Source organism: Callospermophilus lateralis, chromosome 5 (genome assembly GCF_048772815.1).
Source record: "Callospermophilus lateralis isolate mCalLat2 chromosome 5, mCalLat2.hap1, whole genome shotgun sequence".
NCBI lineage: Eukaryota > Metazoa > Chordata > Mammalia > Rodentia > Sciuridae > Callospermophilus > Callospermophilus lateralis.
The window spans coordinates 802,866-1,091,223 of NC_135309.1; positions in this window are offsets into that span (position 1 = coordinate 802,866).

Here is a 288,358-nt window from a genome sequence, read left to right on the forward strand (position 1 = left end):
ATGTACATCAGGTAACATGAGTATTTCTTCCACTATTTCTGGGAGCGATATTTCAAGACTTATAAATTAGTATTCAGGTACAAAGAAGTGTACCCTGTGTCTATGTATATAGAGATAATGCATGAATAGACCAAACTGTGAATAAATAATATAACTGGTTCCACTTTAAATAATGGATTGAATTGATATCAGAAAATATATGAGAAATCATATATTTTCAAAAAATCATTCATTCCAACCAGTTATATATCTAATGTTAATATTAGGGTTATGGTTTATCATGAAGTGTGTGAAAGTTTTGCTTTAAAATTAATTATGGAAATAGAAAATAATGTGTTGGAAAGGAGTCTCATGAAAAGACCAGTCAAGAAACATGGAGGAATACATGTGTTCTGAAGCAGGAAGTAATTGAAAGTGAAACAAATGCCTATAAATTTGCTAACTTGTGGATGAAATATATATCCTGTGATGTGCATAAACTGAAGAAATAGTAATATACCAGTGTTGAATAAAAATGAACGTCAAAATACACATCATGTCCCATAAGAATCTACTTGCATTAATGTTAAACAGGGTCAGTTACTGTAGAAATATTAGGATTTGTATTCACCATTCACTGAAATTAGTTGTGAGTACTAGGAAAGAAATATGTATTTCAGGTTGATGAATATTTCTTAGAATAATCTTGGGAAAAGTTGTTTATAAAGCCACATACAAGAATATGGATGACTTTAGGGAGTGTACATTAAGACCCATATGTTTCATATTTTGAAAAATCTGGAGAGTATATATATATATATATATATATATATATATATATACACACACACACACACACACACACACACACACAGACATTAAAATGTAGCTATATATATGAAAATCGTAATTCTGCATGAAATATATATCGTCCACAGATACAAAAATATTCAGTTTACTGAACATGGAAAATCCCAAAGAGTGGCCAAAAGTCACAAGAAGCCAGACCCATTGAGGTCTACAATGTGAGGTCCATGTGTGGTTTGACTCTCATCTATGGGTGCCAATTCTTTTAGAATAAAATCATGTGATATCCTGGCTGAGATTCCCAGTGCTCTGTAGAAAGACAACCTGGGCCAAGATCTCATTTTCCAAGGGCGACTCTCAAGCATGGCCTCCTAAAATTCCAACACAATCCCTAAAAATTACTTCTCTGATGTCAGTTCCAGAACTCAGTCTCTAAGGGGAATCAAACCAGAGTTGAAGCCCTGGTGGACCCAGTCATCTCTTCCAACCACCACACAAATGACCACAATTAAAACCAAAACACTCCCACATGGCCCTCATCTTCTTCCATAAAGACACTCATCATAACTTCTGGCTGGAGGATTCCATGAGAGGCGCAGCACAAGACAGTGTCCAAAATAATCTCCCTTTCCCCTCATTTCCCTAAAGTCACGGTGGCCTGTACACCCTTCCCGTGAATCAGGAGTGATCAAATAGGCCTGCCGTTAATACTGCTCCAATTATTAAAATTTGAGGCCTACTGACTGTGGGGTTTATATTCTTTATTTGAATTGGATTCATAAGAAAACCCAAGAACCTATGGGCTAGCATCTGCAGGGCTTTGAAGAACTTATTTGACCCAATGGATCACTCTTATCATTGTTGGAAGTCTCTAACCTTACAGAGGAATGCGAGAGACTTCATCCACAATGACTGCTCTTTTGGCCATTTTGATTTTGGATGCACACATGGGATCTTTCTTTAGATCCATCAGGTGCTGAGAATCTAAGCCACAGGCTCACACAGGGTCAAGAGGCTGATTCAGACACATCCCTTTCCAAAGCAATTAACCAAAGAGCCACAGGTGATGCCCTTTTTATTTCCGTTTGAAAACTGATTTCTTCAGGCTTCCCAAGGTGTGGGGCAGAGGCAAAGACACTCCTGACGTTCAGGGCAACAGAAAAATAGGTAAGCAAAAGGCCAAAAGCAGGGTTTCTCCACTGAGACATTCCTGGTCACACTGATATCTGAGTTTTCTGAGATGCTCACAATTCCCTTCAGCTATCCAGTATATGGCCTTGTCACAGAGCTTGGAAGTGGTATATATCTTTTACACAAAACCATGAGCCTATTCAGGAGAGTGGACAGAATTCAGGAAGAAAACAGCAACTTAGGAAGATAGCAGATGTTGCCCATCAATCAGGCAAGCCACCATCCATTAATAAAATGTGCAGGATGAATGCTGGGAAGCTTTCTACTAGACAGGATATATCCATTGATTCATTCTCTTTTCTAATGTCTACAACCACGGACAAAGTGAGATACACAGACAGAGAAACACTCGCCTTTTGAAAAGAATTACTAGAAACTGTCCACTCCTAACTAAACAAACTGACTTTCCTACCTATTTTCAGAACATGAGACAAAACCACAAACATCCACACCCACAAAGGCACCTCCTTCCCCAATTAGGTCTGGGACTATCCGAAGTGTCCTCTGACTGGTGGGCCATACTATGTTCCCCCAAAATGGCCTGTCCTGTCTCAGATCTGGTCTCCTTGTCCAACACTGTGAATTTTTCAGGACCCAGCGGTGAACCACTCCCTGCTTTTTCAGGAAAGCCCCCTCTTCAGAGTTTTCCAGGCATTTTTGGCATCCTCACATCAGTAGTTAGCAAGAAAGAATGACTCTCTCATTGTTAAATCCAAACAAGTAAAACTACTGGGACTGGGACTGGGACTGGCTCTGGGTGCCTGTCTTCCTGGATTCAAAGTTCAGAGGGTTCCATCACTAAGGAAGTGAGGTGAGGTCACTTCCTTCAGGAACTGAATGAGGTCACTGCCTTGGCAACCACTTTGTCCTAACAGCTGCTTTCAAGGGTCTCATGAGATGGAGGCTGCCCCTACTTACTCTGACACTTTCACAAGATAGAAAGGTATATAAACCATAATCACCCGGGAACAGCTCTCCACACATGCCTGGTTTTGTCCATTTTCTCTACATTAAGCAGAGAGAGGCTGATTCAGACACAACCTTTCATCCTTACCAGGTTGTTTGCAATGGAGGATTGCTTTTGCTTTCTCACGACCTTCATAGCTGCCTACATCTTCTCCAGAGATAATTTCTGCATGGATCTTTGAGGTTCTCTGCAGGTGGAAGATCCCCTACCTTCCTGTATTTTAAGACCAACTCTGTCCCTGCTCTTCTGTAAAGTTAGATTGAGGGAACAGTGTATGGTTAGGGTTAATAACATGTTCAATTTGGATTAGGAATCATTCTGCTGGATCAATTATGGTATTGGGAACCTGCGATATTTATAAGAATATAGAGGTGAAATATATGTATGAAAACAGAAACCTAAGTAAGATTTGAAGCCCAGAAGGGCATTGGCCCTTTGATTGGAATACTTATCTTTGAATTATATTCTGCACCAATGTCTCAGATAAATCAATATACAATGGCATAGGACCTTGTACCTTGGATGATTGAATGTAGAAGATAACATCAAATCAAACAGGGAGACTCGGTAGAAATACGAAGATAGTCTATAGGTTTAGAAAGAAGAGTGAGTATAGGATTTGGAACAAAAGTTCTTTAGCAATAGGGCTTTGGTTAGGTAGTGAATGTAACTGTCAGCTCATGTGAAGTGTCAGTCATAATGATGAAAGGGGAAAATATGTAGGAAAGCAGACATCAATAGAGACATTACGAAATCAGGCAAAGTATAAATTGAGATATTGGATTAGATATTTTCCACAGGGTTGAGTTTGAATATATTATCTTAGGAAGAAACCAATATGTTGTCAAAAATAGGAATGAATTTTTAGAGCATTCATCAACATGGACATGGATGTTTTTAGTAATCCACGTTCACTTTCCATTTAGGGTTTGGTACAATCAGAAGTGTGACCTTTGCACTTTGTGTCCAGAATATTACTGTGATAAAATGTATATGTTGATCAGGTGACATAAGTATTTCGTCCAACATTTCTGGGAGCAATATTTTGAAAACGTATAAATTATATTGGGTTTACAAAGAGGTGTACCCTGTGTTTATGAATATAGACATAATGTATGAATAGAACATACTCTGAATAAATAATATTACTGGTTCCACTTTAAATGATGGGTTGAATTGATATCTGAAAATATATAAGAAATCTTAAATTGATATACAATCATTCATTCCAACCAGTCATACATCTAATGGTAATATTAGGGTTATGGTTTATCATGAACAGTGTGTGAGTTTTGCTTCATGTGATTATGGAAATAGAAAATAATGTGTTGGAAAGGAGTCTCATGAAAAGACCAGTCAAGAAACATGGAGGAATACATGTGTTCTGAAGCAGGAAGTGATTGAAAGTGAAACAAATGCCTATAATTTTGCGAACTTGTGGATGAAATATATATCCAATGTTGTGCATAAACTGAAGAAATAGTAACGTACCAGTATTGTGAAAAAATGAACGTCAAAATACATATCATGACCCATAGGAATCTACTTGCATTGATGTTAAACTGGGTCGATTACTGTAGAAAGATTAGGATTTGAATGCACCATTCACTGAAGTTAGTTTTCAATACTAGGAAACAAATATGTATTTCAGGTGGATGATTATTTAAGAGAATAAACTTGTGAAAAGTTGATTATAAAACCACATACATGTATATCAATGAATTTAAGGAGTGTATAATAAGACACATACATTTTATTTTAAAAAATCTGGACACATACACACACACACACACACACAGACATTAAAAAGTAGCAATATATATGAAAATCAAAATTCATCGTGAATTATATTTCATCCACAGATGCAAAAATATTTATTTTACTGAACATGGTTTTATGTAGAATGTTGTTCTACTAGGAAGCTCATCCATAGTTTGAATTTTCAGTTCCAATAGCGTTTAATCAGCCAAATCACAAAACTATACGTGTGATAACATGTAGGATTCTATATGTGCATATAGAAATACATGTGCTGAATTGGCTACAGAGAAAGGGAGACAGGAATTCACATATTTGTTAAGTATAAAAACACATGGAGAACTATTTCAATAAAAATTGATTAGATTTATTACACCATTCCTTTATCATGCAAAAGGCAAATCCAACTAAACACCATGCCTCCTCTGAACTGCTTGTATTTCTATTCTGTTTTGGTTATTTTTCTCCATCATATTAGGATTAGTATTCAGAGTCTAGTAGGGTATGGGTTAGTGTCAGGGATTCAGTATTTTGAATGGAAAATTAGATAATGAATCCAATGTGTATGCAAATATGTGGGACACAAAAATCTTCCCACTCTTATCCAGAACAATGCCCTGACATTACCTTCACTCTAAGTAAGACACAATTAGAGGAGAAGAGTTAGAAAATCAGTGAATTCTTATCTGGAATGGAAAATTCTCAGGAGTTCACCACCTTGTAGGTGGTAATGGGGTTTCCAAAAGTGAGGGACAGGGTTGATAGGTCCAACCTTATCTTTTATTAAATTTGGGAGCCATCTTGCCACAAAGACATGAAAAGATAATTTTGGCTTCACTATAAATTACTGTAAAATTTGAACCTGCTTGGAATGCCTGCCTGTGCCTTGAACTCACCCATGCCTGGCTCTGTGACCAGATAGCAGCCTTCTCTGAAACTTTAGTGACACCTCATAAATATTGCACTTCTCTGGCCAGACAATGACCCTCTCTGAGGCTCTAATGGTCCTCATAATTTCTGATGTTGGGGCCAGAAAAAAAATGTAAACTACCATTAGTGTGATGCTTGTCAAAGTTCTGGTATCTGTAATACCCCTTGTGTGTAACTGCCTGGAATATAAAGCTGGGCTCTAAGAAAGGTGGGGTTGCTGTCTTGTTCCCGCCATTTTGGAAGAGAGACAGCCTGGCCAGTTGAAATAATTAGTTTGCATTAATTTGATTTTAATTGGAGTGTGTGGTCTTGTGTCCTGGTCTAATATTTTGTCGTTTCCCAGCGAGATGACCCTGCCCAAGCATATCACAAGACCAGACTGCTGGAAATTCTGAAGCTGGCCTTCCCTCCAGGGCTCCAGGCTGGAGAGCCAAGTTCCAAGACCTTGGAGTGAGCATTTGTCCCGGGGAGCACTACAGTGAACCACTGAACTAAAACTCTTAGGAAGCCCCTGGTGGAGGACATCTCCATATGTAAGTGGTGCCTTTATAACATGTAATATTCGGTTAAGGGAGATCTATTCTGATGACAGAGAGGTGGCCTCGGGAGCTCACATATACTCCTGTCTGGGACAGTAAGGAGAATCGTTCTTTGTTCTGTTCTGTAGGGAATTGCTCTGGAAGGATAGAGAGGTGCCGACGGGCACACACGCACTTGTACCCCTGAGCTTTACCAATACATGGCATTGCTCCTCAGATTTTCTGTTTCAGTGCAGGGTTTCTGTTTTTTATTTATTTATTTTTTTTTTTGTGTGTGTGTGTTGTTCTGTGTTCTATATGGTTTTTTTTGTTTGTTTGTTCGTTTTTGTGCATTTTGTTGTGTGATTTCTGTGGTAAAAACTTAAGGATATTGGATGTGGAAATGGGTAATAAAGCAAGTAAGCCTGACACCCATTTGGACTGTGCTTAAAGGAACTGCGATGAACATTACCACCCTTGGTTAAGCAGGATGAGAGAAGCCATTAGCTGGCTGACTGGAGCACACCCACTGCAGAGGGCAATGCCTGCTGGGGATCTAAGAACTGAGTATCTCCAAGGTTAACAAGTGAAACTACTTTAAAACCCTTTGTCCCTGCAGATCAGGAGAGTCACAAACTTTGGGAAGAGTCCCCTGTGATTCTCCTTTGTTAGCAAAGCAATAAAACCCCATTTTTCTTTTTCTCCAAACACTGTCCTCATTATTAAATTGGCATTAATTGGCTTCAAGGCCAGGAACCGAACTTTAAGTTACAAATTTTGATATACCACCTCCCCCTCCGCCCTGGACCTTTTTGAGACCTGACTACTGAAATGTTAGGAGATGGATCCTGCTTGGGGTGGAACCGAACCAGAGAAGCTAATCCTGTAAGTAAAAGGAGGGACTGAGGGACTCGCATCAGCTGCCAAAGCCCTGTTGCTTCAGGGAATTCCCTCCTTCCTTACCTGAACTGAAAGGATTATGCCACCTCTGTCTTCTGAAAAAAAGAGAAAAAGAAAAAGGGGACACTATATGCAGTAAAGTCACCATATAGACCCTTGATTTTACATTTCAGGTTGCCCCTCTGTGAAAACATCTGGTTCCCTTGTGGGGACATCTATATTGCCACTGGTGTAGGAGATTTTTCTCTTATCTGCTCTGTTTTAAAGGCTTCTGTCTGTCAGCCATAGTCTGGAGCTCCTTTCTGTCTGTCTTGTGTCTTTGTTTCTGGCACTTTAAGATATGTGCAATAATGTGTTGATATTATAAATTGTTTCTTGGGAATGATCTTAGCTGAATGTGTGTCTAAATTATGATGTTCTATTGTAACAATCTGGTATCTGAATGGGTTTTTGAAGCATTGCACAATCTTGCAGTTAAAAGTCGGGATTAGGTAATTGTTTAGTATATGATTTCAGATAATTCATTCCAGAGAACTTTAATACTTAGGATGGAAAACTAAAGAACTCTACTTCCAAGTTGGCAAGTAACTTCCCAATCATTCAGGCTTTTTTTTTTCACCAATTTTGAATTGGGTAGCCTGAGAAAATATCACTGTGTGTATCAGTGCATTAATTTGGACAAGGATAGTAAATCATAATATGGTTTCTGTTGATAAGAAAAGATGTAGAGATATAAAATTTTGTGAGTTGTATCTTAAACATGTATCATAATTTTCAACATCCTAACCTGAAAATTATGGTTAAAATGACTTAGGCCTGAGGAGTCTGCTCAGAATAGCAGTTTTTTCCTGCTCCTTCCAGACCTCAGACAGGACTTAGATTCAAATGCAAATGAAAGAAGCCTGCAAGCTCAGTATCAGACTGATCTGGGGCCTAAGGAAGAAAAAATTTAATGATATGGTATTTACAAATTACTGGCCAGTCATTTTTTCTAGGACTCTTACTTTTTTTCCTTAGTTTCTGGGTTTTTTTTTTTTTTTTTGAGCTCATGATTTTGATCCTGCAGACCTAGGTTAATGTTTTTCTGATCAGATCTATCTTTGACCAACTGTGGAGTTTTTGAAACATTGCAATGGAGATTTCACCTGCGAAAAGCTTCAAGGCCTTTACTATTATTATGTGTGCACACTTTTGTTATGTGTTGTATGTCTATATATACATATGTCCGTATATCATACATGTGATACACAAATTAACATATAAAAGGAGTGCTCATAAAAACAAATTTTAAAAAGTGGATCCAAAGATCTTCAATTCATGTCATTTAAATGGTTAAATTGAAATTTGAAAAACAGATAAAAATAAATGTCTTTAAATTTAAGCTTAAGAGTTTTTCTAGGTGTTCAAAAATCTAATAAAATAATAATGTCTATAAAATGTCTAATATGACTTGGTTCTAGGACGTTTCCTTCAACAAAAAAATGGTTTACACTGTTCAATACATTTGTCTAATATTTTGATAAATTAGTAAAGTAAATATGATATGGGATTACTCATTCATGAGTACTTTTGTTAGATATCTGATTGATTAACTAAGGTCTGTATAAGTTTGTACTAAAGTATGTATACGATTGTAAAAATCAGTCATGTGTTAAAGAGACAAAAATTTCTTAAAACATAAGTTTAATAAATAACATTGTGTTTATTAAGTTTTATTTTTTCTAGAGCAAGCAACCATAAAAATTAAACAAATGATTAAATAAGAACTGTTGTTTTAGAGCACTGTACTGCCATTTCTTTAAAAGCTTAACTGGGATAATGTAGAAACATCCATGTAATTGTGATGCTATTAATGTGCTTATATCTTCCAGGTATACAAGTCTGTAAGGTAGAAACTTAAAAGAGCATTATATCAAGCTGCTGTTCTGAAGTTGTTTGGTAAAAATATATATTGGGCATTCATTTACCTGTTATCAATAAGACATGTAAAGTTTTATGTTACTTTATACATTGGGAACAATTTAAATATATTTTTTAATTTAATGAGAGCCTAATCTATGTAAAGGTTAAGAACATTCAGCCTTTCTTTAATTCATGTTTTAAATGTGATATCATATCATGTTAGCTAATGTTCATGTGACCTCAAACAATTTATGTAAACTTTGTAAAATGATATTTAAAAAAACAAATTTCCGCTTTAGAACTAAAACACTTGAGATTTATAAAGAGCCCTGCCTTACCTGAGATAAGGCTCTGTGTCCCAACTTACTACATGTTAGAATAACTACAAAAGCAGTAGGTCAGATTTTATTTCATTTAAAGTTATGTTCAAAAGCTGTTTTTTTTTTCTGTCAAGATTACTAGGATCTCAAACAGGGGATATAATGTATAACTCAGCCAAAAAATTCAGGGTAGGTATTACACGAACTAAGTATTTTTACTTTTGTTAATTTTATTTTGAAATTTTCTTATAAGTGATCTAAAGATTCCCTGTTATTGTTTTACAAATGTGTTGCTTTAAGAACACAACATGGGTTTATTCAAGATAATAAGTCATCACCTACAATACAGACAGAATAATACATATCCCAATTTATTAAAAAATATATAATTATAAAGTTATAGACATTAAAGCCCAGTACTCTTAATGTAAGGCTGTTAAAATTTATTTGTTGGATGTTTAAGATTAGGATTTAAAATTAAATTTAAATGAAAGGGCCAAGAAAACCAATATTTGGCTCTTGCCCTCTGAGTCAGTCTAAATTCAGGGAACAGGGTACTTCTCTAAAGAGCTTTGCAACCCTGAGCCACATAACCTCCTGATCAGGGAGATAAAAGAGACCACTGGAGAACAGAAAGCCAATCAGTGCATTTGTTACGAAGAGGAGAGTCATCAGAGAATGGAGACATTCCTCATGCTTCCGAGGGAAGCCACATGGTCCAGCAAGACCTGGACCCACCTAGTGCAAATGACACTAGCAGAACTGAGAAGCTGCTCTCAAGATTCCCCAGAAATGACTCCCATAAAAGCTCAGCTGACTGTTAACAATGGATAGAAACAAAAGTCAGTTTGACTGCTTCATCTTAAACACTTAGCAAAGACAGTAAATACCAAAATACAGCCATTCCTGTGCATTTTAAATAATAATAATATTTTAAAGTATACACTTTATGTTAGCCTCCCAAAATAAGTAAGACTGGAGGTTACAAAGAAGGATTCTCAGACAAGAATGCCTGATAACCATAAAAAGAGACTATCAAGAGGAGCTTCCAGAGGCAGAAGTTTTTTGTTTAAGGCCTATAGATATTCCTAACCTACACAGGTAGGCTTGGTGTTTGCTAGTACGATTATCCAGCCCTGAGTAACAGAATTAAAAGTTTCTCTATTAGACACAGAGATAATACTAGTAAAAGGATTTTGCAAGATCAGTGACAATAAATTATTAAACTGTAACTTATGGGGAAGGACAAGTGTAACAGTAAAAGTTAAATATTAAGTTGACAGTCCTGATAACTGGGGATATTAAAGACTGGTGAGGGAACTTCTATACAGTGACATGTTCCAGCTGCTGCAACATTTATTCAGTACTCATGGTTTTTGTTTCTGTCATAGAAGAATCCATCCTCAGATGCCTTTACAACCTGTTCTTTCCCAACCAGACTTCAAAACAAACTGACTTCTAAAAGGCAACTCATGTCCTTTAACTGAATTCCAAAAGGCAACTCATGTCCCTCATGCCATGCCCCCTCACATCACCCTCTCTCAGCTCAGAAGAAGCCAAAATGTGTGATGCCTCTCTTCTTACAACAATGAAGCCAAAAATAAATAGACTATCAATATAAGTAAATAATTAAGTGAGGTACAATCAGGAATTCAGTTTTGGGTGAGTTCTAAAAATTTGGAGACTGTTACCTGAATGATTAAAATTTCCTCAGTGCTCTTCCCCTACCCTATCAAAGATTTGAAAGGGACACATTAGAAAAGGGGGGAATGATAGACCCAACCTGATCTTTTATTAAAATTGGTAGCCATCTTGCCACAAAGCCATGAAAAGATAGTTTTGCCTTAACTATAAATTACTGAAATTCTGAACCTGCTTGGAATGCCAGCCAGTGCCTTGAACTCACCCATTCCTTGCTCTCTGACCAGATATCAGCCCTCTCTGAAACGTTAGTGACACCTCATAAATATTGGCCTTCCCTGGCCAGAAAACGACCCTCTCTGAGGCTCTAATGGTCCTCATAAATTCTAATGTTGGGGACAGCAAAAAAAATCTAAACTACCATTAGTGTGATGCTTGTCAGAGATCTGTTATCTGTAACCCCCGTTTTGTGTAACTTTCTGGGCTATAAAGGTGGGCTGTAGGAAAAGTGGGGTTGCTGTATTGTTACCACCATTTTGGGAGGGAGACACAGCCTGAACAGTGGAAATAATAAGCTTGCTTTAATTTGATTTTAGTTGGAGTCAGTGGTCTTTTCTAGCGTCCTGGTCTAACAGGTAAACACTCCACAAACATGGAGCTCTGCCGGCCTAAATACTCCTTAAGAAACTGCCTCTGAGGTTAGGCACTTGAAATATATGTTGTTATCAGGAGGTTTAGCTTCCTTTCTATTGAGAGCATCAAAGCTGTGTCTGCATCTATGTGACCTGAAGGACATGGTTTCTTATTTTCCAAAGGACATGAGGCAGCAGTGCTGAATTCACTCTTTGTAGGTAAACTGTGGCCACTTAAGGATAAGTGTCTCCCTGTGTGAACTTTGAAGCCATTTGGTCATCCCCCACTTTTCGTGTTGTTTCTTGCACTGGCAGTTTGGTATTTGCTTCACGAAATACAATGAGTTCAACTGGGACCCAGTGCTGGGGGGAGTTCTGTCACGTGTGGTGGGTCAGGGTCTGCAGGAGAATGTAACAACCAGGATTCAATCCCACATAGATTTCCCCCTTGACCATAACAAACTGATTCTGAACATTGCCTTGAAAATCTCCATATAAAAAGATGCCTTTATATGGAGAGGTTTCAGACATATAAGATTCTGCTGGATGCACCATGTCAGTCACAAGCCATTTGCAAGTCAATGTCAGATCCACATGGCCACAACACAGATGTTTTATCACACACCTGCACACCACCTCTCTAGTTCCACTATTCAGTAAGCTCCAACTTACTGGTATTTCTGTTCTACACCATTTTCATGAAACCATGTCAATCAAGGCACTGTCTGGTACACTCATGATCAGACACAGGACATCAAAAAGTTCTCTAGTGCCACCTAGTAATGGGAATGTTAATAATTTCATGGTATTTATCTAGCCAAATTTCAAGGATCAAGTTGGAGGCATTGTGGGTTTCAATTCATTTAGGAACCATTAAATAGTGAGGAAGCTCATTTTAATGAAAGTTCTGGAGAACTCTCACAGCCAATTCTTTGCAAAGAGTGGCCAAAATTTCACACGAAGCCAGGCCCATTGAGGTCTACAATGTAAGGTTCATGTGTGTTTTGACTCTCAACAATGACTGCCAAGTCTTTCAGAATAAAACATGTGATATCCTGGCTGAGATTCCCAGTGATCTGTGGAAAGCAACCCTGGGCCTAGATATCAGTTTCCAAGGGCGACTGTCAGGAGTGGCCTCGTAAAATCCCAACACAATTCATGGCAATTCTTCTCTGAGGTCATCTCCAGAACTCAGTCTCTAAGGGGATCACACCAGAGTTCAAACCCAGGTGGACCCAGTCATCTCTTTTCCAACCACCACACAAATGACCACAATTGAAACCAAAAGGATCCCACATGATCCTCATCTTCTGCCATATAGACACTCATAATAACCTCTGGCTGGAGGTTTCCATGAGGGGCGCAGCCCAAGACAGTGTCCAAAATTAGCTTCCTTATGCCTCATTTGCCTAAATTCAGGGTGGCCTGGACATCCTTCCTGAGACCAAGAGTGAACAAATAGGCCTGCCCATAATACTGCTCTGCTTCTCCATTTTGAGGCTTACTGACTGTCGGGTATAGATTCTTTGTGTGAATTGGAGTCATGAGAAAATCCAAGCACCTATACCCTAGCCTCTGCAGGGCTTGGAAGAACTTATTTGACCCAAAGGATACCTATTCTAACTTGATAGAGGACAGGACCTTACAGAGGAAGGCAAGAGACTTCATCCACATTGACTCTGCTTTTGGCCATTTTGGTTTTGGAATTTCACATGGGATCCATCAGGTGCTGAGAATCTAAGCAACAGACTTACACAGGGCCAATGGGCTGATTCAGACACATTTCTTTCCAAGCAATTAAGCAAAGAGCCACAGGTGATGCCCATTCATTTCCATTTGAAAACTGTTTTCTTCAGGCTTCACAAAGGGGTGGCCTGAGTCAAAGACTTTCCTGACATTTAGGGCAACAGAACAATAGGTAAGCAAAAGGCCCAAATCAGGGTTTCTCCACTGAGACTTTCCAGGTCACACTGATATCTGAGTTTTCTGAGATGCTCCGATTCTCTTCAGCTATCGAGTACATGGGCATGTCACAGAGATTGGAGGTGGTACATATCTTGGACACAAAACCATGAGCCTATTCTGGAGAGTGGCCAGAATTCAGGAAGAAAACAGGAGCTTAGGAATATAGTAGGTGTTGCCCATTTATAAGGCAAGCCACAGTCCATTTGTCAATTGGGCAGGATGAATGCTGGGAAGCTTTCTTCTAGACAGGATACATTGATCGATGCATTTTATTTTTTAATTCCTACAACCATGGACACAGTGGGATACTAGACATAGAAACACTCGCCTTGTCAAACGACTTATAAGAAACAGTCCATTTTAAACCAAACAAACCACCTTTCCTACCTATTCTCAGAACATGAGACAAAACCAAAAACTAACACCCACATTCACAAAGGCACCTCCTTCTCCAAAGCAGGTCTGTGAGTACCCGGAGTGTCTTCTGACAGGTGAAACTTATTATGTTCCCGCAAAATAGCCTGTCTTGTTTCAGATCTGGTCTCCTTGTCCACCCTGTGAAGTTTTTAGGAGCCAGTGATGAACCACTACCTGCTTTCGAAGGAAAGGCCCCTCTTCAGAGCTCTCCTGGCATTTGGCAATACTCACCGCAGTAGGTACCAAGAAAGACTGACTCTGTCCTTGGTAGAACCAAACAAGTGTGAACACTGGGACTGGGACTGGGACTGGCACTGGGTGCCTGGCTTCCTTGATCCCAAGTTCAGAGAGTACCATTACCAAGGAAGTGAGGTAGTTCACTTTCTTCAGGAACTGAATGAGGTCACTGCCTTGGCAACCACTTTGTCCAAACACTTGCTTCCAAGTGTCCCATGAGATGGAGGCTGCCCCTAATTCCTGTGACACTTTCACAAGATAGAATTTTATATCAACCATAGGCACCTGAACAGAGCTCTCCAAACTGGCCTGGTTTGGTCCATCTTCTCTACATTAAGAAGATAGAAGCTGGTTCAGACACATCCCTTCATCCTGTACAGGATGCTTGCCATGGAAGATGACTTTTGCTCTCTCAGGTCCTTCATAGCTGCCTACATCTTCTCCAGGGATCATTCTGCATGGACCTTTGAGGTTCTCAGCAGGTGGAAGATTCCCTACATTCCTGTATTGGAAGACCAACTCTGTCACAGCTATTCTGTAAAGTTAGATTGAAGGAACAGTGTATGGTTAGGGATAATAACATGTTCAATTTGGGGTAGGAAACATTTTGCGGAATAAAAAATGGTATTGGGAACCTGCAATATTTACAAGAATATACAGGTGAAATATAAGTATGAAAACAGAAATCTAGGTAAGATTTGAAGCCCAGAAGGGCATTGGGCCCTTGATTGGGATACTTAGCTTTGAAATACATTCTGCACAGATGTCTCATATAAATATATATTGAATGGCATAGGACATTGTACCTTGGATGATTGAATGTCGAAGAGAACATTCATTCAATAAGGGATTGTCTGTAGGATAAAGAAGATATTCGGTAGGTATAGAAAGAAGAGTAAGTATATGATTTGGACCAAAAGTTTTTTAGCAATAGGGTTTCGCATAGAGAGTGAATGTAAATGTCAGCTCATGTGAAGAGTCAGTCACAATTATGAACTGGGGAAAATATGTAGAAAGCAGATATCAGTAGAGAGTATAGGAAATCAAACCATGTATAAAGTGAGTGATAGGATTAGACATTTTCAACAGGCTTGAGGTCGAATATATAATCTTAGGAAGAAAGAATTTTGTAGTCACCAATAGGATTGACATTTGAGCACATTAGGCAACCTGTACATGGATGTTTTAAGTAATCCATGCTCACTTTCCTTTAAGGCATTGGTATAATCTTAAGAGTGAACTTTGCTTTTTGTGTCCAGAATATTACTGTGATAAAATGTATATGTAGATCAGGGGACATGAGTATTTCTTCCACCATTGCTGGGATCAATATTTTGAAACCATGTAAAGTAGTTTGGGGGTACAAATAGGTGTACCCTTTGTCTATGTATATAGAGATAATGTCTGAATAGACCATACTGTGAATAAATAATATAACTGTTTTGAACTTTAAATAATGGATTGAATTGATATCTGAAAATATACACAAAATGTTATATTGATTTACGATCATTCATTCCAACCAGTTATATATCTAATAGTAATATTAGGGTTATGGTTTATCATAAGAGTGTATGAGTTTTGCTTCAAACGTGATTATGGAAATCGAAAATAATGCGTTTCGAAAGAAGTCTCATGAAAAGCCAAGTCAAAAAACCTGGAAAAATACATGTGTTCTGAAGCAGGAAATGATTGAAAGTGAACTAATGCCTATTAAATTATGAACTTGTGAATGAAATATATATCCTATGAAGTGCATAAACTGAAGAAATATTTATGTACCAGTTTTGAATGAAAATGAAAGTCAAAACACATATCATGTCTCATAGGTGTCTACTTGCATTGATGTTAAATTAGGTCAGTTACTATAGAAGTATAAGGATTTCCTTGCACCATTCACTGAAGATAGTTTTCAGTACGAGGAAACAAATAGGTATTTCAGGTGGATGACTATTTCTGAGACTAATCTTGTGAAAAGTAGATTATGTATTCGCATATATGAACATGAATGAATTTAGGGAGTGTAAATAAGACACATATATTTCTTATTTTGAAAAAAAATACACACACACACACACACACACATACAGACACACTCACAGACATTAAATCATAGCAATATATATGCCAATCGAAATACTTCATGAAATATATATCATCCAGAGATCCAAAAATATTCATTTTACTTAATATAGATTAATGAATAATGTTTTTCTACTAGGAAGATCACCCATTGGTTGAATTTTCAGTTGCAACATGGTTTAGGAGAAGTGATCTCTTCTCACAATTTGTATCTGCCAAGTCAACCACCTCACAAGAATGTACATGTGATACCAGGTAGGATTCTATATATGCATATAAAAATACATGTGCTGAATAGGCTACAGAGAAAGGGAGACAGGAATTCACTTATTTGTTAACTTTAAAAGCACTTGGAGAATTAATTCAACAAAAAATTGACTTGATTTATAACTCCTACCCTACATAATGCAAAATGCAACTCCAAGTATAAACCATGCCTCCTCTGAACTGCTTGTATTTCTATTCTGTTTGGGTCAGTTTTCTCCATCATATTAGAATTAGTAGTCAGAGTCTAGTAGGGTATGGGTTAGTGTCATGGATTCAGTATTCTGAATGGAAAATTGGAAAATTAATCCTATGTGTATGCAAATATGTGCTACACAAAAATCTTCCCACTCTCATCCAGAACAATGCCATGACATTACCTTCGCCCCAAGTAAGACACAATTTGAGGAGAAGAGTTAGAAATTCTGTGAATACAAATCTGAAATGGAATATGCTCAACAAACTTGGAGTTGGTAGAGGAGTTTCCAAAAGTAAGGGACAAGGTAAACCCCCCACAAACATGGAGATCTTCTGGCCACTGAGGGCTAAATGTCTCCCCATGTGCACTGTGTAGCCATTTGGTCATCCTCCACTTTTCGTGGTGTTTTTTGCTGCTGCACTGGGAGTTTGGTGTTTGCTTCATGAAATACAAGGAGTTCAACTGGGACACAGAGCTAGAGGGAGTTCTGTCACGTGTGGTGTATAAGGGTCGGCAAGATAATGCACCAACCAGGCTTCTATCCGACATAGCTTGCCCCCTTCACCATAGCAACCTGATTCTGAATATTTCCCTGAAACCTCTCCATATAAAAAGATACATTTACATATAAGGGTATGCCAGATTCGCCATGTCAGTCACAAGCATTTTGGAAGCCAATGGCAGATCCATATGGCCCCACCACAGATTTTATACCACACACCTTCCTACCACTGCTCTAGGCCCACTTTTCAGCAGGCTCCAACTTACGGGCATCTCTGTTCTACACCATTTTCATGAAACCGAGACAATCAAGGCAATGTCTGATATACTCATGATTAGCAACAGGATATCTAAAGGTTCTCCAGTGCCACCTGGTCATGCGAATTTCAAAAATTTCATGGTAATTATCTAGCCACTTTTCAGGATAAAGTTGGAGGCACTGTGGGTTTCAATTCATTCAGGAACCATTAAATTCTGAGGAAGCTAATTTCAATGAAAGTTCTGGAGAATTCTCACAGGCAAGGCTTCCAAAACAGTGGCCAAAAGATCACATGAAATCAGGCCCATTGAGTCTACAATGTTAGGTCCATGTGTGTTTTGATTCTCAACTATGGCTGCCAAGTGTTTCAGCATAAAATTATGTGTTATCCAGGCTGAGATTCCCAGTGATCTGTGGAAAGCCACCCTGGGCATAGATCTTATTTTACAAGCGCGACTCTCATGCGTGGCCTCCTAAAATCCCAACACAATTCATTGCAATGCATCTCTGAGGTCAGTTCCAGAGCTCAGTCTCTAAGAGGAATCACACCAGAGTTCAAGCTCAGGTTGACCCAGTCATCTCTTAAAATCACCACACTCATGACCACAATTATAACCAAAAAACTCCCACATGGCGGTCATCTTTTTCCATAGAGACACTCATCATAACCTCTGGCGGGAGGTTTCCATGAGCGGCGCAGCCCAAGACAGTGTCCAAAATAAGCTCCCTTGCCCCTCATGTGCCTAACGTCAGGGTGGCCTGGACACCCTTCCTGTGAACCAGGAGTGATCAAATATGCCTGCACATAATACTGCTCTGCTTCTCCAATTTGAGGCTTACTGACTATCGGAAATAGATTCTTTGTGTGCATTGGAGTCATGAGAAAACCCAAGCATCTATGGGCTAGCCTCTGCAGGGCTTTGAAAAACACATTTTACCCAAAGGATCTCTATTCTCACTTGATGGATGTCAGGAACCTTATAGAAGAATGTGAGAGACTTCATCCACAATGACTGCTATTTTGGCCATTTTGGTTTTGGATGCACACATGGGATCTTTCTTTATATGCATCAGGTGCTGAGAATCTAAGCCACTGGCTCACACAGGGCCAAGAGGCTGATTCAGACACATCCCTTTCCAAAGCAATTAAGCAAAGAGCCACAGGTGATGTCCATTTATTTCCATTTGAAAAACTGTTTTCTTCAGGCTTCACAAAAAGGTCGCCTGAGTCAATGACCTTCCTGACTTTCAGGGCAACAGAACATTAGGTAATCAAAAGGCCCAAAGCAGGGTTACTCCACTGAGACTTTCCTGGTCACACTGATATCTGAGTTTTCTGAGATGCTAGCCATTGCCGTCAGCTATCCAGTACATGGCGATGTCACAGAGCTTGGAGGTGGTACATATCTTGGACACAAAACCATGAGCCTATTCTGGAGAGTGGCCAAAATTCAGGAAGAAAACAGAAACTTAGGAAGTTAGTAGGTGTTGCCCATCCATTAGGCAAGCCGCAGTCCATTCATAAATTGGGCAGGATGAATGCTGAGAAGTTTTCTACTAGACAGGACACATCCATTGATGCATTCTCTTTTTTAATGTCTACAACCACGGACACAGTGGGATACACACACATAGAAATATTGCATTGTGAAATGACTTACTAGAAACAGTCCTCTCCAAATCAAACAAACCACACTTCCTACTTATTCTCAGAACATGAGACAAAACCACAAACTCACACCCACAACCACAAAGCACCTCTGTCCCCCAAGTAGGTCTTTGATTATCCGGAGTTTTCTCTGACTGGTCAGCCATACTATGTTCTCCCGAAATGGCCTATCCTGTCTCAGATCTGGTGTCTTTGCCAACTCTTTGAACTAGTCTGGAGCAAGTGGTTAACACTATCTGCTTTCTCAGGAAACAACCCTCTTCAGAGCTTTCCTGGCATTTGGCCATCCTCACTTCAGTAGGTACCAAGAAAGACTGACTCTGTCCTTGGTAAATCCAAACAAGTGTGACCACTGGGACTGGGACTGGGACTGGCTCTGGGTGCCTGGATTCCGGGATCCAACGTTCAGAGAGTTCCATCACCAAGAAAGTGAGGTGAGGTCACTTTTTCCAGGAACTTAATCAGGTCACTGCCTTGGGAACCACTTTGTTCTAACAGTTGCTTCCAAGTGTCCCATGAGATGGAGGCTGCCCCAATTCCTGTGACATTTTCACAAGTTAGAATGGTATATCAACCGTAGGCACCCAGGAACAGTTCTCCACACAGGCCTGGATTGCTCCATCATCTCTACAGTAAGAAGAGAGAGGCTGATTCAGACACAACCCATCATCCTGACCACGTTGTTTGCCATGGAAGATGACTTTTGATCTCTCAGGTCGTTCATACTTGTCTACATGTTTTCCAGGGATAATTTCTGCATGGACCTTTGAGGTTATCAGTAGGTGGAGGAACCCCTACATTCCTGTATTGTAAGACCAACTCTGTTCCAGCTCTTCTGTTAAGTTAGATTGAGGGAACTGTGTATGGTTAGGGTTAATAACATGTTTGATTTGGGTTAGGAATCATTCTGTGGGATGAATGATGGTATTGGGCACCTATGATATTTATATGAATATATAGGTGAAATATAAGTATGAAAACAGAAATCTAGGTAATATTTGAAGCCCAGAAAGTCATTGGGCCCTTGATTGGGATACTTAGCTTTGAATTTTGTTCTGCACAGATTTCTCAGATAAATCGATATACAATGGCATAGGTCCGTGTACATTGGATGATTGAATGTCTAAGAGAACATCCAGTCAAAAAGGGATAGTCATTTGGATTAGGAGGACAGTCTTTAGGTTTCAGAAGAAGAATGAGTACAGAATTTGCACCAAAAGTTCTTTAGTAATAGGGTCTCGGTTAGAGAGTGAATGTCAATGTCAGCACTTGTGAAGGGGCAGTCACAATGATAAACTGTGGAAAATATGTAGGAAAGCAGATATCCATAGAGATATTGGGAAATCAGGCAAACTATAAAGTGAATGGTAGGATTAGACATTTTCAACAGGGTTGAGGTTGAATATATAATCTTAAGAAGAAACAAATATATAGTCACAAATAGGATTGACTTTTGAGAGCATTAGGCAACCTGGACATGGATATTTTTAGTAATCCATGTTTACTTTCCATTTAGGCTTCAGTAGAATCATAAATGTGACCATTGCATTTTGTGTCCAGAATATTACTGTGATAAAATGTATATGTAGATCAGGTGACATGAGTATTTCTTTCATCATTTCTGGGAGAAATATTTTGAATACGTATGAATTTTTATTGGGGGTACAAGAGCTGTACCTTGTGTCAATGAATATAGAGATAATGCATGAATTGACCATACTGGGAATAAATTATATAACTGGTTCCACTTTAAATAATCAATTAAATTGTTATTTGAAAATATATAAGAAATCATGTTTTGATATACTGTCATTCATTTCAACCAGTTATACATCTAATGTTATTATTATGTTTATCATTAATCTTGAAGGGTGTGTGAGTTTTCCTTCAACAGTGATTATGGAAATCGAAAATAATGTGTTTGGAAAGAAGTTTCATGAAAAGACCAGTCAAGAAACCTGGAGGAATACATGTGCTCTGAAGCAGGATTTGATTGAAAGTGAAACAAATGCCTATAAATTTGTGAACTGGTGGATGATGTATATATCCTATGACGTGGATAAACTGAAGAAATAGTAATGTACCAGTGTCGAATAAAAATGAGCCTCAAAATACACATCATGTCTGATAGGAATCTAATTGCATTGATGTTAAACTGGGTCAGTTACTGTAGAAATATTAGGATTTGAATGCACCATCCACTGATGTTATTTTTCAGTACTAGGAAACAAATAAGTATTTCAGATGGATGAATATTTCTGAGAATAATCTTGTGAAAATTTGATTATAAATCCACATACATGAACATAAATGAAGTTTGGGACTGTATATAAGACACATATTTTTCATATTTTGAAAAATCTGGAGACTATGCGCACAAACACACACACACACACACACACACACACACACACACACAGAACACCCATACAGACATTAAAATGTAGCAATATATATGCCAATGGAAATTCATGATAAAATATATATCATCCACAGATCCAAAAATATATTTTTTACACAACATGGATTTATGTATAATTTTGCTCTACTAGGAAGCTCACCCATAGATTGAATATTCAGTTCCAACAGAGTTTAGGATGAGTGATCTCTTCTCTCAATTTCTATTTGCCGCGTAAACCACCTCACAAAAATGTACGTGTGATACCAGGTAGCATTCTATATGTCCATATAAAAATACATGTGTTGAATAAGCTTCAGAGAAAGGGAGACAGAAATACACATGTTTTTTTAATTTTGAAAACACGTGGAGAACTATTTAATTAAAAATTGACCAAATGTATAACACCTAAAGTTTATCATGCAAAAGGGAAGTCCAAATATACACCATGCCTCCTTTGAACCGCTTGTATTTCTATTCTGTTTGAATTAAGACACAATTAGAGTAAAAGAGTTAGAAAATTTGTGAATACATATCTGGAATGGAAAATGCTCAGGAGTTCACAAACTTGGAAATGGTTGAGGAGTTTCCAAAAGCAAATGACAGGGTAAACACTCCACAAACACGGATCTCTTCTGGACTAAAAACTTTTTGAGAAATTGCCTCTGAGGTTGGGCACTTGAAATATATGTTGTTGTCAGAAGTTTGAGCTTTCTTTGTAGTGAGACCATCAAAGCTGGATCTGCATCTATGTGACGTGGAGGACATGGTTTCATATTTTCCAATGAACATGAGGCAGCAGTGCTGAATTATCTCTTTGTAGGTAAACTGTGGCCACTGTGGGCTAAGTGTCTTCCCGTGTGGACTGTGAAGCCATTTGGTCATCCTCCACTTTTCGTGGTGTTTCTTGCTGCTGCACTTGGAGTTTGGTATTTGTTTCATGACATACAAGGAGTTCAACTGGGACACAGTGCTGGAGGGAGTTCTGTCAATTGTGGTGGGTCAGGTTCTGCAGGAAAATGCACCATCCAGGCTTCTATCCCTCATAGCTTGCCCCATTGCCCCCTTTTCCATAGCAACCTGATTCTGAACATTCCCCTGAAACCTCTCTATATAACAAGATTCCTCTACATAGAAGGGTCTGCTGGCTGCACCATGTCAATCACAAGCTATTTGGAAGCCAATGGCAGATCCACATGGCCCCACCACAGATGTTTTGTCACACACCTGCCCACAACAGCTCTAGACGCACTACTCAGCAGGCTCGAAATTACTGGCATCTCTGTTCCACACCAAGAACCTCACCCCCGCCACTGGTGCATAGGCCTATCCACAAGTATGGCTGTATGCTGGATCGGTAGTCAGTGAAGGTCATGTTCCAATCGCAGTGGTATCAACCTAAGACAGGAGGCTGACGCCTAGAAGTCAGTTTTTCCCATGATGGGTAAGAACCATATGTTGAATTGGACAACCTACCAGGCAAGGTCCTTAAGCCACATTGCTTGTTGTTTAATTAATCAGAAGGGGGGAGATGCTGAGGGCCATTGCTAAGTAAGAATGACGCATGGCATGACCCAGGTCATTTGCAGTGTCATTGCGTGTAAGGTGACCTTGCTCAAGGAACAGGGCGGATTCAGGTTTAGGGTGTATCCTGCTGGGATTAGGGAGAATCCCGCTCCTTGGGTTTAGGGCGGTTCCAGGTTTAAGGTGTACCCTGCTGGGAATAGGGCTTATCCTGCTGCCTCAGGGATGCCCACTCCTTGAGTTCCTCTTGAGTTCTCATGGGATTCACAGAGGTTTTGGGATTCAGAACATGATTTGGGCCCAGAACGTGAATTCCCCCAGAACGTGTTTTTAGGTTGCCAGTGTGAGTTTGGGAATAAAGAATTGCTGTTTGAATCTACAAGGCTGTGAGTTTCTCGTGATTTTGTGCCCAGCTAGTCTGCAGCAGCCCATAGATAATGCAAGCCGCTGTGCATTCATAAATTGGGCAGGATGAATGCTTGGAAACTTTCTACTAGACTGGACACATCCTTTGATGCATTCTTTTTTCTAATGTCTACAACCACGGACACAGTGGGATACACAGATATAGAAACACTCGCCTTGTCAAATCACTTATTAGAAACAGTTCACTCCAAAACAAACAAACCGACTTTCCTACCTATTCTTAGAACATGAGACAAATCCACAAACACACACCCACACCCACAAAGGCACCTCCATCCCCAAAGTAAGTCTCTGACTATCGGGTGTGTGCTCTGACTGGTGGGCCATACAATGTTCCCCTGAAATGGCCAGTCCTGTCTCAGATCTGGTTTCCTTGGCCAACTCTGTGAAGTTTTTAGGAGCCAGGAGTGAGCCACTACCTGCTTTCTCAGGAAAGGCCACTCTTCTAAGCTTTTCTGGCATTTGGCCATCCTCACATCAGTAGGTACCAAAAAAGACTGATTCTGTCCTTGGTAAATCCAAAGAAGTGAGACCACTGGGACTGGGACTGGGACTGGATTATAGTGCCTGGCTTCCTGGATCCCAAGTTCAAAGAGTTCCATCACCAAGGATGTGAGGTGAGGTCACTTCGTTCAGGAACTGAATGAGATCACTGCCTTGGCAACCACGTTGTCCTAACTGTTGCTTCCAAGGGTCCCATGAAATGGCGGCTGCCCCTTCTTCCTGTGACACTTTCACAAGTTAGAATAGTATATAAACCATTGGTAACCAGGAACAGCTCTCCACACAGGCCTGGTTTGGTCCTTCTTCTCTACATAATAAGAGAGAGGCTGATTCAGACACACCCCTTCATGCTGACCAGGTTGTTTGCAATGGAAGATGACTTTTGCTCTCTCAGGTCCTTCATAGCTGCCTACAGCTTCTCGAGGAATCATTTTTGCATGGACCTTTGAGTTTCTCAGCTGTTGGAAGATCCCTTACATTCCTGTATTGTAAGACCAACTCTATCCCTGCTCTTCTGGAAAGTTAGATTGAGGGAACAGTGTATGGTTAGGGTTAATAACAGGTTTGATTTGGATTAGGAATCACTCTGCTGGATGAATAATGGTATTGGAAAACTGTGATATTTACAAGAATATATAGGTGAAATATAAGTATGAAAACACAAATATAGGTAAGATTTGAAGCCCAGAAGGGAATTGGGTCCTTGATTGCGATACTTAGCTTTGATTTATTTTCTTCACAGATGTCTCAGATAAATTGATACACAATTGCATAGGACCTTGTACCTTGGATGATTGATTTTGAAAGAGAACTTCCAGTCAAAAAGGGATAGTCAGTAGGATTAGGAAGATAGTTGGTGGTTTATTAAGGAGACTGAGTATACGATTTGGACCAAAATTTCTTTAGCTATAGGGTTTCGGGTATAGAGTGAATGTAAATGTCAGCACATGTGAAGAGTCAGTCACAATGATGAACTGGGAAAAATATGTAGGAAAGCAGATATCAATAGAGACATTAGGAAATCTGGCAAAGTATAGTTGGTAGTGAAATATTAATAAAAGAGGTACTTGTCACATCCTGTTATTCTGTATGCTTAGTAAAACACTTTTGAAATCTTGAGAACTGTTTGCTAATCTTGTTTCCAGAATGTGCTGTCCCCAACTGCCAAACTGCAGAATGTACTCCCTCACTCATTTGCACGCAAACCGCTCACTCTCCCGGACCCATCAATAAACTTCCCTCCCTGCCCTTTTCAAGGAAAGTATATAAGCTCTGCTTAAGCTGTTCTCAGGGTTCTCTGCACTATTCAAATGAACTCTGAGCCCCAGCATGCTGGATCCCCAATAAACCCTTTGCTTTTGCATGAGACAGTGTCTTGGTGGTCTCTTCCACCAACGCTCACACTCCCTTTACATATTTAGGTTCCACAGAGAAATGGCAGTGGCGGATGAGAGACCCCAACGGGCTCCTCTAGGGGTAAGTAGGGCGCCTCTTTCTGGTTTCAGGTTTCAAGTTAGGGCTTTGTAAAATGGCTGTCGATGAAGAGCATGAGTTCTCTCCGATGGTGGCTGACAGACGTGTCACCAGAGCCACAGGCCACGTCCCTGGAGGACGCCACAGAGGACTCGGAAAATCGAAAAACAATAGTCTCCTCGACTCAGTGATATTTTGTTTCAGATTCAGTATTGCCAGCCCATCGGATTTTGCCGGCTACTCAGTCCTGGTCTCAGTGTTGGACGTCCATTGCATGTCTTTATTGTCTTTTCTTGTCTGTGTCGTGTGTCGTTGCTTTTACTGTTTGTGTATCTTTCATTATGGGACAGATCACTTCAATTCCTCTCTCCCTGACCCTTGATCACTGGACCAAAGTCCTCTTAAGGGCTCAGAATCTTTCTTTTTCTGTAAAACGCTGGACCTGGCAGACTCTCTGTGCCTCAGAATGGCCCAGCTTTGGATTCGGATGTCCCCTAGAAGGATCTTTCTACTTCCCACTAATTTAAAAAGTCAGAGATATTGTCTTTCAGAGAGGGCCACATAGCCATCCGGATCAACAGCCATATCACTTAACTTGGCAGGACCTCTGCAAATCTCCTCTTTCATGGGTATAGCCTTTCCTTGCCCCAGCTCCCGCTCCTACTCCTTCCCCCACGATCTCTCAAACCCTCTGCTTCTCCTTCCCCTCCACCCTCTGTTCTTCCTGAGTCACAAGATTTGACTCTACTGGACTCTTGTCCCCCTCCTTATCCTCTGCCCTCTTCCCCCAACCCCCAACACACTCGAAGTGATTCCCCTGCTGCTGACTCAGCCTCTCCCCATTGGAGGAAGCTAAGCCAGCCCAGCGCCCTCCAGATAACTCCCCTGTGGCACTCACAGACCCTCCTCCTCTGGAGGAAACTGGCCCGGCTAAAGGAACTCACTGCTGGCCAATGATTGAAAACCCTGGAACTCCCGTGTTGCTCCCCCTCCATCCCTATGGGCCAATGATTGACGACAGCCATGGGGAAAAATACAAGCCTACCAGTATTAGCCTTTCTCCTCTTGAGACCTGTATAAGTGGAAAAATAACAATCCACCTTTTACCAACGACCCAACCTGGCTCCCAGGTCTGGTTGAGTCATTGATGTTTTCACACCAGCCTACTTGGGATGACTGCGAACAACACCTAGGGACTCCCTTCATGAGATAGGAACAAAAGAGAATCCTCCTGGATGCTAGAAAAAATATCCTCGGACCAGATTTGTGACTGACACAACTTCCCAACATATTCAAAGCCAGCTTTCCCTTGAAACGACCCAACGTGGACCCCAACACCTTTGAAGGTAGAGAACATCTGTCCACTTATCGCCAGGCTCTAATAGTGGGTATCTTAGTGGCTGCTAGGCGACCAACAAATTTGGCTAAGGTAAGAGAGAATATTCAAGGGCCTGATGAAACTCTCTCTATGTTTCTAGAGAGAATAAGGGAGGCATATAGGAGATATACTACTTTCGATCCTCAGTCAGAGGATCAAAAGGCATCTGTCATGATGGCCTTTATTGGGCAAGCTTCCCTGGATATTGAAAGAAAGTTACAATGCTTAGATGGATTACAAGATATGACTTTGAGAGATTTAGTCAGAGAAGCCAAGAAGGTATACTATAAGGGAGAAACTGAGGAAGAGAAGGTAGCAAAGGTAATATAAAAGAAAAAAAGACAGACTAAGGCATTGACTAAGGTCCTGGTCATAACAACAAATAGGCCAGAAATTAAGAAACATGGAGACAGGAAGGGACAACTGGGCCCACACTAGAGGCCACCCCTCGCCTCAGATAAATGGGTCTACTATAACAAAAAAGGACACTGGGCCAAAGAGTGCCCTAGAAAGAGACAGTCATGCCAGCCAGATATTTTGAATCTGGAGGATGACTAAGAAAGTCGGGGCTCAGATCCTCTCCCCGACCTCAGGGTAACTTTTGAAGTGAAGGAGACCCCAGTGAACTTTGAAGTACATACAGGGGCAATATACTCAGCCCTTAAGGCCCCATTGGGCCCTCAATCAAATAAAAGGTCTCTATTTCAAGGGGCTAATGGCAGTAAATATCGGAATTTGACAACTAAGAGGACCATGGACCAGGGGAAAGGAAAAATCCTTCACTCCTTCCTATTAATCCCAGAATGCCTGGCCCCATTGATGGGCAGAGATCTGCTCACCAAACTCTGGGACAAAATAACTTTTAACCCTGAAGGCCCCCAAGTGGAATTTCTAAATCTTTCAGTAAAATCTCCTATAATCATGGCTCTAACTATGTCAGTAGAAAATGTACATCAACTCACTCACCTTGGTTCAAAGAAACTGCATTCATTCCTGAAGGATCAAGAACAGAGTTTTCCACTAAGCAACTCACAATGAAACAAAATAACTGAATGGGTAACAAAAGCCTGTCGGGTCAATCAATTGGTTAATGTTTACCCTTCCAAGCTTCCTGCAGGAAAGCACCTACGAGGAACCAGACCAGGACAATTCTGGGAAGTGGACTTTACTGAAATTAAGCCAGCAAGTTATGGATTTAATTATCTCCTAGTCTTTGTGGATACATTTTCAGGATGCATTGAAGACTTCCCCACGAAAAAAATGAAAGAAAAAAGAAAAAAAAAGAAACAGTGCAAATGGTTGTCAAGAAGATCCTGGAACATATTTTTCCATGAAAAGGCCTGCCTAAAGTAGTAGGGTCTGATAACGGACCGGTGTTCGTGGCCCAGGTAAGTCAGGGGTGAGCCAGGATCCTGGGGATTAATTGGAAGTTACATTGTGATTATAGACCCCCGAGTTCAGGACAGGTAGAAAGAATGATTAGAACCATTAAAGAGACCATAACGAAATTAAGCTTAGAGACCGGCATAAAAGTTTGGACTATGCTCCTGCCTTATGCACTGTTTCATGCAAGAAATACTCCCTCTGTTTCATTGTGTAACCTCACCCCCTATGAAATTCTCTATGTTGCCCCTCCTCCAGTAAGGGTCCTACCCCAACTCTAAGACTTAACGATCCCTTCCACACCCCCTTGCTTGACAGACTTAAAGCTCTTGAAAGAACTCAGGGATACCTGTGAAAACAGATGGCCACTGCCTACCAACCTGGGGACGAGGGGACTCCACATCAATATCAAGTAAGAGACTTCATCTACATAAGACGACAACAGGTGTCATCTCTGGAACCACACTGGAAAGGAGCATACTAGGTGCTACTTATAACACCTACAGCAGTTAAGGTAGACGGAATCACATCCTGAATCGATGCCTCTCATCTCAAGCCTGCGCCATGTCCACACTGTGGCTGAAAACTGGAAAAAAAACTGGTAACACTTTCAAATTGTGCATTCACCATGTGGATAAGTCTATAGACTCTCCCCTTGACCACAAGTAGTCCTAACCCTCATCAGCCCGTTAAGCAGCGATGGCTGATCACAAATCCTACTGAACGAGAAGTATGGTCAATCTCACATACAGCCCCCTTACGGACGTGGTGGCCACCTCTCCACGCAGACATTTGTCAGCTGGCTATAGGTTTTTCCTATTGGGATATCCCTGATATAGAGAATCCCACTAAAATTCCATTAAATCCTTTCCGTACAATACATAATGGAAACAAACATTATGGATGTAGGGACACGTGAGCCAGATGCAGGTTGGCTAGCCTAGACTACTATGTTTGCGAGGCAGACTATCAAAGCCACAAACAGTCACGGCTGTTTGTGGGGAGAGCCAACTTCTTCTGTAAGTCATGGGGATGTGAGCATACGGGGACTGCCAGATGGAACCCAAACTCCTCATCAAATTCTGTACACAGCATTGGCCATATTACCAATTAGATAACCAAAACCGATGGCCCACAGAGGGGTCACTAGATTCTCAAATTCTGCATGACATTTTTAACTTCTGCAAGTTCTCAAAAGAGTGAAAAAAGTTTTCCCTATGTGGAGGCCTTTTTCCTCTTTTGCTCACATCCTGAACTATGCTTCTCAAATACATGCTCACCCTCAGCCTTCTGCTCCAGACTCTCTGCTGTCACACCCACCTCAGGAATTTGATTTCTCCCCTCCAATTACTAGATCAAAAACCCAAACCTCTGCCAGTTCTCAGACCATTGCCCCCTTGCTGAGGTAAGAGGTACTGAGGTACCACACCACTCACTCACTCCTCTCTTCTCCTGTCAGTGCCCACAACGGGTCCCACCAGGTCCTCTTACCAGCTAACCCAAAGCTCAAACCAGCTGAGGAGAGCTCTCAGTCCCCTATCCTATATGTAATAAAAATGGACTTAAAAGTTGCTTTGTCATCAATGTAAACAGGTTACTAAGAATTTAAAGTTTCTCACAGGCTTTTTGGGATACTCATTCCTGTCTTCCCCTCTGCTCTACTTGTTCTACTGCTCAAGTTTTGTTGCTAGAAAATGTCAAACCCCTTTCCCAAAATTCTTTAACATGTTCCCATCCTCATTCTCAGATCCATGGAGCTGCTCTCAGCCCTGACTTCCCAGACATCCCCCTCTGTACCAGGCCCACAGAAAAGTCTTAACTAACCTTCTCCAGAAGTCTTCATGATGGCTGATATTAGGACTTTCAGCAAAAGAGTGCCTATAAAAGAGTTCACTGTAGATAAACTTCCTCTTTTCCTGTTGCCCTGGTCTACTTGGCAACTGGCTAATAAATTCAGCACTCCTGATCGAGACACACCCTTAGTAGTTTTTCACAAAGTATGTGAAAAAAGGCCTCTGGCCTTGAGCTGGAGCTTCACGGAGATGGCTACATTTCTAAGATAAAGAAGTTACAAACTGGGCTGCATAGAAACAGCTGGCCGGGAAAAAAAAAGAAAGGGAAGCAAAAGCTCTCACCCACCCAGGTGTCCTTTAAAAGTTGACATGCCCCGAACTGAGAAAACAACAGAAACAAAAACTGCTTTTTGTTACCTTCTGCAGACTGTGAACTTCTGAGCCCCTTCCCTTACATGTTGGGTACAAAATTCTGAAACTACCTAAACTTGGGTTTCAGGAAATTAATTGATTACAACAGAAGCAATGCCCTCTGAATCTGGTTGCAACCAAATAAGACTGTTTCTGTGTCTTTGGTGCTATATTAGGTGTCTTGCCTTGTCCGTCCCTACAACAGTATAATTCTATATACTTAAACATTGTTTATGTTTTCATGAAATGGTCAACAAATGTGATTAATTTTGTAATGGTGCAGTGGTTTCCCAGAGTGCTCTATCATGATGCAGGTTCATTTGAAGATCAAAGAGGGGGTCATAAAACCCGGTTTCACTGGGATCATATATTCCTCACCTTAGCCATTCTATTACAAATAGGAATTGCTGCAGGGTTGGGTACAGGAACCACTGCCCTGGTCCATGGGACACAACAAATGACACAATTAGAAGCAGCAATAGATCAAAACTTAAAGATTTTAGAAACCTCCATCACAGCTTTGCAGGAATATTTAACCTCTCTCTCTGAAGTTGTTTTACAGAACAGTCGAGGGTTGGACCTCCTCTTCATGAGAGAAGAGGGCCTTTGTGCTGCATTGAGGGAAGAATGTTGTTTTTATGTCAACAATACTGGAGTTGTAAAAAAAAATCTATGAGTAAATTAAAAAGATGCCTTGAAGAGCGTCAACGAGAGAGAGAGACCCCAAAAGGGTGGTTTGAGTCTTGGATTACACAGTCCCCCTCTTTAACTACGTTTTTATCAACCCTGGCCGGTCCAATAAAAATCCCCATATTATTGCTAACAATAAAACCCTGTTTCTTCAACCGTGTAATTTCTTTTCTCCAAGCTCAAATTGGACAAGTTAAACTTATGGTAATACCCCACTAGCAGACATAGAATGTGACACCCCCCAACGGTCACTTTTATGATTAAAAGTAGCCAGAAGAAGAAGTGGGGAATGAAAGGTTGATAAAATATGTACTTGTCACTTCCTGTTTTTCTGTATGCTTAAAAAAAAACACTGTTGAAGTCTTGCAAATTGTTCGCTAAACTTGTTCTCAGAATGTGCTGTCCCCAAATGCCAAACTGCAGAATGTACTCCCTCACCTGTTTGAATGCAAACCGCCTACTTGCTCTGACCCATCAATAAATTTCCCTCCCTGCCCTCTCCAAGAAAAGTATATAAGCTCTGCTAAAGCTGTTCTCAGGGCTCTCTGCTCTACTCAAGTGAGCTCTGAGCCCCAGCATGCTTGACCCCCAATAAAACCTTTGCTGTTGCATGAGATAGTCTCTTGGTTGTCTCCTCCTTCAACACTTGCCCGACCTTTACTTGGATGACTGAATGTAGAAGAGAACATCCATTCAAAAAGTGATAGGCAGAAGGATTAGAAAGATAGTCAGTAGGTTTAGGAAGAAGAGAGAGTATAGGATTTGGAACAAAAGTTCTTTAGCAATAGGGTTTCGATTAGAGAGTCAATGTAAATGTCAACACAAGTGAAGAGTCAGTCATGTAGGAAAGCAGATATCCTTAGAGACATTATGAAATCAGGCTAAGTGTAAAGTCAGTGATAGGATTAGACATTTTCAACAGGGTTGAGTTTGAGTATATAATCTTAGGAAGAAACAAATATGTAGTCACCAATAGGATTGACATTTGAGAGCATTAGCACAGCCCAAGACAGTGTCAAAAATTAGCTCTGTTGCCCCTCATTTCCCTACATTCATGGTGGCCTGTACACCCTTTCTGTGTACCAGGAGTGATCAAATAGACCTGCCCTTAATACTGCTCCACTTCTCCAATTTGAGGCCTACTGAGTGTCGGGTACAGATTCTTTATGTGAATTGGAGAGATGAGTAAAACCAAGCACCTATGGGATAGCCTCTTAATGGCTTTTAAGAACTAATTTGACCCAAATGATCTCTATCTCACTTGATGGAAATCAGGAACCTTAAAGAGGAAGGCAAGAGTCTTCATCCACAATGACAACTTTTTTTTGCCATTTTGGATTTGGTTGCACACATGGGATCTTTCTTTAGATCCATCAGGTGCTGAGAATCTAAGCCAAAGAATCATACTTGGCAAAGAGGATGATTCAGATACATCTCTTTCCTAATTAATTAAGAAAAGAGCCACAGATGAAGCCTATTTCTTTCCATTTGAAAACTCTTTTCTTCAGGCTTCACAAAGGAGTGGCCTGAGACTAAGACGTTCCTGACTCTCAGAGCAACAAAACAATATGTAAGCAAATGGCCCAAAGCAGGGTTTCTCCACTGAGACTTTACTGGTCACACTGATATCTGAGTTTTCTGACATGCTTGCCATTCCCTTCAGCTATCTAGTACATGGCCATGTCACAGAGCTTGGAGGTGGTACATAACTTGGAAACAAAATCATGAGCCTATTCTGGAGAGTGGCCAGAATTCATGAAGAAAACATCAAGTTAGGAAGGTAGCAGGTATTGCCCATCAATATGGCAAGCCACAGTCCATTCATAAATTGGGCTGGATGAATGCTGGGAAGCTTTCTACTAGACAGGACACATCCACTGATGCATTCTCTTTTCTAATGTCTACAACCACAGACACAGTGTGATACACAGAAAAAGAAACACTTCCCTTGTCAAACGACTTACTAGAATTAGTTCGCTCCAAACCAAACAAACCACCTTTCCTACCTAATCTCAGAACATGAGACAAAACCACAAACCCACACCCACACCCACAATGGCACCTCCTCCCCCCAAATAGGTCTGTGACTATCCGGAGTATCCTCTGAATGATGGGCCATACTATGATCCCCGAAATGTACTGTCCTGTCTCACATCTGGTCTCTTTGGCCAATTTTGTGAAGGTGTCAAGAGCCAGGAGTGAGCCACTACCTGATTTCTCAGAAAAAGCCCCTCTTCCGAGCTTTCCTGACAATTGGCCTCCTCACATTAGTAGGTACCAAGAAAGACTGACTCTGTCCTTGGTAAATCCAAAAAAGTGAGACCACTGGGACTGGGACTGGGACTGGCTCTGGGTGCCTGGCTTCCTGGATCGCAAGTTCAGAGAGTTCCATCACCAAAGAAGTGAGGTGAGGTTACTTTCTTCAGGAATGAATGAGATCACTGCCTTTGCAACCACTTTGTCCTATCAGTTGCTTCCATCGGTCCCTTGAGATGGAGGCTGCCTCTACTTCCTGTGACACTTTCACAAGTTAGAATGGTATAACAACCATAGGCACCCAGGAACAGCTACCAACACAGGCCTGGTTTGGTCCATCTTCTCTACATTAAGAAGAGATAAGTTGACTCTGACACAACCCTTCATCCTGACCAGGTTGTTTCCCATGGAAGATGACTTTTGCTCTTTCAGGTCTTTCATAGCTGTCTACATCTTTTCCAGGGATCATTTATGCATGGAGCTTTGAGGTTCTCAGCAGATGGAAGATCTACTACATTTCTGTATTGGAAGACCAACACTGTCCCTGCTCTTCTGTAAATTTAGATTGAAGGAACAGTGTACGGTTAGGGTTCAGAATCATTCTGCTGGATCATTAATGTAATTGGGAACTTGCAAAATTTATAAAAATATAGAGGTAAAATATATGTATGAAAAAAGAAATCTAAGTAATATTTGAAGCCCAGAATGCCATTGGGCCCTTGATTGGTATAGTTAACGCTGAATTACGTTCTGCACAGGTTTCTCAGATAAATCGATACACAATGGCAAAAGACATTGTACCTTGGATGATTGAATGTAGAAGGGAACATTCAGTCAAAAAGGGATAGTCAGTAGGATTAGGAAGATAGTCAGTAGGTTTAGGAAGAAGAGTGAGTATTTGATTTGGAGCAACAGTTCTTCAGCAATAAGTTATCAATTAGAGTGTGAATGTAAATATCAGCACATGTGAAGAGTCAGTCACAATGATGAACTGTGAAAATATGTAGGAAAGCTGATAGCAATGGAGACATTATGAAATCAGGCAATGTATAAAGTGAGGGATAGAATTAGACATTTTCAATAGGGTTGAGTTTGAATATATAATCTTAAGAAGAAACAAATATGTAGTCACCAATAGGATTGACATTTGAGAAGATTAGGCAACCTGGACATGGATGTTTTTAGTAATCCATGTTTACTTTCCATTTAGGCTTTGGTACAATCGTAAGTGTGACCTTTGCATTTTTTGTCCAGAATATTTCTGTGATTAAATGTAAATGCAGTTCAGGTGACATGAGTATTCCTTCCACTGTTTCTGGGAGCAATATTTTGAATATGTATAAATTAGTATTGGGGGTACAAAGAGGTGTACACTGTGTATATGAATATAGAAATAAAGAATGAATAATACAGTGAATAAAAATATAACGGGTTTTACTTTAAATAATGGAATGAATTGATATCTCAAAGTATATAAGAAATCTTATATTGGTATACAATCATTCATTCCAACCAGTTATACATCTAATGGTAATATCAGAGTTATAATTTATCATGAAGGGGATGTGAGTTTTGCTTCAAAAGTGATTATGGAAATCGAAAATTATGTGTTTGGAAAGAAGTCTCATGAAAAGACCAGTCAGGAGACAAGGAAGAATACATGTGTCCTGAAGCAGGAAGTGATTAAAAGTGAAACAAATTCCTATAAATTTGCGAATTTGTGGATGAAATATATATCCTAATGTGTGCATAAACTGAAGAAATAGTAATGTACCAGTGTTGAATAAAAATGAAAATCGAAATACAAATAATGTCCCATAGGAATCTACATGCATTGATGTTAAACTGGGTCAGTAACTGTATAAATATTAAGATATGTATGCACCATTCACTGATGTTACTTTCAGTACTAGGGTTATTATTATTTTTAAATTTTAATTTTCATTTTTTTATCATTATTATTTTTTTAAAGAAAATATTTCTTTCTTTATTTTCTATTTTTTTCTTTTGTCTTTTCAATTTTCTTTTCTCCCTTCCTTGAATTCTACCTGCCTACTCTCATTCTCTTTAGTGACTTCTTTTTTTCCTTCTAATATCTTTCTTTCCAAGAATGAAATAAATTTATAAAAGTAAACAGTAACTCCGCAGTGAAACAAAACAATAAGTAACAAGAGAAGCATAAACAAGCAAGAAAGACAAGGAGTACAAACAATGAAGGACAGCCTAAATATTCAGAAGGACCTAGAGTCTTCAGAAAAATGGTCATATAAAGAACTCTAGGAATACCTTAGACAGATGGAATGGAACCTTAAACAGATAAAAAAAGAAGATAAGCATCTTTATCAGGAGATAGAGATTATAAAAAAAATCAAACAATCATTCTAGAAATGAAGGAAACGATAAACCAAATTAAAAACTCAACTGAGAGTATCATTAAAAGTGTGGACCAAGTAGAAGCCAGAACGTCAGATAATGAAGACATAATATATCATCTTGAAAAGAGTCTAGCCAACTCAGAAAGGCTGAAAAAAATCACGAGAAAAACATCCAAGAGATATGGGATAACATAAAAAAAAAAAAACCCTTACAAGTCATCGGGATAGAGGAAGGTACAGAGATTCAAACCAAGGGAATGAGTAACCTGCTGAATGAAATAATTACAGATAACTTTCCAGAAATAAAAAAGGAAACGGATATACAAATTGTGGATGCATAGAGGACTCTGAGCACACAAAATCACAGTAGACCAACGCCAAGACACATTGTTATGAAGATATCCAATATACAGAACAAAGAGAAAATATTAAAAGCTACAAGAAAAAGAAGGCAAATTACATTCAGGGGTAAACCAATAAGGTTAACAAGAGATATTTCATCACAGACGATGAAAGCGAGAAGATCCTGGAACAACGTATTTCTAACACTGAAAGACAATGGATGCCAACAAAGAATTCTGTATCCAGCAAAATTAAGCTTCAGGTACACAACAAAATAAAAATCTTTCATGATAAATAAAAGCTAAAAGAATTTGCAGCCAGAAAACCAGCATTGCAAAGCCTCTTGAGCAAAACACTACACAAGGAAGAAATAAAAAACAACAACCAAAATCATCAGTGGGATGTGCCTCGGTAATGACAGAGTGGGGGGGGGGAATCTAATTATGGAGAAACAATCTAAATTTTAAAAAAGATAAATAATCAAACATGGATGGCAGTACAAACCATACATCAGTAGAAACTCTAAACATTAATGGCTTAAACTCTTCAATAAAGAAATATAGGCTACTAACTTGGATTAAAAAAACAAATCCAATAATATGCTGCCTCCAGGAGACACATCTGACGGGAAAAGACATACACAGGCTGAAGGTGAAAGGTTGGGAAAAAATATACCACACACAGTCCTCACAAACAAGCAGGGGTGGCCATCCTCATATCAAATAAAATCGACTTCAAGACTAAGTTAATAAAAAGGCATAAGGAAGGACATTATATACTGTTAAAAGGAACCATTCACCAACAACATATAACAATTATCAATATTTATGCACCAAATAATGGTGCTGCAATGTTCAAAAAACAAATTCTCCTCAAGTTCAAGAATCAAATAGACCACAACACAGTAATCATGGGTGACTTCAACACACCTCTCTCACCATTGGAAAGATCCTCCAAACAAATGTTGAGTAAAGAAATTATAGATCTCAATATCACAATCAATAACCTCGACTTAACTTACATATATAGAATATATCAACCATTATCAAGTGGATATACTTTTTTCTTAGCAGCACATGGATCCTTCTCAAAAATAGACCATATATTTTGCCATAGGGCAACCCTCAGTAAAGATAAAGGGGTGGAGAGAATACCATGCATTTTATCTGATCATAATGGAATGAAACTGGAAATCAATGATAAAAGAAGGAAGGAAAAATCCTATATCACATGGAAAATGAACAATATGTTACTGAATGATTAAGGGGTAACAGAAAAAAAGTTTTTCTGACATCAAGGAGGAAATCAAAAAATTCTTAGAGATAAATGAAAATACAGACACAATTTATCGGAATCTATGGGCACAATGAAAGCAGTTTTAAGAGGGAAATTCATCGCCTGTAGGTCATTCCTCAAAAAAAAAAAAAAAAAAGAAAAACCAACAAATTAATGAGCTCACACTTTATCTCAAAGCCCTAGAAAAGGAAGAACAAAACAACAGCAAATGCAGCAGAAGGCAAGAAATAATTAAAATCAGAGCGGAAATCAACAAAATTGAAACAAAAGAAACTATTTAAAAAATTAACAAAACTAAAAGTTGGTCCTTCGAAATAATAAACAAGATTGACAGACCCTTAGCCATGCTAACAAAGAGAAGAAGAGCGAGAACTCAGATTACTCACATACGGGATGAAAAAGGCAATATCACAACAGATGCTACAGAAATACAGAAGACAATTAGAAATTATTTTTAAAACCTATATTTCAATGAATTAGAAGATAGTGAAGACATCGATAACTTTATTAATACATATGATTTGCCAGATTGAGTGAGGTGGAGACACACAATTCGAACAGACCAATATCAGTGGATGAAATAGAAGAAGCAATCAAAAGACTACCAACCAACAAAAGCCCAGGACCGGATGGGTATACAGCTGACTTTTACAAAACCTTTAAAAAAGAATTAATACCAATACTTTTCATGTTATTTCAGGAAATAGAAAAAGAGGGAGCTCTTTCAAATTCATTCTATGAGGAAAACATCACGTTGATTCCGAAACCAGACAAGACACCTCAAAGAAAGAAAACTACAGACCAATATCCCTGATGACACTAGATGAAAAAGTCCTCAATTAAATTCTAGGGAATTGGATACAAAGGCACATCAAAAAAAATTGTGCACCATGATCAAGTAGGATTCATCCCTGGGATGCAAGGATGGTTCAATATATGGACATCAATAAATGTTATTCACCACATCAATAGACTTAAAGATAAGAACCATATGATCATCTCAATAGACACAGAAAAAGCATTCAACAAAGTACAGCATTCCTTTATGTTCAAAACATTAGAAAAACTAGGAACAACAGGAAATTACCTTGACATTGTAAAAGCTATCTATGCTAAGCCTCAGGCTAGCATCATTCTGAATGGAGAAAAATTGAAGGCATTCCCTCTAAAATCTGGAACAAGACAGGGATGTCCTCTCTCACCACTTCTATTAAATATAGTTCTTGAAACACTGGCCAGAGCAATAAGAGAGATGAAAGAAATAAAAGGCATAACAATTGGAAAAGAAGAACTTAAATTATCACTATTTGCGGATGACATGATTTTATACCTAGTAGACCCAAAAGGGTCTACAAAAAAACTACTAGAACTAATAAATTAATTCAGCAAAGTGGCAGGATATAAAATCAACAAGCATAAATCAAAGGCATTCCTGTATATCAGCGACAAAACTTCTAAAATGGAAATGAGGAAAAACACTCCATTCACAATATCGTCAAAAAAATAAAATACTTGGGAATCAACCTAACAAAAGAGGTGAAATATTTACACAATGAAAACTACAGAACCCCAAAGGGAGAAATAGAAGAAGATCTTAGAAGATGGAAAAATATACCCTGTTCATGGATAGGCAGAACTAACATCATCAAAATGGCAATATTACCAAAAGTTCTATATAGGTTTAATGCAATGCCAATTAAAATCCCAAAGGCATTGCTTGTAGAAATAGATAAGGCAATCATGAAATTCATATGGAAAAATAAAAGACCCAGAATAGCAAAAGCAATTCAAAGCAGGAAATGTGAATCAGGTGGTATAGCAATACCGGATTTCAAACTATATTACAGAGCAATAGTAACAAAGACAGGATGGTACTGGTACCAAACCAGGCAGGTGGACCAATGGTACAGAATAGAAGACACAGAGACCAATCCACAAAGTTACAACTATCATATATTTGATAAAGTGGCTAAAAGCATGCAATGGAGGGAGGATAGCATCTTCAACAAACGGTTTTGGGAAAACGGGAAATCCGTATGCAAAAAAATGAAACTGAACCCCCTCCTCTCACCATGCACAAAAGTTTACTCAAAATGGATTAAGGACCTTAATATAAAATCAGAGACTCTGCGTCTGATAGAAAAAAAGTTGGCTACGATCTACATATAGTGGGGTCTGGCTCCAAATTCCTAAATAAGACACCCATAGCACAAGAGTTAATAACAAGAATCAACAAATGGGACTTACTTAAACTAAAAAGTTTTTTCACAGCAAGAGAAACAATAAGAGAGGTAAATACGGAGCCTACATCATGGCAACTAATCTTTACTCCTCACACTTCAGATAGAGCCCTAATATCCAGAATATACAAAGAAAACAAAAAATTAGACAATAAGATAACCAATAACCCAATCAACAAATGGGCCAAGGACCTGAACAGAAACTTCTCAGAGGAGGACATACAATCAATCAACAAGTACATAAAAAAATGCTCATCATCTCTAGCAGTCAGAGAAATGCAAATCAAAACCACCCTAAGATACCATCTCACTCCAGTAAGATTGGCAGCCATTATGAAGTCAAACAACAACAAGTGCTGGCGAGGATGTGGAGAAAAGGGTTCTCTTGTACATTGCTGGTGGGACTGCAAATTGGTGCGGCCAATTTGGAAAGCAGTATGGAGAATCCTGGGAAAGCTGGGAATGGAACCACCATTTGATCCAGCTATTGCTCTTCTCGGACTATTCCCTGAAGACATTAAAAAAGCATATTACAGGGATACTGCCACATCAATGTTCATATCAGCGCAATTCACAATAGCTAGACTGTGGAACCAACCCAGATGTCCTTCAATGGATGAATGGATTACAAAAATGTGGCATCAATACACCATGGAGTATTACGCAGCACTAAAAAATGACAAAATCATGGAATTTCCAGGGAAATGGACGGCACTTGAGCAGATTATGCTTAGTGAAGCTAGCCAATCCCTAAAAAACAAATACCAAAGTCTTCTTTGATATAATGAGAGCAACCAAGAATTGAGCAGAGAGGAAGAGCAGGAAGAAAAGATTAACATTAAACAGAGACATGAGGTGGGAGGAAAAGGGAGAGAAAAAGGGAATTGCATGGAAACGGAGGGAGACCCTTATTGTTATACTAATTTACATATAAGAGGTTGTGAGTGGAATGGAAAAATAAACAAGCTGAGAAATGAATTACAGTAGATGGGGTAGAGAGAGAAGATGGGAGGGGATGGGAGGGGGGATAGTAGAGGATAGGAAAGGGAGCATAATACAACAGTAACTAATAGGGCATTATGTAAAAATGTGGATGTGTAACCCATGTGATTATGCAATCTGTACTTGGGGTTAAAAAGGGAGTTCATAACTCACTTGAAGCTAATGTATGCTAATGTATAAAATATGATATGTCAAGCAAGAGCTTTGTAAGGTTTTGAACAACCAATAAAAAAAAAGAAAAAAAAAAGAAAAAATTAACAAAACTAAAAGTTGGTTCTTCGAAAAAATAAATAAGATCGACAGACCATTGGCCATGCTAACGAAGAGAAAAAGAGACGGAACACAGATTACTAACATACAGGATGAAAAAGCCAATATCACAACAGATGCTACCGAAATACAGAAGACAATTAGAAATTATTTTTAAAACCTATATTCCAATAAAATAGAAAATAGTGAAGACATCGATAAATTTCTTAAGACATATGATTTGCCCAGACTGAGTCAGGAGGATACACACATTTTAAACAGACCAATATTGATGGATGAAATAGAAGAAGCAATCAAAAGACTACCAACCAAGAAAAGCCCAGGACCGGATGAGTATACAGCGGAGTTTTACAAAACCTTTAAAGAAGAATTAATACCAATACTTTTCAAGTTATTTCAGGAAATAGAAAAAAAGGGAGCTGTTCCAAATTCATTCTATAAGGCCAACATCACCCTTATTCCAAAACCAGACAAAGACACCTCAACAAAGAAAACTTCAGACCAATACCTCTGATGAACCTAGATGCAAAAATCCGCAATAAAATTCTGGCGAATCGAATACAAAGGCACATCAAAAAAATTGTGCACTATGATCAAGTAGGCTTCATCCCTCGGATGCAAGGATGTTTCAATATATGGAAATCAATAAATGTTATTCACCACATCAATAGACTTAAAGATAAGACCCATATGATCATCTCAATAGACACAGAAAAAGCGTTCGACAAAGTAAAGCATCCCTTTATGTTCAAAACATTAGAAAAATTAGGGATAACAGAAACTTACCTCAACATTGTAAAAGCTATCTATGTTAAGCCTCAGGCTAATTTTCCGAATCGAGAAAAATTCAATGCATCCTCTCTAAAATCTGGAACAAGTCAGGGATGCACTCTATCACCACTTCTATTCAATATAGTTCTCGAAACACTGCGAGAGCAATTTAGACAGACAAAAGAAATCCAAAGCATAAAAATAGGAAAAGAAGAACTTAAATTATAACTATTTGCTGTTGACATGATTCTATACATAGAAAACACAAAAGGGTCTACAAAAAATTACTAGAACTAATAAATGAATTCAGCAAAGTAGCAGGATATAAAATCAACACGCATAAATAAAAGGCATTTCTGTATATCAGCGACAAATCTTCTCAAATGGAAATAACCCTTCTGAAAAACAGTCCATTCAAAACATCTCACAAAACTCAGATATCCGTGTGACCAGTAAAGAATTATATATCAGCGACAAATCCTCAGAAAGGGAAATGAGGACAACCACTCCATTCACAATATCTTAAAAAAAAAATACTTGGGAATCAACCTAACAAAAGAGGTGAAAGACTTATACAATGAAAAGTACAGAACCCTAAAGAGAGAAATAGAAGAAGATCTTAGAAGATGGAAATATATACTCTGTTCATGGATAGGCAGAACTATCATCATCAAAATGGCGATATTACCATAAGTTCTCTATAGTTTTAATGCAATGCCAATCAAAATTCCAATGGCATTTCTTGTAGAAATAGATAAACAAATCATTAAATTCATATGGAAAAATAAAAGACCCCAAAATACAAAAGCAATTCTAAGCAGGACGTGTAAATCAGGCGGTATAGTGATACCAGATTTCAAACTATATTACAGAGCAAAAGTAACAAAAACAGCATGGTACTGGTACCAAAAGAGGCGGGTAGACCAATGGTACAGAATACAGGACACAAGAGACTAATCCACAAAGCTACAACTATGTTATATTTAATACAGGAGCTAAAAGCATGCAATGGAGGATGGATAGCATCTTCAACAAATGGTGTTGGGTAAACTGGAAATCCATCTGCAACAAAATGAAACTGAATCCCCTCCTCTCGCCATGCACAAGAGTTTACTCAAAGTGGATCAAGGAGCTAGATATCAAATCAGAGACTCTGCATCTGTTAGAAGAAAAACTGGCTCCGATTTACATATTGTTGGGTCGGGCTCCAAATTCCTTAATAGGACACCCATAGCACAAGAGTTAATAACAAGAATCAACAAATGGGACTTACTTAAACTGAATTTTTTTTTCTTAGCAAGAGAAACAATAAGAGAGGTAAATAGGGAGCCTACATCATGGGAACAAATTTTTACTCCTCGCACTTCAGATAGAGACCTAATATCCAGAGTATACAAAGAACTCAAAAAATTAGACAATAAGATAACAAATAACCCAATCAACAAATGGCCCAGGACCTAAACTGACACTTCTCAGAGGAGGACATACAATCAACCAATAAGTACATGAAAAAATTCTCACCATCTCTAGCAGTCAGAGAAATGCAAATCAAAACCACCCTAAGATAGCATCTCACTCCGGTAAGATTGGCAGCCATTATGAAGCCAAACAACAACAAGTTCTGGTGAGGATGTGGGGAAAAGGTTACTCTTGTGCATTGCTGGTGGGACTGCAAACTGGTGCACCCAATTTGGAAAGCAGTATGGAGAATCCTGGGAGAGCCGGGAATGGAACCACCATTTTATCCAGCTATTGCCCTTCTCTGACTATTCCCTGAAGACCTTAAAAGAGCGTATTACAGGGATACTGCGACATCCATGTTCATTGCAGCAGAATTCACAATTGCTGGACTGAGGAACCAACCCAGATGCTGTACAATAGATGAATGGATATAAAAAAATGTGACATTTTTACACCATGGAGTATTACTCAGCACTAAAAAATGACAAAATCATGGAATTTGCAGGGAAATGGATTTCACTAGAGCAGATTATTCTTAGTGAAGCTAGCCAATCACTGAAAAACAAATACCAAATGCCTTATTTGATATAATGAGAGCAACTGAGAACAGAGCAGGGAGGAAGAGCATGAAGAAAAGATTAACATTAAACAGAGACTTGAGTTGGGGGGGAAGGGAGAGAAAAGGGAAAATGCATGGTAATCGAGGGAGATCCTCATTGTTACACAAAATTACATATAAGAGATTGTGAGGGGAATGGGAAAATAAACAAGGAGAGAAATAAATTACAGTAGATGGGGGAGAGAGAGAATATGGGAGGGGATGGGACGGGGGATAGTAGATGATAGAAAAGGTAGCAGAATACAAAAGTTACTAATAGGGCATTATGCAAAATGTGGATGTGTAACCGATGTGATTCTACAATCCGTATTTGGGGTAAAAATGGGAGTTCATAACCCACTTGAATGTAATGTATGAAATATGATATGTCAAGAGCTTTGTAAGGTTTGAAAAACCAACTAAAAAAATAAAATAAAATAAACTGAAATAAAATAATTGAAAAAAAAAACACATGGAGAACTATTTCAACACAAAGTTGACTAGATTAATAACTGCTACCTTATATAATGCAAAATGCAAGTGCAACTATACACCATGCCTCCTCTGAAATGCTTGTAATTGTATTCTGTTTGGGTTGTTTTTCTCGATCATATGAGGATTAGTAGTCAGAGTCTAGTAGGGTATTGGTTAGTGTCAGGGATTTAGTATTTCAAATGGAAAATTGGAAAATGAACCCAATGTGTGTGCAAATATGTGCTACACAAATTTTTCCCACTCTCATCCAGAACAATGCCTTGAAATTACCCTCGCCCCAAGTAATATATCTTTAGAGGGGAAGAGTTAGAAAATCTAGGAATAAATATCTAGAATATAATATGCTCAAAAGTTTAAAACCTTGGAGGTGGTAGAGTACTTTCCAAAAGTAAGGGACAGGGTAAACACTCCACAAACATGGAGCTTTGCTGGCATAAATACTTCTTGAGAAACTGCCTCTGAGTTTGGGCACTTGAAATATATGTTGTTGTCAGGAGCTTTAGCTTCCTTTGTAATGAGACCATCAAAGCTGGGTCAGCATCTATGTGACCTGGAAGACATGGTTTAATATTTTCCAATGAACATGAGGTAGCAGTGTTGAGTTCAATCTTTGTAAGTAAACTGGGGCCACTGGCGGCTATGTGTATCCCCGTGGGAATTCTGAAGCCATTTTGTCATCCTCCACATTTTATGGGGTTTCTTCCTGCTGCACAGGTAGTTTGGTATTTGCTTCTCGAAATACAAGGAAGTCAACTGAAACACAGTGCTGGAGGGAGTTCTGTCACGTGTGGTGGGTCAGGGTCTGCAGGAGAATGCACCAACCAAGGTTCTATCCCTCATAGCTTGCCCTTTGACCATAGCAACCTGATTCTGAACATTGCCCTGAAACCTCTCCAAATAACAAGATGCCATTACATATAAGTGTCTGCTGGCTGCACCTTGTCAGCCAAAAGCCATTTGGAAGACAATGGCTGATATACATGGCCCCACCACAGATGTTCCATCATACACCTGCCAACCACGGCAATAGGCCCACTACTCACCAGGCTCCAACATACTGGCTTCTCGATTCTACACCATTTTCTTGAAACCCTGTCAATCAAGGCAGTGACTGGTATACTCATAATCAGCAACAGGATATTCAAAGGTTCTCCAGTGCCACCTCTTCATGAAAATTTTAAAAAAAATTATGGTATTTATCAAGCCATTTTTCAAGGATGAAGTTGGAGGCAATGTGGGTTTCAGTGTATTCAGGAACAATTAAATGTTGAGGATGCTTATTTCACTGAAAGCTCTGGAGATCTCTCAGAGGGAAGTTTTCCCAAAGAGTAGCCAAAAGGTCACATGAAGCAAGGTGCATTGAGGTCTACGATGTGAGGTACATGTGTGTTTTTACTCTCAACTATGGCTGCCAAGTCCTTCAGAATAAAATCATGTGATATCCTGGCTGAGATTCCCAGTGCTCTGTGAAAAGCCACCCTGGGCCTAGATCTCAGTTTCCAAGTGCGAATCTCATGCTTGGCCTCCTAAAATCCGAACAAAATTCATGGCAATACTTTCCTGAGGTCAGTTCCAGAACTCAGTCTCTACAGGGAATCACACTAGAGTTCAAGCCCAGGTGGACCCAGTCATCTCTTCCAACCGGCACACAAATGACCACTATTAAAATCAAAACACTCCCACATGACCCTCATCTTCTTCCATTTGGACACTCATCATAACTTCTGGCTGGAGGTTTCCATGAGGGGCTCAGTCAAAGACAGTGTCCAAAATAATCTCCCTTGCCCCTCAATTGCCTAAATTCAGGGTGGCCTGGGCATCCTTTCTGTGAACCAGGAGTGATCAAATAGGCCTGCCATTAATACTGCTCCACTTCTCCAATTTGAGACCTATTGACTATGGGTTTTAGATTCTTTATGTGACTTGGAGTCATGAGAAAACCCAAGCACCGATGGACTAGCATCTGCAGGACATTGAGGAACTCATTTGACACAAAGGATCCCTATTCTCACTTGATGGAGGTCAGGAAACTTAAAGAGGAATGCGAGAGACTTCATCCACAAAAACTGCTCTTATGGCCAATTTCGTTTTGGATGTACACATGGAATCTTTCTTTAGATCCATCAGGTGCTGAGACTCTAAGCCAAAGCCTCACGCAGGGCCAAGATTCTGAATAAGACACATCCTTTTCAAAGCAATTAAGCAAAGAGCCAAAGGTGATGCCCATTCAATTCCATTTGAAAACTCTTTTCTTCAGGCTTAACAAAGGGGTGGCTTGAGGCAAAGACCTTCCTGACATTCAGGGGAACAGAAAAATAGGTAAGCAGAAGGCACAAATCAGGGTTTCTCCAATGAGACTTTCCTGGTCCAAGTGATTTCTGAGGTTTCTGAGATGCTTGCCATTTCCTTCAGCTATCCAGTACATGGCCATTTCACAGAGCTTGGAGGTGGTACATAACTTGGACACAAAACCATGAGCCTATTCTGGAGAGTGGCCAGAATTCAGGAAGAAAACAGGAACTTAGGAAAATAGCAGGTGTAGCCCATTGATAAGGGAAGTTGCAGTCCATTCTTAATTTGGGCAGGATGAATGCTGGGAAGCTTTCTACTAGACAGGACACATCCATTTATGAATTCTCTTTTCTAATGTCTACAACCACGGACACAGTGGGATATACAGACATAGAAACACTTGCCTTGTCAAAGGACTTACAAGAAAAGGTTCACTAAAACCAAACAAACCGCCTTTCCTACCTATTCTCAGAAAAAGGGAAAATCACAAAACTACACCCAGACCCACAAAGGCACCTCCTTACCCCTAGTAATTCTGAGAATATCTGGAGTGTCCTCTGACTTGTGGGCCATAGTATGTTCCATCAAAATGGCATGCCCTGTCTCAGATCTGTTCTCCTTAGCCAACTCTGTGAAGTTGTCAGGAGCCAGCAGTGAGCAACTACCTTGTTTCCAAGGAAAGGCCCCTCTTAAGAACTCTCTTGGCATTTTGCCATCCTCACATCAGTAGGTACCAAGAAAGAGTGATTCTGTCTTTGGTAAATACAAACAAGTGAGAACACTGGGACTGAGACTGGGACTGGCTCTGGGTGCCTGCCTTCCTGGATCTCAAGTTCAAGAATTCCATCAACAAGGAAGTGAGGTGAGGTCACTTCCTTCAGGAAATGAATGAGGTCACTGCCTTGGAAACCACTTTGTCCTAACAGTTGCTTCCAAGGGTCCCATGAGATGCAGGCTGCCCCTACTACCTGTTACAGTTTCACAAGTTAGAATGGTATATCAACCATAGGCACCCGGGAACAACTCTCCACACAGGCCTGGTTTGTTCCATCTTCTCTACATTAAGAAGAGAGAGGCTGATTCAGACACATCCCTTCATCCTGACCAGGTTGTTTGCCATGGAAGATGACTTTTGCTCTCTCAGGTCCTTCATAGCTGCCTACATATTCTCCAGGGATCATATCTGCATGGACCTTTGAGGTTCTCAGCAGGTGAATGATCCCCTACATTCCTGTATTGTAAGACCAAGTCTGTGCCTGCTGTTCTGTAAAGTTAGATTGAGGGAAGATGATATGGTTAGGATTAATAACTTGTTCGATTTTTGTTAGGAATCATTCTGCTGGATGAATAATGGTATTGGTAACCTGCAATATTTATAAGAATATAGCGGTGAAATATTGTAATGATCAGGTCAGCATAGGAGGAAGAGACCACCAAGAGACTGTCTCAAACAACAACAAAGGTTTTATTGTGGGTCCAGAATGCTGGGGCGCAGAGCTCACTTCAATAGAGCAGAGAGCCCTGAGAACAGCTTAAGCAGAGCTTATGTACTTTCCTTGGAGAAGGCAGCGATGGAAGTTTATTGATGTGTCAGTGCGAGTGGGCGCTTTGCTTTTCAACCGGGTGACTGAGTACATTCTGCAGTTTGGCAGTTGGGGACAGTTCTCAAGATTTCAACAGTGTTTTGTTAAGCATACAGAAAAACAGGAAGTGACAAGTACCTATTTTATTAACCTTTCATTCCCCACTTATTCTTCTGCTAGTGGGGTATATTGTTGAGTGATTACCATAAGTTTAACTTGTCCAATTTGAGCTTGGAGAAAGGAAACTACATGGTTGAGCCAACAGGGTCCCACAGTTCGCAATAATATGAGGAGTATTAATGGACTGGCCAGGGCTGATGAAAGCATAGTTAACAAGAGGGACTGTGATAACCAAGACTCAAACCACACTTTTTTGGCCTCTGTCTCTCGTTGACGCTCTTCAAGGCGTTTTCTTAAGTTACTTATAGATTCTTTTACAACTCCAGTATGGTCAGCATAAAAACAACATTCTTCCCTCAATGCAGCACATAGTCCCCCTTCTCTCATGAAGAGGATGTTTTAACCCTCGCCTGTTCTTTAAACAACTTCAGATAGAGAGGTTAAAGATTCCTATAAAGCTGTGATGGAGGTTTTATTGTCTCTAAGTTTTGGTCTATTGCTGCTTCTAATTGGAGCATTTGTTGCATCCCATGGACTAGGGCAGTGGTTCTTTTGCCCACTCCTGCAGCAACTCCTCTTCCTAATAGGATGGATAAAGTGAGAGATACAGGTTCCCGGAGGAACTGGATTTTATGCCCTCCTATTTGATCCTTAAATGGACCTGCATCATCATTGAACACTCTGGGAAACATCTGCACCATTACATAATTAATCACATCTGTTGACCATTTCATGAAAACATAAACAATGTTTAAGTATATAGAATGAAACTGTTGTAATGACGGACAAGGCAAGGCACCTAAGATAGCACCAAAGACAAAGAAACAGTCCTATTTGGTTGTAAACGGATTTAGAGCACATTGCTTCTGTTGTAATCAATTAATCCCCTGAACCTCAAGTTAAGGTAGTTTCAGAATTTCTACCCAACATGTAAGGGAAGGGGCTCAGAAGTTCACAGTCTGCAGAAGTTCACAAAAAATCAGTTTTTGTTTCTGTTATTTTTTCCTCTGTTCTGGGCAAGTTAAATTTTCAAGGACACCTGAAATGGGGAGAGCTTTTTTTTCTCCCTGACAGTTGTTACCATGGAGCCTAGTTGGTAACTTCTTTATCTTAGAATTGTAGCCATCTCTGTGAAGTCCAACTCAAGGTCAGAGGCCTTGTTCACATATTTTGTGAAAAACTAGTAAGGGTGTGTCTAGCTTAGTAGTGCTGATTTTTTAGCCAGTTGCCAAGTAGACCAGGGCAACACGAAAAGAGGAAGTTTATCTACAGTGAACTCTTTTATAGGGACTCTTTTTCTGAAAGTCCTAAAGTCAGCCATGGTGAAGACTTCTGGAGAAGGTCATTTAAGACTTTTCTGTGGGCCTGGTACAGAGAGGAAGACGTGGAAGGCAAGGCTGAGAGCAGCTCCGTGGATCTGAGAATGAGGAAGGAGAGATGTAAAAGAATATTGGGAAAGGGGTTTGAGATTTTCCTAGCAACAAAAACTTAAGCACAAGAACAGGTAGAGCAGAGGGGACAAAGGGAATGAGTATCCCAAAAAGCCTGTGAGGGACTTTAAATTCTTAGTCACCTGTTTTCAGTGATGACAAAGCAACTTTAAAGGCCATTTTCATTACATCTTGGATAGGGGTCTGAGGGTTCTCCTCAGCTGGTTTGAGCTTTGGGTTAGCTGCTAAGAGGACCTGGTAGAACCCGTTGCGGACACTGACAGGAGAAGAGAGGAGTGTCTGGGTGGAGGGGTACCTCTGTACCTGCTACCTCAGCAAGGGGGTTTCCGTTGTCTAATTGGTAATATGGCCAATGCTGTGTACAGAATTTGATGAGGAGTTTGGATTCCACCAGGCAGTCCCTGTATGCTAACATCCCCATGACTTACAGAAGAAGTCAGCTTTCCCCCACACAGCCGAGGCTGTTTGTGGCTTTGATAGTATGCTGGGCTGACATAGTAATCTAGGCTAGCCAACATGCATTTGACTCGCGTGTCCCTACATCCATAGTTTGTTTCCATTATATATGATACGGAAGGGATTTAATGGAATTTTAGTGGGATCCGCTTTATCAGGGATATCCCAATAGGAAAAACCTATAGCCAGCTGACAAATGTCTGGGTGTTGAGATGGCCACCAGGTCCCTAAGGGCGCTGTATGCACGATAGACCATTCTTCTTGTCAATGAGGATTTGGTATCAGCCATCACTGCTGAATGGGCTGATGAGGGTTAGGACTACTGGTGGCCAAGGGGAGAGTCTATAGCCTTATCCACACGCCGAATACGCAATTTGAAAGGGTTACCAGTCATTTCCAGTATCCAGCAAGAGTTTGGACAGGGCGCAGGTTTGAGATGAGAGGCATGGATTCAGCAAGTGATTCTGTCTACCTTTACCACTGTAGGTGTTATAAGTAGCACCTGGTATGATCCTTTCCAGTGGGGTTCCAGGGATGACACCTGATGTCGTCTTATGTAGATGAAGTCTCTTACTTGATATCAATGTGGAGTCCCCTCGTCCCCAGGTTGGTAGGCCATGGCCAGCTGTTTTAACAGGTATCACTGAGTTCTTTCAAGAGCTTTAAGTCTGTCAAGCAAGGGGATGTGTAAGGGATCGTTATGTCTTAGAGTTGGGGTTAGGTTCCTTACTGGAGGAGGGGCACCACAGAGAATTTTACAGGGGGAGCGGTTACACAAAGAAACAGAGGGAGTATTTCTTGCATGAAACAGTGCATAAGGCAGGAGCATAGTCCAATCTTTTATGCAGGTCTCTAAGCTTAATTTAATTATGGTCTCTTTAATGGTTCTATTTATTTTTTCTACCTGTACTGAGCTCTGAGGTCTATAAGCATAATGTAACTACCAATTAATCACCAGGGTAATGGTTAACCCATGACCTATCTTGCCCATGAACGCCGGTCCATTATCAGACCCTATTACTGTAGGCAGGCCATATCTTGGAAAAATATCTTTCAGAATCATCTTGACCACCATTTGCGCCATGTTTTTTCTTTTCTTTTTTTTTTCTTGGGAAGGCTTCAATCCATCCTGAAAATGTATCTACAAAGACTAGGAGATATTTAAGTCCATAACTTGCTGCCTAATTTCAGTAAAGTCCACTTCCGAGAATAGTCCTTGTCTGGTGCCTCAAAGGTGCTTTCCTACAGAAAGCTTGAAAGGGTAAGCTTTAACCCATTGATGGACCTGACAGGCTTTTGTTACCCATTCAGATATTTCCTTTTGCTGTGAGTCGGTTAGTCGAAAACTCTGTTCTTGATTCTTCAGGAATGCCTGCAGTTTCTTTGAACCAAGGTGAGTGAGTTGTTGTACATTTTCTACTGACATATTTAGAGCCGTGACTATAGGAGTATTTACTGAAGGATTTAGAAATTCCACTTGGGGGCCTTCAGGGTTAAAAGTTATTTTGGCCCAGAGCTTGGTGAGCAGATCTCTACCCATCAATGGGGCTGGGCATTCTGGGATTACTAGGAAAGAGTGATTGATTTTTCCTTTCCTCGGGTGCATAATCCTCTTAGTTGTCACAGCCCAATACTTACTGCCCTTAGCCCATTGAACTAGAGACCTTTTATTTGATAGAGGGCCCAATGTGGCCTTAAGGGCTGAATATATTGCCCCTGTATCCACTTCAAAGTTTACTGCGGTCTCCTCCACTTCAAAAGTTATTTACTTTCACTGTGAGTTGGTTAGTTGAGTTGGTTAGACGTCATCCACAATGAGTTCTCTTTTGGCCATTTTTGTTTTGGATTAACTCAAGGGATCTGTCTTTAGATCCATAGGGTGCTGAGAATCTAAGCCACAGCCTCACACAGGGCAAAAATGCTGATTCAGACACATCCCTTTCCAAAGCAATTAAGCAGGGAGCCACAGGTGATGTCCACTCATTTCCATTTGAAAACTGTTTTTTTCAGGCTTCACAAAGGTGTGGCCTGAGGCAAAGACCTTCCTCACATTCAGGGCAACAGAACAATAGGTAAGAAAAAGGCCCAAAGCAGGGTTTTTCCACTGAGACTTTACTGGTCACACTGATATCTGAGTTTTCTGAGATGCTCCCATTCCCTTCAGCTATCCAGTACATGGCCATGTCACAGAGCTTGGAGGTGGTACATATCTTTGACAAAAAACCATGAGCCTTTTGTGGAGAGTGGCCAGAAGTCAGGAAGAAAACAGGAACTTAGGAAGATAGCAGGTGTTGCCCATTGATAAGGCAAATAGCAGTCCATTCATAAATTGGGAAGGATGACTGCTGGGAAGCTTTCTACCAGACAGGACGTATCCATTGATGCATTCATTTTTCTAATATCTATAATCACGGACAGAGTGGGATACACAGATATAGAAACACTCGCCTTGTCAAACGACTTACTAGAAACAGTCAACGCCAATCCAAAGAAACTGACTTTCCTACCTATTCTCACAACTTGAGACAAAACCACAAAACCACACCCACACCCACAAAAGCACCACCTTCCCCCAAGTAGGTCTGTGACTCTCAAGAGTGTGCTCTGACTGGTGGGCCATAGTATGTTCACCAGAAATGGCCTGTCCTATCTCAGATCTGGTCTCTTTGGCCAACTCTGTGAAGTTGTCAGAAGCGAGCGGTGAGACACTACCTGCTTTCTCAGGAAAGGCCCCTCTTAAGAGCTTTCCTAGCATTTGGCCATCTTCACATCAGTAGGTAGCAAGAAAGACTGACTCTGTCCTTGGTAAATCCAAACATGTGAGACTACTGGGACTAGGACTGAGACTGGCTCTGGGTGCCTGCTTCCCAGATGCCAAGTTCAGAGAGTTCCATCACCAAGGATGTGAGGTGAGGTCACTTCCTTCCTGAACTAAATGAGGTCACTGCCTTGGCAACCACTTTTTCCTAACAGTTGCTTCCAAGGGTTCCATGAGATGGAGGCTGCCCCTACTTCCTGTGACACTTTCTCAAGTTAGAATGGTATATCAAACTTGGGCACCCGGGAACAGCTCTTTACACAGGCCTGGTTTGGTCCATCTTCTCTACATTACGAAGAGAGAGGCTGATTCAGACACAACCCTTCATCCTGACCAAGTTGCTTTCCATGGAAGATGACATTTGCTCTCTCAGGTCCTTCATAGTTGCCTACATCTTCTCCAGGGATCATTTCTGCATGGACCTTCAAAGTTCTTTGCATGAGTAAGATCCCCTACATTTCTGTGTTTAACACCAACTCTGTCCCTGCTCTTCTGTAATGTAAGATTGAGGGATCAGTGTATGGTTAGAGTTAATATTAGATTCGATTTCGGTTAGGAATAATTCTGCAGGGTGAATAAAGGAATTGGGAACCTGCAATATTTACAACAATATATATACGTAAAATATAATTAAGAAAAGAGAAATCTATGTAAGATTTGAAGCCCAGAATGTCATTGGGCCCTTGATTAGGATATGTAGCATTGAATTAGGTTCTGCACAGATGTCTCAGATAAATCGATATGCAATGGCATACGACCTTGTACATTGGATGATTGAATGTAGAAGAGAACATCCAGTCAAAAAGTGATAGAAGTTAGGATTAGGAAGATAGTCAGTAGGTTTAGGAAGAAGAGTGGATATAGGATTTGGAACAAATTTCTTTAGCAATAGGGTTTTAGTTAGAGAGTAAATGTATGTGTCACCACATGTGAAGATTCAGTAACAATGATGAACTGTGCAAAATATGAAGGAAAGAAGATATCAATAGAGACATTACAAAATCAGGCAAAGTATAAAGTGAATGACAGGATTAGACTTTTTCAACAGGGTTGAGTTTGAATATATAATCTTTGGAAGAAACAAATATGGAGACACCAATAGGATTTTCAAATGAGAGCATTAGGCAAACTGGACATGGATGTTTTTAGTAATCCATGTTCAATTTCCATTTAAGTTTGGTACAATCATAAGTGTGTCATTTGCTTCTCGTGTCCTGAATATTATTGTGATGAATTGTATATGTAGATCAGGTGACATGGGTATTTCTTCCACCATTTCTGGGAGCAATATTTTGAAGACGTATAAATTAATATTGGGGGTACAATGAGGTGTACCCTGTGTCTATGAATATAGAGATAATGCATGAATAGACGATACTGTCAATAAATAATATAACTGATTCCACTTTAAATAATGGATTGAATTGATATGTGAAAATATATAAGAAATCTTATATTGATATACATTCATTCATTCCAACCAGTTGTACATCTAATGTTAACATTAGTGTTATGGATTATCATGAAGGGTTTGTGAGTATTGCTTCAAAAGTGATTATGGGAATCGAAAATTATGTGTTTGGAAAGAAGTCTCATGAAAAGACCCGTCAAGAAACCTGGAGGAATACATGTGTTCTGAAACAGGAAGTGATTGAAAGTGAAATCAATGCCTGTAATTTTGCGAAATTGTGGATGAAATGTATATCCTATGATGTGCATAATCTGAAGAAATAGTAAAGTACCAGTGTTGAATAAAAATGAATGTCAAAACACACATTATATCCCATAGGAATCTACTTGCATTGATGTTAAACTGGGTGAGGTATTGTAGAAATATTTGGATTTGAATGCACCATTCACTGAAGTTCGTTGTCAGTACTAGGAAACAATACGTATTTTGGGTGGATGAATATATCTGAGAAAAATCTTGTGAAATGTTGATTATAAATCCACACACATAAACATGAATAAATTTATAGAATGTATAATAAGACACATATATTTCATATTTTGAAAAATCTGGAGAGTGTGTGTGTGTGTTTGTGTATACATATATATATCACAGACATTAAAAATTAGCAATATATATGCCAATCGAAATTCATCTTGAAATATATATCATCCACAGATCAAAATATATTTATTTTACTGAACTTGGATTTATGTATAATGTTGTTCAACTAGGAAATTCACCCATAATTTGAATTTTCAGTTCCAACAGCGTTTAGTAGGAGTGATCTCTGCTCACAATTTGTATCTGCCAAATCAGTCATCTCAAAAGAATGTACATGTGATACCACGTAGGAATCCATATGTGCATATAAAATTACATATGCTGAATAGGCTACAGAGAAAGGGAGACAGGAATTCATATATTTGTTAACTTAAAAACACATGGAGACCTATTTCAACAAAAAATTGACTAGACTTATAACAGCTACACTTTATCATGCAAAAGGCAAGTCCAACTGGACACCATGCCTACTCTGAACTGCTTGAATTTCCAATCTGCTTGGGTTATTTCTCTCCATCATATTAAGATTAGTAGTCGGAGTCTATTAGGGTATGGGGTAGTGTCAGGGATTCAGTATTTCCAAAAAAAATGGAAAATGAATCCAATTAGAAGGCAAATATGTGCTACAAAATAATCCTCCCACACTCATCCAGAACAATGCATTGACATAACCATTACCCAAAGTGAGACACAATTAGAGGAGAAGAGTTTGAAAATCTCTGAATATATATCTGGAATGGAACATGCTCAGGAGTTCACAACCTTGTGGTGGTAGAAGAGTTTCCAAAAGTAAGTGACAGTGTAAACAGGCCACAAACATGGAGCTCTGCTGGATTAAAGACTTCTTGAGAAACAGCCTCTGAGTTTGGGCACATGAAATATATGTTGTTGTCAGGAGCTTTAGCTTCCTTTGTAGTGAGACCACCAAAGCTGGGTCTGCATCTATGTGACCTGGAAGATATGGTTTCTTATTTTCCAATGAACATAAAGCAGCAGTGCTGTATTCTCTCTTTGAAGGCAAACTGTGGCCATTGGGAATTAAGTGTCTCCCCCGCGTGGACTGTGAAGCCATTTGGTCATCCTCGAATTTTCTTTTTGTTTATTGCTGCTTCACTGGGAGTTTGGTATTTGCTTCACGAAACACCAGGAGTTCAACTGGGACACAGTGCTGGAGGGAGTTCTGTCACGTGTGGTGGGTCAGGGTCAGCAAGAGAATGCGCCAACCAGGCATGTATCCCATATAGCTTGGCCCCTTGACTATAGCAACCTGATTCTGAACATTGCCCTGAAACCTCTGTATATAACAAGATGCCTTTACTTATAAGGGTCTGCTGGTTGCACCATGTCAGTCACAAGCCATTTGGAAGCCAATGGCAGATCCACATGGCCCAACCACAGATGTTTTATCACACTCCTCCCCACCACTGCTCTAAGCCCACTACTCAGCAGGCTCCAACTTACTGGCATCTCTGTTCTACACCATTTTCATGAAACCCAGTCAATCAAGGCACTGTTTGGTACACTCATGATCAGCAACAGGAGACACAAAGGTTCTCCAGTGCCACCTGTTCATGGGAATTTCAATAATTTCATGGTATTTATGTAGCCATTTTTCAAGGATGAAGTGGTAGGCACTGTGGGTTTCAATTTATTGAGGAACCATTAAATGTGAGGAAGCTCATTTCAAAGAAAGCTCTGGAAAACTCTCACAGGCAAGGCTTCCAAAAGAGTGGCCAAAAGGTCACATGAAGCCAGGTCAATTGAGGTCTACAATGTGAGGTCCATGTGTGTTTAGCCTCTCAACTCTTGCTGCCAAGTTTTTCAGCATAAAATCATGTGATATCCTGGCTGAGATTCCCAGTGCTCTGTGGAAAGCAACCCTGGCCCTAGATCAGTTTCCAAGGGCAACTCTCATGATTGGCCTCCTAAAATCCCAACACAATTCATGGCAATATTTCTCTGAGGTCAGTTTCAGAACTTAGTCTATAAGGGGAATCACGCCAGAGTTCAAGCCCAGGTGGACCAAGTCATCTCTTGCAATCGCCACACAAATGACCACAATTAAAACCAAAACCCTCCCACATGGCCCTCATCTTCTTCCATGTACGCACTCATCATTAACTCCGGCTGGTGATTTTTATGAGGGGCGCAGCTCAAGACAGTGTCAAAGATAATCTCCCTTGCCACTCATTTGCCTAAAGTCAGAGTGGCCTGGACACCCTTCCTGTGAACCAGGAGTGATCAAATAGGCCTGCCATTAATACTGCTCTGCTTCTCCAATTTGAGGCCTACTGACAGTCAGGTATAGATTCTTTATTTGATTTGGAGTCAGGAGATACCCCAAGCACCTCTGCAGGGGTTTGTAGAACTTATTTGACCCAAAGGATCCCTATTCTCACTTGATGGAGGTCAGGAACCTAACAGAAGAAGGCAAAAGACTTCATACACAATGACTGATCTTTTTGCCATTTCGGTTTTGGATGCACATATATGATCTTTATTTAGATCCATCAGGTGCTAAGAATCTAAGCCACAGCCTCACACAGGGTGAAGAGCCTTATTCAGACACATGCTTTTCCAAAGCATTTTAAGCAAAGAGACACAGGTGATGCCCATTCATTACCATTTGAAAACTGTTTTCTTCAGGCTTCACAAAAGTGTGGCATGAGGCAAAGACATTCCTGACATTCAGGGCAACAGAACATTAGGTAAGCAAATGGCGCCAAGCAGGGTTTCTTCAATGAGACTTTCCTGCTCACACTGATATCTGAGTTTTCTGAAATGCTCCCATTCCCTTCAGCTATCCAGTACATGTCCATGTGACAGAGCTTGGAGGTGGTACATATCTTGAACACAAATCCATGAGCCTATTCTGTAGAGTGGACAGAATTCAGAAAGAAAACAGGAACTTGGGAAGATAGCAAGTATTGCACATCAATAAGGCTAGTCACACTCTATTCATAAATTGGGAAGGATGAATGCTAGAAAGCTCTCTATTACACAGAAAACATTCATTGATGCATTCTCTTTTCTAATGTCTACATCCACAGATACAGTGGGATACACAGATATAGAAACACTTGCCTTGTCAAATGACATTTTAGAAACAGTCCAAGCAAAAGAAAACAAACCGCCTTTCCTACCTATTCTCAGAATATGAGACATAACCACAAACTCACACCCACACCCACAAAGACACCTCCTTCCACCAAGTAGGTCTGTGACTATCTGGAGTGTTCTCTAACTGGAGGGCCATACTATCTTTCCCAGACATGGCCTGTCCTGTCTCACATCTGGTCCCTTGGCCAACTCTCTGAGGTTTTCAGTAGCCAGGGGTGAGCCACTACCTGCTTTTTCAGGACAGAAGCCTCTTCAGAGCTTTCCTGGCATTTGCCCATCCTCACATCAGTAGGAACCAAGAATGACTGACCCTCTCCTTGGTAATTCCATTCAAGTGAGCACACTGAAATTGGGACTGGGTCTGGCTCTGGATGCCTGGCTTCCTGGATCCCAATTTCAGAGAATTCCATCAACAAGGAAGTGAGGTGAGGTCACTTCCATCAGGAACTGAATGAGGTCACTGCTTTGGTAACCATATGTCCTAACAGTTGCTTCCAAGAGTCCCATGAGATGGAGGTTGCCCCTACTTCCTGTGACACTTTCACAAGTTGGAATGGTATATCAACCATAGCTACCCAGGAAGAGCTCTCTACTCAGGCCTGGATTGGTCCACCTTCTCTACATTGAGAAGAGAGTGGCTCATTCAGACCATCCAGATCAAGTTGTTTGCCAGGGATGATGACTCTTGCTCTCTCAGGTCCTTCATAGCTGCATACATCTTCTCCAGGGAACATTTCTGCATGGACCTTTGAGGTTCTCAGCAGGTGAAAGATCCCCTACATTTCTATAGTAAGAATAACTCTGTCCCTTCTCTTCTGTAAAGTTAGATTGAGGAAACTGTGTATGGCTAGGATTAATAACATGTTCGATTTGGGTTAGGAATCATTCTGCTGGATGAATAATGGTATAGGGAACCTGTGATATTTATAAGAAGAGGTGAAGGTGAAATATAAGTATGAAAACAGAAATCTAGGTAAGATTTGAAGCCCACAAGGGCATTGGGCCCTTGATGGTGATACTTAGCTTTGAATTACATTCTGCACAGATGTCTCAGATAAATCGACATACAATGGCATAGGACCATTTACTTTGGATGTATGAATGTAGCAGAGAACATCCAGTCAAAGAAGGATAGTCGGCAGGATTGGGAAGGTAGTCGGTAGATTTTGGAAGAAGAGTGAGTATAGGATTTGGACCAAAAGTTCTTTAGCAATAGGGTTTCTGGTAGAGAATGAGTGTAAATGTCAGCACATGTGAAGTCAGTCACAATGATGAACTGTTGAAAATATGTAGGAAAGCTGATATCAATAGAGACATTAGAAAATCAGGCAAAGTATAAAGTGAGTGATAGGATTAGACAATTTCAACAGGCTTGATTGAATATATAATCTTAGAAAGAAACAAATATGTAGTCACCAATATGATTGACATTTGAGAGCATTAGGCAACCCGAAGGTGCATGTTTTAAGTAATCCATGCTCACTTTCCATTTACGTTTTGGTAGAAGAAAAAGTGAGACCTTTGGTTTTTGTGTCCAGAATATTACTGTGATAAAATATATATGTAGATAAGGTGACATGAGTATTTCTTCCACCATTTCTAGGAGCAATATTTGAAGATGCATAAATTAGTATTGGGGGTAAAAATAGGTTTACCCTGTGTCTATGAAAATAGAGATAATGAATGAATAGACCATAATGTGAATAAATAATATAACTGGTTTCAACTTTAAATAATGGATTTAATTGATATCTAAAAATATACAGGAAATCTTATATTGGTATACATACATTCATTCCAATGAATTATACATCTAATGGTAATATTAGGGCTACAGTTTATCAGAAAGAGTGTGTGATTTTTGCTATTATGAGTGAAGGAACACGCGAGCCAGAAGCAAGTTGGCTAGCCTAGATTACTATGTTTACCCGGCAGTTATCAAAGCCACAAAAGCCATGGCTGTGTGAGGGAAAAGCCGACTTCTTCTGTAAGTCATGGGGATGCGAGCATATAGGGGCTGCCTAGTGGAACCCAAATTCATCATCAAATTCAGTACACAGCATTGGCCATATTACCAATTAGACAACCAAAACTGATGGCCCCCAGAGGGGTCTCTAGATCCTCAAATTCTGCCTGACATTTTTAACTACGGCAAGTGCTCAAAAAGGTGGAAGGAAATTCCCCTATGTGGAGGCCTTTTTCCTCCTTCGCTCAAATCCTGAACTATGCTTCCCCAATAGATCCTCACCCTCTGCCTTCTGCTCCAGACGCTCTGCTGTCAAACCCACCTCAGCAACCTGATTTCTCCCCTCCATTACTAGATCAAATACCCAAACCTCCGCCGGTTTTCAGACCATTGCCCCCCTGCTGAGGTAGCAGGTACTGAGGTACTCCTCTACTCACTCACTCCTCTCTTCTCTTGTCAGTGTTCACACCGGGTCCCAACAGGTCCTCTTAGCAGCTAACCAAAAGCCCAAACAGGCTGAGGGAACCCTCAGACCCCTATCCAAGATGTAATAAAAATGGCCTTTGAGGTTGCTTTGTCAACACTGAAAACAGATTACTAAGAATTTAAAGTCCCTCACAGGCTTTTTGATATACTCACTCCCATCTTCCCCTCTGCTCTACCTGTTCTACTGCCCAAGTTTTTCTTGCTAGCAAAATTCCAAACCCATTTCCCATTATTCTTTTACATCTGTCCTTCCTCATTCTGAACTCCACAGAGCTGCTCTCACCCACAGCCTTTCACGTCTTCCCCCTCTGTACCAGGAGCACAGAAAAGTCTTAACTGACCTTCTCCAGAAGTCTTCACCATGGCTGACTTTAGAACTTTCAGCAAAAGAGTCCCTATGAAAGAGTTCAATGTAGATAAACTTCCTCATTTCTTGTTGCCCTGTTCTACTTGCCACTGGCTGGAAAAATCAGCACTCCGAAGCTAGACACCCCCTTACTAGTTTTTCACAAAATATGTGAACAAGGTCTCTGGCCTTGAGTTGGGCCTTCACAGAGATGGCTACATTTCTAAGATAAAGAAGTTACCAACTGGGCTCCATTTTCACAGCTGGCAGAAAGAAAAAAAAAGAGAAGACAAAAGCTCTCCCCCTCTCAGGTGTTCTTAAAAAGTTAACTTGCCCAGAACAGAGGAAATAAAACAGAAACAAAAACTGACTTTTGTGAACTTCTGCAGACCATGAAATTCTGAGTCCCTTTATTTACATGTTGGGTAAAAAATTCTGAAACTACCTAAACTTGGGGTCCAGGGGATTAATTGATTACAACAGAAGCAATGCCTTCTAAATCCATTTGCAACCAAATAGGACTATTTTCCTAGCTTCGGTGCTATCTTAGGTGCCTTGCCGTTTCTGTCCCTACAACAGTATAATTCAATATACTTAAACATTGTTTATGTGTTCATAAAATTGTCAACAGATGTGCTTAATTATTTAATGGTGCAGATGTTTCCCAGAGTGCTCTATCATGACGCAGGTTCATTTAAATTTCAAATAGGGGGCCATAAAACACGGTTCCGCCGGAAACCTGTATCCCTCACTTTAGCCATCCTATTAGGAATAGGAGTTGCTGCAGAGTTGGGCACAGGAACCACTGCCTTAGTCAATGGGACACAACAAATGACTCAATGAGAAGCAGCAATAGACCAAAACTAAAAGATATTTAAAACCTCCATCACAGCTTTACAGAAATCTTTAACCTTTTACAGAACAGGCGACGGTTGGACCTCCTCTTCATGAGAGAAGGGGCCTTTGTGCTGCATTGAGGGAAGAATGTTGTTTTTATTCCGACAATACTGGAGTTGTAAAACAATCTAAGAGTAAATTAAGAAAACGACTTGAAGAGCATCAACCAGAGACAGAGGCCCAAAAAGGGTGGTTTGAGTCTTGGTTCACACAGTCCCCGGGGTTAACTACGCTTTTATCAGCCTTGGCCGGTGCATTAATAATCCTCATATTATTGCTAACTGTAGGGCGCTGTTTGCTCAACCGTGTAGTTTCCTTTCTCCAAGCTCAAATTGGACATGTTAAACTTATGGTAATCAGACAACAATATACCCCACTAGCAGACATAAAATGTGACACCCCCCAGTGATCACTTTTATGATTAAAAGTAACCCGAAGAAGAAGTGGGGAATGAAAAGTTAATAAAATAGGTACTTGCCACTTCCTGTTTTTCTGTATACTTAGCAAAACACTGTTGAAATCTTGAGAACTCTTTGCTAATCATCTTCCCAGAGTGTGATGTCCCCAACTGGCAAACTGCAGAATGTACTCCTTCATACATTTGCACGCACACCGCACACTTGCCCTGACCCATCAATAAACTTCACTCCCTGCCATCTCCAAGGAAAGTATATAAGTTCTGCTTAAGCTGTTCTCAGGGCTCTCTGCTAAATTCAAGTGAACTCTGAGCCGCAGCATGCTGGACCCCCAATAAACAGTTTGCTGTTGCATGAGACTGTCTCTTGGTGGTCTCTTCCTCCAATGCTCGCCCGACCTTTCCATTGGTACAATTATAACTGTGACATTTGCTTTTTTGTGTCCAGAATATTGCTGTGATAAAATGTATATGTAGGTCAGGTGACATGAGTATTTTTTCCCCCATTTCTGGGAGGAATATTTTGAAGGCGAATAAATTAGTATTGGGGGTTTAAACAGGTGTACCGTGTGTCTATGAATATAGAGATAATACATGAATAGACAATACTGTGTATAAATAATATAACTGGTTAAACTGTAAATAATGGATTGAATTGATATCTGAAAATATATAAGAAATAATATATTGATATACAATCATTCATTACAACCAGTTATACATCTAATGGTAATATTATTGTTATGGTTCATCATTTAGAGTGTGTGAGATTTTCTTAAAAAGTAATTATGGAAATCAAAAATAATGTGTTTGGAAAGAAGTCTCATGAAACGATCAGTCAAAAACATGGAGGAATATAGGTGTTCTGAAGTAGAAAGTGATTGAAAGTGAAACAAATGACTATAAATTTGTGAACTTGTGGATGAAATATATATCCAATGATGTGCATAAACTAAAGAAATAGTAATGTAAAAGTGTTGAAAAAAATGAACTTCAAAATACACATCATGTCCCATAGGAGTCTACTTGCATTGATGTTAAACTGGGTCAGTTACTGTAGAAATATTAGGAATTGTATACACCATTCACTGAAGTTAGTTTTCAGTAGAAGGAAACAAATAGGTATTCCAGGTGGCTGAATATTTCTGAGAATAATCTTGTGAAAAGATGATTATAAATCCACGTACTTGAATATGAATGAATTTAGGAAATGTATAAAGATACACATATATTTCAAATTTTGAAAAATCTGGAGAGTGTATATATATATATATATATATATATATATATATATATATATATACAATATATACACACACACACACACACACACACACACAAACACACACAAATATTAAGAGTAGCACTATATGCCAATTGAAATTCACCATGAAAAATATATCATTCACAGATCGAAGATATTCATTGTACTGAACGTGGATTTATGTATAATGTTGTTCAGCTAGGACGCTCACCCATAGGTTGAATTTTCAGTTCCAACAGCATTTATGAGGAGTGATCTCCTCTCACAATTTGTATCTGCCAATTCAGCCACCACACAATAGTGTACGTGTGGTACCAGGTAGGATTCTACATGTGCTTATAAAAATACATGTGATGAATAGGCTACAGTGAAAGGTAGACAGGAATTCACATATTTGTTAACTTTAAAAACACATGGAGAACTATTTAAAAAAAATTGACTAGATTTACAACTCCTACCCTATATAATTCAAAAGGCAAGTCCAACTATACACCATGCCTTTTCTGAACTGCTTCTATTTCAATTCTGTTTGGGTTATTTTTCTCCATCATATTAGGATTAGGTGACAGAGTCTAGTAGGGTATAGGTAAGTGTTAGGGATTCAGTGTTTCAAATGGAAAAGTGGAAAATGAATCCAATGTGTATGCAAATATATGCTACACAAAAATCCTTCCACTCTCATCCAGAACAATTACTTGACATTACCTTCGCCCCAATTAAGACACAATTAGAGGAGAAGAGTAATAAAATCTGTGAATACATATCTCGAATGGATATTTCTCAGGAGTTCATAACTTTGGAGGTGGTAGAGGAGTTTCCAAAAGTAATGGACAGGGTAAAACTCCACAATCATGGAGCACTGTTGGCCTACAGACTTCTTGAGAAACTGCCTCTGAGTTTGGGCACTTGAAATATATGTTGTCAGGAGCTTTTGCTTCCTTTGTAGTGAGACCATCAAAGCTGGGTCTGCATCTATGTGACCTGGAGAACATGGTCTCTTAAATTCCAATGAACATTAAGCAGCAGTGCTGAATTCTCTCTTTGTAGATAACTGTGGTCACTGGGGCTAAGTGATTCCCCATGTGGACTGTGAAGCTATTTGGTCATCCTCCAATTTTTGTTGTGTTTCTTCCTGCTGCACTGGGAGTTTTGTATATGCTTCATGAAATACAAAAAGTTCAACTGGGAAACAGTGATGGAGGGAGTTCTGTCACGTGTCGTGTGTCAGGGTCTGCGGGAGAATGCAACAAACAGTCTTCTATCCCACATTGGTTGCCCCCTTGACCATAACAACCTGATTCTGAACATTGCCCTGAAGTTTTTCCATATAACAAGATGCTTTCTCCATTTAACAAGATGTTCTGCTGGCTGCACCATGTCAGTCACAACCCATTTGGAAGTCAATGGCAGAACCACATGGCCGCAACACAGAAGTTTTATCACACACCTGCAAAACACTGCTCTATGAACAGTAATCAGCAGGCTCCAACTTACTGACATCTCTTTTCTACACCATTATCATGAAACCCAGTCAATCAAGGCACTGTCTGGTACACTCAAATCAGCAACAGGACATCCAAAGATTCTCAAATGGCTCCTGGTCATGGGAATTTCAAAAATGTCATTGTATTTATGTAGCCATTTTTTAAGGATGAAGTTGGAGGAACTGTGGATTTCAATTCATTCAGGAACCATAAAATGATGAGGAAGATCATTTCAATGAAAGCTCTGGAGAACTCTCACAGGCAAGGCTTCCCAACTATTTCTGCCAAGTCTTTCAAAATAAAATCATATGATATCATGGCTGAGATTCCCTGGGCTCTGTGGAAAGCCACCCTTGGTATAGATCTCAGTTTCCAAGGGCGAGTCTCAAGCGTGGCCTCCAAAAATCCCAACACATTTCTTGCCCTCTGTGCTTCACTGATAGAAAAATGTTGTTTTTATGCTGACCATACTGGAGTTGCAAAATAATCCATGGGTCAATTGAGAAAAAGACTTGAAGAGCGCCAGAGAGAAAGGGAGATTCAACATGGGTCTTTTGAGTCATGGTTTACTCAGTCTCCCTGGTTAACTACACTTCTATTAGGCTTACCGGGACCCCTGATCATCCTTATGGTGTTGCTAACTGTGGGAACTTGTTTGCTTAACCGCATAGTTTCCTTTCTCCAGGCTCAAATTGGACAGGTAAAACTCATGGTAATCAGACAGAAATACGCTCCACTGGGAGAAATAGAATGTGAGACCCCGCAATAATTATGACTCATTATTTTTAAGATTAAAAGTAGTCAGAAAAAGGAGTGGGAAATGAAAGAATAAAAGAAATTGAAATTGAAACGTAAAGAACCAGGTTTTATAAAGCTTCCAAGTTGCACTAAGAACCTGAAATTCCTGTGGCATTTAAGACAATTCCCAGAACTGCCCTTTAGATGTGTGCTGAAATCTTCCCTGACCACCTAGTTAAATAACAACCCCTTCCCAGAAACCATGCAGATCTGCACGTATATATCTCAGGGCTTCAACAAATTAGTTTAAATGTATAGCCCTTCTCAGGGCTGACCAATCATCCCCTGCCCGGCATGCTCCCGCCAATAAATTTGCTTATCATGTTTTAGAGTTGTTATTTGATTTTCCCTTGGTATATGATGATTTGCTAAAGAAGATATGATGTATGTAAAGTCGCTGCCCTCTCTAAAGAATGTATATAAACTTTGCTCAAGTTATTCTCGTGGCTCTTTGTTCTTTGCTCCTCAGAAGTGAGCTCTGAGCCCCAGCATGCTGGACCACCAATAAACCCTTTGCTGTTGCATGAGACATTCTCTTGTTGGTCTTTTCTTCTGAGGTTCGCCCGACCTTTACCGTTCCTGATTTCCATCAAGTGAGAATAGGGATTCTTTGGGACAAATGAGTTCTTCCAGGCACTGCAGAGGCTAGCCCATATGTGCTTGGGTTTTCTCATGACTCCAAATCCCATAAAAAATTTATACCTGACAGTCAGTAGGCCTCAAATTGGAGAAGCAGAGCAGTATTAATGGCAGGGCTACTTGATCATTCCTGGTTCAAAGGAAGGGTGTCCAAGCCACCCTGACTTTAGGCAAATGAGGGGCAAGGGAGCTTTTTTTGGACACTGTCTTGGGCTGTGCCCCTCATGGCAAATTCCAGCCAGAGGTTATGATGAGTGTCTATATGGAAGAAGATGAGGCCCATGTGGGAGTGTTTTGGTTTTAATTGTGGTCATTTGTGTGGTGGTTGGAAGAGATGACTGGGTCCACCTGGGCCTGAACTCTGGTGTGATTCCCCTTAGAGATTAAGTTGTGGAATTTATCTCAGAGAAGTATTGCCATGAATTGTGTTGAGATTTTAGTAGGCCACGCATGAGTGTTGCCCTTGGAAACTGAGATGAGGGTCACTTTCCACAGAGCACTGGGAATCTCAGCCAGGATATCACATGATTTTATTCTGAAAGACTTGGCAACCATAGTTGAGAGTCAAAACACACATGGACCTCATATGTAAACCTCAATGGTCCTGGCTTCGTGTGACCTTTTGGCCACTCTTTGGGAAGCTTTGCCTGTGAGAGTTCTCCAGAGATTTCATTGAAATGAGCTTCCTCAACATTTACTGGCTCCACAATAAATTGAAACTCACAGTGCCTCCAACTTCATACTTGAAAAATGGCTAGATAAATACCATGAAATTTTTGAAATTTCCATGACCAGGTGGCACTGGAGAACCTTTGAATGTCCTGTTGCAGTTCAAGAGTATACCACACAGTGACTTGATTGACTGGGTTTCATTAAAATGGTGTAGAACAGAGATGCCTGTAGTTGGAGACTGCTGAGTAGTGGGACTAGAGCAGTGGTGGGCAGGTGTGTGAAAAAAAATAAAAATAAAAAAAAACATCTGTTGTGGGGCCATGTGGATCGGCCATTGGCTTCCAAATGGCATGTTACTGACATAGTGCAGATAGCAGACCATTATATGTAAAGACATGTTGTTATATGGAGAGGTTTCAGGGCAATGTTCAGAATATGGTTGATATGGACAAGGGGGCAATGGGGCAAGCTATGAGGGATAGAACACTGCTTGGTGCATTGTCCTGCAGACCCTGACACACCACACGTTACAGAACTTTCTCCAGCATGTGTCCCAGTTGAACTCCTTTTATTTCATTAAGCAACTACGAAACTCCCAGTGCAGCAGCAAGAAACACCACGAAAAGTGGAAGATGACCACATGGCTTCACAGTCCACACGGGGAGACACTTAGCCCCCAGTGTCCACAGATTACATACAAAGAGAGAATTCAGCACTGCTGCCTCATGTTCATTGGAAAATAAGAAGCCATGTCTTCCAGGTCACATAGTTGCAGACCCATCATTGATGGTGTCACTACAAAAGAAACTAAAGCTCCTGACAACAACATATATTTCAAGTGCCCAACCTCAGAGGAAGTTTCTGAAGAAGTCTTAATACCGGCAGAGCTCCATGTTTGTGGAGTGTTTACACTGTCCCTTACTTTTGGAAACTCCTCTACCACCTCCAAGGTTGTGAACTCCTGAGAATTTTCCATTTCAGATATGTATTCACAGATTTTCTAACTCTTCTTCTTAATTGTGTCTTACTTTGTACGAAGGTAATGTCAAGGCATTGTTCTGAATGAGAGTGGGAAGATTTTTGTGCAGCACATATTTGTAAACACATCAGATAATTTTTCCAATTTTCCATTCGAAATACTGAATCCCTGTCATTATCTCATAAACTACTAGGCTCTGACTACTAATCTTAATATGATGGAGAAAAATAACCCAAACAGAATAGAAATACAAGCAGTTCAGAGGAGGCATGGTGTATAGTTGGACTTGCCTTTTGCATGTTATAAAATATGGGAATTCCTGTCTCCCTTTCGCTGTAGCCTATTGAGCACATGTATTTTTATATGCACACATAGAATTCTACCTGGTACCACACGTACATTCTTGTGAGGTGGTTGACTTGGCAGATACAAATTGTGAGAAGAGATCACTCCTGTTAAACACTTTTGGAACTGAAAATTCAACCTATGAGGGAGTATCCTAGATGAACAACATAATACATAAATCCATGTTCAGTAAAATGAATATTTTTTGATCTGTGGATGATATATATTTCATGGTGAATATGGTTTTGTTCATATATTGCTACTTTTTAATTTCTGTGTGTGTATTTTAATGTCTGTATATATATATATATATATATATATATATATATATATATTCCAGATTTTTCAAATACGAAATATATGTGTCTTATTATACACTCCCTAAATAAATTCATATTTATGTGTGTATCTATAATCAACTTTTCACAAGTTTATTCTCATAAATATTCATCCTCCAGAAATACATATTTGTTTCCTAGTACTGAAAATGAACTTCAGTGAAAGATACATCTAAATCGTAATATTTCTATAGTATCTGACCCAGGTTAACATCAATGCAAGTAGATTCCTATGGGACATGATGTGTATTTTAGGTTTATTTTTATTCACCAGTGGTACATTACTATTTCTTTAGTTTATACACATCATAGGATATATATTTAATCCACATGTTCACAAATTTATAAGCATTTGTTACACTTTCAATCACTTTCTGCTCAGAACACATGTATTCTTCCAGTATTCTTGACTGGTCTTTTCATGAGACTTCATTCCAAATACATTATTTTCGATTTCCAAAATCACTTTTGATGCAAAACTCACACACTCTTTATGATAAACCATAACCCTAATATTACCGTTAGATGTATAACTGGTTGGAATGAATGTATGAATATCAATATAAGATATCCTGTATATTTTCAGATATCAATTCAATCCATTATTCAATGTTGGAACCCGTAATATTATTCATTCACAGTATGGTCTATTCATGCATTATCTCTATATTCGTAGACAGAGAACACCTAATTGTACCTCCAATACTAATTTATATGTCTTCAAAATATTGTTCCAATAAATGGTGGAAGAAATACTCATGTCACCTGATCTACATATATATTTTACCACACTAAAATTCTGGACATAAAATGCAAAGTTCACACTTATGATCTTACCAAAACCTAAATGGAAATTGAGCATGGATTACGAAAAACATCCATGTCCAGTTTGCCTAATGCTCTCAAATGTCAAGCCTATTGGTGACTACATATTTGTATCTTCCTGTAATAATATATTCAAACCCAACCCTGTTGAAAATGTCTAATCCTATCACTCACATTATACTTTGGCTGATTTCCTAATATCTCTATAGTTATCCGCTTACCTACATATTTTCCCCAGTTCATCATTGTTACTGATTCTTCACATGTGCTGATATTTACATTCACTCTCTAACTGAAAACCTATTGCTAAAGAACTTTTGGTCCAAATCCTATACTCACTCTTCTTCCTAAACATACCGACTATCTTCCTAATCCTACCGACTATACATGTTTGAGTGAATGTTCTCTTCTACAATTGATCATCCATGGTACAAGGTCCTATGCCCATGATTACTAATTTATCTGAGACATCAGTGTGGAACGTAATTCAAAGCTAAGTACCCCAATCAAGGCCCCAATGCCCTTCTGAGCTTCAAATTTTACCTAGATTTATGTTTTAATACTTATATTTCACCTCTATATTCTTATAAATATTGGAGGTTGCCAATACCACGAATCATCCTGCAGAATGATTCCTAACCCAAATGGAACATGTTATTAACCCCAACCATACACTGTTCCCTCAATCTAACTTTACAGTAGAGCAAGGACAGAGTTGGTATTAAAAAATAGGAATGTAGGGGAACTTCCACCTGCTGAGAACCACAAAGGTCAATGCAGAAATGATTCCTGGAGAAGATGTAGGCAGCTATGAAGGACCTGAGAGAGCAAAAGTCAGCCTCCATGCAAACAACCTGGTAAGGATGAAGGGTTGTGTCTGAATCAGCCTCTTTCTACTTAATGTAGAGAAGATGGATCAAACAAGGCCTGTGTGGAGAGCTGTTTCCGGGCGCCTATGGTTGGTATACCCTTCTAACTTGTGAAAGTGTCTCAGGAATTAGGGGCAGCCTCCATCTCATGGGACCCTTGGAAGCAACTGTTAGCACCAAGTGGTTGCCAAGGCAGTGACCTCATTCAGTTCCTGAAGGAAGTATCCTCACCTCACTTTCTGGGTGATCAAAGTCTCTTAACTTGGGATCCAGGAAGCCAGGCACCAAGTGCCAGTGGTCTAACTTGTTTGGATTTACCAAGGACAGAGTCAGTCTTGGTACCTACTGATGTGAGGATGGACAAATGTCACAAAAGCTATGAAGAGGGGCCTATCCTAAGAAAGCAGGTAGTGGCTCACTGCTGGCTCCTGACAACTTCACAGAATTGGACAATGAGACCAAATCTGACACATGACAGGCTATTTCAGGGAAACATAGTATGGCCCAACAGTCAGAGGACATTCTGGATATACACAGACCTACATGGGAGAAGAAGGTGCCTTTGTGGGTGTGGGTGTGGGTTTGTGGTTTTTTCTCATGTTCTGAGAATAGGTAGGAAAGGCAGTTTGTTTGGTTTGGAGTGGACTGATTCTAGTAAGTCGTTTGAGAAGGCGAGTGTTTCTAAGTCTGTGTATCCCACTGTGTCCGTGGTTGTAGACATTAGAAAAGATAATGCATCAATGAATATGTCCTGTCTAGGAGAAAGCTTCCCAGAATTCATCTTGCCCAATTTATGAATGGACTAACGCTTGACTTATGGATGGACAACACCTACTATCTTCCTAAGTTACTGTTTTCTTCCTGAATTCTGGCCACTCTCCAGAATAGGCTCATGGAATTTTGTCCAAGATATGTACCACCTCAAAGCTCTGTGACATGTCCATGTACTGGATAGCTGAAGGGAATGGGAGCATTTCAGAAAACTCAGATATTAATGTGACCAAGAAAGTCTCAGTGGAGAAACCCAGCTTTGGGCCTTTTGTTACCTATTGTTCTGTTGCCCTGAATGTCATTAAGGTCTTTGCTTCTGCCCCCCCCCCACTTTTTGAAGCCTGAAGAAAACAGTTTTCACACTGAAATAAAAGGGCATCCCTTGTGGCTCTTTGCTTAATTGCTTTTGAAAGGGATGTTTCTGAATCAGCCTCTTGGCCCTCTGTGAGGCAGTGGCTTAGAGTCTCACCACCTGATGGATCTAAAGGAAGATCCCATGGGTGCATCCCAAACCAAAATGGCCAAAAGAGCAATCATTGTGGATGAAGTTTCTCGCCTTCCTCTGTTAGGTCCTTACCTCCATCAAGTGAGAATAGGGATCCTTTGGGTCAAATGAGTTTTTCAAAGCCCTACAGAGGCTAGCCCATACGTGGTTGGTTTTTCTCATGACTCCAATTAACTTAAAGAATCTAAACCCCACAGTAAATAGGCCTCAAATTTGAGAAGCAGAGCAGTATTAATGGCAGGTCTATTTGATCACTCCTGGTTCAAAGGAATGATGTCCAGGCCACCATGACTTTAGGCAAAAGAGGGGCAAGTGAGGTTATTTTGGACACTGTCTTGGGCTGCACCTCTCATGGAAACTTCCAGCCAGAGGTTATGAGGAGTGTCTATATGGAAGAAGGTGAGTGCCATGTGGGAGTGTTTTGGTTTTAATTGTGTTCATTTGTTTGGTGGTTGGAAGAGATAACTGGGTCCACCTTGGCTTGAACTCTGGTGTGATTCCCCTTAAAGACTGTGTTTTGGAACTGACCTCAGAGAAGGTACAAAGTCCTATGCCATTGTATATCGATATTTCTGGGACATTTCTGCAGAACGTTATTCAATGCTAAGTATACCAATCAAGGGCCCAATGAACTTCTGGGCTTCAAATCTTACCTAGATTTCTGTTTTCATACTTATTTTGAAAGGTTAATAAAATAGGTAATTGACACTTCCTGTTTTTCTGTATGCTTAATAAAATACTGTTGAAATCTTGAGAACTCTTTGCTATTCATGTTCCCAGAATGTGCTGTCCCCAACTGCCAAACTGCAGAATGTACTCCATCACACAGTTGCACAAAACCACCCACTTGCCCTTGCCCATCAATAAACTTTCCTCCCTGCCCTCTCCAAGGAAAATATATAAGCACTTCTTAAGCTGTTCTCAGGGCTCTCTGCTCTATTCAAGTGAGCTCTAAGCCCTTACATGCCGGACCCGCAATAAACCCTTTGCTGTTGCATGAAACAGTCTCTTGGTATTCTCTTTCACTGACCCTCGCCCGACCTTTACATTTGGTGGCCCCAGCGAGGTCCGGTCACCGCAGATGAAAGACACCCAATGGGCTCCTCTGGGGTTAAATAAGGCCCCTCTTTCTGGTTTCAGGTTTCAGGTTAGGATTTGGCAAAATGGCTATCAGTGAAGAGAGTGTGCTCTCTATGAGTGTGCCTGACAGACATGTCACAGAGCCACAGGCCATGTCCCTGGGGAATGGAGTCAGGAAATCGAGGAACAATAGTCTCCTCAACTCAGAGCTATTTTGTTTTGGATTCGGTATTGCCAGCCCATCGGGTTTTGCCGGCTACTCAGTTTTGGTCTCAGTATTGGACGTCCATTGCCTGTCTTTATTGTCTTGTCTTTTCTGTGTCATGTGTCGTTGCTTTCAATGTCTGTGTATCTTTCATTATGGGACAGAGCACTTCAATGCCTCTGTCCCTGACCCTTGATCACTGGACCAAAGTCTTCTTAAGGGCTCAGAATCTTTCTTTTTCAGTAAAACGCTAAACCTGGCAGATTCTGTGCCTCAGAATGACCCGCCTTTGGAGTCAGAGGGCCCCCAGAAGGATCTTTCTACTTCGCACTAATTCAAAAAGTCAGAGATATTGTCTTTCAGCCGGGGTCACAAAGCCATCCAGATCAACAGTCGTATATGTTAACTTGACAAGACCTCTGCAAATCTCCTCCTCCATGGGTGAAGCCTTTCCTTGTCCCTGCCCCCACTCCTACTCCTTCCCCCATGATTCTATCTCTCAAACTCTCTGCTCCTTTTCCTCCACCCTCTTTTCTCCCTGTGTCTCAAGACTCTACTGGACTCTCCTCCCCCTCCTTATCTTCGGCCCTTGTCCCCCAACACCCAAAACCCTCTAAGTGATTCCCCTTCTGCTGACTCAGCCTCTCCATCATTCGAGGAAGCTAGGCTGGACAATGCCATCCCGATGACTCTCCCATGGAACACACAGCCCCTCCTTCCCAGGAGAAAGCTGTCCCGGCTAAAAGAACTCAAAAAACTCGCCGGCGTTTTCACACCTGCCTACTTGGAATGACTGCCAACAACTCCTAGAGACTCTCTTCATGACAAAGGAATGAGAGAAAAACCTCCTGGAAGCTAGAAGAAAATATCCTCGTACCAGATGGGTGATCGACACAACTTTCCAACATACTCAAAGCCGGCTTCCCCTTGAACCAACCGAACTGGGACGACAACACCTGTGAAGGTAGGGAGCATCTTTCCACTTATTGCCAGGCTCTAATAGCAGGTCTCCAAGCGGCCGCTAGGTGAGCAACTAATTTGGTCAAGGTAAGAGTGATTATTCAAAGGCCTGATAAATCTCCCTCTATGTTTCTAGAGAGAATTATGGAGGCATATATGAGATATACTCCTTTCGATCCTCAGGCAGAGGATCAAAAGGCATCTGTCATGATGGCCTTAATTTGGCAAGCTGTCATGGTTATTAAAAAAAAGTTAAAAGAGAGATTTAGTCAGAGAAGCCAAGAAAGTATACTATAAGAGAGCAACAGGGAGAAAGAAAGAGAGCAAATGGAGGATGAGAGAAGCAAAAGACAGACTAAGGCATTGACTAAGGTCCTGGTTACAACAGCAAATAGGCCAGAAATTAAGAAACAGGGTGACAGGAAGGGATACCTGGGCCCACGCCAGAGGCCACCCCTTGCCTCAGATCAATGTGCCTACTGTAAAGAAAAAGGACACTGGGCCAAAGAGTGCCCTAGAAAGAGACAGCCATGCCAGGCAGCCATTCTGAGTCTGGAGGATGACTAAGAAGGTCAGGGCTCAGATCCCTTCCCCTAGCTCAGGGTGACTTTTGAAGTGGAGGGGACCCAAGTAAACTTTGAAGTGAATACAGGAGCAGTATACTCAGGCCTCAAGGCCCCATTGGGCCCTCTATCAAATAAAAGGTCTGTAGTTCAAAGGGCTAATGGAAGAAAATATCGGGCTTAGACAAATAAGAGGAACATGGACCTGGGGAAAGGAGAAATCCATCACTCCTTCCTAGTAATCCCAGGATGCCCGGACCCATTGATGGGCAGAAATCTGCTCAGCAAGCTCCGGGCCAAAATAACTTTTAACCCTGAAGGGCCCCAAATGAAATTTCTAAATCCTTCAGTAAAAACTCCTATAGTCACGGCTCTAACTATATTAGCAGAAGATGAACATCCACTCTTCACACCCCCTAAGACTGATCAAACAGGTAAACTACCCCAGAAATGGATAACAGATTACCCAGATGCATGGGCAAAGACTGCTGGGTTAGGCCTGGCCTTTAAACAACCTCCAATAACAGTGGAGTTAAAAACCTCAGCTTCCCCAATCAATGTCAAAAAATATCCTCTAAGCAAAAAAAGCTAAAGATGGGATAAGGCCCCATATTCAGAAATATCTGGCCATAAGGGTCCTAAGGCCCTGTTAATTGGCCTGGAACAATCCTGTGCTACCAGTAAAAGAAGCCAGGAACTGGGGACTATCACCCGTTCAAGACCTAAGAGAGATTAACCACAGAGTGCAGGACATTCACCCCATGGTACCTAATCCGTACAATCTACTTAGCACTCTGAAACTTGAGCGGAAATGGTATACTGTTATGGACTTAAAAGATGCTTTCTTTTGCTTGCCTCTGCAAAAAGATAGTCAGTTGCTGTTTGCTTTCAAGTGGGTAATCCCAGAAACCGGAACGTCTGGTCAACTAATTTGGACTAGACTCCCACAGGGGTTCAAAACTCCCCTACTCACTTTGATGAAGCCCTCCACAGAGATCTCAACAACTTCAGAACTACACACCCCGAAGTCAACCTGATTTAATAGGTGGATGACTGGCAGCCAACACCAAGGAAAACTGTGAGTCTGGGACCCAAGCACTATTATGCGACCTTGCTTAACTCAGGTATAGAGCTTCTGCCAAAAAGGCCCAAATTTGCTAGCATAAAGTAATCTTCCTGGGCTATTCCCTTAGGGGCAGTAAACGATGACTCACTGAGCCCAGAAAACAAACCGTTGTGCAGATACCACCGGCATCAAACAGGAGAAAACTCAGAGAGATTCTTGGGACTGCTGGCTTTTGCAGGTAATGAATACCTGGGTTTGCGTCCTTAGCTGCTCCTTTATACCCAGTGTTAAAGGGAGATGCCCAATTCCAATGGACCCCTGAGCACCAGCAAGCTTTTGATAACATTTAAGGATACTGACACTGAACGCCTCAACTTCATCAAGCTCAGCCTGCAATTACAGAAGGCCCTACACTACGTTAAAAATATACATCAACTCACTCACCTTGGTTCAAAGACATTGCCGGCATTTCTGAAGGATCAAGAACAGAGTTTTCCACTAACTGACTCACAGCGAAAGGAAATAACTGAACGGGTAACAAAAGCCTGTTGGGTCCATCAATTGGTTAATGCTTACCTTTCCAAGTTTCCTAGATGAAAGCACCTACGAGGAATCAGACCGGGACAATTCTGGGAAGTAGACTTTACTGAAATTAAGCCAACAAGTTATGGACTTAAATACCTCCTAGTCTTTGTAGATGCATTTTCAGGATGGATTAAAGCCTTCCACACACACACAAAAAAAAAAACATAAAAAAAACAAAAAAATAACAACAACAACAACAACAACAAAAACGGCCCAAATGGTTTTCAAGAAGATTCTGAAAGATATTTTTCCAAGATATGGTCTGTCTAAGGTAATAGGGTCTGATAATGGACCCAGGTAACTCAGGTGTTAATGAGGATCCTGTGGATTAGTTGGAAGTTACATTATGCTTATATATCCCAGAGCTCAGGACAGGTTGAAAAAATAAATAGAACCATTAAAGAGACTTTACTAAAATAAAGCTTAGAGACCGGCATAAAAGATTGGACTATGCTCCTGCCTTATGCACTGTTTCATGTGAGAAATACTCCCTCTGTTTCTTTGTTTAACCTCACCCCCTATGAAATTCTCTATGGTGCCCCTCCTCCAGTAAGGGACCTAACCTTAACTCTAAGACCTAAATATCCCTTACACACCTCCTTGCTTGATAGACTTAAAGCCATTGAAAGAACTCAGCGATACCGGTGGAAACAGCTTGCCACTGCCTACCAACCTGGGGACGAGGTGACTCCACATCAATATCAATTAAGAGACTTCATCTACATAAGATGACATCAAGTGTCATCCCTGGAACCTTGATGGAAAGGAACATATCAGGTGCTACTTAAAACACCTACAGCGGTAAAAGTAGAGGGAATCACTTCCTGGATCCATGCCTCTCATCTCAAACCTTGGCCGTGTCCAGACTCTGGCTGGAAACTGGAGAAGACTGGTAACCATTTCAAATTGCGTATTCGCCATGTGGATAAGGCTATAGACTCTCCCCTTGGCCACCAGTAGTTCTAACCCTCATCATCCCATTCAGCAGCGATGGCTGATCACAAATCCTACTACACAAGAAGTATGGTCTATCTCGCATACAGCCCCCTTAGGGACCTGGTGGCCATCTCTCCACCCAGATATTTGTCAGCTGGCTATAGGTCTTTCCTATTGGGATATCCCCGATGAAGTGGATCCCACTAAAATTTCACCAAATCTCTTCTGTACCATAATAAATGGAAACAAACATTATGGATGCAGGGACACATGAGCCAGATTCAGCTTGGCTAGCCTAGATTACTATATTTGCCCGGGGGACTATCAAAGCCACAAACAGTCATGGCTGTGTGGGGGAAAAGCCGACTTCTTCTTTAAGTCATGGGGATGTGAGCATACACGGGCTGCCTGGTGGAACCCAAAATCCTCATCAAATTCAGTAGACAGCATTGGCCATATTACCAATTAGACAACCAGAAACTATGTCCCCCAGCGGGGTCTCTAATTCTCAAAATCTGTGTGACATTTTTAACTTCGGCAAGTGCTCAAAAAGGGAAAATTCCTCTATGTGGAGTCCTTTTCCCTCCTTCGCTCACATCCTGTACTATGCTTCTCCCATAGTTCCTCACTCTCAGCCTTCTGCTCTGGACTCTCTGCTGTCACTCCCACATCAGCAACCTGATTTCTCCCCTCCAATTACTAGATCAAAAACCCAAACCTCCACCAGTTCTCAGACCATTGCCCCCTTGCTGAGGTAGCAGATACTGAGGTACCCTTCCACCCACTCACTCCTCTCTTCTACTGTCAGTGCCTGCACTGGATCCCACCAGGTCCTCTAACAAGCTAACCCAAAGCTCAAACAAGCTGAGAAGGGCCCTCAGACCCCTATCCTAGATGTAATGAAAATGGCCTTTAAAGTTGCTTGGCCATCACTGAAAAGAGGTTACTAAGAATTTAAAGTCCCTCACAGGCTTTGTGGGGTACTCACTCCCATCTTCCCCTCTGCTCTACCTGTTCTACTGCTCAAGTTTTTGTTGCTAGGAAAATCCTAAAACCCTTTCCCATTATTCTTTTACATCTCTCCTTCCTCATTCTCAGATCCACGGAACTTCTCTCAGCCTTGCCTTCCCCGTCTTCCCCCTCTGTACCACGTCCACAGAAATGTCTTAAATGACCTTCTCCACAAGTCTTCACCAAGGCTTACTTTAGGTCTTTCAGAAAAAGAGTCCCTCTGAAAGAGTTCAATGGAGATAAACTTCCACTTTTCATCTAGCCATGTTCTACTTGACCACTGGTTGGAAAAATCACCACTCCTAAGCTAGACACCGACTTACTAGTTTTTCACAAAATATGTGAACGATGCCTCAGCCCTTGAGCTGGTTCTTCACAGAGATGGCTACATTTCTAAGATAAAAACTTACCAACTGGGGTCCATGGTGACAGCTGGCAGGGAGAAAATAAAGAGGCAAAAAAGCTGTCCCGTTCCAAGGTGTCCTTGAAAAGTTAACTTACCCAGAACAGAGGAAAAAAAAAAACTAAAACAAAAACTGCTTTTTGTAAACTTCTGCAGACTGTGGACTTCTGAGCCCCTTCCCTTACATGTTGGGTACAAATTCTGAAACTACCGAAACTTCGGGTTCAGGGGCTTAATTGATTAAAACAGAAGCAATGCCCTCTGAATCCAGATGCAACCAAATAAGACTGTTTTCCTCTCTTTGGTGCTATCTTAGTTGCCTCAACTTGTCCATCCCTACAACAGTATAATTCTATACACTTAAAAATTATTTATGTTTTCATAAAATGGTCAATAGATGTGATTAATTATGTAATGATGCAGATGTTTTCCAGAGTGCTCTATCATGAAGCAGGTTCATTTAAAGATCAAATAGGGGGGCATACAACCCGGTTCTACAGGGAACCTGTATCCCTCACTTTAGCCATTCTATTAGGAATAATAGTTGCTGAATGGGTGGGCACAAGAACAACTGCCCTAGTTCATGGGACACAACAAAGACACCATTAGAAGCAGAAATAGACCAAAGCTTAAAGACATTAAAAAACTCCATCACAGTTTTAGAGGAATCTTTAACCTCTCTCTCTCTCTGAAGTTGTTTTACAGAACAGGTGAGTGTTGAACCTCCTCTTCATGAGCGAAGGGAACCTTTGTGCTTGCATTGAGAAAAGAATGTTGTGTTTATGCTGGCAATACTGGAGTTGTAAAAGAATCTATGTGTAAATTAAGAAAACGACTTGAAGAGCATCAAAGAGGGACAGAGGCCCAAAAAGGGTGGTTTGAGTCTTGGTTCACACAGTCCACCTGGTTAATTATGCTTTTATCTGCCCTGGCCAGTCCATTAATAATCCTCATATTATTGCTAACTGTAGGACCCTGTTTGCTCAACCATTTAGTTTTCTTTCCAACCCAAATCGAACCTGTTATTAACCCTAACCATACAATGTTCTCTCAATCTAATTTTACAGAAGAGCAGAGACAGAGTTGGTCTTACAATACAGGAATGCAGGGGATCTTCCAACTGCTGAGAAACTAAAAGGTCCATGCAAAAATGATCCCTGGAGAAATGGTAAGCAGCTATGAAGGAACTGAGAGAGCAAAAGTCATCTCCCATTGCAAACTACCTGGTCAGCATGAAGGGATGTGTCTGAATCAGCCTCTCTCTTCTTAATGTAGACCTGAAGGACAAAACCAGGCCTGTGTGGAGAGCTGTTCCCGGTTACCAATGATTTGTATACCATTCTAACTTGTGAAACTGTCACAGGAATTAGGGGCAGCCTCCATCTCATGGGACCCTTGGAAGCAATTGTTAGGACAACGTGGTTGCCAAGGCAGTGACCTCATTCAGTTCCTGAAGGAAGTGACCTCACGTCACTTTCTTGGTGATGAAATTCTCTCAACTTGAAATCCAGGAAGCAAGGCACCCACAGCCAGTCCCAGTCCCAGTCCCAGTGGTTGAACTTATTTTGATTTACCAAGGACAGCCTCAGTCTTTCTTAGGACCTACTGATGTGAGGATGGCCAAATGCAAGGAAAGCTATGAAGAGGGGCCTTTCTTGAGAAAGCAGGTAGTGGCTCACCACTGGCTCCTGACAATTTCACAGAGTTGGCCAAGGAGACCAGATCTGAGAAAGAACAGGCCATTTCTGGGGAACATAGTATGGCCTACCAGTCAGAGGACACTCTGGATAGTCACAGACCTACATGGGAGAAGGAGGTGTCTTTGTGGTGTGGGTGTGGGTTTGTGGTTTTGTCTCATGTTCTGAGAATAGGTATGAATGGAGGTTTGTTTGGTTTGGAGTGAACTATTTTTAGTAAGTCGTTTGACAAGGCGAGTGTTTCTGTGTCTGTGTATCCAACTGTGTCCATGGTTGGAGACATTAGAAAAGAGAATGCATCAATGGAAGTGTCCTGTCTAGCAGAAACTTTCCCAGCATTCATTCTGCACAATTTATAAATGGACTGCAGATTTCCTTATTGATGGGCAGCACCTGCTATCTTACTAAGTTCCTGTTTTCTTCCTGAATTCTGGCCACTCTCCAAAATAGGCTCATGGTTTTGTGTTTAAGATATATACAACCTCAAAGCTCTGTGACATGAGCATGTACTGGGTAGCTGAAGGGATTGGTAAGCACCTCAGAGAACTCAGATATCAGTGTGACCAGGAAAGTCTCAGTGGAGAAACCCTGCTCGAGGCTTTTTGTTTACCTATTCTTCTGTTGCACTGAATGTCAGGAAGGTCTTTTCTTCAGGCCACCTCTTTGTGAAGCTTGAAGAAAACAGTTGTCAAATGGAAATGAATGGGCATTACCTGTGGCTCTTTGCTTAATTTCTTTGAAAAGGATGTGTCTGAATCAGCCTCTTGGCCCTTTGTGATGCTGTGGCTTAGATTCTCATCTCCTGATGGATCCAAATAACGATCCCATGTGTACATCCAAAACCAAAATGGCCAAAAGAGCAGTCTTTGTGGATGAAGTCTCTCGCCTTCCTTTGTAACTTTCCTGACCTCCATCAAGTGAGAATAGGGATCCTTTGGGTCAAATGAGTTCTTCAAAGCCTTGCAGAGGCTATCCCATAGGTGCTTGGGTTTTCTCATTACTCCAATTCACATAAAGAATCTGAACCCCACAGTCAGTTGGCCTCAAATTGAAGAAGTGGAGCAGTACTAATGGGAAGCCTATTTGATCTCTCCTGGTTCACAAGAAGGCCACCCCGACTTTAGGCAAATTAGGTGCAAGAGAGCTTATTTTGGACACGATCATGGGCTGTGCCCCTCATGGAAAACTACAGCCAGAGGTTATTATGAGTGTCTATATTGAAGAAAATGAAAGCTGTGTTGGAGTGTTTTGGTTTAAATTGTGGTCTTTTGTTTGGCTGTTGGAAGAGATGAATTGGTCCACCTGTTCTTGAACTCTGGTGTGATTCCCTTAGAGACTGAGTTCTGGAACTGACCTCAGAGAAGTACTGCCATGAATAGTGTTGGGATTTTTGGAAATCTGGCATGAGTGCTGCCCTTGGAAACTGAGATCTAGGCCCAGGGTGGCTTTCCACGGAGCACTGGGCCTCTCAGCCTGGATATCACATGATTTGACTCTGAAAGACTTGGCACCTATAGTTGAGAGTCAAAAATCATATGGACCTCACATTCTAGACCTAAATGGGCCTTACTTTATGTAACTTTTTGGTCACTCTTTGGGAAGCCTTATCTGTTAGTGTTCTCCAGAGCTTTCATTGAAATGAACTTCCTCACTAGTTAATCGTTCCTGAATGAATTGAAACCCTAAGTGCCTCCAACTTCATTTTTGAAAAATGGCTAGATAAATACCATGATTTTTTTAAAAATCCCATGGCCAGGTTGCCCTGGAGATTTTTGGATGTCCTGTTGCCGATCATGAGTGTACCAGACAGTGCCTTGATTGACTGGTTTTATGAAATTGGGTGTAGAACAGAGATTCCAGAGAGTTGGAGCTTGCTGAGTAGTGGGCCTAGAGCAGTGGTTTGCAGGTTTGTGATAAAACATCTGTGTTGTGGACATGTGGATGTGCTATTGGCTTCCAAATGTCTTGTGACTGATATGGTATTGCAAGCAGTCACTTATATGTAAAGGCATCCTATTATATGGAGCGGTTTCAGGGATATGTGGGATAGAAGCCTTCTTGGTGAATTCTCCTGCAGACCTTGACCCAGCACACGTGACAGAACTCCATTCAGCACTGTGTCCCATTTGAACTCCATGTATTTTGTGATGCAAATACCAAACACCCAGTGCAGCAGCAAGAAACACCACGAAAAGTGGAGGATAAATAAATGGCTTCACAGTCCACAAGGGGAGACACTTAGCCCCCAGTGGCCACAGTTTAATTAAAATGAGAGAAATCTGTTGTGCTACCTCATGTTCATTGGAAAATAAGAAACCATGTCCTCCAGGTCTTTAACCAAAACAAGTCAGAGGACACTCTGGATAGTCACAGACCTACTTGTGGGAAGTAGGTGACTTTGTTGGTGTGGGTGAGGGTTTATGGTTTTGTCTCATGTTCTGAGAATAGGTAGGAATGGACGTTTGTTTGGTTTGGAGTGAAGAGTTTCTGTAAGTCCTTTGACAAGGCGAGTGTTTCTATGTCTGTGTATCCCACTCTGTCAGTGGTTGTAGACATTAGAAAAGAGAATGCATCAATGGATGTGTTCTGTCTAGTAGAAAGCTTCCCAGCATTCATCCTGCCCAATTTATGAATGGACTGCAGCTTGCCTTATCGATTGACAACACCTGCTAACTTCCTAAGTTCCTGTTTTCTTCCTGAATTCTGGCCACTCTCGAGAATAGGCTCATGGTTTTGTGTCCAAGATGTGTACCATCTCCAAGCTCTGTGCCATAGACATGTACTGGATACCTAAAAGGAATGGCGAGCATCTCAGAAAACTCAGATATCAGTGTGACCAGTAAACTCTCAGTGGAAAAACCGTGCTTTAGGCCTTTTGCTTACCTATTGTACTGTTGCCCTGAATGTCAGGAACGTCTTTGCCTCAGGCCAACCCTTGTGAAGCCTGAAGAAAACAGTTTTCAAGTGGAAATGAATGGGCATCACCTGTGGCTCTTTGCTTAATTGCTTTGGAATGGAATGTGTCTCAATTAGCATCTTGGCCCTGTGTGACGCTGTGGCTTAGATTCTCAGCACCTGATGTACCTAAAGAAAGATCCCATGTGTGCATCCAAAACCAAAATGGCCAAAAGAGCAGTCATTGTAGATGGAGTCTCTCGCATTGCTCTGAAAGGTTCCTGATCTCCATCAAGTGAGAATCTGGATCCTTTGTGTCAAATGAGTTCTTCAAAGCCCTGCAGAGACTAGAACATAGATGCTTGGGTTTTCTCATGACTCCAATTCACATAAAGAATCTAAACCCCACAATCAGTGGCCTCAAATTTGAGAAGCAGAGCAGTTTTAATGGTAGGCCTATTTGATCACTTCTGGTTCACAGGAAATGTGTCCAGGACACCCTGACGTTCGGCAAATGAGGGGCAAGGGTGCTTATTTTGGACACTCTCTTGGGCTGGGCCCCTCATGGAAAGCTCCAGCCAGAGGTTATGATGAGTGTCTATGTGGAAAAAGATGAGGGCCACGTGGGAGTGTTTTGGTTTTAATTGTGGTCATTTGTGTGGTGGTTGTAAGGGATGCCTGGGTCCACCTGGGCTTGAACTCTGGTGTGATTCCCCTTACCGACTGAGTTCTGAAACTGATCTCAGAGAAGTATTGCCATGAATTGTGTTGGGATTTTAGGAGGACACGCATGAGAGTCGCCCTTGGAAACTGAGATCTAGGCCCAGAGTGTCTTTCCGCAGAGCACTGGGAATCTCAGGATATCACATGATTTTATTCTTAAAGACAGGGCAGCCATATTTGAGAGTCAAAACAATCATGTTACTCACATTGTAGACCACAATGGGCCTGGCTTCATGTAACCTTTTGGCCACTCTTTGGGAAGCCTTGACTGTAAGAGTTCTCCAGAGCTTTCATTGAAATGAGCTTCCTCACCATTTATTGGTTCCAGAATGATTTGAAACCCCCAGTGCCTCCAACTTCATGCTTGAAAAATGCCTAGATGAATACCATGAAATTTTTGAATTTCCCATGACCATGTCGTACTGATGAACCTTTGAATGTTCTATGTCTGATCATGAGTGTACCAGACAGTGCCTTGATTGACTGGGATTCATGAAAATGGTGTAGAAGAGAGAAACCAGTAAGTTGGAGCCTGCTGAGTGGTGGGCCTAGATCAGAGGTGGGCAGGTGTATGATAAAACATCTGTGGGGGGCCATGTGGATCTGCCATTGGCTTTCAAATGCCTTGTGACTGACATGGTGCAGCCAGCAGACAGTTCTATGTAAAGGCATATTGTTATATGGAGAGGTTTCAGGGCAATGTTCAGAACCAGGTTGCTATGGACAAGGGGGCAAGCTATGTGGGATAGCTGACTGGTTGGTTCATTCTCCTGAAAACCCTGACCCACGACATGTAACAGAACTCCCACCAGCACTGTGTCCCACTTGAATTCCTTGTATTTCATGAAGCAAATACCATGAAAGAAAGCAGCAAGAAAAACCATGAAAATAGGAGGATGACCAAATGGCTCCACAGTCCACATGGGAAGACACTTAGCCCCCAGTTGCCACAATTTACGTAGAAAGGGATAATTCAGCACTGCTGCCTCATGTTCATTGGAAAATAATAAACCATGTCCTCCAGGTCACATAGATGCAGACCCAGCTTTGATGTTCTCACTAGAAAGGAAGCAAAAACTCCTGACAACAACATATATTTCAAGTGCCCAACCTAATAGGCAGTTTCTCAAGAAGTCTTTAGGGCAGCAGAGCTCCCTGTTTGTGAAATGTGAACTCTGGCCCTTAGTTTGGGAAACTCCTCTACCACCTCCAAGTTTGTGAACTCCTGAGCATATTCCATTCCAGATATGTATTCACAGAGTTTCTAACACTTCCCCTCTAATTGTGTATTACTTGGCGCGTAGGTAATGTCAATGCATTGTTCTGGATGAGAGTGGGAAGAATTTTGTGTAGCACATATTTGCATACACATTGTATTCATTTTACAATTTTCCATTTGAAATATTGAATCCCTGACACTAACCCATACCCTACTATACTCTGACTACTAATCCTAATATGATGGAGAAATATAACCCAAACAGAATAGAAATACAAATAGTTCAGAGGAGGCATGGTTTATAGCTGGGCTTGCCTTTTGCAATATATATAGGGTAGGAGTTATATATCTAGACAATTTTCAATTGAGGTAGTTTTTCATGTGTTTTTAAAGTTAACAAATATGTGAATTTCTGTGTCCCTTTCTCTGTAGCCTATTCAGCACATGTATTTGAATATGCACATATAGAATCCTACCTGGTATCACACGTACATACTTGTGAGGTGGCTGACTTGGCAGATACAAATTGTGAGAAGAAATCACTCCTCCTAAACGGTGTTGTAACTGAAAATTCAACCTATGAGGAGCTTCCTAGTTGAACAACATTGTATATAAATCCGTGTTCAGTAAAATAAATATTTTTTGATATGTGGACGATATATATTTCACGATAAATTTTGATTGGCATATATATTGCTACTTTTTAATATCTCTGTGTGAGTTTTGTAAATACATACATATATATATATATATATATGTATATATATATATATATATATATATATATATATATATATATATATTCTCCAGATTATTCAAAAAATGAAATATATGTGTCTTATATACACTTCCTAAATTCATTCACATTCATGTACATTGTCTTATAATCTACTTTTCACAAGTTTATTTTCAGAAATATTCATTCCCCTGAAATACATATATGTTTCCTAGTACTGAAAACTAACTTCACTGAATGGTGCACACAAATCCTAATATTTCTACAGTAACTGACCCAGTTTAAAATCAATGCAAGTAGATTCCTATGGGACATGATGTATATTTTGATGTTAATTTTTATTCAACACTGGTACGTTACTATTTCTTCAATTTAATCACATCATAGTGTATATATTTCATCCACAATTTAGCAAATTTATAGGCATTTGTTTCACTTTCAATCACTTCCTGAATCAGAACACATATATTCCTCCATATTTCTTGACTAGTCTTTTCATTAGACTTCTTTCCAAACACATTATTTTCAATTTCCATAATCACTTTTGAAGCAAAACTCACATTCTTCATGATAAACCATAACCCTAATATTACCATTAGATGTATAACTCATTGAAATGAATGTATGTATATCAATATAAGATTTTCTGTATTTTTTCAGATATCAATTCAATCCATTATTTAAAGTTGGAACTAGTTATATTATTTATTCACAGTATGGTCTATTCATGCATTATCTCTATATTCATAGACACGGGTTACACCTATTTGTACTCCAAATACTAATTTATATATCTTCAAATATTGCTCCCAGAAATTGTGGAAGAAATACTGATGTCACCTGATCTACATATACATTTTATCACAGTAATTTTCTGGACACAAAAAGCAAAGGTCACACTTATGATTGTACCAATGTAAAGGTCGTTCGAGCATCAGAGGAAGAGACCACCAAGAGACTGTCTCATGCAACAGCAAAGGGTTTATTGAGGGTCCAGCATGCTGGGGTCAGAGCTCACTTGAATAGAGCAGAGAGTCCTGAGAACAGCTTAAGCAGAGCTTTTATACTTTCCTTGGAGAGGGAAGGGAGTGAAGTTTATTGATGGGTCAGGGCGAGTGGGCGGTATGCATGCAACCGGGTGAGGGATTACAATCTGCAGTTTGGCAGTTGGGGACAGCATATTCTGGGAACAAGATTAGCAAACAATTCTCAAGATTTCAACAGTGTTTTGTTAAGCATACAGAAAAACAGGAAGTGACAAATACCTATTTTATTAACCATTCATTCCCCACTTCTTCTGGTTACTTTTAATCATAAAAGTGTTCTTTGGGTGGTGTCACATTTTATGTCTCCTAGTGGGGTATATTGTTGTCTGATTACCAAAAGTTTAACTTGTCCCATTTGAGAAATGAAACTACACGATGGAGCAAACAGGTTCCTACATTTAGCAAAAAATGAGGATTATTAATGGACCGGCCAGGGCTGATAAAAACGTAGTTAACCAGGGGGACTGTGTGAACGAAGACTCAAACCACCCTTTTTTGGACCTCTCTCTCTCGTTGACGCTCTTCAAGTTGTCTTCCTAATTTACTCATTGATTCTTTTACAACCAGTATGGTTGGCATAAAAACAACATTCTTCCCTCAATGCAGCACGAAGATCCACTTTTCTCATGAAGAAGTCCAACCCTCGCCTATTCTGTAAAACAACTTCAGAGAGAGAGGTAAAAGATTCGAGTAAAGCTGTGATGGAGGTTTTTAATAGCTTTGGTCTACTGCTGCGTCTAATTGGGTCATTTGTTGTGTCCCATGGACTACGCCAGTGGTTCCTGTACCCACCCCTGCAGAAACTCCTATTCCTTATTTCATGGCTAAAGTGAGGGATACATGTTCCCAGCAGAACCGTGTCGTATGCCGCCCTATTTGATATGTAAATGATCCTGCATCATGATAGAGCATTCTGGGAAACATCTGCACCATTACATAATTAATCACATCTGTTGACCTTTTTATGAAAACATAAACAAGGTTTAAGTATATAGAATTATACTGTTGTAGGTATGGACAAGGCAAGGCACCTAAGATAGAAGGGAAAACAGGGAAACAGTCCTATTTAGATGCAACCTGATTTAGAAGGCATAGCTTCTGTTGTAATCAATTAATCCCCTGAACCCCAAGTTTAGGTAGTTTCAGAATTTTGTACCCAACATGTAACGGAAGGGGATCAGAAGTTCACAGTCTGCAGAAGTTCACAAAAAAGCAGTTTTTGTTTGTGTTTTTTTTCCTCTGTTCTGGACAAGTTACATTTTTAATGACACCTGGGATGGGGAGAGCTTTTTTCTTCTCTTTTTTTTTCTCCCTGCCAGCTGTTACCATGGAGCCCAGTTGGTACCTTCTTTATCTTAGAAATGTAGCCATCTCTGTGAAGCCCCAGCTCAAGGTCAGTGGCCTTGTTCACATATTTTGTGAAAAACTAGTAAGGGGGTGTCTAGCTTAGGAGTGCTGATTTTTCCAGCTAGTGGACAAGTAGAACAGGCAACATGAAAAGAGGAAGTTTATCTACATTGAACTCTTTTATAGGGACTCTGTTGCGGAAAGTCCTTAAGTCAGCCATGGTGAGGACTTCTAGAGAAGGTCAGTAAAGACTTTTCTTTGGGCCTGATATAGAGGGGGAAGACAGGGAAGGCGGGGGGTGAAAGCAGCTTTGTGGATATGAGTATGAGGAAGGAGAAATGTAAAAGAATAACGGGAAAGGGGTTTGGGATTTTCCTATCAACAAAAAAGTGAGCAGTAGAACAGATAGAGCTGAGGGGAAGATGGGAGTGTGTTCCCAAAAAACCTGTGAGGGAGTTTAAATAATAAGTAACCTGTTTTCAGTGATGACAAACAACTTTAAAGACCATTTTTATTAGATCCTGAATTGGGGACTGAGGGTTCTCCTCACCTGGTTTGACCTTTGGGTTAGCTGGAAAGAGACTTGCTGCGACCCCGTGCGGGCACTGACAGGAGAAGAGAGGAGTGAGTCGTGGAGGGGTGCCTCAGTACTTGCTACCTCAGCAAGGAGGCAATGGTCTGAGAACTGGCGGAGGTTTATGTTTTTGATCTAGTAATTGGAGGGGACAAATCAGGTTGCTGAGGTGGGATTGACAGCAGAGAGTCTGGAGCAGAAAGCTGAGGGTGAGGATCTATTGGAGAAGCATAGTTCAGGATGTGAGCGAAGGAGGGAAAAGGCCTCCACATACGGGAATCTCCATTCACCCTTTTGAGCACTTGCACAATTTAAAAAGGTCACACAGAATTTGAGGATCTAGAGACCCGTCTGGGGCCCATTAGTTTTGGTTTTCTCATTGGTAATATGGCCAATGCTGTGTACTGAATTTAATGAGGAGTTTGGGTTCCACCAGGCACCCCCTGTATGCTCACATCCCCATGACTTACAGAAGAAGTCGGCTTTTCCCCCACATCACCATGGCTGTTTGTGGCTTTGATATTCTCCCGGGCAAACATAGTAATCTAGGCTAGCCAACCTGCATCTGGCTCGCGTGTCCCTACATCTATAATGTTTGTTTCCATTATCTATCGTACAAAAGGTATTTAATCGAATATTAGTGGGATCCTCTTCATCTGGGATATCCCAATAGGAAAGACCTATAGCCAGCTGACAAATATCTGGGTGGAGAGATGGCCACCAGGTCCCTAAGGGGGCTGTATGCGAGAAAGACCATACTTCTTGTGTAGTAGGATTTGTGATCAGCCATCACTGCTGAACGGGCTGATGAGGGTTATTACTCCTGGTGGCCAAGGGGAGAGTCTATAGCCTTATCCACAGGGCGAATACGCAATTTGAAAGGGTTACCACTCTTTTCCAGTTTCCAGCCAGAGTCTGGACAGGGCTCAGGCTTGAGATGAGAAGCATGGATCGAGGAAGTGATTCCGTCTACTTTTAGTGCTGTAGGTGTTATAATTAGCACCTGGTATGGTTCTTTCCAGCGGGGTTCCAGGGATGACTCCAGATGTCTTCTTATGTAGATATCCATATGGAGTCCCCTCCTCCCAAGTTGGTAGGGAGTGGCCAGCTGTTTACACATGAATAGCTGAGTTTTTTCAAGAGTTTTAAGTCTGACAAGCAAGGGGGTGTTGAATGGATCTTTAGATCTTAGGGTTGGCGATAGGTCCCTTACTGGAGGAGGGGCCCCACTGAGAATTTCAGAGGGGGTGAGTTTGCACAAAGAAACAGAGGGAGTATTTCTTGCATGAAACAGTGCCTAAGGCAGGAACATAGTCTAATCCTTTATGCCAGTCTCTAAGCTTAATTTTTTAAGGTCTCTTTAATGGTTCTAATTATTTTTTTTTACCTGTCCTGAGTTCTGGGTTCTATAAGCACAATGTAACTTCCAATTAATTCCCAGGGTCCTGGCTAACCCTTGACTTACCTGGGACATGAATGCCGTTCCATTATTAGACCCTATTACCTTAGGCAGGCCGTATCTTCGAAAAATATCTTTCAGAATATTCTTGACCACCACTTGGGCCATTGTTTTTTATTTTGTGGAAAAGGCTTCAATCCATCCTGAAAATGTATCTACAAAGACTAGGAGATATTTAAGTCCATACCGAGCTGGCTTAATTTCAGTAAAGTCCACTTCCCAGAATTGTCCTGGTCTGGTTCCTCGTAGGTGCTTTCCTACAGGAAGCTTGAAACTGTAAGCATTAACCAATTGACAGACCTGACAGGCTTTTGTTACCTATTCAGATATTTCCTTTCACTGTGAGTCAGTTAGTTGAAAACTCTGTTCTTGATCCTTCAGGAATGCCTGCAGTTTCTTTAAACCAAGGTGAATTAGTTGATGTACATTTTTAACGTAGTGTAGGGCTTTCTGTAATTGGAGGCTGGGCTCAGTGAAGTTTAGGTGTTCAGTGTCAGTGTCCTTAGATATTATCAAAAGCTTGCTGGTGCTCAGGGGTCCATTGGAATTGGGTATCCTCATTCAACAGCGGGTGTAAAGGAGCAGCTAAGAACACAAACCCAGGTATCCATAACCTGCAAAAGCCAGCAAAAGTCCCAAGAAACTCTCTTAGTTGTCTCCTGTTAGATGGGGGTCATTTCTGCACAACGGTTGGTTTTCTGGGCTCAGTGAGTCATCATTTACCACCCCTAAGGGAATAGCCCAGGAAGATTACTTCTTGCTGGCAAATTTGAGCCTTTTTGGCAGAAGCTCTATACCACCATTGAGCAAGCTCCCATAATCGTGCTTGGGTCGCAGACTCACAGTGTTCCTTGGTGTTGGCTGCCAGTAGCAGGGCATCTACATATTGAAGCAGGGTGACTTCGGGGTGCATAGTTCTGAAGCTGTTGATATCTCTGTGGAGGACTTCATCAAAGAGAGTGGGGGAGTTTTTGAACCCCTGTGGGAGTCTAATCCAAGTTAGTTGACCGGAAGTTTCGGTTTCTGGGTCTACCCACTGGAAAGCAAACAGCAACTGACTATCTTTATGCAGAGGCAAGCAAAAGAAAGCATCTTTTAGGTACAGAACAGTATACCATTTTCACTCAGCAATAGCAAAGGGTTTATTGGGGGTCCAGCATGCTGGGGCTCAGAGCTCACTTGAATAGAGAGGAGAGCCCTGAGAACAGCTTAAGCTGCCCTTATATACTTTCCTTGGAGAGGGCAGGGAGGGAAATTTATTGACGGGTCAGACCTAGTGGGCAGGTTGCGTACAAGCGGGTGACGGAGTACATTCTGCCGTTTGGCAGTTGGGGACAGCACATTCTGAGAACAAAATTAGCAAACAGTTCTCAAGATTTCAACATGTTTTGTTAAACATACAGAAAAAAAGGAAGTGACAAGTACCTATTTTATTAACCTTTCATCAAAGCGAAATGGAAAGTGAGCATGGATTACTAAAAACAACCATGTCAGGGCCTTGATTGACTGGATTTCATAAAAATGGTGTAGAACAGAGATGCCAGTAAGTTGGAGCCTACTGTGAAGTGGTCCTAGTGCAGTGGTGTGCAGGTGTGTGATAAAACATCTGTGGTGAGGCCCATGTGGATCTGCCATTGGCTTCCAAATGGCTTGTGATTGACATGGTACAGCGAGCCGAACCTTAGATGTAAAGGCATCTTGTTGTATGGAGACGTTTTGGGGCAATGTTCGAAATCAGGTTGATATCTTCAAGGGGGCAAGCTATGTGGGATAGAATCCTGGTTGGTGCATTCTCCTGAAGACCCTGACACACCACACGTGACAGAAATCCCTCCAGCACTGTGTCCAAGTTGAACTCCTTCCATTTTGTGAAGCAAATACCAAACTCCCAGGGTAGCAGCAAGAAACACCATGAAAAGTGGAGGATGACTAAATGGCTTCACACTCCACACGGGGAGACACTTAGCAACCCATGTCCACAGTTTACATACAAAGAGAGAATTCAGCACTACTGCCTCATGTTCATTGGAAAATAAGAAACCATTGTCTTCCAGGTCACATAGATGCAGAACCAGCATTGATGGTCTCACTACAAAGGAAGCTAAAGCTCCTGACAACAACATATATTTCAAGTGCCCAACCTCAGAGGCAGTTTCTGAAGAAGTCTTAATACCAGCAGAGTATGTTTGTGGAGAGTTTACCCTCTTTACCCTGTCACTTACTTTTGAATACTCCTCTACCACCTCCAAGGTTTTGAACTCCTGAGCATTTTCCATTCCAAATTTGCATTCACAGATTTTCAAACTCTTCTCCTCTAATTGTGTCTTACTTTGTATGAAGGTGATGTCAAGGCATTGTTCTGGATGAGAGTGGGAAGATTTTTGTGCAGCACATATTTGTATACACATCAGAAACATTTTCCAAATATCTATTCCAAATACTGAATCCTTGACACTAACTCATAAACTACTAGACTCTGACTACTATTCCTAATATGATGCAGAAAAATAACCAAACGGAATTGAAATACAAGCAGTTCAGAGGAGCCATGGTGTATAATTGGACTTGCCTTTTGCATTACATAGGGTAGGAGTAATAAATCTAGTCAACTGTTTGTTGAAATATTTCTCCTTGTGTTTTTAAAGTTAACAAATATGTGAATTTCTGTCTCCCTTTGTCTGTAGCCTATTCAGCTCATGTATTTTTATATGCACATATAGAATCCTACCTGGTATCACACGTACATTCTTGTGAGGTGGCTGACTTGGCAGACACAAAGTGTCAGAGGAGTTCACTCCTCCTAAACACTGTTGGAACTGAAAACTCAAACTATGTGTGAGCTTCCTATTTTAACAACATTATACATAAATCCATGTTCAGTAAAATGAAAATTTTTAATCTGTGGATGATATACTTTTCATGGTGAATTTCGATTGGGATATATTTTGGTACTATTTAATATCTGTATGTGTGTGTGTATATATATATATATATATATATATATATATATATATATATATACTCTCAAGATTTTTCAAAATATGAAATATATGTGTCTTATATACACTCCCTAAACTTATTCATATTCATGTATGTGGATTTATAATCAACTTTTCACAAGATTACTCTCAGAAATATTCATCCACCTGAAATACATATTTGTTTCCTAGTAATGAAAACTAACTTCAGTGAATTGTGCATACAAATCTTAATATTTCTGCAGTAACTGACTGAGTTTAACATCAATGCAAGTAGATTTCTATGGGACATGATGTGTATTTTGACATTCATTTTTATTCAAATTGGTACATTAATATTTCTTCACGTTATGCACATCATAGGATTTATATTTCATCCACAAGTTCGCAAATATATAGGCATTTGTTTCACTTTCAATCACTTCCTCTTCAGAACACATGTATTCTTTTATGTTGCCTGACCAGTCTTTTCATGAGACTTCTTTCCAAACACATTGTTTTTGATTTCCATAATCACTTTTGAAGCAAAACTCACAAACTCTTCATGATAAACCATAAACCTAATATTACCATTAGATGTATAACTCGTTGGAATAAATGTATGCATAACAAAATAATGTTTCCTGTATATTTTCAGATATCAATTCAATCCATTATTTAATGTTGGAAGCAGTTATATTATTTATTCACAGTATGGTATATTCATTCCTTTATCTCTCTATTCATAGACACAGGATATGCCTCTTTGTACCCCCATACTAATTTATACATCTTCAAAATATTGCTACCAGAAATGGTGGAAGAAATACTCATGTCAACTGATCTAAATCTACATTTTATCACATTAATAATCTGGACAGAAAAAGCAAATGATACACTTCTGATTGTACCAAAGCCTAAATGGAAATTGAGCATAGATTACTAAAAACATCCATGTCGAGGTTACCTAATGCTCTCAAATGTCAATCCTATTGGTGACTATATATTTGTTTCTTCCTAAGATTGTATATTCAACCTCAGGCCTTTGGAAAATGTCTAATCCTATCACTCACTTTATACTTTGCCTGATTTTCTAATGTCTCTATTGACATCTGCTTTCCTACATATTTTACCCAGTTAATTATTGTGAATGACTCTTCACATGTGCTGACATTCACTTTCACTCACTACCCCAAACCCTAATGCTAAAGAACTTTTGTTCCAAATCCTATACTCACTATTCTTTCTAGTCCTACCGACTATCTTCCTAATCCTACCAACTATTCCTTTCTGACTCGATGTTCTCTTCAACATTCAATCATACAAGGTACAAGGTCCTATGCCATTGTATATCGATTTATTTGAGACATCTTTACAGAACACAATTCAAAGATAAGTATCCCCAAAAAGGGCCCAATGCTCTTCAGGGATTCAAATCTTACCGAGATTTCTGGTTTCATACTTATATTTCACCTATATATTCTTGTGAATATTGCAGGTTCCCAATACCATTATTCATCCCGCAGAATAATTCCTAACCTAAATAGAATATGTTTTTAACCCTAACCATTTACTGCTCCCTCAATCTAACTTTACAGAAGAGCAAGGACAGAGTTGGTCTTACAATACAGGAATGTAGGTGATCTTCCACCTGCTGAGAACCTCAAAGGTCGATATAGAAATGATCCCTGGAGAAGAGGTAGGCAGCTATGTAGGACCTGAGACAGCCAAAGTCATCTCCCATAGCAAACAACCTGGTCAGGATGAAGGGATGTGTCTGAGTCAGCCACTCTCTTCTTAATATAAAGAAGATGGACCAAACCAGCCCTGTGTTGAGAGCTCTTCCTGGGCGCCTATGGTTTATATAACTTTCTATCCTGTGAAAGTGTCACAGGAAGTAGGTGCAGCCTCCATGTCATGGAACCCTTGGAAGCAACTGTTAAGACAAAGTGGTTGCCAAGGCCGTGACCTCATTAAGATCCTGAAGGAATTAACCTACCTCAATTCTTTGGTGATGTAACTCCCTGAACTTGGGATCCAGGAAGCCAGGCACACAGAGGCAGTTCCAGTCCCAGTCCCAGTGGGCTCACTTGTTTGGATTTACCAAGGACAGAGTCTGTCTTTCTTGGTAGCTACTGCTGTGAGGATGTCCAAATGCGAGGAAGGCTCTGAATACAGGCCTTCCCTGAGAAAGCAGGTATTGGTCAGCACAGGCTCCTGAAAACTTCACAGAGTTGGACAAGGAAACCAGATCTGAGACAGGACAGGCCATTTCGGGGGAACATAGTATGGCCCACCAGTCAGAGGACACTCTGGATAGTCAGACTTACTAGGGGGAAGAAGGTGCCTTTGTGAATGTGGGTGTGAGTTTGTGGTTTTGTCTCATGTTCTGAGAATAGGTAGGAAAGTCGGTTTGTTTGGTTTGGAGTGGACAGTTTTTAGAAAGTCATTTGAGAAGGCAAGTGTTTCTATGTCTGTGTATCCCACTGTGTCTGTGGTTGTAGACATTAGAAAAGAGAATGCATCAGTGGATGTGTCCTGTCTAGTAGAAAGCTTCCCAGAATTCATCCTGCCCATTTTAGGAATGGACTGCAGGTTGCCTTATCGATGGGCAACACCTACTACCTTCCTAAGTTCCTGTTTTCTTCCTGAATTCTGGCCACTCTCCAGATTAGGCTAATGGTTTTGTGTCCAAGATATTTACCACCTCCAAGCTCTGTGACATGGTCATGTACTGGATAGCTGAAGGGAATGGCGAGCATCACAGAGAACTCAGATATCAGTGTGACCAGGAAAGTCTCAGTGGAGAAACCCTGCTTTGGGCCTTTTGCTAACCTATCGTTCTGTTGCCCTGACTCCAAATCACATAGGAATCTATTCTTGACAGTCATTAGGCCTCAAATTGGTTAAGCAGAGCAGTATTAATGGCAGACCTATGTGATCAATCCTGGTTCACAGGAAGGGTGTCCAGGCCACCCTGGGGTTAGGCAAATGAGGGGCAGGGAGCTCAATTTGGACACTCTCTTGGGCTGCGCCATTCATGGAAACCTCCAGCCAGAGGTTATTATGAGTGTATATATGGAAGAAGATTAGGGCCATGTGGGAGTGTTTTGGGTTTAATTTTGGTCATTTGTGTGGTGTTTGGAAGAGATGACTGGGTCCACCTGGGTTTGAACACTGGTGTGATTGCCTCAGAGACTGAGTTCTGTAACAGACCTTAGAGTAGTAATTGCTTTGGAACGGGATGTGTCTTAATCAGCCTCTTGGCCCTCTGTGAGGCTGTGGCTTAGATTATCAGCACCTTATGGATCTAAAGAAAGATCCCATGTGTGCATCCAAAACCAAAATTGCAAAAAGAGCAGTCAATGTGGATGAAGATTCTTGCCTTCCTTTGTTAGGTTCCTGACCTCCATCAAGTGAAAATAGGGATCCTTTGGGTCAAATGAATTCTCCAATGCTCTGCAGATGTTCTTGAGTTTTCTCATGACTTCATATAACATAAAAAAATCTATACCTGACATTCAGTAGGCCTCAAATTAGAGAAACAGAGTGGCATTAACAGCAGGCCTTTTTGATCATTCCTGGTTCACAGGAAGGGTGTCCAGTCCACCCTGACTTTTGGCAAATGAGAGGCAAGGGAGCTTATTTTGCCATGAATTGTGTTGGTATTTTAGGAGGCCATACATGAGAGTCGCCCTTTGAAACTGAGATCTAGGCCCAAGGTGGCTTTCTACAGAGCAATGGGAATCTCAGCCAGGATATCACATAATTTTATTCTGAAAGACTTGGCAGCCATAGTTGGCCCTAGGAAGCAAGCAGGAGTGACCATACTCATTTCGAATAAAATCAACTTCAAACCTAAATTAATCAAAAGTGATAAAGAAGGACAGTGTATACTGTTAAAAGAAACAATTCACCAACAAGACATAACAATTATCAATTTGTATGCACCAAACAATGGTGCTGCAAAGTTCATAAAACAAACTCTCCTCAAGTTCAAGATTCAAATAGGCTTTAACACAATAATTATGTGTGACTTCAACACACAGCTCTTGCCATTACACAGATCCTCTAGACAAAAGCTGAGTGAAGAAACTGTAGAACTCAATACCACAATCAATAACCTAGACTTTACCAACATATATAGAATATATCAACCATCATCAAGTGGATACACGTTCTTCTCAGCAGCACATTGATCCTACTCAAATATAGGCCATATATTATGCCATAGGGTAACTCTTAGTAAATATGAAGTTATGGAGATAATACCATGCACCATATCTGATCATAATGGAATGAAACTTGAAATCAATGATAACAGAAGGAAGAAAATATTATACATCACATGGAAAATGAACAATATGTTACTGAATGATCAATGGATTACAGAAGACATAAAGGAGGAAATAAAAAAATTCTTAGAGACAAATGACAATACAGACACAACATAGCGGATTCTATGAGAAACAATGAAAGCAGTTTTAAGAGGGAAATTCATTTCTTGGAATTCTTACTTCAAAAAAAGAAAAAAAATCAAATCAATGAACTCAAACTACATCTCAAAATCCTAGAAAAGGAAGAGAAAAACAACAGCAAATGTAGTAGAAGACAAGAAATATTTAAATTAGAGGAGAAATCAACGAAATTGAAACAAAAAAAAACATTGAAAAAATGGAAAAAAAAATAAAAGTTGGTTCTTTGAAAAATAAATAAGATCGACAGGCCCTTAGCCATGCTAACAAAGAGAAGTAGAGAGAAAACTCAAATTACTAACATATGGGATAAAAAGGCAATATCACAACAGACACTACAGAAATACAGAAGATAATTAGAAAGTGTTTGGAAACCCTATATTCCGATTAAATAGAAGATAATGAAGATATTGATAAATTTCTTAAGTCATATGATCTGCCCAGATTGAGTCAGGAACACACACACAATTTAAATAGACCAATAACAAAGGAAGAAATAGAAGAATCCATTAAAAGACCACCAACCAAAACAATACCTGGACGGGATGGGTATACAGTGGAGTTCTACAAAACCTTCAAAGAAGAATTAATATCAATAATTTTCAAGCTATTTCAATAAATAGAAAAAGAAGGAGTTCTTCCAAGTTCATTCAATGAGGTCCACATCACTCTGATCCCCAAACCAGACAAAGAACCTTCAAAGAAAGAAAACTACAGATCAATATCTCTAATAAACTTGGAAGCAAAAATTCTCAATAAAATCCTAGTGAATCGAATACAAAAGCATATCAAAAAAGTTGTGCTTCATGATCAAGTAGGATTCATCCCTGGGATGCAAGGCTGGTTCAATATACAGAAATCAATAAATGTAATCGACCACATCAATAGACTTAAAGACAAGAACCACGTGAAAATCTCGATAGATGCAGAAAAAGCATTCGACAAAGTACAGCATTCCTTTATGTTTAAAACACTATAAAAACTAGGAATAACAGAACTTACCTCAACATGGTAAAAGCTATATATGCTAAACATCAGGTTAGCATCATCCTAAATGGAGAAAAACTGAAGGCATTCCCTTTAAAATCTGGAGCAAGACAGGGATGGCCTCTATCACCACTTCTATTCAATTTAGTTCTTGAAATACTAACCAGAGCAATTAGAAAGACAAAAGAAATTAAAGGCATAAAAATGGGAAAAGAAGAACTTAAATTATCGCTATTTGTGGATGACATGATAATATATTTTTCAGACCCAAAAGTGTCTACAAAGAAACTGCTAGAGTTAATTATTGAATTCAGCAATGTGGCAGGATATAAAATAATCACGCATAAATCAAAGGCATTCCTGTATATCAGCAACAAAACTTCTGAAACGGAAATGAGGAAAACTACTCCATTCACAATATCCTCAAAGAAAATAAGATACTTGGGAATCGGCCAAACAAAAGAGTTGAAATATTTATACAATGAAAACCACAGAATCCTAAAGAGAGAGATTGAATAAGACGTTAGAGGATTTAAAAATGTACCCTGTTCATGGATAGGCAGAACTAACATCATCAAAATGGCGATATTACGCAAAGTTCTCTACAGGTTAAACGCGATGCCAGTCAAAATCCCAATGGCATTTCTTTTAGAAATAGATAAAGCAATCATGAATTTCATATAGAAAAACAAAAGAACCAGAATAGTGAAAGCAATTCTAAGCAGGAAGTGTGAATCTGGAGGTATAGCGATACCAAAGTTCAAACTGTACTACAAAGCAATAGTAACAAAAACAGCGTGGTACTGGTACCAAAACAGGCAGGTGGATCAATGGTACAGAATAGAGAACACAGAAACCAATCCACAAAATTACAACTTTCTTATATTTGAAAAAGGGGCTAAAAACATGAAATGGAGGAAGGATAGCATCTTCAACAAATGGTGCTGGGAAAATTGGAAATCCATATGCAACAAAATGAAACTGAATTCCTTTCTCTCGCCATGCACAAAAGTTAACTCAAAATGGATCAAAGAGCTAGGTATAAAATCAGAGAAACTGCGTCTGATAAGAGAAAAAGTTGGCTACGATGTACATACTGTGGGGTCGGGCTCCAAATTCCTTAATAGGACACCCATAGCCCAAGAGTTAAAAACATGAATAAACAAATGGGACTTACTCAAACTGAAAAGTTTTTTTTTTTTTTTCTCAGCAAGAGAAACAATAAGAGAGGTAAATAGAGAGCCTACATCCTGGGAACATTTTTTTAAACCTCACACTTCAGATAGAGCCCTAATATCCAGAATATACAAAGAACCCCAAAAAAATAATAAGATAACAACCCAATCAACAAATGGGCCAAGGACCTGAACAGACACTTCACAGAGGAGGACATACAATCAATCAAGAAGTACATGAAAAAATGCTCACCATCTCTAGCAGTCAGAGTAATGCAAGTCAAAACCACCCTAAGATACCATCCCACTTAAGTAGGATTGGCAGCCATTGTGAAGTCAAACAACAATAAGTGTTGGCTAGAATGTGGGGAAAAGGGTACACTTGTACACTGCTGGTGGGATTGCAAATTGGTGAGGCCAATTTGGAAAGTAGCATGGAGATTCCTGGGAAAGCTGGCAATGGATCCACCATTTGACCAAGCTATTGCCCTTCTCAGACTATTCCCTGAGGATCTTAAAAGAGCGCACTATAGGAATACTGCCACATCAATGATCATAGCGGCACAATTCACAATAGCTAGACTGTGGAACGAACCTAGATGCCCTTCAATAGACGAATGGATAAAAAAAAATGTGGCATCTATACATAATAGAGTATTACGCAGCACTAAAAAATGCAAAACCATAGAATTTGCAGGGAAATTGATGGCATTAGAAAAGATTATGCTAAGCGAAGCTAGCCAATCCTTAAAAAAACAAATGCCAAATGTTTCGTTTTATATTAAGAGAGCAAATAAGAACAGAACAGGGAGGAAGAGCATGAGAAAAATATTAACACTAAACAGAGATGAGTGGGGGGATAGAAAGGGAGAGAGAAGAGAAAGCATATGGAAATGGTAGGAGACACTCAATGTTACACAAAAAAACATATAAGAGGTTGTGAGGGGAAAGGGGGGGGGAAAGGGAGAGAATTGAACAACAGCAGATGAGGTAGAGAAGAAAGATTGGAGGGGAGGGCGGGGGGATTGTAGGGGATAAGAAAGGTAGCAGAATACAACAATCACTATTATGCTATTATGTAAAAAGTGAGTGTGTAACTGATGTGATTCTGCGATTTGTATTTGGGGTAAAAATGGAAGTTCATAACCCAATTGAGTCAAATGTATGAAAGATAATATATCATGAGATTTATAATATTTTGAACAACCAAAAAAAAAAGAAAAAAATGGAATTGAATTTCGTATATTTGAGTCATTTTACAACTTTATTTTTTAATAAAATTGTCTTTTATTTGTTATCTTACTTGCTGTTATCTGCCTTTCAGTTTTAAAAAACTATGTGCTGTACCATTCATCCATGTAGTTTGTAACAGAAAATTTTGAGTGTCTCCATATAACCAGAATGGCAAGGCATCAAGGTTTCCTTCACAAACAAGATGAAGTCTTTTCCATAAGAAATTTAATATTCTGCAATACATTTTTTTAACTTTCCAATTAAATTTCCAAAAATTAAAAAAAAAAAAATGAAGAATCTAAATCCCACAGTAAGAAGGCCTCAAAGTGGAGAAGTGTAGCAGTATTAATGGCAGGCCTATTTGATCACTCCTGGTTCACAGGAAGGGTGTCCAGGCCACCCTGACTTTAGGCAAATGAGGAGCAAGGGAGCTTATTTTGGGCACTGTCTTGGCCTGCGACCCTCATGGAAACCTCCAGCAAGAGGTTATGATGAGTGTCTATTTGGAAGTGGATGAGATCCATGTGGGAGTGTTTTGGTTTTAATTGTCGTCATTTGTGTGGCGGATGGAAGAGATGACTGAGTCAACCTGGGCTTGAACTCTGGTGTGATTCCCCTTAGAGACTGAGTTCTGGAACTGACCTCAGAGAAGTATTGCCATGAATTGTGTTGGGATTTCAGGAGGCCAGACATGAGAGTCGCCCTTGGAAACACATCTAGGCCCAGGGAAGCTTTTCACAGAGCACTGGGAATCTCATCCAGGATATCACATGATTTTATTCTGAAAGAGTTGGCAGCCATAGTTGAGAGTCAAAACACACATGTACCTCACATTGTAGACCTCATTGGACCTGGCATCATGTGACCATTTGGCCACTCTTTGGGAAGCTTGCCTGTGAGAAATCTCCAGAAATTTCATTGAAATGAGCTTCCTCAACATTTAATAGTTCCTGAATAAATTGAAACCCACAGTGCCAACAACTTCATCAGTGAAAAATGGCTAGATAAATACCATGAATTTTTAGAAATTCCCATGACCAGGTGGCACTGCAGATCCTTTGGAGGTCATGTTAGTGATCATGAGTATACCAGACAGTGCCTTGATTGGGTTTCATGAAAATGGTGTAGAACAGAGATGCCATAAGTTGGAGAATGCTGAGTAATGGGCCTAGAGCAGTGGTGGACAGGTGTGTCATAAAATATCTATGGTGGGGCCATGTGGATCTGCCATTGACTTTCAAATGATTTGAGACAGACATGGTGCAGCCAGCAGACCCTTCTATATAAATGCATCTTGTTATATGGAGAGGTTTCAGGGCAATGTTTCGAATAAGGTTGCTATGGTCAAGGGGGCAAGCTATGTGGGATAGAAGCCTGGTTAGTGCATTTTCCAGCAGACCCTGACCCACCACACGTGACAGAACTTCCTCCAGCACTGTGTCCCAGTTGAACTTTTTGTATTTCCTGAAGCAAATACCAAACTCCCAGTGCAGCAGCAAGAAACACCAGGAAAAATGGAGGATGACTAAATGGCTTCACAGTCCACACGGGGAGATACTTAGCCCCCACTGGCCACAGTTAATCTACAAAGAGAGAATTCAGAACTGCTGCCTCTGGTTCATTGGAAAATAAGGTACCAGGTCACATAGATGCAGACCCAGCTTTGACGGTCTCACTACAAAGGAAGCTAAAGCTCCTGACAACAACATATATTTCAAGGGCCCAACCTCAGAGGCAGTTTCTCTGGAAGTCTTTAGGCCAGCAGAACTCTATGTTTGTGGAGTGTATACCCTGTCCCTTACTTTTGGAAACTCCTCTACCACCTTCAAGGTTGTGAACTCATGAGCATTTTCCATTCCATATATGTATTCACAGATTTTCTAACTCTTCTCCTCTAATTGTGACTTACTTGGGGCTAAGGTAATGTCAAGTCATTGTTCTGGATGAGAGGGGGAAGATATTTTTGTAGCACATATTTGCATACACATTGGATTCATTTTCAAATTTTCCGTTTGAAATATTGAATCCCTGACACTAACCCATACCCTACTAGACCCTGACTACTAATACTAATATGATGAGAAAAATAACCCAAACATAATAGAAATATAAGCAGTTCAGAAGAGGCATGGTGTATAGTTGGACTTGCCTTTTGCATGACATGAGGTAGGAGTTATAAATCTAGTCAATAATTTGCTGAAATAACTCTCCATGTGTTTTTAAAGTTAACAAATAAGTGAATTCCTCCTCCCTTTCTGTGTAGCCTGTTAAGCACATGTATTTTTATATGCACAAATAGAATCCTACCTGGTTTCACACGTACATTTTTGTGAGGTGGCTGACTTGGCAGATATGAATTGTGAGAAGAAACCACTCCTCCTAAATGCTGTTGGAACTGAAAATTAAACCCATGGGTGAGCTTCCTTGATGAACAACATTATACATACATCCATGTTCAGTACAATGAATATTTTTGGATATGCGGATGAGTTAGTTTTCATGATGAATTTCAATTGGCATATATATTGCTACATTATAATGCGTGTGTGTTTGTGTGTCTATATGTGTGTATGTGTATATATATATATATATATATATATATATATATATATATATATATCCAGATTTTCCAAAATATAAAACATATGTGTCTTATTATACACTGCCTAAATCATTCATGTTCCTCTATGTGGATTTATAATCAATTTTTCACAAGATTATTCTCAGAAATATACACCCACTGAAATACATATTTGATTCCTAGTACTGAAAACTAACTTTAAGGAATGGTGCTTATAAATCCCAATATTTTTACAGTAACTGACCCAGTTTAACATCAATGCAAGTAGATTCCTATGGGATATGTTGTGTTTGTTAAAGTTCATTTTCATTCAAACCTGGTACATTATTATTTCTTCAGTTTGTGAACATCATAAGATATATTCTTTCATTCACAAGTTCACAAATTTGTAAACAATTGGTTCACTTTCAATCACTTCCTCCTTCGGAACACATATATTCCTCCATGTTTCTTTACTGGTCTTTTCACTAGACTTCTTTCTAAACACATTATTTTCGATTCCATAATTATTTTTGAAGCAAAATTCACACACTATTCATGATAAACGGTAACCCTAATATTACCATTAGATATATAACTGGTTGGAATGAATGTATGTATATCAATATAAGATTTCCCATATATTTTCAGAAATCAACACAATCCATTATTTAAATTTGGAACCAGTTATATAATTTATTCAAAGTGTGGTCTATTAATGCATCATCTCTATATTCATCAACACAGGGTAAACCTATTAGTATCCCCAGTACTAATTTATAAGTTTTCAAAATATTGCTCCCAGAAATGGTGGAAGAAATACTCAGGTCACCTGATCTACATATACATTTTATCACAGTAATATTCTGGACCCAAATTGCAAAAGTCACACTTATGGTTTAACCAAAGCCTAACTGGAACGTGAGCATGGAATACTAACAATATAACGTCCAGATTGCCTAATGTTCTCAAATATGAATCCTAATGGTGACTACATATTTGTTTCTTCCTAAGATTATATATTCAACTTCAACCCTGTTGAAAATGTCTAATCCTATCACTCACTATATACTTTGCCTGATTTCGTAATGTCTCTATTGATAACTGCTTTCCTACATATTTTCCCCAGTTCATCATTTTGACTGACTCTTCACATGTGCTGACATTTACATTCATTCTCTAACGGAAACCCTACAGCTAAAGAACTTTTGGTCCAACTACTAGACTTACTGTTCTTCCTAAACCTACTGATTATCTTCATAATCCTACGGACTATCCATTTTTGACTGGATGTTCTCTTCTACATTCAATCATTCGAGGTATAGGGTCCTATGCCATTGTATATCAATTTATCTGAGACCTTGTTGCAGGACATAATTCAAGCTAAGTACCCCAATTTAGGGCCCAATGCCCTTCTGGGATTCAAATCTTTCCTAGATTTCTGTTTCATACTTATATTTCATGTCTATATTCTTATAAATATCGCAGGTTCCCAGTCCCATTATTCATCCAGCAGAATGATTTCTAACCCAAATCGAACATGCTATTAACCCTAACCATACACTGTTCCCTCAATCTCACTTTACAGAACAGCAGGGACAGAGTTGGTCTTACAATACAGGAAGGTAGGGGATCTTCCACCTACTGAGAACCTCAAAAGTCCATGCAGAAATTATCTCTGGAGAAGATGAAGGCAGCTATGAAGGACCTGAGAGAGAAAAAGTCATATTCCATTAAAAACAACATGATCAGGATGAAAGGATGTGTCTGAGTCAGCCTCTCTCTTCCTGATGTAGGGAAGATGGACCAAACCAGGCCTGTGTGGAGAGCTGTTCCCAGGTGACTCTCGTTTCTATACTATTCTAACATGTGAAAGTATCACATGAAGTAGGGGCAGCCTCCATATCAGGAGATGCTAGGAAGTAACTGTTAGGAAAAAGTGGTTGCCAAGGCAGTGACCTCATTCAGTTCCTGAAGGAAGTGACCTGACCTATTTCCTTTGTAATGGAACTCTCTTAATTAGGGATCCAGGAAGCCAGGCATCCAGAGCCAGTCCCAGTCCCAGTCCCAGTGGGCTCACTTCTGTGGATTTACCAAGGACAGAGTCAGTCTTTCTTGGTACCTGCTGATGTAAGGGTGTCCAAATACCAAGAAAGCTCTGAAGAGGGGTCTTTCCTGAGAGGACAAAAATTGGCTAATCACTGACTCCTGACAACTTCACAGATTTGACCAAGGAGACCAGATCTGATACAGGAAAGGCCATTTCTGGGGAAATTTTATGGCCTACCAGTCAGAGGACACTCCAGATAGTCACAGACCTACTTGGGGGATGGAGGTGCATTTGTGGGTATGGGTGTTTGTGGTTTTTCCTCATGTTCTGAGAATAGGTAAAAAAGGTGGTTTGTTTGGTTTGGTGTGAATTGTTTCTTGTAAGTTGTTTGACAAGGCGAGTGTTTTTATGTCTCTGTATTCCACTGTGTCCGTGGTTGTAGACATTAGAAAAGAAAATTAATCAATAGATGTGTCCTGTCTAGTTGAAAGCTTCCCAGCATTCACCCTGCCCAGTTTATGAATGGACTGAGGCTTGTCTTTTCCATGGGCAATACCTAGTAACTTCCTAAGTTCCTGTATTCTTCCTGAATTCTGGCCCCTCTCCAGAATAGGCTCATGGTTTTGTGTCCAAGATATGTACCACCTCCAAGCTCTGTGACATGGCCATGTACTAGATAGCTGAAGGGAATGGTGAGCATCTCAGAAAACTCAGATTTCAGTGTGACCAGTAAAGTCTCAGTGGAGAAACCCTGCTTTGAATCATTTGATTATCTATTTTTATGTTACCATGAATGTCAGGAAAGTCTTTGCCTCAGGGCTTTGTGAAGCCTGATGAAAACAATTTTCAAAGGGAAACGAATGGGCATCACCTGTGGCTCTTTGCTTAATTGCTTTGGAACGGGATGTGTCTGAACCATCCTCTTGGCCCTGTTTGAGGCTTTGGCTTATATTATCAGAAGCAGATGTATCTAAAAAAAATATCCCATGTGTGCATCCAAAACCAAAATGGAAATAAGATCATTCATTGTGGATGCAGTCTCTCGCCTTCCTCTGTAAGATTCCTGACCTCCATCAAGTGAGAATAGGGATCCTTTGTGTCAAATGAGTTCTTCAAAGCCCTGCAGAGGCTAGACAATAGGTGCTTGGGTATTCTCATGACTCCAATTCACACAAAAAATCTGTACCCTACAGTCAGTAGGCCTCAAAATTGAGAAGTGGAGAAGTATTAATGGCAGGCCTATTTGATCACTTCTGGTTCACAGGAAGGTTGTCCAGGCCACCCTGACTTTAGGCAAATGAGGGGCAAGGGAGATTATTTTTGACACTGTCTTGGGCTGCGCCCCTCATGGAAACCTCCAGCTAGAGCTTTTGATTAGTGTCTATATAAATGAGGATGAGGGCCGTGTGGGAGTGTTTTGGTTTCAGTTGTTGTCATTTGTGTGGCAGTTGGACGAGAAGCCTGGGTTTACCTGGGCTTGATCTCTTTTTTGATTCCCCTTAGAGACTGAGTTCTGGAACTGATTTCAGAGAAGTATTGCCATGAATTGTGTTGGGATTTAAGGAGGCCATGCATGAGATTCGCGAATGGAAACTGAGATCTAGGATCAGGGTGGCTTTCCATAGAGCACTGGGAATCTCAGCCAGGATATATATGATTTTATTCTGAAAGATTGGCAGCCATAGTTGAGAGTCAAAACACACATGGAAGTCACATTGTAGACCTCAATGGGCCTGGCTTCATGTGACCTTTTGGCCACCCTTTGGGAAGCCTTGCCTGTAATACTTCTCCAGCGCTTTCATTGAAATCATCTTCCTCACAATTTAATGGTTCCTGTATAAATTTAATCGCACAGTGCTTCCAACATCATCATTAAAAAATATCTAGATAAATACCATGAATTTTTTGAATTCCTATGACCAGGTGACAAGGGAGAACCTTTGGATTTCCTGTTGCTGATCATGATTGTACCAGACAGTGCTTTGATTGACTGGGTTTCATGAAAATTGTGTAGAACAGAGATGCCAGAAAGTTGGAGCCTGCAGACTAGTGGGCCTACGCAGTGGAGTGTAGGTGTGTGAAAAAACATCTGTGGTGGGGCCACGTGGATTTGCCATTGGCATCCAAATCACTTGTGATTGACATGGTACAGCCAGCAGACCCTTCTATGTAAAGGCATATTGTTATATGGAGAGGATTCCTGCCAATGTTCAGAATCAGGTTGCTATTGTCAAGTTGAAAAGCTATGTGGGATTTAAGCCTCATTTGTGCATTTTCCTGCAGACCCCCATCCACCACACGTGAGAGTACTCCCTCCAGCACTGTGTTCCAGTTGAACTCCTTGTATTTCGTGAAGCCAATACCAAACTCACAGTGCAGCAGTAAGAAACACCACGAAAGTGGAGGATGACCAAATGGCTTTACAGACCACACGGTTAGATACTTAGACCCCAGTGTCCAATGTTTACCTACAAAGAGAGAATTCAGCACTGCTGCCTTATGTTCACTAGAAAATAAGAAATCATGTCATCCAGGTCACATAGATGGAGACCCAGCGTTGATGGTCTCACTACAAAGAAAGCTAAAGCTCCTGAAGAGAACATATGTTTCAAGTGCCCAAACTCAGAGGCAGTTTCTCAAAAAGTCATTAGTCCAGCAGAGCTCCATGTTTGTGGAGTGTTTACCCTCTCACTTACTTTTGGAAACTCTTCTACCTCTTACAAGGTTGTGAACTCCTGAGCATTTTCCTTTCCACATATGTATTCACAAACTTTCTAACTCTTCTCCACTAATTGTGTTTTACTTGGGGCGAATGTAATGTCAAAGCATTGTTCTGGATGAGAGTGGGAAGATTTTTGTGTAGCACATATTTGCATACACATTAGATTCTTTTTTTCTATTTTCCATTTGAAATACTGAATCCCTGTCACTAACCCATACCCTACTAGACTCTGACTACTAACCCTAATATGATGGAGAAAAAGAAACCTAACAGAATAGAAATACAGGCCTCTCATAGGAGACATGGTGTATACTTGGACTTGCCTTCTGCTTTATCAAGGTTATGTGTTATAAATCTTGTCATCTTTTCATTGTAATACTTCTCCATGAGTTTTTAAAGATAACACATATGTAAATTTCTTTCTCCCTTTCTCTGTAGCCTATTCATCACATGTATTTTTTCATGCATATTTAGAATTCTACCTGGTGTCACACGTACATTCTTGTGAGCTCGCTTATTTTGGAAGATACAAATTGTGAGAAGAGATCACTCCCTCTAAATACTGATGGAACTGGAAATTCAACCTATGGGTGAATTTCCTAGATGAACAATATTATGCATAAATGAATGTTCAGTAAAATGAATATTTTTGGAAATGCGGATGATATGTATTTCATGATGAATTTCGAATGGCGTATTTATGGCTATATTTTAATGTCTGTGTATGTATGTATCTATCTAATTATCTATCCATCGATATAGATATACATATCTACTCTCAAGATTTTCAAAAATATACAATATATGTGTCTTATTATACACTCCCTAAATCCACTCGTATTCATGTATGTGGATTTATAATCAACTTTTCACAAGAATATTCTCAGAAATATTCATCCACCTGTAATACCTATTTATTTCCTAGTACTAAAAACGAAATTCAGTGAATGGTGCTTACAAATCCTAATATTTCTACAGTAACTGACCCAGTTTAACATCAATGCAAGTAGAAACCTATGGGACATGATGTGTATTTTGAAGTTCATTTTTATTCAACACTGGTACATTACTATTTCTTCAGTTTATGGACATTATAGAATATATCCTTTCATCCACAATTTCACAAATTTACAGGCATTTGGTTCACTTTCAATCACTTCCTACTTCATAACACATGTATTACTCCGTGTTTATTGACTGTTCTTTTCATGAGTTTCTTTCCAAACACATTATTTTTGATTTCCATAATCACTTTTGAAGCAAAACTCACACACTCTTCATGATATACCGTAATGCTAATATTACCATTAGATGTATAACTGTTTGGAATGAATGTATGTATATCAACATAAGATTTCCTATATATTTTCAGATATAAATTCAATCTATTATTTAAAGTTTGTACCAGTTATATTATTTATTCACAGTATGGTCTATTAAGGCATCATCTCTATATTTATAGACCCAGAGTATACCTATTTGTATCCCCAATACTAATTTAAAAGTCTTTAATATATTGCTTTCAGAATTGGTGGAAGAAATACTCTAGTCACCTGATATACATATACATTTCATCACAGTAACATTCCTGACACAAAATGCAAGGGTCACACTTATGATTGTACCAAAGTCTATATTGAAAGTGAACATGTATTACTAACAACATCCATGTCCTGATTCACTAATGATCTCAAATATCATTCCTTTTGGTGACTACATATTTGTTTCTTCCTAAGATTATATATTCATACTCAACCCTGTTAAAAATGTCTTATCATATCAATCACTTTGTACTTTGCCTGATTTCCTAATGTCTCTATTGATATATGCTTTCCTACACATTTTCCCCAGTTCATCACTGTGACTGACTCTTCACATATGCTGACATTTACATTCACTCTCTAACCAAGACCCTATATCTAAATAACTTTTGGTCCTATCTGTTTTTGATTGGATGTTCTCTTCCTCATTAAGTCATCCAAGGTAGAAGGTCCTATGCCATTGTATATCAATTTATCTGAGACATCTTTGCAGAAATAATTCAAAGCTAAGTATCCCAATCAAGGGCCCAGTGCCCATCTTTGCTTCAAATCTTACCTAGATTTCCGTTTTCATACTTATATTACACATATAGATTCTTGTAAATATCGTAGGTTCCCAATACCATTATTCATCGCACAGAATGATTACTAACCCAAATCGAACATGTTATTAACCCTAACCATGCAATGTTTCCTCAATCTAACTTTAGAGAAGAGCAGGGACAGAGTTGGCCTTACAAAACAGGAAGGTAGGGGATCCTCAAGTTCCATTCAGAAATAAACCCTGGAGAAGATCTAGGAAGCTATGAACGACCTGAGAGAGAAAAAGTCATCTTCCTTGGCAAAATACCTGGTCAGGATGCAGGGATGTGTCTGAATCAGCCTCTCTCTTCTCAATGTAGGGAAGATGGACCAAACCAGGCCTGTGTGGAGAGCTGTTAACATGTGCCTATGGTTGATATACCATTTAACTTGTGAATGTGACACAGGAAGTAGGTGCAGCCTCCATCTAATGGGACCCTTGGAAGCAACTGTTAGGACAAAGTGGTTGCCAAGGCAGTGACCTCATTCAGTTCCTGAAGGAAGTGACCTACCTCACTTTCTTGGTGATGGAACTTTCTGAACTTGGGATTCAGGAAGCCAGGCACCCAGAGCCAGTCACAATCCCAGTCCCAGTGGATTCACTTGTTTGCATTTACCAAGGACAGAGTAAGTCTTTCTTGGTACATACTGTTGTGTGGATGGCTAAATTCCAGGAAAGCTCTAAAGAGGGGCCTTTTCTGGGAAAGAAGGTAGTGACTCACCGATGGCTCCTGACACCTTTACAGAGTTGGTAAAGGAGACCAGATCTGAGACAGTACAGGCCATTTTGGGGGAACATAGTATGGCCCATGAGTCTGAGGACACTCTGGATAGTCACAGACCTACTTGGGTAATGGATTTGCCTTTGTGCGTGTGGGTGTGTGTTTGTGGGTTTTTTTAAAATTTTTTTTTTAATTTCTTCTTCTTTTTTTATTTTTTTATTGTTGGTTGTTCAAAACATTACATAGTTCTTGATATATCATATTTCACACTTTGATTCAAGTGGGTTATGAACTCCCATTTTTACCCCGTATACAGATTGCAGAATCACATCAGTTACACTTGCATTGATATATATATATATATAGCCATATTGGTGTCTGTTATATTCTGCTGCCTTTCCAATCTATACTATTCCCCCTCCCCTCCCCTCCCCTCTTCTATCTCTACACCCTCTACTGCAGTTCATATCTCCCACTTGTATTATTTTTTCCTTTCCCCTCACTTCTCTTGTATGTAATTTTGTATAACCCTAAGGGTTTCCTTCCATTTCCATGCAATATCCCTTCTCCCTCCCTTTCCCTCCCAAATCTCATCCCTGTTTAATGTTAAACTTTTTCTCATGCTCTTCGTCCCTACTCTGTTCTTAGTTACTCTCCTTATATAAAAGAAGACATTTGGCATTTGTTTTTCAGGGATTGTCTGGCTTCACTTAGCATAATATGCTCTAATGCCATCCTTTTCCCTCCAAATTCTATGATTTTGTCATTTTTTAATGCAGAGTAATTCTCCATTGTGTATAAATGACACATTTTTTATTTTTATTTTTTTCATCTTTCATACACTTGATTCAAGTGAGTTATGCGTTTCCATTTTTACCCCAAATACATATTGCAGAGTCATATCAGTTACACATTCACAATGTTTACATAATACCATATTAGTGACTTTTGTATTCTGCTGTATAAATGCCACATTTTTTTATCCATTCGTCTATTGAAGGGCATCTAGGTTGGTTCCACAGTCTTGCTATTGTGAATTGTGCTGCTATGAACATCGATGTAGCAGTGTCCTTGTAGCATGCTCTTTTTAGGTCTTTAGGGAATAGACCGAGAAGGGGAATAGCTGGGTCAAATGGTGGTTCCATTCCCAGCTTTCCAAGAAATCTCCATACTGCTTTCCAGATTCCCTGCACCAATTTTCAGTCCCATCAACAATGAAGAAGTGTACCCTTTTCCCCACATCCTTGCCAGCACTTGTTGTTGTTTGACTTCATAATGGCTGCCAATCTTACTGGAGTGAGATGGTATCTTAGGGTGGTTTTGATGTGCATTTCTCTGTCTGCTAGAGATAGTGAGCATTTTTTCATGTACTTGTTGATTGATTGTATGTCCTCCTCTGAGAAGTGTCTGTTCAGTTCTTTGGCCCATTTGTTGATTGGGTTATTTGTTATCTTGTTGTCTAATTTTTTGAGTTTTTGTATACTCTGGATATTAGGGCTCTATCTGAACTGTGAGGAGTAAAGACCTGTTCCCAGGATGTAGGCTCCCTATTTACCTCTCTTATTGTTTCTTTTGCTGAGAAAAAACTTTTTAGTTTGAGTAAGTCCCATTTGTTGATTTTAGTTATTAACTATTGTGCTAGGGGTGTCCTATTGAGGAATTTGGAACCCGACCCCACAGTATGTAGATCGTAGACAACTTCTTCTTCTATCAGACGCCATGTCTCTGATTTGATATCAGGCTCCTTGATCCATTTTGAGTTAACTTTTGTGCATGGCGAGGGAACGGGATTCAGTTTCATTTTGTTGCATATGTATCTCCAGTTTTCCCAGCACCATTTGTTGAAGATGCTTTTCTTCCTCCATTGCATGCTTTTAGCGTCAATATCAAATATAAGATAGTTGTAGTTTGTGGATTGGTTTCTGTGTCCTCTAGTCTGTACCATTGGTCCACTCGCCTGTTTGGTTACCAGTACCATGCTGTTGTTGTTACAATTGCTCTGTAGTATAGTCTAAAGTCTGGTATTGCTATACCACCTGATTCACGCTTCCTGTTTAGCATTGTTTCTGCTATTCTGGGTCTTTTATTTTTCCATATGAATTTCATTATTGCTTTCTCTATTTCTATAAGAAATGCCATTGGGATTTTGATTGGCATTGCATTAAACCTATAGAGAACTTTTGGTAATATCGCCATTTTGATGATGTTAGTTCTGCCTATCCATTAACAGGATATATTTTTCCATTTTCTAAGATCTTCTTCTATTTCTCTCTTTAAGGTTCTGTAGTTTTCATTGTATAAGTCTTTCACCTCTTTTGTTAGGTTGATTCCGAAGTATTTTATTTTATTTTATTTTATTTTTGAGGATATTGTGAATGGAGTGGTTGTCCTCATTTTTATTTCAGAGGATTTGTCGCTGATATGCAGGAATGCCTTTGATTTATGAGTGTTGATTTTATATCCTGCCACATTGCTGAATTCATTTATTAGCTCTAACAGTTTTTTGTATACACTTTTGGTTCTGCTAGGTATAGAATCATGTCATCTGCAAATAGTGATAATTTGAGTTCTTCTTTTCCTAATTTTATGCCTTTAATTTCTTTCATCTGTCTAATTGCTCTGGCCAGTGATTCGAGAACTATGTTGAACAGAAGTGGTGAGAGAGGGCATCCCTGTCTTGTTCCAGATTTTACAGGGAATGCCTTCAGTTTTTCTCCATTCAGAATGATGCTAGCCTGAGGCTTAGCATTGATAGCTTTTACAATATTGAGGTATGTTCCTGTTATCCCAAGTTTTTCTAGAGTTTTGAACATAAAGGGATGTTGTACTTTGTCGAATGCTTTTTCCGCATCTATTGAGATGATCATATGGTTCTTATTTTTAAGCCTATTGATGTGGTGAATAACATTTGTTGATTTCCGTATATTGAACCAACCTTGCATCCCAGGGATAAATCCTACATGATCATGGTGCACAATTTTTTGGATATGTTTTTGAATTCGATTTGCCAGAATTTTATTGAGGATTTTTGCATCTAGGTTCGTTAGAGATATTGGTCTGTAGTTTTCTTTCTTTGAAGTGTCTTTGTCTAGTTTAGGAATCAGGGTGATGTTGGCCTCGTAGAATGAGTTTGGAAGTTCTCCCTCTTTTTCTATTTCCTGAAATAGCTTGAAAAGTATTGGTATTAGTTCCTCTTTAAAGGTTTTGTAAAACTCTGCTGTATACCCATCCGGTCGTGGGCTTTTTTTAGTTGGTAGTCTTTTGTTGGTTTCTTCTATTTCCTCAATTGATATTGGTCTGTTTAGGTTGTCTATATCCTCCTGACTCAATCTGGGCAGATCATATGACTTAAGAAATTTATCGATGCCTTCACTATCTTCTATTTTATTGGAGTATAAAGATTCAATATAGTTTCTGATTATCTTCTGTATTTTTGAAGTGTGTGTTGTGATCTTGCCTTTTTCATCCTGTATGATAGTAATTTGATTTCTCTCTCTTCTTCTCTTTGTTAGCATGGCTAAGGATCTGTCGATTTTATTTATTTTTTTCAAAGAACCAACTTTTAGTTTTGTCAATCTTTTCAATTGTTTCTTTTGTTTCGATTTCATTAATTTCAGCTATGATTTTAATTATTTCTTGCCTTCTACTTCTTTTGCTGTTGTTTTGCTCTTCTTTTTCTAGGATTTTGAGATGAAGTTTGAGGTCATTTATTGTTGTTTTTTTCTTTTTTTAAGGAATGAACTCCAAGCAATGAATTTTCCTCTTAGAACTGCTTTCAATGTGTCCCATAGATTCCGATATGTTGTTTATGTGTTTTCATTTATCTCTAAGAATTTTTTAATTTCCTCTTTGATGTCTTCTATAACCCATTGATCATTCAGTAACCTATTGTTCATTCTCCAACTGATGTATAAATTTTTCTTCCTTCTTTTATCGTTGATTTTCAGTTTCATTCCATTATGATCATATAAGATGCATGGTATTATCCCTACTCCTTTATATTGTCTAAGAGTTGCCCTGTGACATAATATGTGATCTATTTTTGAGAAGAATCCATGTGCTGCTGAGAAAAAAGTGTAACTGCTTGATGTTGGGTAGTATATTCTATATAAATCAATTAAGTCTAGGTTGTTATTTGTTTTATTGTGTTCTATAGTTTCCTTATTCAACTTTTGTTTGTAACATCTGTCCAGTGGTGAGAGAGCTGTGTTGAAGTCTCCCATGATTATTGTATGGTGGTCTATTAGACTCTTAATTTTGAGAAGAGTTTGCTTGATGAACATAGCTGCACCATTGTTTGGGGCATATATATTTATGATTGTTATGTCTTGTTGGTGTATGGTTCCCTTGAGCAGTATGTAGTGTTCCTCTTTATCCCTTTTGATTAACTTTGGCTTGAATCTATTTTATTTGATATGAGTATGGACACTCCTGCTTGTTTCCGAAGTCCATATGAGTGATATAATTTTTCCCAACCGTTCACCTTCAGTCTATATATGTCTTTTTCTATCAAATGCATCTCCTGTAGGCAGCTTATTATTCGGTCTTGTCTTGTGATCCAGTCTACTAGCCTGTGTCTCTTAATTGGTGAGTTTAAGCCATTGACATTTTGGGTTATTATTGAGATATGGGTTGTTCTTCCAGCCATATTTGTATATTTATGTTACTAAACATGGTGTGTTTTCCTTTTTGATTATTTCGCCCCCTTAACTGTCCTAACCCACACTGTTGGTTTTCATTGTTCTTTTCCATTTCTTCTTCATGTAATGTTTTGCCGAGGATGTTTTGAAGACATTGTTTTCTAGCTGAAAATTCTTTTAACTTTTTTTTTTTTATCATGGAATGTTTTAATTCATCTTCCATCCTGAAGCTTAATTTCGTTGGATACACGATTCTTGGTTGAAAACCATTTTCTTTCAGTGTTTGAAATATATTTTTTCTGGATCTTCTAGCTTTCAGAGTCTGTGTTGAAAGATCAGCTGTTATCCTGATTGGTTTACCCATAAATATAATCTGCTTCCTTTCTCTTGTAGCTTTTAAAATTCTCTCCTTATTCTGTATGTTGGGCATCTTCATTATAATGTGTCTAGGTGTGGATCTCTTATGATTTTGCACATTCAGCGTCCTGTAGGCTTCTAGGATTTGGGATTCTGTCTCATTCTTCAAGTGTGGGAAGTTTTCTCTTATTATTTCAATGAATAGATTGCTCATTCCTTTGGTTTGGACCTCTATACCTTTCTATATCCCAATGACTCTTAAGTTTGGTCTCTTTGTATTATCCCATATTTCTTGGATGTTCTTCTCATAATTTCTTAACAGTCTTGCTGAGCTGTCTATGTTCTTTTCAAGTTGAAATACTTTGTCTTCATTGTCTGATGTTCTATCTTCTTAGTGTTCTACCTTGCTGGTAGTATTTTCAATTGAGTTTTTAAGTAGGTTTATTGCTTCCTGCATTTCTAGGATTTCTGTTTGTTTGTTTTTTATTACCTTTATCTCCCTGTATAGTTGATCTTTTGCCTCTTGGATTTATTTATGTAATACATTGTTGAAGTGGTAGAAGTGATCTTTCATTGTCTGATTTTGCTGTCTAATGTCTTCCTTGAGACTTCAGAACATCTGCAGCATGTATATCCTGAATTCTTTATCTGACATTCCATCTGCTGCAGCTATTACCTCTTCTAAAGTTGAGTTGACCTGCATTGCTTGTGGTCCTTTCTTTCCTTTTCTTTTCATATTGCTCGTGGTTCTTTCTGCTTAATGAAACTGTTGTGTTTTTAAATTTTTCCCCCTATATAATTATGTTGCTCTTGTATAGTTGAAAAGTCTCCCTTGCTCCTCCTCCAATTGGGGTGATCTCTCTACCACGCTGGCAGGCCGCTGGGACTGTTCTGCCGATCGGTCACAGGTCTGCCAACCTTGGAGGCGCAGGCAGTGGCTCTGCTCTTCCCCTCCTCCAATTGGTATGACGTGTCTACCACGCGCATGAACCCCTGGGCCTGTTCTGACGGTTGGTTACAGGTCTGCCTACCTTGCAGGCACAGGCGGCGACTCTGCTCTGCCCCTTCTCCAATTGGGGTGACGTGATACCACGCCAGTGGGTCACTGGGCCTATCCAGGCGTGGGCAGCGGCTCTGCTCTACCCCTTCTCCAATTGGGGTGACGTAACTACCATGCCGGCGGGCCTCTGGGCCTGTTCCGGGTGGGAGCGGCAGCTCTGTTCTGCCCCTACTCCAGTTGGGGTGACGTGTCTACCATGCCGGCAGGCCGCTGGGCCTGTTCCTCCGGTCAGTCGCAGGTCTGCCTACCTTGCGGGAATGGGCGGCGGCTCTGCTCTGCCCCTATTCCAAATGTGTTGATGTGTCTGCCGTGCCGGCAGGCCGCTGGGCCTGATCCGCTGGTTGGTCCCAGGCCTGCCTACCTTGCGGGTGTGGGTGGCGGCTCTGCTCTGCCCCTACTCCAATTGGGGTGTCGTGACTATCACATCGGCAGGTCGCTGGGCCTGTTCTGGGTGCGGGCCGCAGCTCTGCTCTTCCCCTACTCCAAATGGGGTGACGTGAATGCCACGCCGGTGGGCCGCTGGGCCTGTTCTGGGCTCGGGAGGTGGCTCTGCTCTGCCCCTCCTCCAATTGGTGTGATGTGTCTACCACGCCGGCAGGCCGCTGGGCTGTTCCGCCAGTTGGTCACAGGCCTGCCTACCTTGCAGGCGTGGGTGGCAGCTCCACTCTGCCCCTACTCCAATTGGGGTGTTGTGACTACCACGCGGCAGGTCGCTGGACCTGTTCTGGGCGCGGGTGGCGGCTCTGCTCTGCCCCTTCCCCAATTGGGTTGACGTGTCTACCACACCAGCATACCACTGGGCCTGATCTGCCATTCCATCGTGGGTCTGCCTACCTTGCGGGCACGGGTGGTGGCTCTGCTCTGCCCCTCTTCCAAATGGTGTGACGTGTCTACCACACCAGTAGACCACTGGGCCTGTTCCGCCGTGCAGTCTCAGGTCTGTCTACCTTGCAGGCTCGGGCTGCGGCTCTGCTCTGCCTCTACTCCAAATGGGGTGACGTGACTGAAATGCCGGCTGGTCACTGGGCCTGTTCTGGGCGTGGGCCGCGGCTCTATTCGGCCCCCACTCCAGTTGGGGTGACGTGATACCACGCCGGCGGGTCGCTGGGCCTGTTCCGGGCGCGGGCTGCCGCTCTGCTCCGCCCCTTTGGCCTCCACAGTATTCAGCAGGACCCGGATGGAGAAGCAGTTTCCGCGGGTTCTTTATCCCTGCGCCAGAGCAGTTTCGGGAGCCAGAATTCGGCCTCTCCAAGCTTGGTGCATGCACCAACAGGAGCAGGCTCCAAGAAGCAGTTTCCTCAGGATCTATAGCCCTGGGCCAGAGCAGCTCCGGGAACCGGAACACGGCCGCTCCGGGCTCGGTGCGTGTTCTGATAGGAGCAGGCTCCAAGAAGCAGTTTCCGTGGGTTATTTAGCACTATGTCTGAGCAATTTGTCTGCGAGACGCAGGCAAATGTCAGCCTGAAATTACCTCTTCTATAGCTGAAAGAGCTGCGATCAGTTGAAAACAGGGGTGGCGATGTCAGCTCTCCATGATGGTGGCCGCTGGCTTCTTCTGTGGTCTGACCAGAGTGGAGAACCGAAGTGGACCATTTCCTTTGCCCGTCTCAAACCCAGAATTCAGCTCTGAGCACAGCAAATGCACAGCTGGCAGGAGCCTGCAGAATCAGCAGTGCTGTATCTCTGCTCCACTAGCTCATCGTTTCCCAGCGCGCGCTGCAGACTCGAACCACGGGGCGATTTGCTGAATAAGCAGCGTGACCCTCCGTACGGACAGATCGCTTGCATTTGGGACCCCGAAGCTGATTCTCGTGGGATGAAAATCATTCCACTAGCTTTTGGAGCACCCCAATTTTGCTGGAAATTCCTAACAAGGTAGCTTTTAGCCATTCTAACTCATCATTTTCCCTGACAGTGACACGGTACACGGAGTTGATGCACTCCCTTCGCCGCCATCTTCTTTTTTCCGGGTTTTTATTTTTGTCTCTTGTTCTGAGAATAGGTAGGAAATGCAGTTTGTTTGGTTTTGAGTGGACTGTTTTTAATAAGTCATTTGACATGGAGAGTGTTTCTATGTCTGTGTATCCCACTTTTTCCGTGGTTGTAGATAGTAGAAAAGTGAATGCATCAATGCATGTGTCCTGTCCAGTAGAAAGCATCCCATCACACATCCTGCCCAATTTATCAATGGACTGTGGCTTGCCTTATCGATTGGCAACACCTACTACTTTCCTTAGTTCCTGTTTTCTTCCTGAATTCTGGTCACTCTCCAGAATTGGCTCATGTTTTTTTGTCCAAGACATGTACCACCTCCAAGCTCTGTGACATAGCCATGTACTGGATAGCTGAAGGGAATGGGGAGCATCTCAGAAAACTCAGATATCAGTGTGACCAGTAAAGTCTCAGTAGAGAAACCCTGCTTTGTTCCTTTTGCTTACCTACTGTTCTGTTGACCTGAATGTAAGGAAGGTCTTTGCTTCAGGCCATCAGTTTGTTAAGCCTGAAGAAAACTGCTATCTAATGGAAATTAATGGGCATTACCTGTGGCTCTTTGCTTAATTGCTTTAGAAAGGGATGTGTCTGAATCATCCTCTTTTCTCTGTGTGAGGCTGTGGCTTAGATTCTCAGCATCTGATGGATCTAAAGAAAGATCCCACGTGTGCATCCAAAACAAAAATGGCAAAAAGTTCAGTTATTGTGGATGAAGCCTCATGCTTAATCTGTAAGATTCCTGACCTCTATCAAGAAAGAATAGGGATCCTTTGGGTCAAATGAGTTTTTCGAAGACCGGCAGAGGTGCTTGGGTTTTCACATGACTCCAAATCACATAAAGAATCTATACCTCACAGTCAGTAGGCCTCAAAATGGAGAAACAGAGCAGTATTAATGGCAGACCTATTTGATCAATCCTGGTTCACAGGTAGTGTGTTCTGGAAACCCTGACTTTAGGCAAATGAGGGGCAAGAGAACTTATTTAGGACACTGACATAGGCTGGGCCCCTTATGGAAACCTTCAGACAAAGGTTATGATGAGTGTCTATATGGAAGAAGATGAGGGCCATGTGAGAGTGTTTTGGTTTTAATTGAACATGTTATTAACCATAACCATACAGTGTTCCCTCAATCTAAGTATTCAGAAGAGCAGGTACAGATTTGTTTTTACAATACAGGAATGTAAGGGATCTTCCACGTGCTGAAAACCTCAAAGGTCCATGCAGAAATGATCCCTGGAAAAGTTGTAGGCAGCTATGAAGGACCTGAGAAAGCAAAAGCCATCTTCCATGGCAAACAACCTGGTCAGAATGAAGGGTTGTGTCTAAATCAGACTCTCTCTTTTTAATGTAGAGGAGATGGACCAAACCAGGTCTAAGTGGAGAGCTGTTCCTGGGAGCCTATGTTTGGTATACCATTCTAACTTGTGAAAGTGTCTCAGGTAGTAGGGGAAGCCTCCATCTCATGGGAACCTTGGAAGCAACTGTTAGGACAAAGTGGTTGCCAAGGCAGTGACCTCATTCAGTTCCTGACAGAAGTGAACTGGCCTCACTTTCTTGGTAATGGAACTCTCTGAACTTGGTATCTAGGAAGCCAGGGACCCAGAGCCTATCCGAGTCCTAGTCTCAGTGGTCTCACTTGTTTGGATTTACCAAGGACAGAGTCGTTCTTTCTTCATACCTACTTATTTGATGATGGCCAAATACCAGAAGTACTCTGAAGAGGGGCATTTCCTAAGAAAGCAGGTAGTGGCTCAAGGCTGGCTCCTGACAACTTCATAGAGTTGGCCAAGGCGACCAGATCTGAGGCAGTACAGGCCATTTTGGGGGTACACAGTATGGCTCACCAGTCAGAGGACACTCCGGATAGTCACAGACCTACTTGGGGGAAGGAGTTAAATTTGTTGGTTTGGGTGGGGTTTGTGGTTTTGTGTCATGTTCTGAGAATATGTACGAAAGGTGGTTTGTTTGGTATGGAGTGAACTGATTCTAGTAAGTTTTTTGACAATGTGAGTGTTTCTATGTCTGTGTATCACACTATGTTAGTGGTTGTAGACTTTAGAAAAGAGAATGCATCTATGGATGTGTCCTGTCTAGTAGAAAGCTTCCCAGCATTCATGCTGTTCAGTTTATGAATGGACTGCGGCTTGCCTTATCAATGGGCAACACCTTATATCTTCATAAGTTCCTGTATTCTTCTTGAATTTTATCCACTCACCAGAGTAGGCTCTTGGTTTGTGTCCAAGATATTACCACCTCCAAGGTCTGTGACATGGCCATGTACTGGATAGCTGAAGGGAATGGTGAGCATCTCAGAAAACTCTGATATCAGTATGACCAGGAATATCTAAGTGGAGAAACCGTGCTTTGGGCCTTGTGCTTACATATTGTTCTGTTGCCCTGAATGCCAGGAAAGTGTTTGCCGTAGGCCAAAACATTTGGAAGCTTGAATAAAAGAGTTTTCAAAAGGAAATGAATGTGCATTTCCTGTGGCTCTTTGCTTAATTTCTTTGGAAAGGGATGTGTCTGAATCAGCCTCTTGGCCATGTGTGAGGCTGTGGCTTAGATTCTAAGCACATGATGGATCTAATGAATGATCCCATGTGTGCATCCAAAATCAAAATGACCAAAACAGCAGTCATTGTGGATGAAGTCTCTTGCCTTCCTCTATTAGGGTACTGACTTCCATCAAGTAAGAATAGGGATCCTTTAGGTCAAATGGTTTCTTCAAAGCCCTTCAGTGGCTTACCCATAGTGCTTGGGTTTTCTCATGCCTCCAATTAACAAAAAGAATCTAAATCCCACATTCAGTAGGCATCAAATTGGAGAAGCAGAGCAGTATTAATGGCATGCCTATTTGATCACTCCTGCTTCACAGGAAGGGCATCCAGGCCAACCTGACTTTAGGCAAATGAGGGCCAAGGCAGCTTATTTTGGAAACTGTCTTGGGCTGTGCCCCTCATGGGAAAGTCCAGCGAGATGTTATGATGAGTGTCTATATGGAAGAAGATGAGGGACATGTGGGAGTGTTTAGATTTTAATTGTGAGAGATGACTGGTTCCACCTGGGTTAAATTCTTGTGTGATTCCCCTTAGAGACTCAGTTCTTGAACTGACCTCAGAGAAGTATTGTCATGAATTGTGATAAGATTTAAGGAGGCCACGCATGAGAGCCGCCCTTGGTAACTGAGATCTAGGCCCAGGGTGGCTTTACACAGTTCACTGAGAATCTCAGCCAGATAATTACATGATTTTATTCTGAAAGACTTGGCAGCCACATTTGAGAGTCAAAACACAAATGGACCTCACATTGTAGACCTCAATGGGCCTGGCTTCAAGTGACCTTTTGGCCATTCTTTGGGAATCCTTGCCTGTGTGAGTTCTCCAGAGCTTTCATTGAAATGAGCTTACTCAACATTTAATGGTTTCTGAATGAATTGAAACCCACAATGCCTCCAACTTAATCCTTGAAAAAATAGTTACATAAATACCTTGAAATTTTTAAAATTCCCATGACCAGGTGGCACTGGAGAACCTTTGGATGTCCTGTTGCTGTTCATGAGTATACCAGACAGTGCATTGATTGACTGGGTTTCCTGAAAATGGTGTAGAACAGAGATGCCAGTATGTTGGAGACTGCTGAGTAGTGGGCCTAGAGCAGTGGTGGGCAGGTGTGTTATAAACATCAGTGGTACAGCCATGAAGATCTACCATTGGATTCCAAAGCATGTGACTGACATGGTGCAGCCAGCAAACCCTTCTATGTAAAGGCATCTTGTTATATGGAGAGGATTCAGGGCAATGTTCATAATCAGGTTGCTATGGTCAAGGGGGCAAATTATGTGGATAGAAGCATCTTGGTGCATTCTTCTGCAGATGCTGACCCACTCGCGTGACAGAACTTTCTCCAGCACTATGTCCCAGTTGAACACCTTGTATTTCATGAAGAAAATACCAAACTCCCAGTGCAGCAACAAGAAACACCATGAAAAGTGGAGGATGAACAAATTGCTACACAGTCTACAGGGGGAGACAATTAGTCCCCAGTGGCCACAGTTAACCTACAAAGAGAGAAACCAGCACTGCTGCCTCATGTTCTTTGAAAAATAAGATGCCATATCCTCCAGGTCACATAGATGCAGACCAAGCTTTGATGGTCTCACTAGAAAGAAACTAAAAGACCTGAAAACAACATATATTTCAAGTGCCCAAACTCAGAGGCAGTTTCTCTGGATGTCTTTAGGCCAGAAGAGCTCCATGTTTGTGGAGTGTTTACCATGTCCCTTACTTTTGGAAACTCCTCTACCACCTACAAGGTTATGAACTCCTGAGCATTTTCCATTGCATAAATGTATTCACAGATTTTCTAATTCTTCTCCTCTAATTGTGTCTTACTTGGGGGTGAAGGTAATCTAAAGTCATTTTTCTGGATGAGAGTGAGAATATTTTTGTGTAGCACATATTTATATACACATTGGATTCATTTTCAAAATTTCCATTCGAAATACTGAATCCCTGATACTAACCACTACCCTACTAGACTCTGAATACTAATCCTAATAAGAAGGATTATAAAAACCCAAAGAGAATAGAAATATAAGCAGTTCAACGTAGGCATGGTGTATTGTTGGACTTGCCTGTTGCATTATGTAGGCTAGGAGTTATAAATCTAGTCAATTTTCTGTTGAAATAGTTCTCCATGCATTTCTAAAGTTAACAAATATGTGAATTCCTGTCTCCCTTTCTCTGCAGACTATTCAGCACCTGTAATTTTATATGCACATATAGAATCCTACCTGGAATCACACGTACATTCTTGTGAGGTGGCTTACTTGGCAGATACAAATTGTTAGAATAGTTCACTCTTCATAAACGCTGTTGGAACTGAAAATTCAACCAATGGGTGAACGTCCTCTTTGAACAACTTTATACATAAATTCATGTTCAGTAAAATAAATATTTCTGATCTTTGGATGATATATATTTCATGGTCAATTTTGATTTGCATATATATTTCTACTTTTTAAAGTCTGTGTGTGTGTGCGTGTGTATATATATATATATATATATATATATATATATATATATATATACTCTCCAGATTTTTCAAAATATGAAATATGTGTCTTATTATACACTCCCTAAATTAATTCATATTCATGTATGTGGTTTTAAAATCAACTTTTCACAAGATTATTCTCAGGAATACTCAAACACCTGAAATACATATTTGTTTTCTAGTACTGAGAACTATCTTCAGTGAATGGTGCATACAAATCCTTATATTTCTACAGTAACTTAGCAAGTCTAACATCAATGCAAATAGATTCCTATGGGACACGATGTGTTTTTTGAAATTCATTTTTATTCAACACTGGTACATTGCGATTTCTTAAGTTTATGCACATCATAGGATATATATTTTCTTCACAACTTCGCAAATTCATAGGCATTTGTTTCATTTTCAATCACTTCCTGCTTCAGAACACATGTATTCCTCCATGTTTCTTCAATGGTCTTTTCACGAGATGTCTTTCCAAACACACTATTTTCGATTTCCCTACTCACTTTTGAAGCAAAGCTCACAACCCTTCATGATGAACCATAAGCCTAATATTACCATTAGATGTATATTTGGTTTTAATGAATGTATGTATACCAATATAAGATTCAATGTATATTTTCATATATCAATTCAATCCATTATTTAAAGTTGTAACCAGTTATACTATTTATTCACAGTATGGTCTATTCATGAATTATCTCTATACTCATAGACACAGGGTACATCTATTTGTACCCCCAGTACTTATGTATACATCTTCACATTTTTGCTCCCAGAAATTGTGGAAGAAATACTCATGTCACCTGATCTACATATACATGTTATCACAGTAATATTCTGGAAACAAAATGCAAAGGTCACACTTATGATTGTACCAAAGCCTAAATGGAAAGTGAGCATGGATTACTAAAAACATTCCTGTCCAGGTAGCTAATGCTCTCCAATGTCAATCCTATTGGTGAATATGTATTTGTTTCCTCCTAAATTTTATACTCAACCTCAAGCCTGTTGAAAATGTCTAATCTTATCACGCACTTTATACTTTGCCTGATATCGTAATTTCTCTATTTATATCTGCTTTCCTACATATTTTCTCAGTTTATCATTGTGACTGACTCTTCACATGTGCTGACATTTACATTCACTCTAACCGAAACGCTATTGCTAAAAAAATTTCGTCCAAATCCTATAATCACTATTCTTTCTAAACTTAACCACACTCTTCCTATTCCTACCGACTATAGGTTTTTGACTGGATGTTCTCTTCGACATTCAATCATCCAAGGTACAAGGTTCTATGCCGTTGTATATGGATTTAACTGAGACATCTCTGAAGAATGTAATTCAAAGCTAAGTATCCCAATCAAGGTCCCAATGCCCTTCTGGGCTTCAAATCTTACCTAGATTTCTGTTTTCATACGTGTATTTTACCTATATATTCTTGTAAATATCGCACTTTCCCAATACCATTATTCATCACGCAGAATGATTCCTAATCCAAATCGAACGTGTTATTAACCCTAACCAAACACTGTTCCCTCAATGTAACTTTACAGAAGAGCAGGGACAGAGTTGGTCTTACAATACAGGAAGATATGGGATCTTCCACCTTCTGAGATTCTCAAAGTTCCAAGCAGAAGTGATCCCTGAAGAAGAGGTAGGCAGCTATTAAGGACCTGAGAGAGCAAAAGACATCTTCCATGGCAAACAACCTGGTCAGAATGAAGGGTTGTGTCTGAATCAGACTCTCTCTTCTTAATGTAGAGAAGATGGACCAAACTAGGCCTGTGTGGAGAGCTGTTCCCAGGTTCCTATGGTTGATATACCATTCTAACTTGTGAAACTGTCATAGAAAGCAGGGGTAGACTCCATCTCAAGAGAACCTTGGAAGCAACTGTTAAGACAAAGTGGTTCACAACGCAGTAAACTCACTCAGTTCCTGAATGAAGCCACCTACCTCACTTCCTTGGTGAGGGAACTCCCTGACCTTGGGATCCAGAAAGACAGGCATCAAAAGCCAGTCACAGTTCCATTCCCAGTGGGCTCTGTAGTTTGGAATAACCAAGGACAGAATAAGTCTTCCTTGGTACCTACTGATATGAGAATTGCCAAATGCCAGGATAGCTCTAAAAAGGGGCATTTCCTGAAAAAGCAGGTAGTTATTGACCACTGGCTCCTGACAACTTCACAGAGTTTGGCATGGAGACCAGATCTGAAACAGGACAGGCCTTTCGGGGAAATATAGTATGGCCCACCCGTCAGAGGACACTCCGGATAGTCACAGACCTACTTGAATGAAGGAGGTGCGTTTTGGGGTGTGTGTGTGATTTTGTGGTTTAGTATCTTGTTCTGAGAATAGGTAGGAAAGGTGGTTTGTTTGGTTTGGACGGACTGTTTCTAGTAAGGCTTTTGACAAGGCGATTTTTTGCATGTCTGTGTATCCCACTGTGTTAGTGGTTGTAGACTTTAGAAAAGAGAATGCATCAATGGATGTGTCCTGTATAGTAGAAATCTTCCCAGCATTCACCCTGCCTAATTTATGAGTGGAATGCTGCTAGCCTTACAGATGGGCAACACCTACTATCTTCCTAAGTTCCTGATTTCTTCCTGAATTCTGGTTGCTCTCAAGAATAGGCTCATGGTTTTGTGTCCAAGATATGTACCACCTCCAAGCTGAGTGACATGGGCATGTAGAGGATAGCTGAAGGGAATGGCGAGCATCTCAGAAAACTCTGATATCAGTGTGTCCAGGAAAGTCTCAGTGGAGAAACCCTGCTTTGGGCCTTTTGCTTACCTATTGTTCTGTTGCCCTGAATGTCAGGAAGGTCTTTGCCTCAGGCTACACCTTTGTGAAGCCTGAAGAAAACAGTTTTCAAATGGAAATGAATGGACATCACTTGTGCCTCTTTGCTTAATTGCTTTGCAAATAGATGTGTGGGAATCAGCCTCTTGGCCCTGTGTGAGGCTGTGTTGTAGATTCTCAGCACCTGATGGATCTAAAGAAAGATCCCATGTGTTCATCCAAAACCAAAATGGCAAAAAGATCAGTCATTGTGGATAAAGTCTCTTGCCTTCCTCTGTTAGGTTCCTGACCTCCATCAAGTGAGAATAGGGATCCTTTGGTCAAATGAGTTCTTCAAAGCCCTGCAGAGGCTAGCCCATAGGTGCTTTGGTTTTCTCATGACTCCAAATCACATAAAGAATCTATACATGACAGTCAATAGGACTCAAATTGGAGAAGTAGAGCAGTATTTATGGCTGGCTTATTTGACCACTCCTGTTTCACAGAAAGGGTGTCCAGGCCACCCTGACTTTAGGCAAATGAGGGGCAAGGGAGCTTATTTTGGACAATGTCTTGGGGTGCGCCCCTCATGGAAACCTACAGCCAGAGGTTATCATGAGTGTCTATATGGAAGAAGATGAGGGCCATGTAGGAGTATTTTGGTTTTAATTGTGGTCATTTGTGTGGCTGATGGAAGAGATGCCTGGGTCCACCTGGGCTTGAACTCCGGTGTTATTCCACTTAGAGACAGAGATCTATAACTGACCTCAGAGAAGTATTGCCATGAATTGTGTTGGGATTTAAGGAGGCCACACATGAGAGTCGCCCTTGGAAACTGAGATCTAAGTCCAGGGTGGCATTTGACCGAGCACTGGGAATCTCCGCCAGGATATCACATGATTTTATTCTGAAAGATATTCTTCTACCACCTCCAAGGTTGTGAACTCCTGATCATTTTCCATTGCAGATATGTAGTCACATATTTACTAACCCTTCTCCTCTTATTTTTTCTTACTTGGGGCGAAGGTAATGTCGAGGCATTGTTCTACATGTGAGTGGGAATATTTTTCTGTCATACATGAAATCGTGTTTGGATTTTAGGAGGCCACGCATGAGCATCACATTTGGAAACTGAGTTCTAAGCCCAGGGTGACTTTCCACAGAGCACTGGAAATCTCAACCAAGATATTACATAATTTTTCTTAAAAGACTTGGCAACCATACTTGAGAGTCAAAACACACATGGTCCTCACATTGTAGACCTCAATGGGCTTGGCTTCATGTGACCATTTGGCCCCCCTTTGGGAAGCCTTGCCTGTGAGAGTTCTCCAAAGTTTCATTGAAATGACCTTCCTCATCATTTAATGGTTCCTGAATGAATTGAAATCCACAGTGCCCCCAACTTCAACCTTAAAAAATGGCTAGACAAATACCATGAAATTTTTGAAATTCCCATGAACAGGTGGCACTTGAGAATTTTTGCATGTCCTGTTGCTGATCATGAGTATACTAGACAAGGCCTTTATTGAGTGGGATTCATGAAAATTATGTAGAACAGAGATGCCAATAAGTTGGAGCCTGCTGAATAGTGGGTCTAGAGCAGTGGTGGGCAGGTGTGTGATAAAACATCTGTGGTGGGACCATGTGGATCTGCCATTGACTTCCAAATGTCTTGTGACTAACATGGTGCAGCCTGCCAACCCTTCTATGTAAAGGCATCTTGTTATATGGGGAGTTTTCAGGGCAATGTTCAGAATCAGGTTGCTGTGGTCAAGGGGACAAGCTATGTTGGATAGAAGCCTGGTTCATGCATTCTCTGGAAGACCATGACCCACGACACGTGACAGAACTCCCTCCAGCACTGTGTGTCAGGTGAACTCAATGTATTTCATGAAGCAAATACCAACGTCCCAGTGAATCAGCAAGAAACAAGACGAAAAGTGGAGAATGAACAAATGGCTTCACAGTCCACATGGGGAGACACTTAGCCCCCAGTGGCCACAGTTTACCTACAAAGAGAGAACTCAGAACTGCTGCCTCAGGTTCATTGGAAAATAAAAAAAACAATTCCTTCATGTCACATAGATGCAGACCCAGCTTTGATGGTCTCTCTACAAAGGAAGCTAAAGCTCCTAACAACAACATATATTTCAAGTGCCCAACCTCAAAGGCAGTTTCTCAAGAAGTCTTTCTGCCAACAGAGCTCCATGTTTCTGGAGTGTTTACCCTCTCCCTTACTTTTGGAAAATGCTCTACCACCTCCAAACTTGTGAAAACCAGAGTATATTCCACTTTTCTCACCTTTCTCCTCTAATTGTGTCTTACTTGGGGCGAAGGTAATGTCAAGGCATTGTTGTGGATAAGAGTTGGAAGATTTTTTTGTAGCACATATTTGCATACACATTGGATTCTTTTTCTAATTTTCCATTCAAAATACTGAATTCCTGACACTAAATCATACCCTACTAGACTCTGACTACTAATCCTAATATGATGGAGAAAAATAACTCAAGCAGAATAGAAATCCATGCAGTTCAGAGAAGGCATGGTGTATAGTTTGACTTGAATTTTGCATTATATAGGGTAGGAGTTATAAATCTAGTCAATTTTTTGTTGACATAGTTCTCCATGTGTTTTTAAATTTAACAAATATGTGAATTCCTTTCTCCGTTTGTCTGTAGCCTTTTCATCACATGTATTTTTATATGCACATATAGAATCCTACCTGGTATCACATGTACATTTTTGTGAGGTAGCTGACTTGGCAGACACAAATCATGAGAAGAGATCATTCCTCCTAAACGCTGTTGGAACTGAAAATTCAACCTATGGGGGAGTTTCGTACTTGAACAACATTATACACAAATCCGTGTTCAGTAAATTAAATATTTTTGGATCTGTGGACGATATATATTTCAACATGAATTTCGCTTGGCATATATATTGCTACTTTTTAATTTCTCTGTGTGTATATTTTGTGTGTGTGTGTGTGTGTGTGCGTGTATCTATATATTATATATATATATATATATATATATATATATATATATATATATATATATACACTCTACAGATTTTTCAAATTTGAAATATATGTGTCTTATTTTACACTCCCTAAATTCATTCATATTCATGTATGTGGATTTATAATCAACTTTTCACAAGATGATTCTCAGAAATATTCATCCACCTGAAATACATATTGGATTTCTAGTACTGACAACTAACATCAGTGAATGGTGCATACAAATCCTAACATTTCTACAGTAACTGACCCAGTTTAACATCAATCCAAGTAGATTTCTATGGGATATTATGTATATTTTTTGAGAGAGAGAGAGAGAGAGAGAGAGAGAGAGAGAGAGAGAGAGAGAATTTTTTATTATTTATTTTTTAGTTATTGGCGGACACAACATCTTTGTTTTGTATGTGGTGCTGAGAATCGAACCCGGGCCGCACGCATGCCAGGCGAGCGCGCTACCGCGTGAGCCACATCCCCAGCCCCATGATGTATATTTTTACGTTCATTTTCATTCAACACTGGTACATTATTATTTCTTCAGTTTCTGCAGATCATAGAATGTGTATTTTATCCACAAGTTAGCAAAGTCATGTGCATTTGTTTCACTTTCAATCACTTCCTACTTCAGAACACATGTATTCCTTTATGTTTCTTCACTGGTCTTTTCATGAGACTTCTTTCCAAACACATTATTTTCCATTTCCATACTAATTTTGAAGAAAAACTCACACACACTTCATGATAAAACATATCCCTAATGTTACCATTAGATGTATAACTCATTAGAATGAATGATTCTATATCAATATAAGATTTCTTATATATTTTCTGACATCAATTCAATGCATTATTTAAAGTGGAACCAGTTATATTATTTATTCACAGTACTGTCAATTCATGCATTACTTCTATATTCATAGACACAGGGTACACCTCTTTGTTCCCCCAATACTAATTTATACGTCTTCAAAATATTGCTCCCAGAAATGGTGGAAAAAATATTCATGTCACCTGATGTACATATACATTTTATCACAGTAATATTCTGAACACAAAATGCAAAAGTCACACTTATGATTGTACCAAAGGCTAAATAGAAAGTGAACCTGGATTACTAAAAACATCCATGTCCAGGTTGCCTAATGCTCTCAAATGTCAATCCTATTTGTGACTACATATTTGTTTCTTCTTAAGATTATATATTGAAACTCAACCCTGTTGATAGTGTCTAATCCAATCACTCACTTTATACTTTGCCTGATTTTGTAATGTCTCTATTGATATCTGCTTACCTACATATTTTCCCAAGTTCATCATTGTTACTGACACTTCACATATGCTGACATTTACATTCACTCTCTAACCGAAACCCTATTGCTAAAGAACTTTTGGTCCAAATCGTATACTCACTCTTCTTCCTAAACCTACCTACTATATTCGTAATCCTTCCGACTATACCTTTTTGACTTGATGTTCTCTTCTATATTCAATCATCCAAATAAAGGTCAGGCGAGCATCGGAAGAAGAGACCACCAAATATCTATCTCATGCAGTAGCAAAGGGTGTATTGGGGGTCCAGAATGCTGGAGCTCAGAGCTCACTTGAATAGAGCAGAGAGTCCTGAGAATAGCTTAAGCAGAGCTTATATACTTTCCTTTGAGAGCGCAGGGAGGGAAGTTTTTGATGTGTCACGGCGAATGGGTAGTTTGCGTGCAACCGGGTGAGGGAGTACATTCTGCAGTATGGCAATTAGGGACAGCACATTCTGGGAACAAGATTGGCAAACATTTCTCAAGATTTCAACAGTGTTTTGTTTAGCGTACAGAAAAACAGAAAGTGACAAGTACATATTTTTTTTATCTTTCATTCACCACGTCTTCTTCTGGCTACTTTTAATCATAAAAGTGATCATGGGGGGTGTCACATTCTATTTCTGCTAGTGGGGTATTACCATAAGTTTAACTTGTCCAATTTGTGCTTGGAGAGAAGAAATTACATGGTTGAGCAAACAGGGTTTTGTAGTTAGCAATAATATGAGGATTATTATTGGACTGGCCAGGGTTGATAAATGCGTAATTAACCAGGGGGACTGTGTGAACCAAGACTCAAACCACCCTTTTTGGGCCTCTGTCTCTCGTTGACACTATTCAATTCATCTTTTTAATTTACTCATAGATTTTTTTACAACTCCAGTATTGTCGGCATACACACAATATTCTTCCATCAATGCAGAACAAAGGCCCTCTTTTCTCATGAAGTGGAGGTCCAAACCTCGACTGTTTTGTTAAACAACTTCACAGAGAGAGGTTAAAGATTCCTGCAAAGCTGTGATGGAGGTTTCTAATATCTTTAAGTTTTGGTCTATTGCTGTTTCTATTTGGGTCATTTGTTTTGTCCCATGGACCAAGGCAGTGGTTCTTGTGCCCACCCCTTCAGCAACTCATATTCCTAATAGGATGGCTAAAGTGAGGGATATATGTTCCCAGTGGAACCAGGTTTTATGCCCCCCTATTTGATCTTCATGAGTCATGATAGAGCACTCTGGGAAACATCTGCACCATTACACAATTAATCACATCTGTTGACCATTTCATGAAAACATAAGCAATGTTTAAGTATATAGAATTATGCTGTTGTAGGGACAGACAAAACAAGGCACCTAAGATAGTACCAAAGACAGGGAAACAGTCCTATTTTGTTGCAACCAGATTTAGGGGGCATTACTTCTGTTGTAATCAATTAATCCCCTGATACCCAAGTTTAGGTAGTTTCAGAATTTTGTATCCAACATGTAAGCAAAGGGGCTCAGAAGTTCACAGCCTGCAGAAGTTTACAAAAAGCAGATTTTTTTCTGTTTCTTTCCCCTGTTCTGGGCAAGTTAACTTTTCAAGGACACCTGGGTGAGGAAGAGCTTTTTATTCCCTTTATTGTTTCCCACTGCCATCTCTTACCATGGAGCCCAGTTAGTATCTTCTTTATCTTACAATTGTAGCCATCTCTGTGAAGCCCCAGCTCAAGGCTAGAGGCCTTCTTCACATATTTTGTGAAAAACTAGTAAGGGGGTGTCTTGCTTAGTAGTGCTGATTTTTTTTTTAGACAGTTGCCTAGTAGAACAGGGCAACATGACAAGAGGAAGTTTACCTACATTGAACTCATTTATAGGGACTCTTTTGCTGAAAGTCCTAAAGTCAGCCGTGGTGAAGATTTCTGGAGAAGGTCAGTTAAGACTTTTCTGTGGGCCTGGTACAGAGGGGGAAGACGGGGAACCCGTGGCTGTGAGCAGCTCCATGTATCTGAGAATGAGGTAGGAGAGATGTAAAACAATAATGGGAAAGGGGTTTGGGATTTTCCTAGCAACAAATCTTGAGCAGTGGAACAGGTAGAGCAGAGGGGAAGACGGAAGGTAGTATCCCAAAAAGCCTGTGAGGGACTTTAAATTCTTCGTAACCTGTTTTCAGTGATGACAAAGCAACTTTAAAGGCCATTTTCATTACATCTTGGATAGGGGTCTGAGGGCTCTCCTCAGCTGGTTTGAGCTTTGGGTTAGCTGGTAAGAGGACCTGGTGGGACCTGGTGCAGGCACTGACAGGAGAAGAGAGGAGTGAGGGAATTGTGGGGTAGCTCAGTACCTGCTCCCTCAGCAAGGGGGCAATGGTCTGAGAACCGGCAGATGTTCGGCCTTTGGTCTAGTAATTGGAGCAAAGAAATCAGGTTGCTGATGTGGGAATAACAGCAGAGAGTCTGAAGCAGAAGGCTGCGGGTGAGGATCGATTGGAGAAGCATTGTTCAGGATGTGAGCAAAGGAGGGAAAAGGCCTACACGTAGGGGAATCTCCTTTCACCCTTTTCAGCACTTGTCGAAGTTAAAAAGGTCAGGAAGAATTTGAGGATCTAGAGACCCCTCTGGGGGCCATCAGTTTTTGTTGTCTAATTGGTAATATGGCTAATTCTGTGTACAGAATTTGATGAGGAGTTTGGGTTCAATCAGGCAGTCCCTGTATGCTCACATCCCCATGACTTACAGAAGAAGTCGGCTTTCCCCCCACACAGTCATGACTGTTTGTGGCTTTGATAGTCAGCCGGGCAAACATAGTAATCTAGGCTAGCCCACCTGCATCTGGCTCGCGTGTCCCTACATCCATAATATTTGTTTTCATTATCTATGGTATGGAAGGGATTTAATGGAATTTTAATGGGATCCTCTTCATCAGGGATATCCCAATAGGAAAGACCTATAGCCAGCTGACAAATGTCTGGGTGGAGAGATGGCCACCAGGTCCCTAAGTGGGCTGTATGTGAGATACAAATACTTTTTGTCCAGTAGTATTTGTGATCAGCCATTGCTGCTGAACGGGATGATGACGGTTAGGACTACTGGTGGTCAAGGGGAGAGTCTATAGCCTTATCCACACGGCGAATACACAATTTGAAAGGGTTACCAGGCTTTTCCAGTTTCCAGCCAGAGTCTGGACAGGGTGCAGGCTTGAGATGAGAGGTATGGATCCAGGAAGTGATTCTGTCTACCTTTACTTCTGTAGGTGTAATAAAGAGCACCTGCTATGGTCCTTTTCAGCGGGGTTCCAGGGATGACACCTGATGTCCACTTACATAGACGAAGTCTCTTACTTGATATTGATGTTGAGTCCCCTCGTCCCCAGGTTGGTAGGCAGTGGCCATCTGGTTTCACAGGTATCCCTGAGTTCTTTCAAGAGCTTTAAGTCTGTCAATCAAGGGGGTGTCTAAGGGATCGTTAGGTCTTAGAGTTGGGGTTAGGTCCCTTACTGGAGGAGGGGGCACCATAGAGAATTTCATAGGGGGTGAGGTTACACAAAGAAACAGAGGGAGTATTTCTTGCATGAAACAGTGCATAAAGCAGGAGCATAGTCCAATCTTTTTTGCCAGTCTGTAAGTTTAATTTCTTTATGGTCTCGATAATGTTTCTATTCATTCTTTCTACCTGTCCTAAACTCTGGTGTCTATAAGCACAATGTAACTTCCAATTAATCCCCAGGGTCTTGGCTAACCCCTGACCTACCTGGGCCACGAATGCCAGTCCATTATCAGACCCTATTACTTTAGGCAGGCCGTACATTGGGAAAGTATCTTCCAGGATCTTCTTGACCACCATTTGCGCTGTTTCTTTTTTTTTATTTCTTTTTTCTTTCTTTCTTTCTTTCTTTCTTTTTTTTTTTTTTTTGATGGGGAAGGCTTCAATCTATCCTGAAAATGTATCTAAAAGACTTGGAGATATTTAAGTCCATAACTTGCTGGCTTAATTTCAGTAAAGTCAACTTCCCAGAATTGTCCTTGTCTGTTTCCTGCAGGAAGCTTGGAAGGGTAAGCATTAACCAATTGATGGACCCAACAGGCTTTTGTTACCCATTCAGTCATTACCTTTCGCTATGAGTCAGTTAGTGGAAAACTCTGTTCTTGATACTTCAGGAATGAATGCAGTTTGTTTGAACCAAGGTTAGTGAGTTGATGTATATTTTCTACTGATATATTTAGAGCCATGACTAAAGGAGCTTTTGCTGAAGGATTTAGAAATTCCACTTGGTAGCCTTCAGAACTAAAAGTTATTTTAGCCTGGAGCTTTGTGTGCAGATCTCTGCCCATCAATGTGGCCGGGCATTCATAGGTTACTAGGATGGAGTGATGGATTTTTCATTTCCCCTGGTCCAAGGTCCTCTTAGTTGTCCAAGCCTGATATTTACTGCCATTAGGCCCTTGAAATAGAGACCTTTTACTTGATAGAGGGCCAATTGGGGCCTTAAGGTCTGAGTATATTGCCCCTGTATCCATTTCAAAGTTTATTGGGGTCCCCTGACTTCAAAAATTACCCTGAGCTCGGGGAGAGGATCTGAGCCCCAACTTTCTTAGTCATCCTCCAGAGTCAGAATGTCTGGCTGGTGTGGCTGTCTCTTTCTAGGGCATTCTTTAGCCCAGTGTCCTTTTTCTTTTCAGTAGGCCCATTGATCTGAGGCTAGGGGTGGCCTCTAGTGTGGTCCCAGGTATCCCTTTCGGTCTCCATGTTTCTTAATTTCTGGCCTATTTTTTGTTGTGACCAGGACCTTAGTCAATGCCTTAGTCTGTCTTTTATTTCTTTTATTCTCCCTCACTTTGCTCCCTTCTCTTCCTCAGTTTCTCTCTTATAGTATACCTTCTTGGCTTCTCTGACTAAATCTCTCAAAGTCATATCTTGTAATCCATCTAAGCATTGTAACTTTCCTTTAATATCCAGGGCAGCTTGCCCAATAAAGGCCATCGTGAAAGATGCCTTTTGATCCTCTGCCTGAGGATCGAAAGGAGTATATCTCCTATATGCCTCCATAATTCCCTCTAGAAACATAGAGGGAGATTCATCAGGCCTTTGAATAATCTCTCTTACCTTGGCCAAATTAGTTGGTCACCTAGCGGCCACTAAGATACCCGCTATTAGAGCCCGGCGATAAGTGGACAGTTGCTCCCTACCTTGAAAGTTGTTGGGGGTCCCAGTTTTGTCGGTTCAAGGAAAAGCCAGCTTTGAATATGTTGGGAAGTTGTTGTCCGTCACCCATCTAGTCCAAGGATATTTTTTTCTAGCTTGCAGGAGGATTGTCATTTGTTCCTCTGTCATGAAGAGCGTCCCTAGGAGGTGTGGGCAGTCATCCCAAGTAGGCTGGTGTGAAAACATTAATGAGTCAACCAGACCTGAGAGCCGGGTGGGGTCTTCGGTAAAAGGAGGATTGTTATTCTTCAAGTTTTATAGGTCTGAAAAGGCGTAAGGCCAGTACTGGTAGGCTTGCATTTTTACACCATTGCCATCGTCAATCATTGGCACATAGGGACTGAGGTGGAGCATCACGCGAGTTATAGGGTTTTCAATCATTTGCCGCTGGTGATGTCCTTTAGCCCGGCCAGCTTCCTCCAGGGTAGGAGGGGCTGTGTGTGCTGCAGGGGAGTTTTTTGGAGGGCGCTGGGATGGCTTAGCTTCCTCCAATGGTGGAAAGGCTGAGTCAGCAGCAGGGAAATCACTTAGAGGGTGTTGGGGGTTGGGGTACAAGGGGAGGGGATAAAGAGGGGAAGGAGAGTCCAGTAGAGTCAAATCTTGTGACTGAGGGAAAACAGAGGGTAGAGGAGGAGGAAGAGCAGAGGGTTTGAGAGATCATGGGGGAAAGAGAAAGAGCGGGGGCACGGGTAAGAAAAGGCTTCACCAATGGAGGAGGAGATTTGCAGAGGTCCTGCCAAGTTAAGATATATGGCTGTTGATTTGGATGGCTAAGTGTCCCTGGCTGAAAGACTATATCTCTGACTTTTTAAATTAGCGGAATTAGAAAGATTCTTCTAGGGGCCATCTGAATCCAAAGGTGGGCCATTCTGAGGCACAGAGAACCTGCCAGGTCCAGGGTTTTACTGAAAAAGAAAGATTCTGAGCCCTTAAGCAGACTTTGGTGCAGTGATCAAGGGTCAGAGACAGAGGCATTGAAGTGCTCTGTCCCATAATGAATGATACACAAACAGTAAAAGCAACAACACATGACACAGACTAGACAAGACAATAAAGACAGAAAATGGATGTCCAATACTGAGACCAGGACTGAATAGCCAACAAAACCCGATGGGCTGGCAATACCGAGTCTGAAACAAAATATCAATGAGTCAAAGAGACTATTGTTCCTCGATTTCCCGAGTCCTCTGTGGCGTCCCCCAGGGATGTGGCCTGTGGCTCTGTGACACAACTGTCAGCCACCCTCGGAAAGAGCTCATGCTCTTCATCGACAGCCATTTTGCCAAGCCCTAACCTGATACCTGAAACCAGATAGAATCACCTTACTTACCCTGAGAGGAGCCCTTTGGGGTCTCTTGTCTACCGCTGCCAGATCTCGGTGGAACCACCATATGAAAGGTCGGGCGAGAATCGGCGAAAGAGACCACCAAGAGACTGTCTCATGCAAAAGCAAAGGGTTAATTCGGGGTCCAGCATTCTGGGCCTCAGAGCTCACTTGATTAGAGCAGAGAGCCCAGAGAAGAGCTTAAGCAGAGCTTATATACTTTCCTTTGAGAGCGCACGGAGGGAAGTTTATTGATGGGTCTGGGCGAGTGAGCGGTTTGCGTGCACCCGGGTGAGGGAGTAAATTCTGCAGTTGGGCAGTTGGGGAGAGCACATTCTGGAAACAAGTTTAGCAAACAGTTCTCAAGATTTCAACAGTGTTTTGTTGAACATACAGAAAAACAGGAAGTGACAAGTACTTATTTTACTAACCTTTCCCTACGGACTATACTTTGCCAGATTTCCTAACGTCTTTATTTATATGTGCTTTCCTACATATTTTCCAGAGATCATCATTGTTACTAACTCTTCACATGTGCTGACATTTACATTCATTGTATACCTGAAACCCTATAGCTAAAGAACTTTTGTTCCAAATCCTATACTCACTCTCCTTTCTAAACCTAACAAATATCTTCCTAATCTTAATGACTATCCCTTTTTGACTGGATGTTCTGTTTGACAATCAATCATCCAAGGTACAAGGTCCTATGCCAGACCTGCCACTGACCGGAAGAAGCAGCCCAGGTGTCCGCGGGTGTGGTAGATACGTCTCATCAATTGGAGGAGGTGCAGAGCAGAGCCGCCACCTGGGCCTGCAAGGTACGCAGACCTGCGACCGACAGGCAGAACAGGCCCTGGATGGTAGACAGATCACCCCAATTGGAGGAGTAGCACAGCCGCCGAACGCTCCAGCAATGGAGACTTTTCCACTACACAAGAGCAATATAAATATATAGGGGGAAAATTTCAAAAACATAACAGTTTCACCAAGCAGAAAGTAACGCAAGCAGTATGAAAAGACAAGGAAAGAAAGGACCACAAGCAACGCAGTTTAACTCAACTTTAGAAGAGGTAGTAGCTGCAGCAGATGGAATGTCAGCTAAAGAATTCAGGATATACATGCTTCAGATGATCTGGAGTCTCAAGGAAGAAATTAGACAGCAAAATCATACAATGAAAGATCACTTTGACAATGAATTACATAAAAAATCAAGTATCCAAAGATCAACTCTACAGGGAGATAGAGGTTATAAAAAACAAACAAACAGAAATCCTAGAAATGCAGGAAGCAATAAACCAACTTAAAAACTCAATTGAGAATACTACCAATAGAGTAGAAAACTTAGAAGATAGAACATCAGACAATGAAGACAAAGTATTTCAACTTGAAAAGAACATAGACAGAATAGCAAGACTGTTAAGAAACCATGAGCAGAACATCCAAGAAATATGAGAAAACATAAAGAGACCAAAGTTAAGAGTCACTGGGATACAGGAAGGTATAGAGGTCCAAACCAAAGGAATGAGCAATCTATTCAATGAAATAATAAGAGAAAACTTCCCAGACTTGAAGAATGAGACAGAATCCCAAATCCTAGAAGCCTACAGGATGCTGAATGTGCAAAATCATAAGAGATCCACACCTAGACACATTATAATGAAGATGCCCCACATACAGAATAAGGAGAGAATTTTAAAAACTACAAGAGAAAGGAAGTAGATTACATTTAGGGGTAAACCAATCAGGATAACAGCTGATCATTCAACACAGACTCTGAAAGCTAGATGATCCTGGAATAACATATTTCAAACACTGAAAGAAAATTCCAATCAAGAATCATGTATCTGCGAAATTAAGCTTCAGGATGGAAGATGAAATTAAAACCTTCCTTTATAAACAAAAGTTAAAAAAATTTGCAGCTAGAAAACCATCTCTTCAAAACATCCTCGCCAAAACATTTCAGGAAGAGGAAATAAAAAATAAAAATGAAAACCAACAGTGGGAGGTAGGATAGTAAAGGGGGGAAAATAATCAAGGAGGAAAACAAACCATGTTTAGTAACATAAAAAAACAAATATGGCTGGAAGAACAACACATATCTCAATAATATCCCTAAATGTTAATGGCTTAAGCTCACCAATTAAGAGACACAGGCTACTAGAATGGATCACAAGACAAGAACCAACAATATGCCGCCTAAATTAGACACATTTGTTAGGAAAATACATACATAGACTGAAGGTGCAAGGTTTAAAAAATCATATCAGTCATATGGACTTCGGAAACAAGCAGGAGTGTCCAAACTCATATCAAATAAAATAGATTTTGAGCCAAAGTTAATCAAAAGGGATAAAGAAGGACACTACATACTGCTCAAGGAAACCATACACCAACAAGACATAACAATCATAAATATATATGCCCCAAACAATGGTGCAGCTATGTTCATCAAACAAACTCTTCTCAATATCAAGAGTCTAATAGACCACCATACAATAATCATGGGAGACTTCAACACACCTCTCTCACCACTGGACAGATCTTCCAAACAAAAGTTGAATAAGGAAACTATAGAGCTCAATAACACAATTAATAACCTAGACTTAATTGACATATATAGAATATACCACCCAACATCAAGCAGTTACACTTTTTTCTCAGCAGCACATGTATTCTTCTCAAAAATCGATCATATATTATGTCACAGGGCAACGCTTAGACAATATAAAGGAGTAGAGATAATACCAGGCATCTTATCTGATCATAATGGAATGAAACTAAAATCAACGATAAAAGAAAAAAGGAAAAATCATTCATCACTTGTAGAAATAACAATAGGTTACTGAATGATCAATGGGTTATAGAAGATCAAGGAGAAAATTAAAAAAAAATTCTTAGAGATAAATTAAAACACAGACAGAACATATCGGAATCAATGGGACACATTGAAAGCAGTTCTAAAAGGAAAATTCAATGCTTGGAGTTAATTCCTAAGAAAAATAAAAAAAACAACAAATAAATGTTCTCATACTTCATCTCAAAATCCTAGAAAAAGAAGAGCAAAACAACAGCAAAAGAAGTAGAAGGCAAGAAATAATCAAAATCAGAGTTGAAATTAATAAAATTGAAACAAAAGAAACAATTGAAAAAATTGACAAAACTAAAAGTTGGTTCTTTGAAAAAATAAATAAATTCGACAGACCCTTAGCCATGCTAGCGAAGAGCAGAAGAGAGAGAACTCAAATTACTAGCATACGGATTAAAAAGGCAATATCACAAGAGACAATTCAGAAATACGGAAGATAATGAGAAATTATTTTGAATTCTTATACTCCAATAAAATAGTAGAAGTGAAGACATCGATAAATTTCTTAAGTCATATGATCTGCCCAGATTGAGACAGGAGGATATACACAACCTAAACAGACCAATATCAATTGAGGAAATAGAAGAAACCATCAAAAGACTACCAACTAAGAAAAGCCCAGGACCGTATGGGTATAGAGCAGAGTTTTACAAAACCTTTAAAGAGGAACTAATACCAATACTTTTCAAGCTATTTCAGGAAAAATGCAAAAATCCTAAATAAAATTCTGGTGAATAGGATATGAAAACATATCAAAAAAATTGTGCACCATGATCAAGGGATGCAAGGCTTGTTCAATATACGGAAATCAATAAATGTTATTCATCACATCAATAGACTTAAAAATAAGAACCATATGATCATCTCGATAGAGGCAGAAAAAGCATTCAACAAAGTACAGCATCCCTTTATGTTCAAAACTCTAGAAAAACTAGCAATAACAGGAACACACCTCAATATTGTAAAAGCAATCTATTCTAAGCCTCAGGCTGGGATCATTCTGAATGGAGAAAAATTGAAGGCATTCCCTGTAAAATCTGGAACAAGACAGGGATGCCCTCTCTCACCACTTCTGTTCAACATAGTTCTCGAAACACTGGCCAGAGCAATTAGAAAGACAAAAGAAATTAAAGGCATAAAATTAGGAAAAGAAGAACTTAAATTATCACTATTTGCAGATAACATGATTCTATGCCTAGCAGACCCAAAAGGGTCTACAAAAGAACTATTAGAGCTAATAAATGAATTCAGCAAAGTGGCAGGATAGAAAATCAACACGCATAATTCAAAGGCATTTCTGTATATCAGCGAAAAATCCTCTGAAATGGAAATGAGGACAACCACCCCATTCACAATATCCTCAAAAAAAAAAAAAAAACTTGGGAATCAACCTAACAAAAGAGGTGAAATATTATACCATGAAAACTACAGAACCCTAAAGAGAGAAATAGAAGAAGATCTTAGAAGTTGGAAAAATATACCCTGTTAATGGATAGGCAGAACTAACATCATCAAAATGGAGATATTACCAAAAGTTCTCTATAGGTTTAATGCAATGCCAATCAAAATCCCAACGGCATTTCTTGTAGAAATAGAGAAAGCAATCATGAAATTCAAATGGAAAAATTAATGACCCAGAAGAGCACAAACAATGCTAAGCAGGAAGTGTGAATCAGGTGGTAGAGCGATACCAGACTTCAAACTATACAACAGAGCAATCGTAACAAAAACAGCAGGGTACTGGTACCAAAACAGGCGGGTGTACCAATTGTACAGAATAGAGGACACAGAAACCAATCCACAAAACTAAAATTATCTTATATTTGATAAAGAGGTTAAAAGCATGCAATGAAAAAAGGATAGCATCTTCAACAAATGGTACTGGAAAAACTGGAATTCCATATGCAACAAAATGAATCTGAATCATTTTCTCTCACCATGCACAAAAGTTAACTCAAAATGGATCAAGAAGCTTGATATCAAATCAGAGACACGGCGTCTGATAGAAGAAAAATCTGGCTATGATCTACATACTGTGGGTTCGGGCTCCAAATTCCTCAATAGGACACCCATAGCACAACAGTTAATAACTATAATCAACAAATGGGACTTACTCAAACTAAAATTTTTTTCTCAGCAAAAGAAACAATAAGACATGTAAATAGGGAGCCTACATCCTGGGAACTAATCTTTACTCCTCACACTTCAGATAGAGCCATAATATCCAGAGTATACCAAGAATTCAAAAATTAGACAATAAGATAACAAATAATCCATTCAACAAATGGGCCAAGGACCTGAAGAGTCACTTCTCATATGAGGACATACAACCGATCAACAAGTACATGAAAAAATGCTCACCATCTCTAGCAATCAGAGAAATGCAAATAAACACCAACCTAAGATACCATCTCACTCCAGTAAGATTGGCAGCAATTATGAAGTCAAACAACAACAAGTGCTGGCGAGGATGTGGGGAAAAGAGTACACTTGTACATTGCTGGTGGGACTGCAAATTGGTGCAGCCAATTTGAAAAGCATTATGTAGATTTCCTGGAAAGCTGGGAATGGAACCACCATTTAACCCAGCTATTCCCCTTCTCGGTCTATTCCCTAAAAACCTAAAAAGAACATGCTACAGGGACACTGCTACATCGATGTTCATAGCAGCACAATTCACAATAGGAAGACTGTGTAACCAACTTATATTTCCTTCAATAGATGAATGGATAAAAAATGTGGCATTTATACACAATGGAGTATTACTCTGCATTTAAAAATGACAAAATCATATAATTTGCAGGGAAATAGATGGCATTAGAGCATATTATGCTAAGTGAAGCTAGCCAATCCCTAAAAACAAATGCCAAATGTCTTCTTTGATATAAGGAGAGTAACTAAGAACAGAGTATAGACTTAGAGCTTGAGAAAATTAACATTAAACAGGGATGAGAGGAGGGAAGGAAAGGGAGAGAGAAGGGAAATTGCATGGAAATAGAAGGAGACCCTCAGGGTTAACAAAATTACATACAAGAGGAAGTGAGGGGAAAGGGAAAAATAATAAAAGGGGGACAAATGAATTACAGTAGAGGGGTAGAGAAAGAAGAGAGGAGGGGAGGGGTGGGGAGGGGGGAGGGTAGAAGTTAGGAAAAGCAGCAGAATACAACAGACACTAGTATGGTAATATGTAAATCAATGGATGTGTAACTGATGTGATTCTGCAATCTGTATACGGGGTAAAAATGGGAGTTCATTACCCACTTGAATCAAAGTGTGGAGTATGATATATCAAGAACTATGTAATGTTTTGATCAACCATCAATAAAAATTAAAAAAAAAAAAACTAACTTTGGTGAATGGTGCACACGAATCCTAATATTTCTACTGTAACTGACCCTGTTTAACATCAATGCAAGTAGATTCCTATGGGACATGATGTGTATTTTGATGTTCATTTTTATTCAACACTAATAAATTACTATTTCTTCAGTTTATTCATATCATATTATAATATTTAATCCACAAGTTAGCAAATTTATCGTCGTTTTTTTCAATTTCAATCACTTCCTGCTTCAGAACTCATGAATTCCTCGGTGTTCCTTGACTGGCCTTTCCATGAGACTTCTTTCCAAACACATTATTTTCGATTTCCATTATCACTTTTGAAGCAAAACTCACACAAACTTCATGATAAACCATACCCTAATATTAACATTAGGTGTATAACTGGTTGTCATGAATGATTGCATATCAATATAAGATTTCCTATATATTTTCAGATATCAATTCAATCCATTATTTAAAGTGGAACAAGTTATATTATTTATTGAAATTAAGGTCTATTCATGCATTATCTGTATATTCATAGAAACAGGGTACACCTCTTTTTACCCCCAATGCTAATTTATACGTCTTCAAAATACTGCTCCTAGAAATGGTGGAAGAAATAATCATGTCATCTGATCTACATATACATTTTATCACAGTAATATTCTGGAAACAAAATGCAAAGGTCCCACTTAGGATTGTACCAAAGCCTAAATAAAAAGTGAACATGGATTACTATCAACATCCATGTCCATGTTGCCTAATGCTCTCAAATGTCAATCCTATTGGTGACTACATATTTGTTTCTTCCTAAGATTATATATTCAAACTCAACCCTGTTGAAAATGTCTTATCTTATCACTCACTTTTTACTTTGCCTGATTTCCTAATGTCTCTATTGATATCTGCTTTCCTACAAATTTTCCCCAGTTCGTCATTGTGTCTGACTCTTCATATGTGCTGATATTTACATTCACTCTGTACCCGAAAAAATATTGCTAAAGAACTTTTGTTACATATCCAATACTAACTCTACTTGCTAAACCTAACTACTATTTTCCAAATGCTACCGACTATCCCTTTTGGCTGCATGTTCTCTTCCACATTCAATCATCCAAGTTTCAAATTCCTTTGCCATTGTATATAGATTTATTTGAGACCTCTGTGCAGATAGTAATTCAAAGCTAAATATCCGAAACAAGGGCCCAGTGCCCTTCTGGGATTCAAATCTTACTTTAATTTGTGTTTTCATACATATATTTAACCTCTATATTCTTATAAATATCGCAGGTTCTCAATACCATTATTCATCCAGCAGAATGATTCCTAACCCAAATTGAACATGATATTAACCCTAACCATACACTGTTCACTCAATCTAACTTTACAGAAGAGCAGGGACAGATTTGTTCTTACAATACAGGAATGTAGGGAATCCTCCACCTGTTGAGAACCTCAAAGTTCCATGCAGAAATGATTCTTTGAGAAGATGTAGGCAGAAATTAAGGACCTGAGAGACAAAAGGCCATTTTCCATGGCAAACAACCTGGTCAGGATGAAGGGTTGTGTCTGAATCAGCCTCTCTATTCTTAATGTAGAGAAGATGGACCAAACCAGGTTTGTGTGGAGAGCCGATCCCGGGTGCCTAAGGTTGATATACCATTCTAAGTTGTGAAAGTGTCAAAGGAAGTAGGGGTAGCCTCCATCTCATGGGATCCTTGGAAGCAACTGTTAGCACAAAGTGGTTGACAAGGCAGTGACCTCATTCAGTTCTTGAAGAAAGTGACCTATCTCACTTCCTTCTTGATGGAACTTTCTGAACTTGAAATCCAGGAGGCCAGGCACCCAGATCCAGTCCCAGTCCCAGTCCCAGTGGTTTCATTTGTTTGGAATCACCAAGGACAGAGTCAGTCTTCTTGGTACCGACTGATGTGAAGATGGCCAAATGCAGGAAAGATCTGAAGAGGAGCCTTTCCTGACTAAGAAGGTAATGGCTCACCGCTGCCTCCTGACTGCTTCACAGAGTTGGACAAGGAGACCAGATCTGAGACAGGACAGACCATTACCGGGGAACATAGTATGGTCCACCAGTCAGAGGAAACTCCGGACAGTCGTAGCCCTACTTGGGGTAAGGTGGTGCCTTTGTGAGTGTGGGTGTGTGGTTTTGTCTCTGTTCTGAGAATAGGTAGGAAAGGAGGTTTGTTTGGTTTGCAGTGAACTGTTCCTAGTAAGTCGTTTTACAAGGTGAGTGTTTCTATGTCTGTGTATCCCACTGTGTCCGTGGTTTTATACATTAGAAAAGAGAATGCATCAATGGATGTGTCCTCTCTAGTAGAAAGCTTCCCAGCATTCATCCTGCCCAATTTATGAATGGAGTGCGGTTTCCATATGGATGGGCAACACCTACTACCTGTCTAAGACCCTGTTTTCTTCCTAATTTCTGACCACTCTCCAGAATCGGCTCTTGGTTTTGTGTGCAAGGTATGTACCACCTCCAATCTCTGTGACATGGCCATGTACTGGATACCTGAAAGGAATGGCCAGCATTTCAGAAAACTCAGATATCAGTGCGACCAGGAAAGTCTCTGTGGAGAAAACCTGCTTTGGGCCTTTTGCTAACCTATTGTTCTGTTGCCCTGAATATCAGGATGTCTTTGCCTCAGGCCACTTCTTTTGGAAGCCTGAAGAAAACAGTTTTCAAATGGAAATGAATGGGCATCACCAGTGTCTCTTTGCTTAATTGCTTTGCAAAGGGATGTGTCTGAATCAGCCTCTTGGCCCTGTGTGAGACTGTGGCTTAGATTCTCAACACCTGATGGATCTAAAGAAAGATCCCATGTGTGCATCCAAAAGCAAAATTGCAAAAAGTTCACTCATTGTGAATGAATTCTCTTACCTTCGTCTGTTAGGATCCTGACCTCCATCAAGTGAGAATGGGGATCCTTTGGGCCAAATGAGTTCTTCAAATCTCAGCAGAGGTGCTTGGGTTTCCTCATGACTCAAATTCACATAAAGAATCTAAACCGTAGAGTCAGAAGGCCTCAAATTGGAAAAGCCGAGCAGTATTAACGGCAGGCCTATTTGATCACTCCTGGTTTACAGGAAGTGTGTCCAGGCCACCTTGACGTTAGGCAAATGAGGGGAACAGGAGCTTATTTTGGACACTGTCTTGGGCTGTGCCCTTCATGGAAAACTCCACACAGAATTTATGAGGAGTGTCTATATGGAAGAAGATGAGGAACATGTGGTAACGTTTTGGTTTTAGTTGTGGTCATTTGTGTGGCGGTTGGAAGAGATGACTGGGTCCACCTGGGCTTGAACTCTGGTGTGATTCCCCTTAGAGACTGAGTTCTGAAACTGATCTCAGAGAATTATTGCCATGAATTGTGTTGTGATTTTAGGAGGCCACGTATGAGAGTCGCCCATGGAACCTGAGATCTAGGCCCAGGTTGGATTTCAAAAGAACACTGGGAATCTCAGCCCAGATATTACATGAAATTATTCTTAAAGATTTGGCAGCCATATTTGAGTTTCAAAACACACATGGACCTCACATTGTATATCTCAATGGGCCTGGCTTCATGTGATGTTTTGGCCACTCTTAGGAAAGCCTTGCCTGTGAGAGTGCTCCAGAGCTTTCATAGAAATTAGCTCTTCACCATTTAATGGTTCCTGAATTAATTGAATCCCTCAGAGCCTCAAACTTCATCCGTGAAAAATGGCTAGAAAATTACCATGAAATTTTTGATATTTCCATGATCAGATGGCACTGGAGAACCTTTGGATGTCCTGTTTCTGATCCTGATTATACCAGACACTGCCTTGATTGACTGTGTTTCATGAAAATGGTGTGGAACAGATATACCAGTAAGTTGGAGCCTGGTGAGTAGTTGGCCTAGAGCAGTGGTACACAATTGTGTGATAAAATATCTGTGGTGGGGCCATGTGGATCTGCCATTGGCTTCCAAATGGCTTGTTACTGACATGGTGCAGCCAGCAGACACATATATGTAAAGGCGTCTTGTTATATGGAAAGGATTCTGTGCAATGTTCAGAATAATGTTGCTATTCTAATGGGGGCAATCTATGTGGGATAGAACCTTGGTTGGTTCATTCTCCTGCAGACCCTGACTCACCACACCTTAAAGAACTCCCTCCACCACTGTAATTCATTTTAACTCCTTGTATTTCGTGAAGCAAATACCAAACTCTCAGTGGAGGAGCGAGAAACACCACGAAAAGTGGAGGATGACCAAGGGGCTTCAGAGTCCACACTGAGAGACACTCAGACCCCAGTGGCCATAGTTTACCTACAAAGAGAGAATTCAGCACTGCTTCCTCATGTTCATTGGAAAATAAGAAACATGTCCTCCAGGTCACATAGATGCAGACCCAGCTTTGATGGTCTCTCTACAAAGGAACTAAATCTCCTGAAAACATCATATATTTCAAGTGCCCACCCTTAGAAGCAGTTTCTAAAACAAGTACTTAGGCCAACAGAGCTCCATGTTTGTGGAGTGTTTACCCTGTTCCTTACTTTTTCAAACTCCTCTACTACCTCCAAAGTTGTGAACTCCTGAGCATTTTCCATTCCTCATATATATTCACAGATTTTCTAACTCTTCTCCTCTAATTGTGTCTTTCTTGAAGAGAAGGTAATGTCAAGGCATTGTTCTGGATGAGAATGGAAAGATTTTTGTGTAGCACATATTTGCATACACATTGTATTCAATTACCTATTTACCATTAGATATACTGAATAACTGACATGAACACATTCCCTATTAGACTCTGACTACTAATTCTAATATGATGGAAAAAAATAACACAAACAGAATAGAAATACAAGCAGTTCAGAGGAGGCATGTTTTATAGTTGGAGTTGCCTTTTGCATGATATAGCGTAGCAGTTATAAATCTAGTCAATTATTTGTTGAAATAGTTCTCCATGTGTTTTTAAAGTTAACAAATAAGTGAATTCCTGTCCTTCTTTCTCTGTAGCCTATTTAGCACACGTATTTTTATATGCACATATTGAATCCTTCCAGGTACCACACGTACATTCTTGTGAGGTGGCTGACTTGGCAGTTACAAATTGGAAGAAGAGATCACTCCTCCTAAACACTGCTTGAACTGATTATTCAAATGTGAGTGAGATTCCTAGTTGAACAACATTATACATAAATCCATGTTCAGTAAAATACATATTTTTGTATCTGTGGATGATATATATTTCATGGTGAATTTCGTTTGCATATATATTGCTATTTTTAATGTCTCTGTGTGTGTGTGTGTGTGTGTGTGTGTGTGTATATATATATATATATATATATATATATATATATATACACTCTCAAGATTTTTCAAAATATGAAATATGTGTCTTATTATACACTCCCTAAACTCTTATAAATTTATTTGATGCTTGGGAGGAAAGATTTTAGAAGGGAAGGGAAGAAGTCACTAAAGAGAATGAGAGTAGGCAGGTAGAATTCAAGGAAGGGGAAATAAGAAAATGGAAAAGAAATGAAAAGACAATTGAAAAAAATAGAAAATAAAGAAAGAAAATGAATTTTTTAAAAAAATGATAATGATAATATAAAATTAAAAGTTAAATTTAAAAAAATAATAACAAAAAAATAAAAACATTAAAATAATTAAAAACATTTAAAAGAGTTAAAGAACAACAACAAAAAAATGAAAATGGAAGAAAACAAAACAAAAACAAAAACAAAACAAAAAAACCCAAATTAAAATAATAATAATAATAATAATAAATGCAGTCATAGATTGCAATAAACTTCTTTTCCAGTAGGTGGAGCTGTGCCCTCTGGGCCAAGCTTCTCCTCTCAATAGGGGGGAACCAATCACTGTGCAGCAGCTCTTCCTCCCAGACTGGGTGGGTGTTCAATCCTGAGTGCCTAGGGCCTTCTCTTGTGTTTCCTCAAGCCAGGCCCCGTTCACCTATGACACTCACCATTATACTGGCTATATGCCAGGTCTGCTGCTCCTGGGAGCCCAGTTTTCATGAACACCTGGGCACACTCTCCTGTTTGTCTCCCTCAGACCCTAAGTTTGTAGAGCTTGGGCCTGAGAACCTCCAGCAAATTTGTTTGCTCTCCGGAAGCCATGCCCCCGGAAGCTGGAGCAAGAGACCTCATTGTCAGCACTGGTGGGAGCAGTGGCCTGGAGGTCTGTGCTATGAGTCCCGTGCCACTCCTAATTCCCTCGGTTTGGCTATCGTGCTCAAGGGAGTGCTGGGAGGGGCCCTTAAGATTTCCCCACCAGTATGCAAATTTATAGGAATTTGTTTCACTTTCAATCACTTCCTGCTTCAGGACACATGTATTCTTCCATGTTTCCTTACTGGTCTTTTCATGAGACTTCTATCCAAACACATTATTTTCAATTTCCATAATCACTTTTGAAGCAAAACTCACATAAACTTCATGATACATTATAACTCTGATATTACCATTAGATGTATAACTGGTTGGAATTAATGATTGCATACCAATATAGGATTTCTTATATATTTTCAGATAAAAATTCAATCCATTATTTAAAGTGGAACGAGTTATATTATTTATTCACAGTATGGTCTATTCATGCATTATCTCTATATTCATAGACGCAGTGTACACTTCTTTGTTCCCCCAATACTAATTTTTACGTCTTGAAAATATTGCTCCCTGAAATGATGGAAGAAATACTCATGTCACCTGATTTACTTATACATTTAATCACAGAAATATTCCGAACACAAAATGCAAAGGTCACGCTTATGCTTGTACCAAAGTCTAAATGGAAAGTAAACATGGGTTACTAAAAACATCCATGTCCAGGTTGCCTAATGCTCTCAAATGTCAATCCTATTGGTGACTACATATTTGTTTCTTCTTAACATTACATATTCAAACTCAACCCTACTGAAAATGTCTAATCCTATCCCTGACTTTATACATTGCCTGATTTCATAATGGCTCTATTGCTATCTGTTTCCTACATATTTTTCCCAGTTCATCATTGTGACTGACTCTTCACATGTGCTGACATTTACATTCACACTCTAATTGATAACCTGTTGCAAATAAACTTTTGTTCCTAATCCTATACTCACTCTTCTTTGTAAATCTACCGACTATCTTCCTAATCCTACCGACTATCCTTTTTTTCACTGGATGTTCTCTTCTACGTTCAATCATGCAAGGTACAAGTTCTTATGCCATTGTATATTGATTTATCTGAGACCTCTGTGCAGAATGTAATTCAATCCTAAGTATCACAATCATCGGTCCAATGCCCTTCTGGGCTTCAAATGTTACCTATATTTATGGTTTCATACATATATTTCACATATATATTCTTGTAAATATCGCAGCTTCAAATACCATTATTCATTCTGCAGAATGATTCCTAAACCAAATCCAACATGTTATTGACCCTAAACATACACTGTTCCCTCAATCTAACTTTACAGAAGAACAGGGACAGAGTTGGTCTTACAATACAGGAATGTAGGGGATCTTCCACCTGCTGAGAACCTCAAAGGTCCATGCAGACATGATCCCTGGAAAAGAGGTAGGCAGCTTGAAGGACCTGAGAGAGCAAAAGTCATCTTCCATGGCAAACAACCTTGTCAGGATGATGGGGTGTGTCTGAATCAGCCACTTTCTTCTCAATGCAGAGAAGATGGACCAAACCAGGCCTGTGTGGAGAGCTGTTCCCGTGTGCTTATGGTTGATATACCATTCTAACTTGTGACAGTGTCACAGGAATTAGGGGCAGCCTCCATCTCATGGGACCCTTGGAAGCAACTGTTAGGACAAAGTGTTTGCGAAGGCATTGACCTCATTCAGTTCCTGAAGGAAGAGACCTCCCTTACTTCTTTGGTGATGGAACTCTCTGAACTTGGGATCCAGGAAGCCAGGCACCCAGAGCCAGTCCCAGTCCCAGTCCCAATGGGGTTACTTGTTAGGTTTAATTTTACCAATGACAGATTCTGTCTTTCTTGGTACCTACTGATGTGAGGATGGCCAAAAGCCAGGAGAGCTCTGAAGACGGGCCTTTCCTGAGTAAGTAGGTAGTGGCTCACCGCTGGCTCCTAACAACTTCACAGAGTTGGCCAACGAAACCAGATCTGACACAGTACAGGCCATTTCGGGGGAACATAGTATGGCCCGCCAGTCAGAGGACACTCTGGATATTCACAGACTTACTTGGGGGAAGGAGGTGCCTTTGTGTTTGTGGGTGTGAGTTTGTGGTATTGTCTCATTTTCTGAGAATAGGTAGAAAAGGTGGTATGTCTGGTTTGCAGCTGAATGTTTCTAGATAGTCGTTTGACAAGGCGAGTGTTTCTCTGTCTGTGTATCCCACTGTTTCCGTGATTGTAGACATTAGAAAAGAGAATCCATCAATGTATGTGTCCTGTCTAGTAGAAAGCTTCCCAGCATTCATCCTGCCCAATTTATGACTGGACTGCAGGTTGCCTTATAGATGGGCAACACCTACTATCTTCCTAAGTTCCATATTTCTTCCTGAATTCTGGCCAATCTGCAGAATAGTCTCATGGTTTGGTGTCCAAGATAGGTACCACCTCAAGCTCTGTCACATGGCTATGTACTGAATAGCTGAAGGTAATGGCGCACATCTTAGAAAACTCAGATATCAGTGTGACCAGGTAAGTCTCAGTGGAGAAACCATGCTTTGTGCCTTTTTCTAACCTATTTTTCTGTTTCACTGAATGACAGGAAGGTCTTTGCCTCAGGCCACCCCTTTGTGAAGCATGAAGAAAACAGTTTTCATATGGAAATGAATGGGCATCACCTGTGGCTCTTTGCTTAATTGCTTGGAAAGGGATGTGTCTGAATCAGACTCTTTGCCCTGTGTGAGGCTGTGGCTTAGATTCTCAGCACCGGATGGATCTAAAGAAAGATCCCATGTGTGCATCCAAAACCAAAATGGCAAAATTCAGTCATTGTGGATGATGTCTCTCTCTCCTTCCTCTATTAGGTTGCAGCCATCCATCAAGTGAGTATAGGGATCCTTTGGGTCAAATAAATTCTTCAAAGCAATGCAGAGGCGCTTGGATTTTCTCATGATTCCAATTCACATAAAGAATCTAAACCCCACAGTCAGTAGGCCTCAAATTGGAGATTCAGAGCAGTAGTAAAGGCAGGCCTATTTGATCACTCCTGGTTCACGGAAATGGTGTCCAGGCCACCCTGACTTTAGGCAAATGAGCGCCAAGGGAGCTTATTTTAGACACTCTCTTGCACTGCACCCCTCATGGAAATCTCCAGCCAGAGGTTATAATGAGGGTCTATGTGAAAGAAGATGAGGGCCATGTGGGAATGTTTTGAGAGTGAGAGTCCCCCTTGGCAACTGAGATCAAGGCCAAGGCTGGCTTTCGACTGATCACTGGGAATTTCAGGCAGGATATCACATGATTTTATTCTGAAAGACTTGGCAGCCATAGTTGAGATTCAAAACACACATAGACCTCATATTGTGGACCTCAATGGGCCTTTGCTTCATGTGACCTTATGGCTACTCTTTGGGAAGCCTTGCCTTTGAGAGTTCTCCAGAGCATTCATTGAAATGAGGTTCCTCAACATTAAATGGTTCCTGAATGAATTGAAACACACAGTGCCTCCAACTTTATCCTTGAAAAGTGACTACATAAATACCCTGAAATTTTTGAAACTCCCACGACCAGTTGGCACTGGAGAACCTTTGAATCTCCTGTTGCTGATAATGAGTGTACCAGAGAGTGCCTTGATTGACTGGGTTTCATGAAAATGGTGAAGAACAGAGATGCCAGTAAATTGAGACTGCTGAGTGGTGGGCCCAGAGCTGTGGTGTGCAGGTGTGTGATTAAATATCTGAGGTGGGGCCATGTGGAACTCCAGTTGACTTCCAAATGCCTTGTGGCTGACATGGTGCAGCCAGGAGACCCTTATATGTAAAGGCATCTTGTTATATGGAGAGGTTTCAAGGAAATGATCAGAGTCAGGTTGATATTGTCAAGGGGAAAGCTATGTGGGATAGAAGCCTGGTTAGTGCATTCTCCTGCAGTCCCTGACACACCACATGTGACAGAACTCCCTCCAGCACTGTGTCCCAGTTGAACTCCTTGTATTTTGTGATGTAAATACCAAACTTCCAGTGCAGCACCAAGAAACACCACCTAAATGGAGGATGACCAAATGGCTTCACAGTCCACACGGGGAGACACTTAGCCCCCAGTGGTCACAGTTTGCCTACAAAAAAAGAATTAAGCACTGCTGACTCATGTTCATTGGAAAATAAGAAACTATGCGCTCCAGTCACATAGATGCAGACCCAGCTTTAATGGTCTCACTAGAAAAGAAGCTAAAGCTCCTGACAACAGCATATATTTCAAGTACCCAACCTCAGAGGCAGTTTCTCAAGAAGTCTTTAGGCCGGCAGAGCTCTATGTTTGTGGAGTGTTTACCTGTTAGACCAGGATGTAAGAAACAAACACTGACTCGAATTAAAATCAAATTAAAGCAAGCTTATTATTTCCACCAACTGGGCTGCCTCTCCCTCCCAAAATGGCGGGAACAAGAGAGCAACCACATCTTTCCTACAGCCCAGCTTTATAGCCCAGAAAGTTACACAAAAGTGGGGTTACAGATAACAGAACTCTTACAAGCATCACACTAATGGTAGTTTACATTTTTTTTTTGCTAGCCCCAACATCAAAATTTATGAGGACCATTAGAGCCTCAGAGAGGGTCATTGTCTGGCCACGGAAAGCCAATATTTATGAGGTGTGATTAAATTTTCAGAGAGGGCTGCTATTGGGTCAGAGAGCCATGCATGGGTGAGTTCAAGGCATGGGCAGGCATTCCAAGCAGGTTCAGAATTTGCAGTAATTTATAGTAAAGCCAAAATGATCTTTTCATGGTTTTGTTGCAAGATGGCTCCCAATTTTAATAAAAGATAAGGTTGGGTCTATCATTCCCCCCCTTTTTTATGTGGCCCTTTCAAATCTTTGATAGGGTAGGGGAAGAGCACTGAGAAAATTTTAATCCCTCGGGTAACAGTCTCCAAATATTTAGAATTCACCGAAAACCGGTCTCCCTGATATTACCTGGCTTAATTAATTACTTATATTGATAGTATATTGATTTTTGTCTCCATTGGTGTAAGTAGAGAGTCGTCTCTCATTTTGGCTTCTTTTGAGCTGAGAGAGGGTGACGTGAGGGTGCATGGTGTGAGGGACATGAGTTGCCTTTTTGAAGTCAGTTGAGGGACATGAGTTGCCTTTTAGAAGTCAATTCGTTTTGAAGTCTGGTTGGGGATGAACAGGTTGGAAAGTCATCTGGGGATGGGTTCTTCAATGAGAGAAACAAAAAACATGAGTACTGAATAAATGTTGCAGCAGCTGGAACATGTCACTGTATGAAGTTTCCTCACCAATCTTTAATATCCCCAGTTATCAGGACTGTCAACTTAATATTTAACATTTATTGTACAATTGTCCCTCCCCATAAGATACAGTTTAATAATTTAATGTCATCTGATCTTGCAAAATACTTTCACTAGTATGACCTCTGTGTCTAATAGAGAAACATTTAATTTTGTTACTCAGGGCTGGATAATCGTACTAGCAAACACCAAGCCTACCTGTGTAGGTTAGGAATATCTGGAGGCCTTAAACTAAAAACTTCTGGCTCTGGTAGCTCCTCTTGATAGTCTCTCTTTATAGTTATCAGGCATTCCTGTCTGAGAATCCTTCCTTGTACCCTCCAGTCTTACTTATTTTGGGAGGCTAACATAAAGTGTATACCTAAAAATATTATTATTGTTATTATTATTATTATTATTATTATTATTATTATTATTATATAAAATACACAGGAATGGCTGTATTTTGCTTTCAACTGTCTTTTCTAAGTGTTTAAGATGAAGCAGTCAAACTGACTTTTGTTTCTATCTATTGTTAACAGTCAGCTGAGCTTTCATGGGAGTCATTCCTGGGGAAACTTGAGAGCAGCTTCTCAGTTCTGCTAGTGCCATTTGCGCTAGGTGGGTCCAGGTCTTGCTTGACCATGTGGCTTCTCTCGGAAGAATCAGGGATGTCTTCCTTCTCTGATGACTCTCCTCTTTGTAGCAAATGCACTTATTGGCTTTATGTTCTCTAGTGGTCTCATTAATCTCCCTTATCAGGAGGTTATGTGGCCCAGAGTTGCAAAGCTCTTAGAGAAGTCCCCTGTTTCCTGCATTCAGACTGACTCAGAAGGCAAGAGCCAAATATTGGTTTTCTTGGCCATTTTCACTTAAATTTAATTTTAAATCCTAATCTGAAACAACCAGCAAATAAATTTTAACAGCCTGTTAATGTCTATAACTTTATAATAATTTATATTTTATTAATTGCGATCTTATTATTCTGTCTGTCTTGTAGGTGATGACTTATTATCTTAAATTAACCCATGTTCTGTTCTCAAAGCAACACTTCTGTAAAACACCAACAGGAAATCATTAGATCACTTATAAGGAAATTACAAAATAAAATTTTTTAACAAGAGTAAAAATACTTAGTTAATGTAATAGCTACCCTGAATTTTTTGGGTGAGTTATACATTATATCCCCTTTTTGAGATCCTATTAATCTTGACAGAAAAAAAAAAACTTTTGAACATAACTTTAAATGAAATAAATCTGACCTACTGCTTTCGTAGTCATTCTCACATGTAGTAAGATGGGACACAGAGCCTTATCTCAGGCAAGGCAGGGCTCTTTATAAATCTTAAGTGTTTTAGTGCTAAAGCTGATCTTTGTTTTTTAAATATCATTTTACAAAGTTTACATAAATTGTTTGAGGTCACATGAACATTAGCTAACACCATATGATATCACATTTAAAACATGAATTAAAGAACGGCTGGAAGTTTTTAACCTTTACATAGATTAGGGTATCATTAACTTAAAAATATATTTAAATTGTTCCACAATGTAAAAAGTAACATAAAACTTTACATATCTTATTGATAACAGGTAAATAAATCCCCAACATATATTTTATTTACCATACAACTTCAGAACACCAGCTTGATATAATGCGTACTTATACAGACCTTAGTATATCAATCTGATATCAAACAAAAGTACTCATGAATGAGAAATCCCATATCAAATTTACTTTACTTATTTATCAAAATATTAGAAAAATGTACTGAACAGTGTAAACCATATTTATTGGTTGAAGGGAAAGTCCTAGAACAAAGGCATATAAGACCATTTGTAGACATTAATATTTTATTAGATTTTTGAACACCTAGAAAAACTTGTAAGCTTAAATTTAAAGAAATTTATATTTATCTGTTATCCGATTTATAATTGAAACATTTAAATCACGTGAATTAAAGATCTTTGGATCCACTTTTTAAAATTGTTTTTACGAGTGATTTTTTAATATAAGTGTTTATTATATATGTTAATTTGTGTATCATATATATGATATATGGACATATGTATATATATAGACATGCAACACATAACAAAAGTGTGCACACATAATAATAGTGCAGGCCTTGTAGCTTTTAACAGGTGAAATCTCCATTGCAATGTTTTAAAAATTCCACAGTTGGTCAAAGATAGAACTGATCAGAAAAACATTAACCTAGGTCTGTAGGATCAAAATCATGAGCTCAAAAAATAAATAAAGAATCTATGGAAAAAATAATGAGTCCTAGATAAAATGACTGGCCAGCGATTAGTAAATACCACACAATATACCTTTTTTCCCCTTAGGCCTCATATCAGTCTTCTTTTGAGTTTACAGGCTTCTTTCATTTGCATTTGAAAATAAGTCCTGGCTGAGGTCTGGAAGGAGCAGGAAAAAATGGCTATTCTGAGCAGACACCTCAGACCTAAGGCATTTTAACCATAATTTTCTGGTTAGGATGTTGAAAATTATGATACAAGTTTAAAATACCATTCACAAAATTTTATATCATTACAAGTTGTTTTGTCAACAGATACCATACTATGATTCAGTATCCTTGTCCAAATTAATGCACTGGCACACACAGTGACATTTTCCCAGGTTACCCAATTCAAAATTCGTGAAAAAAAGACTGAATGATTGGGAAGATACTTGCCAACTTGGAAGTACAGTTCTTTAGTTTTCCATCCTAAGTATTTAAGTTCTTGGCATGAATTATCTGAAATCATAAACTAAACAATTACCTAAACCCGACTTTTAACTGCAAGATTGTGCAATGCTTCAAAAACCCATTCAGATACTAGATTGTTACAATGAAACATCATCATTTAGACACACATTCAGCTAAGATCATTCTCAAAAAACAATTTATAATATCAACACATTATTTCACATGTCTTAAAGGGCCAGAAAAAAGCCACAAGACAGAAACAAAGGAAATCCAGACTATGTCTGACAGACAGAAGCCTTTACAACAGAGCAGATAAGAGAAAAATCTCCTACACCAGTGGCACCAAAGATGTCCCCACAAGGGGACCAGATGTTTTCACAGAGGGGCAACCTGAAATGTAAAACCAAGGGTCTCCATGGTGACTTTACTGCATTTAGTGTCCCCCTTTTTTTTTCTCTTTTTTAAGAGGACAGAGGTGGCATAATCCTTACAGTGCAGGGGACGAAGGAGGGAATTCGGTGAAGCAACAGGGCTTTGGCAGATGTTGGGAGTCCCTCAGTCCCTCCTTTTACTTACAGGATTAGCTCTTCTGTTTTGGTTCCACCCCAAGCATGCTCCATCTCCTAACATTTCAGTAGTCAGCTCTTAAAAAGTTCTGGGACGGGGGGGGTATCAAAATTTTTAACATAAAGTTCGGTTCCTGAACTTGAAGCCAATTAAAGCCAATTTAATAATGAGGACAGGGTTTTGAGAAAAATAAAATGGGAGTTTTATTGCTTTGCTAACAAAGGAAAAACAAGGGGACTCTGCCCAAAGGTTGTGACTCTCTTGATCTGGAGGCACCAGGGGTTTTTAAGGAGTTTCACTTGTTAACCTGGGATATACTCAGTTCTTCGTTCCCCAGGAGGCATTGCCATCTGGAGTGGGTGTGCTCCAGGCAGCCAGCTAGGGGCTTCTCTCATCTTGCTTAACAAAGGGTGGTAAAGTTCATCGCAGTTCCTTAAAACACAGTCCAAAGGGGTTTCAGGCTTACTTGCTTTTTTACCCATTTTCACGTCCAATATCCTTAAGATTTTACCTCAGAAATCACACAAAAAAACGCACAAAAACAAACAAACAAAAAACATATAGAACACAGAACAAAACACAAAGAAACAGAAACCCAGTGAAGAAACAGAAAAACAGAGGAGCAATGCAACGTCTTGCTAAAGCTCCGGGGTAGGAGCGCCTGCGTACCCCTCGCACCTCTCTACCCTTCCAGAGGAATTCCCTACAGAACAGAACAGAGGATAGAACGATTGTCATTACTGTCCTGACAGGATTGAATGTGAGCCTTCCCAGGCCACCTCTCTGTCATCAGAAAAGATCTCCCTTAACCAGATATAAGATGTTATAAAGGCGTCACTTACCTATGGAGGCCTCCTCTACCAGGAGCTTGCTAATAGTTTTAGTGCGGTGGTTCACTGCAGTGCTCCCCAGACTGAAGGCTCACCCCAAGGCCTTGTAACATCTCAAGTTGTGCACCCCCTAGAGTGGCTCTCCAGCCCGGTGCCCTGGAGGGAAGGCCAGCTTCAGAATTTTCAGTTGTCTGGTCTTGTGATCGGGTCGGGAAGCGTCATCTCACAGGGGAAATACAAAATGTTAGACCAGGACACAAGAAAAGACCACTGACTCCAATTAAAATCAAATTAAGGCAAGCTTATTATTAAAACCGGCTGGGCTGCCTCTCCATCCCAAAATGGCGGGAACAAGACAGCAACACCACCTTTCCTGCAGCACAGCTATATAGCCCAGAAAGTTACACAAAAAGGGCTTACAGATAACAGAACTTTGAAAACATCACACTAATGGTAGTTTACATTTTTTTTGCTGGCCCCAACATCAGAAATTATGAGGACCATTAGAGCCTCAGAGAGGGTCGTTGTCTGGACTGGGAAGGAAAATATTTATGAGGTGTCACTAATGTTTCAGAGAGCGCTGTTATCTGGTCAGAGAGCCAGGCATGGATGAGTTCAAGGCACGGGCAGGCATTCCAAGCAGGTTCAGAATTTGCAGTAATTTATAGTAAAGCCAAAATTATCTTTTCACGGCTTTCTGGCAAGATGGCACCCAATTTTAATAAAAGATCAGGTTGGGTCTATCAAGCCTGTCCCTTACTTTTGGAAACTCCTCTGCAACCTGCAAGGTTTTGAACTCCTGAGCATTTTACATTCCAGATATGTATTCACAGATTTTTGAACTCTTCTCCTCCAATTGCGTCTTACTTGGGGTGAAGGTAATATCAAGGCATTGTCCTGGATGAGAGTGGAAAGATTTTTGTGTAGCACATATTTGCATACACATTTAGAAGATCACTCCTCCTAAACACTGTTGGAACAGTAAATTCAATCTATTTGGGGAGCTTCCTAGCTGAACAACATTATACATAAATCCAAGTTCATTAAATAAATAGTTTTGGATCAGTGGATGATATATATTTCAAGATGAATTTAAATTGGCATATACTATGCTACATTTTAATGTCCGTGTGTGTTTTGTGTTTAAAATGTTTTATGATTTATGTGGATTTATAATCAAATTTTCACAAGATTATTCTCAGAAATATTCATCCACCTGAAATACATATTTTTTTTCCTAGTACTGAAAACTAACTTCAGTGAATGGTGCATAAATATCCTAAAAATTCTACAGTAACTGACCCAGATTAACATCAATCAAGTAGATTTCTATGGGACATGATGTGTATTTTGATGTTCATTTTTATTCAACACTGGTACATTACTATTTCTGCAGTTAATGCACATCATACAATATATATTTCATCCAATATTTTGCAAATTTATAGGCATGTGTTTCACGTTCAATCACTTCCTGCTTCAGAACACATGTATACCTCCAGGTTTTTTGACTATTCTTTTCATGAAACTTCTTTCCAAACACATTATTTTTGCTTTGCATAATCACTTTTGAAGCAAAACTCACACACCTTTCAGGATAAACCATAACCCTAATATTACCATTATAAGTGGTTGGTATGAATGATTGTATATCAATATGAGATTTCTTTTATGTTTTCAGATATCAATTCAATGCATTATTTTAAGTGGAACCAGTTATATTATTTACACAAAGTATGAACTATTCATGCATTATCTGCATATTCATAGACACAGGGTACACCTATTTGTACCCAGAATACTAATTTATACGTCTACAAAACATTGCTACAGAAATGGTGAAAGAAATACTCATGTCACCTTATCTACATATACATTTTCACAATAATATTCTGGATACAAAATGCAAAGGTCACACTTATGATTTTACCAAAGCCTAAATGGAAAGTGAGCATGGATTAATGAAAACATCCATGTCCTGGTTACCTAATGCTCTCAAAGATCAATGCAATTTGTGACAACATATTTGTTTCTTCCTAAGATTATACATTCAAACTCAACCCGTTTGAAAATAGCAAACAAATTACACACTTTATACTTTTGCTGATTTCCTAATGTCTCTATTTATATCTGCTTTCCTACATATTTTCCACAATTCATCATTGTGACTGACTCTTCACATGTGCTGACATTTACATTCACTCTCTACCCGAAAACCTATTTGTAAAGAACTTTTGGTAGTCAGAGTGAGAACATTCCAGAGGTCGCCAGGCTCGACGCTGCCGGTGTGGACGCGGACGTCGCTGGGACAGCCCTTCCCGCTGCTCGGCAGCGGCACCTGCCCGGCCGCCCTCCGCTCGCCCGCCCTGCCGCTCCGGACCCGGTATCCAGCGCCTCTTCCTTCCAGTCCCGGGTGAGCCGCGTTGGGTTTATGTCTTTATTTGACGAAAATGAGCTGTTGCGCAGCCATTGGTACCTGTATTGGGGAAACATAGCGTACAAGCAAGGAGCTTACATCCTCAGAGGTGAAAATTTTTTCATGTCAGAGACCGAGAACTCTTGCAGTCGTTTATGTCATCCCTTTTTCTCCAGACAGAAGATACCAAAAAGTTGCAATCAAAGATCTCTTCATCTTATTGATAAAGCCACTAATAAGCCAAAATCTTTGTCAACGTCAACCGCAGCGTGTCAGACCAGTTCTATCACTACAAGATGCCCCGTCTGATTGCCAAGGTTGAGGGCAAAGGAAATGGAATCAAGACAGTTATAGTCCACATGGTTGACGTTGCAAAGGCGCTTAATCGGCCTCCAACGTATCCCACCAAATATTTTGGTTGTGAGCTGGGAGCACAGACCCAGTTTGATGTTAGGAATGACCATTACATTGTCAATGGATCTCATGAGGCGAATAAGCTGCAAGACATGTTGGATGGATTCATTAAAAAATTTGTTCTCTGTCCTGAGTGTGAGAATCCAGAAACAGAACTGCATGTCAATCCAAAGAAGCAAACAATAGGTAATTCTTGTAAAGCCTGTGGCTACCGAGGCATGCTTGACACACATCATAAACTCTGCACATTTATTCTCAAAAACCCACCTGAGAATAGTGACAGTGGTCCAGGAAAGAAAGAAAAGGAAAAGAAAAATAGAAATGGCAAAGACAAGGAAAATGATTCTGTATCCAGCAGTGAGACACCACCACCACCACCACCAAATGAAATCAGTCCTCCTCCACATGTTGTGGAAGAATAGTAGGATGATGATTGGGGAGAGGATTCAACTGAAGAAGCTCAGAGGCGTAGAATGGATGAAATTAGTGACCACGCAAAAGTTCTGACACTCAGTGATGATTTGGAAAGAACTGTAGAAGATCGTGTAAATATTCTGTTTGATTTTGTAAAGAAAAAAAAGAAGAGGGTATCATTGACTCATCAGACAAAGAAATTGTCGCAGAAGCAGAAAGGCTGGATGTAAAAGCCATGGGCCCTCTTGTTCTAACTGAAGTTCTTTTTAATGAGAAAATTAGAGAACAGATTAAGAAATACAGGTGCCATTTCTTATGATTTTGTCACAATAACAAAAAAGCTCAACCATACCTTCTTCATGGTTTGGAGTGTGTGGTGGCAATGCATCAAGCTCAGCTCCTCTCTAAGATTCCGCATATCTTGAAGGAAATGTATGACGCAGACCTTTTAGAAGAGGAGGTCATCATCAGCTTGTCGGAAAAGGCCTCTAAGAAATATGTATCAAAAGAACTTGCCAAAGAGATTCGTTTCAAAGCAGAACCATTTATAAAGTGGTTGAAGGAAGCAGAGGAAGAATCTTCTGGTGGTGAAGAAGATGAAGATGAGAACATTGAGGTGGTGTACTCAAAGACTGCCAGTGTATCGAAAGTTGAAACTGTGAAGTCTGACAACAAAGATGATGACATTGATATTGACGCCATTTTAAAGAATGGATGCAACCTAGCTTAACAGTGTAATGCTGCAAATTTTTCTCCATTATCAGCCAGAATTGCAACATGTATGTGTAAAAGCTAAAATGGCTTAACATCATGCTACACTTTAATACTAAAAATATATTACTGTGAGTGGTCTGTAATTAGCCCAATGAGACATCTAGGAAGTCCATACACACATCAGTGAGCAAATGTAGTTTGCTTATTTATAGCATGTTTCTTTTGGAAAAACGAGTGGTGGACACATTTGGATCACATTTATACAGTTATAAAAATAAAGATTTGATTTTGGTCATTCTTCAGATTTTGGGCTCTGAATGACTTAGCTAAAGTAATTGGCTCCTTTTAAAAAGTGGTGACATCATTTAACATGACATGGTCCTTGGAGCCTGGTAGATTTTGTTAGGTGCTGAGACCATTCAGAGGTTTTCAGCAGAGTGTAAACAAACTTGTTTGTAATTATCTTACTGAGCTGTTAAATCTAGTACTTTTGAATTTTTTTAGTCCCTCAAATTGGCATCTGTAATTTTTTTGTGCTGAGGTAGACTGATAATCAAATGACAGTGCACCATCTTGTTGAGAAATAAAAATAATCTGAGTGTCCTATAAATAATTTTAAGAACTAATTTTGAAGTTTGAAGTTGTGATTTTTCAGTTCATGTACACTAGCCCCAAATTTTAGTCTTTGGAGTCATGTGCATTGCACGTTGGATGAGCCAGGGAAAAATTATTAAATTAACAAATAAGTATTTTAATGTGTATGTAGTGGTTGCTTTGTATCAAGAGAAAACTCAAACTTTGAGGTGTGATTAAATAATAAATTCTGATTTTATTTGGGGGAAACAGGGAAAGGTGCATTTAATATCTAACAAGAACTCAGCAGTTTTTCAGCTTTTAGCCTTAAGGTTTAAATTATAATTTCAAAATGTTGAGACATTCTATCTTGGGTTCAGTATGTCATGCACCCCCCAAAAAAAGAAAAAAAATATTGTGGTTTATTCAATGTCTTTTACATTTGGACATGTAGCTTATGCTGTTTTAGATTTTGGTTATTGCCTTGCCAAAAAAGTATTGCTATATTTCAAACTGGATTTCCCCCCCCAAAAAAAGTCTTATTTAAAAAAGAAACAAGTTAAAGGCATATTTCTACACACCTTTCTCACCACTGGACAAATCTTCCAAACAAAAGTTGAATAAGGAAACTATAGAACTCAATAACATAATTAATAACCTAGACTTAATTGACATATATAGAATATACCACCCAAGATCAAGCAGTTACACTTTTTTCTCAGCAGCACATGGATCCTTCTCAAAAATAGATCATATATTATGTCACAGGGCAACTCTTAGACAATATAAAGGAGTAGAGATAATACCATGCATCTTATCTGATCATAATGGAATGAAATTGAAAATCAATTATAAAAGAAGGAAGGAAAAATCATGCATCACATGGAGAATGAACAATAGGTTACTGAATGATCAATGGGTTATAAAGACATCAAGGAGGAAATTAAAAAATTCATAGAGATAAATGAAAACACAGACACAACATATTGGAATATATGGGACACATTGAAAGCAGTTCTAAGAGGAAAATTTATTGCTTGGAGTTCATTCCTTAAAAAAAGAAAAAACCAACAAATAAATGATCTAATTCTTCAACTCAAAATCCTAGAAAAAGAAGAGCAAAACAACAGCAAAAGAAGTAGAAGACAAGAAATAATTAAAATCAGAGGTGAAATTAATGAAATCGAAACAAAAGAATCAATTGAAATAATTGACAAAACTAAAAGTTGGTTCTTTGAAAAAATAAATAAAATCGACAGACCCTTAGCCACGCTAAGGAAGAGAAGAAGAGAGAGAACTATAATTACTAGCATACGGGATGAAAAAGGCAATATCACAACAGACACTTCAGAAATACAGAAGATTATCAGAAATTATTTTGAATCCTTATACTCCAATAAAATAGAAGATAGTGAAGGCATCAATAAATTTCTTAAGTCATATGATTTGCTCAGATTGAGTCAGGAGGATATTGACAACCTAAACAGACCAATATCAATTGAGGAAATAGAAGAAACCATCAAAAGATTACCAACTAAGAAAAGGCCAGGACCGGAAGGGTATACAGCAGAGTTTTACAAAACCTTTAAAGAGGAACTAATACCAATAATTTTCAAGCTATTTCAGGAAATAGAAAAAGAGGGAGAACTTCCAAATGCATTCTATGAGGCCAACATCACCCTGATTCCCAAACCAGACAAAGACACTTCAAAGAAAGAAAACCACAGACCAATATCTCTAATGAACCTAGATGCAAAAATCCTCAATAAACTTCTGGCAAAACGGAAACAAAAACATATCAAATAAATTGTGCACCATGATCAGGTAGGATTTATCCCTGGGATGCAAGGTTGTTTCAATATACGGAAATCAACAAATGTTATTCACCACATCAATAGCCTTAAAAATAAGAACCATATGATCATCTCGATAGATGCAGAAAAAGCATTCGACAAAGTACAGCATCCCTTTATGTTCAAAACTCTAGAAAAACTAGGGATAACAGGAACATAACTCAATATTGTAAAAGCAATCTATGCTAAGCCTCAGGCTAGCATCATTCTGAATGGAGAAAAACTGAAGGTATTCCCTCTAAAATCTTGAACAAGAAAGGGATGCCCTCTCTCACCACTTCTGTTCAACATAGTTCTCGAATCACTGGCCAGGGCAATTAGACAGATGAAAAAAATTAAAGGCATAAAAATAGGAAAAGAAGAACTCAAATTATCACTATTTGCAGATGACATGATTCTATACCTAGCAGACCCAAAAGGGTCTACAAAGAAACTATTAGAGCTAATAAATGAATTCAGCAAAGTGGCAGGATATAAAATCAACACGCATAAATCAAAGGCATTCCTGTATATCAGGGACAAATCCTCTGAAATGGAAATGAGGACAACCACCCCATTTACAATATCCTCAAAAAAAATAAAATACTTGGGAATCAACCTAACCAAAGAGGTTAAAGACTTATACAATGAAAACTACAGAACCTTAAAGAGAGAAATAGAAGAAGATCTTAGAAGATGGAAAAATATACCCTGTTCATGGATAGGCAGAACTAACATCATCAAAATGGCGATATTACCAAAAGTTCTCTATAGGTTTAATGCAATGCCAATCAAAATCCCAACGGCATTTTTTATAGAAATAGAAAAAGCAATCATAAAATTCATATGGAAAAATAAAAGACCCAGAATAGCAAAAACAATGCTAAGCAGGAAGTGTGAATCAGGCGGTATAGCTATACCAGACTTCAAACTATACTACAGAGCAATAGTAACAAAAACAGCATGGTACTGGTACCAAAACAGGTGGGTGGACTAATGGTACAGAATAGAGGACACAGAAACCAATCCACAAAAGTACAACTACCTTATATTCGATAAAGGGGCTAAAGCATGCAATGGAGGAAGGATAGCATCTTCAACAAATGGTGTTGGGAAAACTGGAAATCCATATGCAACAAAATGAAACTGAATCTCTTTCTCTCGCCATGCACAAAAGTTAACTCAAAGTGGATCACAGAAGTTGATATCAAATCAGAGAAATGGCGTCTGATAGAAGAAAAAGTTGTCTATGATCTACATACTGTGGGGTCGGGCTCCAAATTCCTCAATAGGACACCCCCAGCACAACAGTTAATAACTAGAATCAACAAATGGGACTTACTCAAACTAAAAAGCTTTTTCTCAGCAAAAGAAACAGTAAGAGAGGTAAATAGGGAGCCAACGTCCTGGGAACAAATCTTTACTCCTCACACTTCAGACAGAGCCCTAATATCCAGAATATACAAAGAACTAAAAAAATTAGACAATGAGATAACAAATAACCCAATGAACAAATGGGCCAAGACCTGAACAGAAATTTCTCAGAGGAGGACATACAATCAATGAACAAGTATATGAAAAAATGCTCACCATCTCTAGCAGTCAGAGAAATGCAAATCAAAACTACCCTAAGATACCATCTCACTCCAGTAAGATTGGCAGCCATTAGGAAGTCAAACAACAACAAGTGCTGGCGAGGATTTGGGGAAAAGGGTACTCTTGTACATTGCTGGTGGGACTGCAAATTGTTGCGGCCAATTTGGAAAGCAATATGGAGATTTCTTGGAAAGCTCGGAATGGAACCACCGTTTGATCCAGCTATTCCCCTACTCGGTCTATTCCCTAAAGACCTAAAAAGAGCACACTATAGGGACACTGCTACATCCATGTTCATTGCAGCACAATTCACAATAGCAATACTGTGGAAGCAACCTATATGCCCTTCAATAGACGAATGGATAAAAAAATGTTGCATTTATACACAATGGAGTTTTACACTGCGTTTAGAAATGACAAAATCATAGAATTTGGAGGGAAATGGATGGCATTAGAGCAGATTATGCTAAGTGAAGCTAGCCAATCCTTTAAAAACAAATGCCAAATGTCTTCTTTGATATAAGGAGAGTAACTAAGAACAGAGTAGGCATGAAGAGTATGAGAAGAACATTAACATTAAACAGGGATGAGAGGTGGGAGGGAAAGGGAGCGAGAAGGGAAATTGCATGTAAATAGAAGGAGACCCTCAGGTTTATACAAAATTACATACAAGAGGAAGTGAGGGGAAAGGAGGAAACATATAAGGGGGAGAAATGAATTACAGTAGAGATGGGTAGAGAGAGAAGAGGGAAGGGGAGGGGGGAGGGGGGATAGTAGAGGATAGGAAAGGCAGCAGAATACAACAGACACCAGAATGGCAATATGTAAATCAATGGTTGTGCAACTGATGTGATTCTGCAATCTGTATATGGGGTAAAAATGGGAGCTCATATCCCACTTGAATCAAAGTATGAAATATGATATATCAAAAACTATGTAATGTTTTGAACAACCTACAATAAAAATTAATTTTAAAATAAAAGAACTTTTGGTACAAATTCTATACTCACTCTTCTTTCTAAACCTAATTACTATCTTGCTAATCCTACGGACTATCTTTTTTTGACTGGATGTTCTGCTTGTTATTCCATCATCCAAGGTACAAGATCCTATTTCATTGTATATCGATTTATCTGAGACATCTGTGCAGAATATAATTCAAAGCTAAGTATCCCACTCAAGGGCCCAATGGCCTACTTGGCTTCAAATCTTCCCTAGATTTCTGTTTCCATACTTATATTTCACCTATATATTCTATATATCACAGGTTCCCTATACCATTATTCATCTTGCAGAATGATTCCTAACCCAAATCGAACATGTTATTAACCATTCACTGTTCCCTCAATCTAACTTTACAGCAGTGCAGGGACAGACTTGGTCTTACAATACAGGAATGTAGGAGATCTTCCACTTGCTGAGTATCTCAAAGATCCATGCAGAAATAATCCCTGAAGAAGATGTAGACTGCTATGAAGGACCCGAGAGAGCAAAAGTCATTTTCCATGCCAAACAACCTGGTCAGGATGAAGGAATGTGTCTGAATCAGTCTCTCTCTTTTTAATGTAGAGCAAATGGACCAAACCAGACCTGTGTGGAGATCTTTCCCCTGGTACCTATGGTTGATATACCATTCAAACTTGTGAAAGTGTCAGGGGAAGTAGGGGCAGCCTCCATCTCATGGGACCCAAGGAAGAAATTGTTAGGACAAAGTGGTTGCCAAGGCTGTGAGCTCATTCAGTTCATGAGGGAAGTGACCAACTTCACTTCTTTGGTGATGGAACTCTCTGAACTTGGGATCCCGGAAACCAGGCACCCAGAGCCAGGCCCAGTAACAGTCACAGAGGTCTCACTTGTTTTGGATTTATCATGGAGAGAGTCAGTCTTTCTTGGTACCTACAGATGTGAGGATGGCCAAATGCCAGGAAAATTCTGAAGAGAGGTCTTTCCTGAGAAAGCAGGTAGTGGCTTACCACTGGCTCCTGATAACTTCACAGAGTGGGCCAAGGAGTCCAGATTTGAGAACAAACAGGCAATTTCGTGGGAACAAACTATGGCCAACCAGGCAGAGGAGACTCCAGATAGTCACAGACCTACTTGAGGGAAGGAGGTGCCTTTATGGGAATGAGTATGGGTTTGTGGTTTTGTCTCATGTTCTGAGAATAGGTAGGAAAAGCGGTTTCTTTAGTTTGGAATGGTCTGTTTCTAGAAAGTCATTTGACAAGGCGAGTGTTTCTATGTCTGTGTATCCCACTGTGTCCGTGGTTGTAGACATTACAATAGAAAATGCATCAATGAATGTGTCCTGTCTAGGAAAAAGCTTACCAACACTCATCCTGCCCAATTTATGAAAGAACGGAGGCTTGCCTTATTGATGGGCAAGACCTGCTACCTTCCTAAGTTTCTGTTTTCTTACTGAATTCTGGCCACTCTCCAGAATAGGCTCATGGTTTGTGACCAAGATATGTTCCCCCTCCAAGCTCTGTGACATGGCCATGTACTGGATAGCTGAAAGGAATGGCGAGAATCTCAGAAAACTCAGACATCAGTGTGACCAGAAAAGTCGCAGTGGAGAAACCCTGCTTTGGGCTTTTTGCTCACCTGTTGTTCTATAGCACTGAGTGTCAGGAAGGTCTTTGCCTAAGGCCACCCTTTTGTGAAGCCTGAATAAAACAGTTCTCTAATGGAAATGAATGGGCATCACCTGTCCCTCTTTGAGTAATTGATTTCAAAACGGATGTGTCTGAATCAGCCTGTTGGCCCTGTGTGAGGCTGTGGCTTAAATTCTCAGCAGCTGATGGTTCTAAAGATGCCATGTGGGCATCCAAAACAAAAATGGCCAAAAGAGCATTCATTATGGATGAAGTCTCTCGTCATCCTCTGTAAGGTTTCTGAACTCCATCAAGTGAGAATAGGAATCCTTTGGGTCAAATTAGTTCTTCAAAGCCCTGCAGAGTCCAGCCCATTGGTGCTTCGGTTTTCTCATGACCCCAATCCACATAAAGAATCTAAACCCCACAGTCAGTAGGCCTCAAATTGGAGAAGCAGAACAGTATTAATGGTAGGCCTATTTGATCACTCCTGGTCACAGAAAGGGTGTCCAGGCCATCCTGACTTCAGGCAAATGACAGGCAAGGTAACTTATTTTGGACACTGTCTTGTCCAGCGCCCCTCACAGAAACCTCCAGCTAGAGTTTATGATGAGTATCTATATGGAAGAAGATGAGGGCCATGTGGGAGTATTTTGGTTTAAATTGTGATCATTTGTGTGGCGACTGGAAGAGATGACTGGGTCCACCTGGGCTTGAACTCTGGTGTGAATCCCCTTAGAGACTGAGTTCTGGATCTGACCTCAGAGAAGTATTGCCATGAGTTTAGTTGGGATTTTAGGAGGCCACGCATCAGAGTCGCCCTTATAAACTGAGGTCAAGGCCCAGGTTGGCTTTCCACAGAGCACTTGGAATCTCAGCCAAGATATCCCATGATTTTATTCTTAAAGACTTGGCAGCCATAGTTGAGAGTCAAAACACACATGGAGCTCACATTGTAGACCTCAATTGGCCTGGCTTCATGAGGCCTTTTGTCCACTCTCTGGGAAGCCTTGTTTATGAGACTTCTCCAGAGTTTCACTCAAATGAGCTTCCTCAACATTTAATGGTTTTTGAAACCCAGAGTGCCTCCAACTTCATCCTTGAAAAATGGCAAGATAAACACCATGAAATTTTTGAAATTACCATGACCAGGGGGCACTGGAGAATTTTTGGATGTCCTGTTGCTGATTATGAGTATACCAGAGAGTGCCTCAATTGACTGGGTTTTATGAAAATAATGTATAACAGAGATGTCAGTAAGTTGGAGCCTGCTGAGTAGTGGGCCTAGAGCAGTGTTGGGCAGGTGTGTGATAAAATATCTGTGGTGGGACCATGTGGTTCAGCCATTGGTTTCCAAATAGCTTGTGACTGACATGCTGCAGCCAGGAGACCCTTATTTGTAAAGGCATCTTGTTATTTGGAGAGGTTTCAGGGCAATGTTCAGAATCAAGTTGATATGGTCAAGGGTGCAAGCTATGTGGGAAAGAAGCCTGGATGGTGCATTCTCCTAAAGACCCTGACCCCCCACATGAGGCAGAACTCTCTCCAGCACTGTTTCCCAGTTGAAATTGTTGTATTTTGTGAAGCAAATACCAAAGTTCCAGTGCAGCAGCAAAAACCACCACGAAAAGTGGAGGAGGACCAAATGGCTTCACAGTCCACAAGGGGAAACACTTAGCCCCACTGGCCACAGTTTACCTACAAAGAGAGAATTCAGCACTGCTGCCTCATGTTCATTGTAAAATAAGAGTCCATGTCCTCCAGGTCACATAGATGCAGACCCAGCTTTGATGATCTCACTAGAAAGGAAGCTAAAGCTCCTGACAACAACATATATTTCAAGTGCCCAACCTCAGAGGCAGTTTCTCATGAAGTCTTTAGGCCAGCAGAGCTCCATGTTTGTGGAGTGGTTACCATGTCCCTTACTTTTGGAAACTGCTCTACAACCTCCAAGATTGTGAACTCCTGAGCGTATTCCATTCCAGATATGCATTCACAGATTTTCTAACTCTTCTCTAATTGTGTCTTACTTGGGGTGAAGGTAATGTCAAGGCATTGTTGTGGATGAGAGTGGGAACATATTTGTGTAGCACATGTTTGCATACACATTGGATTCAATTTCCAAATTTCCATTCAAAATACTGAATCCCTGAAACTAACTCATAAACTACTAGACTCTGACTACTAATTCTAATATGATGGAGAAAAATAAACCAAACAGAATAGAAATACAAGCAGTTCAGTGGAGGCATGGTGTATAGTTGTAGTTGCTATTTGCATTATGTAGTGTAGGTGTTAAAAATCTAGTTAATTTTTAATTGAAATAGATCTCCATGTGTTTTTAAAGTTAATAAATATGTGAATTCCTGTCTCCCTTTCTCTGTTGCCTATTGAAAACATATATTTTTATATGCACATGTAGAATCCTACCTGGTATCACATGTACATTCTTGTGAGGTGGCTGACTTGGCAGATACAAATTATAAGAAGAGATCACTCCTCATAAACCATGTTGGATATTAAAATTCAACCTATGGGTGACCTTCGTAGTTGAACAACATTATTCATAAATCCATGTTCAGTAAAATTAAAAATTTTGGACCTGTGGACGATTTATATTTCACCATGAATTTCGATTGGCATATATATTCCTAATTTTTAATGTCTGTGTGTGTTTTGTGTGTGTGTGTGTGTGTATATATATATATATATATATATATATATATATATATATATATTCCAGATTTTTCAAAATATGAAATATATGTCTTATTATACACTCCGTAAATACATTCATATTCATATATGTGGATTTATACTCAACTTTTCACAAGATTATTCTCAGAAATATTCACTCTCCTAAAATACATATTTGTTTCCTATAACTGAGAACTGCCTTCAGTGAAAGGTGCATACAAATTCTAATATTTCTACAGTCACTTACCTAGTTTAACATCAAGTCTAGTAGATTACTATGGGACATGATGTGTATATTGACGTTCATTTTTATTCAACACTGGTGCACTCCTATTTCTTCAGTTTATGCACATCATTGGATAAATATTTCATCCAAAATTTCAAAATTTAAAACATCTGTTTCACTTTCAATCACTTCCTGCTCCAGAACACATATATTCCTCCAGGTTTCTTGACTGGTCTTTCATGAGACTTCTTTCCAAACACATTATTTTCGATTTCCATAATCACTTTTGAAGCAAACCTCACACACTCTTCATGATAAACCATAAACCTAATATTACGATTAGATTTATAACTGGTTGTAATGAATGTATGTATTCCATTATCAATATAAGATATCCTGTATATTTTCAGATATCAATTTATTCCAATTCCAATTTCTAAAGTTGGATCCAGTTATATTATTTATTCACTGTATGCTCTATTCATGCATCATCTCTATATTCATCAAAACAGGGTACACCTATTTGTATACCCAATACTAACTTATAGGTTTTAAAAATATTGCTCCCCATAATGGTGGAAGAAATACTCATGTCACCTGATCTACATGTACATTTTATCACAGTAATATTCTGGACACAAATGCAAAGGTCACACTTATGAATGTACCAAAGCCTAAATTGAAAGTGAGTATATATTACTAATAACATCCATTTCCAGGTTGCCTAATGCTCTCAAATGTCAATACTATTGGTGACTACATATTTGTTTCTTCCTAAGATTATATATTCAACCTCAAGCCTGTTGAAAATGTCTAATCCTATCACTCAATTTACACTTTGCCTGATTTCCTAATGTCTCTATTGATATCTGCTTTCCTACATAAGTTTCCCAGTTTATCTTTGTGACTGACTCTTCATATGTGCTGACATTTACATTCACTCTCTAAAGGAAACCCTATTGCTAAAAAACTATTGGTCCAACTCGAAGACTCACTCTTCTTCCGAAACCTAGGATCTTCCTAAACCTACTGACTATCCCTTTTTGACTGGATGTTCTCTTCAACATTCAGGCATCTGAGGTACAAGTTTTTATTCCATTGTGTATAGGTTTATCTGATATCACAGTGCAAAATGTAATTCAAAGCTAAATATCCCAATCAAGGGCCTAATGCCTTTCCTGGCTTCAAATCTTACCTAGATTTCTGTTTTCATACTTACATTTCAAATATATATTCTTATAAATATTGCAGGTGCCCAATACCATTATTCATCAGCAAAATGATTCCTAACACAAATAAAACATGTTATTAACCTAAGCATACACTGTTTCCTAAATCCAAATTTACAGAGAGGAGTGACAGAGTTGGTCTTACAATAAAGGAATGTAGGGGAACTTCCCCCTAATGAGAACCTCAAAGTTCCTTGCAGAAATGATCACTGGCGAATATATACGCAGCTATGAAGGACCTGAGAGAGCAAAAGTCATTTTCAATGGCAAACAACCTGGTCAGAATGAAGGGTTCTGTCTGAATCAGCCTCTCTCTTCTTAATACAGAGAAGATGGACCAAACCAGGTCTGTGTGGGTAGCAGTTCCTGGGTGCCTATGGTTGATATACCATTCTAACTTGTGAAAGTGTCACAGGAAGTAGGGGCAGCCTGTTTCTCATCTGACACTTGGAAGCCAAATCTGGCCTGTCTGGAGAGATTTTCCTGGGTGCCAATGGTTGATATACCATTCTAACTTGTGAAATTGTCACAGGTATTAGGGGCAGATTCTGTCTCATGGGACCCTTGGAAGCAACAGTTAGGACAAAGTGGTTGCCAAGGCAGTGACCTCATTCAGTTCCTGAAGGAAGGGACCTCACCTCACTTCTTTGGTGATGGAAATCTCTGAACTTGGGATTCATGAAGCCAGGCACCCAGAGGCAGTCTGAGTCCCAGTCCCAGTGGTCTCACTTGTTTGGGTTTACCAATGACAGAGTCAGTCTTTCCTGGTACCTACTGATGTGAGAATGGCCAGATTCAAGCAAAGCTCTGAAGAGGGGCCTTTCCTGAGAAAGCAGGTAGTGGCTCACCTCTGGGTCCTGACACATTCACAGAGTTGGCCAAGGAGACCAGAACTGAGACAGGTAAGGCCATTTCAAGGGAACATAGTATTGCCCACAAATCAGAGGACAATCAAGATAGTCACAGACCTTCTTGGGGAAGGAGGTGCCTTTGTGAATGTGGGGGTGGGTTTGTGGTTTTTGTCTCATGTTCTGAGAATAGGTAGGCAAGGCGCTTTTTTTGGTGTGGAATGAACTGTTTCTAGTAAGTCATTTGACAAAGCGAGTGTTTCTATTTCTGTTTATCACACTGTGTCAGTGGTGGTAGACATTAGAAAAGAGAATGCATCAATGGATGTGTCCTGTCTAGTAGAAAGCTTCCCAGCATTCACACTGCCCAATTTTTGAATGGACTTCAGATTGCCTTATCGGTGGGTAACAACTGGAATCTTTCTAAGTTCCAGTTTTCTTCCAGAATTCTGGCACCTCTCCAGAATAGGCTTATGGTTTTGTGTCTAAGGTATGTACCACCTCCAAGCTCTGTGGCATGGCCATGTACTGGAGAGCTCAAGGGAATGGCGAGCATCTCAGAAAAATCAGATATCAGAATGACCATTAAATCTCAGTGGAGAAACCCTGCTTTGCACCTTTTGCTTACCTATTTTTCTCTTGCCCTGAATGTCAGAAGTTCTTTGCCTCAGGCCACCCCTTTGTGAAGCCTGAAGAAAACAGTTTTAAAATGGAAATGAATGGGCATCACCTGGGGCTCTTTGCTTAATTGCATTGGAAAGTGATGTGTCTGAGTCAGCCTCTTGGCCCTGTGTGAGGCTGTGTCTTAGATTCTCAGCACCTGATGGATCTAAAAAAAAATTCCATGGGTGAATCCAAAACTAAAATGGCCAAAAAGCAGTCATTGTGGATGAAGACTGCCACCTTCCTCTCTAGGGTTCCTGACATCCATCAATTGAGAATAGGGATCCTTTGTGTCAAATGAGTTCTTCAAAGCCCTGCAGAGGCTAGCCCATGTGCTCTTGGGTTTTCTCATGACTCCGATTCACATAAAGAATCTATACCCCACAGACAGTAGGCCTCAAATTGGAGAAGCCGAGCAGTATTAATTGCAGGCCTATTTGATCACTCCTGATTCACAGTCTGGATTTGAAGGCCACACAGACTTTAGGCAAATGAGGGGCAAGGGAGGTTATTTTGGAAACTGTCTTGACCTCGCCCCTCATGGAAACCTCCATCCAGAGTTTATGATGAGTGTCTACAAGGAAGAAGATAAGGACCATGTGGGAGCATTTTGTTTTGAATTGTGGTAATTTGTGTGGCACTTGGAAGAGGTGAATGGATCCACCTGGGCTTGAACACAGGTGTGATTCCCTTTTGAGACTTTCCATAACCACTTTTGAAGCAAAACTCACACACTCTTCATGATAAACCATAAACCTAATATTACCTTTAGATGTATAAGTGGTTGGAATGAATGTATGTGTATCAATATAAGATTTCCTGTATATTTTCAGATATGAATTGAATGCATTATTTAAATTTGGAACCCATTATATTATTTATTCACAGTACGGTCTATTCATGCTTTATCTCTATATTCATAGTCATAGGGTACACCTATTTGTACGCCCAATACTAATTTGTACATCGTCAAAATATTGCTCGCAGAAATTGCGGAATATATACTCAAGTCACCTTATCTACATACACATTTTATCACAGTAATATTCTGGACACAAAAAGCAAAGGTCACACTTATTATTTTACCAATGTAAAGGTCAGGCGAGCATCGGAGGAAGAGACTACAAGAGACTTTCTCATGCAACAGCCAAGGGTTTATGGGCGTCCAGCATGCTGGGGCTCAGAGCTCCCTTGAATAGAGCAGAGAGCCCTGAGAACAGCTTAAGCAGAGCTTATGTACTTTCCTTGGAGAGGGCAGGGAGGGAAGATTATTGATGGCTCAGGGCGAGTGGGCAGTTTGCATGCAAACGGGTGAGGGAGTATATTCTACAGTTTTGCAGTTGGTACAGCACATTCAGGGAACAAGATAAGCAAACCGTTCTCAAGATATCAACAGTGTTTTTGTTAAACATACCGAAAAACTTGAAGTGTCAAATACCTATTTTGTTAACCTTTCATTCCCCACTTCTTCTTTTGGTTACTTTTAATCATAAAAGTGATCATTAGGGGTGTCACATTTTATGTCTGCTAGTGTGGTATATTGTTTTCTTATTACCATAATTTTAACTTGTCCAATTTGAGCTTGGAGAAAGGAAACTACATGGTTGAGCAAACAGGGTCCAACAGTTAGCAATAATATGAGGATTATTAATGGACCGGCCAGGGCTGATAAGAGTGTAGTTAACCAGGGGGACTCTGTGAACCAAGACTCAAACCACCCTTTTTGGGTCTCTCTCTCTTGTTGATGCTCTACAAGGCGTCTCCTTAATTTAATCATAGATTCTTTTGCAACTCCAGTGTGGTCTGCATAATAACAACATTCTTCCCTCAATGCAGGACAAAGGCCGCTTCTCTCATGAAGAGGAGGTCAAACCCTCGACTGTTCTGTAAAACAACTTCAGAGAGAGAGGTTAAAGATTCCTGGAAAGCTGTGATGGAGGTTTTTAATACCATTAAGTTTTGGCCTATTGCTGCTTCTAATTGGGTCATTTGTTGTGTCCCATCGACTAGGGCAGTGGTTTCTGTGCCCACCCCTGCAGCAACTCCTATTCCTAATAGGATGGAGAAAGTGAGGGATACAGGTTTCTGGTGGAACCAGTTTGTATGCCCCCCCTATTGAATCTTTAAATGATCCTGCATCATGATAGAGCACTCTGGGAAACATCTGCACCATTACATACTTAATCCCATCTGTTGATCATTTTATGAAAACATAAACAATGCTTAAGTATATAGAATTATACTGTTGTAGGGACAGACAAGGCAAGGCACCTAAGATAGCACAGAAGACAGAGAAACAGTCCTATTTGTTTGCAACCGAATTTAGAGGGCATTGCTTCTGTTGTAATCAATTAATCCCCTGAATCCCAAGTTTAGATAGTTTCAGAATTTTGTAGCCAACATGTAACGTAAGTGGCTCAGAAATTCACAGTCTGAAGAAGTTCACAAAACACAGTTTTTGTTTCTGTTTTTTTTTCCTCTGCTCTGGGCAAGTTAACTTTTAAAGGAAACCTGGGAGGGGGAGAGATTTTTCTTCTCTTTTTTTTTCTTCCTGCCAGCTGGTACCATGGAGCCCAGTTGTAAACTTCTTTATCTTAGAAATGTAGCCATCTTTGGAAGCCCCAGGTCAAGGCCAGAGGCCTTGTTCACATAGTTTGTTAAAAACTAGTAAGGGGGTGTCTAGCTTAGGAGTGCTAATTTTTCCAGCCAGTGTCCAAGTAGAACAGAGCAACACAAAAGGGGGAAGTTTATCTACACTGAACTCTTCTATAGGGACTCTGTTGTTGAAAGTACTAAAGTCAGCCATCATGAAGACTTCTGGAGAAAGCCATTTAAGATTTTTCTGTGGCCCTGGTACAGAGGGGGAAGATGGGGAAGGCGGGTGAGAGCAGCACCGTGATTCTGAGAATGAGGAAAAAGAGATATAAAAGAATAATTGGAAAGGGGTTTGGGATTTTCCTGGCAACAAAACTTGATCAGTAGAACAGGTAGAGCAGAGGGGAAGACGGGAGTGAGTATCCCAAAAAGCCTGTGAGGGACTTTAAATTCTTCGTAACCTGTTTTCAGTGATGACAAAGCAACTTTAAAGGCCATTTTCATTACATCTTGGATAGGTGTCTGAGGGCACTCCTCAGCTGGTTTGAGCTTTGGGTTAGCTGGTAAGAGGACCTGGTGGGACCTGGTGCGGGCACTGACAGGAGAAGAGTGGAGTGAGTGGGTGGAAGGGTACCTCAGTACCTGCAAGCTCAGCAAGGGGGCAATTGTCTGAGAACCAGGGGAGGTTTGGGGTTTTGATCTAGTAATTGGAACGGAGAAATCAGGTTGCTGATGTGGGAGTGACAGCAGAGAGTCTGGAGCAGAAGGCGGGGGGTGAGGATCTATTGGAGAAGCATAGTTCAGGATGTGAGAATAGGAGGGAAAAGGCCTACACATAGGGGAATTTCCTTGGAAGGAATTTCCAAAAGGATGGATTCTTTAGAACAATTGCTGAAGTTGAAATGGTCACACAGAATTTGAGGATCTAGAGACCCCTCTGGTGGCCATCGGTTTTGGTTGTCTAATTGGTAATATGGGCAATGCTGTGTACTAAATTTGATGAAGAGTTTGGGTTCCACCAGGCAGCCCCGGTATGCTCACATCCCCATTATTTACTGAAGAAGTCGGCTTTTCCCCGACACAGCCATGGCTGTTTGTGGTTTTGATAGTCTGCTGGGCAAACATAGTAGTCTAGGCTAGCCAACCTGCATCTGGCTCACATGTCCTTACATCCATAATGTTTGTTTCCATTATCTATGGTACGGAAGGGATTTAATAGAATTTTAGTGGGATCCTCTTCATCAGAGATATCCCAATAGGAAAGACGTATAGCCAGCTGACAAATGTCTTGGTGGAGAGATGGCCACCAGGTCCCTAAGGGGGCATTTTGTGAGATAGACCATACTTCTTGTCAGGTAGAATTTTTGATCAGCCATCGCTTCTGAACAGGCTGATGAGGGTTAGGACTACTGGTGGCCAAGGGGAGAGTTATCCACATGGCGAATATGCAATTTGAAACGGTTACCAGTCTTTTCCAGTTTCCAGCCAGATTCTGGACAGGGCGCAGGCTTGAGATGAGAATTAGGATACAGGAAGTGATTCCGTCTACCTTTACCACTGTAGGTTTTATAAGTAGCACCTGGTATGGTCCTGTCCAGCGGGGTTCCAGGGATGACACCTGATGTTGTCTTATGTAGAGGAAGTCTCTTATTTGATATCGATGTGGAGTCCCCTCTTCACCAGGTTGGTAGGCAGTGGAGAGCTGTTTCGAGAGGTATTGCTGAGTTCTTTCAAGAGTTTTAGGTCTGTCAAATAAGAGGGTGTTGAAGGGATCATTAGGTCTTAGAGTTGGGGTTAGGTCCCTTAGTGGAGGAGGGGCCCCATAGAGAATTTCATAGTGGGTGAGGTTACACAAAGAAAGAGAGGGAGTATTTCTTGCATGAAACAGTGCATAAGGCAGGAGCATAGTCCAATCTTTTATGCCGCTCTCTAAGCTTAATTTTGTTAAGGTCTCTTTAATGGTTCTATTTATTTTTTTTTTACCTGTCTTGAGCTGCGTGTCTATAAGCACAATGTAACTTCCAATTTATCCCCAGGGTCCTGGCTAACCCCTGACTTACTTGGGCCATGAATGCTGGGCCATAATTAGACACTATTACCTTAGGCAGGCCGTATCTTGGAAAAATATCTTTCAGGATCTTCTTGACCACCATTTGTGCATTTTTTTTTTGTGGGGAAGGCTTCAATACATCCTGAAAAATGTATCTACAAAGACTAGGAGATATTCAAGTCCATAAGTTGCTGGCTTAATTTCAGTAAAGTCCACTTCCCAGAATTGTCCTGGTCTGGTTCCTCATAGGTGCTTTCCTGCAGGAAGCTTGGAAGGATAAGCATTAACCTATTGACAGACCGGACAGGCTTTTGTTACCCGTTCAGTTATTTCCTTTCGCTGTGAGTCGGTTAGTGGAAAACTCTGTTCTTGATCCTTCAGGAATGCCTGCAGTTTCTTTGAACCAAGTTGTGTAACTTGATGTACATTTTTAACGTAGTGTAGGGCTTTCTGAAATTGCAGGCTTGGCTCAGTCAATTTGAGGAGATCAGTGCCAGTGTCGTTAGATGTTATCAAAAGCTTGCAGGTTCTCCGGGGTCCATTGGAATTGGGCATCTCCCTTTAACAGCGGGTATAAAGGAGAAGTTAAGGACGCAAACACAGGAATCCATAAAGTGCAAAACCCAGTAGTTCCAAGAAACTCTCTTGTGTTGTCTGCTGCTAGATGGGGGTGGTATCTGCACAACCGTTTGATTTCTGGGCTCAGTGAGCCATCGTTTACCGCCCCTAAGGGAATTGCCCAGGAAGATTACTTCTTGCTGGCAAATTTGGGCCTTTTGGGCAGAAGCTCTATACCCGAGTTGAGGAAGCTCATATAATAGTGCTTTGGTCCCAGACTCACAGTTTTCCTTGGTGTTGGCTGCCAGTAGCAGGTCATCCACGTATTGAAGCTGGGTGACTTCGGGGTGCGTAGTTCTGAAGTTGTTGAGATCTCTGTGGAGGGCTTCAACAAAGAGAGTGGGAGAGTTTTTGAACCCCTGTGGGAGTCTAATCCAAGTTAGTTGACCAGATGTTCCGTTTTCTGGGTCTACCCACTAGCAGGCAAACAGCAACTGACTAACTTTATACAGAGGCAAGCAAAAGATAGCACCTTTTAAGTCCAGAACAGTATACCATTTCTGCTCAGGGTTCAGAGTGATAAGCAGATTGTACGGATTAGTTACTGTGGGGTGAATGTCCTGAACTCTGTTGTTGATCTCTCTTAGGTCTTGAACTGGGGATAGTCCCCGGTTCCTGGCTTTTTTTACTGGTAGCAGGGGAGTGTTCCAGGCCGATTGACAGGGCCTTAGGACCCTAAGGCCAGATATTTCTGAATATGGGGCCTTATCCCATCTTTACCTTTTTTGCTCAGAGGATATTGTTTGACATTGATTGGGGAGGCTGAGGTTTTTAACTCCACTGTTCTTGGAGGTTATTTCACAGCTAGGCCTAACCCCGCAGTTTTTGCCCAAGCATCTGGGAAATTCGTTATCCATTTCTGGGGTAGCTTGCCTGTTTGATCAGTCTTGGGGTGTGTGAAGAGTTGCTGTTCATCTTCTACTGACATTTATAAAGCCAAGACTATAGGAGTTTTTACTGAAGGATTTAGAAATTTCATTTTGGGGCCTTCAGGGTTAAAAGTTGTTTTGGCCCAGAGCTTACTAAGCAGATCTCTGCCCATCAATGGGGACAGGAATTCTGGGATTACTAGGAAGGAATGATGGATTTTTCCTTTCCCCATGTCCATGGTCCTCTTAGTTGTCTAAGTCTGATATTTACTGCCAGTAGCCCTTTCAACTAGAGACCTTTTATTTGATAGTGGGCCCAGTGGGGCCTTAAGGGCTGAGTATACTGCCCCTGTATCCACTTCAAAGTTTACTGGGATCGTCTCCACTTCAAAAGTTACCCTGAGCTCAGGGAAGGGATCTGAGCCCCGACTTTCTTAGTCATCCTCCAGAGTCAGAATGGCTGGCTGGCGTGGCTGTCTCTTTCTAGGGCACTCTTTGGCCCAGTGTTCTTTTTCTGTACAGTAGGCACATTGATCTGAGGCCAGGGGTGGCCTCTGGCGTGCACCAGGGTATCCCTTCCTGTCTCCCTGTTTCTTAATTTCTGGCCTATTTATTGTTGTGACCAGGACCTTTGTCAATGCCTTAGTCTGTCTCTTGCATCTCTCATCTTCCCTGTGCTCCCTTTCTTTCTCTCTGTTTCTCACTTATACTATACTTTCTCGGCTTCTCAGACTAAATCTCTCAAGGTCATATCTTGTAATCCATCTACGTATTGTAACTTTCTTTTAATATCCAGGGCAGCTTGCCCAATGAAGGCCATCATGACAAATGCATTTTGATCCTCTGCCTGAGGAACAAAAGGAGTAAATCTCCTATATGCCTCCATAATTCTCCTTAGAAACAGAGGGATATTCATCAGGCCCTTGAATATTCTCTCTTAACCTGGCCAAATTACTTGTTTGCCTACCGACCGGTTGGAAACCCACTATTAGGGCCCGACAATAAGTGGACAGATGCTCCCTACCTTCAAAGGTGTCAGGGTCCCACTTGGGTCAGTTCAAGGGGAAGCTGGCTTTGGTTATGTTGGGAAGTTGTGTTGGTCACCCATCTGGTCCGAGGATATTTTTTTCTAGCTTCCAGGAGTTTTCTCTCTCATTCCTCTGTCATGAAGAGAGTCCCTAGGATTTGTTGGCAGTCCTCCCAAGTAGGCAGGTGTGAAAACGCCAGGGAGTTCTTTGAGTTCTTTTAGCCGGCCAGCTTCCTCCATGAAAGGAGGGGCTGTGTGTGATGCGGGGGAGTCATCTGGAGGGCGCTGGGCCGGCCTAACTTCCTCCAATGGCGGAGGGGCTGAGTCAGCAGCATTGGAATCACTTAGAGGTTGTTGGGTTTTGGGGACGAGGGCAGGGGATAAGAAGGGGGAGGAGAGTCCAGTAGAGTCTTGAGACTCAGGGAAAACAGAGAGTGGAGGAGGAGGAGCAGAGGGTTTGAGAGATAGAATCATGGTGGAAGGAGTAGGAGCGGGGGCAGGGACAAGAAAAGGCTTCTCCCATGGAGGAGGAGATTTGCAGAGATCCTGCCAAGTTAAGATATATGCCTGTTGATCTGGATGCCTATGTGGCCCAAGCTGAAAGACAATATCTCTGATTTTTCAAATTTGTGGGAAGTAGAAACATCCTTCTGGGGGCCATCCAACTCCAAAGGTGTGTCATTCTGAGGCACAGAGAGTCTGCCAGGTCCAGCGTTTTACTGAAAAAGAAAGATTCTGGGCCCTTAAGCGAACTTTGGTCCAGTGATCAAGGGTCAGGAAGAGAGGTATTGAAGTGCTCTGTCCAAAAATGAGAGATACACAAGCAGTGAAAGCAATGGCACACTACACAGAGAAGACAAGACAATAAAGACAGGCAATGGACATCCAATACTGAGACCAGGACTGAGTACCTGGCAAAACCTGATGGACTGGCAATACCAAATCCGAAACAAAATATCACTGAGTTGAGGAGACTATTGTTCCTTGATTTCCTGAGTCCTCTCGGGCGTGTTCCAGGGACGTGGCCTGTGGCTCTGTGACACATCTGTCAGCCACCGTCAGAGAGAGCTCACGCTCATCACCGATAGCGATTTTGGCAAACCCTAACCTGAAATCTGAAACCAGAAAGAGTCGCCTTACTTACCCTGAAAGGAGCCCTTTGGGGGTCTTTCGTCCGCCGCTGCTGGATCTCGCTGGTGCCTCCAGATGTAAAGTTTGGGCGAGCGTCGGAGGAAGAGACCACCAAGAGAATGTCTCATGCAACAGTAAAGGATTTACTGGAAGTCCAGCATTCTGAAGCTCACAGATCACTTGAATAGAGCAGAGAGCAATGAGAACAGCTTAAGCAGAACTTATATACTTTCCTTGGAGAGGGCAGGGAGGGAAGTTTATTGATGGTTGAGGGCAAGGGGGCGGTTTGCGTACAAACGGGTGAGGGTGTACATTCTGCAGTTTGGCAGTTGGTGACAGCACATTCTGGAAACAAGGTTAGCAAACAGTCCTAAAGATTTCATCAGTGTTTTGTTCAGCATACAGAAAACCAGGAAGTGACAATTACCTATTTTATTAACCTTTCACCAAAGTCTAAATGGAAAGTGAGCATGGATTACTAAAAACATCCATGTCCAGGTTGCCTAATGCTCTCAAATCAATCCTATTGGTGACTACATATTTGTTTCTTCCTAAGATTATATATTGAACCTCAACCCTGTGGAAAATGTCTAATCCTATCACTCACTTTGTATTTTGCCTGATTTCCTAATGTCTCTATTGATATCTGCTTTCCTACATACTTTCACGAGTTCATCATTGTGACTGACTCTTCACATGTGCTGACATTTACATTCACTCTCTATCTGAAACCCTATTGCTAAAGAAATTTTCTTCCAAATTCTATACTCACTCTTTTTTCTAAACCTACCAACTATCTTCCTAATCCTACCGACAATAACTTTTTGACTGGATGATGTCTTCGACAATCAATCATCCAAGGTACAAGGTCCTATGCCATTGTATATTGATTTATCTGAGACATCTGTGCAGAATATTATTCAAAGCTAAGTATCCCAATCAAGAGCCCAATGCCCTTCTTGTATTCAAATCTTACCTAAATTTCTGTTTTCATACTTATATTTCACCAATATATTCTTGTAAATATCGCAAATTCCCAATACCATTGTTCATTTCTCAGTATGATTCCTAACCAAATTCGAACCTGTTACTACCCTAACCATACACTGTTCCCTCAAACTAAGTTTACAGATTAGCCAGGACAGAGTTTTTCTTACAATACAATAATGTAGGGTATCTTCCACCTGCTGAGAACATCAAAAGTCCATGCAGAAATGATACCCTGGGGAAGTTGCAGGCAGCTATGAAGGAACTAAGAGAGCAAAAGTCATATTCCATGGCAAACAACCTGGTCAGTATGAAGGGATGTGTCTGAATCAGCTTCTCCTTTCCTAATGTAGAGAAGACTGATCAAACCATGCCTGTGTGGAAAGCTGTTCCCAGGTACCTATGGTTGATATACCATTCTAACTTGTGAAAGTGTCACAGGAAGTAGGAGCAGCCTCCATCTCATGGGACCCTTGGAAGCAACTGTTAGGACAAAGTGGTGGCCAAGGCAGTGACCTCAATCTTTTCCTGAAGTAAGTGACCTCACCTCACTTCCTTGGTGATGGAAATCTCTGAACTTGAGATCCAGGAAGCCAGGTACCCAGAGCCAGTCCCAGTCCCAGTCCCAGTGGTCTCACTTGTTTGGATTTACCAAGGACAGAGTCAGTCTTTCTTGGTACCTACTGATATGAGGATGGTCAAATGCCAGAAGAGCTCTAAAGAGGGACCTTTCCTGAGAAAGCAGATATTGGTTCACTGCCGGCTCCTGACAACTTCACATAGTTTGCCAAGGAGACCAGATCTGGGACCGGACAGGCCATTTCAGGGGAACATAGTATGGCCCACCAGTTAGAGGACACTCTGGATAGTCACAGACCTACTTGGGTAAAGGAGGTGCCTTTTTGGGTTTGGGTGTGAGTTTGTGGTTTTCTCTCAAGTTCTGAGAATAGGAAGAAAAGGCTCTTTGTTTTGATTGGAGTGGACTGTTTCTAGTAAGTCGTTTGACAATGCTAGTGTTTCTATGTCTGTGTATCCCACTGTGTCCATGGTTGTAAACATTAGAAAAGAGAATGCATCAATGGATTTGTCCTGTGTAGTAGAAAACTTCCCAGAATTCATCCTGCCTAATTTATGAATGGACTGTGGCATGCCGTATGGATGGGCAACACCTAGTAAATTCCTAAGTTCCTATTTTCTTCCTGAATTCTGGCCACTCTCCAGAATAGGCTCATGGTTTTGTGTCCAAGATATGTAACACCTCCAAGTTCTGTGACATGTCCATATACTTGAGAGCTGTAGAGAATGGGAACATCTTAGAAAACTCAGATATCAGTGTTACCAGTAAACTCCAGTTTCTCCAGACGTCTTTAGGCAGGCAATTTTCCATGTTTGTGGAGTTTTTACACTGTCTCTTACTTTTGGAAACTCCTCTACCATCTCCAAGTTTGTAAATTCCTGAGAATTTTCCATTTCAGATATGTATTCAAAGATTTTCTAATTCTTCTCCTCTAATTGTGTCTTACTTATGGTGAAGGTAATTCAAGGCATTGTTCTGAATGAGAGTGAGAAAATTTTTTTTGTAGCACACATTTGCATACACATTGATCCATTTTACAATTTTCCATTTGAAATACTGTATCCCTGACACGAACTCATACCTTACTAGACTCTGACTACTAATCCTAATATGATGGAGAAAGATACCCAAACAGAATGAAAATACAAGCATTTCAGAGAAGCCATGGTGTATAGTTGGACTTCCCTTTGCATGATAAAGGGTAGGTTTTATAAATCAACTCAATTTTTAATTGAAATAGTCCTCCATGTGTTTTTAAAGTTAACAAATATGTGAATTCTTGTCTCCCTTTCTCTGTAGCCTCCTCAGCACATGTATTTTTTAAATGCACATATAGAATTCTACCTGGTATCACACGTACATTTTTATGAGTTGGCTGACTTGGCAGAAACAAATTGTAAAAAGAGATCACTTCTCCTAAATGGTGTTGGAACTGAAAATTCAAACTATGAGTGAGCTCCCTAGTAGAACAATATTATACATAAATCCATGTTTAGCAAAATAAATATTTTTGCATCTGTGGATGATTTATATTACAGGAAGAATTATGATTGGCATATACATATTGATATTTTTAATGTATTTTTTGTGTTTTTTGTATATATATATATATATATATATATATATATATATATATATATATATACACTCTCCACATTGTATAAAATATGAAATATATGTGTCTTATATACACTCCACAAATTCATTCATGTTCATATATGTGGATTTTAATCAACTTTTCACAAGATTATTCTCAGAAATACTCATCCACCTGAAATACATATTTGTTTCCGTACTGAAAACTAACTTCAATAAACGGTGCTTACATATCCTAATATTCCTAAAGTAAATGATCCAGTTTAACATCAATGCAAGTAGATTACAATGGGACATGATTTGTATTTTGACGTTCATTTTAATTCAACACTGGTACATTACTACTTCTTCAGTTTTTGCACATCATAGGATATATATTTCATCTAAAATTTCAGAAATTTATAGGAATTTGTTTTACTTTCAATCACTTCCTGCTTCAGAACACATGTATTCCTCCATGTTACTTGACTCGTCTTTTCATGAGACTTCTTTCCAAACACAGTATTTTCGATTTCCATAATCAATTTCGATACTAAACTCACACACTCTTCAAGATAAACCATAACATTAATATTACCATTTGATGTATAACTGGTTGGAATGAATGTATGTATATCAATATAAGATTTCCTGTATATTTTCACATTTCAATTCAATCCATTATTTAAAGTTGGAATTAGTTATGCTATTTATTCACAGTATGGTCTATTAATGCATTATCTCTATATTCTTAGACACAGTGTACACCTATTTGTCCCCCCAATACTAATTTATACCTCTTCAAAATATTGCTACCAGAAATGGTGGAAGAAATACTCATGTCACCTTATCTATCTATATCTATATCTATATCTATATATATTATCACAGTAATATTCTGGACACAAAAAGCAAAGGTCACACTCATGATTGTATCAAAGCTTAAATGGAAAGTGAGCATGGATTACTAGAACAACAGTGTCCAGGTTGCCTAATGCTCTCAAATGTAAATCCTATTGGTCACTACATATTTGTTTCTTCCTCAGATTATATATTAAACCTCAAGCCTTTTGAAAATGTCTAATCCTATCACTCACTTTATACTTTGCCTGATTTCCTAATATCTCTGTTCATATCTGCTTTTCTACATGTTTTCCCCAGTTCATCATTGTGTCTGACACTACATATGCTGACATATACATTCACTGTCTACCCTAGACGCTATTGCTAGGGAAATTTTGGTCCAAATCCTATATTCACTCTTATTTCTAAACCTACTGACTATCTTCCTAATCCTACTGACTCTCGCTTTTTAACTCGATGTACTCTTCGAAAATCAATCATCCAAGGTATAAGGTCCTAAGCCATTGGATTTCAATTTATCTGACACATATATGCAGAACGTAATTCAAACCTAAGTATCCCACCCAAGTGCCCAATGCCCTTCTGGTTTCAAATCTTACCTAGATTTCTGTTTTCGTACTTGTATTTCACCTATATATTCTTGTAAATATCACAGGTTCCCAATACCATTATTTATCAGGCAGAGAGATTCCTAACCCAAATCAAACATGATATTAACCCTAAACATACACTGTTCCCTCAATCTAACTTTACAGAAGAGGAGGGACAGAGTTGGTCTTACAATAAAGGAATGTAGGGGATCTTCCACCTGCTGAGAACATCAAAGGTCCATGCACAAATGATCCCTGGAGAAGATGTAGGCAGCTATGAAGGACCTGAGAGAACAAAAGTCAAATTCCATGGCAAACAACCTGGTCAGGATGAAGGGATGTGTCTGAATCAACCAACAACCGCTATCTTCTAAATGTAGAGAAGGTGGACCAAACAAGGCCTGTGTGAAGAGCTGTTCCCAGGTGCCTATGGTTGATATATCATTCTAACTTGTGAAAGTGTCACAGGAGGTAGGGAGAGCCTCCATCTCAAGGGACCCTTAGAAGTAACTGTCAGGACAAAGAGGTTGCAAAGGCAGTGACCTCATTGAGTTCCTGAAGGAAGTGACCTCACCTCACCTCCTTGGCGATGGAACTCTCTGAACTTGTGATCCAGGAATAGAGGCACCCAGATTCAGTCGCAGTCCCAGTCCCAGTGGTCTCACTTGTTTCAATTTACCAAGGACAGAGTCAGTCTTTCTTAGTGCCTACAGATGTGAGGATGTCCAAATGCCAGGAAAGCTCTGAAGAGGGGCCATACCTGAGAAAGCAGGTAGTGGCTCACCTATGACTCCTGACAACTTCACAGAGTTGGCCAAGGAGACCAGATTTGAGACAGGAGAGGCCATTTTGGGGGAATATAATGTGGCCCAACATTCAGAGGACACTCTTGAGAGTCACAGACCTACGTGGGGGAAGGAGGTGCTTTTGTGGGTGTGGGTGTGGTTTTGTGGTTTTGTCTCAAGTTCTGAGAATAGGTAGGAAAGGCAGTTTCTTTGGATTGGCGTTGACTGTTTCTAGTAAGTCGTTTGACAAGGGAGTGCTTCTATATCTGTGTATCCCACTCTGTCCGTGATTGTAGACATTAGAAAATAGAATGCATCAATGGATGTGTCCTGTTTAGTAGAAAGGTTCCCAGCATTCATCCTGCCCAAATTATAATTGGACTGCAGCTTGCCTTTTTGAAGGGCAACACCTGCTATCTTCCGAAGTTTCTATTTTCTTCCTGAATTCTGGCCACTCTCCAGAATAGCCTCATGGTTTTGTGTCCAAGATATGTACCACCTACAAGCTCTGTGATATGGCCATGTACTGGATAGCTGACGGGAATGGCGAGCATCTCAGAAAACTCAGATATCAGTGTGACCAGGAAAGTCTCAGTGGAGAAACCCTGCTTTGTGCCATTTGTTTACCTATTGTTTGTTGCCCCGAATTTAAGGAAGGTCCTTGACTCAGGCCACTCCTTTGTGCAGCCTGAAGAAAACAGTTTCAAATGGAAATGAATGGGCATCACCTGTGGCTTTTTGCTTATTTGCTTTGGAAATGGATGTGTCTGAATTAGCCTCTTGGCCCTGTGTGAGGCTGTAGTTAGATTCTCAGCACCTGATGGAGCCAATGTTGTCTTCCAAACACAAAATGGCCAAAAGAGCAGTCATTGTGGATGAAGTCTCTGGCCTTCCTCTGTAAGGTTCCTGACCTCCATCAAGTGAGAATAGGGATTCTTTGGGTCAAATGATTTCTTCAAAGCCCTGAAGAGGGAAGCTCAAAGATGCTTGGGTTTTCTCATGTTTCCAATTAACATGAAGAATCTAAACCCCACAGTCAGTAGTCCTCAAATTGGAGAAAGAGAGCAGTATTAATGGCAGACCTACTTGATCACTCCTGGTTCACAGGAAGGTGTTCAGGCCACCCTGACTTTAAGCAAAAGAGGGTACAAGGGAGCATATTTTGGACACTTTCTTGGGCTGCGCCCCTCATGAAAACTTCCAGCCAGAGGTTATAATGAGTGTCTATATGGAAGAAGATAAGGGCCATGTGGAAGTGTTTTGGTTTTAATTGTGGTTATTAGTTGGACAGTTGAAAATGATGACTAGCTCCACCTGGGCTTGAACTCTGGTGTGATTCTCCTTAGAGACTGAGTTCTGGAACTGACCTCAGAGAAGTATTGCCATGAGTTTTGTTGGGATTTTAGGAGGCCATGCATGAGAGTAACACTTGGAATTGAGATGTATGCCCAAGAAGGTTTTCCACAAGGCACGGTGAATCTCAACCAGGACATCACATGATTTTATTCTGACAGACTTGGCAGCCATAGTTGTGAATCAAAATACACATGGATCTCACATTGTAGACCTCAATGGGCCTGGCTTCATATGACCTTTTGGGCACTTTTTTAGAAGACTTGCCTGTGTGTGTTCTCCAGAGCTTTCATTGAAATGAGCTTCCTCAAAATTTAATGGTTCCTGAATGAATTGAAAATTATAGTGCTCCAACTTCATCCTGGAAAAATGGCTAGATAAATACCATGGGATTTTTAAAATTTTCATGACCAGGTGGCACTGGAGAACCTTTCGATGTCCGTTTGCTGATCATGAGTATACCAGACAATGCGTGATTGACTGGGTTTCATGAAAATGATGTAGAACAGAGATGCCAGTAAGATGGAGCCTGCTTAGTAGCGGGCCTAAAGCAGTGGTGGGTAGGTGTGTGATAAAACATCTGTTCTGGGGCCATGTGAATCTGCCATTGGCTTCCAAATGGCTTGTGACTGACATGGCTCAGCCAGCAGACCCTTATATGTTAAGGCATCTTGTTATATGGAGAGGTTTCAGGGCAATGTTCAGAATCAGGTTGCTATGGTCAAGGGGGCAAGCTATGTGGGATAGAAGCCTCATCCGTGCATTCTCCTACAGATCCTGACCCACCGCATGTGACAGAACTCCCTCCAGCACTATGTCCCAGTTGAACTCCTTGTATTTCGTGAAGCATATACCAAACTCCCAGTGCAGCAGCAAGACACACCAGGAAAACTAGAGGATTACCAAATGGCTTCACAGTCAACACGGAGAGACACTTAGACCCCAGTTGCCACAGTTTACCTTCAAAGTGAGAATTCAGCACTGCTGCCTCATGTTCATTGAAAAATAAGATACCATGTCCTCCAGGTCACATAGATGCAGACCCAGTTTTGATGCTCTCACTACATAGGAAGCTAAGGCTCCTGACAAAAACATATATTTCAAATGCCCAAATTTAGAGGAAGTTTCTCAAGAAGTCTTTAGGCCTGCAGAGCTCCATGTTTGTGGAGTGTTTACCATGTCCCTTACTTTTGGAAACGCCTCTACCACCTCCAAGCTTGTGAACTCCTGAGCATATTCTATTCCAGATATGTGTTCACAGATTTTCTAACTCTTCTCCTCTAATTGTGCATTACTTCAGGCGAGGGTAATATCAAGGCATTGTTCTGGATGAGAGTGGGAAGATTTTTGTGTAACACATAATTGAAAACACATTGGGTTTATTTTTCTATTTTCCATTCAAAATACTGAATCACTGACACTAACCCATTCCCTACTAGACTCTGACTACTAATACTAATATGATGGAGAATAGTAACCCAAACAGAATAGAAATACAAGGAGTTCAGAGGAGGCATGGTGTATAGTTGGACTTCCCTTTTGCATTATATAGAGTAGAAGTTATAAATATAGTCAATGTTTATTGAAATAGTTCACCATGTGTTTTGAAGTTAAGAAATATGTGAATTCCTGTCTCTCTGTAGACTATTCAGCACATGTATTTTTATATGCACATATAGAATCCTACCTGGTATCACGCGTACCTTCTTCTGAGGTGGGTGGCTTGGCAGATACAAATTGTGAGAAGAGATCACTCCTCCTAAACGCTGTTCCAACTGAATATTCAACCGATGGTTGAGCTTCCTAGTTGAACAACATTATACATAAATCCATTTTTAGTAAAATGTATTTTTTTGAATATGTGGATGATATATATTTCATGATGAATTTCGATTGGCATATATATTGCTACTTTTTAATGTCTGTGTGTGTGTATATATATATATATATATATATATATATATATATATATATACTCTCCAGATTTTTCAAAATATGAAATGTATGCGTCTTGTAATACACTCCCTAAAATCATTCATATTCATGTATGTGGATTTATAATCAACTTTTCACAAGATTATTCTCAGAAATATTCATGCACCTGAAATTCATATTTGTTTTCTAATACTGAAAACAAACTTCAGTAAATTGTGCATACAAATCATAATATTTCGTCATTGCAAGATGACCGTGAATAGAGTGCATCACACCCAGTGTACCGCACCACTGCACCCGTGAATAACGAGTTAGAACGACAAAAAACTATCTTGTTAAAAAACTACAGCAAAATGGGGGTGCACCAAAACCTATAAGAAGGATTTCTAGCACCATGGTTCGGTAATTGAGTCTCAAACACGAGCCAACTGTGCGTCCAATATCCGATCTGACTGATCCGCACGGCTCGCCCAGTGGCTACAGACGGCGCGGCATCACCGAGATGCGACCAATAAGCAGGGAGAAACGTTGATGCGGATTTTGTGGAATCCTGCCGGTCGAGCCCCCACTGAGGCCTTAGCTGAGTTCAGGATTTCAGACGGGGAAGAAAGCGGTACAGTTATAATTCCCAAAATGGAAACTCCTTCAAGGAAACCAAAGGCCACCATCTTGGAGAGCTGAAGTAACCACAGCCACTCTCCTACAGATTGCAACAATTAAACAGGTGTGTGTTACTCAGCTCATCTCCCATACATCGTGGATTTCGCATAAAATTTCTTATAGGCTTTCCGGGGGAGAGATGATGAGAGCAAGCCTGCATAAAAATGGGGGAAAACTAGAGGCAACTGACCTTTAACTCCCCCTCCCTTCAGTGGTGAAAATGAAACCTGTCTAGCCAGCGCTGGGGGAGGGGCAAGAGGAAAAAATCAAAACAATAGAATGCTGGGGTTCCTAATAGCCAACTGTGCGACCGGAGAACCGGGCTGATTGAATTGTGCAGCCAGGCCCGCTGTTACAGATGGCGGGGCACCACTGAGAAGCGACCTGCAAGTAGGGAGAAATGTTGCTGCGGATTCTGTGGAATCATGCCTGTAGAGCCCCCACTGAGCCCCGGGCTGAGTTCAGGATTTCAGATGGGGAAGGAAGTGGTAAAGTTCTATCCCCCACAAAGGAAACTCCACCAAGAAAACCAGCGCCCACCATCTTGAAGAGCTGAAGTAACCACCGCCACTCTCCAACAGATTGCAACAATAAAACAGGTGTATGTTACTCAGCTCATCTCTCATACAGCGGGGAATTTGCATAAAATCTCTCCTAGGCTTTCTGGGGGAGGGATTATCAGAGCGAGCCTGCATAAAGACGCGGGTAAAACTAGAGACACCTAACTTTCAATTCCACTCGCATCAGTGGCAATTCTAGAAAACATCCCAGAGATGAAAGATGGATTGGATTGCCAAATCCTGGAAGCCTACAGGATCCCAAACATTCAAAACCATAATAGACCAACTCCAAGACATATAATTATGAAGATAGCCAACATACAGAACAAGGAGAGAATATTAAGCGCTATAAGAGAAAGGAGGCAGATTACATTGAGGGGTAAACCAATTAGGTTAACGACTGATTTTTCACCACAGACATTGAAAGAGAGAAGATCCTAGAACAATGTATTTCAAATGCTGAAAAATAATGGATTCCAACCAAGAATACTGTATCCAGCAAAATTAAGCTTCAGATTTGAAAATGAAATTAAAGTCTTTCACAAGAAACAAAAGCTAAAAGAATTCACAGCCAGAAAACCAGCACTGCAAAGCATTTTGAGCAAAATACTACAAGAAGAAGAATTGAAAAATAGTGCTCAAAACTAACAGTGGGAGGTACCTCAGTAAAGGGGCAGGAAAATAACCATAAAAGTAAAAACTAGCCAAACTAAAATATAATAAATAAATAAACATGACTGTAAGTACAAATCATATTTCAATTGTAACCTTAAATGTTAATGGCCTAAACTCACCAATCAAGATACATGGGCTAGTAACGTGGATCAAAAAAACAAATCCAACAATATGTTCCCTTCAGGAGACTCAAATGATAGGAAAAGACATACACAGGGTGAAGGTAAAAGGTTGGGAAAAATCATACCACTCACATGGCCCTCAGAAGCAAGAAGGAGTGGCCATACTCATATGGAATAAAATCAACTTCAAACCTAAGTTAATCAAAAAGGATAAAGAAGGACACTATATTCTGTTAAAAGGAACCATCCACCAACAAGACATAACAATTATCAATTTGTGTGCACCAAGCAATGGAGCTGCAACCTTCATAAAACAAACTCTCCTCAAGTTCAAGAGTCAAATAGACTGCAACACAATAATTATGGGTGACTTCAACACACCACTCTCGGCATTAGACAGATCCTATAGACAGAAACTGAATAAAGAAACTATAGAACTCAAAAGCACAATCAATAACCTAGACTTAACCGACATATATAGAATATATCAACCATCATCAAGTGGATACACGTTCTTCTCCGTAGCACCACATGGATCCTACTCAAAGATATATTATGCCACAGGGCAATTCTTAGTAAATATAAAGGTATGGAAATAATACCATGCACCATATCTGATCACAATTGAATGAAACTGGAAATCAATGATAAAAGAAGGAAGAAAAAATCCTACATCACATGGAAAATGAACAACATGTTACTGAATGATCAATGGGTGACAGAAGACATAAAGGAGGAGTTAAAAAAAATTATTGGAAACAAATGACAATACAGACACAATGTACCAGAATCTATGGGACACAGTGAAAGCAGTTTTAAGAGGGAAATTCATTTCTTGGAGTTCTTTCCTCAAAAAAAGAAAAACCAACAAATAAATGAACTCACACTACACCTCAAAAACCTAGAAAAGGAAGAGCAAAACAACAGCAAATGTAGTAGAAGACAAGAAATAATTAAATTTAGAGCAGAAATCAACAAAATTGAAACAAAAAAATTGAAAAAATTGATAAAACTAAAAGTTGGTTCTTTGAAAAAATAAATAAGATCGACAGGCCCTTAGTCATGCTAATGAAGAGAAGAAGAGAGAGAACTCAAATTACTAACATATGGGATGAAAAAGGCAATATCACAACAGACACTACAGAAATACAGAAGATAATTAGAAAGTATTTAGAAACACTATATTCCAATAAAATAGAAGATAGTGAAGATATCGATAAATTTCTTGAGTCATACGATCTGCCCAGATTGAGTCAGGAAGACACACACAATTTAAAGAGACCAATAACAATGGAAGAAATAGAAGAAGCCATCAAAGGACTACCAATCAAAAAAGCCCTGGACCAGATGGGTATACAGCAGAGTTCTACAAAATCTTCAAAGAAGAATTAATACCAATATTTTTCATGCTATTTCAAGAAATACAAAAAGAAAGAGCTCTTCCAACTTCATTCTATGAGGCCAACATCACCCTGACCCCGAAACCAGACAAAGACACTTTAAAAAAAGAAAACTACAGACCAATATCTCTAATGAACTTCGATGCAAAACTTCTCAGTTAAATCCTGGCGAATCGAATACAAAAGCATATCAAAAAAATTGTGCAACATGATCAAGTAGGATTCATCCCTGGGATGCAAGGATAGTTCAATATACGGAAATCAATAAATGCCATTCACCACATCAATAGATTTAAAGACAAGAACCATATGATCACTCCATAGATGCAGAAAAAGCATTTGACAAAGTTCAGCATCCCTTTATGCTCAAAACACTAGAAAAACTAGGGATAACAGAAACTTACCTCAACATTGTAAAAGCTATATATGCTAAAACTCAGGCTACCATCATCCTAAATGGAGAAAAACTGAAGGCATTCCCTCTAAAATCTGGAACAAGATAGGGATGCCCTCTATCACCACTTCTATTCAATTTAGTTCTTGAAATACTAGCCAGAGAAATTAGACAGACACAAGAAATTAATGGCATAAAAATAGGAAAAGAAGAATTTAAATTATCGCTATTTGCAGATGACATGATAATATATTTAACAGACCCAAAAGGGTCTACAAAGAAATGGCTAGAGTTAATAAATGAATTCAACAAAGTGGCAGGATATAAAATTAACACGCATAATTCAAAGTCATTCCTGTATATCAGCAACAGAACTTCTGAAATGAAAATGAGGGACCACTCCATTCACAATATACTCAAATAAAATAAGATATTTGGGAATCAACCTAACAAAAGAGGTGAAAGATTTATATAACGAAAACTACAGAACCCTGAAGAGAGAGAGATAAAAGAAGATCTTAGAAGATGTAAAAATGAACCCTGTTCATGTATAGGCAGAACTAACATCATCAAAATGGCGATATTACCCAAAGTTCTCTACGGGTTTAAAGTGATGCCAATCAAAATCCCAACAGCATTTCTTGTAGAAAAAGATAAAGCAATCATGAAATTCTAATGGAAAAACAAAAGACCCAGAATAGCAAAAGCAACTCTAAGCAGGAAGTGTTAATCTGGAATTATAGAGATACCAGAGTTCAAACTGTACTACAAAGCAATAGTAATAAAAGCAGTGTGGTACTGGTACCAAAACAGGCAGGTGAACCAATGGTACAGAATAGAGGACACAGAAACCAATCAACAAAATTACAACTTTCTTATATTTGATAAAGGGGCTAAAAGCATGCAATGGAGGAAGGATAGCATCTTCAACAAATGGCGCAGGGAAAACTGGAAATCCACATGCAACAAAATGAAACTGAATCTCTTTCTCTCGCCATGCAAAAAAGTTAACTCAAAATGGATCAAGGAGCTAGATATAAAATCAGAGACACTGCGTCTGATAGAAGAAAATGTTGGCTACAATGTACATACCGTGGGGTTGGGCTCCAAATTCCTAAATAGGACACCCATCGCACAAGAGTTAATAACAAGAATCAACAAATGGGACTTACTCAAACTAAAAAGATTTTTTCTCAGCAAGAGAAACAATAAGAGAGGTAAATAGAGAGCCTACATGCTGGGAACAAACTTTTACCCTTCACACTTCAGATAGAGCCTTAATATCTAGAATATACAAAGAACTCACAAAATTAAACAATAAGATAACAAATAACCCAATCCACAAATGGGCCAAGGACCTGAAAAGACACTTCACAGAGGAGGAAATACAATTCATCAACAAGTACATGAAAAAATGCCCACCACCTCTAGCAGTCATGGAAATGCAAGTCAAAACCACCCTAAGATATCATCTCACTTCAGTAAGATTGACAGCCATTATGAAATCAAACAACAATAAGTTTTGGCGAGGATGTGGGGAAAAGGGTACACTTGTACACTGCTGGTGGGACTGCAAATTTTTGAGGCCAATTTGGAAAGCAGTATGGAGATTCCTGGGAAAGCTGGCAATGGATCCACCATTTGACCCAGCTATTGCCCTTCTCGGACTATTCCCTGAGGATCTTAAAAGAGCGCACTTAGGGATAGTGCCACAACAATGATCATAGCGGCACAATTCACAATAGCTACACTGTGGAACCAACCTAGATGACTTTCAATAGACGAATGGATAAAAAAGGGGCATCTATACACCGTGGAGTACTATGCAGCACTAAAAAATGACAAAATCATAGAATTTGAAGGGAAATGGATGGCATTAGAACAGATTATGCTAAGCGAAGCTAGCCAATCCTTCAAAAACAAATGCCAAATGTTTTCTTTGATATAAAGAGAGCAAATAAGAACAGAACAGGGAAGAAGAGAATGAGGAAAACATTAACACTAAATGGAGATGAGAGGGGGGAGAGAAAGGGAGAGAGAAGTGAAAGCATATGGAAATGGTAGGAGACACTAAATGTTACACAAAATTACATATAAGAGGTTGTGAGGGGAAAGGGGGGAAAACAAGGAAGAGAATTGAACTACAGCAGATGAGGTAGAGAGGGTAGATGGGAGGAGAGGGGAGGGGGATAGTAGGGGATAGGAGAGGTAGCAGAATACAACAATCATTAATATGCCATTATGTAAAAATGAGTGAGTGTGTAACTTATGTGATTCTGCGATTTGTATTGGGGTAAAAAGGGGAGTTCATAACCCAATTGAGTCAAATGTATGAAAGATGATATAGCATGAGCTTTATAATGTTTTGAATATCAAAAAAAAAGAAAAAAAAGGAATTTAATTTCCAATATTTGAGACATTTTACAACTTTATTTTTTAATAAAATTGTCTTTTATTTGTTATCTTATTTGCTGTTATCGGCCTTTCAGTTTGAAAAAACTATTTGCTGTAGCCATTCATCCATGTAGTATGTAACAGAAATATTTGAGTGTCTCCATATAATCAGATTGGCAAGGCATCAAGGTTTCCTTCACAAACAAGATGAAGGCTTTTCCATAAGAAATTTAATATTTTGCAATACATTTTTTTTAACTTTCCAATTAAATTTCAAATATTTTAAAAAAAGAAGGATCTAAACCCCACAGTAAGAAGGCCTCAAAATGGAGAAGTGGAGCAGTATTAATGGCAGGCCTATTTAATCACTCCTGGTTCACAGGAAGGGTGTCCAGGCCACCCTGAATTTAGGCAAATGAGGGGCAAGGGAGCTTATTTTGGGCACTGTCTTGGGCTGCACCCCTCATGGAAAACTCTAGCCAGAGGTTATGAGCAGTGTCTATGTGGAAGAAGATGAGGGCCATCTGGGAGTGTTTTGGTTTTAATTGTGGTCATTTGTGTGGCAGTTGGAAGAGATGACTGGGTCAAACTGGGCTTTAACACTTCTATGATTCCCCTTGGAGAATGCGTTCTGGAACTGACCTCAGAGAAGTATTGCCATGAATTGTGTTGCGATTTCAGGAGGCCACACATGAGAGTAGCCCTTGGAAACTGAGATTTAGGCCCAGGGTGGCTTTCCCAACAGTACTGGGAATCTCAGCCAGGATATCACATGATTTTCTTCTGAAATACTTGGCAGCCATAGTTGAGAGTCAAAACACACATGGACCTCACATTGTATACCTCAAATGGCCTGGCTTCTTGTGACCTTTTGGCCACTCTTTGGGAATCCTTGCCTGTGAGAATTCTCCAGATCTTTTATTGAAATGAGCCTCCTCAACATTTAGTGGTTCCTGAATGAATTGAAACCCACAGTGCCAACAACTTCATCTGTGAAAAATGGCTAGATAAATACCATGAATGTTTAGAAATTCCCATGACCAGATGGCACTGGAGAACCTTTGGATGTCCTTTTGCTGATCATGAGTATACCAGACAGTGCCTTGATTGACCAGGTTTCATGAAAATGTGTAGAAGAGAGATGCCAGTAATTTGGAGCCTGCTGAGTAGTGAGCCTAGATCAGTGGTGGGCAGGTGTGTGATAAAATATCTGTGGCGGCGCCATGTGGATCTGCCATTGTCTTTCAAATGGCTTGAGACAGACATGGTGCAGCCAGCAGACCATTCTATATAAAGGCATCTTGTTATATGGAGAAGTTTCAAGGTAATGTTTAAAATCAGGTTGCTATTGTCAAGGGGGCAAGCTATTGGGATAGAATCCTGGTTGGTACATTCTACTGCAGACCCTGACCTACCAGACGTGACAGAACTCCCTCCGGCACTGTGTCCCAGTTGAACTCCATGTATTTCGTGAAGCCAATATCAACCTACCAGTGCAGCAGCAAGAAACACCACAAAAATTGGAAAATGAACAAATGGCTTCACAGTCCACACGGGGAGAAACTTATCCCCCAGTGGCAACAGTTTACCTACAAAGAGAAAATTCAGCACTGCTGCCTCATGTTCATTGGAAAATCAGAAACCATGTCCTTCAGGTCAAATGGATGCAGACCCAGCTTTGATGGTCTCACTATAAAGGAAGCTAAAGCTCCTGAAAACAACGTATATTTCAAGTGCCCAACCTCAAAGGCAGTTTCTCAAGAAGTGTTTAGGCCACCAGAGCTCCATGTCTGTGGAGTGTTTACCATGTCACTTACTTTGGGAAACTCCTCTATCACCTCCAAGATTGTGAATTCATGAGCATTTTCCATTCCAGATATGTATTCACAGATTTTCTAACTCTTCTCCACTAATTGTGACTTACTTGGGGCAAAGGTAATATCAAGTCATTGTTCTAGATGAGAGGGGAAAGATTTTTTTGTAGCACATATTTGCATACACATTGGATTCATTTTCCAATTTTTCATTCGAAATACTGAATCCCTGAAACTAACCCATACTCTACTAGACTCTTACTACTAATACTAATATGATGAGAAAAATAACCCAAACAGAATAGAAATACAGGCAGTTCAGAAGAGTCATGGTGTATAGTTGTACTTGCCTTTTGCATGATATAAGGTAGGAGTTATAAATCTAGTCAATTATTTGTTGAAATAATTCTCCATGTGTATTTAAAGTTAAGAAATATGTGAATTCCTGCCTTTCTTTATCTGTAGTCTTTTAAGCACATGTATTTTTATATGCACAAATAGAATCCTACCTGGTTTCACACGTACATTCTTCTGAAGTGGCTGACTTGGCAGATACAAATTGTGAGAAGAGATCACTCCTCCTAAATGCTGTTGGAACTGAAAATTCAACCCATGAGTGAGCTTCCTAGATGAACAACATTATACATACATCCATGTTCAGTAAAATGAATATTTTTGGATATGCGGATGAGTTATTTTTCATGATGAATTTCGACTGGCATATATACTGCTACATTATAATGAGTGTGTGTTTGTGTGTCTATATATATATATAGACTCCAGATTTTTAAAATATGAAATATATGTGTCTTTCAATACACTGCCTAAATTCATTCATGTATATTCTCAGAAATATACATCCACTAAAATACATATTTGTTTCCTAGTACTGAAAACTAACTTCAGAGAATGGTGCTAACAAATCCTAATATTTCTACAGTAACTGACCCAGTTTACCATCAATGCAAGTAGATTCCAATGGGATATGATGTTTTTGTTAAAGTTCATTTTTATTGAAACATGGTACGTTATTATTTCTTCAGTTTACGGACATCATAAGGTATATCTTTTCATTCACAACTTCAGAAATTTATAAACTTTTGGTTCACTTTCAATCACTTTCTTCTTTGGAACACATATATTCCTCCATGTTTCTTGACTAATCTTTTCACTAGACTTCTTTCTAAACATATTTTTTTCGATTCCATATCATTTTTGACGCAAAATTCACACACTATTCATGATAAACGGTAACCCTAATATTACCATTAGATATATAACTGGTTGAAATGAATGTATGTATATCAATATAAGATTTCCTATATATTTTCAGATATCAATACATTCCATTATTTAAATCTGGAACCAGTCATATAATTTATTCACAGTATTGTCTATTAATGCATCATCTCTATATTCATCAACAGAGGGTAAACCTATTAGTATTCTTAGTACTAATTTATAAATTTTCAAAATATTGCTCCCAGAAATGGTGGAAAAAATACTCATGTCACCTGATATACATGTACATATTATCACAGTAATATTCTGGACACAAAATGAAAAGGTCACACTTATGATTGTACCAAAGCATCAATGGAAATTGAACATGGATTACTAAAAACATCCGTGTCCAGGTTGCCTAATGCTCTCAAATGTCAACCCTATTGGTGACTACATATTTGTTTATTTTTAAGATTATATATTCAACCTCAAGCCTGTTGAAAATGTCTAATCCTATCACTCACGTTATACTTTGCCTGATTTCCTAATGTCTCTATTGATGTCTGCTTTCCTACATATTTTCCCCAGTTCATCATTGTGCCTGACTCTTCACATGTGGTTTCATTTATATTCACTCTCTAACCGAAACCCTATTGCTAAAGAACTTTTGGTCCAAATCCTAGACTCACTCTTCCTCCTAAACCAACTGACTATCGTCCTAATCCTACAGACTATCCCTTTTTGACTGGATGTTCTCTTCTACATTCAATCATCTGAGGAACAGGGTCTTATGCCATTGTATATCGATTTAACTGAGACCTCGGTACAGAACATAATTCAAGCTAAGCATCCCAATCAAGGGCCCAAATCCTTCTGGGCTTCAAATATTACCTAGATTTCTGTTTTCATACTTATATTTCACCTCTATATTCTTATAAATATCGCAGGTTTCCAATATCATTATTCATCCAACAAAATGATTCCTAACCCAAATCAAACATGCTATTAACCATAACCATACACTGTTCACTCAATCTCACTTTAAAGAAGAGCAGAGACAAAGTTGGTCTTACAATACAGGAAGTTAGGAGATCTTCCAACTGCTTAGTACCTCAAAATCCATGCAGAAATGATCCCTGGAAAAGATGTAGGCAGCTCTGAAGGACCTGAGCCAGCAAAAGTCTTCTTTTTTTGCAAACAACCCGATCAGGATGTAAGGATGTGTCTGAATCATCCTATCTCTTCTTAATGTAGGGAAGATGTATCAAACAAGGCCTGTGTGGAGAGCTGTTCCCAGGTGCCTATGGTTTCTGTACCATTCTAACTTGTGAAAATGTCACAGGAAATAGGGGCAGCCTCCATTTCCTGAGACCCTAGGAAGCAACTGTTAGGACAAAGTGGAGGCCAAGGCGGTGACCTCATTCATTTACTGAAGTAAGTGACCTCACCTCACTTCCTTGGTGATGTAACTCTCTGAATTTTGTGATTCAGGAAGCCAGGCACCCAGAGTCAGTCCCTGTCCCAGTTCCACTGTTCTCACTTGTTTGGATTTACCAAGGACAGAGTCAGTCTTTCTTGGTACCTATTGATGTGAGGGTGGCCAAATGCCAAGAAAGCTTTGAAGATGGTCCTTTCCTGAGAGGGCAGAAAATGGCTCACCACTGCCTCCTGACAAATTCACAGAATTGGCAAAGGAAACCAGATCTGAGACAGGACTGGCCATTTCTAGGGAACATCATATGGCCTACTAGTCAGAGGACACTCCGGATAGTAACAGACCTACTTGGGGGAAGGAGGTGCGTTGGTGTGTGTGGATGTCAGCTTGTGGTTTTGTCTCATGTTCTGAGAATAGGCAAAAATAGAGGTTTGTTTGGTTTGGAGTTGACTGTTTCTAGTAAGTCACTTGAAAAGGAGACTGTTTTTATGTCTGTGTATCCCACTGTGTCCTTGGTTGTAGATATTAGAAAAGAAAATGGCTCAATTTGTGTGTCCTGTTTAGTAGAAAGCTTCCCAGCATTCATCCTGCCCAATTACTGAATGGACTGATGCTTGCCTTATCCATGGGCAACACCTGCTATCTTTCTAGTTCCCATTATTTCCTGAATTCTGGCCACTCTCAACATTAGTTTCATGCTTTTTGTACAAGATACGTGCCACCTCCAACCTCGGTGACATGGCCATGTACTGGATAGATGAAGGGAATGGCAAGCATCTCAGAAAACTCAGATATCAGAGTGACCAGGAAAGTCTCAGTGGAGAAACCCTCCTTGGGGCCTTTTGATTACCTATTGTTCTGTTTCCCTAAATGTCAGAAAGGTCTTTGCCTCAGCCCAAATCTGTGTGAAGATTGAAGAAAAGAGTTTTCAAATGGAAAGGAATGGCCATCACCTCTGGCTCTTTGCTTAATTGCTTTTGAAAGGGCTGTGTCTGAATAAGCCTCTTGGCCCTATGTGAGGCTGTAGTTTAGATTTTCAGCACCTGATCGATCTAAAAAAAGATCCCATGTGTGCATCCAAAACCAAAATGGCAAAAATATCAGTCATTGTGGATGAAGCCTCTCGCCTTCCTCTGTAATATTCCTGACCTCTATCAAGTGAGAATAGGGATCCTTTGTGTCAAATGAGTTCTTCAAAGCCCTGAAGAGGCTATCTCATAGGTGCTTGGGTATTCTCAAGACTCCAATTCACATAAAGAATCTAAACAACACAGTCAGTAGGCCTCAAATTGCAGAAGTGGAGCAGTATGAATACCAGGCCTATTGATCAATCCTGGTTCACAGGAAGGGTGTCCAGGCCACCCTGACTTTAGGCAAATGAGGGGCAAGGGAGCTTATTTTGGACACTCTCTTGGGCTGTTCCCCTCATGGAAAGCTCCAGGCATAGGTACTGATGAGTGTCAATATGGAAGAAGGTGAGGGCCATGTGGGAGTGTTTTGATTTTAATTGTGGTCATTTGTTTGGTGGTTTGAAGAGATGACTAGGTCCACCTGGGTTTGAACTCTAGTGTGATTCCTTTTAGAGACTGAGTTCTGGAAATGACCTCAGAGAAGTATTGCCATGAATTGTTTTGGGATTTTAGGAGGCCATGCATGAGAGTCACCCTTGGAAACTGAGATCAAGGCCCAGGGTGTCTTTTCACAGAGCACTGGAAATCTCAGCCAGGATATTACATGATTTTATTCTGAAAGACTTGGCAGCCATAGTTGAGAGTCAAAACACTCATTGACCTCATATTGTAGACCTCAATTGGCCTGGCTTCATGTGACCTTTTGGCCACTCTTTGGGAAGACTTGCCTGTGAGTGTTCTCCAGAGCTTTCATTGAAATGAGCTTCCTAAACATTAATGGTTAATGTATAATTTGAATCGCACATTGGAGGATGACCAAAGGGCTTTACAGTCCACATGGAGAGACACTTAGCCCCCAGTTGCCACAGTTTACCTACAAAGAGAGAATTTAGCACTGCTGCCTCAAGTTCATTGGAAAATCAGAAACCATATCCTCCAGGTAACATAGATGCAGACCCAGCTTTGATGGTCTCACTACAAAGGAAGCTAAATCTTCTGACAACAACATATATTTCAAGTGCCCCACCTCAGAGGCAGTTTCTCAAGAAGTATTTAGGCTGGCAGAGCTCCATGTTTGTGGAGTCTTTACCCTGTCCCTTACATTTGGAAACTTCTGTACCTCCTCCCAGGTTGTGAACTCCTGAGCATATTCCATTCCAGATATGTATTCACAGATTTTCTTATTCTTCTCCTCTAATTGTGTCTTAATAGGGACGAAGCTAATGTCAACGCATTGTTCTGGAGGAGAGTGAGAAGATTTTTTTCTAGCACATATTTGCATTCACATTTGATTGATTTTCCTTTTTTCCATTTGAAATACTGAATCCCTGACACTAATCCATACACTACTAAACTCTCAGTACCTATCCTAATATGATGGAGAAAAAGAAACATAACAGAATAGAAATACAGGCCATTCATAAGAGGCATGGTGTAAACTAGGACATGCCTTATGCTTTATCAAGGGTATGTGTTATAAATCTAGTCAACTTTTCATTGTAATACTTCTCCATGAGTTTTTAAAGTTAAAACATATGTTAATTCCTGTCTTCCTTTCTCTGTAGCCTATCAGCACGTGTAGTTTTTTTATGCATATAATGAATCCTACCTGGTATCACACGTACATTCTTGTGAGCTCAGTGATTTTCAAATATACAAATTGTGAGAAGAGATCACGCCCCCTAAATACTGATGGAACTGAAAATTCAACCAATAGGTGAGCTTCCTAATAAAAAATATTATACATTATTCCATGTTCAGTAAAATGAATATAGTTGGAAATGTGGAGGAATTATTTTAAATGATGAATTTCGATTTGAATATATATTGCTACATTTTAATATGTGTGTGTATGTTTGTCTCTCTTTCTCTCTCTCTCTCTCTCTCTCTATATATATATATATATATATATATATATATATATATATATCCAGATTTTCCAAAATATGAAATATATGTGTCTTATTATAAAGTGCCTAAATTCATTCATGTTCCTGTGTGTGGCATTATAATCAACATTTCACAACATTATTCTCAGAAATATCCAACCACCTGAAATACACATTTGTTTCCGAGTACTGAAAACTAAATTCAGTGAATGGTGCTTACAAATCCTAATATTTCTACAGTAACTGACCCAGTTTAACATAAATGCAAGTAGATTTCTATTGGACATCATGTGTATTTTGAAATTCATTTTTACTCAACACTTGTACATTACTATTTCTTCAGGTTATGGACATCATAGGATATATCATTTCATCAACAAATTTTCATATATATATGCATTTGGTTCACTTTCAATCACCTCCTCCTTGCAGAACACAAGTATTCCTCCATGTTTCTTTACTGGTCTTTTCACTAGACTTCTTTCAAAACACGTTATTTTCAATTCCATAATCATGTTTGAAGCAAAACTCACACACTCTTCATGATAAACCGTAACCCTAATATTCCCATTAGATATATAACTGGTTGCAATGAATGTGTGTATATCAATATAATATTTCCTGTATATTTACAGATATCAATTTGATCCATTATTTAAAGTTGGAACTAGTTATATAATTTATTCACAATATGGTCTATTCATGCATCATCTCTATATTCATCAACACAGGGTAAACCTATTTATATCTCCAGTACTAATTTATAAGTTTTCAAAATATTGCTCCCCGTAATGGTGGAAGAAATACTCATGTCACCTGATATACACATACATTTTATCACAGTAATAATCTGGAAACAAATTGCAAAGGTCACACTGATGGTTTTACCAAAGCCTAAATGGAACTTGAGCATGGAATACTAAAAATATCATGGCCAGAATGCCTAATGCTCTCAAATGTTAATCATAATGGTGACTACATATTTGTTTCTTCCTAAGATTATATATTCAAACTGAACCCTGTTGAAAATTTCTAATCCTATCACTCACTATATACTCTGCCTGATTTCGTAATGTCTCTATTGATATCTGCTTCCCTATATTTTCGGCAGGTCATCATTGTGACTGACTCTTCACCTGTGCTGACATTTACATTCATTCTCTATCTGAAACCCCATTGCTAAGCAACTTTTGGTCCAACTACTAGACTCACGATTCTTCCTAAACATACTGATTATCTTCAAAATCCTATGGACTATCCATTTTTGACTGGATGTTCTCTTCTACATTCAATCATCTGAGGTTTTGGGACCTATGCCATTGTATATCGATTTATCTGAGTCCTCAGTGCAGAACATTATTCAAGCTAAGTATCCCAATTGAGGGTGCAATGCCCTTCTGGGCTTCAAATCTTTTCTAGATTGCTGTTTTCATACTTATATTTTATGTCTATAGTCTTATAAATATCGCAGGTTCCCAATACAATTATTCATCCAGCAGAATGATTCCTAAGCCAAATCAAACATGCTTTTAACCCTAAACATACACTGTTCCCTCAATCTCACTTTACAGAAAGCAGGGACAGAGTTGGTCTAACAATAAAGGAAGGTAGGGGATCTTCCACCTGCTGAGAACCTCAAAAGTCCTTGCAGAAATGACCTCTGAAGAAGATGTAGGCAGCTATGAAGGACCTGAGAGAGAAAAAGTCATATTCCATGGCAAACAACACGGTCAGGATGAAAGGATGTGTCTGAGTCAGCCTCTCTCTTCTTAATGTAGGGAAAATGGACCAAACCAGACCTGTGTGGAGAGCTGTTCCCTGGTGACTATGGTTTCTATACCATTCTAACTTGTGAAAGTATCACAGGAAGTAGAGGCAGCCTCCATGTCCGGAGACTGTAGGAAGCAACTGTTAGGACAAAGTGGTGGCCAAGGCAGTGACCTCATTCAGTTTTTGAAGGAAGTGACCTGACCTATTTCCTCTGTAATGGAACTCTCTTAATTTGGGATCCAGGAAGCCAGGCACCCAGAGCCATTCACAGTCCCAGAGGGCTCACTTCTTTGGATTTTCCAAGGACAAAGTCAGTCTTTCTTGGTACCTACTGATGTAAGTGTGGCCAAATACCAAGAAAGCTCTGAAGAGGGGTCTTTCCTGAGAGGACAGGAATTGACTCACAACTGCCTCCTGAAAACTTCATAGAGTTGACCAAGGAGAGCAGATCTGAGACAGAAAAGGCCATTTCTGGGGAACATTGTATGGCCTACCAGTCAGAGGACACTCCAGATAGTCACAGACCTACTTGGGGAAAGGAGGTGCATTTTTGGGTGTGGGTGTGGGTTTGTGGTAATTTCTCATGTTCTGAGAATAGGTAAAAAAGGTGGTTTGTTTGGTTTGGAGTGGACTGTTTCTAGTAAGTCATTTGACAAGGTGCGTGTTTCTATGTCTGTGTATCCCACTGTCTCAGTGGTTGTAGACTTTAGAAATCAGAATGCCTCAATTGGTGTGTCCTGTCTAGTGGAAAGCTTCCCAGCATTCATCCTGCTCAATTTATGAATGGACTGCGGCTTGCCTTATCCATGGGCAACACCTACTATCTTCCTAAGTTCCTGGATTCTTCCTGAATTCTGGCTATTCTCCAGAATAGACTCATGGTTTTTTGTCCAATATATGTACCACCTCCAAGCTGTGTGACATGGTCATGTACTGGATAGCTGAAGGGAATGGCGATCATCTCAGAAAACTCAGATATCAGTGTGACCACTAATATCTCAGTGGAAAAACCCTGCTTTGAGCCTTTTGATTACCTATTGTTGTGTTGCCATGAATGTCAGGAAAGTCTTTGCCTCAGGCCACCCCTTTGTGAAGCCTGAAGAAAACAGTTTTCAAAGAGAAATGAATGGACATCACCTGTGGCTCTTTGCTTTATTGTTTTGGAAAAGAATGTGTCTGAATCAGCCTCTTGGTCTTTTGTGAGGCTGTGGCTTAGATTGTCAGAACTTGATTGATCTAAAGAATTATCCCATGTGTGCATTCAAAACCAAAATGGAAAAAAGATCAGTCATTGTGGATGAAATCTCTCGCCTTCCTCTGTAAGATTCCTGATCTCCATTAAGTAAGAATAGGGATCATTTGTGTCAAATGAGTTCTCCAAAGCCCTGCAGAGGCTAGACAATAGGTGCTTGGGTTTTCCCATGACTCCAATTCACACAAAGAATCTATACCCGACCGTCAGTAGGCCTCAAATTTGAGAAGTGGAGCAGTATTAGCAGCAGGCCTTTTTGATCACTTCTGGTTCACAGAAAGGTTGTCCAGGCCACCCTGACTTTAGGCAAATGAGGGTCAAAGGAGATTATTTCTGACACTGTCTTGGGCTGCGCCCCTCATGGAAACCTCCAGCTAGAGGTTTTGATTAGTGTCTATATAAAACATGAAGAAGGCCGTGTGGGAGTGTTTTGGTTTTAGTTGTCGTCATTTGTGTGGCAGTTGGAAGAGATGCCTGGGTCCACCTGGACTTGAACACTGTTGTGATTTCCCTTAGAGACTGAGTTGTGGAACTGACCTCAGAGAAGTATTGCCATGAATTGTGTTGGGATTTTAGGAGGCCACGCATAAGATTCACCATTGTAAACTGAGATCTAGGCCCAGCGTGGCTTTCCACACAGCACTGGGAATCTCAGCCAGGGTATCACATGATTTTATTCTGAAAGATTGGCAGCCATAGTTGAGAGTCAACACACACATGGACCTTACATTGTAGACCTCATTGCACCTGGCTTCATGTGACCTTTTGGCCACTCTTTGGGAAGCCTTGCCTGTGAGAGTTCTCCCGAGGTTTCATTGAAATGAGATTCCTCAACATTTAATGGTTCCTGTATAAATTGAATCCCACAGTTCCTCCAACTTCATTATGGAAAAATATATAGATAAATACCATGAATTTTTTGAAATTCCCATTACCAGGTGGCACTGGAGAACCTTTGGATGTCCTGTTGCTGATCATGATTTTACCAGATCGTGCCTTGATTGACTGGGTTTCATGAAAATGGTGTAGAACAGAGATGCCAGAAAGTTGGAGCCTGTGGACTAGTGGGCCTAGAGCAGTGGAGTGTAGGTGTGGGAAAAAAAATCTGTGGTGGGGCCACGGGGATCTGCCATTGGCTTCCAAATGACTTGTGACTGACATGGTACAGCCAGCAGACCCTTCTTTGTAAAAGCATCTTTTTTATATTGAGAGGATTCCTGCCAGTGTTCAGAATCAGGTTGCTATTGTCAACTTGAAAAGCTATGAAGGATTGAAGCCACATTGGTGCATTTTCCTGCAGACCCTCACCCACCACACGTGAGAGTACTCCCTCCAGCCCTGTGTCCCAGTTGAACTCTTTGTATTTCATGAAGTCAATAGCAAACTCACAGTGCAGCAGTAAGAAACACCACAAAAGTGGAGGATGACCAAATGGCTTTACAGACCACACCGTTAGATACTTAGACCACAGTGGCTAAAGTTTACCTACAAAGAGAGAATTCAGCACTGCTGCCTCATGTTCACTAGAAAATAAAGAACCATGTCACCCAGGTTACATAGGTGGAGACACAGCATTGATGGTCTCACTACAAAGGAAGCTAAAGCTCCTGACAGCAACATATATTTCAAGTGCCCAACCTCACAGGGAGTTTCTAAAAAACTCATTAGTCCAGCAGAGCTCCATGTTTGTGGAGTGTTTACCCTCTCCCTTACTTTTGGAAAATGTTCTACCTCCTACAAGGTTGTGAACTCCTGAGCATTTTCCTTTCCACATATGTATTCACAAATTTTCTAACTCTTCTCCACTAATTGTGTCTTATTTGGGGCAAAGGTAATGTCAAAGCATTGTTCTGGATGAGAGTGGGAAGATTTTTGAGTAGCACATATTTGCATACACATTAGATTCATTTTCCTATTTTCCATTTGAAATATTGAATCCCTGACACTAACCCATACCGTACTAGAATCTGACTACTAATCCTAATATGATGGAGAAAAAGAATCCTAACAGAACACAAATGCAGGCCTTTCATAGGAGGCATGGTGTATACTTGGACTTGCCTTCTGCTTTATCAAGGATATGTGTTATAAATCTAGTCAACTTTTCATTGTAATATTTCTCCATTAGTTTTTAAAGTTAACACATATGTAAATTTCTGTCTCCCTTTCTCTGTAGCCTATTCATCACATGTATTTTTTTATGCATATTTAGAATTCTCCCTGGTATCACACGTACATTCTTGTGAGCTCGTTTATTTTGGAAGATACAAATTGTGAGGAGAGATCACTCCCTCTAAATCCTGATGGAACTAGAAATTCAACCTATGGGTGAATTTCCTAGATGAACAATATTATGCATAAATGAATATTCAGTAAAATTAATATTTTTGGATATGTGGATGATATATATTTCATGATGAATTTCGAATGGCATATGTATGGCTACATTCTAAGGTCTGTGTATGTGTGTATCTATGTAATTATCTATCCATCTATCTATCTATATAGATATAGATATCTACTCCCAAGATTTTCCAAAATATGAATTATATGTGTCTTATTATACACTCCCTAAATTCACTCATGTGTGTTTATGTGGATTTATAATCAACTTTACACAAGGTTATTCTCAGAAATATTCATCCACCTGAAATACATATTTATTTCATAGTACTGAAAACTAAATTCAGTGAATGGTGCTTACAAATCCTAATATTTCTACAGTAACTGACCCAGTTTAACATCAATGCAAGTAGACACCTATGGGACATGATGTGTCTTTTGAAGTTCATTTTTATTCAACACTGGTACATTACTATTTCTTCAGTTTATGGACATTATAGGATATATCATTTCATCCACAATTTCACAAATTTATAGGCATTTGGTTCACTTTCAATCACTTCCTACTTCAGAACACATGTATTACTCCATGTTTCTTGGCTGTCTTTTTTTGTGAGATTCTTTCCAAACACATTATTTTCGATTTCCATAATCACTTTATGAAGCAAAACTCACACAGTCTTCATGATAAACAGTAACGCTAATATTATCATTAGATGTATAACTGGTTGGAATGAATGTATGTGTATCAATATAAGATTTCTTGTATATTTTCAGATATCAATTCAATCCATTATTTAAAGTTTGAACCAGTTATATTATTTATTCACAGTTTGGTCTATTAAGGAATCATCTCTATATTCATAGACCCAGGGTATTCCTATTTGTATCCCCAATACTAATTTATAAGTCATTAAAATATTGCTTTCAAAAATCGTGGAAGAAATACTCTAGTCACCTGATACACATATACATTTCATCACAGTAATATTCCTGACACAAAATGCAAGTGTCACACTTATGATTGTACCAAAGCCTATATTGAAAGTGAGCATTTATTACTAACAACATCCATGTCCTGATTCACTAATGATCTCAAATATCATTCCTATTCGTGACTACATATTTGTTTCTTCCTAAGATTGTATATTCAAACTCAACCCTGTTAAAAATGTCTTATTCTATCACTCACTTTGTACTTTGCCTGATTCCCTAATGTCTCTATTGATATCTGCTTTCCTACACATTTTCCCAAGTTCATCACTGTTGCTGACTCTTCACATATGCTGACATTTACATTCACTCTCTAACCAAAACCCTATATATAAAGTACTTTTGATCCAACTCCTCGATTCACTCAAATGGGTTCTTCAAAGCCCTTCAGAGGGTAGCCCATAGGTGCTTGGGTTTTCTCATGACCCCACTTCACATAAAGAATCTATAACCTACAGAGAGTAGGCCTCAAATTGGAGAAGTAGAGCAGTATTAATGGCAGGCTTATTTGATCACTCCTGGTTCACAGGAAAGGTTTCCAAGCCACCCTGAATTTAGGCAAATGAGGGGCAAGGGAGCTTATTTTTGACACTGTCTTAGGCAGCGCCCCTCAAGGAAACCTCCAGCCAGAGGTTATTCTGACTGTCTATATGGAAGAAGATGAGGGCCATGTTGGAGTGTTTTGGTTTAATTGTGGTCATCTGTGTTACGGTTGGAAAAGATTCTTGGGTCAACCAGGGCTTGAACTCTTGTGTGATTCCCCTTAGAGACTGAGTTCTGGAACAGATCTCAGAGAAGTATTGGCATGAATTGTGTTGGGAATTTAGGAGGCCACACATGAGAGTTGCCCTTGGAGACTGAGATCTAGGCCCAGGATGGCTTTCCAAAGAGCACTGGGAATCTCAACCCGGATATCTCATGACTTTATTCAGAAAAACTTGGCAGCCATAGTTGAGAGTCAAAACACACATGGACCTCAATTGTAGACCTCAATGGGCCTGGCTTCATGTGACCTTTTGGTCACTCTTTGGAAAGCCTTGCCTGTGAGAGTTCTCCCGAGCTTTCATTGAAATGAGCTTCCTCACTATTTCATGGTTCCTGAATGAATTGAAACCCACAGTGCCTCCAACTTCATCCTTAAAAATTGGCTAGATAAATACTATGAAATTTTTGAAATTCCTATGAACAGGTGGCACTGGAGAATCTTTTTATGTCTGTTGCTGATCATGAGTATACCAGATAGTGCCCTGATTGACTGGGTTTAATGAAAATGTTGTAGAACACAGATTCCCGAAAGTTGGAGCCTGCTTAGTAGTGGGCCTAGAGCAGTGGTTGGCAGGTGTATGATAAAACATCTGTCGTGGGGCCACATGGATCTTCCATTGGCTTGCAAATGACTTCTGACTGACATGGTGCAGCCAGAAGACCCTTACAAGTAAAGGGATCTTGTTATATGGAGAGGTTTCAGGGCAATGTTTAGAATCAGGTTGCTATGGACATGGGTGCAAGCTTTTTGGGATAGAAGCTTGGTTGGTGCATTCTCCTGCAGACCCTCACCCACCACACGTGAGAGTACTCCCTCTAGCACTGTGTCCCAGTTTATCTCCTTGTACTTCGTGAAGCCAATACCAATCTCAGAGTACAGCAGTAAATAACACCAGAAAAATTCGAGTATGACCAAATGGCTTCACTCCACACGGTTAGACACTTAGACCCCAGTGGCCTCAGTTTACCTACAAAGAGAGAATTCAGAACTGCTGCCTCATGTTCAATAGAAAATTAGGAACCATGTCCTCCAGGTAACATAGATGATGACCCAATTTTGATGGTCTCACTACAAAGGAAGCTAAAACTTCTGACAACAACAAATATTTCAAGGTCCCAAGCTAAGAGGCAGTTTCTCAAAAATTCATTAGGCCACCAGAGCTACATATTTGTGGAATGTTTACCCTATCCTTTACTTTTGAAAATTTCTCTACCACCTCCAAGGTTGTGAACTTCTTAGCAGTTTCCTTTCCAGATATATATTCACAGATTTTCAAACTCTTCTCCACTAATTGTGTCTTACTTGGGGTGAAGGAAATATCAAGGCATTGTTCTGGAGGACAGTGGGAAGATTTTTGTCTAGCAAATATTTGTATACACATTAGATTCATTTTCCTATTTTATATTTGAAATACTGAATCTCTGACACTAACCCATACCCTACTAGACTCTGACTGTTCCCAGGTGCCTATGGTTGGTTTACCATTCTAACTTGTGAATGTGACACAGGAAGTAGAGGCAGCCTCTCTCATGAAACCCTTGGAAGCAAATGTTAAGACAAAGTGGTTGCCAAGGCAGTGACCTCATTCAGTTCCTGAAGGAAGTGACCTACCTCACTTCCTTGGTGATGGAACTCTCTGAACTTGGGAACCAGGAAGCCAGGTACCCAGAGCCAGTCCCAGTCCCTTTCCCAGTGGGTTCACTTGTTTGGATTTACCAAGGACAGAGTCAGTCTTTCTTGGTACATACTGATGTGTGGATGATTAAATGCCAGAAAAGCTCTGAAGAGGGGCCTTTCCTGAGAAAGCAGGTAGTGACTCACCGATGGCTCCTGACAAATTTACAGAGTTGGTAAAAGAGACCAGATCTAAGACAGACAGGCCATTTCGGGGAAACATAGTATGGCCCATCAGTCTGAGGACACTATTGATAGTCACAGACCTACTTGGGTAAAGGATGTGCCTTTGTGGGTGTGGATGTGAGTTTGTGGTTTTGGCTCATGTTCTGAGAATTGGTAGGAAAGGCAGTTTGTTTGGTTTGGAGTGGACTGTTTTTAATAAGTCATTTGACATGGTGAGTGTTTCTATGTCTGTGTATCCCACTTTGTCCGTGGTTGTAGATATTAGAAAAGTGAATGCATCAATGCATGTGTCCAGACAAGAAGAAAGCATCCCAGCACACATCCTGCCCAATTTATGAATGGACTGTGGCTTGCCTTATCGATGGGCAACACCTACTATTTTCCTTAGTTCCTGTTTTCTTCCTGAATTCTGGCCACTTTCCAGAATAGGCTCATATTTTTTTGTCCAAGATATGTACCACCTCCGAGCTCTGTGACATGGCCATGTACTGGAAAGCTGAAGGGAATGGGGAGCATCTCAGAAAACTCAGATATCTGTGTGACCAGTAAAGTCTCAGTAGAGAAATGCTGCTTTGTGCCTTTTGCTTACCTACTGTTCTGTTGACCTGAATGTCAGGAAGGTCTTTGACTCAGACCACCAGTTTGTGAAGCCTGAAGAAAACTGCTTTCAAATGGAAATGAATGAGCATCACCTGTGGCTCTTTGCTTAATTGCTTTAGAAAGGGATGTGTCTGAATCATCCTCTTGGCTCTGTGTGAGTCTGTGGCTTAGATTTTCAGCACCTGATGGATCTAAAGAAAGATCCCATGTGTGCATCCAAAACCAAAATGGCAAAAAGATCAGTAATTGTGGATGAAGTCTCTTGCTTCCTGTATTAGGTTCCTGACCTCCATCATGTAAGAATAGGGATTTTTAGGGTCAAATGAGTTCTTCAGAGACCGGACGAGGTGCCTAGGTTTCACATGACTCCAAATCACATAACGAATCTATTTCTCACAGTCAGTAGGCCTCAAAATGGAGAAACAGAGCATTACTAATTGCAGGCCTATTTGATCAATCCTGGTTCACAGGAAGGGTGTCCAGGAAACCCTGATATTAGGCAAATGAGGGGCAAGGGAGCTTATTTTGGACACTCTCTTGGGCTGCAACCCTTATGGAAACCTCTAGCCAGAGGTACTGATGAGTGTCTATATGGAAGAATATGAGGGCCATGTGGGAGTGTTTTGGTTTTAATTGAACATGTTAATAACCCTAACCATACACTGTTCCATCAATCTAAGTATTCAGAAGAGCAGAGACAGATTTGTTCTTACAATACAGGAATGTAGGGGATCTTCGACCTGCTGAAAACCTCAAAGGTCATGCAGAAGTGATCCCTGGAGAAGATGTAGGCAGCTTTGAAATACTGGAGACAGCAAAAATCATCTTCCATGGCAAACAACCTGGTCAGGATGAAGGGTTGAGTCTGAATCAGACTCTCTCTCCTTAACGTAGAGGAGATGGACCAAACCAGGCCTGTGTGGAGAGCTGTTCCCAGGTGCCAATGATTGGTATACCCTTCTAACTTGTGAAAGTGTCTCAGGAATTAGGGGCAGCCTCCATCTCAACTGTTAGGACAAAGTGGTTGTCAAGGCAGTGACCTCATTCAGTTCCTGATGGAATGACCTTCCTAACTTCCTTGGTTATGGAACTCTCTGAACTTGTGATCCAAGAAGCCAGGCACCCAGAGCCAGTCCCAGTCACAGTTCCAGTGGGCTCATTTGTTGGATTTACCAAGGACAGAGTCTGTCATTCTTGGTACCTACTGATGTGAGGATGGCCAAATGCCAGGAGTGCACTGAAGAGGGGCCTTTCCTGAGAAAGCAGGTAGTGGCTCAACGCTGGCTCCTGACAACTTCACAGAGTTGGCCAAGGTGACAAAATCTGAGGCAGGACAGGCCATTTTGGGGGAACACAGTATGACCCACAAGTCAGAGGACACTCCGGATCGTCACAGACCTACTTTGGGGAATGAGTTGAATTTGTGGGTTTGGGTGGGGTTTGTGGTTTTGTGTCATTTTCTCAGAATAGGTAGAAAAGGCGGTCTGTTTGGTATGTTATGAACTGATTCTTCTAAGTCCTTTGACAATGTGAGTGTTTCTATGTCTGTGTATCCCACTGTGTTAGTGGTTGTAGACATTAGAAAAGAGAATGCATCAATGGATGTGTCCTGTCTAGTAGAAAGCTTCCCAGCATTCGTCCTGCCCAATTTATGAATGGAGTGCTGCTTGCCTTATCCATGGGGAACACCTGCAATCTTCCTAAGTTCCTGATTTCTTCCTCAATTCTGGTCACTCTCAAGAATAGGTTTATGGTTTTGTGTCAAAGATATGTACCACCTCCAAGGTCTGTGACATGGCCATGTACTGGATAGCTGAAGGGAATAGCGAGCATCTCAGAAAACTCAGATAGCAGTGTGACCAGGAATATCTCAGTGGAGAAACCCTGCTTTGGACCTTATGCTTACATATTGTTCTGTTGCCCTGAATGTCAGGAAGGTGTTTGCCTCAGGCCAACACTTTTGGAAGCCTGAACAAAAGAGTTTTCAAATGGAAATAAATGTGCATCTCTTGTGGCTCTTTGCTTAATTGCTTTAGAAAGGGATGTGTCTGAATCAGACTCTTGGCCCTGTGTGAGGCTGTGGCTTAGATTCTAAGCACCTTATGGATCTAAAGAAAAATCTCATATGTGCATCCAAAACCAAAATGGCAAAAAGAGCAATCATTTTGGGTGAACTCTCTTGCCTTCCTCTGTTAGGGTATTGACTTCCATCATGGAAGAATAGGGATCCTTTGGGTCAAATGGTTTCTTCAAAGCTCTGCCGTGGCTTGCCCATAGTGCTTGTGTTTTCTCATGCCTCCAATTCCCTAAAAGAATCTAAACCCCACAGTCAGTAGGCCTCAAATTTTAGAAGCGCAGCAGTACTAATGGCAGGCCTATTTGATCACTCCTGGTTCATAGGAAGGCTGTCCAGGCCAACATGAATTTAGGCAAATGAGGGGCAAGGCAGCTTATTTTGGACATTGTCTTGGGCTGCGCCCCTCATGGAAACCTCCTGCCAGAGGTTATGATGAGTGTCTATATGGAAAAAGATGAGGGTCATGTGGGAGTGTTTAGGTTTTAATTGTGAGAGATGACTGGTTCCACCTGGGTTGAATTCTCGTGTGATTCCCCATAAAGGCTCAGTTCTTGAACTGACCTCAGAGAAGTATTGCCATGAATTGTGTTAAGATTTTAGGAGGCCATGCATGAGAGTCTCCGTTGGAAACTGAGATCTAGTCCCAGGGTGGCTTTCCACAGTTCACTGGGAATCTCAGTCAGAGAATCACATGATTTTATTCTGAAAAACTTGGCAGCCACAATTGAGAGTCAAAACACACATGGACCTCACATTGTAGACCTCATTGGGCCTGGCTTCAAGTGACCATTTGGCAACTATTTGGGAAGCCTTGTCTGTGAGAGTTCTCCAGAGCTTTCATTGAAAAGAGCTTCCTCACCATTTAATGGTTTCTGAACAATTGAATCTCACAATGCCTCCAACTTCATCTTTGAGAATGGTTACATAAATATCATGAAATTTTTAAAATTACCATTACCAGGTGGCACTGGAGAACCTTTGGATGTCCTGTTGCTGATCATGAGTATACCAGACAGTGCCTTGATTGACTGGTTTTCCTGAACATGGTGTAGAACACAGATGCCAGTAAGTTGGAGTCTGTTGAGTAATGGTCCTAGAGCAGTGGTGGGCAGGTGTGTGATAAAACATCAGTGGTCGGCCATGAGAATCTACCATTGGATTCCAAATGCCTTGGGACTGACATGGTGCAGCCAGTAGACCCTTCTATATAAAGACATCTTATTATATGCAGAGGTTTCAGGGCAATGTTCAGAATCAGGTTGCTATGGTCAAGGGGGCAAGCTATGTGGATAGAAGCCTGGTTGGTGCATTCTCCTGCAGACACTGACCCACCACACGTGACAGATCTCCTTCCATCACTGTGACCCAGTTGAACTCCTTGTATTTCATGAAGCAGATACCAAACTCCCAGTGAAGCAGCAAGAAACACCACGAAAAGTGGATCATGACCAAATTGCTTCATAGTCCACACGGGGAGACACTTAGCCCCCAGTGGCCACAGTTTACCTGCAAAGAGAGAAACCAGCACTGCTGCCTCATGTTCATTGGAAAATAAGATGTCATGTCCTCCAGGTCACATAGATGCAGACCCAGCTTTGATGGTCTCACTAGAAAGAAGCTAACATATATTTCAACATATATTTCAAGTGCCCGAACTCAGAGGCAGTTTCTCAAGAAGTTTTTAGGCCAGCGGAGCTCCATGTTTGTGGAGTGTTTACCCTGTCCCTTATTTTGGAAACTCCTCTACCACCTCCAAGATTGTGAACTCCTGAGCATTTTCCATTGAATATATGTATTCACAGATTTTCTAATTCTTCTCCTCTAATTGTGTCTTACTTGGGGCGAAGGTAATGTCAAGGCATTTTTCTGGATGAGAGTGGGAAGATTTTTGTGTAGCATATATTTACATACACATTGGATTCATTTTCCAAATTTTTATTCGAAATACTGTATCCCTGACACTAAACAATACATTACTAGACTCTGACAACTAATCCTAATATTATGGAGAGTAAAAACCGAAACAGAATAGAAATATAAGCAGTTTAGAGGAGGCATGTTGTATAGTTGGACTTGCCTTTTGCATTTTATAGAGTAGGAGTTATAAATCTAGTCAATTTTCTGTTGAAATAGTTCTCCATGTATTTCTAAAGTTAACAAATGTTTGAATACCTGACTCCCTTTCTCTGCAGCCTATTCAGCACATGTAATTTTATATGCACATATAGAATCCTACCTGGAATTACATGTACATTCTTGTGTGGTGGCTCACTTGGCAGATACAAATTGTTAGAAAAGTTCACTCTTCCTAAGCGCTGCTGGAACTGAAAATTCAACCAATGGGTGAGCTTCCTAGTTGAACAACTTTACACAAAAATCCATGTTCAGTAAAATAAATAATTCTGATCTGTGAATGATATATATTTCATGGTGAATTTCGATTGGCATATATATTTTTACTTTTTAAAGTCTGTGTGTGTGTGTTTGTGTGTGTATACATTCTCTCCTGATTTTTCAAAATATAAAATATTTGTCTTATTATACACTCCCTAAATTAATTCATATTCATGTATGTGTATTTTTAATCAACTTTTCACGAGATTATTCTCAGGAATATTCACAGACGTTAAATACATAATTGTTTCCTAGTAATGAGAACTATCTTCAGTGAATGGTGCATACAAATTCTTGTATTTCTACAGGAACTTACCCAGTTTCACATCAACACAAATAGATTCCTATGGGAAATGATGTGTATTTTGAAATTCATTTTTATTCCACACTGGTACATTGCGATTTCTTCAGTTTATGCACATCATAGGATATATATTTCATCCACAAATTCGAAAATTTATAGGCATTTTTTCAGTTTCAATCACTTCCTGCTTCAGAACACATGTATAACTCCATGTTTCTTGACTGGTCTTTTCATGAGATTTCTTTCCAAACACATTATTTTCGATTTCCCTAATCACTTTTGAAGAAAAACTCTCACATCATTCATGATGAACCATAACCCTAATATTACCATTGGATGTATATTTGGTTTTAATGAATGTATATATATCAATATAGGATTTCCTGTATATTTTCAGATATCAATTCAATCCATTATTTAAATTTGGAACCAGTTATACTATTTATTCACAGTATGGTCTATTCATGCATTATCTCTATATTCATAGACACAGGGTACACCTATTTGTACCCCCAGTACTAACTTATACGTCTTCACAATATTGCTCCCAGAAATGGTGGTATAAATACTCATGTCACCTGATCTACATATACATGTTCTCACAGTAATAGTCTGGAAACAAAATGCAAAGGTCACACTTATGATTGTACCAAAGCCTAAATGAAAAGTGAGCATGGATTACTAAAAACATTCCTGTCAAGGTTGCTACCGCTCTCAAATGTCAATCCTATTGGTGACTATATATTTGTTTCCTCCTAAGATTATAAATTCAACCTCAAGCCTGTTGAAAATGTCTAATCCTATCACTCACTTTATACTTTGCCTGATTTCCTAATGTGTATATTGATATCTGCTTTCCTAAATATTTTCCCAGTTTATCATTGTGACTGACTCTTCATATGTGCTGACATTTAAATTCACTCTCTAACAGAAACCCTATTGCTAAAAATATTTCCTCCAAAACCTATAACCACTATTCTTTCTAAACCTACCGACACGCTTCCTAATCCTACCAACTATAGCTTTTTGACTGGATATTCTCATGACATTCAATCATCCAAGGTACAAGTTCCTATGACATTGTATATGGATTTATTTAAGACATCCGTGCAGAACGTAAGTCAAAGCTAAGTATCCAAATCAAGGGCCCAATGCCCTTCTGGGCTTCAAATCTTACCTAGATTTCTGTTTTCATACTTATATTTCACCTATATATTCTTGTAAGTATCACACTTTCCCAATACCATTATTCATCGCTCAGAATGATTTCTAATCAAAATCGAACCAGTTATTAACCCTAACCAAACACATGGGGCGACTCTTAGCCCCCAGTGGCCACAGTTTACATACAAAGGGAGAAATCAGCACTGCTGCCTCAGTTTCATTGAAAGAATCCAAGTCCTTTACGTCATATAGATGCAGACCCAGCTTTGATGATCTCACTACAAAGCAAGCTAAAGCTCCTGACAACAACATATATTTCAAGTGCCCAAACTCAGAGGCAGTTTCTCAAGAAGTCTTTAGGCCAACAGAGCTCCATGTTTGTGGAGTGTTTACCCTGTCCCTTACTTTTGGAAACTGCTCTACCACCTCCAAAGTTGTGAACTCCTGAGCATATTCCACTACAGATATATATTCACAGATTTTCTAACTCTTCTCCTCTAATTGTGTCTTAATTGGGGTGAAGGTAATGTCAAGGCATTGTTGTGGATGAGAGTTGGATGATTTTTTTGTAGCACATATATGCATACACATTGGATTCATTTTCCAATTTTCCATTTGAAATACTGAATCCCTGACACTAACCCATTCCCTACTAGACTCTGACTACTAATCCTAATATGATGGAGAACAATAACCCAAACATAATAGAAATCCAAGCAGTTTAGAGGAGGCATGGTGTATAGTTGGATTTGCCTTTTGCATTATATAGGGTAGGAGTTATAAATCTAGTCAATTTTTAGTTGACATAGATCTCCATGTTATTTTATATTTAACAAATATGTGAATTCCTGTCTCCGTTTGTCTGTAGCCTATTCAGCACATGTATTTTTATATTCACATATAGAATCCTAGCTGGTATCACATGTACATTCTTGTGATGTGGCTGACTTGGCAGATACAAATTTTGAGAAAAGATCACTCCTCCTAAACGCTGTTGGAACTGAAAATTTAACCTATGGGGCAGCTTCCTAGTTGAACAACATTATACACAAATCCATGTTCAGTAAATTAAATATTTTTGGATCTGTGGATGATATGTATTTCAACATGAATTTCGATTGGCATATATATTGCTACTTTTTAATGTCTCTGTGTGTCTATGTGTGTATGTTTGTGTGTGTGAGTGTGTGAGTGTGTGTGTGTGTATATATATATATATATATATATATATATATATATATATATATACATACACACACACACTCCAGATTTTTCAAAATACGAAATACATGTGTCTTCTTTTACACATCCTAAATTCATTCATATTTATGTATGTGGATTTATAATCAACTTTTCACAAGATTATTCTCAGAAATATTCATCCTCCTGAAATACATATTTGTTTTCCAGTACAGACAACTAACATCAGTGAATGGTGCATACAAATCCTAATATTTCTACAGTAACTAACCCAGTTTAACATTAATCCAAGTAGATTACTATGGGACATGTTGTATATTTTGACATTCATTTTCATTAAACACTGGTACTTTACTATTTCTTCAGTGTATGCAAATCATTGGATATGTATTTCATCCACAAGTTAGCAAAATTATTGCATTTGTGTCACTTTCAATCACTTCCTACTTCAGAACACATGCATTCCTCTATGTTTCTTGACTGGTCTTTTCATGAGACTTCTTTCCAAACACATTATTTTCCATTTCCATACTCACTTTTGAAGCAGAAGTCACACATCTTTCATGATTAGATGTATAACTCGTTGTAATGAATGATTCTATATCAATATAAGATTTCTTATATATTTTCAGATATCAATTCTATTAATCCATTATTTAAAGTGGAATCAGTTAAATTATTTATTCACCGTATTGTTAATTCATGCATTACTTCTATATTCATAGACACAGTGTACACCTCTTTGTACCCCCAATCCTAATTTATATGTCTTCAAAATATTGCTCCCAGAAATGGTGGAAGAAATAATCATGTCACCTGATCTACATATACATTTTATCACAGTAATATTCTGAACACAAAATGCAAAAGTCACACTTATGATTGTACCAAAGGATAAATAGAAAGTGAACCTGGATTACTAAAAACATCCATGTCCAGGTTGCCTAATGCTCTCAAGTGTCAATCTAATTGGTGATTACATATTCGTTTCTTCCTAAGATTATATATTGAAACACAACCCTGTTGATAATGTCTAATCCTATCACTCACTTTATACTTTGCCTGATTTCCTAATGTCTCTATTGATATCTGCTTTCCTACATATTTTCCCCAGTTCATCATTTTGTCTCATTCTTCACATGTGCTGACATTTACATTCACTCTCTAACCGAAACCCTATTGCTAAATAACTTTTGGTCCAAATCCAATTCTAACTCTTCTTCCTAAACCTACAGACTATAATCCTAATCCTACCAACTATCCCTTTTTACTGGATGTTCTCTTCTACATTCAATCATCAAAGTAACGGTCAGGTGAGCGTTGGAAGAAGAGACCACCAAGAGTCTATCTCATGTAACAGCAAAAGGTTTATTGGGGGTCCAGCATGCTGGGGCTCAGAGCTCACTTGAATCGAGTAGAGAGCCCTGAGAACAGCTTAAGCAGAGCTTATATACTTTTTTTTGCGAGCGCAGGGAGGGAAGTTTATTGATGTGTCATGGCGAGTGGGCAGTTTGCATGCAACCGGGTGAGGGAGTACAGTTTGGCAGTTGGGGACAGCACATTCTGCGAACAAGATTGGCAAACATTTCTCAAGATTTCAACAGTGTTTTGTTTAGCGTACAGAAAAACAGAAAGTGACAAGTACATATTTTATTAAACTTTCATTCACCACGTCTTCTTCTGGCTACTTTTAATCATAAAAGTGATCATTGGGGGGTGTCACATTCTATTTCTGCTAGTGGGGTATTACCATAAGTTTAACTTGTCCAATTTGTGCTTGGAGAAAAGAAATTGCATGGTTGAGCAAACAGGGTTTTGTAGTTAGCAATAATATGAGGATTATTATTGGACTGGCCAGGGTTGATAAATGCGTAGTTAACCAGGGGGACTGTGTGAACCAAGACTCAAACCACCCTTTTTGGGCCTCTGTCTCTCGTTGACGCTATTCAATTCATCTTTTTAATTTACTCATAGATTTTTTTACAACTCCAGTATTGTCGGCATACACACAATATTCTTCCATCAATGCAGAACAAAGGCCCTCTTTTCTCATGAAGTGGAGTTCCAAACCTCGACTGTTTTGTTAAACAACTTCACAGAGAGAGGTTAAAGATTCCTGCAAAGCTGTGATGGAGGTTTCTAATATCTTTAAGTTTTGGTCTATTGCTGTTTCTATTTGGGTCATTTGTTTTGTCCCATGGACCAAGGCAGTGGTTCTTGTGCCCACCCCTTCAGCAACTCGTATTCCTAATAGGATGGCTAAAGTGAGGGATATATGTTCCCAGTGGAACCAGCTTTTATGCCCCCCTATTTGATCTTCATGCGTCATGATAGAGCACTCTGGGAAACATCTGCACCATTACACAATTAATCACATCTGTTGACCATTTCATGAAAACATAAGCAATGTTTAAGTATATAGAATTATTCTGTTGTAGGGAAAGACAAAACAAGGCACCTAAGATAGTACCAAAGACAGGGAAACAGTCCTATTTTGTTGCAACCAGATTTAAGGGGCATTACTTCTGTTGTAATCAATTAATCCCCTGATACCCAAGTTTAGGTAGTTTCAGAATTTTGTATCCAACATGTAAGCGAAGGGGCTCAGAAGTTCACAGCCTGCAGAAGTTTACAAAAAATAGGTTTTTTTCTGTTTTTTTTTTCTCTGCTCTGGGCAAGTTAACTTTTCAAGGACACCTGGGTGAGGAAGAGCTTTTTATTCCCTTCATTGTTTCCCACTGCCATCTGTTACTATGGAGCCCAGTTAGTATCTCCTTTATCTTACAATTGTAGCCATCTCTGTGAAGCCCAAGCTCAAGGCCAGAGGCCTTCTTCACATATTTTGTGAAAAACTAGTAAGGGGTGTCTAGCTTAGTAGTGCTGATTTTATTTAGACAGTTGCCTAGTAGAACAGGGCAACATGACAAGAGGAAGTTTACCTACATTGAACTCATTTATAGGGACTCTTTTGCTGAAAGTCCTAAAGTCAGCCATGGTGAAGATTTCTGGAGAATGTCAGTTAAGACTTTTCTTTGGGCCTGGTACAGAGGGGGAAGACGGGGAACACATGGCTGTGAGCAGCTCCGTGTATCTGAGAATGAGGTAGGAGAGATGTAAAACAATAATGGGAAAGGGGTTTGGGATTTTCCAAACAACAAATCTTGAGCAGTGGAACAGGTAGAGCTGAGGGGAAGACGGAAGGTAGTATCCCAAAAAGCATGTGAGGGACTTTAAATTCTTCGTAACCTGTTTTCAGTGATGACAAAGCAACTTTAAAGGCCATTTTCATTACATCTTGGGTAGGGGTCTGAGGGCTCTCCTCAGCTGGTTTGAGCTTTGGGTTAGCTGGTAAGAGGACCTGGTGGGACCTGGTGCAGGCACTGACAGGAGAAGAGAGGAGTGAGGGAATTGTGGGGTAGCTCAGTACCTGCTCCCTCAGCAAGGGGGCAATGGTCTGAGAACCGGCAGATGTTCGGCCTTTGGTCTAGTAATTGGAGCAAAGAAATCAGGTTGCTGATGTGGGAATAACAGCAGAGAGTCTGGAGCAGAAGGCTGCGTGTGAGGATCGATTGGAGAAGCATTGTTCAGGATGTGAGCAAAGGAGGGAAAAGGCCTACACGTAGGGGAATCTCCTTTCACCCTTTTCAGCACTTGTCGAAGTTAAAAAGGTCAGGCAGAATTTGAGGATCTAGAGACCCCTCTGGGGGCCATCGGTTTTTGTTGTCTAATTGGTAATATGGCTAATTCTGTGTACAGAATTTGATGAGGAGTTTGGGTTCAATCAGGCAGTCCCTGTATGCTCACATCCCCATGACTTACAGAAGAAGTCGGCTTTCCCCCCACACAGTCATGACTGTTTGTGGCTTTGATAGTCCGCCGGGCAAACATAGTTATCTAGGCTAGCCCACCTGCATCTGGCTTGCGTGTCCCTACATCCATAATATTTGTTTCCATTATCTATGGTATGGAAGGGATTTAATGGAATTTTAGTAGGATCCTCTTCATCAGGGATATCCCAATAGGAAAGACCTATAGGCAGCTGACAAATGTCTGGGTGGAGAGATGGCCACCAGGTCCCTAAGTGGGCTGTATGTGAGATACACTATACTTCTTTTCCAGTAGTATTTGTGATCAGCCATGCTGCTGAAGGGAATGATGAGGGTTAGGACTACTGGTGGTCAAGGGGAGAGTCTATAGCCTTATCCACACGGCGAATACACAATTTGAAAGGGTTACCAGGCTTTTCCAGTTTTCAGCCAGAGTCTGGACAGGGTGCAGGCTTGAGATGAGAGGTATGGATCCAGGAAGTGATTCTGTCTACCTTTACTTCTGTAGGTGTAATAAATAGCACCTGCTATGGTCCTTTCCAGCGGGGTTACAGGGATGACACCTGATGTCTTCTTATGTAGACAAAGTCTCTTTCTTGATATCGATGTTGATTCCCCTCGTCCCCATGTTGATAGGCAGTGGCCAACTTCACAGGTATCTATGTGGCCCTGGCTGAAAGACAATATCTCTGAGTTTTTATATTAGTGGGAAGTAGAAAGACCCTTCCAGGGGCAATCCAAATTCAATGGTGAGCCATTCTGAGAAACAAAGAGTCTGCCATGTTCAGCGTTTTACTGAAAAAGAAAGATTCTGAGCCCTTATGCGAACTTTGGTGCAGTGATCAAGGGTCAGGGACAGAGGCATTCAATTTCTCTGTCCCATAATGATAGACACACAAACAGTAAAAGCAACAACACATGACACAGACAAGACAAGACAATAAATAAAGGATATGGACGTCCAACACTGAGACCAGGACTGAGTAGTAGGAAATACCCGATGGGCTGGCAATACCGAATCTGAAACAAAATATCACTGAGTCATGGAGACTATTTTTCCTCGATTTCCCAAGTCCTCTGTGGCCTCCCCCAGGGACGTGGCCTGTGGCTCTGTGACATGACTGTGAGCCACCGTCAGAGAGAGTGCAGGCTCTTCATCGACATCCATTTTGCCAAGCCCTGACCTGAAACCTGAAACCAGAAAGAGGCGCCTATCTTATCCCGAGAGGAGTCTGTTGGGGTCTCTCGTCCGCCGCTGCTGGATCTCGGTGGAACCTCCATATGTAAAGGTCCAGCGACAATAAGGGAAAGAGACCACCAAGAGACTGCCTTATGCCAAAGCAAAGGGTTTATTGGGTGTCCAGCATGCTGGGGCTCAGAGCTCACTTGAATAGAGCAGAGAGCCCTGAGAACAGCTCAAGCAGAGCTTATATAGTTTCCTTGTAGAGGGCAGGGGGGGAAGTTTATTGATGGGTTTGGGTGAGTGAGCGGTTTGCATGCAACCGGTTGAGGGAGTACATTCTGCAGTTTGGCAGTTGGGGACAGCACATTCTGGGAATAAGATTAGCAAACAGTTCTCGAGATTTCAACAGTGTTTTGTTAAGCATACAGAAAAACAGGAAGTGACAAGTACTAATTTTATTAACCTTTCGCTACCGTCTATAATTTGCCAGAATTTCTAATGTCTCTATTGATATGTGCTTTCCTACATATTTTCCAGAGTTCATCATTGTGACTGACTCTTCACTTGTGCTGACATTTACATTCACTCTACCTGAAACCCTAGATCTAAAGAAATTTTGGTCCAAATCCTATACTCACTCTCCTTTCTAAACCTACAAAATATCTTCCTAATCCTATCGACTGTCGCTTTTTGACTGGAAGTTCTCTTTGACAATCAATCATCCAAGGTACAAGGTCCTATGCAATTGTATATTGATTTATCTGAGACATCTGTGTACAAAATAAATCAAAGCTAAGTATCGCAATCAAGGCCCCAATGCTTTTCTGGGCTTCAAATCTTACCTAGATTTGTGTTTTCATACTTATATTTCACCTATATATTCTTGTAAATATCACAGGGTCCCAATACCATTATTCATGCAGCAGAATGATTCCTAAACCACATCAAACCTGTAATTAACACAAAACATACACTATTCCCTCAATCTAACTTTACAGAAGAGCAGGGACAGAGTTGGTCTTACAATACAGGAATGTAAGGGATATTCCAACTGCTGAGAACATCAAAGGTCTATGCAGAAAAGATACCTGGAGAAGTTATAGGCAGCTATGAAAGAACTTAGAGAGCAAAAGTCATCTTCCATTGCAAAAAACCTGGTCAGGATGAAGGGATGTGTCTGAATCAGCCACTCTCTTCTTAATGTAGAGAAGAAGGACCAAACAAGGCCTGTGTGGAGAGCTGTTCCTGGGTGCCTATGGTTGATATACCATTCTAACATGTGAAAGTGTCACAGGATGTAGGGGCAGCCTCCATTTCATGGGACCCTTGGAAGCAACTGTTAGGACAACGTGGTTGCCAAGGCAGTGACCTCATTCAGTTCCTGAAGGAAGTGACCTCACCTCACATCCTTGTTGATGGAACTCTCTGAACTTGGGATCCAGGAGGCAAGGCACCGAAATCCTGTCCCAGACCCAGTCCTAGTGCTCTCAAATGTTTGGATTTACCAAAGAAAGAGTAAGTCTTTCTTGGTACCTGCTGATGTGAGGATGGCCAAATGCCAGGAAAGCTCTGAAGAGTGGCCTTTCTTGAGAAAGCAGGTAAGTGGCTCACCATTGGCTCCTGAAAACTTAACAATGTTGACCAAGGAGACCAGATCTGAGACAGGACAGGCTATTTCGGGGGAACACAGTCTGGCCCACCAGTCAGAGGACACTCGGGATAGTCACAGACCTTTTTGGGGGAAGGAGGTGACTTTGTGGGTGTGGGTGTGGGTTTGTGGTTTTGTCTGATGTCTTGAGAATAGGTAGGAAAGGCAGTGTGTTTGGTTTGAAATGAATTATTTCTAGTAAGTAGTATGACAAGGCGATTGTTTCTCTGTCTGTGTATCCTACTGTGTCCATGTTTGTAGACATTAGAAATGAGAATGCATCAATAGATGTGTCCTGTCTAGTAGAAAGCTTCCCATCATTCATCCATCCCAATTGATGAATGGACTGTGACTTCCCTTATCAATGGGCAACACCTACTATCTTCCTAAGTTCCTGTTTTCTTCCTGAGTTATGGCCACTCTCCAGAATAGGCTCATGATTTTGTGTCCAAATAATGTACCACCTCCAAGCTCTCTGACATGGCCATGTACTGGATAACTGATGGGAATTTCTAGCATCTCCGAATACTCAGATATCAGTGTGACCAGGAAATTCTCATTGGAGAAACAGTGTTTGGGCTATTTGCTTACCTATTCTTCTACTGCCCTGAATGTCAGGAAGGTCTTTGCCCCAGGCCACCCCTTGTGAAGCCTGAAGAAAGCAGGTTTCAAATGGAAATAAATGGGCATCACCTGTGGCTCTTTGCTTAATTGCTTTGGAAAGGGATGTGTATGAATCAGCTTTTTGGCCCTGTGTGAGACTGTGGCTTAGATTCTCAGCACCTGATGAAAGATTTCATGTGTGCACCCAAATCCAAAATTTCCAAAAAGCATTCATTGTAGATGAAGTTTCCCGACATCCTCTTTAAGGTTCCTGACCTCCATCAAGTGAGAATAGGGATCCTTTGCATCAAATGAGTTCTTCAAAACCCTGCAAAGGCTAGCCCATAGGTGCTTGGGATTTCTCATGCCTCCAGTTCACATAAAGAATCTAAATCCCATAGTCAGTAGTCTTCAAATTGAAGAAGTGGAGCAATATTAATGACAGGGTATTTGATCATTCCCGGTTAAAAGAAAGGGTTTCCAGGCAACCCTGAGTTGTGAAAAATGAGGTGCAAGGGTTCTTATTTTAGACACTGTGTTGGACTGTGCCCCTCATGGAAACCTCCAGCCAGAGGTTATTATTAATGTCTGTATGGAAGAAGATGAGGGCCATGTGGGAGTGTTTTGTTTTTAATTGTGGTCATTTGTGTGGCGGTTGGAAGAGATTTCTGGTTCCAACTGGGCTTGAACTCTGGTGTGATTCCCCTTAGAGACTGAGTTCCGGAACTGACCTCAGAGAAGTATTGCCCTGAATTGTGTTGGGATCTTAGGAGGCAATGCATGAGAGTCACCCTTGGAAACTAAGATCTAGGCCCAGGGTGGCTTTCCACAGAGCACAGGGAATCTCAGCCAGGATATCACATGATTTTATTCTGAAAGACTTGGCAACCATAGTTGAGAGTCAAAACACACATGGACCTCACATTGTAGACCTCAATTGGCCTGGCCTCATGTGACCTTTTGGCCACTCTTTGGGAAGCCTTGCCTGTGATAGTTCTCCAGATTATTCACTGAAATGAGCTTCCTCTCCATTTAATGGTTCCTGAATGATTTGAAGCGCACAGTGCCTCCAACTTCATCCTTGAAAAATGGCTGGATAAATACCATGAAATTTTTGAAATTCCCATGACTAGGTGGCACTGGAGAAACATTGGATTCCTGTTGCTGATCATGAGTATTCCAGACAGTGCCTTGACTTACTTGGTTTCATGAAAATGGTGTAGAAGAGAGATGCCAGTAAGTTGGAGCCTGCTGAGTAGTAGGCCTACAGCAGTGGTGGGCAGGTGTGAGATAAAACATCTGTGGTGAAGCCGTGTTTATCTGCCATTGGCTTTCAAATGACTTGTGACTGACCTTTTGCATCTGGCAGATCCTTGTATTTAAAAGCATCTTGTTATACAGAGAGGTTTCAGGGCAATGTTCAGAATCATGTTGCTATGGTGAATGGTGCAAGCTCTGTGGGTTAGAAGCCTGGTTGGTGCATTCTCCTGCAGACCCTGACCCACCACAAGTGACAGAACTCCTTGCAGCACTTTGTTCCTGTGGAACTCCTTGTATTTCATGAAGCAAATACCAAACTCCCAGTGCAGCATAAAGAAACACCACGAAAAGTGGATTAGTACCAAATGACTTTACAGTCCACACGAGGAGACACTTAGCCCCCAGTGGCCACAGTTTACCTACAAAGAGAAATTTCCACACTGCTGCCTCATGTTCATTGGGAAATAAGAAACCATGTCATCCAGGTCACATAGATGCAGACCCACCTTTGATGGTCTTACTAGAAACGAAGCAAAATCCCATGAAAACAAAATATATTTCAAGTGCAGAGGCAGTTTCCCAAAGTCTTTAGGCCAGCAGAGCTCCATGTTTGTGGAGTGTTTACCGTGTACCTTACTTTTGGAAACTCCTCTACCATCTCCAAGGTTGTGAACTCCTGAGCATTTTCCATTCCAGATATGTATTCACAGATTTTCTAACTCTTCTCCTTTAATTGTGTCTTACTTTGCACGAAGTAATGTCAAGGCGTTGTTGTGGATGAGAAGTGGAAGATTTTTGTGTAGCACATATTTGCATATACATTTAATTCATTTTCCTATTTTGTATTCAAAATACTTAATCCCTGATAATAACCCATACCCTAGTAATCTCTGACTACTAATCCTAATATAATGGAGAAAAATAACCGAAACAGAATAGAAATACAAGCAGTTCAGAGGAGGGATGGTGTATATTTGGATTGCGTTTTGCATGATAAAGTGTTGGAGTTATAAATTTAGTCATTTTTTAATTAAAATCGTTCTCAATGTGTTTTTAAAGTTAACAAAAATGTGAATTCCTGTCTCCCTTTCTCTGTAGCCTATTCAGCACATGTATTTTTATATGCACATATAGAATCCTACATGGTATCACACGTACATATTTGTCAGGTACCTGATTTGGCAGATACAAAATGTTAGAAGAGATCACTCCTCCTAAACTCTGTTGGAACTGAAAATTCAACCTATGGGTGAGCTTCCTAGTTGAACAAAATAAATCCATGTTCAGTAAAAGGAATATTTTTGGATCTGTGGATGATATTTATTTCATGGTGAATTTGATTGGCATACATAATGCTAATTTTTAATGTCTGTGTGTGTGTGTGTAAATATATATATATATATATATATATATATATATATATATATATATACATATATATTCACTCTCCTGATTTTTCAAAATATGAAATATATGTGTCTTATTATACACTCAATAAATTCATTCATATTCATGTATGTGGATTTATAATCCAATTTTCACAAGATTATTCTCAGAAATATTCATCCACCTGAAATACCTATTTGTTTCCTAGTACAGAAAACTAACTTCAGGGGATCACATGATGGCGGCGAAGGGAGTTCATCACCCCTGTGTACTGCGTCACTTTGTGGAAGATTGATGAGTTAGAACGGTTAAAAGCTATCTTGTTAGGAATTTCCAGCAAAATTGGGGTCCTCCAGAACCTAGAGGAAGGATTTCTATCGTACGAGGACCAGCTATGGGGGCGCAAATGCGAGCGATTTTTCTGCACGGAGGGTCACGCTGCTTATTCAGCAAATTGCCCCGCGGCTAGAGTCTGCGGTGCCCGCTGGAAAACGACGAGATAGCAACGCAAATATACAGTACTGTGGATTCTGGGGGCTCCTGCCAGCTTTGCAGTCACTGTGCTCAGTGCTGAATTCTGGGTTTGAGACGGGGGAAAGAAGCTGTCCAATTCAGTTCTGCACACCGGTCAGACCACAGAGGAAGCCAGCGGCCACCATCTTGGAGAGCTGACATCAGCATCCCTGTTTTCATCTGATCGCAGCTCATTCAGATATAGAATAGGTAATTTCTGGCTGCCATTCACCTGCATCTTGCAGACAAATTACTAAGGCTCAGTGCTAAATAACCCAAGGAAATTACTTCTTGGAGCCTGCTCCTATCAGAACATACACCTAACCCGGAGCGGCTGATTTCCGGGTCCCGGAACTGCTCTGGCCCAGGGCTAAAGAACCTGCAGAAACTGCTTCTCAGTCTGGGTCCTGCTGAATACTGTAGAGTTAAATATCAACCGAGCCTTCATAAGCAGTGGCAACAGGATTGAGACAGGGCTTGTGAGGGCCGGTCAGGACTCACCCGTTGCTTTGGTAACCCAGCAAAGGGAATGAAATGCTGCCATTCACATGGGATACCAACATGGCAGAGATCTGATGTCAGAAAGTGGCGGGGGAGGTAACTTCATCGATACAAGCGGCAACAGAAACAGTTGGTCTCCCGGTAAAGAAAGTGAGTCACAAACACCCGAGTCTCTCTCACTTTGTCATCAAGCCACAAGGGCAGAGCAAAGCCGCCGCCCGTGCCCTGAACAGGCCCAGCGACCCACCAGCGTGGTAGTCACATCACCACAATTGGACTAAGGGCAGAGCAGAACTGCCGACTGTGCCCGGAACAGGACAAGCGAACCGCAGGCGTTGTAGTCACGTCACCCCAATTAGAGTAGGGCCCGATCAGAGCCACCGCCCACATGTGGAATAAGCCCAACGAACCGCTGGCATGGTACTCACGTCACCCCAATTGGAGTAGGGGCAGAGCAGATCTGCCACCCGAGCCCACAAGGTAGGCAGACCTGTGACGGACTTGCAGAAGAGGCCCAGTGGTCCGCAGGCGTGGTAACCACGTCACATCAATTGGAGGAGAGGCAGAGCAGCTCCACCACCCATGCTTGCAAGGTAGGCAGACCTGGGACCAACCGGCAGAACAGGCCCAGTGGCCTGCTGGCACGGCAGACACGTCACCCGATTTGAAGTAGGGGCAGAGCAGAGCCGCCGCCCGTGCGCGCAAGGTAGGCAGACCTGCGACCGACTGAGGGAATAGGGCCAACCACCTGCCGGCATGGTAGACACGTCATCCCAATTGGAATAGGGGCAGAGCAGAGCTTCCGCCCACGTCCGGAACAGGCTCAGAGGTCCACAGGCGTGGTAGTCAAATCACCCCAATTGGAGTAGGGGAAGAGCAGAGCTGCCACACGCGCCCAGGACAGGCAGAGTGACCCGCTGGTGTGGTAGACATGTCACCCCAATTTTAGTAAGTGCAGAGAAGAGCCGCAGACCATGACTGCAAGGTAGGCAGACTTGCAACAGACTGGCAGAAGAAGCCCAGGGGTTCGAGGGTGTGGTAAATATGTCTCACCAATTGGAGGAGGGGGAGAGCACAGCTGCCACCCACGGCTTCAAGGTAGGCAGACCTGCGACCGACCGGCACAACAGGCCCAGTGGCCAGTCAGCATGGTAGACAGATAACCCCAATTGGAGGAACAGCACAGCCACTGACCGCCCCTGCAATGGAGACTTTTCCACTATACAAGAACAATATAAATATATAGGGAAAAAATTTTAAAAAGCCAAAAGTTTCACCAAGTAGAAAGTAACGTGAGCAGTATGAAAAGACAAGGAAAGAAAGGACCACAAGCAATGCAGGTCAACTTAACTTTAGGAGAGGTAATAGCTGCAGCAGATGGAATGTCAGATAAAGAATTCAGGATATACATGCTTCAGATGTTCTGGAGTCTCAAGAAAGACATTAGACAGCAAAATCAGACAATGAATGATCACTTCGACAATGAATTACCTAAAAATCCAAGTAGCAAAAGATCAACAATACAGGGAGATAGAGGATAAAAAAACAAACAAACAGAAATCCTAGAAATGCAGGAAGAAATGAGCCAACTTAAAAACTCAATTGAGAATACTACCAGCAGAGTAGAATACTTAGAAGATAGAACATCAGACAATGAAGACAAAGTATTTCAACTCGTAAAGAACATAGACAGCTCAGCAAGATTGTTAAGAATCCATGAGCAGAACATCCAAGAAATATGGGATAACATAAAGACACCAAACTTAAGAGTCATTGGGATACAGGAAGGTATAGAGGTCCAAACCATAGGAATGAGCAATCTATTCAATGAAATAATATGAGAAAACTTCCCAGACTTGAAGAATAAGACAAAATCCTAAATCCTAGAAGCCAACAGAACACCAAATGTGAAAAATCATAAGAGATCCACACCTAGACACATTATAATGAAGATGCCCAACATATAGAATAAGGAGAGAATTTTAAAAGCTACAAGAGAAAGGAAGTAGAATACACTTAAGGGGAAAACCAATCAGGATAACAGCTGATCATTCAACACAGACTCTGAAAGCTAGGAGATCCTGGAACAACATATTTCAAACACTGAAAAGAAATTCCAATCAAGAAGCATGTATCCAGCAAAATTAAGCTTCAGGATGGAAGACGAAATTAAAAACCTCCACGATAAAAAAAAGTTAAAAGAATTTGCAGCTAGAAAACCATCTCTTCTAAACATCCTCAGGAAAACATTACAGGAAGAGGAAATGGAAAATATCAATGAAAACCAACAGTAGGAGGTAGGACAGTAAAGGGGCGGGAAATAATCAATGAGGAAAATGAACCATATTTAGTAACATAAATAAACAAATATGGCTGTAAGAACAACACATATCTCAATAATAACCCTTAATGTTAATGGCTTAAACTCACTAATTAAAAGACAGAGGCTAGTAGAATGGATCACAAAAAAAGAACCAACAATATGCTGCCTAAAGGAGACTCATTTGATAGGAAAAGACATACATAGACTGATGGTGAAAGGTTGGAAAAATCATATTACTCATATGGACTTCGGAAACAAGCAGGAGTGTTCATTCTCATATCAAATAAAACAGATTTCAAGCCAAAGATAATCAAAAGGGATAAAGAGGGACACTACATACTGCACAAGGGAACGATACACCAACAAGACATAACAATCATAAATATATATGCCCCAAACAACGGTGCAGCTATGTTCATCAAAAAAACTCTTTTCAATTACAAGAGTCTAATAGACCACCATACAATAATTATGGGAGACTTCAACACACCTCTCTCACCACTGGACAGATCTTCCAAACAAAAGTTGAATAAGGAAACTCTAGAGCTCAATAACACAATTAATAACCTAGACTTAATTGACATATATAGATTATACCACCCAACATCAAGCAGTTACACTTTTTTCTCAGAACCACATGGATCCTTCTCAAAATATAGATCATATATTATGTCACAGGGCAACTCTTAGACAATATAAAGGAGTAGAGATAATACCATGCATCTTATCTGATCATAATGGAATGAAACTAAAAATCAATGATAAAAGAAGGAAGGAAAAATCATTCATCACTTGGAGAATGAACAATAGGTAACTGAATGATCAATGGGTTATAGAAGACATCAAAAAGGAAATTAAAGAAATCTTAGAGACAAATGAAAACACAGACACAACATATTGGAATCTATGGGACACATTGTAAGCAGTTCGAAGAGGAAAATTCATTGCTTGCAGTTCATTCCTTTAAAAAATACAAATAAATGATCTTCAGAAATACAGAAGATAATCATACATTTTTTTTGAATTCTTATACTCCAATAAAATAGAAAATAGTGAAAGCATCAATACATTTCTTAAGTCATATGATCTGCCCAGATTGAGTCAGGAGGATATAGAAAACCTAAACAGACCAATATCAATTGAGGAAATAGAATAAACCATCAAAAGACTACCAACTAAGAAAAGCCCAAGACCAGATGGATATAGAGAAGAGTTTTACAAAACCTTTAAAAAGGAATTAATACCAAACTTTTCAAGCTATTTTAGGAAAAATGCCAAAATCCTCAATAAAATTTTGATAAATTGGTTACAAAAATATATCAAGAAAATTGTGCACCATGATCAAGTAGGATTCATCCCTGGGATGCGAGACTGGTTCAATATACAGAAATCAATAAATGTTATTCATCACATTAGTAGACTTAAAAATAAGAACCATATGATCATCTCAATAGATGCGGAAAAAGCATTCGACAAAGTATAGCATCCCTTTATGTTCAAAACTCTAGAAAAACTAGGGATAACAGGAACATACCTCAATATTGTAAAAGCAATCTATTCTAAGCATCAGGCTAGGATCATTCTGAATGGAGAAAAACTGAAGGCATTCCCTCTAAAATCTGGAAGAAGACAGGGATGCACTCACTCACCACTTCTGTTCAACATAGTTCTGGAAACACTGGCCAGAGCAATTAGACGAAAGAAATTAAAGGCATAAAAATAGGAAAAGAAGAACTTAAATTATCACTATTTGCAGGAGACATGATTCTATACCTAGCAGACCCAAAGGGTCTACAAAGAATTTATTAGAGCTAATAAATGAATTCAGCAAAGTGGCAGGATATAAAATCAACATGCATAAATCAAAGGCATTCCTGTATATCAGTGACAAATCCTCTGAAATGGAAATGAGGACAACCACTCCATTCACAATATCCTCATAAAAAATAAAATACATGGGAATCAACTTAACAAAAGAAGTGAAAGACTTATACAAAGAAAACTACAGAACCCTAAAGAGAGAAATAGAAGATCTTAAAAGGTGGAAAAATATACCCTGTTCATGGATAGGCAGAACTAACATCATCAAAATGGCGATATTACCAAAAGTTCTCTAAAGGTTTAATGCAATGCCAATCAAAATCCCAACGGCATTTCTTATAGAAATAGAGAAAGCAATCATGAAATTCATATGGAAAAATAAAAGACCCAGAATAGCAAAAACAATGCTAAGCAGGAAGTGTGAATCAGGTGGTATAGCGATACCAGACTTCAAACTATACTACAGAGAAATAGGAACAAAAACAGCATGGTACTGGTACCAAAACAGGTGGGTGGACCAATGGTACAGAATAGAGGACACAGAAACCAATCCACAAAACTACAACTATCTTATATTTTATAAAGAGGCTAAAGGAATGCAATGGAGGAAGGATAGCATCTTCAACAAATGGTGCTGGGAAAACTGGAAATTCATATGCAACAAAATGAAACTGAATCCCTTTCTCTCGCCATTCACAAAAGTTAACTCAAAATGCATCAAGGAGCTAGATATCAAGTCAGAGACACGGAATCTGATAGAATAAAAAGTTGGCTATGATCTACATACTGTGGGGTCTGTCTCCAAATAACTCAATAGGACACCCATAGCACAATAGTTAATAATTACAATCAACAAATGTGACTTACTCAAACTAAAAAGTTTTTTCTCAGCAAAAGAAACGATAAAAGATGTAAAGAGGAAGCCTACATCCTGGGCACTAATCTTTACTCCTCACACTTAAGATACAGCCCTAATATCCAGAGTATAAAAAGAATTCAAAAAATTAGAGAATAAGATAACACATAACCCAATCAACCAATGGGCCAAGGACCTGAACAGACACTTCTCATAGGAGGACATACAATCGATCAACAAGTACATGAAAAAATTCTCAAAATCTCTAGCAGTCAGAGAAATACAAATCAATACCACCCTATGATACCATCTCACTCCAGTAAGATTGGCAGCCATTATGAAGTCAAACAACAACAAGTGCTGGCGAGGATGTGGGGAAAATGGTACACTTGTACATTGCTAGTGGGACTGCAAATTGGTGAAGCCAATTTGGAAAGCAGTATGGAGATTTCGTGGAAAGCTGGGAATGGAACCACCATTTGACCCAGCTAATCCCCTTCTCTGTCTATTCCCCAAAGACCTAAAATGAGCATGCTACAGGGATACTGCTACATCGATGTTCATAGCAGCACAATTCACAATAGAAAGACTGTGAAACCAACCTAGATGCCCTTCAAAAGATGAATGCATAAAAATGTGGCATTTATACATAATGGAGTATTACTCTGCATTAAAAAATGACAAAAATCAAAGAATTGGCAGGAAAATGCATGGCATTAGAGCAGATTTTGCTAAGTGAAGCTAGCCAATCCCTAAATAACAAATGCCAAATGTCTTCTTTGATATAAGGAGAGTAACTACGAATACTTTAGGGCTGAAGAGCATGAGAAGATTAACATTAAATATGGATGAGACGTGGGAGGGAAAGGAAGAGCGAATGGAAATTGCATGAATTTTGAAGGAGACCCTCAGGAAGAGGAAGTTAGGGGAAAGGGAAAAATAATACAAGGGGGAGAAATGAATTACAGTAGAGGGATAGAGAGAGAAGATGGGAGGGGAAGGGAGGGGAGGGTGGATACTAGAAGTTAGGAAAGGCAGCAGAATACAACAGACACTAGTATGGCAATATGTAAATCAATGGATGTGTAGCTGATGTGATTCTGCAATCTGCATATGGGGTAAAAATGGGAATTCATAACCCACTTGAATCAAATTGTGAAATATGATATATCAAGAACTAGGTAATGTTTTGAACAACCAACAATAAAAATTTGAAAAAACAGAAAAACAACTTCTGTGAATCGTGCACACGCATCATAATATTTCTACAGTAACTGTCCCAGTTTAACATCAATGAAAGTAGATTTCTATGGGACAAGATGTGTATTTTGATGTTCATTTTTATTCAACACTGGTACATTACAATTTCTTCAGTTTATTCACATCATACGATATATATTTCATTCACAAGTTAGCAAATTTATCGCCTTTTTTTTTCAATTTCAATCACTTCCTGCGTCAGAACTCATGAATTCCTCGGTGTTCCTTGACTGGTCTTTTCATGAGACTTCTTTCCAAACACATTATTTTCGATTTCCATAATCACTTTTGAAGCAAAACTCAAACAAACTTCATGATAAACCATAACCCTAATATTAACATTAGGTGTAAAAGTGGTTGGAATCAATGATTCTATATCAATAAAAGATTTCTTATATATTTTCAGATAACAATTCAATCCATTATTTAAAGTGGAACCAGTTATATTATTTATTCACAGTAATGTCTATTCATGCATTATCTCTATATTCATAGAAACAGGGTAAACCTCTTTATACCCCCAATACTAATTTATACATCTTCAAAATATTGCTCCCAGAAATGGTGGAAGAAATAATCATGTCACCTGATCTACATATACATTTTATCACAGTAATATACTGGAAACAAAATGCAAAGGTCCCACTTAGGATTGTACCAAAGCCTAAATTGAAAGTGAACATGGATTACTAACAACATCAATGTCCAAGTTGCCTAATGCTCTCAAATGTCAATCCTATTGGTGACTACATATTTGTTTCTTCCTATGATTATATATTCAATCTCAACCCTGTTTAAAATGTCAAATCCTATCACTCACTTTATACTTTGCCTGATTTCCTAATGTCTTTATTGATATCTGCTTTCCTAAATATTTTCCCCAGTTCATCATTGTGTCTTACTCTTCATATGTGCTGACATTTACATTCGCTCTCTACCCGAAATAATATTGCTAAAGAACTTTTGTTAAATATCCTATACTAACTCTACTTGCTAAACCTAACGACTATATTCCTAATCCTACTGACTCTCCCTTTTGACTGGATGTTCTCTTCTGCATTCAATCATCCAACGTTCAAGTTCCTCTGCCATTGTATATTGATTTATATGAGACATCTTTGCAGATAGTAATTCAAAGCTAAATATCCCAATCAAGGTCCCAATGCCCTTCTGGGATTCAAATCTTACTTTAATTTCTGTTTTCATACAAAAATTTAACCTCTATATTTTTATAAATCTCGCAGGCTCCCAATATTATTATTCATCCAGCAGAATGATTCCAAACCCAAATCGAACATGATATTAACACTAACAATACACTGTTCACTCAATATAACTTTACAGAAGAGCAGGGACAGATTTGTTCTTACAATACAGAAATGTAGGGGATCCTCCACCTCTTGAGAACTTCAAAGCTCCATTCCGAAATCATCCCTGAAGAAGATATAGGCAGCAATGTAGGAACTGAGAGAGCAAAAGTCATCTTCCATTGCAAACTACCTGGTCAGTATGAAGGGTGGTGTCGGAATTAGCCTCTCTCTTCTTAATATAGAGAAGATTGACCAAACCAGGCTTGTGTGGAGAGCTGTTTCCGGGTGCCTAAGGTTGATATACAATTCTAACTTGTGAAACTGTCAAATGAAGTAGGGGCAACCTCCATTTCTTGGGACCCTTGGAAGCAACTGTTAGGACAAAGTGGTTGCCACGGCAGTGACCTCATTCATTTCTTGAAGGAAGTGACCTACCTCACTTCCTTGTTGATAGAACTCTGTGAACTTGGGATCCAGGTAGCCAGGCACCGAGAGTCAGTCCCAGTCCCAGTCCCAGTGGTTTCATTTGTTTGGAATCAAGGACAGAGTCAGTCTTCTTGGTAGCGACTGGTGTGAGGGTGGCCAAATACCAGGAAAGATCTGAAGAGGGGCCTATCCTGACAAAGCAGGTAGTGGCTCACCGCTGGCTCCTTACTGCTGCACAGAGTTGGCCATGGAGACCAGATCTGAGACAGGACAGACCATTACCAGGGAACATAGTATGGCCCACCAGTTAGAAGACACTCTGCATAGTCACAGACCTACTTGGGGGAAGAAGGTGCCTTTGTGAGTGTGGGTGTGTGGTTTTGTCTCTGTTCTGAGAATAGGTAGGAAAGGAGGATTGTTTGGTTTGGAGTGGACTGTTTCTAGTAAGTCTTTTGACAAGGTGAATGTTCCTATGTCTGTGTATTCCACTGTGTCCATGGTTTTATACTTTAGAAAAGAGAGTGCATCAATGGATGTGTCCTCTCTAGTAGAAAGCTTCCCAGCATTCATCCTGCACAATTTATGAATGGAGTGTGGCTTGGCATATGGATGAGCAACACCTACTATCTTCCTTAGTCCCTGTTTTCTTCCTGAATTCTGGCCACTGTCCAGAATAGGCTCTTGGTATTGTGTCCAAGATATGTACCACCTCCAAGCTCCGTGACATGGCCATGTACTGGATCCCTGAAGGGAATGGCCAGCATCTCAGAGAACTCATATATCAGTGTGACCTAGAAAGTCTCCGTGGAGATACCCTTCTTTGGGCCTTTTGCTTACCTATTGTTCTGTTGCCCTGAATGTCAGGATGTCTTTGCCTCAGGCCACCCCTTGGGAAGACTGAAGAAAAAAGTTTTCAAATGGACATGAATGGGCATCACCTGTGGCTCTTTGCTTAATTGATTTGGAAAGGGATGTTTCTGAATCAGCCTCTTGGCACTGTGTGAGGCAGTGGCTTAGATTCTCAGCACCTGATGGGTCTAAAGAAAGATCACATGTGTGCATCCAAAACTAAAAAGGCAATAATATCAGTCATTGTGTATGAAGTCTCTTGCCTTACTCTGATAGGTTCCAGGCTTCCATCAAGTGAGAGTAGTGATTATTTGGGTCAAATGAGTTCTTCAAAGCCCTGGAGAGGCTAGCCCATATGTGCTTTGGTTTTCTCATGACTCCAAATCACATAAAGAATCTATACCTGACAATGAGTAGGCCTCAAATTCGAGAAGCAGTGCAGTACTATGGCAAGGATTATTTGCTCACTCCTGGTTCACAGGAAGGGTGTCCAGGCCACCATGACTTTAGGCAAATGAGGGGCAAGGGACCTTATTTTGGACATTGTCTTGTGCTATGCCCCTAATGGAAACCTCCAGCTAGAGGTAATAATGAGTGTCTATACGGAAGAAGGTGAGGGCCATGTGGGAGTGTTTTGTTTTTCATTGTGTTCATTTGTGTCGTGGTTGGAAGAAATGACTGGGTCCACCAAGGCTTGAACGTTGGTGTGATTCCCCTTAGAGACTGAGTTCTGGAACTGACCTCAGAGAAGTATTGCCATGAATTGTTTTGGGATTTTAGGAGGCCACACATGAGAGTCGCCCTTGGAAACTGAGGTCAAGGCCTAGGGTGGCTTTCCATTGAGTACTGGGAATCTCAGCCAGGATATCACATGATTTCATTCTGAAAGATTTGGCAGCCATAGTTGAGAGTCAAAACGCACAGGGACCTCACATTGTAGACCTCAATGGAATTGGCTTCATGTCACCTTTTGGCTACTCTTTGGGAAGCCTTGGCTTTGGAGTTCTCCAGAGCATTCATTGAAATTAAGTTCCTCAACTTTTATTGGTTCCTGAATGAATTGAAACCCACAGTGCCTCCAACTTCATCCTTGAAAAGTGGCTAGATAAATACCCTGAAAAATTTGAAACTCCCATGACCAGGTGGCACTGGAGAACATTTATATCTACTGTTGCTGATCATGAGGGTATAAGACAGTGCCTTGATTGATTGGGTTTCATGAAAATGGAGAAGAACAAAGATGCCAGTAAGTTGAGACTGCTGAGTAGTGGGCCCAGACCTGTGGTGTGCAGGTGTGTGATAAAATATCTGAGGTGGGGATGTCCAATTCACTTCCAAATGTCTTGTGGCTGACATGGTTCAGCCAGCAGACCCTTATATATAAAGGCATCTTGTTATATGGAGAGGTTTCAAGGCAATGTTCAGAATCAGGTTGCTATGTTCAAGGGGAAAGCTAAGTGGGATAGAAGCCTGGTTGGTGAATTCTCCTGCAGACCCTTACCCACCACACGTGACAGAACTCCCTCAAGCACTGTGTCACACTTGAACTCCTTGTATATCGTGATGGAAATACCAACCTCCCAGTTCAGCACCAAGAAACACCACAAAAACTAAGGATGACCAAATGGCTTCACAGTCCACTCGGGGAGACACTTAGCCCCCAGTGGCCACAGTTTACCTACAAAGAGAGAATTCAGCACTGCTACCTCATGTTCATTGGAAAATAAGAAACCATGCTCTCCAGTCACATAGATGCAGACCCAGAAAAGAAGCTAAAGCTCCTGACAACAACATATGCTTCAAGTGCCCAACCTCAGAGGCAGTTTCTCAAGAAGACTTTAGGTCGGCAGAGCTCTATGTTTGTGGAGTGTTTAAATGTTAGACTAGAATGTAAGAAAAGAACACTGACTCCAATTAAAATCAAATTAAATCAAGCTCACTATTTCCATTGGCTGGGCTGCCTCTCCCTCCCAAAATGGCACAAACAAGAGAGCAACCCCACCTTTCCTACAGCCCAGCTTTATAGCCCAGAAAGTTACATAAAAGGGGGGTTACAGATAACAGAACTCTGACAAGTATCACACTAATGGTAGTTTACATTTTTTTGCTAGCCCCAACTTCAAAATTTATGAGGACCATTAGAGCCTCAGAGAGGATCATTGTCTGGCCACGGAAGGCCAATATTAATGAGGTGTGACTAAAGTTTCAGAGAGGGCTGCTACTTAGTCATAGAGCCATGCATGGATGAGTTCAAGGCATGGGCAGGCATTCCAAGCAGGTTCAGAATTTGCAGTAATTTATAGTAAAACCAAAATGATCTTTTCATGGCTTTGTTGCAAGATGGCTCCCAATTTTAACAAAAGATAAGGTTGGGTCTATCATTTCCCCCTTTTCTTATGTGTCCCTTTCAAATGTTTGATAGGGTAGGGGAAGAGCACTGAGGAAATTTTAATCCCTCAGGTAACAGTCTCGAAATTTTTAGAACTCACCGAAAACTGCTCTCCCTGATATTACCTGACTTAATTAATTACTTATATTGATAGTCTATTGATTTTTGCCTCCATTGTTGTAAGTAGAGAGGCGTCTCTCATTTTGGCTTCTTCTGAGCTGAGAGAGGGTGACGTGAGGGGGCACGGCATGCGGGACATGAGTTGCCTTTTTGAAGTCAGTTGAGGGATAGGAATTGCCTTTTAGATGTCAGTTCGTTTTGAAGTCTGATTGGGGAAGAACAGGTTCTAAAGTCATCTGGGGATGGGTTCTTCTATGAGAGAAACAAAATACATGAGTACTGAATAAATGATGCAGCAGCTAGAACATGTCACTGTACAGAAGTTTCCTCACCAGTCTTTAATATCCCCAGTTATCAGGACTGTCAACTTAATATTTAAATTTTAGTGTTACACTTGTCCCACCCATAAGATACAGTTTAATAATTTAATGTCATCTGATCTTGCAAAATCCTTTTACTAGTATGACCTCTGTGTCTAATAGAGAAATCTTTTATTCTGTTACTCAGGGCTGGATAATCGTACTAGCAAACACCAAATCTACCTGTGTAGGTTAGAAATATCTGTAGGCCTTAAACTAAAAACTTCTGCCTCTGGCAGCTCCTCTTGATAGCCTCTTTTTATAGTTATCAGGCATTCCTGTCTGAGAATCCTTCTTTGTACCCTCCAGTCTTACTTATTTTGGGAGGCTAACATAAAGTGTATACATTAAAATATTATTATTATTATTATTATTATTATTATTATTATTATTATTATTTAAATGACCAGGAATGGCTGTATTTTGCTTTCAACTGTCTTTTCTAAGTGTTTGAGATGAAGCAGTCAAACTGACTTTTGTTTCTATCTATTGTTAACAGTCAGCTGAACTTTCATGGGAGTCATTCCTGGGGAAACTTGAGAGCAGCTTCTCAGTTCTGCTAGTGCCATTTGCGCTAGGTGGGTCCAGGTCTTGCTTGAACATGTGGCTTTCCTCGAAGCATCAGGGATGTCTTCCTTCTCTGATGACTCTCCTCTAAGTAGCAAATGCACTGATATGCTTTCTGTTCTGCAATGATCTCATTAATCTCCCTGATGGGGAGGTTTTGTGGCCCAGAGTTGCAAAGCTCTTAGAGAAGTCCCCTGTTTCCTGGATTCAGACTGACTCAGAAGGCAAGAGCCAAATATTGGTTTTCTTGGCCCTTTTAATTTAACTTTAATTTTTAAATCCTAATCTAAAACATCCAGCAAATACATTTTAACAGCCTTATATTAAGAGTACTGGGTTTTAATGTCTATAACTTAATAATTATTTATCTTTTTATTAATTGGGGTCTGTATTATTCTGTCTGTCTTGTAGGTGATGGCTTATTATCTTAAATTAACCCATGTTGTGTTCTTAAAGCAACATGGGTTAATTTAATCTGTAAAACACCAACAGGGAATCTTTAGATCACTTATAAGCAAATTAAAAAACAAAATTTTTTATCAAGAGTAAAAATACTTAGTTAATGTAATGCTACCCTGAATTTTTCGGGTGAGTTATACTTTATATTCCCTGTTTGAGATCCTAGTAAACTTGAGGAAAAAAAAAAGAAAAAACAAAACTTTTGAACATAACTTTAAATGAAATAAAATCTGACCTACTGCTTTCGTAGTCATTTTCACATGTAGTAAGATGGGACACAGAGCCTTATCTCAGGTAAGACAGGGCTCTTTATAAATCTTAAGTGTTTTAGTTCTAAAGCTGATCTTTGTTTTTAAAATATTTTTTTACAAAGTTTACATAAATTGTTTGAGGTCACATAAACATTAGCTAACACCATATAATATCACTTTTAAAACATGAATTAAAGAATGGCTGAATGTTTTTAACATTCAAATAGATTAGGCTCTCATTAATTTAAAAATACATTTAAATTGTTCCACAATGTTAAGTGTAACATAAAACTTTACATATCTTATTGATAACAGGTAAATAAATTCCCAATATATATTTTATTTACCATAGAACTTCAGAACACCAGCTTGATATAATGCTCTTTTAAAGTTTCTACCTTATAGAGTTGTATAACTGGAAGATATGAGCACATTAATAGCATCACAGTTACATTGATGTTTCTACATTAACCAAGTTTAGCTTTTAAAAAAATGGCAGTACAGTGCTCTAAAATAACAGTTCTGTTTTAAACAGTTGTTTAATTTTTATGGTTGCTTGCTCTGGAAAAAATAAAACTTAATAAACACAATGTTATGAGTAAACTTATGTTTTAAGAAATTTTTGTCTCTTTAACACATGACTAATTTTTACAATCTTACACAAACTTTAGTAGAAAGTCTGTATAAGATTGTAAACATTTTATACAGACTTTGTACTAAAAATTGATAGACTTTAGTATATCAATCAGATATCAAACAAAAGCACTCATGAATGAGTAAATCCAAATCAAATTTACTTTACTTTTTAATCAAAATATTAGACAAATGTATTGAACAGTGTAAACCATTTTTTGGTTGAAGGAAAAGTCCTAGAACAAAGTCATATAGACCTTTGGTAGACAATAATATTTTATTAGATTTTTGAACACCTAGAAAAACTTATAGGCATAAATTTGAAGACATTTATATTTATCTGTTTATCCAATCTAAATTGAAACATTTAAACCACGTGAATTAAAGATCAGTGGTCCACTTTTTAAAATTTGTTTTTATGAGCGCTTTTTTATATGAGTGCTTCTTATATATGTTAATTTGTGAATGATATGAATGATATATGGACATATGTATATATATATATATATATATAGACATACAACACATAACAAAAGTGGGCACACCTAATAATAGTGAAGGCCTTGTAGCTTTTCACACGTGAAATCACCATTGCAATGTTTTTAAAACTCCACAGTTGGTCAAAGATAAAACTGATTTGAAAAACATTAACCTAGGTCTAAAGGATCAAAATCATGAACTCAAAAAAAAAAAGAATCTAAGAAAAAATTATGAGTCCTAGAAAAAATGACTGGCCGGTAATTAGTAAATACCATACAATTTACCATTTTTTTCCCTTAGGCCTCAGATCAGTCTCCTACTGAGCTTACAGGTGACTTTCATTTGCATTTCAACAGAAGTCCTGGCTGAGGTCTGGAAGGAGCAGGAAAAAACTGCTATTCTGAGCAGCCACCTCAGGCCTAAAGCATTTTAACCATAATTTTCTGGTTAGGATGTTGAAAATTATGATACAAGTTTAAGATACAATTCACAAAATTTTATATCTTTACATCTTGTTTTGTCAACAGATACCATACTATGATTTACTATCCTTGTCCAAATTAATGCACTGGTAAACACAGTGACATTTTCCCAGGCTACCCAATTCAAAATTGGAGAAAAAAAGACAGCATGATTGGGAAGTTACTTGCCAACTTGGAAGTAGAGTTCTTTAGTTTTCCATCCTAAGTATTTAAGTTCTCTGGCATGAATTATCTGAAATCATAAACTAAACAATTACCTAAACCCGACTTTTAACTGCAAGATTGTGCAATGCTTCAAAAAACGCATTCAGATACCAGATTGTTACAATAAAACATCATCATTTAGACACACATTCAGCTAAGATCATTCTCAAGAAACAATTTATAATATAAACACATTATTGCACATGTCTTAAAGGGCCAGAAACAAAGGCACAAGACAGACAGAAAGGAACTACAGAATATGGCTGACAGACAGAAGCCTTTAAAACAGAGCAGATAAGAGAAAAATCTCCTACACCAGTGGCACCACAGATGTTCCCACAAGGGGACCAGATGTTTTCACAGAGAAGCTACCTGAAATGTAAAATCAATGGTCTCCATGGTGACTTTACTGCATTTAGTGTCCCCTTTTTATTTTTCTCTTTAAAAGAAGACAGAGGTGGCATAATGCTTACAGTGCAGGGAAGGAAGGAGGGAATTCTCTGAAGAAACAGGGCTTTGGCAGTTGCTGGGGTCCCTCAGTCCCTCCTTTTACTTACAGGATTAGCTCTTCTGTTTCTTGTCCACTCCAAGCATGCTCCATCTGCTAACATTTCAGTCGTCAGCTCTCAAAAAGTTCTGGGACGGGGGCGGGTATCAAAATTTGTAACTTAAAGTTCGGTTTCTGACCCTGAAGCAAATTAATGCCAATTTAATAATGAGGACAGGGTTTTGAGAAAAAGAAAATGGAGGTTTATTGCTTTGCTAACAAAGGAAAAACAAGAGGACTCTGCCAAAAGGTTGTGACTCTCATGATCTGGAGGGACAAGGGATTTTAAAGAGTTTCACTTGTTAACCTGGGATATACTCAGTTCTTCGTTCCCCAGCAGGCATTGCCCTGTGCAGTGGGTGTGCTCCAGGCAGCCAGCTAGGGGCTTCTTTCTTCCTGCTTAACAAAGGTGGGTAAAGTTCATCACAGTTCCTTAAAACACAGTCCAAAGGGTGTCAGGCTTACTTGCTTTGTTACACTTTTTCACGTCCAATATCCTTAAAATTTTACCACAGAAATCAAACAAAAAAACGCACAAAAACAAACAACAAAAAACATATAGACCACAGAACAAAACACAGAAAAACAGAATCCTGGTGCCGAAACAGAAAAACAGAGGAGCAATGCAACATCTTGCTAAAGCTTCAGGGTAGGAGCGTGTGTGTGCCCATCGGCACCTCTCTACCCTTCCAGAGGAATTCCCTACAGAACAGAACAGAGGACAGCATGATTCTCATTACTGTCCTGGACAGGAGTGTATGTGAGCCTCCCCATGCCACCTCTCTGTCATCAGAAGAGATCTCCCTTAACCAGATATCAGATGTTATAAAGGCGCCACTTACCTATGGAGGCCTCCTCCACCAGGGGCTTGATAATAGTTTTAGTGTGGTGGTTCACTGCAGTGCTCCCCAGACTGACGGCTCACTCCAAGGCCTTGGAACATCTCAAGTTGTGCACCCCCTAGAGTGGTTCTCCAGCCCAGTGCCCTGGAGGGAAGGCCAGCTTCAGAATTTTCAGCAGTCTGGTTTTGTGATCTGCTCGAACAGGGTCATCTCGCTGGGGAACTCCAAAATTTTGGACTAGGATGAAAGAAAAGACCACTGACTCCAATTAAAATCAAATTAAGGCAAGCTTATTATTTCAACAGGCTGGGCTGCCTCTCCTTCCCAAAATGGCGGGAACAAGACAGCAACCCCACCTTTCCTACAGCCCAGCTATATAGCCCAGAAAGTTACACAAACGGGTGGTTACAGATAACAAAACTTTGAAAGCATCACACTAATGGTAGTTTACATTTTTTTTTTTTGCTGGCCCCAATATCAGAAATAATGAGGACCATTAGAGCCTCAGAGAGGGTCGTTGTCTGGCCAGGGAAGGCCAATATTTATGAGGTGTCACTAAAGTTTCAGAAAGTACTATTATCTGGTCAGAGAGCCAGGTGTGGATGAGTTCAAGGCACGGGCAGGCATTCCAAGCAGGTTCAGAATTTGCAGTAATTTAGAGTAAAGCCAAAATTATCTTTTCACGGCTTTGTGGCAAGATGGTTCCCAATTTTAATAAAAAATCAGGTTGGGTCTATCAAGCCTCTCCCTTACTTTTGGAAACTCCTCTACAAACTCCAATGTTGTGAACTCCCGAGCATTTTACATTCCAGATATGTATTCACAGATTTTCTAACTCTTCTATTCCAATTGTGTCTTTCTTGGGGCGAAGGTAATAACAAGTCATTGTTCTGGATGAGAGTGGAAAGATTTTTGTGTAGCACATATTTGCATACACATTTAGGAGATCACTCCTCCTAAAAACTGTTGGAACAGAAAATTCAAACTATGGGGGAGCTTCCTAGTTGAACAACATTATTCATAAATCCAAGTTCATTAAACAAATAGTTTTGGATCAGTGGATGATATATATTTCAAGATGAATTTCAATTGGCATATACTATGCTACATTTTAATGTCTGTGTGTGTTTTTTGTTTATAATGTTTTGCGATTTATATGGATTTAAAATTAAGTTTCCACAAGATTATTCTCAGAAATATTCATCCACCTGAAATACATATTTGTTTCCTAGTACTGAAAACTAACTTCAGTAAATGGTGCATAAAAATCCTAATATTTCTACAGTAACTGACCCAGATTAATATCAATGCAAGTAGATTCCTAGGGGACATGATGTGTATTTTGATGTTCATTTTTATTCAACACTGCTACATTACTATTTCTGCAGTTTATGCACATCATACTGTATATATTTCATTCAAAAGTTCGCAAATTTATATGCATGTGTTTCACGTTCAATCACTTCCTGCTTCAGAACACATGAATTCCTCCAGGTTTCTTGACTATTCTTTTCATGAGACTTCTTTCCAAACACATTATTTTTGATTTCTATAATCACTTTTGAAGCAAAACTCACACACTTTTCAGGATAAAATATAACCCTAATATTACCATTAGATGTATAAGTGTTTGGAATTAATGATTGCATATCAATATGAGATTTCTTTTGTATTTACAGATATCAATTCAATCCATTATTTAAAGTGGAACCAGTTATATTATTTATACACAGTATGGTCTATTCATGCATAATCTGCATATTCATAGACACAGGGTACACCTATTTGTACCCCAAATACTAAATTATACGTCTACAAAACATTGCTCCAGAAACGGTGGAAGAAATATTCATGTCACCTGATCTACACATACATTTTATCACAACAATATTCTGGACACAAAATGCAATGGTCACACTTATGATTTTAAAAAAGCCTAAATGGAAAGTGAACATGGATTACAAAAAAAACATCCAAGTCCTGGTTACCTAATGCTCTCGAATTCAATCCTATTTGTGACAACATATTTGTTTCTTCCTAAGATTATATATTCAAACTCAACCCTGTTGAAAATGTCTAAACCAATTACACACTTTATACTTTTGCTGATTTCCTAATGTCTCTATTTATGTCTGCTTTCCTACATATTTTCCCCTGTTCATCATTGTGACTGACTCTTCACATGTGCTGACATTTACATTCACTCTCTACCCGAAACCCTTTTTGTAAAGAACTTTTGGTCCAAATCCTATACTCACTCTTCTTTATAAACCTGCTGACTATCTTGGTAATCCTACGGACTATTCCTTTTTGACTAGATGTTCTGTTTGTTATTCAATCATCTGAGGTACAAGATCCAATTTCATTGTATATTGACTTATCTGAGACATCTGTGCAGAATATAATTCAAAGCTAAGTATCCCACTCAAGGGCCCAATGCCCTACTTGGCTTCAAATCTTCCCTAGATTTCTGTTTCCATACTTATATTTTACCTATATATTCTTGTAAATATCACAGGTTTCCAATACCATTAATCATCCAGCAGAATGATTGCTAACCAAAATTGAACATATTATTAACCCTAACCATACACTGTTCCCTCAATCTAACTTTAGAGCAGTGCAGGGACAGAATTGGTCTTACAAAAGAGGAATGTAGGGGATCTTCCACCTGCTTCTCAGATCCATGCAGAAATGATCCCCGAAGAAGATGTAGACTGCCATGAAGGACCTGAGAGAGCAAAAGTCAGCTTCCATGGCAAACAACCTGGTCAGCATGAAGGGATGTGTCTGAATAAGCCTCTCTCTTTTTAATATAGAGCAAATGGACCAAACCAGGCCTGTGTGGAGATCTTTTCCCTGGTACCAATGGTTGATATACCATTCTAACTTGTGAAAGTGTCACAGGAAGTAGGGGCAGCCTCCATCTAATGGGACCCTTGGAAGCAACTGTTAGGACAAAGTGGTTGCCAAGGCTGTGAGCTCATTCACTTCATGAAGGAAGTGACCTACCTCACTTTCTTGGTGATGGAACTCTCTGAACTTGGAATCCCTGAAAACAGGCACCCAGAGTCAGGCCCAATAACAGTCACAGAGGTCTCACTTGTTTGGATTTATCAAGGAGAGAGTCAATCTTTCTTGGTATCTACAGATGTGAGGATGGCCAAATGCCAGGAAAGATCTGAATTGGGGTCTTTCCTTAGAAAGCAGGTATTGGCTCACCGCTGGCTCCTGACAACTTCACAGAGTGGGCCAAGGAGTCCAGATTTGAGAATAGAGAAGCCATTTCGGGGGAACATAGTATGGCCCACAAGGCAGAGGACACTCTGGATAGTCACAGACCCTCTTGGGGGAAAAAGGTGCCTTTGTGGGAATGAGTGTGTGTATGTGGTTTTGTCTCATGCTCTGAGAATAGGTAGGAAAGGCGGTTTCTTTGGTTTAGAGTGGACTGTTTTTAGTAAGTCATTTGACAAAGCAAGTGTTTCTATGTCTGTGTATCCAACTGTGTCCATGGTTGTAGACATTACAAAAGAAAATGCATCAATGGATGTGTCCTGTGAAGGAGAAAGCTTCCCCACATTCATCCTGCCCAATTTATGAAAGGACGGAGGCTTGCCTTATTGATGGGCAAGACCTGCTGTCTTCCTAAGTTTCTGTTTTCTTCCTGAATTCTGGCCACTCTCCAGAATAGACTCATGGTTTTGTGACCAAGATATGTAGCACCTCCAAGCTCTGTGACATGGCCGTGTACTGGATAGGTGAAGGGAATGGCGAGAATCTCAGAAAACTCAGATATCTGTGTGATCATGAAAGTCTCAGTGGAGAATCCCTGCTTTGGGCCTTTGCTTACCTATTGTTCTGTAGCACTGAATGTCAGGAAGGTCTTTGCCTAAGGCACCACTTTGTGAAACCTGAATAAAACAGTTTTCTAATGGAAATGAATGAGCATCACCTGTCTCTCTTTGAGTAATTGCTTTTGAAAGGGATGTGTCTGAGCCAGTCTCTTGGCTATGCGTGAGGCTGTGGCTTGCATTCTCAGCACCTGATGGATCTAAAGAAAGATGCCATGTGTGCATCCAAAACCAAAATGGCCAAAAGAGCAGTCATTGTGGATAAAATCTCTTGCCTTCCTCTGTAAGGTTCCTGACCTCCATCAAGTGAGAATAGGAATCCTTTGGGTCAAATGACTTCTTCAAAGCCCTGTGAAGGCTAGCCAATAGGTGCTTGGGTTTTCTCATGACCCCAATGCACATAAAGAATCTAAACCCCACAGTCAGTAGGCCTCAAATTGGAGAAGCTGAGCAGTATTAATGGTAGGCCTTTTTGATCACTTCTGGTTCACAGGAGGGGTGTCCAGGCCACTCTGACTTTATGGAAATGACGAGCAAGAGTGCGTATTTTGGACACTGTCTTGTCCTGCGCTCCTCATAGAAACCTCCAGCTAGAGGTTATGATGAGTGTCTATATGGAAGAAGATGAGAGCCATGTGGGACTATTTTGGTTTTAATTGTGGTCATTTGTGTGGTAGTTGGAAGAGATGACTGGGTCCACCTGGGTTTGAACTCTGGTGCGAATCCCCTTAGAGACTGAGTTCTGGAAGTGACCTCAGAGAAGTATTGCCATGAATCGAGTTGGGATTTTAGGAAGCCATGCATGAGAGTCGCCAATATAAACTTAGATCAAGGTCCAGGGTGGCTTTCCACAGAGCACTGGGAATCTCAGCCAAATTATCCCATGATTTTATTCTTAAAGACTTGGCAGCCATACTTGAGAGTCAAAACACACATGGAACTCACATTGTAGACCTCAATAGGCCTGGCTTCATGTAACCTTTTGGCCACTCTTTGGGAAGCGTTACCTATGAGAGTTCTCCAGAGTTTCACTGAAATGAGCTTCCTCAACATTTAATGGTTCTTGAAAGCCACAGTGCCTCCCAAATACATCCTTGAAAAATGGCTAGATAAATACCTTGAAATTTTTGAAATTCCCATGACCAGGTGGCACTGGAGAATTTTGGATGTCCTGTTGCTGATCATGAGTATACCAGAGAGTGCCTTGATTGACTGGAATTTATAAAAATAATGTAGAACAGAGATGCTAGTAAGTTGGAGCCTGCTGAATAGTGGGCCTAGAGCAGTGTTGGCCACGTGTGTGATAAAATATCTGTGGTGGGTCCATGTGATTAGCCCATTTGCTTCCAAATGGCTTGTGACTGACATGATGCAGCCAGCAGACCCTTATTTGTAAAGGCATCTTTTTATTTGGAGAGCTTTCAGGGTAATGATCAGAATCAGGTTGATATGGTCAAGGGTGCAAGCTATGTGAGAAAGAAGCCTGGTTGTTTCATTCTCCTGCAGACCCTAACCCACCACACGTGACAGAACTCCCTCTAGCACTGTGTCCCAGTTGAACTTGTTGTTCAAAAAGCCCAGTGCAGCAGCAAGAACCAAAAGCCCCAGTGCAGCTGCAAGAACCACCACAAAAATTTGAGGAGGACCAAATGGCTTCACAGTCCACACAGGGTGAAACTTAGCCTCCAGTGGCCACACTTTACCTACAAAGAGAGAATTCAGCACTGCTGCCTCAGGTTCATTTGAAAATAAGAATCCATGTTCTCCAGGTCATATAGATGCAGACCCAGCTTTGATTTTCTCACTACAAAAGAAGCTAAAACTCCTTAATACAATATATATTTCAAGTGCCCAGCTTCAGAGGCAGTTTCTCAAGAAGTCTTTAGGCCAGCAGAGCTCCATGTTTGTGGAGTGTTTACCATGTCCTTTACTTTTGGAAACTGCTCTACCACCTCCAAGGTTGTGAACTCCTGAGCATATTCCATTCCAGATTTGCATTCACAGATTTTCTAACTCTTCTCCTCTAATTGTGTCTTACCTTGGGTGAAGGTAATGTCAAGGCATTGTTGTGGATGAGAGTGGGAAGATTTTTGTGTAGCACATATTTGCATACACATTGGATTCATTTTCCAATTTCCCATTCAAAATACTGAATCCCTGACACGAACCCATACCCTACTAGACTCTGACTACTAATCCTAATATGATGGAGAAAAATAACCCAAACAGAATAGAAATACAAGCAGTACAGAGAAGGCATGGTTTATAGTTGGACTTGCCTTTTGCATTATGTAGTGTAGGTGTTATAAATCTAGATAATTTTTAATTGAAATAGTTCTCCATGTGTTTTTAAAGTTAACAAATATGTGAATTTCTATCTCCCTTTCTCTTTAGCCTATTCAGCAAATGTATTTTTATATGCACATATAGAATCCTAGCTGGTATCACATGTACATACTTGATTGGAGGCTGACGTGGCAGATAAAAATTATGAGAAGAGATAACTCCTCCTAAATGCTGTTGGATCTTAAAATTCAACCTATGGGTGATCTTCCTAGTGGAACAACATTATTCATAAATCCATGTTCAGTAAAATTAATATTTTTGGATCAGTGGACGATATATATTTCACCATGAATTTCGATTGGCATATATACTGCTACTCTTTAATGTCTGTGTGTGTTTTGTGTATATATACAATCTCCAGATTTTTTAAAATATGAAATATATGTGTCTTATTATACACTCCCTAAATACATTCATATTCATGTATGTGGATTTATAATCAAATTTTCACAAGATTATTCTCAGAAATATTCATCCCCCTGAAACACATATTTGTTTCCTAGTACTGAAAACTAACTTCAATGAAAGGTGCATACAAATCCTAATATTTCTGCAGTAACTTACCCAGGTTAATATCAATGCAAGTAGATTCCTATGGGACATGATGTGTATTTTGACATTCATTTTTATTCAACACTGGTACAGTACTATTTCTTCAGTTTATGAACATCATAGGATAAATATTTCATCCAAAATTTCAAAATTTAAAACTTTTGATTCACTTTCAATCACTTCCTGCTTCAGAACACATGTATTCCTCCATGTTTCTTGACTGGTCTTTTATGAGACTTCTTTGCAAACACATTATTTTTGATTTGCATAATCAATTTTGAAGCAAAACTCACACACTCTTCATGATTAACCGTAACACTAATATTACCATTAGATGTACAACTGGTTGTAATGAATGTATGTATGCCAATATCAATTAAGATTTCCTGTATATTTTCAGATATCAATTTATTCCAATTCCAATTTCTAATGTTGGGTCCAGTTATATTATTTATTCACAGTTTGGTCTATTCATTCATCATCTTTATATTCATCAAAACAGGGTACACCTATTTTTTTCCCCAATACTAATTTATAGGTTTTAAAAATATTGCTCCCCATAATGGTGGAAGAAATACTCATGTCACCTGATCTACATATGCATTTTATCACAGTAATATTCTGGACACAAATGTAAAGGTAACCCTTATGACTGTACCAAAACCTAAATTGAAAGTGAATATATATTACTAAAAACATCCATGTCCAGGTCGCCTAATGCTCTCAAATTTCAATCCTATTGGTGACTACATATTTGTTTCTCCTAATATCATATATTCAACCTCAACCCTGTTGAAAATGTCTAATCCTGTTACTCACTTTATACTTTGCCTGATTTCCTAATTTCTCTATTTTATATCTGCTTTCCTACATATTTTCCCCAGTTCATCATTGTGACTGACTCTTCATATGTGCTGACATTTTCATTCACTCTCTAAATGAAACCCTATTGCTAAAGAACTATTGTTCCAACTCAAAGACTCACTCTTCAACCTAAACCTACTATCTTCCTAATCCTACTGACTATCCCTTTTTGACTGGATGTTCTCTTCGACATTCAGGCATCTGAGGTACTAGGTTTTATTCCATTGTATGTAGATTTACCTGCGACCACAATGCAGAATGTAATTCAAAGCTAAATATCATAATCAAGGGCCCAATGCCCTTCCTGGCTTCAAATCTTACCTAGATTTCTCTTTTCATACTTATATTTCAAATACATATTCTTATAAATATTTCAGGTTCCCAATACCATTATTCATCCAGCAGAATGATTCCTAACACAAATAAAACATGTTGTTAACCCTAACCATACACTGTTCCCTCAATCTAAATTTACAGAGGGAAGGGACAGAGTTGGTCTTACAGTAAAGAAATGTAAGGGGTCTTCCACCTACTGAGACCCTCAAAGTTCCAGGCAGAAATGATCACTGGAGAATATATACGCAGCTATGAAGGACCTGAGAGAGCAAAAGTCATGTTCAATGGCATACAACCTGGTCAGGATGAAGGGTTCTGTATGAATCAGCCTCTCTCTTCTTAATGTAGAGAAGATGGACCAAACCAGGCCTGTGTGGGTAGCTGTTCCCTGGTGCCTATGGTTGATAGACCATTCTAACTTGTGAAAGTGTCACAGGAATTAGGGTCAGCCTCCTTCTCATGTGAGACTTGGAAGCCACTGGTAGGACAAAGTGGTTGCCAAGGCAGTGACCTCATTCAGTTCCTGAATGAAGTGACCTCACATCACTTCCTTAGTGAAGGAAATCTCAGAACTTGAGATTCATGAAGCCAGGCACCCAGAGTCAGTCCCAGTCCCAGTCCCAGTGGTCTCACTTGTTTGGATTTACCAAGGACAGAGTAAGTCTTTCTTGGTACCTACTGATGTGAGGATTGCAAAATGCCAGGAAAGCTCTGAAGAGGGGCCTTTCCTGAGAAAGCAGGTAGTGGCTCACCTCTGGGTCCTGACACCTTCACAGAGTTGGCCAAGGAGACCAGATTTGAGACATTTCAGGCCATTTCGGGGGAAAATAATATGGCCCACCAGTCAGAGGACACTCCAGACAGTAACAGACCTTCTTGGGGGAAGGAGCTGCCTTTCTGGGTGTTGGTTTGTGGTTTTGTCTCATGTTCTGAGAATAGGTAGGCAAGGCGCTTTATTTGCTGTGGAATGAACTGTTTATTGTAAGTCATTTGACAAAGCGAGTGTTTCTATGTCTGTTTACCTCACTGTGTCCGTGGTTGTACTCATTAGAAAAAAGAATGCATCAATGGATGTGTCCTGTCTAGTAGAAAGCTTCCCAGCATTCATCCTGCCCAATTTATGAATGGAATTCAGATTGCCTTATCAATGGGTAACACCTGCAATCTTCCTAAGTTCCAGTTTTCTTCCAGAATTCTGGCCCCTCTCCAGAACAGTCTCATGGTTTTTTCTCTAAGGTATGTACCACCTCCAAGTTCTGTGACATGGCCATGTACTGGATAGCTCAAGTGAATTGTGAGCATCTCAGAAAAATCAGATATATGTGTGACCACTAAATCTCAGTGGAGAAACCCTGCTTTGGGCCTTTTGCTTACCTATTATTCTGTTGCTATGAATGTCACGAAGTTCTTTGCCTCAGGCCACCAATTTCTGAAGCCTGAAGAAAACAGTTTTCAAATGGAAATGAATGAGCATCACCTAGGGCTCTTTGCTTAATTGCTTTGGAAAGGGATGTGTCTGAATCAGCCTCTTGGCCCTGTGTGAGGCTGTGGCTTAGATTCTCAGCACCTGATGGATCTAAAGAAAGATCCCATGGATGCATACAGAACCAAAATAGCCAAAAGAGCTGTCATTGTGGATGAAGACTCTCGCCTTCCTTTCTAAGGTTTCTGACATCCATCAAGTGAGAATAGGAATCCTTTGGGTAAAGTGAGTTATTGAAAGCCCTGCAGAGGCTAGCCCATACGTGCTTGGGTGTTCTCATTACTCCAATTCACATAAAGAATCTAAACCCCACAGTCAGTAGGCCTCAAATTGGAGAAGCCAAGCAGTATTAATGGCAGACCTATTTGATCACTCCTCGTTCACAGTCAGGGTTTCCAGGTCACACTGATTTTAGGCAAATCGGGGGAAAGGTAGGTTATTTTGGACATTGTCTTGGTCTGTGCCCCTCATGGAAAACTGCATCCAGAGGTTATGATGAGTGTCTACATGGAAGAAGATAAGGGCCATGTGGGAGAATTTTGTTTTGAATTGTGGTAAGTTGTGTGGCAGTTGGAAGAGATGCCTGAGTTTACCTGGGCTTTAACTCTGGTGTGATTCCCCTTAGAGTCTGAGTTCTGGAACTGACCTCAGAGAAGCATTGTCATGAATTGTGTTTGAATTTTACTAGGCCATGCATGAGAGTTGCCCTTGGAACCTGAGATCTAGGCCCAGAGTGGCTTTCCACAGAGCACTGGGAATCTCAGCCAGGATATCACATGATTTTATTCTGAAAGACTTTGCAGCCACAGTTGAGTCAAAACACGCATGGACCTCACATTGTAGACCTCAATGGGCCTGGCTTCATGTGACCTTTTGGCTACTCTTTGGGAAGCCTTGCCTGTGAGTGTTCTCTAGAGCTTTCATTTAAATGAGCTTCCTCAACATTTAATGGTTCCTGAATGAATTAAAACCCCCAGAGCCTCCAACTTCATCCTTGACAAATGGCTTGATAAATACCATGAAATTTTTGAAATTCCCATGACCAGGTGGCACTGGAGAACTTTTGGATGTCCTGTTGCTGATGATGAGTGTACCAGACAGTGCCTTGATTGACTGGGTTTCATGAAATTTGTTTAGAACAGTGATGCCAGTAAGTTGGATCCTGCTCATTAGTGGGCCTAGAGCAGTGGTGTGAAGGTGTGTGATAAAGCATGTGTGGTGGTGACATGTGGATCTGCCATTGGCTTCCCAAAGGCTTGTGAATAACATGGTACAGCCAGCAGACCCTTCTATGCAAAGGCGTTTTTTATATAGAGAGGTTTCAGGGCAATGTTCAGAATCAGGTTGCTATGGAAATGGGGACAACTTATGTGGAATTGAATCCTGGTTGGTGCATTCTCATGCAGACCGTGACCCTCCACACGGGACAGAACTCTCTCCAGCACTGTGTCCCAGTTTAGCTCCTTGTATTTCATGAAGCAAATACCAAACTCCCAGTGCACCTGTGAGAAACACCACGAAAATTGGAGAATGACCAAACGGCTTCACAGTCCACACGTGGAGACACTTACAACCCAGTGACCATAGTTAAACTACAAAGAGAGTATTCAGCACTGCTGCCTCATGTTCATTGGAAAATTAGAAACAATATCCTCCAGGTCACATTGTTGCACACCCAGATTTGATGGTCTCCCAACAAAGGAAGCTAAAGCTCCTAACGACAACATATATTTTTAAGTGCCCAACCTCAGAGGAAGTTTCTCAAGAAGTCTTTACACCATCAGAGCTCCATGTTTGAGAAATGTTTACCCTGTCCCTTACTTTTGAAAACACCTCTACCACCTCAGAGGTTGTGAACTCCTGAGCATTTTTCATTCCTGATATATATTCACAGATTTTCTAACTTTTCTCTTCTAATTGTGTCTTACTTGGAACGAAGGCAATGTCAAGGCAATGTTCTGGATGAGAGTGTGGACATTTTTTTTGTAGCACATATTTACATACACATTGCATTCATTTTACAATTTCCCATTCAAAATACTGAATCTCTGACGCGAACCCATACCCTACTAGACTCTGACTACTACTCCTAATATGATGGAGAAAAATAACACAAACAGAATAGGAATACAAGCAGTTAGGAGAAATCATAGTGTATAGTTGTACTTGTCTTTAGCATGATTAATGGTAGGTGTTATAAATCTAGTCAATTATTAATTTAAATAGTTCTCCATGTGTTTTTAAGGTTAACAAATATGTGAATTCCTGTCTCCCTTTCTCTGTATTCTATTTAGCACATGTACTTTTAAATGCACATATAGAATCATACCTGGTATCACATGTACATTCTTGTGAGGTGGCTGATTTGGCAAATACAATTTGTGAGAAGTGATCACTCCTCTTAAACGCTGTTGGAACTGAAAATTCAACCTATAGGTGAGCTTCCTAGTTGAACAACATTATACATAAATCCATGTTCAATAAGAGAAATATTTTTGCATCTGTGGATGATATATATATACTGATAAATTTCGATTGGCATATATATTGCTAATTTAATGTCTGTGTGTGTGTGCGTATTTTGTGTGTGTGTATGTGTGTGTATATATATATATATATATATATATATATATATATATATATATATACTCTCCAGAAATATATATGTCTTATATACACTCTCTAAATTCATTCATGTTCATGTATATGGATTTATAATCAACTTTTCACAAGATTTTTCACAGAAATATTCATCCACCTGAAATACATATTTGTTTCCAGTACTGAAAACTAACTTCGGTTTATGTTGCATACAAATACTATTATTTCTACAGTAACTGACCCAGTTTAACATCAATGCAAGTAGATTCCAGTGGGACATGATGTGTATTTTGAAGGTCATTTTTATTCAGCACTGGTACAATACTATTTCTTCAATTTATGCACATGATAGGATATATATTCCATCCACAAGTTAGCAAACTTATAGGCAGTTGTTTCACTTTCATCACTTCCTGCTTCATAACAAATGAATTCCTCTAGGTTTCTTGACTGGGCTTTTCATGAGACTTCTTTCCAAACACATTATTTTAAATTTCCATGATCACTTTTGAAGCAAAACTCACACACTCTTCATGATAAACCATAATCCTAATATTACCATTAGATGTATTAGTGGTTGGAATGAATGTATGTATATCAATATAAGATTTCCTGTATATTTTCAGATATCAATGGAATCCATTATTTAAATTTGGAACCCATTATATTATTTATTCACATTATGGTCTATTCATGCATTATCTCTATATTCAGAGTCACAGGATATACCTATTTGTACCCCCAATACTAATTTATACATCTTCAAAATATTGCTCCCAGAAATGGTTGAAGAAATACTCACGTCACCTTATCTACATATACATTTTATCACAGTAGTATTCTGGACACAAAAAGCAAAGATGACACTTATTATTTTACCAATGTAAAGGTCAGGCGAGTGTTGGAGGAAGAGACTACCAGAGACTGTCTCATGCAACAGCCAAGGATTTATGGGGGTCCAGCATGCTGGGGTCAGAGCTCCCTTGAATAGAGCACAGAGCCCTGAGAACAGCTTAAGCAGAGCTTATATACTTTCCTTGGAGAGGGCAGAGAGGAAAGTTTATTGATGGGTCAGGGCGAGTGGGCGGTTTGCGTCCAAACGGGTGAGGAAGTACATTCTGCAGTTTTGCAGTTGGGTACAGCACTTTCAGGGAACTAGATTAGCAAACAGTTCTCAAGATATCAACAGTGTTTTGTTAAGCATACCGAAAAACTGGAAGTGACAAGTACCTATTTTATTAACCTTTCATTTCCCACTTCTTCTTTTGGTTACTTTTAATCATAAAAATGATCATTGGGGGTGTCACATTTTATGTTTGCTAGTGTGGTATATTGTTTTCTGATTACCATAAGTTTAACTTGTCCAATTTGAGCATGGAGAAAGGAAACTACACGGTTGATCAAACAGGGTCCTACAATTACCAATAATATGAGGATTATTAATGGACCGGCCAGGGCTGATAAAAACGTAGTTAATGAGGGGGCTTTGTGAACCAAGACTCAAACCACCTTTTTTGGGCCTCTCTCTCTTGTTGATGCTCTTCAAGGCATCTTCTTAATTTAATCATAGATTCTTTTACAACTCCAGTATGGTTGGCATAAAAACAACATTCTTCCCTCAATGCAGGACGAAGGCCCCTTCTCTCATGAAGAGGAGGTCCAACCCTTGACTGTTCTGTAAAATAACTTCAGAGAGAGAAGTTAAAGATTCGTGTAAAGCTGTGAAGGAGGTTTTTAATATCTTTAAGTTTTGGTCTATTACTGCTTCTAATTGGGTCATTTGTTGTGTCCCATGGACCAGGGCAGTGGTTCCTGTGCCCACCCCTGCAGCAACTCATATTCATAATAGGATGACTAAAGTGAGGGATACAGGTTCCTGGCAGAACAGGGTTGTTTGCCCCCCTATTTGATATTTAAATGTACCTGCGTCATGATAGAGCACTCTGGAAAACATCTGCACCATTACATAATTAATCACATATGTTGACCATTTTATGTAAACATAAACAATGTTTAAGTATATAGGATTGTATTGCTGTAGAGATGGACAAGGCTAGGTACCTAAGATAGCACAGAAGACAGGGAAACAGTCCTATTTGGTTGCTTCCGGATTTAGAGAGCATTGCTTCTGTTGTAATCAATTAATCCCTGAACCCCAAGTTTAGGTTGTTTCAGAATTTTGTACCCAGCATGTAAGGGAAGGGGCTCAGAAGTTCACAGTCTGCAGAAGTTCACAAAAAGCAGTTTTTGTTTCTGTTTTTTTTTCCTCTGTTCTGGGAAAGTTAACTTCTTAAGGACACCTGGGAGGGGGAGAGCTTTTTTCTTCTTTTTTTTCTTTTCCTCCCTGCCAGCTGTTGCCATGGAGCCCAGTTGGTAACTTCTTTATCGTAGAAATGTAGCCATCTCTATGAAGCCCCAGCTCTAGGCCAGAGGCCTTCTTCATATATTTTGTTAAAAACTAGTAAGGGGGTGTCTAGCTTTGGAGTGCTGATTTTTTCAGCAAGTGGCCAAGTAGAACAGAGCAACACGAATAGAGGAAGTTTATCTACATTGAACTCTTTTATAGGAACTGTGTTGCTGAAAGGCTTAAAGTCAGCCATGGTGAAGACTTCTGGAGAAGGTCATTTAAGACTTTTCTGTGGGCCTGGTACATAGGGGAAGACGGGGAAGGCAGGGGATGAGAGCAGCTCCATGGATCTGAGAATGAGGAAAAAGAGATATAAAAGAATTATGGGAAAGGGGTTTGGGATTTTCCTGGCAACAAAACTTGAGCAGTAGAACAGGTAGAGCAGAGGGGAAGACGGGAGTGAGTATCCCAAAAAGCCTGTGAGGGACTTTAAATTCTTAGTAACCTGTTTTCAGTGATGACAAAGCAACTTTAAAGGCCATTTAAATTACATCTTGGATAGGCGTCATAGGGCACTCCTTAGCTGGTTTGAGCTTTGGGTTAGCTGGTAAGAGGACCTGGTGGGACCTGGTGCGGGCACTGACAGGAGGAGAAAGGAGTGAGTGGGTGGAAGGGTACCTCAGTACCTGCAAGCTCAGCAAGGGGCAATAGTCTGAGAAGCGACGAAAATTTGGGTTTTTGATCTAGTAACTGGAGCTGAGAAATCAGGTTGCTGATGTGGAAGTGACAGCAGAGAGTCTGGGGCAGAAGGCTGCGGGTGAGTATCTATTGGAGAAGCATAGTTCAGGATTTGAGCATAGGAGGGAAAAGGCCTACACGTAGGGGAATTTCCTTCCACCCTTTTGAGCACTTGTAGAAGTTGAAAAGGTCACGCAAAATTTGAGGATCTAGAGACCCCTCTGGGGGCCATCGGTTTTTGTTATCTAACTGGTAATATGGCCAATGCTGTGTACTGAATTTGATGACGAGTTTTGCTTCCACCAGGTAGCCCCTGTATCCTCACATCCCCATTATTTACAGAAGAAGTAGGCTTTTCCCCCACACAGTCGTAGCTGTTTTCGGCTTTGGTAGTCTGCCAGGCAAACATTGTAATCTAGGCTAGCCAACCTGCATCTGGCTGGCGTGTCCCTACATCCATAATGTTTGTTTCCATTATCTATTGTATGGAAAGTATTTAATGGAATTTTTGGGGATCCTCTTCATCAGGGATTTCCCAATAGGAAAGACGTATAGCCAGCTGACAAATTTCTTGGTGGAGAGATGGCCACCAGGTCCCTAAGTGGGCTGTATGTGCGATAGACCATACTTCTTGTCTAGTAGGATTTGTGATCAGTCATCGCTGCTGAACGGGTTGATGAGGGTTAGGACTACTGGTGGCCAATTGGAGAGTCTATAGTCTTATTCACATGGCGAATACGCAATTTGAAAATGTTACCAGTCTTTTCCATTTTCCAGCCAGATTCTGGAACGGGCGCAGGCTTGAGATGAGAATTAGGAACCAGGAAGTGATTCCATCTAACTTTAGCACTGTAGGTCTTATAAGTAGCACCTGGTATGGTCCTGTCCAGCCGGGTTCCAGGGATGACACCTGATGTCGTCTTATGTAGGCAAAGTCTCTTACTTGATATAGATGTGGAGTACCCTCTTCAGCAGGTTGGTAGGCAGTGGCCAGCTGTTTCCACAGGTATTGCTGAGTTCCTTCCAGAACTTTAAGTCTGTCAAGCAAGGTGGTGTGGAAGGGATCATTAGATCTTTGAGTTAGGGTTAGGTCCCTTACTGGAGATGGGGCCCCATACAGAACTTCATAGGGGGTGAGGTTAGACAAAGAAACAGAGGGAGTATTTCTTGCATGAAACAGTGCATAAGGCAGGAGCATAGTCCAATCTTTTATGCTACTCTTTAAGCTTAATTTCATTTAGGTCTCTTTAATGGTTTTATTTAATTTTTTTACCTGTCCTGAACTCTGGGGTCTATAAGCACAATGTAACTTCCAATTAATCCCCAGGGTCCTGGCTAACCCCTGAGTTACCTGGGCCATGAACGCTGGTCCATTATCAGACCCTATTACCTTAGGCAGGCCGTACCTTGGAAAAATATCTTTCAGGATCTTCTTGACCACCATTTGTGCCTTTTTTTTTTGGTGGGGAGGCTTCAATCCATCCTGACATATATCTACAAAGAGTAGGAGATATTTAAGTCCATACCATGCTTGCTTAATTTCAGTAAAGTCCACTTCCCAGAATTGTCCTGGTCTGGTTCCTCGTAGGTGCTTTCCTGCAGGAAGCTTGGAAGTGTAAGCATTAACCTATTGACAGACCCGACAGGCTTTTTTTACCTGTTCAGTTATTTCCTTTCACTGTGAGTCGGTTAGTGGAAAACTCTGTTCTTGATCCTTCAGGAATGCCTGCAATTTCTTTGAACCAATGTGAGTGAACTGATGTACATTTTTAACGTAGTGTAGGGCTTTCTGAAATTTCAGGCTTTGCTCAGTGAAGTTGAGGAGTACAGTGTCAGTGTCCTTAGATGTTATCAAAAGCTTGCTGGTGCTCAGGGGTCCATTAGAATTGGGCATCTCCCTTTAACAGCGGGTATAAATGAGAAGTTAAGGACCCAAACACAGGAATCCTTAACCTGCAAAACCCAGCAGTCCCAAGAAACTCTCTGTGTTGTCTGCTGTTAGATGGGGGTGGTATCTGCACAACCGTTTGATTTCTGGGCTCAGTGAGGCATCGTTTTCTGCCCCTAAAGGAATAGCCCAGGAAGATTACTTCTTGCTGGCAAATTTGGGCCTTTTAGGCAGAAGCTCTATACCCGAGTTGAGGAAGCTCATATAATACTGCTTGGGTTTCAGATTCACAGATATCCTTGGTGTTGGGTGCCAGTAGCAGGTCATCCACGTATTGAAGCTGGGTGACTTCGGGGTGCGTAGTTCTGAAGCTGTTGAGATCTCGGTGGAGGGCTTCATAAAAGAGAGTGGGGGAGTTTTTCAACCCTTTTGGGGAGTCTAGTCCAAGTTAATTGACCAGACGTTCCAGTTTCTGGGTCTACCCACTAGCAAGCAAACAGCAACTGACTATATTTATGCAGAGGCAAGCAAAAGAAAGCATCTTTTAAGTCCAGAACAGTATACTATTTCCTCTCAGGGTTCAGAGTGATAAGCAGATTGTACGGATTAGGTACACTGGGGTGAATGTCCTACACTCTGTTGTAGGTCTCTCTTTTGTCTTGAATGGGGGATAGTCCCCGGCTCCTGGCATTTTATACTGGTAGCAGGGGAGTGTTTTAGGATGATTGACAAGGCCTTAGGACCCTAAGGCCAGATATTTCTGAATATGGGGCCTTATCCCATCTTTACCTTTTTTGCTCAGAGGATATTGTTTGACATTGATTGGGGAGGCTGAGGTTTTTAACTCCACTGTTTTTGGAGGTTGTTTCATGGCTAGGCCTAACCCAGCAGTTTTTTCCAGGCATCTGGGTAATCTGTTATCCATTTCTGGGGTAGCTTGCCTGTTTGATAAGTCTTGGGGGGTGTGAAGAGTTGCTGTTCATCTTCTACTGACATATTTAAAGCCGTGAATATAGGAGTTTATACTAAAGGATTTAGAAATATCATTTTGGGGCCTTAGGGATTAAAAGTCATTTTGGCCCAGAGCTTGGTGAGCAGATCTCTGCCTATCAATGGGGCCAGGCATTCTGGGATTATTAGGAAGGAGTGATGGATTTTTCCTTTTCTCATTTCCATGGTTTTCTTAGTTGTCTAATTCCCATATTTACTATTGTTAGCACTTTGAACTAGAGAGCTTTTATTTGATAGAGGGCCCAGTGGGGCCTTAAGGACTAAGTATACTGCCCCTGTATCCATTTCAAAGTTTACTGGGGTCCCCTCCACATCAAAAGTTACCCTGGGTTTATTGGGAGTCTAGCATTCTGGGGCTCAGAGCTCACTTGAATAGAGCAGAGAGCAATGAGAACAGCTTAAGCAGAGCTTATATACTTTCCTTGAAGAGGGCAGGGAGGGAAGTTTATTGATGGGTCAGGGTGAGTGGGCGGTTTGTGTGCAAACAGGTGAGGGTGTACATTCTCAGTTTGGCAGTCGGGGACAGCACATTCTGGGAAAAAAATTAGCAAACAGTCCTCAAGGTTTCAACAGTGTTTTGTTAAGCATACAGAAAAACAGGAAGTGACAAGAACCTATCTTATTAACCTTTCACCAAATCCTAAATGGAAAGTGAGCATGAATTTCTAAAAACATCCATGTCCAGGTTGCTTAATGCTTGCAAATCAATCCTATTGGTGACTACATATTTTTTGCTTCCTAAGATTATATATTCAACCTCAACCCTGTTGAAAATGACTAATACTAACCCTCACTTTATGCTTTTCCTGATTTCCTAATGTCTCCATTGATATCTGCTTTCATACATATTTTCCTGAGTTCATCATTGTGACTGACTCTTCACATGTGCTGAAATTTACATTCACTCTCTATCTGAAACCCTATTGCTACAGAACATTTGTTCGAAATCCTATACTCACTCTTTTTTCTATACCTACCAACTATCTTATAATAATCCTACTGACTATCCCTTTTTGACTGGAAATTCTCTTTGACAATCAGTCATCCAAGGTACAAGGTCCTATGCCATTGTATATCAATTTATCTGAGACATCTGTGCAGTATATAATTCAAAGCTAAGTATCCCAATCAACAGCCCAATGTCATTCTTGGATTCAAATCTTATCTAGATTTCTGTTTTCGTACTTATATTTCACCTATATATTCTCGTAAATATCGCGAGTTCCCAATACAATTGTTCATTCCTCAGTATGATTTCTAACCTAAATCGAACCTGTTATTACCCTAACCATACACTGTACCCTCAAACTAACTGTACAGAAGAGCCGGGACAGAGTTTGTCTTACAATACAGTAATGTAGGGGCTCTTCCACCTGCTGAGAACATCAAAGGTACAAGCAGAAATGATACCCTGGAGAAGTTGCAGGCATCTATGAAGGACCTAATAGAGCAAAAGTCATCTTCCATGACAAACAACCTGGTCAGTATTAAGGGATGTGTCTGAATCAGCCTCTCCTTTCTTAATGTAGAGAAGATTGATCAAACCATGCCTGTGTGGAGAGCTGTTCCCAGGTGCCTATGGTTGATATACCATTCTAACTTGTGAAAGTGTCACAGGAAGTAGTGGCAGCCTCCATCTCATGGGAACCTTGGATGAATCTGGTAGGACAAAGTGGTTGCCAAGGCAGTGACCTCATTCAGTTCCTGAAGGAAGTGACCTCACCTCACTTTCCTGGTGATGGAAATCTCTGAATTTGGGATCCAGGAAGCCAGGCACCGAGAGCCAGTTCAAGTCCCAATCCCAGTGGTCTCACTTGTTTGGATTTACCAAGGACAGAGTCAGTCTTCCTTGGTACCTACTGATATGAGGATTGCCAAATGCCTGAAGAGCTCTGAAGAGGGGCCTTTCCTGAGAAAGCAGGTAGTGGTTCACCGCTGGCTGTTGACAACTTCACAGAGTTGGCCAAGGAGACCAGATCTGAGACAGTACAGGCCATTTTAGGGGAACATAGTATGGCACACCATTCAGAGGACACTCCGGATAGTCACAGACCTACTTGAGTTAAGGAGGTGCCTTTCTGGATGTGGGTGTGAGTTTGTGGTTTTGTCTCATGTTCTGAGAATAGGTAGGAAAGGCTGTTTGTTTGGATTGGAGTGGACTGTTTCTAGTAAGTCGTTTGACTAGGCGAGTGCTTCTATGTCTGTGTATCCCACTCTGTCCATGGTTGTAGACATTCGAAAAGAGAATGTATCAATGTATGTGTCCTGTCTAGTGAAAAACTTTCCAGCATTAATCAGGCCTAGTTGATGAATGGACTGTGTCTTTCCTTATGGATGGGCAACACCTACTAACTTCCTAAGTTCCTGTTTTCTTCCTAAATTCTGGCCACTCTCCAGAATAGCCTCATAGTTTTGTGTCCAAGATACATACCACCCCCAAGCTCTGTGACATGGCCATGTACTTGATAGCTATAGGGAATGGGAACATCTTAGAAAACTTAGACATCATTGTGACCAGTAAATGCTCAGTGAAGAAACCATATTTTGGTTCATTTGCTTCCTATTGTTCTGTTGCCCTGAATGTCAGGAAGGTCTTTGCCTCAGGCCACCGCTTTGTGAAGCCTGAATAAAACAGTTTTAAAATGGAAATAAATGGGCATAACTTGTGGTTCTTTGCTTTGGAAAGGGATGTTTGAATCAGACTCCTAGCCCTGTATGAGGTTGTGGCTTAAATTTTCAGCACATGATGGATCTAAAGATAGATACCATGTGTGCAATCAAAACCATAATGGCAAAAAATCAGTCATTGTGGATGAGTCTCTTGCCTTCCTCTGTTAGGTACCTGACCTCTATCAAGTGAGACAGAGATTCTTTGGGTCAAATGAGTTTTTCAAAGTCCTGCAGAGGTGCTTGTGTTTTCTCGTGACTCCAAATCACATAAAAAATCTATACCTGAGAGTAAATAGGCCTCAAATTGGAGAAGCAGAGCAGTATTAACGGCAGGCCTATTTGATCACTTCTGGTTCACAGGAAGGGTGTCCAGGCCCCCCTGACTTTAGGCAAATGAGGGGCAAGGGAGAATATTTTGGACACTGTCTTGGGATGCGTCCCCCATGGAAACCTCCAGCCAGAGTTTATGATGAGTGTCTATATTTAACAAGATGAGGGCCATGTGGGAGTATTTTGGTTTTAATTGTGGTCATTCGTGTGGCAGTTGGAAGAGATGACTGGATCCAACTGGGCTTGAAATATGGTGTCATTCACCTTAGAGACTGAGTTCTGAAACTTACCTCAGAGAAATATTGCCATGAATTGTGTTGGGATTTAGGAGGCCACACATGAGAGTCACCCTTGGAAACTGAGATCTAGGCCCAGTGTCGCTTTCCACAGAGCACTGGGAATCTCAGGAGGATATCACATAATTTTATTCTGAAAAACTTGGCAGACATATTTGATAGTCAAAACACACATGGACCTCAATTGTATACCTCAATGGGCCTGGCTTCATGTGACCTTTTGGCCACTCTTTGGGAAGCCTTGCCTGTGAGAGTTCTCCAGAGCTTTCATTGAAATGAGCTTCCTCACCATTAAATTATTCCTGAATGAATTGAAACCCACAGTGTCTCCAACTTCATCCTTGAAAATTGGCTAGATAAATACCATGAAATTTTTGAAATTCCCTTGACCAGGTGGCACTGGAGAACATTTGGATGTCCAGTTGCTGATCATGAGTGTACCAGACAGTGTGTTGATTGACTGGTTTTCATGAAAATGGTGTAGAAAAGAGATGCCAGTCATTTGAAGCCTGTTGAGTAATGGGCCCAGAGCGGTGGTGAGCAAGTGTGTGATAAAACATCTGTGGTGGGGTCATGTGGATCTGCCATTGGCTTCCAAATGGCTTGTGACTGACATGGTGCAGCCAGCAGATCCTGTATGTAAAGACATCTGGTTATATAGAGAGGTTTCAGGGCAATGTTCAAAATCAGGTTTCTATGGTCAAGGGAGCAACCTATGTGGTATACAAGCCCTGTTGGTGCATTCTCCTGCAGACCCTGACCCACCACACGTGAAAGAACTTCCTCCAGCCCTTTGTCCCAGTTGAACTCCTTGTATTTCATGAAGCAAATACCAAACTCCGAGTGCAGTATCAAGAAACGTTTTGAAAAGTGGAGGATGAACTAATGGCTTAGCAGTCTACATGGGGAGACACTTAGACCCAGTGGCCATAGTTTACCTACAAAGAGAGAAATCAACACTGCTGCTTCATGTTCCTTGAAGAACTATAAACCATGTCCTCCAGGTCACAGATGTGCAGACCAAACTTTGATGGTCTCACTAGAAAGGAAGCTAAAGCTCCTGACAACAACATATATTTCAAGTGCCCAACCTAGAGGCAGTTTCTCCAGAAGTCTTTAGGCTGGTAAATCTCTATGTTTGTGGAGATTTTACACTGTCCCTTACTTTTGGAAACTCCTCTACCAACTCCAAGGTTGTGAACTCCTGAACATTTTTCATTTCAGATATGTATTCAAAGATTGTCTAACTCTTCTCCTCTAAATGTGTCTTACTTGGGGTGAAGGTAATGTCAAGGCATTGTTCTGAATGAGAGTGGGAAAATTTTTGTGTAGCACACATTTGCATACACATTGATTCATTTTACAATTTTCCATTTGAAATACTGAATTCTTGACACTAACTCATACCCTACTAGACTCTGACTACTAATCCTAATATGATGGAGAAAAATACCCAAACAGAATGAAAATACAAGCAGTTTAGAGCAGGCATGGTGTGTTGTTGGACTTCCTTTTTGCATGATAGAGGATAGGTATTATAAATCTACTCAATTTTTAATTGAAATAGTCCTCCATGTGGTTTTAATGTTAACACATATGTGAATTCCTGTCTTCCTTTCTATGTAGCCTACTCAGCACATGTATTTTTATATGCAAATATAGAATCCTACCTGGTCTCACACGTACATTATTATGAGTTGGCTGACTGGGCAGAAACAAGCTGTGAGAAGAGATCAGTTCTTGTAAACGCTGTTGGAACTGAAAATTTAAACTATGGGTGAGCTTCCCAGTAGAACAATATTATACATAAATCCATATTCAGTAAAATAAATATATTTTCATCTGTGGATGATATATATTACTGATAAATTACTTTTGGCATATATATTGATACTTTTTAATGTATTTTTGTGTTTTTCTGTATATATATATATATATATATATATATATATATATATATATATATACACACACACACTCTCTCCAGATTTTATAAAATATGGAATATATGTCTCTTATATACACCCCATCAATTCATTCATGTTCATGTATGTGGATTTATAATCAACTTTTCACAAGATTATTCTCAGAAATATTCATCTACCTGAAATACATATTTGTTTCCCAGTATGAGAACTAACTTCAATCAATGGTGCTTACAAATCCTAATATTTCTAGAGTAACAGACCCAGTTTAACATCAATGCAAGTAGATTCCTATGGGACTTGATGTCTATTTTGACCTTTATTTTAATTCAACACTGGTACATTACTATTTCTTCAGTTTTTGCACATCATAGGACATATATTTCATCCAAAGTTAGCAAATTTATATGAATTTGTTTCACTTCCTGCTTCAGAACACATGAATTCTTCCATGTTACTTGACTGGTCTTTTCATGAGACTTCTTTCCAAACACATTATTTTCTATTTCCAAAATCAATTTTGAAGCTAAACTCACACACTCTTCATGATAAACTATAACATTAATATTACCATTAGATGTAAAACTGGTTGGAATGAATGTATGCATATCAATATAAAATTTCCTGTATATTTTCACATTTCAATTCAATCTATTATTTAAAGTTGGAACCAGTTAGGTTATATATTCACAGTATGGTTTATTAATGCATTATCTCTATATTCATAAACACAGTGTACACCTATTTGTCCCCCCATTAGTAATTTGTACCTCTTCAAAATATTGCTCCCAGAAATGGTGGAAGAAATACTGATGTCACCTTATCTATATATACATTTTATCACAGTAATATTTTGGACACAAAAAGCAAACGTCAAACTCATGATTGTATCAAATCCTAAATGGAAAGTGAGCATGGATTACCAAAAACAACCATGTTCTGGTTACCAAATGCTCTCAAATGTCAATCCTATTGATGACTACATATTTGTTTCTTCCTAAGATTATATATTCAACCTCAAGCCTGTTGGAAATGTCTAATTCTATCACTCACTTTACACGTTGCTGATTTCCTAATATCTCTATTGATATCTGCTTTCCTACATATTTTTTCTAGTTCATCATTGTGACTCACACTTCACATATGTTGACATTTACATTCACTCTCTACCCGAAACTCTATTGCTAAAGAACTTTTGGTCCAAATCCTATACTCACTCTTTTTTATAAACATACTGACTATCTTACTAATCCTACAATCTATCACTTTTTAACTCGATGTTCTCTTCGACAATCAATCATCCAAGGTATAAGGTCCTATGCCATTTTATACCAATTCATCTGAGACACATGTGCAGAACATAATTCAAACCTAAGTATCCCACTCAAGGGCCCAATGCCCTTCTGGCTTCATATCTTACCTACATTTCTGTTTTAATACTTATATTTTACCTATATATTCTTGTAAATATCACAGGTTCCCAATACCATTATTCATCCGGCAGAGAGATTCCTAACCAAAATCGAACATGTTATTAACCCTAAATATACACTGTTACCTCAATCTAACTTTACAGAAGTGGAGGGACAGAGTTTCTCTTTAAATACAGGAATGTAGGGAATCTTCCACCTGCTGAGAACATCAAAGCTCCATGTAGAAATAATCCCTGGAGAAGATGTAGGCAGCTGTGAAGTTCCCGAGAGAGCAAAAGTCATCTTCCATGGCAAACAACCTGGTGAGGATGAAGGGATGTGTCTGTATCAGCCTCTATCAACTTAATGTAGAGAAGATAGACCAAACCAGGCCTGTGTGGAGAGGTGTTCCCAGGTGCCTATGGTTGATATACCATTCTAACTTTTGAAAGTGTTACAGGAAGTAGGAACAGCCTCCATCTCATGGGCCCTTAGAAGTAACTATTTGGACAAAGTTGTTGCCAAGGCAGTGACCTCATTCAGTTCATGAAGGAAGTGACCTCACCTCACTTCCTTGGTGATGGAACTCTCTGAACTTGGGATCCAGGAAGACTGGCACCCAGAGCCAGTCGCAGTCCCAGGCCCAGTGGTCTCACTTGCTTCAATTTACCAAGGACAGAGTCAGTCTTTCTTAGTGCCTACAGATGTGAGGATGTTCAAATGCCAGAAAAGCTCTGAAGAGGGGCCTTTCCTGAGAAAGCAGGTAGTGGCTCACCCATGGCTACTGACAACTTCACAGAATTGGCCAAGGAGACCAGGTTTGAGACAGGACAGGCCATTTTGGGGGAATATAGTATGGCCCACTATTCAGAGGTCACTCTGGGTAGTCACAGACCTACTTGGGCAAAGGTGGTGCCTTTGTGGGTGTGGGTGTATGTTCATGGTCTTGTCTCATGTTCTGAGAATAGGTAGGAAAGACTGTTTGTTTGGATTGTTGTGGACTGTTTCTAGTTAGTCGTTTTGCATGGGGAGTGCTTCTATGTCTGTGTATCCCACTGTGTCCGTGGTTGTAGACATTAGAAATAAGAATGCATCAAAGGATGTGTCCTGTCTAGTAGAAAGCTTCCCAGCATTCATCTTGCCCAATTTATAAATGGACTGTGGCTTTTGTTATCAAAGGGCAACACCTGATATTTTCATAAGTTTCTGTTTTCTTCCTGAATTCTGGAAACTCTGCAGAATAGCTTCATGGTTTTGTGTCCAAGATATGTACCACCTAAAAGCTCTGTTATATAGCCATGTAGTGGGTAGCTAGTGTGACCAGGAAAGTCTCAGTGGAGAAAACCTGCTTTGGGCTTTTTGCTTACCTATTGTTCTGTTGCCCTGAATATCAGGAAGGTCTTTACCACAGGCCAATTCTTTGTGAAGCCTGAAGAAAAAAGTTTTCAAATGGAAATGAATGGGCATCACCTGTAGCTCTTTGCTTAATTGCTTTGGAAATGGATTTGTCTGAAACAGCCTCTTGTCCTTTTGTGAGGCTGTGGTTAGATTCTCAGCACCTGATGGATCCCATGTGTTCATCCAAAACCAAAATGGTCAAAAGAGCAGTCATTGCGGATGAAGTCTCTCACCTTCCTCTGTAAGTTTCCTGACCTCCATCAAGGGAGAAGAGGGATTTTGGGTCAAATGCATTCGTCAAAGCCAAGGAGAGGCAAGCCCAAAGGTGCTTGCATTTTCTCATGATTCCAATTCACATAAAGAATCTAAACCCCACAGTCAGTCGTCCTCAAATTGGAGAAGCAGAGCAGTATTAACGGCACACTATTTGATCACTCCAGGTTCACAGGAAGGTGTTCAGGCCACCCCGACTTTAGGCAAATGAGGGGCAAGGGAGCTAACTTTGGACAAGGTCTTGTTCTGCATCCCTCATTGAAACCTCCAGCCAGAGTTTATAATGAGTATCTATATGGAAGAAGATGAGGGCCTTGTGGGAGTGTTTGGGTTTTAATTTTGGTCGTTTGTGTGGCGGTTGAAAAAGATGACTGGCTCCACCTGGTCTTGAACTCTGGTGTGATTCCCCTTAGAGACTGAGTTCTGGAACTGACCTCAGAGAAGTATTGCCATGAGTTGTGTTGGAATTTTAGGAGGCCATGAATGACAGTCGCCCTTTGAAACTGAGATCTGTGCCCAGAAAGGCTTTCCACAAGGCACGAGGAATTTCAGCCAGGATATCACATGATTTTATTCTGAAAGACTTGGCAGCCATAGTTAAGAGGCAAAACACACATGATCTCACATTGCAGACCTCAATGGGCCTGCCTTCATGTGACCTTTTGGCCACCCTTTGGGAAGCCTTGCCTGTGAGTGTTCTCCAGAGCTTTCATTGAAATAAGCTTCCTCAACATTTAATGTTTCCTGAATGAATTGAAAATCATAGTGTCCCCAACTTCATCCTTGAAAAATGGCTAGAGAAATACCATGGAATTTTTGAAATTTTCATGACCAGGTGGCACTGGAGAACCTTTTGATGTCCAGTTGCTGATCATGAGTATACCAGACAGTGCCTTGATTGACTGCGTTTCATGAAAATGGTGTAGAACAGAGATGCCAGTAAGTTGGAGCCTGCTGAGTAGTGGGCCTAGAACAGTGGTGGGCAGGTGTGTGATAAAACATCTGTGTTGCGGCCATGTAGATCTGCCATTGGCTTCCAAATGGCTTGTAACTGACATGGTGCAGCAAGCAGACCCTTATATGTAAAGGCATCTTGTTATATGGAGAGGTTTCAGGGCAATGTTCAGAATCAGGATGCTATGGTCAAGGGGGCAAACTATGTGAAATAGAAGCCTGACTGGTGCATTCTCCTGCAGACCCTGAGACACCACATGTGACAGGACTCCCTCCAGCACTCTGACCAAGTTGAACTCCTTGTATTTGTGAAGCAAATACCAAACTCCCAGTGCTCTACTAGGAAAAGTAGAGCATGATCAATTAGCTTCACAGTCCACACAGAGAGACCCTTAGCATCCAGTTGCCACAGTTTACCTACAAAGTGAGAATTCAGCACTGCTGCCTAATGTTCATTGGAAAATAATATTCCATGTCCCCCAGGTCACATAGATGCAGACCAGTTTTGATGCTCTCACTATAGAGGAAGCTAAAGCTTTGGACCACAACATACATTTTAAGTGCCCAAACTCAGAGGCAGTTTCTCAAGAAGTCTTTAGGCCTGCAGATCTCCATGTTTGTGGAGTGTTTACCCTGTCCCTGACTTTTGGAAATTCCTCTACCACCTCCAAGCTTGTGAACACCGAGAATATTCCATTCCAGATATGTATTCACAGATTTTCTAACTCTTCTCCTCTAATTGTGTCTTATTAGGGGAGAAGGTAATGTCAAGACATTGTTCTGAATGAGAGTGGGAAGATTTTTGTATTGCACATATTTGCAAACACAATGGGTTTATTTTTCTATTTTCTATTCGAAATACTGAATCTCTGACACTAATCCATAACCTACTAGACTCTGACTACTAATCCTAATATGATGGAGAATAGTAACCCTAACAGAATGGAAATACAAACAGTTCAGAGAAGGTATGGTGTATACTTGGACTTCCCTTTTGCATTATATGGGGTTGGAGTTATAAATATAGTCAATGTTTATTGAAATATTTCTCCATGTGTTTTTAATGTTAACAAATATGTGAATTCCTGTCCCCTTTCTCTGTCGCCTATTCAGCACATGTATTTTTATATGCTTATATAGAATACTACCTGGTATCACACAGACTTTCTTCTGAGGTGGCTGACTTGGCAGATACAAATTGTGAGAAGAGATCACTCGTCCTAAACCCTTTTGGAAGTGAAATTTCAACCTATGGGTGAGCTTCCTAGTTGAACAACATTATACATAAATCCATTTTCAGTAAAATGTATTTTTTTGGATATGTGAAGGATATATATTTCATTTTTAATTTTGATTGGCATATATATTGCTACTTTTTAATGTCTGTGTGTGTGTTTCTGTGTGTGTGTGTGTATATATATATATATATATATATATATATATATCACTCTGCAGATTTTTCAAAATATGAAATATATGTGTCTTAATATACACTCCCTAAAATCATTCATATTCATGTATGTGGATTTATAATCAACTTTTCACAAGTTTATTCTCCGAAATTCAGATTATTCATTCACCTGAAATACATATTTGTTTCCTAATACTGAAAACTAACTTCAGTAAATGCTGCATACAAATCATAATATTTCATCATTGCAAGATGGCCACGAATAGAGTGCATCACACCCAGTGTAACGCACCACTGCACGGGTGAATAACGAGTTAGAACCACAAAAAACTATCTTGTTAAGAACTTACAGCAAAATGGGGGTGCACCGAAACCTATAAGAAAGATTTTTAGCACTGAGATCCGGTAATTGGGTCTGAAAAATGAGCCAAATGTGCAACCGGAGATCCGGTCTGACTGATCCTCAAAACAATAGAGTGGCTGGGTTCCCAATAGACACCCTCCACACCCAACAAATGACAGGCCCAGAATACAGATTGAACTGCAGAGAAGCATCACTCAGGGGAAATCTAGTCTAGCAGGAGAAACCAGGACTAGCAGGAGAAACCAGGGGACTAGAGACCAGGCTCTTGTGACTGGGAAGCTGGAGAATGCAGAAGCGCAGGTGACAGTCCACCTGCTGTCCGCGTGAATGGGCGTCTGGAGAACACCGGCGCGCAGGAGACCGACTGTGCCACTGGGTGGCTAGTGATTGCCCACCCGCCAGTGACCTAGAGCTGAAACCAACAGGAGACAGTCCAGTTCCATCCCCGTATTCGAACATTTCGCCAAGGAGCCTAGGCCCGCCAAAGCAGAGAGGTGACGTCACTGGAGCTCGGCCTTCGGAATTCCCTACAAGTGGAATCCACTTTAGCAGGCATAGTCTACCAACACAAAGGAGAGACAACAGAGATACACAACACCAAAACAAATCTATAGAATAAAGTAGAAACACAGCAATCAAATAGAGCTGGAAAGTAACGTGAACATCATGAATAAACAAGGGAAATAAAGGAGTACAAACAATGCAGGACAACTTAATTCTACAGGAGGACCTAGAAGCATCAGAAACAGGGATAGGGAAAGAACTTAAGGTATACCTAACTCAGATGGAAAGGAATATTAGAGAAGACATGAGGCAGCAAGTCCAAGCAATAAAAGTATATTTTGAAAATGAATTAAACAAACAAACTCAAATGGCAAACAACGAGCTTTACCAGGAGATAGAGATCTTAAAAGAAATGAAACAGTAATACTAGAAATCAAGGAAAGTATTAACCAAATCAAAAACTCAAACGAGAATATTACAAATAGACTAGATCAAGTAGAAGTCTGAATATCAGATAATGAAGACAAAGTTTATCAACTTGAAAAGAATATAATCAACACAGAAAAGAGGCTTAAATCCCACTAGCAATCTATTCAAGAGATATTGGATGTCATAAAAAATGAGAGTCATCGGGATAGAAGAAGGCATAGAGATTCAAACCAAAGGAATGGAGAACATATTAAATAAAATAATTCTAGAAAACATCCCAGAGATGAAAGATGGATCGGATTGTCAAATCCTCGAAGCCTACAGGAACCCAAACATTCAAAACCATAATAGACCAACTCCAAGACATATAGTTATGAAGATAGCCAACATACAGAACAAGGAGGGACTATTAAACACTATAAGAGAAAGGAGGCAGATTACATTCAGGGGGAAACCAATTAGGTTAATGACTGATTTTTCATCACAGACTTTGAAAGCGAGAAGATCCTTGAACAATGTATTTCAAATGCTGAAAAATAATGGATTCCAACCAAGAATACTGTATCCTGCAAAATTAAGTTTCAGATTTGAAAACGAAATTAAAGTCTTTCACAATAAACAAAAGCTAAAAGAATTCGCAGCCAGAAAACCAGCACTGCAAAGCATTTTGAGCAAAATACTACAAGAAGAGGAATTGATAAATAGTGCCAAAAACTAACAGCAGGAGGTATCTCAGTAAAGGGGGAGGAAAATAGCCAAAAAAGAAAAAGCTAGCCAAACTAAAACAAAATAAATAAATAAACATGATTGGAAGTACAAATCATATTTCAATTGTAACCTTAAATGTTAATGGCCTAAATTCACCAATCAAGAGAATGAGCTAGTAACCTGGATCAAAAAAACAAATCCAACAATATGCTGCCTTAAGGAGACTCATATGATAGGAAAAGACATACACAGGGTGAAGGTAAAAGGTTGGGAAAAATCATACCACTCACATGGCCCTCAGAAGCAAGAAGGAGTGGCCATACTCATGTGGAATAAAATCAAATTCAAACCTAAGTTAATCAAAAGGGATAAAGAAGGACACTATATTCTGTTAAAAGAAACCATCCACCAACAAGACATAACAATTATGAATTTGTATGCACCAAGCAATGGAGCTGCAATGTTCATAAAACAAACTCTCCTCAAGTTCAATAGTCAAATAGACTACAACACAATAATTATGGGTGACTTCAACACACCACTCTTGGCATTAGACAGATTCTCTAGACAAGAACTGAATAAAGAAACAGTCAAACTCAACAGCACAATCTGTAACCTATACTTAAACAACATATATAGAATACATCAGCCATCATCAAGTGGATACACGTTCTTCTCAGTTTCACATGGATCCTACTCAAAGATAGACCATATATTATGCCATAGCACAATTCTTAGTAAATATAAAAGCATGGAGATTATACCATGCACTATATTTGATAATAATGGAATGAAACTGGAAATCAATGATGAAAGAAGGAAGGACAAATCCTACATCACATGGAAAATGAACAACATGCTACTGAATGATCAATGGGTTACAGAAGACATAATGGAGGAGATAATAAAAATTCTTAGAGACAAATGACAATACAGACACAACATACCGGAATCGATGGGACACAATAAAAGCAGTTTTAAGAGGGAAGTTCATTTCTTGGAGTTCTTTCCTCAAAAAAAGAAAAAAATCAACAAATAAATGAACTCACACTACACCTCAAAAACCTAGAAAAGGAAGAGCAAAACAACAGCAAATGTAGTAGAAGACAAGAAATAATTAAATTTAGAGCAGAAATCAACAAAATTGAAACAAAAAAAAAATTAAAAATTTGATAAAACTAAAAGTTGGTTCTTTGAAAAAATAAATAAGATTGACAGGCCCACAGCCATGCAAATGAAGAGAAGAAGAGAGAGAACTCAAATTACTAACATACGGGATGAAACAGGCAATATCACAACAGACACTACAGAAATACAGAAGATAATTAGAAAGTATTTTGAAACACTATATTCCAATAAAATAGAAGATAGTGAAGATATCGATGAATTTTTTAAGTCATAAGATCTACCCAGATTGAGTCAGGAAGACACACACAATTTAAACAGACCAATAACAAAGGAAGAAATGAAAGAAGCCATCAAAAACTACCAACCAAAAGAAGCCCTGGACCGGATGGGTATACAGCGGAGGTCTTCAAAACCTTTAAAGAAGAATTAATACCAATATTTTTCAAGCTATTCAAGAAAAACAAAAAGAAGGAGCTTTTCCAAATTTATTCTATGGGGATAAATCACCCTGATCCCGAAACCAGACAAAGACACTTCAAAGAAAGAAAACTACAGACCAATATCTCTAATGAACTTTGATGCAAAACTCAATAAAATCCTGGCGAATCAAATACAAAAGCATATCAAAAAAATTGTGCACCATGATCAAGTAAGATTCATCCCTGGGATGCAAGGCTTGTTCAATATACGGAAATCAATAAATGCCATTCACCACATCAATAGACATAACGACAAGAACCATATGATCATCTCAATAGTTGCAGAAAAAGCATTTGACAAAGTTCAGCATCACTTTATGTTCAAAACACTAGAAAAACTAGGGATAACAGGAACTTTCCTCAACATTGTAAAAGCTATATATGCTAAACCTCAGGCTAGCATCATCCTAAATGTGGAAAAACTGAAGGCATTTCCTCTAAAATCTGGAACAAGACAGGGATGCCCTCTATTACCACTTCTATTCAATTTAGTTCTTGAAATACTAGCCAGAACAATTAGACAGACAAAAGAAATTAAAGGCATAAAAATAGGAAAAGAAGTATTTAAATTATCGCTATTTGCAGATGTCATGATAATATATTTAACAGACCCCAAAGGGTCTACAATGAAACTGCTAGAGTTAATAAGTGAATTCAGCAAAGTGGCAGAATGTAAAATCAACACGCATAAATGAAAGGCATTCCTGTATGTCAGCAACTCAACTTCTGAAATGGAAATTAGGAAAACCACTCCATTCACAATATCCTCAAATAAAATAAGATACTTGGGAATCAACCTAACAAAAGAGGTGAAAGTTTTATATACTGAAAACTACAGAACCCTAAAGAGAGAGAGACAAGAAGATCTTAGAAGATGGAAAAACAAAAGACCCAGAATAGCAAAAGCAACTCTAAGCAGAAAATATGAATCTGGAGGTATAGTGATACCAGAGTTCAAACTGTACTAAAAGCAATAGTAACAAAAACAGCGTGGTACTGGTAACAAAATAGGCAGGTGGACCAATGGTACAGAATAGAGGACACAGAAACCAATCCACAAAATTACAACTTTCTTATATTTGAAAAAGTGGCTAAAAGCATGCAATGGAAGTAGCATTTCCTATATCTTCAAACAATGGGGTAGGGAAAATTGGGGAAAGGGGGGGCAAGGGAGAGAAGTGAACAACAGCAGATGAGGTAGAGAAAGAAGATGGGAGGGGATGGGAGGGGAGATAGTAGGGGATAGGAAATGTAGCAGAATACAACAGTCACTAATATGACATTATGTAAAAATGTGAATGTGTAACTGATGTGATTCTGCAACTCGTATTGGGGAAAATTGGGAGTTCATTACCCAATTGAGTCAAATGTATGAAAGATGATATATGATGAGCTTTGTAATGTTTTGAACAACCAATAAAAAATAAATAAATAAAGGTTTAAAATTGAGTGGGAAGAAATCAGCTAAAAAAGAGTTGAGATGCATTCATTTTGCTAAGCAGAAACTTTGTTTTGTGTAGTTGTAACTATCACAAATTTATTTTACCAGAAAACTGGCTTTTAAAAATGCACATAATTGAGATTAAAGGATAATCCACTTACCTTCAGGAAAAACTCATAGCATTTCCTATATTTTTCATATTTTATTTTTTTGTGAATATTTTGACATGGACCAGGTCTAGACTTAGGCTATTCTTCCAGAATACTACCTCATCTGACAAGTTGGTACAATTTGTTGGATTGTTCTTTTCATCTTTTATTTAATAGTTTCTAGATGATAATGTATATTTTTCCTTATGTTTGTTTGGACATACATACCCAACTATATCTTTGCATTTTATGTTTTACTGGGGAAGAGACTCATCAAAAGCTCTTTATTATATGTATCAACAATCAAACATTTAGAGCATGCAATTATACATAATTTTGCATGAAAATATTTTTATACAATTTTTATAAAGATTTAGAATTATTAATACTGTCTCTACTGTAATTAGTAACTACTTACAAAAAGAATTAAACAATTGACTTTATATCAATTATGAATATGAAAATTACTAAAATAAGTATTTGGCAATTAATACGCAATTGATAGAAAGTGAAATCACAAGAAAGCCATTTAAAATGTCAGTGCATATGGTCCTTAAATAATAGGTTGTTCAAAAAAAATTTCTCTAATTCAAAAGAGTTAATATGCCATATTACAGCTAAATGTGATATAAAAACCTTAAATTATCAGTATTGATAAATAAGAATGATACCTGTTTACTTAAATATGTTTATTTGATTTTCACTGTAAGATGTTATTTCTGGAAGACTTTAGAATTAAGAAAGACTTGGTCTATATTATTTCTAACAGGCTAATCAAAGTACTTTTAAATATATATGTATATATATAATATATGTAACACATATGCATGAATATAGATACATATGCATAATAAATGTATTGTAATATATTTATCAGGTGGTTATAATTTTTAAATTTTCTCAAGAAAAAAGAATGACTATAAAAAACAGTTTTAAATGTAAATTTCATAGCATAGTACTGTTTGTAATGCTATGAGAGAAAAATACTTATGGAGGGAAAATGAAAAAGGAAGAGAGAGAAGGGGGAAAATGAGGAAGAAAGTGAGTAAAGAAGAGGGAGAGGAGTGTTTGATGAAAAGATAAAAGTGGAGGGGCTGGGTTTGTGGCTCAGTGTTAACATGCTTGTCTAGCATGTGTGAGGCAGTGGGTTATATTCTCAGCACCACATACAATAAATAAAATGAAGGCCTATCAACAACTGAAAAAATAAAAAAGGAGAAATATTACCAAAATTCCAAGATTTTATGAATGTTAAATACAAAAAATTATGTTGCATAGCCTTATGTAATTTCTAGACTCCCCAAAATAATCATTAAATGGTAGATAATTAGTGCTATAACTAAAAATCCTTTGCTCTTTCCTCTACATTCTGTGGCATGCTAGTGCTAAAATAAATTGTATTATAACACCAAAATAAAATTCTAATATATATACAGTAACTGACCCAGTTTAACATCAATGCAAGAAGATTCCTATGGGATATAATGTGTATTTTGACGTTCATTTTTATTCAACACTGGTACATTACTATTTCTCCAGTTAATGCACATCATAGGATGTATATTTCATCCACAATTTAGTAAATATATACACATTTGTTTTGCTTTCAATCACTTCTTGCTTCAGAACACATGTATTCCTCCATGTTTCTTGACTTCTCTTTTTATGACACTTCTTTCCAAACACATTATTTTCGATTTCCATTATCACTTTTGAAGCAAAACTCACACACCCGTCATGATAAAACATAACACTAATATTACAATTAGATGTAAAACTGGTTTAAATGAATGATAGTACATCAATATAAGATTTCTTGTATACTTTCAGATATCAATTCAATCCATTATTCAAAGTGAAACCAGTTATATCATTTATTCACAGTATGGTCTATTCATGCATTGTCTATATATTGATAGACACATGGTACACCTCTGTGTACTCCCAATAATAATTTGTATATCTTCAAAATATTGCTCCCAGAAATGGTGGAAAAATATGCATGTCAACTGATCTACATATACATTTTATCACAGTAATATTCTGGACACAAAATGCAAAGGTCACACTTATGACTGTCCCAAAGCCTAAATGGAAAGTGAACATGGATTACTAAAAACATCCATGTCCAGGTTGCCTAATGCTCTCAAATGTCAATCCTATTGGTGATTACATATGTGTTTCTTCCTAAGACTACATTTTCAATCTCACCCTGTTGAAACTGTCTAAACCTCTCACTCATTTTATAATTTGCCTGATTTCCTAATCTCTATTCACATCTGCTTTCCTACTTTTTTCCCCAGTTCATCATTGTGACTGACTCTTCACATGTGCTGACATTTATATTCAATCTCTACCAGAAACCCTATTGCTAAAGAACTTTTGGTCCAAATTCTATACTCAATCTTCTTCGTAATCCTACCGACTATATTTCTAATCCTAGCAAAAATCCCTTTTTTAACTGGATGCTCTCTTCTACATTCAATCATCGAAAGTACAAGGATCTATGCCATTGCATATCGATTTATCTGAGACATATGTGCAGAACATAATTCAAAGCTAAGTATCCCACCCAAGGGCCAAATTCCCTTCTGGGATTCAAATCTTACCTAGATTTACATGTCCATACTTATATTTCACCTATATTTTCATGTAAATATCGCAGGTTTCCAATAACATTGTTCATGACGCAGAATGATTCCTAACCCATATTGAACATGTTATTAACCCTAACCATACACTGTTCCTCAATCTAACTTTACAGAATAGCAGAGACAGAGTTGGTATTACAACACAGGAATGTATGGATCTTCCACCTGCTGAGAACCTCAAAGGTCCATGTAGAAATAATCCCTGGAGAATATGTAGGATGCTATGAACGACCTGAGAGGGCAAAAGTCATCTTCCATGGCAAAAAACATGGTCAGGATAAAGGATGGTGTCTTAATCAGAATCTCTCTTCTTAATGTAGAGAAGATAAACCAAACCAAGCCTCTGTGGAGAGCTGTTCCCCAGTACCTATGGCTGATATACCATTCTAACTTATGAAAATGTCAGAGGAAGTAGGTGCAGCCTCCATCTCATGGGACCCTTGGAAGCATCTGTTAGGACAAAGTAGTTGCCAAGGCTGTGACCTCATTCAGTTCCTGAAGGAAGTGACCTACCTCACTTTCTTGGTGATGGAATCTCTGAACTTGGGATCCAGGAAACCAGGCACACAGAGCCAGTCCCAGTACCAGTCCCAGTGGTCTCACTTGTTTGGATTTAACAAGGACAGAGTCAGTCTTTCTTGGTACCTACTGATGTGAGGATGGCCAAATGCCAGAAAAGCTCTGAAGAGGGGCCCTTCCTGAGAAAGCAGAAAGTGGCTCACCAATGGATCCTCACAACTTCACAGAGTTGGCCAAAGAAAACAGATCTGAGACAAGACAGGCCATTTTGGGGTAACATAGTATGGCTCACCATTCAGAGGACACACTGTATAGTCACAGACCTACTTGAAGAAAGGAGGTGCCTTTGTGGGTGTGGGTGTGAGTTTTTGGTTCTGTCTCATCTTCTGAGAATAGGTGGAAAAGGCAGTTTTTTTTGGTTTGGAGTGGACTCTTTATAGTAGGTCGTTTGACAAGGTGAGTGTTTCTTTATCTATGTATTCCACTGTGTCCATGGTTGAAGACATTTGAAAAGAGAATGCATCAAGGATGTGTCCTGTCTATTAGGAAGCTTCCCAGCATTCATCCTGCCCGATTTATTAATGGACTGTGGCTTGTCTTATAGATGTGCAACACCTACTAAATTCCTAAGTTCATGTTTTCTTCCTGAATTCTGGCCACTCTCCAAAATAGTCTCATGGATTTGTGTCCAAGATATGTACCCCTCCAAGCTCTGTGACATGGCCATGTACTGGATAGCTGAAGGAAATGGGAGCATCTCAGAAAACACAGATATCAATGTGACCAGTAATGTCTCAGTGGAAAAACCCTTCTTTTGGCCTTTTGCTTACCTATTGTTCTGTTGACCTGAATGTCAGGAGGTCTTTGCCTCAGTCCACCCATTTGGGAAGACTGAAGAAAACTGTTTTTAAATGGAAATGCATGCACATCACCTGTCGCTCTTTGTTTAATTGCTTAG